Source organism: Pelecanus crispus, chromosome 11 (genome assembly GCF_030463565.1).
Source record: "Pelecanus crispus isolate bPelCri1 chromosome 11, bPelCri1.pri, whole genome shotgun sequence".
Lineage (NCBI taxonomy): Eukaryota > Metazoa > Chordata > Aves > Pelecaniformes > Pelecanidae > Pelecanus > Pelecanus crispus.
The window spans coordinates 31,239,814-31,489,183 of record NC_134653.1 but is presented as its reverse complement, the minus strand read 5'-3'; the positions used below and the strand labels follow the sequence as shown (position 1 = coordinate 31,489,183).

The 249,370-nt window shown below is 43.5% G+C and overlaps 11 protein-coding genes across 26 annotated transcripts; 6 read left to right on the top strand and 5 right to left on the bottom strand.

Annotated features, from left to right (window-relative positions):
- Positions 1–10,404: 10,404 nt before the first annotated feature.
- Positions 10,405–25,303, bottom strand: BRAP (BRCA1 associated protein). The gene is made up of 12 exons (XM_075718352.1): positions 25,222–25,303; positions 24,841–24,999; positions 23,843–24,044; positions 22,827–23,016; positions 21,182–21,295; positions 20,531–20,679; positions 18,224–18,299; positions 17,449–17,587; positions 16,848–16,957; positions 15,102–15,191; positions 13,074–13,177; positions 10,405–11,825 (listed from the first exon to the last, which is right to left on the bottom strand). Exons 1-12 carry the CDS (start codon positions 25,301–25,303, stop codon positions 11,465–11,467), a joined length of 1,776 nt encoding a protein of 591 aa, XP_075574467.1. The 3' UTR covers positions 10,405–11,464.
- A 1,209-nt stretch (positions 25,304–26,512) lies between these two features.
- On the top strand, positions 26,513–41,709 carry ACAD10 (acyl-CoA dehydrogenase family member 10). The gene is made up of 14 exons (XM_075718651.1): positions 26,513–26,701; positions 27,222–27,370; positions 28,207–28,401; positions 30,021–30,179; positions 30,970–31,129; positions 31,573–31,714; positions 32,519–32,587; positions 33,389–33,570; positions 34,143–34,293; positions 36,112–36,257; positions 37,102–37,275; positions 38,180–38,535; positions 40,652–40,720; positions 41,006–41,709. The coding sequence occupies exons 1-14, from the start codon at positions 26,536–26,538 to the stop codon at positions 41,081–41,083; spliced, it is 2,196 nt and encodes a 731-aa protein (XP_075574766.1). The 5' UTR covers positions 26,513–26,535; the 3' UTR covers positions 41,084–41,709.
- Positions 41,710–43,941: 2,232 nt separating this feature from the next.
- ALDH2 (aldehyde dehydrogenase 2 family member) lies at positions 43,942–54,800 on the top strand. The gene is made up of 13 exons (XM_075718428.1): positions 43,942–44,073; positions 45,309–45,413; positions 46,798–46,938; positions 47,222–47,301; positions 47,843–47,954; positions 48,822–48,950; positions 49,446–49,559; positions 49,941–50,043; positions 50,762–50,946; positions 51,306–51,470; positions 51,780–51,937; positions 52,707–52,821; positions 54,221–54,800. Exons 1-13 carry the CDS (start codon positions 43,942–43,944, stop codon positions 54,251–54,253), a joined length of 1,572 nt encoding a protein of 523 aa, XP_075574543.1. The 3' UTR covers positions 54,254–54,800.
- Positions 54,801–55,930: 1,130 nt separating this feature from the next.
- Positions 55,931–82,628, top strand: MAPKAPK5 (MAPK activated protein kinase 5). 12 transcript variants are annotated; one of them, XR_012831465.1, is made up of 15 exons: positions 55,931–56,033; positions 60,724–60,797; positions 62,069–62,144; positions 63,361–63,458; positions 64,942–65,050; positions 67,710–67,799; positions 68,435–68,530; positions 69,783–69,863; positions 73,683–73,870; positions 76,175–76,295; positions 76,977–77,107; positions 77,750–77,871; positions 78,232–78,336; positions 79,104–79,573; positions 80,081–82,628. XR_012831465.1 is itself a non-coding variant. In XM_075718167.1 (15 exons), the coding sequence occupies exons 2-15, from the start codon at positions 56,737–56,739 to the stop codon at positions 79,196–79,198; spliced, it is 1,413 nt and encodes a 470-aa protein (XP_075574282.1). In that variant the 5' UTR covers positions 55,998–56,033; positions 56,529–56,736; the 3' UTR covers positions 79,199–79,782. The 12 variants fall into 12 exon arrangements, 11 of the variants coding, with proteins under 11 accessions (XP_075574280.1, XP_075574279.1, XP_075574286.1 ...); XM_075718167.1 differs by lacking the exon at positions 80,081–82,628 and adding an exon at positions 56,529–56,763 and having other exon boundaries at positions 55,998–56,033; positions 79,104–79,782; XM_075718165.1 differs by lacking the exon at positions 80,081–82,628 and having other exon boundaries at positions 77,750–77,865; positions 79,104–79,782.
- A 1,767-nt stretch (positions 82,629–84,395) lies between these two features.
- Positions 84,396–87,702, top strand: LOC104038841 (disintegrin and metalloproteinase domain-containing protein 21-like). The gene is made up of 2 exons (XM_009493349.2): positions 84,396–86,664; positions 87,608–87,702. Exons 1-2 carry the CDS (start codon positions 84,396–84,398, stop codon positions 87,700–87,702), a joined length of 2,364 nt encoding a protein of 787 aa, XP_009491624.2.
- Positions 87,703–88,393: 691 nt separating this feature from the next.
- On the top strand, positions 88,394–90,988 carry LOC104038838 (disintegrin and metalloproteinase domain-containing protein 20-like). Its single transcript, XM_009493345.2, has one exon. It carries the CDS (start codon positions 88,394–88,396, stop codon positions 90,986–90,988), a length of 2,595 nt encoding a protein of 864 aa, XP_009491620.2.
- A 1,014-nt stretch (positions 90,989–92,002) lies between these two features.
- On the bottom strand, positions 92,003–104,507 carry TMEM116 (transmembrane protein 116). Its single transcript, XM_075719132.1, has 11 exons — positions 104,460–104,507; positions 104,158–104,204; positions 103,962–104,025; positions 100,038–100,169; positions 95,923–96,027; positions 94,316–94,365; positions 93,786–93,869; positions 93,564–93,702; positions 92,929–93,073; positions 92,741–92,814; positions 92,003–92,203 (listed from the first exon to the last, which is right to left on the bottom strand). The coding sequence occupies exons 1-11, from the start codon at positions 104,505–104,507 to the stop codon at positions 92,003–92,005; spliced, it is 1,089 nt and encodes a 362-aa protein (XP_075575247.1).
- Positions 104,508–106,223: 1,716 nt separating this feature from the next.
- On the bottom strand, positions 106,224–110,349 carry ERP29 (endoplasmic reticulum protein 29). Its single transcript, XM_075718874.1, has 3 exons — positions 110,230–110,349; positions 108,188–108,326; positions 106,224–107,020 (listed from the first exon to the last, which is right to left on the bottom strand). Exons 1-3 carry the CDS (start codon positions 110,347–110,349, stop codon positions 106,518–106,520), a joined length of 762 nt encoding a protein of 253 aa, XP_075574989.1. The 3' UTR covers positions 106,224–106,517.
- Positions 110,350–113,000: 2,651 nt separating this feature from the next.
- On the bottom strand, positions 113,001–143,449 carry NAA25 (N-alpha-acetyltransferase 25, NatB auxiliary subunit). 2 transcript variants are annotated; one of them, XM_075718353.1, is made up of 24 exons: positions 143,390–143,449; positions 139,933–140,018; positions 138,848–138,986; positions 137,069–137,187; positions 135,463–135,537; positions 134,498–134,605; positions 133,967–134,045; positions 133,331–133,442; positions 132,225–132,314; positions 131,696–131,865; positions 130,805–130,917; positions 127,793–128,000; positions 127,100–127,186; positions 125,864–126,044; positions 125,110–125,209; positions 120,525–120,676; positions 120,091–120,216; positions 119,536–119,779; positions 119,190–119,313; positions 118,762–118,827; positions 118,185–118,282; positions 117,858–117,968; positions 117,288–117,434; positions 113,001–114,555 (listed from the first exon to the last, which is right to left on the bottom strand). In XM_075718353.1, exons 1-24 carry the CDS (start codon positions 143,445–143,447, stop codon positions 114,433–114,435), a joined length of 2,916 nt encoding a protein of 971 aa, XP_075574468.1. In that variant the 5' UTR covers positions 143,448–143,449; the 3' UTR covers positions 113,001–114,432. The 2 variants fall into 2 exon arrangements, with proteins under 2 accessions (XP_075574468.1, XP_075574469.1); XM_075718354.1 differs by lacking the exons at positions 137,069–137,187; positions 138,848–138,986.
- A 370-nt stretch (positions 143,450–143,819) lies between these two features.
- On the top strand, positions 143,820–153,861 carry TRAFD1 (TRAF-type zinc finger domain containing 1). Of its 3 annotated transcripts, none has more exons than XM_075718521.1 (11): positions 143,820–143,909; positions 145,320–145,455; positions 145,529–145,582; positions 146,775–147,048; positions 148,061–148,330; positions 149,065–149,138; positions 149,332–149,547; positions 151,404–151,527; positions 151,854–152,136; positions 152,925–152,997; positions 153,236–153,321. In XM_075718521.1, exons 1-11 carry the CDS (start codon positions 143,860–143,862, stop codon positions 153,275–153,277), a joined length of 1,596 nt encoding a protein of 531 aa, XP_075574636.1. In that variant the 5' UTR covers positions 143,820–143,859; the 3' UTR covers positions 153,278–153,321. The 3 variants fall into 3 exon arrangements, with proteins under 3 accessions (XP_075574636.1, XP_075574634.1, XP_075574635.1); XM_075718519.1 differs by having other exon boundaries at positions 151,830–152,136; XM_075718520.1 differs by lacking the exon at positions 151,404–151,527 and having other exon boundaries at positions 151,830–152,136; positions 153,236–153,861.
- A 4,056-nt stretch (positions 153,862–157,917) lies between these two features.
- HECTD4 (HECT domain E3 ubiquitin protein ligase 4) lies at positions 157,918–234,389 on the bottom strand. 2 transcript variants are annotated; one of them, XM_075718423.1, is made up of 76 exons: positions 234,219–234,389; positions 221,829–222,346; positions 219,237–219,326; positions 218,735–218,865; positions 216,320–216,428; positions 215,542–215,680; positions 214,428–214,598; positions 212,939–213,131; positions 210,897–211,058; positions 210,686–210,799; positions 209,214–209,354; positions 208,614–208,846; positions 208,062–208,207; positions 205,891–205,961; positions 205,106–205,211; positions 204,348–204,468; positions 203,295–203,423; positions 201,955–202,079; positions 200,726–200,879; positions 200,324–200,424; positions 199,070–199,268; positions 197,493–197,613; positions 196,188–196,321; positions 195,201–195,364; positions 194,604–194,837; positions 194,164–194,356; positions 193,893–193,997; positions 193,721–193,809; positions 192,953–193,128; positions 192,366–192,501; positions 192,075–192,216; positions 191,794–191,960; positions 191,052–191,198; positions 190,552–190,736; positions 189,883–190,036; positions 189,290–189,570; positions 188,790–188,979; positions 187,542–187,623; positions 186,134–186,336; positions 185,802–185,937; positions 184,928–185,110; positions 184,484–184,654; positions 183,910–184,079; positions 183,360–183,475; positions 182,351–182,454; positions 181,905–182,066; positions 181,616–181,764; positions 181,286–181,365; positions 180,995–181,158; positions 180,216–180,453; positions 179,634–179,770; positions 179,340–179,466; positions 178,603–178,740; positions 178,334–178,470; positions 178,006–178,166; positions 177,267–177,448; positions 175,610–175,815; positions 175,169–175,299; positions 174,737–174,942; positions 173,593–173,772; positions 171,975–173,278; positions 170,035–170,242; positions 168,973–169,196; positions 168,728–168,879; positions 168,414–168,520; positions 167,383–167,506; positions 166,399–166,589; positions 165,623–165,769; positions 164,321–164,440; positions 164,025–164,180; positions 161,984–162,087; positions 160,819–161,040; positions 160,197–160,363; positions 159,526–159,721; positions 158,538–158,760; positions 157,918–158,054 (listed from the first exon to the last, which is right to left on the bottom strand). In XM_075718423.1, the coding sequence occupies exons 1-76, from the start codon at positions 234,387–234,389 to the stop codon at positions 157,918–157,920; spliced, it is 13,287 nt and encodes a 4,428-aa protein (XP_075574538.1). The 2 variants fall into 2 exon arrangements, with proteins under 2 accessions (XP_075574538.1, XP_075574539.1); XM_075718424.1 differs by having other exon boundaries at positions 196,188–196,292; positions 197,494–197,613.
- Positions 234,390–249,370: the final 14,981 nt, after the last annotated feature.

Sequence of the window (249,370 nt, the reverse complement as noted above, 5' to 3'; positions counted from 1 at the left end):
AAAGGAGCAGTGCTCTTAGGCAGGCATTATTTATACACCTAGCTTGTAAAGCAACAGCTTTCCCATGCGGTTGAAAGTTGTGGGTGGCAACACACAATGGTAAAAAGATAACAAATATTTAACAGCTTTCTTAAATTAGCATTTTCCCTACACTTTTGACTGTTCGACTGCTTGTTTTGTTTTACCTTACAGGCCCAAATAACCTTGTGGTTAACACAATTAGTTAGATGACAGATACTAGCCGAAATGGGCTCAGCACAAAGAGTTTTTCCATTGAAAACACTTGCCCTAAAAAGAACCAGCAGTTTTAATGAAACTACATTTTTCAATCACCTTTAGTGAACTCGCAAGATGCTTTGCTGTTTCACAGCCACAGAACCCAGAGAAGGATATTGAGGATTTCTGCAATCCAAGAGTTTCTGTAGGAGACGCTAGCACCTGCAGAGCTGAAGACAGCTCGCGCTACCACTGACACAAATTTTAGGACCATTTACTGTGAAAGAAGTCTGTTTCACTGCACATGACGGGATAACTAACATTACCTAAGAGGAGCTAAAAGACCTTTTTTTTATATATATACACACACACACACACACACACACACACAATATGTGCACACACACATATATATGTGTAAAATCCACTGGTGTACAAAACCCTGCATTTAGCCAAACTCTTTAGGGTACTGTTTGTAAGGTCCTCTACATCTTTTGGTTGGTTCTACTGGACCTCAAGCAGATGGCCTCCAAGTGCTACCACGATAGGGAAAATGCAGCAGGAAAGGAAGAGCCAAAATATGCCTTGAAAGTAACTCACGTAAGCTACAGCTGGCAAGGATTACTTGCTCAATACTGTGTTTCATCAGTGCGCTTTGCATTTTAAAAGAAAGTTACCAAGAAAAAGCACAAGGAAGTCTGATAAGAGACTGAGTATAACATATCCAGGTTACTCAATAGTTGGGTTTTTTTAAACGACATTACTTCAATGCTTTTTCAGCTAAGAATGTTTACAGTGCACAGCAATTAGTCACTATTTATGTAGCTAAAGGTTAAGAACTATTAAAGAGCGTACAGTGTTTCGAAGTGGCAGCCATGCTGTGGGGTCCCGCTGGTGAAGATGGAGCCCCTGATATTCAAAGACGTCAAAAGTACAGAAATAAGTTCTGTGAGCAGAGGTGGCTTCTAAGACGCGATATGAACATACTAAACTACATTTTGGAGTAACATTACATGCTTGGAAAGCGCTGTGTGAGCAAGACTTGTGTTCACGTCTGCAGTAATGACTCAAGTGCAGTTGCAGTTTGACTTGTTTTCTCCTTCAATGTATTCTTTGTTTTGTTAAGCTCTGTTTGGCTTTCATTGTGCCCTCCCTTTTTTGTTTGTCAAGCATCTTCGTAAAGAACACATTAAAAGTATATATAGAAGTGACCAAATTAAAATAGCTTCGGCAATAATGACCACCAGAGAACCTGAAGGTTGGTTTCTGAATCCAGTGGCAGCCAGCTTCTTCCATGACTGCCGGCACAGACACTGCTCCTCACCTTTCTGTTGTCCGTTGGGACTACCCAAACTTCCAGCATAATGGGATTATACTGCCATTATGGCACATCGTTCCCTTTCCTTCTACTCCATACGGCTCATCTTTGCCCACCATTCCCAACATTCTGCATTTATTACTTTATGGTTTGGCTCTACCAATTTCTCCCCTTTTTGGCTTTTCCCTACCATTATAGCTACCAGTTTGGCTGCAAATGAGGTTGTGACAGAGAACAGACAACAGTCAGTGGATGCAGTGGTCAAGCTGTAGAAAAAAAATCAGGATTCAAAGTCACCTGCTCCATGGTCAAGAAAGAAAAGCAACTATTTCTGATAGAGAATCACATTGCGTTTTGCCCTTTCTGTCCACGTTCCAGGTTAGAGCTGCTCTTTTTCAAGGCAACTATTTTCATTCAGATTTGTGACTACATGTGCAGGCTGTATTTGCATACAAAGATGAATGAGTCTGATAATATCATTACTTACCAGGAAGTGCTACGTGACGTAACATTTCCTTGATCTAACCTGCTGTTAGGTGTTGCGCTCCCTTCCCTGAGCTACCCAGGGTGATCCTCAACAGCATTCAGCAAGATGAAACACATGTCTGTGGAGGGACAACCGACACGGGCACTTGGCATTTATTTTAAGCAAAATCAGCTGTTAGAGAAGCTCACAGAGCTGAGCATTTCTATGCATGCATTTTCTCTTCCTTGAAGATTTCTGTTATTTAGTCCCATTATCCCTAACCCTCTTCTTGGAGGCTAACATTTTGTGAACAGTGCTATTGGGCACAGGGACCTCCAAACACTTGGAAAGACATTAGGAAAACAACTCGGGTCATCTAACACACAAGAAGCACTTCCCAGAGACAGAGACGATATTAGCTTGTCGGCAAAGCTGCCATCGGTTTTAAGTGATGAACACGCTACTGGCCGAACCAGAAAGAGGTATGTACAACAACGAGCAAAACCAAAGCCCAAGCTCCAGACTGACCAGGCGGGACAACTGCTACCTACTGCTGCCTTCCCTCCCCACCCCAGCCACTGCACAGTGTCTTCTCATTGCCTGCAGCCCCTCGAATTCACAGCTCAATTCCAAGCAGAGGCCAGCTCCCAGCAGATACAGTGTTTGATCCGCACTTGCACTTTTATAGCTATTTCTTCCCAATTTCTCTCAGCCCACCAGCATCCACCTCTAGCTCAGTTCAGACAGGGCACGGATGGCGGATGTGCCTGTAGAGCCATGCATGCCAGCTGCTTCTCCGGCGACCAACAGGAGATACAGGGAAATGCTAATGTCCACATTACTCAGGAGAGAGGTACAGAACTGCCAGAGCTTGTTTTACCTATAACCAACATTTTAATGAACCTTGCTCTCGATTTCCATTTGCCTCGGACGCTAGACAAGGGCATTTCCTTCCTCAGGCAGCAAAGCTCCAGGACCTGTACAGCGATGCTGTAGCTCTGTAGCAATTGTTTTGGGACAGAGCTGCAAACTGGGAGACACCAACTCTGCCCAGCAAGCTGCCAGGCAATCATCAACCAAGCACTTTACGCTTTTAGATTTCCCATTTTTACAAAAGGGAGGGGGGAACCCAGCCTAGCTCCTGCTAAGCAGCAGCAGCACACAAAGCAATCGTTATGCCAAGATTTAGCTCTTAAATCCCTCAAGATCTGGTGCTCACAGAGCATAAACAACCTTTGCCTCACAGCCTCATCGAGCTGTACCTCCACGTTTCCCAAGCACAGCTACGCAGACCCGCCAATACCCATCCTCTCCCCATCCCTTCACTGAGACAGGCATGCCAACAAGAAAGCCAGTTGCCATGGCATTTTTTCCCCCTACAGACAGATGTCCATTAAAAACCAAGTCAGCCTCAGGATTGCTTCACAGAGCAGCTTTCAGTTATTATTACCAGCCCGCAAGGAATTTCCACTGTGCCCCTTCACCTCAGATGTTTCAATGCACTTCAGTATTAATCCCTGGGGATCAGAAGGAAACTACTACAGAACAGGCACAGGTACATTCAAAGGACAAATTTAGGATTATGATCTTGTTTTATGTTTTTGGCAGATGACTACCACGTGACCGCATTTAGAAAGGGTTGAATTTGTTACCTCTGGCACTCTTTCTCTTGTTTGCTAAGAGCCCATGCTAAAATCATCAGGCAAATTGGAAGTGAGATGCAGAGCTTTTCCCCTCCTCTGATACACTACACCTGGGGCTCAGATCTGGCATTTTGGCTTCAGGAGGAACCTGCCTGCCCCAGCCAGGAGCATCATCAGAGCCTCCATCTGTGGAGAAAGGACTCCCATGCCTCCACAGAAGAACCCCAGGCAGCCTCCATGAGCAGGGCCGAGGGCTTCCAGCAAATGCAAGTGTGTCAAGGAGTGATGTCTTCTTCCTTGGTTACAAGGCCACGTTTTTATTTAAGATTGGAAAAACAGCTTAATGGTTTCCATACTCCCCCTCAGCCCATCCTGCCTGCAGTGGGGGCCAAGGGTTCCTCGGAGGTGTCCCAGGGGAAAAGCAGGGGAGGTTCCTGCTACAGTGCTGGCAGCACATCACCAGCATTGCTGCAGGGTTGAGCTTCAGAGGAAATGGTCAGGTATTTTTATTTGGGCGGTAACAGCACTAAATGCTTGAGAACTAGACGCTGGAACTTAACTATACAGTGAAATTAGTTTTCCTTGCTAAAGCACCACAGCGCTAAAACAACTGTTAAAGAAATCCTCTTAGTGATGTCCAGGGAGGGATCTCCCCTCTCACGTCTGGGTCTAAACCTGGCAGGGCTTCTAACGTGTTCTTCATTTAGGCTGCAGCATTTGGGAGACATAGACCTTCTGCGTGGGAGCTGACATTTTGGAGACATTATTGCAACTCAGAGCCCTGCATCCGGGCTGGCTTGCAGCGAGTTTTCCACAGGAGCCTGGGTCTTCAAGGGAGCCAAGCACCACTACTTCAGCTGTAGGAACGACAACTCCTCGTAGCTCTGTCAAACAGCAGGGTCTGAGCACGTACCCAGATGCGGGGTCCCAAGGGAGCGCTCCCTTCCAGGCTCAGAGTCACTTCCCAAGACGAAGCATTTGTATTTCTCCTCTCAGTTACAGCTAGCGCAGCTGCAAATATGATCAAAAATATCTAATCCTCTTAACTGCTTCTGCAGTTTGACTCTGCTTGCCACAGAGGAAAACGCCATGATTTCAGCACGCTGCCTGCATTCCCACGCTGCTGCCTATAAACCTTGGCTTTTACACTATTGTTCATTCCTCCCCGTTGATTTCTTGGAAGGAGGAGTAGGTGTTTGGCTTCTTGTGATGAAGCTGCAGGGGTATGTTAGCAAGGGGTGGAGGCCAGGAGGTCCCAGGGCTGTGCTCAGCTCTTGGTACTCCTTCGCTGAGCGGGCAGGATCCACTTGGGATTTCTTCTTCGCTCCAGTGAAGCCAGAGCACGTTCGAAAAGCTGCCAAGGAGAATTGTTTGGAAAAAGCCCTCTTTGCTCCTCATGCAACCCCTGCAGTTGCAGAGGGAAACTCTTGGCACGGCTGTGCTCGGACGAGACCAGCCGGCTCCCCCTCCATTAGCACGGGGCCGCTGGTTGCAGCAGCATCCCTGTCTCCTGCGGACAACACCAGCTCACCCATCTTGCTGAGCTGCATCTCCCACTCGGCTCCTCCAGCCCTCGCAGAAAGTTTTCCAACTGGGACTCCATACAGACCATGGATTCAAGCCAACAGCACTAGGAATTTCTCCAGCCTACGTTAATTCTGCTTGGACTAGGGTTACCAGTAGCATAGAGGAATTGTTCTAGGAGATCTAGTCACATTTTATAGGCTAAACAGATTTACTGTGGTTTTATTTTAGGTTTACAGAGCTCAGACATGGGGACCATGAAGTTGCCTCAGAACCTCACTCACACCTGTAGTGGGAGTCTCCCCCACCCCAGAGGGAAGGTTCCCACCAAAGAGGGTTGGTTTCATGTGCTTAAAGCCCTCTGTTTTACAGGGCAAGAGCATACATTTCTTCACCTAACAGCATCACACATCAATAAAGACTAATAAATATCACAAAGTCACATATAAATAGAGATGTGAGGGAAGAGGGAGACTGGGAGGCAGAGGCATGTTAACAGGTGTCAAGAAAATCATATTTGCATCCAGGAAACCAAGGTACATCCTACACTGACATTGTCCTCCAAGGCCATTGCCACCACATAGGAACTCTGAGAGTAGGCAAGAAAAACAGCTAAGTTGCAGTCCACCTCCAGGAAAAGCCCTCTTTAAATGCATGAAGGCAGCCTGACTAGTCTAGGGCAGCCAGGTGGGTTTTGTGAATGTTCAGCAACCTCCACCGGCATTAGGTGGAGCACCCATAGCTCCCTGCCCAGCACAGCACCCAAGCACAGACACAGGGGCTTTACAGCTTAACATAAGCACTTCTGAGAGCACAACCACTTCAGCAGCATGCAGAAGAAAAGAGCTGCCACTGAAGTTCCCCCTTCAGATGGCAAGGAACACACGGGGCCCCGCACCAGAGACTCAACACAGCCCCAGGGATCTCAGACCGGGAATAAGACACATGCTTAGCACAGCACAAGCAAGCCAATAGTTCATCCTCACCCTCAAGCCCACAAACCCAGAAAACCTCTACAACCACAAAATCGTTGCGTTGCTAAAGCTGCGCAAAAGACCAAAATCTCAGTCTTGTGGTGAGCTCGGGCACGTCTGCTGAGAGCACGGCTCCCACCAGCGAGCGGCAAAGCTTTCCGCTGCTTCCCAGCCTCAGTGCAGCTCAGGAAACCCTCCACAGAGCCCCCACCTACCCCAGAGCAAGCTCCAGCTCTAGCAAGGCAGCAACCCCTCCAGGTGCAGCAGCTTTATAGGAGCTGTTGGCCCCAGAGAAGGTTCAAGAGGGACCAATTTCCTGGCAGGGAAGTAAACATTGCTCTCTCTAAGGTGTTTGATGTTGTTAACCAGCTTGGGATGGAAGAAGTTTGACTCCAGCTCCCTGTGAGAAGGTGGAAGGAAACCATGTGAGTGTCTTGAGGTTTGTTGTCTAACTCAATTAACCAATTACTTCCAGGTCAAGAAGGGGCAAAGCTATAAATGCAGCTTGCTGCTATAAATAATGTTTGCTCAAGGGTGGTGCAGGAGCAGGAAGCGTTAGGTGTGGGGTTGTAACTTGAGCTTGAAATGAAAGCAAATCTCACAAATTGCTTCCTGCTTCAAGCAAACCTGTCGCTATTTTGCTGTTGCCCCTCGGAGGCTGAAGTGAACCAGCGCACAGAGCTGGCTCTTGCCTTGGGAAATGCGTGCAGGAATTCAGCCTGGAGAATGAATACGCAAATGTCTCTCCCATGCTGCAAAACTCCCCTCCAAACACTGCTGACTGTCCTGGTGTAGGACCTGCTGTGGAAAGCTGGACCAGTGGGGTGTGTCTGCCTTTAACATACAGTTATTAGACCAAAATGCCCATGTATGTAAAAAGAGGGGGGGGAAGCCTAGGAGAAATTGATGTGAATTTCTCAAAGCTCAAACAAGAACAGGCAAGTCAGTTGGTGCAGATCAAGGCAGGAATTTTCCACAGGGCCTTAGGGAATTGGGCTCCAGTGAAAAGGTAAATGGAGTGAAGAGCAAGTGGTGGGACGGCAGCATGCCCCTTTGGAGGGGCCCGGGCTGGCTGTGGCGCAGGCACAGGGACCACAGCATGGCCATGGGGTGCTCCAGCTGCCCGGATGGACGGACAGACATCTGCAGAGCTTTGCCTGTGGGGTGCCTCTGTGTCCGCTCTGCAAGGCACCACGTGAGGTTTTTCTAGGGCACAAACCAGAGAGATGTCACCGCACCCAGGAGCTCAGCTCGGACCTCAGCTCCTAAAAGAGCGGAACCCATGTCATGGAAGGGATTAATTGGTCCTAAGGGACAGGTTCTTCCCAAGAAGCAAATTAGCCCACCGAAAAACGAATGAGTCCATGGAACTATGTGAAACAGAGCGATGTCAGCCAGGCATCTCACCCCAAACTGTGGTACCCGTGGCCAGCCGGGGGCTGCTGCTGGGCTGGCGCTGAAAGGGCTCATGGAAACCCATCGGCAGAGGGACCGGGAGGTGCTGGAGCTCAGGTGGCCGCAGGTCTCACGGGTGCTGCATTCCCCTCCCACCCCAGCAGATCCTGCTCGGACCTTGGGCACCTACCCTGCGGGTGCTGGAGGCGGCGGGTAGGAAGCCCACCTCGCCGTCGAGTCCCACCGAGCAGCACAGCTTTTGCCTCCTGCTAATCTGGACTTCGCCGTTTGCTCATGGGGAACATCCCTGGTGCGAAGCAGTGACAGCTGAGCCCTGGGCCCCAGCTCACCCCGAGCTGCCCTACATGTCCCTTCCAAGCAGTGGGACACAGCCCTTTCTGTCCCTGCCATCCCTCCGGCTGCGGGCGCTGCTTATCCCAGCCGACGAAAAGCCGTGCCAGCTCGTCACCCCGTCGAACCGCCTCTCCCCTCCGCTCGCTCGGGAACAGCTGCCGGAGTGAATCATTTCAGCATCCTCAAAGCGCGGAGGACTCTGCCAAGCTTCATGCGACTTCTGGCTGTCACTCCGCTCCATCTGTGTTTCTCCCTGGCCATTTTAAATCCCGCAGCCTTTCCTGCAGTCCCCGACGACCTCCTCGCACAAGCAGGTGGGTGCTCTCGCCACAGAGGTGCGGAGCTGACATCAGAGGCTCTTGGGCTGCCTTGGGCGTTTTTGCTGTTGCCGTCCTGCCCACGTATGCAGAATCACAAGTCGTTCTGCTGTCCTGTTCCCTCTGCCAGCCTGCGAGTCAGGGACCTTTTGCGGAGAGGGAACGACAGGATCTGGTGAAGTTGACAGAACGTGCTGGTCACCAGCAGCCCTTTGGGGGAGAGCAGGTCCCCTGTTTCTCGCTCCTGCTAGAACATCTCCTCTCTATTACTGCCACGTAGCCCACGTGGCAAGTGCCAAGGCAGGCTTTTTCCTAGAGCTCTCTTTGATACCGCTCCAGGCACCCAACACAGCACCAGCGGAGACAGTAAAACCCCTTTGCTGTTCATCGGGACAGGGGGGATGTTTCTTTCATGATTTGGAGGAGAAAGAAAAAAAAAAATCTATTTTAAGGATTTTAATCATAGCAGGAGCTTGGCCAATCCTAGCTGTCCAGTGCTTGGGGGAAGTTTTATGCTGCTGCAACCTTCTGCTGTGGTGATACTGAGTCATCAGCCACAAAGCTGACCTGTTGTTTGAGTCGCAGATGTCAAAATTTGACCACAGGCAGGAGAGGTCTGAGCGCCACTGCTTTTTCCAGGCACTTGGGTGTCTGGATGATGGGCAAGGAAGAGTCATGGACCAGCCTTCACTGGGACTTTTCCCTTCACCACGAGCCATGTGTGGGCTCAAGCAACATCGTGCTTCTGCCCTGCAACCAGCTAAAGCGTGGTCCCACCGCGGGGGGAGATCTTGCGAGGCAGGGTGCCCTCAGCCGCGCCCAACAGGAGCCTGGGGGAGCCCGGTGAATCTACAGCACTGAATAAACACCCAGATGGACACTGTAGGTTGCTTTGCCACCTGGGATGATTTTAGGAGAAGCTGGAGGGGACTCGAGGACTGGGGGTAATTGGGTTTAATGCAAAAATATTCAACAACCCTTGCTTTTTCTGCATGAGCTGCCCACTTCTCATGAGCCAGAGATAACTACCCTGCCTTATCTGCTCATACCAGCTCAGCTGAACCAAAATTTCCCCCCAACCCAAACATGACAAAGAGCTCATTTGGACAGCTTTGCCTTCAAGTTAAAAAATAGACGACTTGAAAAAAGAGTAAGTCACGTGTTTTGTCGTTCTCCCTGCCATCTCCTCCCTCCACTTCCAGTTGAATACACAAACAAAAATAGTGCACGCTGTTTTAACTTTCAATCACATTTTTTGAAAATGAATTCCAAGATACAGTACAGCATCTTAGTGTTCTACACAAAGCAAGCTTTTGGCAAAAGGTCAGAGCATCTTAGATGGTGTAAAAATATATCTTAAATAAAATAGTTTCTATAGGAGAGCAAGCTGTGCTGTACATCTCTAGGTTCTTAGAATAATTTACAGAAGGCAGAGGCCTGGTTGTAGAATCCACACACTAGAAAAGAGTTAGTGTACATTCATGCTACAAAGTTAGAAAAGGTAGACGTTCCAGACGATTGGGGCAGATCTCCAAACCCAAGCAGCGGATGCAATGAGTGCACAAACAAGCGCCCTGCATTTCAAAGTGAGGAGGTTCAACACTTCCAGCCCATAAAGTCAGGAAGCAGATTATAACGACTTGCCTTTCAAGAGTCATTCTATTTGTTGTAGCTCGTTCCTTTCAATTGGCCAAAAAGAGCAACTTCTATCAATAAAGGACTAGCTATTTTATTTCTTTCTTCCAGTTTGGAGCTGGTAAGTCAGAGCTGCATTTTCAGTGTTACAGACTAAGATCAAGGCTGTTCCTGCAGTTCAAACAACAGAAAAGAATCATACTATGGTCTGAAAAGACAACTGCGGGACTCCCCCAGCCATTTTTAATAAAGGATTAACCTTTAAACGCTCGGGTTGCTGAGCACAACACAGCAACCAGCACAGTCGCTTTGCCAGCCAGGGTAAAACTCTTCCTACCCCAAAACATCAAGCCTGGTATATATTCTAAGTGAAAACCAACAACAACAACAAACCCCAAACAAACCAGATTTGTCCTCAAATTTCCTTTATGGGATCTGCGTACCTTTGGGGCAAAGAACACAAAAGTTTTGCCAGCTGAGATTTTGGCCAGAGCCCACGTTTCAGAGCAGAACAGGCAGCGCTAAGTGATCACAGTAACTGGATACAACAGCTGCATCTAGCGGCGAGGGCGCGGTGGCAGGGCAGCGCGCTCAGCTCCACGGCAGCCCCGCGGGTGGGGGCCGGCAGCTACTGCCGAGGCTGGGTACAGGCATGTAGGAAGAGAGTTTTTAAAATGCTGCATTAGTCATTCTCCTCACCTCGTTTCGAGGACTGCAGCACTGGAGCTTATGCCAGCACACCCCTAGTGCAGCTCGTGGAGGGAACGCGTACGCACCCCGCTCCAGGAGGAGCGGAAGACCGTGGCAGCTGTTAATACGTAACGCGTACCAGTCTTAGCAAAGACGGCTCTATTTAATTAGTAGAAACGCCTGTAAAATAACCATGTTAAACAGTTCCCAGAATATAAAACTTCCATGCTTTCTGCCCCAAAGGCAGCAAGCACTGGCCTTTCAAAGGCCATCTTTAAAATGAAGAAACAGATAGTAGCAAAGTCCCTTAAAGCGTTTAATAGCCTAGATTACAAGCCTTTAGGACTCGTTCAGTTTCTTACACTGCTAAGATGGTTTATTTTCCACACCTCACTCCTTTTTATTTCCAAACTACAGTTCTACTCCGGCACTAGCAGTTCTGCAGTGTCAGGACTGCACATACTAAAAGGAGATGTATATCATCTAAATTTACACTGTTTATTAAATAAAATCATTTCTTAATTGAGAATACTTTTAATCCAGGAGAAGAACTGGAGAAGTTACACACTGGGCCTAGCCTACTCTACAGCATCCCCTTAGGGAATGCGATGTTTAACACATACACACCCACCCACCCCAAAACAGTACACTCTCCAAGAAGAAAGTCAAATGCATGACAGGAGGGGCTTTGAAAAGGTAGGAAGGCAAAATGGTCATTAAGATCTGCCTAAAAATAGCTAAATAGTGCAGTGAAATGTTTTTAAATACCACAGACACCTCCACTGACTGGCAGCCAGTTTTATGAGCAGCTCTGAAGACAATTTCTAGCCGAGCTTTAGTGAACTGGGCGTTCCCAGCCAGAGTCCCGAGAGGTGAGCCTGGCCTAGCAACAGCATGGCCAGTTTCAGCATGAGAGCAGAGCACTCTGGTTTTCATTTGCCCCTCTTGCCACGGCCTCTCCTGGAAGAAGGTTTGCCTGTGCCCCCCGTGGAGGAGCTGGCAGAAGAGGCCACTGCAATGTTGATCTGTCCTTCCTGAATCTCCTGTCGGGTCTCAGCTGGGAGGTGATTGATTTTCTGTTGCGTCTCTAAGTAGAACATGACATCCCGCAACTGCTCCTGGATCTCGGAGATCTGCAGGTCCTTCTGTTCGCAGGTTTCCTTTAACACTCTCTCCTCCTCCTTTAGTTTGTTCTGAAGCAAGGCTTGATTCGCTCGCAAACACTTATTCAGTTCTTGCTCCTCCTTCAGCTCGTTGGAAAGCTTAGCCACTTTGTTATTCAGCTGAGAACACCTTACAAATAGAAGCACAAGTCAGGAAAGCAGTGCACTATACCAAGATCAAACACCACTGCATCCTTTTTATTTCCAATCCCTTAGGACAACTAACCCCCAGCCATCCCCAGCCCCAACAAGACCTCCTGGAACTTGGTTTTCTGGCAAAAGATGGGCAAGGGGAGGCAACACAAGAGGATTCTGAAATGCCCTCAGGAACTTCTACCCAGCTTAAGGCTTTGCTAGCACCTGCTTGTCTGTATGGTGTTACCTGCATATGGAATAGGATGTTGTGAAGCAGAATCCCTTCCTTTGTCCCTCCAACTGCATAACCCAGGAGAATCCTTTCCCTGGCAAGTTAGGCAATTCCATCTTGTACCAAAGGCCAACAGAGGCAACAGACAGGGGGTGTGTGGGAGCATGAGATTGTAACCTCGAACATGCACCTGCAACTTATGGAACAGGCACCGAGAAGGGCACAGAGATTGCATGGGGTCCTCAGAGAGCTAAGGACAATCAGGGACTCCCAGATGCTGGCTCCTGCCACACTCCAAGTACCACCCGCCACACCACTCGGAAGCAAGATGCTCCCACAAGGATATCAGTAGCCTCATGTTTCACAGACAGTGCTTCCCTGCTTCTAACAGCTCAGTGCTTCTGCCCTGAAAGTTTGCTGGCATCATACACAGAGTCCTTTCCACTCATCAAGGTGAGCTGCACGAACCACAGCTCACTAGCCTGGGGTTCCTGCTCCAACCAGGACTGCTGGAGAGGCAGCAGTGCCAGGGGCCTGGTGGGCTAGGAGGAACAGAGCACACAGTCCCACCTAGGGAGCTGGAACACACTGATCTGCACAGTCCCCATGCTTGACATCTTTCATCTAGGCACTTCCTAAGATCTACATTTTTCTCTGTGCTGGGTGAGATGCCTCTGTTGAGCTGCCTTTCTTCTCTTTGGATGTATCCGCCAATTGTGAAACACGCTGGCGTCTCCTTCTGAGCAGGCAGAGGAAGGATTACTGAATGCTAAATATGCAGACCATGTAAAAAGAGCCAAGAGCCCAAAAGCTGTGTTCCACTCAACAGGCACTTTCAATTTGTGAACACCTACAGAAATCAGAGCTTTTTTTAAAATAAACTGTGTTCTCAGTATACCAGTTTAAATAGCTCAAAAATCGCCCAGGAATAACAAGATTTTTTTTCTTTTTGGATGTCAGTGCGCAGAGTTTTAATGGCTGCATGGAACTAAACCTGGCAGCGGTACCCACTTCCTTTCGACAGACTGCTTTTCTTTGAGCAAGTCATTCAGCCTCTGTTCCAGACTGTCACACTTCTCAATGGTCTCTTTAAATTTGGTCTTCATGTTGTTAATCTGTAAAAACAAACACACGGGCATTTCAAAGAGATCAAAGTCCTGTGCACTGTCATTATGACATTCATTTTTCTGGAGTGGTTTCTAGACTTTGACCAATTACTATATCCAGGTAAGCAAAAGCTCTGAGTCAAGAAAAGGCTTAATTTTGATGAAGACCCTCTGCATTTACAGTTCACAGTACCCCAATGAGGAACCACGTTGCCGTGGAAGCTGCTCACACAGAACAGCAACTTGGGCTGCAGATCTGCGCCAGGCACCCCATTCAAACAAAAGCTGCATCAGATTCTTAACTTCCTATTGACTGCAGTTAAGTATTCATTTAGCCATTCTCTCAGATTTTTTTTTTTTTTTTGTATCTGTCAGCAAACTTAAATTTCCATCTTAAGGCTTTACAATGTCAGGCTTTTGCTCATTTTAAATTAAACCTCAAGTAAGTATGGTCAAAGTCTGAAAATTAACATGCTACTTGGCTCAGCACTGACTCAGCAGCTTGCTGTCATAAGGCAGTGACCTACTGACACGGATATCTTACTCATGCAAAATGCAAACAGAAACACACGTACACTGGCTTCCTCTTCCCCTCTACTTCACAACTTGAGACTGCTACTGCTGAAGAAAACCAAGCTCTCATTCTCTAGGCACTACACAGAACACGTCAAAACCTCTAACATAAGACTTACAGGAGATTTATAGACAGAAATACTTGTTTCCTCTATATTAGTGTCAAAAGCATGCTTGAATGTAGTGGAGACAGGAATTTAAAGGAAAAATGCTTTCCTGGAGGAGCAATCTGGATAAATGTCAGTGTCAGCACACGTGGTGCCTTCACTGATGCCAGAGTCAATGCAGAGCAGGTTTTAAGCCTTCCGGCCTTAATCACGGAATGTTTATGCAGCTGATGGTTAATTTGGGGAAGTAGCCTGAGCACTGATAATGGAATACACTCCATAGTGGCACTGATCCAGACAAGGCTTACATGGAGCGAGGGTCATAAATAAAATTGTAAGGATCTTTAAACATGAAACCACATTTGGGGCATATATCATAGTTGTTTCACTTTTGAAGTTGCTTTGTGGATCGTGTTTCCCGGTGACATGCAAGACGATTTTTGCTCTATCTTTTCCTTCTACAGGGCCCTCCATAAGATTTCTGGGACTGTTCTTTAGACCAATGTCAATGACCACTATTTCAACAGTCATAATTTCTACATTTACGATGCTACTTAACTGCAGATACTAAATGGTTTATTAGAAGTCATGCAGAAAGTTCAGTTAAGGACTGAACCCTAAATCCTGATTCACTTTAAACCTAGTCGAAAGGATCTATGTAGAGTGAAAAGCATTAAAATATTCTCACTGGATTTTTGCTCATGACATTTAGAAGCAGTCCTGCCTACAGAATGCCTTATAGGACGAGACTCCGAACTTTTCCCAAAGGGTGATGAGGAGAGATAGGGTATCAAAAAGAAAGGGCAAATCAATATGCATTTGGAGCAGAAAGAGCTACTACTTTCTGCAGCCGAGCAAATTAAAGTCATATTGTCTATGCTACACTAGCCTTCCCTAGAGGTACCCGTCAGCGTGAGACGGATGGCATCGGCAACCAGGGATCCTGCAGCAGCACAGACTTGTTTTCACCACTGCTGCAGTTTCCTGAGCAGCACATTTCAATCAACCTTCAATCTAGGTGGCAATCTACCTACTTCTGCACCACTGAGCAGCAAATTGCTAGATCTGAGCATCGTGATAAGGGATACGTCTTGGAGCCAATTTTCTCAGCTGGTAGTGAAACAGGCTATGCGAGGCCACGTCACGCAATATTCGGGCTGTACGAGAGACCGAACAGCTCCATCTCCCATTTAACTGAACAGTGTCCAGGGGCTTGTTTCAGCAGTTTCACACATGCCCAGAGCAGAGCTCACCTCTTCGGCCGTATCCTTTTCTATTCGGACAATCTTGTTTTCCCAATAGATTCGCTGCGATTCCAGCTGGCTTGTTAGCAAATATGAGTACTATAAACACAGAAGATATACACAGAACAGTCAGCTTTTACATAAGGGTGGCTATGCTGGTTAAGCAGCCCAAAGGGCTCCAATATACAAATCAATTTAATCAGATGAAATTGAGCATACAGGACATTTGGAACTTATATGCAAACTGCAGAGCCAGCAGGTGTGTTTCACCAATTTGATTTCAAAATCAAATCACTTGATTTCCTGAAGTCAAGGAAAGCCTCTACAGCACAACAGCAAGGATCAAGTAAAAGTTCCGCCAAGCCATACCCAGTATCGTGCCAAGAACTTTTTAAAGAGGAGACAGATTTTTTCATGGTAGTAGCAATAAATCTCTACAAGTTTTACACTACACAGGAAAATGAAGCATCACCCATCTCTGTCACGAGTTTCTGAGATCTCAAAGGCTGAGCTGCTGAGTTCCCCATTCACGGCCCAAAACCCAAGGCAGGAGGGTAAGTACACATATCTAGCTTCACTGTAAGAACGCCTCTGGGAAAGCATCCTCAGCTATGTATAACTATTCACAATTATTGTTCGCCAACAAGTACGGCCCATTCCAATATTATTTTGGCATCTGAACAAGGATATATGCCTTACATCCCATCTTCTCCTTCCTGGTTCTGCAAATGAGTTATGAGAAGGTTGGAAAACGTGATCATTTCTTATCATCAGGCTAATAAGCACCAAATCAGGCATTCACTACAGAATTAAACATGTGCAAAAAGCCTTGAACACTCTCAGTAATATCAGAGCGCCAAAATACACTGCCAAATTCATTCTCTCTAGAAACATTTAGATCCGATAAGATAGATAGAGAGGTCTTACATACTTTAAGCACCAACCTCCCAGAAAAAAGGGTTAAAAATAGCTGGGTTTGCACCTAAGCCTTACTCAGAAAATTCATGGAAAAGCAACCAAATATTTATTTGAACAATAAGCTTATGAAGTCTGGTCTCTACAGGCTGTTCCTCCTCATACACCCTTGTGTCTAATGCGGCTGAAATCATGCTGCGGTGTATCTGCTCAGCGGAGCAGTAATTTTGAGTTTCTCTCCTTTACCCTTCTAGTTAGGACAGGAGAAGCTGGCCAACAGGTATAAAATAATCATTCTCTCTTCAAGAGAAGGAAGCAGAACAGGGCTGGTATCAAACAAGCTTTCTTTGATAGCCAAGGCAAGCACACAGCTATGGATTCCCTCATACTTACTCAGTTTACAAGCTAAACTACTCGAATTGACAGTTCCATACATATCCTGGCTCTTAAGCCAAGTCACAGATCCACTCGGAAGGGTCTGGTGAGTGAGTCTGGGCATTTGGACCCATTTCGTTCTCCCATGACCTGAGTGTTTGTAGCAGCATAACCAGCTAATCTTCAGTCTACCCGTGAACACAGGATGAAACTGCAGCCAGCTTACACTTAGCTGCATTGGCTCTGCAGAGCCAAGAAGATTTTTTTTTTTTAAAAAAAAAAAAAAAAAAAAAGAGGAGAGAGAGAAAGCAGTAAAAACATCCTGCTTCTGCCTGAAGATGATTGCCTACATGCAGGGAGCAGGTCTGCTGCATAAGATGATGTAATTTTCCTGTACTCATATCTGGATTTGAAACACTTCCACACAGCAGCACAATGCAGAGTCCAACAAGCCAAAATATTTACCTCTAATTGTAAGGCATCAATTTTCTCTTCCTGACACATATCTCCCTCGCACTCGTACTGAACTATCTTCCCATCAGTTTTACTTGCAACCAGTCGATGGACGTAGTTATCTGAAGAGAGAAAATTCAACCACAGGGAGTTTTAGCTTAAGAACACTCAGGCTGACACCAGTGGAAATACTTTATGCAGCACAATTAACCATGCAGACTGCTGCAACAGCGTATTAGCAAGGCAGAAAGCCAACAACAGATGTATTTGTTATTTAGCAGACTTCGCACAGACACCTTACAGGATATTTATTACAACAGCCCATTCCCATACCTCGGGGCAAATTGATGGAAAGGGAGTAACAAACACATTCCACAGAGACTACAGGACTGCCCCTGTTCATTACAGAATCATGTTCTCCCTCCTCCATCTGCTACAGATCCACAAAAACTGCTATTAGAGGAGATGGATGTTCCCAAAAGACAAAGTATTAGTACAGATGCAAATCCCTTAATCTCCAAGCAAACTCTATCACAGGTACTCTTACTAAGGGGTCCCAAAAGCCATTTCACAAACAAGGTCATCCTACAAGAGGGGAAGACAGAACGCTTACCTCCAGCATAGTCCCAGACTCTGTGGTTGGTCAACTGCATTGCGTAGGTGTGCTGGGTCTCCTCGAAGTGTTTGTAAGCATGTCGGCTCACGTACCGGCCACAGCCTATGTGCCCACATATTAAGCAGATCCAAAGGTTCTGTCAACAGAATGAGAAAGCTCTGTACATACAACATTGTCAAGCAGCGGTATCAGCACTTTGAGAAAGCGTGATCCGACACCGATGGCCTGCCGATACTGTCTACATCCAGTCACTTCCTTAGAAAGCGAACAGCGTTTGCTTTTCCCCCTCCTTCTTTGAAGCCTTGCTCAGCTGGAAGGTGAAAGAGAAGGAGGTACCTGCTCATTCAAGCCAATTACAAACCTGCAGGTGCTGGGTACGTTGATAGATTATCACAAGCATGGATGGAAGAATGGCCTTGACTAACGAACAAGGCACCTCAGCAGGACCACAAAAGCAAGCTCTGAAGAGCACAGACTAGAAGGGACCACCAAGTTCAGCATTAGTTTAGCTGTCTCCTATCATACTCATCACGCACACTCTGATCAGCTTATGTGCTAATACTTCTAAGAATCAGAAACATTTGTCAGAACAGGAAACCTGGGAGGTAAGATCCCTTCCCAGTACTGATTCCAACTCAAAAGGAAAGCAGCTACACCACTGACTGGTAAAATCAGCCAGAAAGCAGCCACAGAATTAACCCCAAAAGCAACTAGAGCAGCTGTGCAGTCAGATCTAGTCTAGATCTCACTCACCATCCACCCACCTACTTACTTCTTGAACTCCACACTCAAAACACTTGTTCTCTTCCACCGGCTCAGGCGTTTGGCAGTATCTGCAGACAGGACACCTAGAGGGCAATAAACATCATGATTAGACACGAGGAGCTCCATCTTAATATTACAGTAATTAAAAAGAGAGCCAGAGAGCTCAAAGTAAATGCCTTATGCAGTGGGACGCTCCTTAATGTGCATGCATCTTTCAGCTCACATTTACCCCACTCAAATTTGCCTCCATTCCACACAAAGCTACTGTTTTTAAAGCCCGTAAGTGACAGAAGAACAAAGAACAGTTCTTCCGAAGCCATTTCACAGTCTCAGCTTGATCTCGTTTTGCTGCAGTCCAGGTGTAGAGAACATCTGCAACCAAAAGCCTCAGTGGGGCTGCCAGCAACCTCAGCCTCTGCCAGTAAGCAAAAAAGCCACGACCGAGCTCAGGAAACACTTCCCTGCCTCAGCCATAAACATTGCAAGAAGCACTTGTATAGATGTGTTACACATCTCTAAACATTGCTTCTCCGGACTGCTGCCAACTGACATCTTCGGTTCTTCATTACCTGCAGGGTGTTATGCAGCAGCTACACACTGTTGTGGAAGGATGCTGTAACTACACGTTGCTGAGGACAGCCAAGTAACAGAAGGAGGTACCTACACTTTGCAAACATACCTTAGTACTTAAAACAACCCTAAGGAGAAGAGGAGATGCTTCAGTTTCACCCCAACCCAATGGATTCAGTCTCAGCCCTTCCAGGAAGGCTATCCCATAACTGTACCCTAAAAGAATCAGTAGCACGCACCCCACTATCATTTCTTTTGAAACTATACCACTGTGCTGCCAGAAAGACAGAAGACCCAAGACCAGAAGGAACCTTCGTCCAGATCCTAAGCACCAGAAGCTCAGCCAGGGAGTGGGGTAACTGAGGCCATGCATCCTGTTGCCAGGACTGTTTATGTATTTTTCATTAGCTGCTGGATAAGCTACAGAAATATTCAAGGGAGGAGACAATTGGATTGCAGTCAGCTTTCTATACAAATTCAGGCACTTACAGCCTCTGTGGCACCTAAGCAAAGTGGACAGGGATTTTCTTTTATCGTTCTTCTAGACTGGGAGCATAAGTTCTGCTTAAACTGTACATTAGATATTTAAGTGCTTTTTGGATCTTGCTCCTACACTGGCTAAGCTCCACTGCTTCAAATTTAAACTGATTTTGATTTGTGAAGCAAAGCAGCCCATAAACTTGAATAGCTACAAATCTGATTAATCTTACCGAGGTTCTGTTACTTTGGCTTACAAATGATATACAGAGGGCTAAAATTTTCCTCACATTCCATCAGAGAATCAGGCAATCAGGGGTACCAGTGACAGAGAAGAAAACACAGTGAAGATCAGCAGCCTTCTGCTGCAGTATATATGACTGCCTGATGTGCAGTAAAACAGCAAACAGTATCCAGAAGAATGCAAAATATGCACAACTGATAGCAGCACCTGGGTGCCAGTCGGGGGCTCTGCAGCCAGGAGCTCAGACACACCGAAATCCCCATCTACAGGGATGTGAAGGATGGTAAGAGCAAGAACAGGAAAGGGTTAGCAGCAGTGAAAGAAGAGCTGCTTTAAGGACAGACGCAGGTCCGCGCCCCAGCCCTGCCCAGTGCCGGGAGGGTCTCCCTGAGCCCCTGACACAGCCTCTCATCGCTTGGCCCATACCCACCTTGAATGCTACAGCCTGTCTAGAGCCTTCCCTTCCCTATTTACTGAGTGATCTTGTCATCATTCCTTCCTTCCCCACCTCCCTTCTGTCTCACTTTCCAGTCCTGTACACCTGCTCTTGCCCAGCTCTTCTTCATCCTCTCCCAGCATCTAAGTGAGATGGGCAAGACTGCTGCACTGCAGGGCTCCCAAAAGGACTCCTGAGCCCCAGCCAGATGTGCAGATCTGTCTACAGCGCAGCCTCAGCTATGCCGAGGAAACAAATGACTGAACAGACACACAAGACTGAGTGAAACAGGGCTGTGTGTGCATCCAGTGCTGTTTACCCCAGTATTTTTATCCGACAACATTTTAAAATAATCAGCATTACTCTACAACTCCCTTCCTGCCTTAGCAGTGAGGCCCATGGGAAACATCGTTCAATTACTTTTGGCAGGGAGATTTCTCTCTGGGAGTCCCTTAATGGGAAAAAAAGAGCATTAGAACTTGCAGTAATTCCTGCCCCCACACTGATGAGCAGAACCAGTCTCGTCAGCACATAACCACCACGCTCAAACAGAGTTTTAGATGTGGAAATAAAGAAGAGCCTCTTACGTGGTGTCCTCCCACCGCTGCAGACACTGGCTATGAAAGCTGTGGTTACACAGCGTGGTAAGGATCCCGTTCACAGACTCATCCATCCTCTCCAGGCACACCGTGCACTTCGGGAGCTCTGTCAGATCCATCACAGGCAGGCTGGCCCCCTTCAAACGAACAAGCAGAGACAAATTGCTCAGCACCTTCCAATCACCATATATTAAGCACCCACATAGGAAAAAGTCAAATTTCTCTCTCATTACTGCTGGCGCTAGGGTACAAAAACACTACAAAGTATTCCTGTGAGCCTACACAGCAGTCAGAAATTTACTGAAAAAGAAAGTGATCCACAACATTCAATAGACCACAGCCAGAATCCTCTTCACAGCATGGGCTCAGTGCAGCTGCTGCATCTGCCACCAGCCCTGTTCTGCTTTCTGGATTCACTAGATTCACTGCCCACAGCAGGTTTAGCTCAGACGTGCTGCAGTGGTGAGGCATGAAGCCCATGAAGTCACCAAACAAACTCTCCCAAGTAGAAACAGCACTGGAGTGCGAAACGGGGTTTAGGCTGCTACAGTTAAGCACTTCTTGCAGCATTCTGCCCAGTCCAAATAATCCTGTTAAAATTCTCTGAAGTGCAGGGAAAACAAAACAAACCAAACTTACATCTTCTGATTTGAAGACTTCAGCCCTTTCCACGTACACCAGCTGGCAAACATCCTCTTCTATAGAGTTGAACTGCCGGCCATTGCATGCCATATAAAAGCTATCTGCATCAGCCTATGCACGGAACAAAAGCAGCCAGTTAAAAAGAGAAAAATTGCAGCTGACACAACCGAGGAAGAGGAGGAGAAATCTGCTGTATTCTCTCTTCTCTCCTCCACCAAGCCCTGTAATACCAGAGGAGATACTTCAGACAGTCAGCTCCTGCCAGCAGGCATTGCATCTTGGCACTGGGCTTAGCGTTACCACTTGAAGACAAGAAGTGAAGTTCACAGCAGTGACAGCTACTCTGATATTTGAGCATTCAGCAGGAATAACGGATTTCCCTTCAGCATCTGTTTTGCCCTTTGTCAGCATTTTCAGTGCATTTGCAAAGCAGATTTGGTCCCTGCAAAAATTTAAGAGGGCCACATTGCAGGACACTGATACTTGGGTTGGGGAAAGGAACAACAATTTAACTGTGGGAAAGGATCCATTTCACCGGTCACAATTCAGGCATGCTCTGAACCATGGCCGAGAGTCACTTGCAAAGAGGCAGAACCAAAACAAAACCTGTCAAATACGTCATCCATTTTCACTCAGCAACCTCCCCAAACCCTTTCTCTCACAAAAGATCACACCAGATTGAGGCAAATTAGGTGAATGCCACATTCCCATATTCCTGGTCACTCCAGCCAGAAGCATAAAGGCCCATGAGATTTGCTTTTGCTGTCTTTAGGGGTCACTGGGGAACAGGGCTTCAGGGAATTTTCTAAGGAACAGGAATTTCAGGGTGAATTGAGTACAAGTTTAAGGATTGCTGCAAGGCTGTTTAGCACTAGATATTCGCCCGTGAAATTTAATACAACGATATACAAAAATGCACCTTTGCCACAACTGCAAATAGCACAAAATGCACACAAATACTGCATCTGCACAGCAGGCATGGGAAATATCTCACACATTATTCACAGCTGGGAGAAACCTTTCCCCCAGTGCCAAAATAAGTCATTTGCAGTTAGGAGAAAAGAAGGTACAAGTGAGAGAGTCCACACAGGAATTAACGGGGGGGAATGCTTAAAGCTACATAGTTCAAGAAGACCTGTGAGCAACAAACTGTATTATCTGGTTATCAATTCATCCCTTAGACTCTCAGTTTTGGGGGAGACTGTCTTTTTCACACTGTACTGCCAGTGGCTGTGAGACCACCCAGCTCCTCAGAAAAGCAGAACAAGTCTTTCCTAAAATGCAAACAAAGCCCCACCGGCCGGGTCCTTTCTGTTCAGTATAGTACAACGCACCACTCCCTTTTCAAATATGCTCTGAGATAGCAGAGAACTGTGTATCCTTACTATTTTTTTAAAATATCCTGCCAACAAGAAATAGGATAGCTAGAACATGTCAGACGCTTGCCTCCAGGTCAAGGTGTGGGACTAAATCCTAGTCAGGAGCCCCAGGAAAGCTCTGGGCAATAAGACAGGACTGTTTCTCCAAGGGTAAAGCACAATCTTGGCTAACAGCTGGCCAGTGACGCCAGACAGCACTCCTAAACAGCAGCTGTATATGACGGTGCTGTCCCTTCTACATCAAAGGGACTTCCAGCTCTTACCTGCGAGCTAAACTTTATCAGCACCATGTACTGGTTTGGAGTGGAATCTCGAATGATTTTCATGTGCTCAATTACTTCGTAGAAGGAAGCCACAAACTTCATCAGGTCGTGACTGGTCATCGTCGCAGGGACTGTGAGGATACACAGCATGGCGCTGCGCCTTACGTCTTCTTTTAAAGAGGTCATCTTGCTGGTAAGGCAACGGTGACACAACTTCATGTCATTTTAGAGAGGACAAAGGCAGAGCTGGATACATCACACTTCCAACAGCCACAGTTACTACAATAGCTTTGTTGTCAATCTTAACCCTCTTTTGCACATTTGTAGATATTAACAAAAAGAAGCAAGGGGTTGTGGTAAGCGTCCAACGCACTCTCGTGAAACTATTACTCTTTAGCGAAGGATTAAACTGGGCAGCTCCAATAAACAATGGTTTTGTCAGGCATAATTTGACATCTGTTTTTCTATAAGAACAGTAGAAGTTGGCAAGCCACAGATGCTCAGAACTATTCCTAGAACAAACGAGCAACGTTTGTTGGTATTTCAAATGCCCATTTTGTGTCTCCTGATAGCTTTCAGGAAGACCCAAAATGGAAGTTCTCACACAATTCTAGGGGAACAGCGTGGAATTGTAATCCCTGAAATACAGGATGAAGCCTCCTACTTCAGACAGCTCCTGCCAGGATCCCAGAGATCACAATTGAATTGTGGGATCCCTTGAGAAGCTGCTTTTCAACATCATTTTTTAGGGACCTGCATTCATCTTATGCTATTACAGCCCCCAGCACAAGCCCTCTCCACCTGGAGCAGCATCACCCGCAGGTGGGGGACCCAGGCCAGCCCCACACTCTACCAGCAACACACAGACCTGCCTGCCCTCTCGGGTGCGAGTCACCCTTCCTGTTTGTCTCACCTCAGGAGCCACAGCCCCAGGGTGACAGACTCACCCTTCCAGGTGGCGGCATTATTCAGGAGCACTGTTCCCACTAAAGCTACAATTAGTCAAGCATTCTTACTTTGTTTTGTACAGATGCATAATGCCGTGAACAATTTCAACTGAGGGATTCCCGCTGAAGAAGGAAATCTGGTCAGGGAGCTGTTTTGAAGGCGAGTCTGGAGCCACCTCACGCTCTTTACTTTGATCGTCATGTTTATTTTTGTCCTCAGCAGATGCAGCCTCTGAAGATTTTCTTCCTTCCATGCCAGCTTTTGTTTCATCTTTTACAAATCAAAAGTTTCCACATTACTAATGGCGCATCAGAAACGTCTGCTGTTCCCTAAGCATAGCCTGCATGTACACAACAGCAACCCAAGAAGACAAATTACAACCCTGGAAAACAGCAGAACGAGACACCTCTCATCTTTGCTGTTCCAGGGGAAACTCCAGAGCTGCCAGACATCCCGTGCGAGCCCCTGGCAGGACCCAGTGCTGTGGATCAAGCTAGGCGAGTTTTGTACCCGGTGAAATCCCAACAGGCACTGGTTATCAACACAAAGCAACCAGGACACGTTGGCTGAGCATGGGCGAGGAGAGCCCTGCAGCAGCGAGCTGCTCCTCCAAAGGTGGCTCAGATATTTGACACAACTTGGGAGTTTCCGTCTTGAAACCTGCCCTCTACCAGGTAATTTAACATCTGTAGAGCTGAACAGTCCCATTCCTACAGGCCAGCAACGCTGGCAAGCAAAACACCAACCAGCCCACAGTGTAACCCAAAATAAATGAACCCTTTACAAAGTGGAAAACGTTTGCCAGCAATAACCAGCTCTCCTATCTGGACCCCAACACGCATTCTTTAACTTCTCTACTTGTTTTCTAAACTGCACCACTGACTCAAGACCCGCAAACCCAGCAGCACCTCCGCCATCCCCACGCTGACAGACAGTTGCCACTGGCAGGGCCAGCGCCTGGGAAGTGCTGTGCTCCCCTTCCACAATAAGGCACCGCCACACCAGGGTGGGGGGGTGACAAGCCACAGACCCGAAAAAAGGCATTTCCTCCCCCCGAGGCCGGTACCTGGCCGCGGCTGGATGGTCTCAATGATCACGTCGGTCATCTCCCTGCGGCCGAGGTGCTGGTGGAGGATGGCCGCCCGCTCCCCAGGGCCCTTCCCCTCCAAGCAGGACGGCACAGCAGCCGGGGCCGCCCCGGTGCTCTCCGCAGCCATCTCCGGAGCTGCGCAGGAATAAGGAGGCGTTGGGACAGGGTGGTGGGAGCGGAGCCCCGGTACCGGGACCCACCGGCAGCACCGGAATGGCGACCCCGACCCCCTCCTCAAGCACCTGTGGGCCGCGGCCAGGGCACAGCTCCCTCCGCCGCCACGGCGGCCAGGGCTGACCCGCACTCGGGCCCAGTTCCCCGGGTGGGAGGGAACCGGACCGGACCGGAGAGACTCACCAGCCGCGCTGTAAGCGAAGCCCGCGGGCAGCGGCGAGTGCTCGGCCAGCTCCAGCCGGATCACCACCAGGGACACGCTCATGGGCCCGGGCACCGCGGGCCGCCACCGCGCTCCGAGGAGGCCAACGGAGATGAAGCACCGCTTCCGCCTCCCGCACCTTTCCTCTCTGACCCCGCCGGGGTCACGCCGGCGACGCGGTGACGTAGCGGCGGCGGCGACGATGACGCGGCGGCAGCGGCAGCTGTGGAGGAGGAGGAGGACGGCGCCGGGGGGCTACAAGCGGCGCCTGGCTGCTTCTCGCGAGACTGCCAGGTGTATTCTCGCGAGATTTAGGGGCTGGGGTCAAATGGCACGGTGAAGCCTGCCCTCTTGCTGGCAAGGCCTGGTCTGGACTAGGCCTAGGGGGGTCGGGGCGCGGAGGGGGGGGGCCCGGAAGGGACTTGTCCCTTCCGGGCCCCCCCCTCCACGCCCCGGCGCCCCAAAGGGTGACTCAAGGGCTGAGAGGAGGGGTGGGACACTGGGGGTGGAAGGGCCGTGTGTGACGGTCCTGCCTGGGCAGGCCTGCACCAAAGCCACAGGCCCCGTTACCATGGCAACGCAGCCAAGCTCGAGGGACCAGGCCCCATCCCCTTAGACTGAAGCACCCCCCCTCCCCCCAAAAAATACACCCCCCCCCCCCGGCTTTCTTCCTTTCCCCTCACACCCACCATGTTGGTATCTTGCAGCTCAGGGCTGTGCCAGGCATTGGTATGGTTCATGCTTAATTAAAAGAACGTAAGACAGCCCAGTCCTGGAATGAGGACTTTGTTTCATGGCTTAGAGCTGTCCGTGAAGGATAATCAAGATAACGCCAGCATCCTATAGCCCCTCTAACATGTCTTTGCAACCCTCTCGGCGTTGTCTGGATCAGCGAAAAGCGACAATAGCAAGAGTGACTCCAGGGACATCTGGATGAATAGACAAGCAACAAGAACGTTGCAAAAATGTAGTCACTTTGCAAAGTTTTGCTGTGATTAGTAATCAGTAGTGTGGATGTTAGTGATTAGTCAAATTACGTTGTACCTGAACATTTGAAGGGTGTAAGGACCAGAATCTGTAAAACCACGTTCATGTGCCCCAATTTGGCTGGGACACTTCATGTGTAGTGGTAGTGTTAGGTTAATGGTTCGACTGGATGATCTTAAAGGTCTTTTCCAACCTAAATGATGCTATGATTCTATGTGCATGAATAAATATTTACCCTTGTAATTCTATACTTTGCATCCTAGCCTCTCTCCTCAGTCAGTATGAGCCAGCTGCAAATTTTCCGCAGCATGTACCTGAGGAGCATTACCCGCGCCCCTTACCTGCTCTGTGCCGGGATCTGGCAGCACCCACAGGGGTTAATTCGGCGGAGGCAATCGGGATGGTGCCATTATAAAGCCGTGATCTTTGACGCAAGCGGAGTGCTCCTTCCGGCCCCTTACAAGACAGCCGCGGGTGCGTATTCTCATTTCTTATTTGCTCCTGTTGTTTCTATGCATGGAGGGAAAAGAAATTTCAGGTGTCCCTGTCAGCTGCCTCTGGTTCTGGTAAGATATTCAAGAACTTGCAATGACGACGATGGTACCCTGTTGTGCCATCAGAAGTGCTAGAACGGACAGCAACTGGCACCTGCGTTGACAGCTCCAGATCAGGGCCTGAACCCATCTGGTACTGAAACTGTCCTCTAATGACTCTGGCTGATACCACCCAACGTGGGTACTGTCCTTCAGGGCACTTTAAGAACTCCGTGTTTTCATCCCAAGGGTACCACACCAAAAACAGAGGTGAGGTGCTTCGGCTGGGGGAATGCCCAAACTTCTTCTCTCCATGTCTGGGTAAATTACCCCAGTCCAGCACATCATTTCTCGTGAGTGCTGGTCAATGTATCAGACCTCAGAGGGATTTCAAGCTAGTTTCCCAGTTCTGAGGATGCCGTATATGCTCTCTCCTGGCTTTCTTACTTTTCTCTGTATAGACTGGGAGGCCCGGAATTGTATTCCAGCCGGCACCATCCAGCAAGCTATACTCTCTGGAGGGGAAAATAGTCCCTCTCTGAAGTACACAAGAGGAGAGCTGACGACTGTGGAGTTTTTGCAGGAATTGGGACAGCAGTGCTTTGAGATTGTAAGCCAACTCCCCCCTCCTCTCTTTTTGCTTCCTGACTGCAGGGAAACAGGATCCTGCAATGTGGTGGTTCAGGGAGGAAAGAGAAGCTTTTAAAAGAAATCCTTTGATGGAAGGGTCTGGATTTACCATCTAGGAAGCATTGCTGTCTGATCAGGGCAGACTTTTCACTGCCATCGTCATTCTGGTACCCAGGCAGATTGATCAGCTGAATTTGCCTTCACTTCCATCAGCCTCTTCCTGCATATTTCATAGCTTTTTTTTACTTCAAGACATCTCTAGGATCAGCTGAGATGAGAAGACAGAGAGTCAGAGATCAGCTAAAAGGCTTTTGCTGCTAGTTCTTACATGGGCACGCTCAATGGATGGAGGCCGTGGCCTCCAGGAAGGGTTCTTAAGATCAATAGAAGCCCCTCCACGACAGCTCCAGGAACACAGTGCAAGAATCCTCTTTTGAATAAAGTCTTTTTCAAACAGCTCAGTCTAAAATGCAGGTTCCTTTCCTGCTTGCTGAATGGTAAAGCAGTATATATCTCTAACCTGCCTTCATTCCGTGGCAGGCACAGTCCTAGTGCATTTCTCTTTCCCCAAATCAGCCCTTTATCTCTGCTGCTGCTTCTGTAGACTTAGTCATGTGAGAACGCATGTTTATTTGGTCTAAGCAATTTAGCTGGGATATTCACTGACTGCCTTCTGCTGCAAAAGGGAGTAGGACAGCAAGAAAAGATGATCAGGCAACCTACCTACCCAACCACTCTTATTTTCCTCCCTGCTTAAAAACCATTTATGGCTAATTATCATTCTTGGGGGGGGTGTGTGTGTCTCTGGTTTCTTAGGCAAATATCTGTGTTCCAGTGGACTCTTTTCTCTTGGACTTGATCAAAAATGAGATGATAAAACAGCTCCCCATAATGGCAGAAGCAGTACAGTGTATCCGTGCAGAAGGTCTTAAGACAGCTCTTCTAAGCAACAGCTTCTGTCTGCTGAATGGAGAGGGCTTTCTGCCCCTAGACCGAGAGCACTTTGATGTGGTAAGCCTGGATGGATTGCAAAATGCATTTCTGTAGCTACGTCTGTAGAAAGCTGCAACTGAAGTTCTTTACATGCAGGGACCAAATGAGCAGCGACCGGCAGCATGTATTAGCAGACATAAATGTAATAGTCTGTGAAAATATTTCCTGGCACAATTTGTTGTAGTGACTGAGCCTTGAAGAGAGTCTGAGTGAGTGGCAGGTACTTGTGCCTTTGAAAATTCATTGCAAAATACCCCCACAACCACAAGTATACATGTAACAGGCATAGCTAGCGATGTTGATAAAGGACTTAGAAGCTGGAATGCTAGACAAGAAATAAATGTTATTACCCAGTGCCCCTGCTTGCTTTATATTTAGCCCTTACTCTTTTAAAGTTTGTTTCATCCCAAAGAATTGCAAAGCATCCCCCATATGAGAAAACTCCCACTACCCCAACATGCCAATCTGTCTGAGCTGATGAGCAGGCAGAGACCCCTCTCCCAGCATGCTTCGCTTTTGCAAAGATGAAGCAGAAGATTCACCATGAACCTCGAGGCTGGTTTGAGTGGCTTCACTTTACCAGGCAGTTATGAGGACTTGCCTCAGCATGACAGAAAATTTGCTCTTTTGTGTGCCCCAGCTCACATCTTCAAATTTCAGGAGTTTATTCATGTCTTAAGTTTGTTTTATAGCCTTGATCGAGACAACAAAATATGCAAAGAAGAGTAGTATTGGTACATGTAAAACCTGGGACTGTTTAAAGTCATCTTGTCAACATTATGTCATTATCAACTCAGCTTTCTGTGCATTATCCTAGTGACACCAGTGCCTATGAAGTTCTCTTAGTGGAGTGATGCTCTGTTGTGATGCTCTGTGCTACCTTTCATCCCAGACTGTTTCAAAGCACTTTAATAACCATGGCCTATCCGGTGTCATCACTCATGTGGTGTGGCTCTTCTGTAACAGCAGGCAACAGCACTGCACAGTAATTAGTGGGAAAAAAAGAATTAATTGAATGTGGATTTCCATTAGGACTGGCTTTTATGTCTATCTAATAGATTCATTTCTATTCCTAGAGTGTCTATCAGTGCAGGGTTGAAATATTGCTTGAATTTTTTATGGTTTTGAGGGCAATATGAGTATTCAGAGACTGACTCAAGATTTTTTTGATCCAAATTTGGGCAGGCGATTATGGTCAATATCTCTGCTGCTGCGAAAATTGCTTTGGCGTAGTTGATAGGTGCAATGGTCAGGACACTGCTTTTCCAGATCATTTGGAAGGTGGTGCAATCCAAGGCTTTCTTGGACAGCATTGAGCAGTTGGTTCAGTACAGTCTGGGGCATCCAGTGAGTCTCCCACATCGTGATATCTCGTTGGATATCTTCCATCCAAGGACTGGCTGATCCTGTTTAGCTTATTTGAGCTGACAGAGCCACAGCCAAGCAATTGGCACCCACGCAGTCACTTGAATCACATCCTATCCAGCTCTGTCAGCCCTCCATTCCCCGTGTCCTTTATTTCACATGTTACTTAGACTGTCAGTCTCTTTCCCACCCTCCCATCCTCCATTTCCAACACTGCACAGATGTTTGTGGTCACAGTAGGCTCATGCATAATCCATTTGTTGTTGCCGTAGATGGTTGAATCCTACCAGGAAGGAATGCGCAAGCCAGATCCTCGTATCTACAAGCTGTGCTTGGAGCGCTTGGGTGTTCAGCCCCAGGAATCCATCTTCCTCGACAGCAGCAGCCAGAACCTAGAAGCAGCAGCCCAGCTTGGCATTAAAACAGTGAAGGTACAAAGCAATGCAGCCAGAGCAGGCTTTGGGTATGGTTTCTAAGTCCAGAAGCTGTGTTTGACTTGAATGGCTCAGGATTTTCAATCACAGTGGCAGACTCGTGTTGCCAAGCCTTTTGTTTCAGCCTGTCCTTATTCCTACAGGATGTGGCAGGGTTAAAAGGGAGGATTACTGGCAAAGTTTGCACTGGCCTGTTTCATTCACAGCTCTAAATCCTACAGCCAGCGTAACCTCGGAGAATTCACTTCTCCTTTATGCACCTCAGTTTCCTATTAGAGAAACAGCCCTAACTGTATGGTTGAGACAACCACATCCATCTGATGTGAGAAAATAAGACATATTTAATACATTTCTAGAAGCCCTGAGGCTTCATGGATCTGTCAGCTGGGGACTGTCTGGTTATCCCCCAGGCTTTGGAGATAGTGAGCACAGAGGTTTTACTTTGGTGAGGGGGAAGGATAAGCATGGGACTGGTGGGAAGAGTGAACTCTGCTCCCCTGGACTGCGCACAGGGAATTCCAGCTCTTAGCCCAGCCCAAGCTCACAGTGCCTATGCCACAGTAAGAGGCACGTCTCTGGGACAGAGACCAAGGAGGGAGGCTCAGCGAGTATTGGTAATGGCACTCTGTGCTGGCAGGGACTGACCAGTGAATTCTGGGGTGTCTCAGTGGATCGGTGCTGTTGGACTCACAGGTAAATGCATCACAAGTGTACAGAGCTCTTTCTTTCCCAGGCAATTTTATCTTCTAACTCTCACACAGTGTTTCTCCCTCCCTCCTGCTTTCAGGTTGATGATCCAGAAGTAGCACTCAAAGAGCTAGAAACCTATCTGGGTTTTCCTTTGCAAGGGTTTGTTCCATACACTCGTTCAGTGAGACCAAGCATGGAAATCCCAAAAGATCGTCTGCAAAAGTACCTTGAAAACGTTCTCAGTGACCAGGCAACAGGTATTGCAGTGCTTTTTGCTCTTCAGCCTGAAAGCTTGCATATCTGGAGCCATTGGCTCTTTCCATCATATGACAGATGGATTGAAAAATAGTATTAATGAAAGGCTCCTAATCTCCAAGCAAATGGTGCAGCCATTCAGGTTTCAGTGATTCGTCACTGCTTCTGAGAAATGGGAAACAACATTTTAGGACTTCCTCATTTGGGAGGTGTTGCGCACAAGTTGCCAAAGAGATGCCAGGAATATTCCTGGCCTGTGAGCCATCTATGAGCGATTACCATGCTCCCAGGGATTTGGGACACAGGAGCAAAGTGTAGGTTCCTGATTGCTGCAAGTGAGACCTCAGACCCAGGCACAGGAAGGGGAAGTAAAACCTGGAGAAGTGGTGAGAAATAATCCCAGCTCATGCTTCTGTCTGCTGACCCTCTGCTCTCCACTCTTCAGGCCCACTAGTATTACGGCAATTTGGCCACGGACAGTCTACCCGGACCTATTACGTCAAGTTTGGAGATCGCTTGCTGGTGCTGAAGAAGGAGCCCTCTGACAGTCTGCATCCCTCAGGCCCTGCTGTCAGAAGGGAATACAGGTGAGAAGGAGCTGTGCTCCTCATGCCAGCTGATCAGAGAAGACTCTGGTAGGAGATCCTAAACAACCCCGTCCTAGGGACAGTGCTCTCTATTCCAGTCTTGGCTTCTCTGTTCCACATCACACTCACAGTTCACACGCCTGCCTCCCACATTGTCCTCCCCTGCATTTTGCACAGCTCCATATCCCAGTCTGTGATCTGTCCGTTTGCTACAGCTGGCGTAAGCAGTCCTGGATTGAAAGATAAGGCTGTGCTACCACTCTGCAGCTGGCGGTAAGCATGCAATTAGGACCCTGTGCCTGTGAAAAGCACCCTCCCCACTCCTGCACTATGATCCTTCCAATCCACAGAGCGCACCACAGCTCTCCCAGCCCATGCAGGGAGAGGCAGGATCTCACTGTTGTGTCTGGCACCTTGGGTGGGAGGGAAGTTGCAGCACAATGCTGCAGCTGAGCAGCGAGCAGCCTAGCTAAGGGCTAGCCCCATGCTGGAGCAGTCATGCTGCAAACCAGTTTGCTGTGCCAGAGGTCTCTGCCTGAGCAGCAGAGCAGCAGGATGCTTTGCGGGGGCTGCTGTGATCTCCCCTTGGTTTTTCAGAGTGTGTTAGTCTCAGGGCTCTGAGCCATGCAAAGATTTTGGTGTGCTTCTTTCCCCTACCCGCAGCCATGTTATTTTAGTGTGTTTAAAACTGAGCACAGAACTCTCTTTAGAAAGACTGTGTGTCCACCTAGCAACAATGCAGTTCTAGTATCGATTCCCTAACGCCTTTCTGTGCTGACACGGCTCTCTGACTCTCCCTGGCAGGGTACTGAAAGCACTCGCTGAGGCTGGTGTTCCTGTTCCCACTGTACTTGCTCTCTGCGAGGACAGAAGGTAATCTTGTCCCTCAGCTTTCACTCTGCTTGACAACTTCAGCCAGATTTGCCCAACGATGAGGAGAGGAGAGAAGGAGCCAGACCTCACAAAGTGCACTGGTGTAATTAGTCCAGTTTCAGGCTAGAAGAGCCTCTGGAAGTTCAAAGGATAGTAACACTTTTATTTGGCTTGGTTTAGGCGTGTCCTATTTTAGCCATTAATCAAAATTCTGTCTTCCTTCGAAAAGGAGCTATAAAACAATGTTGTAGGGCTTCCCGCTGACTCAGTATGCTCAGGTTTCCAATAAGGAGGTGATTTTTCTAACTGCCAGTCCTCAGACTTGCCCCAAGATCTATAGCTGCGATAGCAGCAAGTCTGAGACCAAGACACGCTGTCTAGCCTGCAGTCAGCACAGCTACGCTCAGATCTCTGCTGGCTGCAGTAATAAGTCTCTGCACTGCAGTTAAATGTGTGTCCACCGTTCGTGATGTTTGCATGCAGTGTGACAGCCTGCCTCCAGAGCCCACTGCAGGGGAGGCAAGGAGATGGTTGGTGCTGTAGCCTGGCCCCAAGATCAGCTTCCTGGGGCTGCAGGGAATAGGGCTGATCACGCCGCAGCCATGTGCTGCAGGCTGGCAGCCTGAGTTGGGCTTGAGCCCAGGCCACAGCTGGGCGTGAGTGCCCAAGTGCCGTTGAGGCTGCTCTTCATCTTCCCATGCAGGTGAGGCCTGGGGGCATGTTCAAGGTGCAGGTGAAATTTGAGGGGCGTTAGGTAGCAGGATTAACCTCAGACCCACCGGTTCCGCCTTGCTTTCCCAGCACCCTTGGCACACCTTTCTACCTGATGGAGTACTGTGCTGGCTGTGTCTACAGCGACGTCTCCCTGCCTGGGCTGCAGCCTAGCCAGCGGAGGGCTATTTATGCTGCCATGAGTGAAGTCCTCTCCAAGATCCACAGCGTAGACCTCAGAGCAGCCAAACTGGAGGACCTGAGGGAGCATGGTGAGAGAAGGCTATGTATCCTCTATCACTGTTTTCTTCTTCTGTGTATCAGCATTTCAAGGGATAGGCTCGGGTACAGGACTTGGGCCAAACTTGGGGGCAGTTGGGAAAGCGAAGATGAGCAGCAGGGTGTCTGAATCCCCAGGCATGGGTGGGAGGGTGTGGAGAGCTGCTTTAGATCCTCCAGGTCTGTGTTTCCTGTTAGTAGTTCCCAGAGCTTCCTACCATGAGCAAGAGCTGCACTGTGGGTGCGGGAGTAACTTGTTTGCTGCCATCTCTGACCAAATTTCCTCAGCTCCTCCAGTGTCTGCAGGCTATCTCAGCTTCTCAGAGCTGGTGGAGAAGTTACACTTTTGTCCAGGATCTGGTTATTTCCACCAGAATATCAGTGCCCAGTTAAGAATGTATGAGACCCCTGGAAATCACAATTAAACTCTTGGAGTTTATCTCAGGGTGCTGGACGGAGATCTGCTTGGCTGTTTGACTTTTTCTGCATGCACCTTTTATGCATCTCTTTTGAAGCCTCTTTGTTCCTGTCCCTTTCCCTGAGAGCCTTCATTCCCTTTTTACAGGTGATTACATTCAGTGGCAAGTTAAGACCTGGACAAAGCAGTATCGAGCTATGGAAACTCATGTTATCCCAGCCATGGAGAGACTCATCGAGTGGTTGCCTCTGCATTTTCCTGAATCTCAGAAGACAACAGTCGTGCATGGTGATTTCAGGTACTGCTTGGCTGACAGCACTGGCCTGGAGCACATCCCAGGCAGTAGAGAGGGAGAGAGAGTGTGAAGCGATATGCAAACTCCACAGAGATGCTGAGTGGGGCTGGCACAGCAGCTTCAGAGTAGTCTGAAAGCTGGGCTCTGGGTCATGTTCAGCATCCCCCAGGTAATGAGACCTGGAGGGCCACAAGCCCTTCGCATCTGTCATGAGAAACATATCCCAAGAGCTCTGACTGGTGCTCTCTGGCACACAGAGGTCTCATATTTTCCCCAGTGTTTATCTGCCTACTAGTGTGTGGCAGTCTGAAGCAGTGCCCATTCGAGAGCACGGAAGCTGGGGCAGGAACTGAAAGCCTGGACTCCTAATGTCCGATTCCAATCTTGCTGCCTCAGTTGGTGTTTCAGAGTTTCTTCGCCCAACCATTGCAAGCACTGGTCTTACACTGGGGGATCATCAGCTGTTTTCTGCAATACTCAGAAATCAGTCCTGGAGCATGTTACTAATGATATTTGGTTTTTAAAGAGTTTGGGTGTGTCGTGGTTTAGCCCCAGCCAGCAACTAAGCACCATGCAGCCGCTCGCTCACTCCCCCTGCCCTGGTGGGAGCGGGGAGAGAATTGGAGGAGTAAGAGTGAGAAACACTCCTGGGTTGAGATAAGAACAGTTTAATAATTGAAATAAAGTAAAATAGTAATGATAATAACAACAATATGATAATGATAATAATAATATACAAAGCAAGTGATGCACAATGCAATTGCTCACCACCCGATGACCAATACCCAGACAGTTCCCGAGCAGCGATCGCTGCTCCCCGGCCAACCCCCCCCAGTTTCTATACTGAGCATGATGTCATATGGTATGGAATAGCCCTTTGGTCAGTTTGGATCAACTATTCTGGCTGTGCCCCCTCCCAGTTTCTTGTGCACCTGGCAGAGCATGGGAAGCTGAAAAGTCCTTGACTAGCATAAGCAGTACGTAGCAACAACTAAACCATCAGTGTGTTATCAACATTCTTCTCCTACTAAATCCAAAACACAGCACTATGCCTGCTACTAGGAAGAAAATTAACTCTATCCCAGCCGAAACCAGGACAGGGTGGCTGGTGAGACTCTGCAGGTTTGTACAGCAAAACCTGCCAGTGTTAAAAGTGAAGACATGCAGGAGCATGGTGGCTAGGGACAGAGGTGAGGGATGCTGAGAGCTACTTCTGCGTTGTCAGACCCTGGGTGCCAGGGATGTGAGGCTGCAGCGTAGGCGTGTGCCAATTCTGAGCGAAGGCTCCTTCCCGCAAGGTTTAGTGCATGCGGTTCCTGTGTGAGTGGAAGCTGGTGAGCTCTCTGCACCCTGGCAGGATAGCTGCTCTGTTTCCTTCTCGGTAAGCTGCTGCCCTCTCCTGGGGCTCAAACTGTTGAAGGCTGTACTATGCATAATATACAGCACATGACAATGCAGGGCCTGGAGTTATTGTGTGCCTTTGAAATGATCAGAAGATCCCCCTGGACAGTGACTTGCCTGCTTCACTTTTTGGCTAGCCTGTCCAGTAACATCTGTGAATGATCTGAGGCCCTGAATAACTTGGTTTCATTCTTCAAAGCACAGCTTAGTTCATCATTAACCAGGGAGTTCACTGTTGAGTAATATTCGTCCTCCCTGACCTATGCTTGCAGAAATTAATCTTTCACTTGTGCAGCCTCCCAAAGGACTCAGCAATTTTTGAAGAGCATGAAGAGCACTGGAAATCACCTACTGCTGCTGAGCACTGGGATTTTTTCCCCCTCTTGAGACTTTTCTGATCTCTTTTTCCCTCTGATACAGGATGGACAACCTGGTCTTTCATCCAGACAGGCCAGAAGTCCTTGCTGTCCTTGGCTGGAAGCTTTCAACTCTAGGAGATCCCATCTCTGATTTGGCGAATAACTGTATGGCCTACTTCCTGCCACCTCACTTTAATGCACTGAGAGGTACAGAGAGGCGCAACATCATGTTTGACGCACGGAGAGAGGAACCAGAGTTTAGGAGCAGAGTAGCTCCTGCCCAGAGGGTTCAGCTGACAGTTGGGCTCATTGCAGTTGGAAGGGGCTATGTCTCGTACCATATTCCCTGCTCTGCCCTTTCTCCCCTCCTTGAAGAACGCCGCATCCTTCCAGGGCGGAAACATCTTTCTGCATGTGCAGTAATCACTGTGGCATGGTCGCCCCATCCCCAGTTTGTCTCGTATCTGCCACCCATTTGGCAGGTACTCTGCCATGCACTCCCTATCCTGGTTGGCACTGTCACCCTGTGCATACACATGGACCTTTGTTAGCAGTCACATCAGGGATGGCCCCAGAGAGGAGGACCCTGCTTCACAGCTTGCAAAACTGTGTTTAAAAATTAGCTTGGGTTATTTTCCCTCTCACTTCAGCTGTAAAGCTGGGGAACTCTTTTGGGTGGGAAAGCTGTGAACCGGGCCAGCCCAGAAGTGGTTTGTCCACAAAGTTATACACCTGTTAAAAATAACAGTATAGGGGTAAACAGGGAGGAAAATCACTCCATTGTTTAGGAGGAAGATCCCTCAGTCACTGCTTTCACAATCTCACCCCAACAAAGAAAACTGCCCCGTATGCATTTCACCTACGTGGGTTGGTGCCAAACCCCCATTGTTATGTACGGAACCAGCATGGCAGCAGTGCAGGTGTTGGATGGGTGCAGGTGTCTCCGCTGCTCCGCAGCTGCATGGCTCTGCCACAAGCCTCACGGCATCCCTAGAAAGCTCTGAGCTCCTCACTGTCTGCTGCTTCACTGTTGCCTCTTCATGTCTTCCAGGCTTGAGGAAGTGTGATTTGGGGCACCTGGGAGTCCCCACGGCAGAGGAGTATTCCCGGATGTACTGCAGCCACATGGGAGTGGAGCACCCTGAGAACTGGAATTTCTACGTGGCCTTTGCCTTTTTCCGACTGGCTGCAATGCTGCAGGGACTTTACAAACACTCTCTGGAAGGTGAGGAACCCAACCATGATCTCCAGGCAGAGCACAGACACACGAGCACCAGTGTGGGGAGAGCTCTCACCCTGAACCAGTGGAGGTCAGACCGGCAGCACGTGCTGCAGGGTTCAGGCACTTCTGGCTGTGAATCCCAAGAGCTCTGAAATTCCAGGTGCTACAGCAAAGTGTGGCATGTCTGGCAGCCTTGTGCTTTCAGCATAGAGCTCCTGTGGGAAATAAGGGATCAAAATGAGAGACCTTGTTTCACTCTGGAGATGAGTGACCTGGGAGTAATCATGCAGTGAGTTATTGCTGCAGGTAGACAAGAGGGATGTGAACAGTGTCCTGTAAAGCACAGAGCTCCCTCCCTGCTCCAGCACAGGCTCTGGAGGGTGTGAGGCTGCTAGAACCTCTCAGGCTGGCTGTGCTGTGTATTCAGGTTGTGCCCTGCAAACAGAAAAAAGGGCCAAAGGGGAGCACAGACAGGTCATTCCCCCAGCAGCTGCTTTTTGCTGGATGCAAGGTCTCGTCTGTTCCTGTTTGCTGTTTGTGCTGATTGGAGGTTGCTGTGTGATCAATTTTCTTTCATGGGAGAACTGAGCAGAGGCCAGAGTTCAGAGCTCAGACCCGTGTCCTACAGGTGGAGCTCTCAGACCTTCAATCTAAGCACCACCTTCGAAGAGAGACTCAAAGCAGGGAGGTGGGGTGAACTCTCAGTTGTGTTTATCTGCATACATGAAGTCTGGCCTGGGAGGCTTTATCAGAGAAAAACAAGATGTTATTTTCATATTCCTTAGATAGGAGTCTCCTTGAGTCCTGCTGGGCTGGCCCAGACAAGGGCACATGGTGCTGTTTGGGACGTGACTACATAACATGGGCTCTTTCAGACAAAGATGGCCAGTTCTTCTCTTGTCCCCAGGGAGGCCAGCTCCAGGTGAAAGCAGCCCAGAGGATGCAGAATTTGTGGCTGACCTGGCTTGGGAGTTTGCCATAAAAGAAGGATTCCGTGTGTTTGACAGCCTCCCCACCACAAAACCTCTCGCACGATCTTACAGCACCTGGGCCAGGCGAGGGCCAGTCCTCAGCAGGAGCTATGGTACCTGGCCACATTCTGGGGCAGTTCCTGAGCCCAAAGTCCCCCTGGTCACTGCCGCCACTAGCCTGCTGGGGATGGCCCAGGGTCTTTGCTGCAAGCTGGAAAAGATCATGGGTGTCCAGTGGAGTTTTCTGATTTCCCAGTCCAGATGGACTCCACGTCCGCTTCTAGAACTGAAGGTGAGACATCTTCCTCCTTAAAGTAGCTTTGCTTTGCTGCACCTGCGCCAGGGTGGGGGACTGTGGCATGCCTCTGTGTGTCCTTGCTTTCCTGATCACATCAGACACTTGGCACTTGCAGAGTCCAATGGCTTGGAGAAAGGAGGCCGGGTTCCCGTTGCTGGCTACATTTGAGTAACAGAGTTCATATTCTGGGAAACAGCAATTTCAGAAGCTGGCACTCCCAGGATGAGCAGATTACCGCCAGCCCAGCTGTAATTGCTGGTGCTGCTCCACCAAGGTCCTGCCACCAATGCTGGTGGAGTCTCCAGAGCCTGGCTGGGCTTGGGCTTTTGAACACCTGCCAGTCCAGCGCTTGCTCATTCCCTTCCCCTGGCAGGGCTCTGGAGCCTCGCTGCAGCTTCTGTGTGGGAAAGGCTAAGTTAACTTTCTTTTAAGAGTCCCTCCCAGTGCTTTCTTGTGAGATAGGGCAGGGAGCGGCTTGCACCTCCACAGCTTCATTTCCTCCTTTGTGTTCTCTTATCCTGTTCTCCCTGGCAGGGGCTGTCCCTGCAGACGTCCCTGTCAGCAAACAGTTGTCTGCCCAGTGATAAGCCGAGTGTAATCGGCAGTGCAGGCTCTGGGATGCCACTTGGAGTTTGACCCTACTACCGTCCTGGGCTCTCCTGCACAGAGTGGGTGCTGCTGCAGCCCTGAACCCTCAAAATGGAGGGACATTGGTAATTCCTGGTATGGTGGGGAGGAAGCAGAAACCAGCTACCAAAGTGACTTGCCCATGGTCACGTGGTGGGTCAGTGGCAGAGATGGGAGTATTATCAGGTCTTGAACTGTAGGGTTTTAAATACACATCTCTTCCTTCTGCCAGTGCAAGGCAGGTCGGGTCAATACACAGGTATCAGGACACCTGGGTCCACTGCCTGGGCTCTGCAAACTGTCTGGTTTCTCTGTGCTTCCACTTCCCAGTGCTGCTGGTGGCCACGGTGCGGCTCGGTGTGCTTGTGGCTCTGGGCTGGCTGATGTTGCAAACAGATTTGCTGGGAGTGGTGTCATAAGTAATCATTCACAGAGTGTGTCATGAAAGCAAACATCCCTATCCTTGGGTTGCTACTGAGATTATATTCTTAATGTATTCTAGTGACATTATCAAATTCTAGTGGGTTACTTAACTGCCTTTTCGCTGCCAAAAAAAAAAAAAAAATCCCATCTGTTTTTTAGCCCTTCAGAAGCATTTCCCTGTGCTCTGGCAGAAACCAGCAAACCTCAGCATTTCAGGGTGCTTAGCAGCTGATCCCCTGAGAAGGTAGAAAAGGAGGGGAAACAGCAGCTCTGAGGAAATTGGAAGTGCTAAGATGAGCAGATCTCTTTGCCCTTCTTCCAAACACTCATCTTCAGAGCTGGGAGAGAGTCGCCAAGTCTCTAAATATCAGTACCACCACGCTCTCTCTACTCCATGCCTTGGGTTTGTGGTAGAGACACTGCTTGTTGTCTGGGGGACCAGAGAGCTCCCTCATCCCTGCCATCTCCCTGTTCATCCCACTGTTCTTTCCCTTGGCAGCGTCCCTGCACCATCAACCTTTGCTGTGGAAGCATGTTGTGAAAGCCAGGGGAGGAGTATTGCTGCCCGCAGCAGAAAGATAATGCAGCAGAGCGTTAAACAGCCAAGTAGTCCTGGCCTGGGATTGTCACAGTGCTCATAAGCTGGGCAAAGACCAAGGGAAAGGGCAAGTCTGCCTCATGCCAGCTGGCACTGCAGGGGTGGAGGTTCGTCCCAGCGAGCTTAGTGGCGAAATGCCCTTGGCTGAGGCACTCATGGCTCAACAGGGCAGCGTCTCGGCTGATCCTGCCATGTCCTGCACGGGGAGCCAGCACATTTTGCATACTGGTCCCGAAGGCTGCCTGTCCCCGTGGTTCTCTGGGGAGATCCTCTCCATGGTTGCAGAGCAAAGCTCAGTTTCTCTCTCAGAGCAAGCATAAGTGCGTCTGGCCAAAGCACTGGGCACACAGCTGCACTCCCAGTGTTGTGCCTCCGAGGGAGCCAGGACTGGCTATCGGAGGGGGCCAGCACCAGGGTAGGGGGATGTAGGAGGATATAACGTGTCTCATCCTTTTCCATCAGGCAGAGAGTGCCAGGACCAAAGCAGTGGCTCTGATGATGACTGTACGGGCCATGGATCAGGATAGCCAGGTGAGCAGACACACGCGCCTAATATTTGACCCTTCTCTGGCCCAAATAAAGCAACACAGGGACACCTCCCTTCTGGGGCTTCCTCCACGTGAGGCATTGCAGGCTGGGGCACGTGAGCACGAGGGGTGATTTGTCCTGTCTGTAGTGGGTTCCCAGGTGAGAACTTTTCCCCAGCACTTCATTCCCCAGGGCATTTGGAAGGGGCTGGGGTGTTTGCTGCTGTGCTTCCCTGGACCTGCAGCTCCTTACTTGCCCTGTGTGGGCTTTGCTTTCACTCTCACACAGGTCTCTGGAGCAGAGCATCTCAGCAGTGCAGACCCCAGCCTGGTGCTTCACTCGGACCTGAGCTCCATGTCTGGCTGAAGGTCCCACGTGGTTCACAGGACAGCGCTCTCCAAACCAGAGCTGAGTCACTAGCCGCAGTGCTGGGGAGCCTTGGACGTGAGACTAAAACAGCCACTCTGGCGTGGGAGAGGTCATGCTAACAGCAGCCTGGGAGCTTCTGAATTTCAGTGGTGTTTGCTGTTATCTCGTATCTGGGCTTAGTGCCTTTATTGCTAGGCTCAATAGGTATGGGCCAAATCCATCCCTGGATCATGAGGCTGCAGGCCGTCAATACCAGCCTTGTGGGGGGAGAGTTGGTCAGGAATGACCAGGTGGGGGTGCAAGACTTGTTTTTGGGAATAAAGAGCAGGGTGTCTCTGCTCCTTCAGCACAACACCTCCAGCTACCTGCAGACTCTAGAAGGAGTCCAGTCAGTGCTGGGGGGAACTGAATCACATCCTTGAGGACTCCTGGCTTCAGGGGAGACTCTGGAGCTGAGGCAGTGCCTGGTCCCTGGAACTGGGAGGACTCCATGGTTCCATGACTGCAGTGGATCTCTCTGGGTTTCTTCGGGGATCAGGGAGGATGCAGACTGGAGCAACGGCAGCTTTCAGTGCTTCACAGAGGCCAGCAGGAAGGAGAGAACTGTGGGAACAATCATGGGAATTCACGGGCTCTTCATATGTAGTCTAGTATTAATTCAATATTAAAGTGATGGGGACACATCTTTGAATTCTTCTCCAGCTTCTCCAGTGCGGGCACAGCCTTGCAGCCCACTTTCACAAGGCCACATCCGTCTGCCCAGGGTCGCCACCACATCCCTGCTCTCAGGGGCACAAGGGGTGCTGCAGAGGAGCCCTGGGGCAGCTGTGCTGGCTGCTGAACACCAGGACCATAGGGCTGTAGGGAATCCTCGTAACCTGAGCTTTGGTTTCTCCCAGGCTCCAGAGTGAAATTCCACCTCAACCCCAGGCACTTGGCGCTGCTGTGGAAGGGGGAGGGAGCCTTTATCTGAGCCTGTGGCTGTCCAGCCCAGACAGTTGGGATGATTTCCTAACAGACACCTGGCCTTTGCACCTCCCACCATCTCATCTTTCAGGCAGGCTCAATCCCAGCCAGCTATTGCAGGGCTGAGAGTTTGAGGCTGAGAGCTGGGTCTGCCATAAAGGTGTTTCTTCCATTGCACGCGGTTTTACTGCTGCTGGGTTTGCCTCCTAAGCCCCAGGGAAGGGAAGGGTCCTGCTCAAGAGGAGCAAAAGCATTAACACAGGGCTAATGCTCAGTGTCATCAGTTGTCCACCCCGGTATCAGCAGAAGACACACACAGGACAGCATATGGGAGCTTAGCCCTGAGCAAGGGTTGGTTGGAGCTCAGCTCTGAGATGCACCCTGAGGATATGCAGCCTGACCCAGTCCCTTTCGGAGAGACACAGTGTGCGCAGGCACGTCTCTACGGGTAAAACAGGTCTTTCTGGCATCTCCCAAAAGTGTATTAATGCATGCAGGTCTGCAATAGGAGGGAGAGCCTGTTGGAACAAGCAGCCCTCATGAGTGCCACCTGCTAAAGGGCTGCCCAGGACCCGCTGTCTGGGGCACAAAGGGGAATCGGTCACCCTTCAGGGGATAGGGGTGGCCAAGGACGAGGGAGGCTGAGATCCAGCGCAAGAGGATTTCTTTTCAGCTGATCTAGGAAAAACGCAGCCTAATCTGAGTCCTGCTGGATAACCTTGGGCAGTCGTTTTGCCTTTCTGGGCCTTGTGGTTCCTCCCTGCAAAACAAGGCTGATATTCCTCTCCTGAGTGAAATGCCTGGAAACCTGCAGATGCAGGAACTACCACCATGCTACCACCAAGACTTTCAGCAACCTGGGTCTTCCAGGACAGTGGGTTAACCTATTTTTGAATAGATATATTCTACAATTTTTCTGTCCCCTTTAATAAACCAGAGCCATCCAACCCCAGTTACCCTTCACAGACCTCTCACTAAAGGAGCCAAAGAGATGCTGTCAGATACAGGGTAATTACCACAGGTTTATTTTGGAGGTTAGGAAGTCTTTATAGTTTTGGTCTGTGGCTTCCTGAGCGATGGTGATGATAACTTGAGAACATCTCTGCTCCCTGCATGTGAATCTGCACTTAGGCACGCTTTAGCTGCACAAGGCTCCTCAAGCGAACAAGCAGAAAAGGCCTTTGGGCATTGTTGGGAGCAATTTTACAAAGCCTCTCATTTGCATGCACTGAGTAACGCTCCGGCTGCGAGACTGCTTTGCTAGCTTTGTTCCACTTCCCCTATACACAGTAGTTTCATTTTAGATTCCTGTGTGCATGCTACCGGCGGCACGCCCAGGTAACCAGGGGTCCCCAACCGTTTACACCACCTTCCCCGCAAAACTAACCAGTGCAAGAGAGATGTTTCTGGTTTTCCTCTGCCTTTCTCCTTCTTGTTGCCTGTGCAAAGTTCCCTGGGCACGGACAGGGACAGTGCCGGTGCCGGATGCTGACGAGGCATCCCCCGTGCGCCAAACCAAGCCGCGCCAAACCAAGCCGTGCCAATGTGATTTGAACTGAGCTGGGCTGAACCGAATGGGGCTGAACTGAGCTGTGCCCAGCTGAGCCATGCCGAGTTCATCCGAACGGAACCTAGCTGAGCCGAGCTGAGCCAAACTGCACTGCCCGCACCGAGCTGAACCGAGCCGCGCCAAGCCGGTTCCACTCGGGCCGCGCTGATGCGGGCGGAAGCGAGCGCCGCCGTGCCGGACCGAGCCTGGCTGGGCCCTAGCTCGGCTCCGAGGCGGGCGGAGCGGGGGCGGAGCCGGGCCGCCCCGGAGGAGCGGGGGCCGCGCCCGCTGCCCGGCCCGGCGCAGCCCAGCCCAGCGCAGCGCAGCGCAGCGCAGCGCGATGTTGCGGGCGGCGGTGCGCGCCTCCCGGCTCTGCCGCGGCCCGGCCCGCCTCGGCGCGCCCTTCTCGGCCGCCGCCGCCGCCTCCCCCATCCCGGCGCCCAACCCGCGCCCCGACATCGCCTACAACAAGGTAGGGCCGCGCCGGGGGCCGGAGCCGGCCGCGTCCCCGCGGCGGGTTGGGCTCGTCCCGGCCGCTGCCCGCGGGCAGCCCCGGCTGGCGGCAGCGGGGGCTTCCCCCGGGGCGAGCTGGGCTGGGGCGGGGGGCCCGGGACTCCCCGCCTCGGCCGGGGCTCGGAGGGGTTGTGCGGTCTGCTGGGGTGCGAGCCGGTGCGGCGCTGGGGACACCCCGATTTAACGCTGCGCCGGGCAGGCGCCGGAGCAGCCGGACGTTTGTGCCCAAGGCCTTGCGTTGCAGGAGATCTTCTTGGAAAAAAACCCAAGTCTGGGTGCAGCAGCTGGTGTGAGGCACAAGGCGTGCGTCCTGCTGCTATCGGGCTTTATCCAGTCCTCGCGGCTGTTTCAGCTAACTGCTGCCATCGGTGCAAACAACCTGAGGAGGAAGCTCTGCAAGAGGGCATGCGAAGGGAGGGCAAGGTGCCTGGCTTCATGCTGGTTGTCTGCATAGAGTAGACCCTGTGCTCCTTGCTCAGCCAGCCCTGAGGAAAACACTGTCCGATCATCGGTGCGAGGCGCTGGCAGAGGGCTAGCGTTCCTCTCCCAAGCCACCAAGCCACTCCTTCCCAGCAGCCGTGGCAAGGCCGCTGGCGGTCGGCTGAGTGATCGGCAAGTTCTCGGCAAGCACCGTGATCTTTGCACTGACGCTCTCTTGCCGTGGACCTGAAGAAACAGATTTGGCCTTACTGAGAAAGAAAGAGTTGGTGAAAAGCTGCTGTTGGCGCCTGGTTTGGTTTCAGAACGGTACATGGGGAGCCTAAAATCAGCTAATCAGGGAAATGCTGCCAAAGGCTCTAGTGCTGTGTATGAATTCAACTGTATCGTCCGTGCCTGAAGCATTTTCCCACTGCTCAGTCTCCTGAGGCTCCCGGTGCCCCTGCGCAGCTCCAGCCACGCTTTCCAGATCTTGCAGGGACCTACTGAGACAGGAACCACTTCCAATTCACATGCTGTTTGCTGAGATGTGAATTCTTTTTATTAACTTGAGGCCGTGTCTTTTGTTGTGTACTTTTAAATATCTAAATATCTACTAAAATATCTCCTTCATATTGGTGCAGTTTTGGAGCCCGCACAAGTTGAGTCCCTTTTAATTAAACGCCTGCTAAGATGCCATCAAACAACTAAAGCTCTTACCGATTTCACCTAGGTCTGGCTCTAAGGCTTAACACTGCTTTGCTTTTTTCATTGCAGATTTTCATAAACAATGAATGGCATGATGCAGTCAGTAAGAAAACCTTCCCTTCTATCAATCCAGCAACCGGAGAAGTTATCTGTCAAGTTGCTGAGGGCGATAAGGTAAGCATTCTCTTGATGAGATTGGTTTGTTTCCTGCGTGAGCAAGGTACGCAGGGACTGCAGAAGAAGACATTATAACTCATCTCTCACCTAGGCAGCTCCACCGAGTGCCGTGTTTGCAGTAGGAAGTGTCTGACCTACGCAAACACCGTGTCGAGTGCTGCTTGTGTTCTTCCTTGGCTACTGCTTTCAGCAAAACCCCTCTGGTTTTGCTTCTTATCACTGGCAAGCCGGGACTGGAAAGGGTGGAGAGGCATAGAGGTGGTGTGCAGTGGAGGCTGAGCTGGGAGGCTGGGGAGCAGTGGTGGGTGGAGGTTGCTGGGGTGGGCAGGGATGAAGGCAGACACCTTTGCGGTCCCATGGGTGCTGTGCCGGCAATGTGACCCAGCGTCACGGTAGCAGAGGAGAGAAAAGGTCAGGATTCACCTGAACAGCCCCTTTCTGCTGTACGCATGCAGTGGGAGGCCGTTCCCAGCCCTAGGAAATTAAAAAAAGAAAAAAGGAGAGCGATGATGGGGAAGAGAGTCATGTAATATCATCCCATGCCTTATGCAAGGCCCTCCTAGGAGTCTGTGGCAGAGCTGAGGTGGTGGTTCCCAGCAATTTTGGGTTCTTCCTACAGTCTGGAAATGTGTCTGTATTCCCCAAGGGAGGGGTGAGTGAGGGAAACCCTTTGTTGTTTGCTTGTCCATGGTAGACTGGCTTGTCCTGACGTGACCATTACAGCAAGCCAGAACAGAGAACCAACTAGAAACAAGTTAATGCCCTGACAGGACAGAGTGATGGATTAGAGATACTTGATCAAGGAAGAATCTTCTTTAGACTGTGCTGGTGAAACCAAATCCTGAAAGAGTGTCAAAAGCACGCTTCTAGAGCCTTTTCGATGCCTTGTTCTAGGATGCAAATGCTAACCCAGCAGATGACATTGTGGAAATAACTTGACAATATTTGTACTCCGCATAGCTAAAATAACAGTGTGTAAGCGCAGGCGGAGGTGGTGGCTACGCAGCTGTTGCACCCATCTGTTTCACTGCCACTTCTGCTCCGTCTTCCCCGCAGATGCAGACTGGGCGAGAAAGCTGCGGCCGGTCCGGCAGCGGCGTTTGTGCTGAGGCTGCGCTGCTGCGCAGCACTGCCCAGGTTGATGCTCGTGGGGCAGGCGGCCCAGCAGCCACAGCCCCTGCGCTCCCCTGCCCTGGAACCGATGAGTATCTTGCAGTGAGGCAGCTGTCAAGGCTGCAAGTTTTTGCCCCCCAAAAAGCTGGCGCTAGCTGGCTGGAGGCTGTTTTCTCCTGGAGACCAGGGAGGGCTTCAGATGTATTTTGAGAGAGTGAGTAGGGGCTGGTCACTCCTTTCTCACCCTCTTGCCTGGACGACTCTGCAGGCAGATGTGGACAAGGCCGTTAAAGCAGCCAAGGCAGCTTTCCAGCTGGGCTCGCCTTGGAGGAGGATGGATGCTTCTCATCGGGGGAAGCTGCTGAATCGTCTTGCAGACCTGATCGAGAGGGACCGGGCTTACTTGGCGGTGCGTATCATGCTCTGTGGCTGAGCTCTCTGCTGCGTTTCCTAACTTCGGGGAGAGAGGGGCAGAAATGGGTGGGTTGTGCCCATCAGGTGTGATGGGGACTTTAGCCACAGCTAAAACTGTGAGGGAGAGCTACAAAGGATGGGGAAGTAGTTTTGGTAAGCTGAAAGCAAAAAGGCCAATGTGCAGAACTGATCTGAATTGCAAACTGAGAATCGAATCTAAATCTGTATGCGTGACTTTCCCCACCTCGTTCTTCAGGCAATCTCATGGTCTTTTGTAGGCGCTGGAGACTCTGGATAATGGCAAACCGTACTCCATCTCCTACCTGGTGGATTTGGACATGGTAGTCAAATGTCTCAGGTAGGCATGGAGGCTACAGTGACAGCACAGTAACTCTTCAAGCTCCACGCTTGTGCTCCTGTGGTAGTTGAACCTCTGCTGTGCAGAGACCAGGTGCCTCTGATTCAAGTGTCGTGGGTGTCAGCGCTGATCTGTTGGTTTCATTCGGCCCATAGCAGGGTATCAAACACCCTGTTTTCCTCTATTTTTAATTTTTGTTAAGAATGAAGCTGTAATTCCTGTGACTTCCCAAAGGATTTCTGTTACATATGTGCTTCTCTTGCTATATACGGGACTCATACTAATGGAGGTGATCTGTGTTACAGCACAGGAATGACAGAATGTATGCTATGCAAAGTGCTGGCAAACACAGAGACACAAATATTTGTATTTACTGTCCATTCTTAAAATCACCTGTTTGGGATATACTTCCATTTGTATGTGTTTTATGAAGTGACTGAAGAAAGGAGGAAAGTGAATAGCTGGAGGAAGTCTCTCTCATTTTCTGGTGATGGGAGACTTGTTATTTTACATTCTGTGACCAAAACTTTATTGTTGCTAGGTACTTTGCAGGTTGGTCAGATAAATTCCATGGCAAAACCATCCCATTAGACGGAGACTTCTTCTGTTATACAAGACATGAGCCGGTGGGAGTCTGTGGACAGATAATCCCGGTAAGTAAAATGTATCAGTAGATCCTGCAGCATTTCAAGTATTCAGTGTTGGCATAAAGAGTTGTCTTAAAATGCAAGTTATTATCTATTGCTAAGCACTGCTTCCTCCAGTGGTAAAGAAAATTATGCTTGCACCAGCTGGGAGGGCTGTTACTTTGCCCTGGCAGTACAGAACTACTTGTTGATTTCATGGGCTCTACGTAAGATTTACTTTGTATCATCTGCTGGAAAAAAAAAATTAAACCCCTTTATAGAGTTATCTGGCTCAGAACCACAACGAAGTTTAAGCTACCACCTAACATTAAAACCAAAATTCTAGAGGACTAGCATGCAAAACTCAGCTTTATGTATGTGATCTTATTTCTGCAACTGGTAGCAAGTGTAGCAAGGTGGTTTGTCAACAACAAAGCCATATGTACACAATGATCTGTGGATAGTGTTAACCTCTTTATTGGAGTAGCCAGATGCTGATTGTTGCATACTGTATTTGTATGTTTTTTGTATTTGCATTGAGCAAGAACTGAATGTAAGCACCCCACTGGTCTGCATGCACTGCTCTGTCATTACAAACAGGCTTTCTTTCAAAATGCCTCCACAGAGCGTTTAACTGTTAAACTGACAGTAAAGATGAATTCCAAAAAAGTTAGGGTTTTGCAGTGGTACTTAGAGACCTCACACATCAGTGTACAGTTTTCCTGGACAAGCAGAAGGCAGTGCTTGAAAAGGAGCCAAATATTGAAGAGCAGCTAGGGAAGGATCAAAGACTGCTTCCATAGGTGCTGCAGCTGATTTGAATGAAGCTCCCTGGTTACTTACTGATTAAGTGGAAACTTTCAAGTTCAGACCAGCAAATACCTCATTTTTCAGTGGAACTTCCCGCTGTTGATGCAAGCATGGAAACTTGGGCCTGCCCTGGCTACTGGGAACGTGGTTGTGATGAAAGTGGCGGAGCAAACGCCCCTGAGTGCTCTCTACGTGGCTAATCTGATCAAAGAGGTGAGCAAACAGGCTGGGTTTCCATCCGCTGCCTCGCTATTGCTGCTGGAGTGTGGTGTGATACAGCCAAACTGGTGAGCTGCATGTGACAGGAACAGAGAAGGGCTGTCTGATCCGAAGAAAGGCTGGATTGTCTTGGGTATCTTAGCATTTGATTTAGCAAACCCCCTTTGTCCTTATAAATGCACATGCAGGGGACATAAATCTTGATTAGGGAAGGACTGTTTGAGGTTCAGTTAAATAACAAACTTCAGGGTGATTAAAAAGCTAACGTATATAGCTCCAAACTATGCTTAGGATGCGGGGTGGAGAGAGGAGTTGTCCTGGTTCTTGCAAGCTGAATGTTAAAACTAAAGACCTGGGAAATTAAAGTGAAGTAGAAAAGACTCTGTTCTTTGTGGGATGTCTACTGAAGTGTTACTAGCAGATGAGGGTAGGTGAAATCCTTGATTTGTAAAAGGAATAACGTTGCATTCTCCTGCTGTGAACTGGCAGGCTGGATTCCCACCAGGTGTGGTGAACATCATCCCTGGCTATGGACCCACTGCAGGGGCTGCCATCTCTTCCCACATGGACGTAGATAAAGTGGCCTTCACTGGCTCCACGGAGGTAAGGGGGTACCTTAACCTTTAAGCCCCTGGGATATAGACAGTATCTCATTGCTGTAATACCTTTTCTGTATAAAATACTGGAGGTACCTTGCCTTCTACACTTCTTTTTTAAAAATGCAGCTGATTTCAGGGTGTGACATTTGTTTTTACTTTACATAAGACTCTTTTTAGGTGCCTTCTTTAGAATACTTCCTATTGTTTCCCTTGAGCTGCTTCTTACTAGAGGTGAAACTCTGGGCAGACTTCAGTTGTTCCCTTAAAGCCCTGACAATGAAGGGATTATTATTAAACTGCTGATTGAGATCTAAAACCAGCAGCCCTGCCAGGTGTTGCTGTATGTCGGAGTTAATTCCTAATACCTGTTCTTCTCACGATGCAGGTTGGGCATCTGATCCAGAAGGCTGCAGCAGAGAGTAACCTAAAGAGGGTGACACTGGAGCTTGGAGGAAAGAGTCCAAATATAATCATGTCTGATGCAGACAGTAAGCACCTGCTAGCGTAGTCTTTGATCGGCACCTTTTACATTGGCTTTCTCCAAGCAGAGCTGGAGGGGAAAGGAAACCTCTTCTGAGATGTTTTGAGTCTCCAGCTCTGACACCACCTGGCTGCTCTCACCCAGTGAAGTCTCTGTGCCTCCTGCTGTAGCTGTCATATTTGTGTATCCACACTTCTTCACTCCCACTTCTTTCCCAGTGCCGTGAAGCAGTTCAGTTATCAACAAATGAGAATTGTTTCAGTATCTTCAGTCTTAGTTCCATTTTTGTTTTCATTTCTTTCTCTTAGTGCGTACCACTCTTTTCTACTCTTACGAAGTTCTGGTTCCCTCATCTCTTGCATGTAGACTCATTTTTGGTCTTGATGAGCCAACATACGTGCTTTTATATGGCAGTAAGGAAGGAAATTCTTCTAGATCTAAAATAACTTGTCCTACCTGATAATTTCAAATGAGAACTGTAATCTGCCTCTGATTAGATCTTTTTCTCTAGTATGGGGTGCTTTGATAGACCTTCATACTAATTAAATCTGTATGTAACTTCCAAAGCATGGAACATGCCTGTCAGCTGAAAGGACTTTGTATCACTGATACTCCGGTAGTCTGCACGACAGTCGTTCAAAAGAAGTCACTTAACTGACTCTGGTTGGTTTTGTTTGCTTATTTGTTTTCTCTCCTCTCCTCTCCTCTCCTCTCCCCGATCTTAGTGGACTGGGCTGTGGATCAAGCCCATTTTGCCCTCTTCTTCAACCAAGGGCAGTGCTGCTGTGCTGGATCCCGAACATATGTCCAGGAAGACATATATCATGAGTTTGTGGAGAGGAGTGTTGAGAAGGCCAAGTCCAGGGTGGTTGGAAACCCATTCGACTTTAAAACTGAACAGGGGCCTCAGGTAAGATCAGGAAATATCCTGAAATGTTACCTCATTAAATAGTCCTAATCTTGAGTCATTGTGCATCAGTAGATTAGAATGAAAGGTTTCCTTTGGTCTCTTGATTAATCTCTCTTGATCTGTGCCCATTACCTCCTTGCTCATGCAGGAGGGAGAAGTTAATTAACCATTCTGATTATTCCAAAACCTCGACGACAATGCTGGCATTTAAAAATTACCATTTCCCTTTGAAGCTGGCTTAGCAGTCTGTTGAAATGAGGAGTTGCTAGAGCGCAGTCGCATGCACAGCAGGTTGTGGTTGAAACCCTTCTTACCCCCCGTAAAGGTGAAGCTGATCTGTCTGTCCTCATGGCTCTTAGGTAGATGAAGAGCAGTTTAAGAAGATCCTTGGTTACATTAGTACTGGGAAACGTGAAGGAGCCAAACTGCTGTGTGGTGGCAACCCCGCTGCGGACAGAGGCTATTTCATCCAGCCAACTGTCTTTGGCGATGTGCAGGACAACATGACGATTGCCAGAGAGGAGGTGAGACATCCACACCTTTCTGTCTGTCAGCTTCTCACTTCTTTGTCATTTTGCCCCCTCTGATGCAAAAAACCACAGGTCTACAAGAACTGGACATTTGTGAACTGCGAAACTCAATGCTTCTTAGAAAGCTACTACATTAAACTTCCCTTCAGATTACATCCTGGAACTTTGTAATGTGGGAAGTAATACTTTTGAATTTGATGCCCTGTGTGACTTCTAGCACACATGCAAAACTCCAGCATCAACCACAGCCTCCCCCATGATCAATTTACACAAATTTTCACATGCTCTGTTTGGATTTTGCAGATCTTTGGGCCAGTCATGCAGATTCTGAAATTCAAAACAATCGAGGAAGTCATTGAGAGAGCAAATGACTCCAAGTATGGCCTAGCAGCAGCAGTCTTTACAAAGGATCTCGACAAAGCAAACTATGTGTCACAGGGGCTGCGGGCTGGAACAGTTTGGTGAGCCTTGGTACCTCCTTCTCCCTAAACTGCTAGAAGCTTCCTTGTGTGCTGCCATTTCTCATTAAGCTTGTTCTTTGATAGCCTGTCTCTACTTTGGACCCAATTTTATGTGTACTTCACTGAATGTGATGTCAGACCTTCAATTTTAACGCTAGCTGTTGGTAAAATTCAGGTATATTAAGCTTGCGTGCTCCCACTGTGAATTAATGAATGGGATGGGGGAAAAGAAACCCAGTGCTGCAGCTGGCAATGACAGCAACTGCTGCAGGGCTCTGAGAGCCAGTAGTGATTAGATCACCGAGCACGTCTGTGCGGTCTTGGCTGCTGCAGTGGATGTTCCTCTGTGTTCTGAGGCCGTGCTAAAGACTATGCCAAAGTCAGTACTTCAACACCAGTTTACTGTTCTAGCACAAGAGATTTTGGAGATCCAGTACCTCGCTTTTTGGGTTTTTTTTAATGGTACTGAGTGAACAAGTAGGTGCTTTTGGTATCTGTCCTCTGAAGGAGGTGTGGGTGGCAACCTGGACACGTGGTCCTGTGATAATGAGAGATGTGAATCATGGTGTTCTGTTTCCTGGTTGATGAGGATAGGGTTCCAGTATTGATTAATTCTGTTGGCTGAGAGAACTGACAAATACAGAAATCCTGCCTAGAAATTCAGCTGTCCCTCTGTTGTGAACAGCTGAGATGCCCATTTGCTGCGAAAGGGCTCTTCCATTAAGCAGTTCTGAAACTGCAGGCACTTAATTCTTGGTTTCCATTTCAGGATAAACTGCTATGATGTGTTTGGTGCACAAGCCCCGTTTGGTGGCTACAAAGCTTCTGGGAATGGGCGAGAGCTGGGAGAATATGGTCTGGAGGCATATGTAGAGGTGAAAAATGTGAGTACCCCTGTATCCAAGGTCTTCCCAACCCTCTGCCCTAGTTCCACATTGTATTTGTACCTGTTAGTACAGCTGGCCTGAGAGTTGCAATTTTTCTTTCTAATGCTTGAAACAAATTTGGAGCTGCACTTCTGAAGTAACCACAAACACAACTCCATGTAACTGTGTTTAAACAGAAAGCTAGCCTTGCTTTATACCGCTGAGGAAAACAAGGATCTGTGACCTAATAGATTACCAATTGCCTGTGCCACTTGGCACAGTTTAGCTGTTTCTCACTGTAAAGAATGCAAGTGTATGGACTTCTCCGTGAGTTTATTTTGTGGAGAACTGAAGGAGCATGTGCTGGGGGGGGGCATGCCTGTTGGGTAGAAGCTTCTGCAGGTACGAACTGTCAGATGAACACTGGGCGCTCATCATTCAAGAGGGGGAATCTGAGCAGTGACCACCAGTACTTAATGCCGCTCATCTTGAGTCGTTGCGCCCTTGGGTCCACGTGTGAGACCAGGGTTCCTAGCGTTAGGCAATCCCATTGCCACAGGCTGAGTAATTTCCTGTCAGACAAGGCAGAAGGGCCGTCGTTGTCTGCCTGCAGCTGCAGTGTCTAAAGGGTGACGGAGCTCTTGGGCAGAAGGGGTTAGCCCGTGGCCCCGGAGTCGCAATACAGCAAAGTGCGTAATGACTGAGGGCCTCCAGCTTGTGACTGGCTGGGGGCTGATTTGGTCGAGGAGCTCCAGGTGAGAACAAAGAAGCGTACCTGCTCCCACCTCTCAAAGAGCAGTGGCATCTCTGGAGAGGTGCTGTGACCCAGCCTTCGAGCTTTCCCCTCTCTCTGAGCCTTCCAGATAGGTCTCCAGACCAAGGTGATCCCAGTCACTGCCCGCTGACTGGGATAGACTGTCACAGAGTCATAGAATCACAGAATGCTTTGGGTTGGAAGGGACCTTTTGAGATGATCCAGTCCAACCCCTCCTGCAGTGAGCAGGGACAGCTTTAACCAGATGAGGGTGCTCAGAGCCCCGTCCAACCTGGCCTGGAATGTTTCTAGGGATGGGGCCTCCACCACCTCTCTGGGCAACCTGTGCCAGTGCTTCATCACCCTCATTCTAAAAATTTTCTTCCTTATGTCTAGTCTAAATCTGTTCTTCTTTAGTTTAAATCCATTACTCCTTGTCCTGTCACAACAGGCCTTGCTAAAAAGATTGCCCCCATCCTTCCTATAGGCCCCCTTTAAGTACTGAAAGGCTGCAATAAGGTCTCCCCACAGCCTTCTCTTCACGCTGAACCACCCCTGGTTCTGGTTCTCTTGTACAGGATGCTGCTGCCTCTTGGCCTTCAGGTGAATATAACTGAACTATCTCCAGGAAAATAACTTGTGACTCTATGGTTTTTTTTCTAGGTGACAATCAAGATTCCACAGAAAAACTCCTAAAGGGCAGCAGCCTCCCCATGTGTTTGGAACACCAATACAGCTTCATGAGGTACAAAGCAAGGAAACCTCTTCTTAACACATGCAAAACTTAGGTGGAAAATATGTAACTCTGCGTTAAGAAATGTTTCTTTAGAAGGTGCCTGAAGGAACTTTTGTTAAAAAACTGTTACTTGGCTTTATCTTTTTAAAATACCAAATACAGTCAATTGAGTACTAATGTATTACATGGGTGTACTCTCATTGCATCTGTATCTGATGAATATGCTTTTTTTTTTTCAAGAAATTATTTAAATACTTGTCTAGTCTGCAGTAGGTTTTATAATAATTCCTTGCTGGCTCGCACAGCTGGCTCTATACTCCTTGTCCTACACACACCTAACACATATGTCCCTCTTCTGTGAGCAAAGTGAACTGAGACTCAGCTGTGTAACCGAGCCAGAGCGCGACCTCTCAGCGTGACTCTGTGAGGTAAAAGTTTGCTCTCAGCTGCTCCCACCTGCTCTCATTGTATCCACTCACAATAAGCGTTCTTGTCTTCACAAGTTAACCCTACCTTTGTTGGAGCAGTTGTGTCAGTGAGCTAAGCAGTTCAAGTGCACAGGCAAGTTTGTGCTTTCTTCCACCCATCAATTACCCTCTGCCTCAAGCCATTTTTCAACGTTTTTCTCTGACTTTCTGCACTGCCCCCCTGCCTCACATTGCCTTAACGTTAAAGGACGTCCTAAGTCTGGTAACTGTCCCCAGCAAAGCAAACAGAAGAGCTGACTGTTCCGGAACAACAATGTATCGGGGGGGGGGGGGGGGGGGGGGGCAAGGGTGATCTGGGACTCAGCGAGCGTGTCGGAGCTGCGGTGGGAGACACCTTTATCGTGTGGGCGTTAGCGTAAGACCCGCGCTGGAGGGCAGCTGTGCTGCGAAGGCTAGACGAGCCCCCTCACGAGTAGCGGGCACCGGCGAAGGCTGAGGGCGGCTCCTTCCCGCCCGCTCAGCCGCCCAGAAGCGGCCGTTACCCCTCAGGGCGGCGCGCGGCCGCTCGCGCCCCGAGATCTCGCGAGGCTTCGCGTCGCCCCGCCCCCTGTCACGGCGGGGGCGGGGCCGGGGCGCAGCGCTTCGCCCCGCCCCGCTGAGGGTCCTCGCCCCTCCTCGTTACGTCATTAGGAGGCACCCGGCCACTCGAAGGCCCCGCGGGGGCCTTGCTGGTGACGTCGCGCATTTAGGGGTGGCGGCGGCCGCCTGTAAACCGCGCCACCGCCGTGGCGGAGGCTCCTAAAATTCCCCGGTGGGAGCGGGGAGGAGGCGGGGAGCGCGGGCCGGCCTCCCGCTTGGGGCGCGGCGGGGGCGGGAGCCCTGCGGCGGGGCGCGGCGCCCGGCGGGTGTGCCCGGCTCGGGGTGCCGGCAATGCCTGGCTCCCGCGCGGCGCGGGCGGCGGCGGCGCCTCGGCGGCGGCGTCTCCCGGGCTGAGCGGCGGCTCTGGGCCCGCCCGCGCCCTCCGCGGCGCTCCCCCGCCTCCCCGCCGGGTCCCGGCCCCCCCCGCCCCGGCCCGCCCGGCCGGGGATGAGGCGGTGCGGCGGCGGCACAAAGGCTCCTCCGGGGCTGCCCGTCGCCTAGCGCGGCCCAGCGCCCCCGGGCCGGCCCCGCCGCCGCCCCCGGCCCCCCTCGCCGTCTCCTTCCCTTCTGCCTCGCCGGCCTTCGGCCCCTGGGGGCCTCCCGCCCCCCCCTCAGCCGCCCGTAGCCCCGCGGGAGGATGTCGGAGGATCACGAGATGGACAAGATGATCAAGGTAGGCACCTCCCCGCCACCGGTCCCCGCTTGCCCCCTGCCCTGCGAGGGCCGGTGGGCAGCCCGGGCAGGGCCCCGGGGCCCGCCGGGTCCCGGTCCCTCCTTCTCTTACGGCCGCGGCTCTGCTCCTCGCTGCCCCTCCGCCGGGGCCCGGCTGCCCTCGGGCTCGTCGCCCGCAGCGCTCCGGTGTGGAGCGGCAGGCACTGGGCAGGGAAATAGGAGCTGCAGGCAGACGGCTTCTACGGGGTCCGGCCTTGGGGGATCGGTGTTGAGACGCTGAGACCGCGGGGAGCAGAACCGGGGCTCCTCGGGGCGGCCGGGAGCTGGGGTCTCTGCCTCCCAGCAGTCCCCGGCTGCGGAGGCAATGCTGTCGCCTCAGCCCATCTCCGAGTTCCTGTTCGGATGCTGTCGTGAAAACAAATCTGGCGTGTGGGATGTTTGTGTTTTGAGTGGTGGTAGAGGAGCTGAACAGATTCAGGCTTGATTTTTTTTACAGCGAGAATCAGTGTGTGAGCTTAGCGCTTCCCAGCGAATCCTTCTGTGACCTGGCTGAGCGGATTTCCTGAAGAAGCTGGGGAAACCCTTTTGAGACAAAGTGACAATAAAACAATGTTTTAAAGACTCTGTGGGCACTTTGCCTTGTGCAGAGCGTTTGCTGTTGCAGATTCTGGATACCTTCTTAAATGCTTATTTTAATAAGATGAATGAATTCCTTAAGGATTTACCTTAAGGTAAAAAGACTCCGTATGTTGGCATTTGCCGCCTTTCTTTACCCCTGCTATCTGCCATGGTGGGATTTGTCTTTACAAAGCTCATTGGGGGCAAAAATCAATGCAAGAGAAGGAGCAACACAGTCTTGTGTTGCTGAAATCTGGATTGATTTAACATACGTGGGTCTTACCTTTTGAACTAAAAAAGCCCAAAGCAGAAGGAAGTCTAAGCACTGTGTTCAGACAACCCAGATTGTACTTAAACTACGAGATCAAGTATCGAAATTGTATACTGTCTCTTCCGGCTTCATTGTCAGTCTTGGCACAGTGCAGGTGAAGTAGCTGTCCAGAAGGCTTTCAAAAAGAAGGTTTTTCAAGTAGTTCATGTGAAGGTAAAGATCTACATCAGAGCTCTTGGGGCTTAAAAACAAAACATAAAAGCTGAAGCAGTTGTATAAGCATAGGGACAGTCCTGTATCTGCCTCCTGCCCCTCTCAGTTTGGAGGGGTCCTGACAGAGAACAGATTCTGGGCAAATCTTTTGGATTATAGGCGTTATCTGAGTCTAAAACATATTTTAGTACTTTTATATATTATGCTGATTTCTCTGCTTCTCAAATACTTTGTTATTGTTCAAGTTTGATTGGCTTTTACCTGCATCTGCGGGTTTAAGGTCTGTGATTCAAGATAGTGATCGCTGTTTAAGGCAAACTAGCTAAAGTTGGAAGGCTGCGTCTTGGAGCAGTGGAGATGGAGTTACATTGGTTGTTGGCATTTCACTTGTTGAATATGTAGCGTTTGTCCAAGCAGCAGTCTGTATACTTTTAATTGACCGTAGCGAGTGTGCATTATTCTTAAAATACCTTATTTCAAACCTTTTCCCATTGGTATTCAGTGGAAACTGAGAAGCACCTGAGCTTTCCCCTGAGTAGTCCCGATGCATGCCTAACCCTGTCTGAAAGCAGCTTGCTGGAGATCAAGGTAGGAGAAATCTGAGAGTCCGGCCTTTCCAGGCTGTTAGCATCCCAGACTGCTGACTCTGCATGGGAGGATACTTGAACCGTTGTTTTAGGTACACTGAGCTTGCTGAAAGGGAATTGTGCTGTTGAAGAGAACTCAACTCTTAAAGCTTGTGTGAAACTTTTTTGTAATTGAATACACTTTGAATTAGTTTATTCCCTTTGCCTACTGGAAATTAATGTAAAGAGTGATCAGAAGTTTAAAGTTCCTTTAACAGCAGGAGCAAAAAGGTTTACTGTAAGAAATTGCACCGCTGCAGAGTTTTTTTGAAAGCACTCTCCCCGACACTCTTCTGCCTCCTCTGTTCCCAGCCACAGCAGATTAGTTCCAGCTGACCTGTCAGCCAGTCTACAAGTTCAGTGCTGTGCAGCAGTGCTACTGTAAGGCGTTTTATTCTCCAGATGTGGAGCTAAGTACAGGATACCGTACCCTCTGCTGCCTGCATCCACAGTACATTAATCTAAAGGAAGAGGCAAGGCATTTAGGCTTACCAGTTAAAACAGATTTTGATGTTTTCAGAGGGCAGTTTCATCTCTCTCTGTACATTTTAAATATTTCCTGCTGTTTGAATGTTATGAACTCATGTTGATTTGCAGCTACATAGCCTTGGTATTGGATTTGGAGCTCCTGTTTCTGAACTAGAAGTAAGCGATTCTGTACCTTGATGGCCACCAAAGTTCTCAAATACTGTATTTCATGCTATTAGGAAATGGTGAATAGTGTTTCTTGATCACTAGATTATTCATTTTTACTTCTAAGTTGTAAAGCTGCTTTTGAACGAAGATTGTAATCCAAATAAAAATATGCAGAAAACAAAAATGTTGCCTTTTTTATTTAAAACAATGGCAAATATGCAGAATATGAAAGAGGAAATAAATTGTTATTAAAAATGGACTTATTTGTAGTTGTTGAACTTGTCCTTCAGGAGTTGAGAACTGTCAGATTGTATTCTCACTTCATTTGATTCCTAGATCACAGCCTTTCCAATTCCTAATCGGCTTCTCTGTTCCACTTATTCAGCTGGAATGAAGCAAGTAGTCTCTGTGCCATCGCAGAAGTGGCACAAGGCAGCAGAAACTGTTTAGTCAAGACTGGGCTTGTATGTGGAGACAGTATCTCTTTTTAGACCAACCTGTGCAGTTGAAAGGGTTAGGTAAGTTTTGGGGCAGGCCGGCCCTTCGGTTTTGGAACAGGAGCAGCAGACTTCAAAGCTCTATAACAAATAATGAAGAATTGTTATCACTTAATCACAGTGTTGCTCCAGAGTACTTTGGCATTTGCTTCTCCAGTTCAGTGGTTTGACTTTCTTCAAAACTTAAACACTAAGTGTGATCTTGAAAGCATGTGCTGAGGAGGTACTCCTCAGTTCAGAGAAACCCTTTCTCTGCTCATTAATGCTCTTCTAAAACTGTGTTTTCATTCCATCTATGATGCATGCAATTCTCTGTATCTGAATATCAGGAAAATTAAATTAGCTTTTCCCTAATGCGCTTCTCACAAGTGAAATTTATGTTAGTTGAATTGACAAGAAAGTTTCTTTGTGCTTCTGCTTGAAAACAACAAACCATGTGTGATGCACCTTTCTTTTAAAACCCTTCATAAAATCTGCAGTTAACTTTAACTTTTTCCTTTACACCTTTCACACTGGTCATTTATGATTTATGCAATACCCACTCCAGACTGCATTAAAAGGCAATTTTTCCTTTCATATCTGTCTCTTGCACTCTCTAATCTTAATCAAATCTTGCCTTAAATATCAGCTTTCCTCTCTTGCTTTGTTTTCAATCCATGTGGCTTGAGGTCTGGCTCCAGCCTGGCAATAGTGTTAATCCGTGACTGTTGCAGCAGAGGCCAATGATCCCAGGTTGGGGACTGCCATTTTCAATACCTTAGTTGAGAGCACCAGTGTTCTCAGTTTTCTCGTAGTTTGTAGCACGAGTGATTCCTGAAATGCTGCATGTTTTGAATTGAAGTTAACAGAAGGGGCAAATCTGATCAGAATAAAGTTGCTTTGCAAGAAGTGGACTCTTCCATTTGTTTTCAGTGTATTTGGGAACTATTTTACCTGCTTTCTTAATTCTTCTCTAGTGCTAGCTTTTGTTACCACCTCCTTTTCTTGCGCTTTATCAGAAAGCGTGGCTTTTTGAAAGATGATCGCGCACATAGGTAACAATGTTCGTAAAAGAACAAAGGCAGAATTTTATGGCATGTGTTACTTTGACTTGTGTTGGCACACATTTCCACCGTTCAGTCCTGCTCTGTTGTTAGATCACCATCTGTGTAACAGCGGCATTAGTCAAAATGCTGTGCGCTGAAGCTACGTTCACATCGCACCTTGTGACATGTTTAAGCACGATAGCACCCAAGCTGTGTCATAACAAAACCAAACCCTGTTTATATGGATTTGGACAAAAGGATCATAAACATGAGCCTGGTTCATTATCAGACAAGCTAAAACTAGTCATGCAGTAATTTAATTTACAGTGTAATGATTCCAAAGGTTTGAAAACCCTAAGAAAGCAACAAAATCATTTTCCACTGGACCGTATGACCAAAAAGTACATAATAATGCTGTAACTAGGCCTTTGTATTAAGTTGCGATTGATCATTTATAGGTAGAAAGCTGGATTTAAGAGTCGGGGTGGGGAGAGGGGGGGAAGTGCCCTTGATACGCTTTCTGTATTAAAGGCGCAAGATCCCATTTACTGTTCTCAATAATCCTGTTTTGGAATGCCAGGGTGAGCGTTCTTAGCTGCACAGAAATAATAATATGTCTCAGTTTAAAATTATGTAAGCATTTGTATTTATGTTTAATTTTCCTAGGTGAAGCAAAACTCCAAAGCAGGCTCTTTCCCTGCTCAGGTATCTTGCAAATCAGGTCTGCTGAGCTGGTTTTTTTGGAAGGGATGTAGTAATTTTTTTTTTCACTCTCTTTCCCCTCCCCCTGCCTCTTCTTGAACAGGAAACCTCCATTTTAGAGGAGTACAACATTAACTGGACTCAGAAGCTGGGAGCTGGGATCAGTGGTCCTGTTAGGTAAGACACACCTGCGGATTTGTATGTAATCTCAGCCTGTTTCATTAGCCGTGGAGAAGTGAGTATGTGTTTTAATTGCAATGTGATACATGGAAGACTCTCTTTGTAAACAAACAAATGTCTCTGTACTCCATGTGGGTTGTAGCTGATGTGCGAGCGAGGTATTGTCTTTTATGGGATATGTTTGAAGTAAAAAAATCTCCTTGCCTCTCTGCCTTGTCTCGTCTCACTGCCGTATTCCCGAAGCAAAGCAGGAACAGGAGTCGGTTGTGAAACGGTGGCAGCAGAAGATTCTCAAACACCTTTGTCCTTTTGATGCTAGTGTCAGTGCGGTGCAAAGGTCGCTGCTCCCGTCTATGGTATCATCACTTGGGGCATCAGCACTCTGCGCCTCTTAGCTATTTTTACCAGCTATTTTTTCACATCATCATGTGAGGCCAAAGCAGATAATGCCATGAGCTCTGCATCTCATACCAGACTTGCCCATCATGAATTTCTAACCCTGCAGGAACTGGATGCTTTCTGTAAAGCAAAACATATGTTCCCTTTTCAACAAGAACTCTCCCTTTTGGGAGTGGGAGTTTGCACAAGTGCTGGAAAACAAATGTCTGCACCTCTCCTTTCTGGGAGCTCGACAGGGCGATTGTCTCTTGCTACCGTTTATCTTCCTGTCCAGGCAATTGGTTTCTCCTCATTCATTTTCTGTTGCTGTGTTGCCTCTGATCTTTATTAAAATATCCCTTTGTTTTTTATTCTTTTAGCTGCCTGTTAATATGTGGACCCTTCCCTCTGACGCAGTTCAATTGTTAATGTTAAATGGGGGAAAGAGAGAAAAAACGTGTGCGGCACAGTTGGTGGCCTTGCTAAAACAAGGATTTCCATTCAGATACACTTTATTTATTGCAGACTACACCCTCCATTGGAGATATTCAGGCTGCTTCTGTGTGGTTTGGGTTTTTTCATCAAAAGGCTGAATGTCTAGAGTGCATTCTGCTTGTCTGCAGTTACCCATTGCTCTGAAGCACTTGTTCTGCATTGCTCAAAATACAGCTTTGTGTCAGGTGTTTCTGTATAACGTATTAGATTGTTGTGGAAGGCTGAAAACTGAGGCTTTCAAGCTGGGACGTGGTGACAAATGCCCTGTATATTCCAGATTGCGGGCATTCCTGTTAATTCTCATGTGGAGAGCAAACTCATAACTACAGATCAATTGCTTGAAGTGTCTCTTTAACATTCTTGCTGACTGAATAATTTTATTGCTGTAATACCAGAGTCTGCGTGAAAAAATCCTCTCAAGAACGCTTTGCACTGAAAATTCTTCTTGATCGTCCAAAAGCTAGAAATGAGGTATAGTTCCTGTTTATACTGTCTGCCTTCTGACACACTGCAAAGTCTCACCCTTTTGGTGAATTGTTGCAATGGTTTTTTTTTTTTTAAAAAAAAACAAACCAACCCCTATGTTCTGCAGATCTTGCTATGCAAGGTTCCTTAGGTTTGATCCTCTAGCCTTGCTGTGCTCAGTTCCTATAGGATGAGGTGGTGGGTGAAACAGAGGGTCTTTCTAACTCTTGAGTGTGCTGTAGGCGTTAGCTGTATATGCACAAGTGTAATTTATAGAGCTGCATTTTAACGCTGGTGTTCTCCCTGTGTCCCATGTAATGTAACACGAATAGTTTAGAACTGGTTTTGCTTCCATACATCTCACTCTTGGATGTCACTACTCTAAGAATTGCCAAGAATGCTTCAAGTTGCACTCTAGATGGTATGGGTTTATCTGTGTATGAGGAACTCAGTAAGCTCACTGATACTTTTTGTGACTTACTGTGGCTGGCAAGACCATGCCAAGGTACCAAACTGTCAGTCTGTTGAAAATGATGGGCAGTCGTTCAAGTTTTTATGAAAGTGAAAGAAGTGTTAATTGTCCTCAAGGTTTAGGCAACTTCCATTTCTCGTTACTGAGCAAATTCTCATTTAAAATTCCCAGGGAAAAAGAATCTGTTTACAAAGTGCATCAAGCCTTGACTTGATTTAGCAGTCCAGGTAGCTTTAAACTGGGGAAAATTCCTTAGGTTCCTGTTTCAGAAAGTCGGAACAGGAGATGAGGTTTCCCATGTTGTGAGTGCTAGACCTTGAGGCCATAAAAGGAGCTGGATTATGGAATTTCAAGTTTTATTCATGAATTTTCGGTTTCAGTCATATCTCTATTGCTACTTTAAAGCTAGTTCTAGCTTTAAAGTTATTTTTAAAACCCAAAGAAATCAAAGATTGGGCTTTTTCTGGAACTCTCCTGGGTTTGATTCCATGGTCTGTAACAAATTGGTTGGCAATGTATGATCTTTTTGTCCTACTCAGTCCAAGTAGTGTAATGGCTGTTGGTCACTCATATAAATGCTTGTAGGCACTTCTTATTTTCTGAATAATTTTAAACTGGGTGTGACTGGTGCTGAGCACAGCTGGCAGCGCACGGGTTCATGTGTGCCATAGTCTTGGGGGCAGAGGGAGGAGCAGAACTGGTCAAGTATGTGTCACCGTGTACAGTAACGTTTCTTCCCTTCTCTTCAAGGTACGTCTGCACATGATGTGTGCAACACATCCAAATATTGTTCAAATTATTGAAGTTTATGCTAACAGTGTGCAGTTCCCACATGAATCCAGCCCAAGGTAAGATTACATAGGGTGATTCATTCCCACAGCTTGCTTTCCATGTTTAGGCCAAGGTATAGTGGAGTTTGCTTTTTTTTAATCACAATGTGACCAAAATGAATATTTATAGGGTGTTCCAGATACGATATTTATACTTCAGACTAAGCAATGCTTGCTTTTTTCCCCTGTCAATGCCCAGAACTGTGCATATTTAAATGAATTTGTGTCCTTCACTACTGGTTTTGAATACATCTTCATTTCTCAGGTTTTTCAGTCTGCGATACCTGCATTGTCTGAGAGAGTATATTAGCTTCTAGCTTCTGCCCTGCTTTGATACTGCTTTAGTAGCTTGAATTGAGTTGTAACCTTTGAGCCTCCTTCTGCTTTCAAAGCACTGTTAAAGCAGGATTGAAGCTGCGGCTGTTGTTGCTACCTAGAATCCTAAGTGAGATCCTTTTACATGATGGTGATGCCTGTGAGCTACTGGGAAACTCAGAGTGCCAGTCTTCATTTTAAAAAAAAAAAAAAAAAAAGAATTGTTTCTAAAAATACTAGGTTCTGCCCTGTAAACTCACAATACATTGTCCTGCTTAAAATGAACACAGCAAAACATGAAGCAGACTTATTATTTTTCATACATAATATTGCTTGGGATAAAAATGTTGTCTTCTAATTGGATATTAGTTGAGGAAAAAAAGACATCCGACAAAAGAGCTGGGAGAATTAAAGAGCTGAGACCTGTCTTAGTCTCTGATTTATCCGATTCTGCTGTGTGGTGAGAACAACTAGAAGTTTAGTTTCTTGAGGATCTAGCAGTCCTGATCTCCACATTTCCCATTCATTGTCCTTCATAATTATGTCTATAAAACTGTAAATTAAAATAATGAGGTACAGTAGAGTATCCAAACTCAAAAGCATTAGAGATATTTCCTCAACCTTCTGCTTCTAAGTTCCCATGAACATCTTTAGTGCCTAGGCAGATCAGCATGTCTGCAAGGATGGGTGCAGACAGGTGCATGCTGTGCTCTAAGCCAGCTCCAGCCTGGAAGCTGTTTAGCCTGTTTAATGCAAGACTCTACCTGCTGTATTATTCTTTGAGGGCAGAGTTACACATCGATGTGTCTAAATGGCTTCCAGGTCCAAACTGGCTTGCTGGTGGAAAGCGTGGGTGGAACTTGCATGTATCTGTCTGAATGCACCCATGTAGACATGTCCATGGTGTTTGTTCCAGCTGGATGTGGGAGCCCAACATGAAGAACAAACTGTAGATTCCTGGCTGACAATCAGTGAGTCAGATTGTGCTGGGAGCCAGAAAATCCTGCAGCTTATATGCTTAAAGGCAAAATTACGGGACCAAAATAGCTCTAACAACTGTAGGAGAAGCAAGTATATGTCTCTCTTTTGGCCTGCGTCAGTAGATATGAAGTATGCATTATTAGCGTAGCAATTCTGTTATTTTTTGATTATTTTTAATATAACAAAATGAAATGCTTTTGAACAGGGCTCGGCTCCTAATTGTAATGGAGATGATGGAAGGGGGAGAGCTATTTCACAGAATCAGCCAGCACCGGCACTTTACTGAGAAGCAAGCAAGCCAAGTAACAAAGCAGGCAAGTTAACACCCATGTATAAGCAAATCCATGAATGATAATGGCTGAAGTATTTAACAATTTCTTGGGGTGGGGGGGTGGGAAAAAAGGAAGCTAAAATAATCCTCAGTTCTGATCCAATGATCATTGCCTGCTTTGTTATAACCTGACCATGCCAAAGTTTTAATAGAAGCAAAGAATCTGAAGGTGTGGGCTAGTTCTTCTGGGTTGGGACTCTGGTGTCTTTGCTGTCCTTAGCAATGGTTTTCTTACCCTGGTCTACAGAACACTTCACCAGAGCGCGCTCTTTTCTTGCACAGTCTTCCTGCTGTATACCTCACTGTTGTTCTAAAAGTGTTACCTCCAACAGCCCACAGGCTCTCACCAGACCCCGCGTGGCTCCTGAGCTCCAATTTGAGAATTGCTCTTGGCCATGAGGCAGACTTGGCATTTCTCTCGCCTCTTGGGCGGGGTAGCAGACAATTATGTACATGTGTCCTGGGCCAGTGGTTTGCAAGCTGGGTTCTGTATTTGGTTTTATGAAGTCCTGCCTATCATGGAAGATAACAAGAGGAATGTACCTCTATAGTGCGTGTTTTCTGTGGTGTTTGTTCTGATGTCATTTTTCCCTCTCCATTTCTCTACCCAACTCACTCCTGAATGTTGTGTCTTATAGCCTGCACGATACTTATTCCTAGAGGTTGTGGTGTCCATCAGGCTCTTTGTTGCTTAGCAGTGCATCTGGTGTGACTAGCTTACATCCTGCTAGAGTAGGCAGGATGATGAAGCAGAAGGGCCTCAGTGTTGGTTCCTCTCTGTTCTGGGGTGAACTTGTTCCCTTTCACTTCCAAGCTGTTGGATGACTTGTGGTGCCCGGTCAGAAAGCTTGGATTAATGGGAGGGTTTCAGGAAGGATGGTATGGCTGTATGTTGTGATAGCCTTTCTAGGGAGCCACAGCAAAGGACCAGCAGATTGCCGTAAGGAACCGCAAGGCAGAAGGATCTTGCTGTCAAAATGGCTGAGCTCTTCTGCATGGGAATTGGCACCACGGCATGAAGCTGAGGGGTGGAGTTGCCATTGTTTGCTTCTTGCGGAGGTTATATTGGCATTCCAAGCAAAAGATATATGAACTGTAGGTGAGAGGCTATACTGGAGATACTAATCAGTAAATGTCCTGCTCCCACACCAGTGATCACTGCAGTGAATAAAGGAAAGAAAACATGAGACAAGATATTACAGCATTTGTTGTAAATAGACGTGACTGTTTATGAATATATCCATATCCCAATCACATGCTTCCCCCTAAGCTGGGGAGATAATGTGTGGTACTGAGGCAAAAAAGGGGGCCAAATAATTTCATTTTACTTTTCTGTCTTGTGCTTTGACTTGTTTCTAATGAAATGCTAATCGTGCTGTTAGCTTTCTGGTTTCATCCAACAAAGAAATTAGGTGGAAGTACAGAATTATTCTTGACAGTTTGTTTTCATGTCCTTTGGGCCATTTGACAATGCAAGGCAGTCTCCAGGATTAACATGTTGGGAAAATCTTTTAAAACTATACAAAAAGACAAGACTTTGAATTGAATTCTGACTGTGTGTACACTTGGGTTGTTCATGTCCCAAGTAACTCTTTGCTTTACTGTTTATACAAATTAAGTTTGAAAGTAATGTTAAAGTCATACTTTTTCATCTAGTGGTTCTTCATCATTGTCTTGAACTACAGGTCTTAGTTCCTTGTACCCCGTAATAGTTAAAAACTTGTTGCAAAGCTATCTCATTTTCTCTGGGAATGTGTTTGTATTTGTTTCTGAGCTAAGTTAACACTGAAGTTCTCTTGTCACAGTAATTTGCAGTCTTCTAAGGACTCAGCGCTTCACCCAGGGTACTGTGTTTGGGTAGGATCCTGCAGAAGCCAATAGGAGTACTTTCAAATAAGGGTCATGTGGCTTTGCCTTACTTTTGTTTCAGTAATGCTGTTTTGAGTATTTATGCTTTGGTTTTATTTAAATGAATTGCACTTTCAGATGTACAGTCTGTAGAACTTTCACGACTGGGTTACAGGTTTCTAAACCACAGCAGTGTAAGAAGCTGTCTTTGAAAGAATAAAGTAATGCATTTCTGTGTAATATCCCATGAAATGAGTAAATTGCAGGCAATACTGCCACGAATTAAATAACAAAAATGTCTGAGTGTTGACTCTTAAGTCAGTAACAAATGCATTAAAATATTCACTGAAATACTGAAGCAAGAACTCACTGTTGACTGTTAAACAGAATGTAATTGCTGGAGAGTGTGCAAGCAAGTGTAGTGACCTTGTAGGCCTAGCACAGCATATAAAAGGACACTGTCATGATCTTTTTCACTTCTGGGGGGCTAATAATGCCCTGAGTTAATCAAACCAAGATGGTTGGGAAGCCCGGTTCAACTTCGCTTTTATTTTCTGTTTGCTCTGAGTGAAATGCAAACTGAATAGCTTGGTGGATTTACTTTCCCAATCATTGCTTTACTGCACTACTGTGCAGTATGGCCAGGCTTGTCTTAACTCAGAATTGTACCCAAGCGGAGTGAAAAAGTTTGGGGTCTAAGCTATGTTGGCAATGTCCTTTTTAAAGCTAAAATAACTGTCCAGGCTAAAGGAGTTGTTCTGTAATTGTAGTTGATTTATTGTGCCCTTTTTCAGATAGCTTTGGCTTTGCAGCATTGCCACTCACTAAACATTGCACATAGAGACCTCAAGCCTGAGAATCTCCTCTTCAAGGATAACTCTCTGGTAAGATGAAGACTTGGTATTCTTTGTTTACTGCTGAATTCTGTAAAATGGCTCAATCGTGACTTTCAGAATAGTTGTAAAATGATATTAATGCAATGTTTTGGTGACAAAAATTAATTACCTTTTTTGGCTTTGCACTTTTTCCATACTCTGATCTGGTTGGAGTACAGGCTGTCCGTGCTGCTGCTGTTAAATATAGGTCAGGTTCTTCACCTCAACATAGAATCCTGCTTTGCTGAGGAGAAGATCCGCTCGCTCTGCCACATTTCCTCCCAAGGTGTCATCAGGATGTTCTAACATGCGTTACAGGTGCTTTGATGTTTCCAAGCACTTGCCTGTTTCTTTCTTCTCCTGCTCATAACCACTCTGCATATGCAGTGACCCCCTACAATGTGCTTGGTGCTCTCCAAAATCTGAGAGGGGGGGCTGCTTTTGACCCAGAGCACCCAGGAAAACAAAAATTATTGTTTTAAAGATCAGTTTATGACCTTTTAGCTGCTTTGTGGAATGGTAAGGGTATAAATACAAAAGAGGAGTATGTGTGGCAAAGGTAAGATGGGTACAAGGTGAGAAATATGTATTAGAAAAGCTGATACAATGAGATTTTGTAATGAAGCCTCTTCTCCTTGTTTTAGGATGCACCTGTTAAATTGTGTGACTTTGGATTTGCCAAAGTAGACCAAGGTGACTTGATGACACCACAGTTCACTCCATATTACGTAGCACCTCAGGTAACAAATGATTACAGTTCTAGGCTAAAGGGGAATCATGGTCTTTATTGCCTGTGCCTCCATAACCACGTCATTTTAAAAGCCTTTGCTGTCCTGTTAAGGGCTCCTGGGCACAGGAATCTTGAGTAATTGTATAGTAGCCACCTTTCAAGATGGAGTGCCACAGTGATCTATTATTACAGCAGGAGATAGTGAGGCAAATTTCCCAGACTGTGTTCTTAGCACTGACTTATTGCCGATGCCTCCTGACTCTCCCAGGCCCGACTCCCACTGGTGAGAGTACTCCAGGATTTTGACAATTGGCCTTTAATGGCACTAAAGCAGTTAGTTTGGAAAAGTCCCTGCTTTGCAATCCTTCTTCCGGCTCAGGCTCATTCCAGATTACATTAAAAAGGACTATGCCGAAACAAAAAGGTTCTGTAAAGGCAATTGCTCAAAAGGAGGGCAGTGCCAGAGGGTTACCCGTTCACCTTGGCTTGGCCCCCTTGTCAGTATGCATTAAGACATGATCTGTAGTTACAGACAGGCTGGTTTTTGTAGTGCTGCTTTCCCCACTCTCTTTTGTGCTTTGTGTTGGAGTCCTGAAGAAAATTAAAAGAAAACTGCAGATAGATATTTAATTGCAGTATTGGGCATGTCGGCAGCCTTCAATGACTAGGAAGAGCAATTGCAGAGATCAGACCATGCGGCCACAGTCGAGTGCCCTGAAAATGCCTCCCCAGCTGGAGCCTGCTGGTGAAGGGCATGTGCACTACGGGCAAGGGTTGTAAAACAAGTGAACTACCAAACCCGTAGAAAGCTTTTCCTGAGTGTATTTAAACTGAGATTTTTGTAGAAACCCAGAAACACAGATTTGATCAGTGAGGGACAAATTTGATGTGATTTGTTCATGGGAAAGGCGAAAAGGGACATCTCTGGAGCTAGGATTACCCTCCAAACACACTTCAGGTTCTAGTTCTAAAGCACGGAGGTGTTAGAGGTTTTGAACAAGAGGTGTGAGCAATTGCTTTAATTAAGGCAAAACCGGAGTTTTCATCCAAAGCAGTAAAATATTTTAGCTGAAATTTTCCCCATGTAGAAAGCTTCAGTCTTTCTTAGGAAGAATAGTTTGAGTTTGGCAGAGTCTTCAGTAGCTGGAATAAGTCCACCAAATGGAAAAGCATCAGGCATCTTTGGCATAGGCATTGCTGTTTGTGGTGCCTGTAGATGAGATGTATTTTGCATTATTTTTTTTTTCCTCTCATGGGAACAGGTATTGGAGGCACAAAGACGGCATCAGAAAGAAAAATCTGGTATTATCCCCACCTCTCCAACACCTTACACTTATAACAAGGTAAGCTATGAAACAGTCCACAAGTCAATATCTTTAAAGCACAGTGTCTTCCCCACCCCACCGATGTTATCTGCTGTAGAAGTAGTCTATAGACACAGTTTATCACCTAAGGCAATAAACTTCAATGCCCTGAAATTACGCACTTATGGCCAGGAGCAATAAAGTTGTTCTCATCTCTGTGACAGGAATACATCTAACTAGCCAAATATCTCACACTGAGTAAAAAGCAGAATCTACAGGAAACAGTAGGGAAAAGTCATGTTGCTTGCTGTTTTGTGTACATGTGTATTTTCAACTGTAAGGAAGTGGTATCTTTGGCACTGTATTTCTCAAAAATGTGGTTCCTTTGTTTTTTCTAAAAGGACTGACCAGGTATACAGTGGTATTTCTCCCCTTAAATGTATTAGGTTCAGAGCAGGTTTCATTCAGCTGAACTGGCAAATTAGAAGATAATGATCTGTGCAGGTGGCCGTCTTTCTCAGTTTAGAAGTGACATGCTGAAAGACGCTGAAGGCTCTGCGTTCTTTCTGATAGAGTGAATAATGAAATGCACACTTGGTCCAAGCCTAATTAACGATCTTCTAATTAAAGGAAAAATATACAAACACTGTTAAAGGAGCAACAGGATTTTGGAGAGAGTAGAATGATTCTGCTGAAGTGTGACCACGTGGGAAGTTCTTTCACCTCCACAAGAGGCTGGTTCAAAGGAAGCCTCTTTTCTGCTGTCAGAAAGAGTTTCTGGATGTGCAAAGCACTATTTAGGCTATCTTGTTCAGGCAGCTGTGGTGGTACCTTGTCTGTATTGGGGATCTTCTGCAAAATGACCAATGGTGTATTGCGTTATCCGTAACAGTAGCCACAGGCAATAACAACTGCTGCTAGAGTCTTGTAAAAAGTGTCAACAGAAAGTGTCCTGAAAGGTTATACTCCTTTGTGGTCATTCCAAAGCGTTTTCTCCATGTTATCATCACTGTCTCTTGCTGGCTTAGCAGTGTTTTGAACTACTGAGTGTTTTTCTTTCAGAGTGTCAATTTTGATTAAAGTTAGTCGGGTTCTGATTACAGTGCTAAGTATCTACACTGATTCCAGTTTTAAGGATGGTTGTTTAACCCACCACATGCTAGAGGGGGTAGTTTGGTATATAGTGTTATGTTTTAGTAGCCTTCTATAGAGAGCTAAAGCAAAGACGGACAGGGGCAGAGATAACTTACACTGAATTAGTCCACGTGGGTTTCCTAATCCTGAATCTGCCTTCTTCAGGGTTACGATTATCTGTTCTCCATCCTGGAGAAACAGCTTGATGATTGAAGACAGACACTTCTTATAAAAAGTGTTCTCAGGTGACAATAGTCTTTTCAATACAGATTTTCTTCTGCCCTCTCTTGTGTGAACCCCAGTCACAGGGAAAGTTGTTTTTTATAAATTCTGAAAGTCTCACAAGGCTCGAGAACTCCACTTCTGTGGGCTGAAGCAGATTTACTCTCCAGTAACAGCCCTCTCCAAGGGCGCTCTCGTTGTAAAAGGGTAGATGCAGTTCCAGAGACACCTAGAAGTGGTTGCTCACTGTTCCTGTTGGTAACAGTTTAATGGCTGTTTTGTTCTTTTAACGAACCAAAGAGCCCTGGCCATGGCACCTGAAGCAAAATATGGGACATATTCTTGTAAAGAATGGAAGAACCTTGAAAACAGATACCAACTGGATTAACTCACATACTGACAAGGTTCAGCTGCCGTGATCTTCTGGGATTTACAACGTGATACAGTGATTTTGTTTTCGTGTTTCATTTAAAGAATTGATCAGTCACTCTGAACTGCTTTCAGCCATGGTGGCAGTAACTGGAAAGGCCGCTGAAAGAAGCGGCCTCATCCTTACCTTGCCAAGTGTGATTCACTGCAAAAGCAGCATCTGGCATATGCCTAGTTCCCTAAAATAGACTGTGATAAACTCCCAGGTACACTGTCCTTCCACAGCAATTCAGAGCCTGAGTGGAAATGCCTGTGATCCACCCTTGTGATCAGCAGCTCTATCCCACAGATTTAAATTGGAGGAAGAACCACATCTTTGATTCCCTGCGTATTTTTATTAAGCTGTGTGTGTATCGGATCAAATGTAAGTGTGTATGTCATGACTGGAGGGGGTTGACTCTTGAGAAATAGCATCTGAGACCCATATCCACGAAGAATGTAGACACCTGTTTCCTACTTAGGTGCCTGAAGTCCCATTGATTTCATTAAAAATTATCTCTGGTCAATGGAAAAATGATGAGAATTTAGGTACCTAAATAGAAATTTAGACTTCTAGAGCCATCTGAGATTGGCTTAAACAACTTGCTGAAAAGCATCCGTATGTGGGTAACTCCTTGAAGTTTCTTTCGTTATCAGCATCCATATGTTTTGTGGAAGTCAAAAGCCAAGGGTAGGATTTAATGGTCAGTATGAGCTGATCTAGGTGTATTCCCTCCAGAGGGAAACAGTCTCACCTTTGAGGGCCCCTTTCTGGGTTGGTGTTGATCCAGTCAAAAAACAGTTATTGGAGTCAGGGATTCTGTGTTTGCTGAGTCCATCTGTGCAGCTTCATGAACGCTGGTGCTGTGGCAGAGTAGGCAGTGGAATATACAGCCTGGGGCAGACAGGGTGGTGCTGAGGTTGCTTCAGTTGGCAGCTGTGCAGACTTCTGTCTGTGTAAACAGATCGCAGAACTTCCACAGTTCCCCAAATCTGCCCTTGTGTGTCCTTCCACAGTCACCTGAACGTGGCTGGAGTTCAGGCTTTTGCTTCTGCTTGGCTGTGTGTTCCTGTCCATCCTTGTGCTGGCATAAACCTTTGGGAGTCCCCTGAAGGACTGATAGGGCTGGAAACTAAGCCAGTAAAAATAAATGATTAGCTGCACAAGTGCTAGTGTTGGCAGAAAAGAAATACTAGGAATGGATGGCTAGGGTCAGAGCAGGTCCTACCAGCCCCAGCCTGCACCATGCCATAACCAAGTGATAACAGAGCTGTATCCTTAAGGATATGGTCCAACAGAAGCTTGAATTGAAGTCTAGGCTGGAATGGTACTCTTCCCTTCTTCCCGAGTAGTGTCTATGTTGTCTGAATGCACAGAGATCCAGATGGGGAGTAAATCTGGCTTTCACCTTCTTTACTGAGCTGGTTTTTTTGGCTGGATCCACCTCCTGGATGAACTACTTCTGCATCACATCAGCAGGAACACTGGTGCAAGGGCAGGGGAGGGAGCTCCAGGCTGAGGTGGGAGGACAGAAGAGAGCGCAGCGTCAGCAGCTGTGAGATACGGCTCCTGGCTTTCTGAAGCTTCTTCATCTCTGTGCCTTTCAGGACGTGTGTTTTTTCATTACAGACCTCTCTGACTAAGTATCTCTTCTAGCTCATTTGTTTGATGGTGTTGATGGTGTTTCTTTTTTTAGTTTCACATTCTAAAAAATTACTGTATTCTGTTCTATGTTCTGATATTGAGAGACTAGGATTCAAGTATCTTAAGAGATGTAATAAATGCGCAGCTTGCTCACGCCTCTGACGCACTGGCTGTTTCCATACAATTTACCATTGCATAGCACAGAGTTACAGGAGCGCTTTCTGTAAACAAGCTACTTTTTGGTACTGGAAGTAGTTTAGCTTGGCAGCATGGAGTTATCTTGTGCTTACATATTTGCCATATTTATCCATGAAGGTCCTCAGATGGACCTTTAGGAGGAGGCTGAGCTGTGTTTCTGTTTTCTTAGCGAATCACATAGAATTTTTAACATAGCTGCACCACTGCTTGCTGCAAATCGCGCCCCAAAGTGATCATTTCCTTGCTTTCAGAGCTGTGACTTGTGGTCCCTGGGTGTCATTATTTACGTGATGCTGTGTGGATACCCTCCGTTTTACTCCAAACACCATAGTCGGACAATTCCAAAGGACATGCGGAAAAAGATCATGACAGGAAGTTTTGAATTTCCAGAGGAAGAGTGGAGCCAGATCTCAGAAATGGCGAAAGACATTGTGCGAAAGTGAGTCAGTTGAGGAAAATGTTGTATTGCTCTTTGCTTATATTAAGAAATTGGAAAATCACTTCAAAGTGCACTATCACAAAGGGCTCATTTTTCCAAAGGTGGGGGGAATTGTCTGTAGCACATACAGCTGAAACATTTTGTATCATATTCAGCACAAATGAAGTCTAGTAAATATTTTTCTTTCCCTCTCTTCTTTCCTCCCCAACTGTTGTGTTCAATTTTTGATGTCTTCAGTCTCTGAAGTTGCTAGAGTATGTTGTGCATTTAGTCCCTAAGGGGAGCGGGTACACTACCTTGCTTCAGAACAATATAGACAACCAGCTGCCACATCTGCAAGTGCTCTGTAGGCACATATCTTCTATGGTAATGTCTAAACGCCTGTTAAAATCAGGTGGCATTTAGGTGGCATGGCAGGAACTGGTAGATCTGTCCCTTAAAACCCTGTGCACGTAATACACAGTCTAAAAGGAGTCAAGAGAGAGGCATGAAAAGGGAGGTTAAGATCTGTCACAAGGTGTTAGACCATGAGATAAGGTTTTGCATCGATATTTTATTCTAAATCCTAATGGAAACTGTTTTTCATGCAATGCACATCTCCATTGCAAATCTTTCAAAGACTCTGGTCCTGTGGTCCTGTTTGAAAGCAGGAATGTGGCACTGATCAGGTCTTGACCTCACTTATTTTTTAGAACGTGAGAGACACTTACTGCCTTTGCTTGTATCACCAGAGGAACTGGAAGGATAAAAGCAATGCAAATAGAAAAAAATCAGTCCGTTAAATAATTTTAAATTGTCACTGTCTCCTCTGACGTACTGTAAAATCTCCAAGGGCTTAACATTATTTGGAAAGGTTGCTGGGACCTGTTTATAGCAGTGCAGGAGAGCCCACAACCTTTCACCACATAAACTGCAGATCATGTTGCAGTGAAACTTCCACTTATACCAAGGTCAAGTCTTTATTCTCACTCAGAAGCTCCACAGTCAATAGGTTTCATTATCTTTTAAAATGGCCATGAAACTCAGCTCACAGAATGTTGTTACTTGGATTCAGTTCACTTAATTCTCTCACCAGTGTTATCGGGACTCCCTTTCCTGCTTGTCTTTTCCAGCCAATGAGTCTGAATCTGTGTTTATGGTGCAGGAATACATTTAGGCTGGATAAATTTACATTTCGTTTATGTGGACTGCTATTCCTATGGAGTCTTGCTTCTGGAAGTCACATTTTGCATTCAAGCAGCTGCTTCCTTTCAAGCATGTCAAGCTGATTTCTGACCTCAAGCTTTATGAGCTGGAGTGCTTGATAATAGGTTAGGACTTTGAAAACCTACGGAAAAGGAATGCATGTGTCTTGGGTCTTGTATTAAAACTGAACTTACGACCTGTTTGGCAGCATGGCCTTGCAAGTGAAATTTATGAGCTAGTCTGTGGTCCTGCTGACATTTTGTAAAAGTTATTTCCACTTTCTTGGTACATTAAACAATTCTGTTTTGCAGCCAGGAAGCTGATTTACAGTGTTGTCTAAGAAAGTGTGACAAACTCATCAAGTCATTCTGTTTCTAATTTAGACTCTTGGGATAACTTGTCAGCACTCTGTGTGAAATTTTACTTTTTTTATTAAACGGTTATGATTATCATGAGAACATGAGTTTCTCTGCAAAATCTCTTTCCAGGGTTTCATTCTAGTAAAACTTAATTCCGTGGAGTTTTCGGATATCTTAGAATAAAGTTCCTTCTTATTTTGAGGTGCTGTAGCCTGCCAAAGTGTCCATTACTTGAGGCTTTTGCAGGGGGAGAAAAGCTAAGGTTGCATGGTGAAAGCAGTTAATTCAGCAAACAGGTTTCCAACTTTGAAGCTTTGCTTTACTTCACCATGCCCAGAGTCCTTGGTATGAGTATACAGTGTTGTGTGGATGAGCTCTAGATGTGCATTTCCAGAGACTGTCAGTCTGGATTGTTTCCAGTTCATCTGGAAGATAATTTCCCATCTGTGAGGATGTGAATATACAGTTCAGCGGTACACAAGTATTACTAAAATGGCCTCCAGCGCCTTTCTTTTACACTGAGTTGCTGAATATAACTGAATGAGCTGTGATAGCGTTGAAATATCGCTGCAGCAAGGGTCAGTGAAGCTGGTAGAAAGTCAGACTGCTTGTGAGTCAGCTTAGTGTTTTAGTTGTTAGGAGGAGTTTCTTTTTTGGCCTCTCTAATGCTTAGAGATTGCTAAGTGCTCTGATCCTAGACAGAGCAGCACATTGTGAATCAACAAAGACCTCATTATGGACTGATTGATTCCTCTCCCAGGCTGCTCAAGGTCAAACCTGAGGAACGGCTGACCATTGAAGGTGTGCTGGACCATCCCTGGCTCAACTCCACTGAGGCACTTGATAACATCCTACCCTCTGCCCAGCTGATGATGGACAAGGTCTAAACAACATTTTATTTTCTCAAGAACGTTGCATAGAGGAGCTGGGTAGCTCTTGGGTGGTTTGAGTGTTTTCTTTCACATGGTATTATGCAGACAAAGAACTCCCCTCCTGCCTTAATGAGAGCCTGAGATCTTTGTAAGAAAATGGAAATGGTTCCATTTGACATCTGGGATAGGAGAAGATGTTCCAAAATTAGGGGTAAAGAGCAGCCAGGTGCTAACAAGGAGAGAACAGAGTATGGCAGTACATGTGCTTGAGGACTCTTCTGTAGGCCTTTTCTCTCTTTTTTTTTTTTTTTTCCCCCCCATCTTTTATACCTGACTACAGCTATGACCTCATTAATTAGCAGCAAATGCCCTTCTTGCTTCCTTGAAACTGCTCAAAGAGGAGTTCAGTCAGCACTCTTAAGCTTGTGAACATGAGAAGCAGAGATGATCCTTTGTCCTGTTCAGCCTCTGTGAGGTTGAGATGTATTGTCCCACAGTCAATAACTGTAGTTCTAATCATGTCTTGCATAACGCAAACCTGATTTTTGTTATGCATCTCTGAAATAAATAGCATTTGGGTGTGCTTTTTTTTTTTTTTTTTTTTTGTCCAGGGCTAACATTGTCCATATTTTGTTCTTTAATTCACAAAGAATCTAATTAAAACATCAAGTGCAACTCCCTTCATTCCAGGCAATGGTTGCAGGGATACAACAGGCTCATGCAGAACAGCTTGCGAACATGAGAATCCAAGACCTCAAAGTCAGTCTCAAACCCCTTCACTCCGTCAACAACCCAATCCTGCGCAAAAGGAAATTACTGGGGTAACTCTCTAAAGCTGTTTTTGAAAGATCAAAATGTAGGCAGCTGTGATGCCAGGAGAATTACTTTAAACATGTTACAGGTTCATTCAGTTGTAACTACGCTCCTGAATTTCTGATTTGGTTGACACACTCTTCATGCTGAAATAGGTAGTTGGAGTCAAGTAATACTTGCACAATATGGTGTGTCTTCCAAGATATGCCAGTGAGGGCAGGAAGGAGATTGGATAGCGTTATTATGTTACACAGGTAGCAGAACAGATCTATTATGAGAAGATGGGTCACATGTTGAGTAAGGTATGGCAAACTGGGAGAAGGAATTCCAATATTTTTTTCTGATCCTGACATTTATTTACTGAAAAAGTGAGGTAATCTCTCTCTCTTTGTTCAAGTTACCCATCTGAAAACTAGGATAATGGATTTTAGGATTACCCTTACTTGAATTAATTTAAAGGAATATTTATTTTTCTTCATATTTAAAGTGGCCTCATAATGCAGGACATTGTTACAATTAATGCTAAATCTAGCTCCCAGTCCCAGCTTTCCAGAGAGTGAAAGAGAGCATTATACTCGTGCAGTTATGCGACGAATAACGGACTCGAGTTGCATTCAAATTGTAATTGTTTCCTCCTTGTTCTTTTGCAGCACTAAGCCAAAGGATGGTGTTTATATCCATGACCCTGAGAACGGAAGTAACGATTCCAATGTGGCTCTGGAAAAGCTCAGAGATGTGATTGCTCAGTGCATTCTACCACAGGCTGGTAAAGGTTGCCACTTTTAAGAAAGTTACATTCCTAAACATGCAAGACTGACTTTACTGTGCCTCAAGATCAGTCTGTGTCAGCAGTGAGGAAGGATAAACAAAACTCCTGTTGTCCTAGTCAGTCTCAAGAGGAAAGCATTGTCTGGACTGTAATTTTGGTGCATGCCTGCTATTAGTGTCAACAGGACATGCAGAGCTGTTAAAATAACTTTCAAACAGGAGTGGCTCTCGGGTCTGCTTTCAGATGGGTTTCCTAGTTTGCGTGAGGCGAGGAGAAATAACTGCACAGACTGTTCACTAAAGCTCTGAAGTTGCTGCGAGGCAGAAGGTCAAACCTCCTGTTTATCTTTTTTCTCCTAAATAGGAGAGAATGAAGATGAGAAGCTGAATGAAGTGATGCAGGAGGCGTGGAAGTATAATCGAGAGTGTAAGTTGCTGCGAGACACTCTTCAGAGCTTCAGCTGGAATGGTGAGGAACTCTTCCACAGAGAACGGTGCTAATGCCAGGCAAAATATGAGAAGCGGTGACCTTCTTATATGGAAATAAAAAGAAATTTCTTGAATTTGTGTCAGGCTGATTTAGGTATTGACACTGTTTTAGCCCATCTGCCAGCATGGATGTTCTAGAAATGAGGTTGAAAGTTCTGCTTTAAAATTTCTATTTGAGGTTCAGGGTAGAGCTTTCAAAGGCATGAAGTCATGTAGAAACGTAACAGCACAGATGGATCATCACTTTAGAAGCCGCTTTAGCTGTTTTGAGCTGGTTTCCTTCCAGCTGTTTATTACCTGCTTTCTGCTGGAGGCTGCTGCCCTCATGTATATCAGCTCATCATCTCTTCTGCTCAGTTTGTATAGGAAACAGAATTAAACTAGGCCAGCTGCCTTGGGAGTGTTCAGATGGCTCCTGGACAAAACAGGGTGGCAGAGGTGTCAGCCCCCAGGAGCAGATGCTGATGAATATAAGGGGACCGGGGCGTCAGCCAGGTTCACGAGAGCTTGGCCGTGCCTCTTCCCTCATTCTGTTTTTTGTTTGGTTGGGTTTAATTTAGGTTTTTAAGTGCTCAATTTTTTTTCAGTGGAACTAGAGATCATAACTCATTTTGGTTCCCTTGCAAATGCTGTCCTATGTTTCTATGTGAAGCACTGTTTTGTGTTCAAGTCAGTGTATGATTCCAGCAGTGATTGCTTTCCTCCTTGTGCCCAGCACCAGCTGACTACCTATTCTTCTCTTTTCAGGCAGAGGATTCACAGATAAAGTGGATCGACTAAAACTGGCAGAAATAGTAAAACAAGTTATCGAAGAGCAGACAAACTCCCATGACTCTCAATAGCTGGAGCTTCTTAATCTTATTTTTTTTACCATTTAAGATTTATTCTTTAACTGTAAAAAGTATTTTTATGTAAATTAATAAATCATAATTATTTCATTAAATTTCCATACTGCTTGAAAATGCTGTATAGTTGTAGATACAAAAAAATCATTGGTACTGTAATATTTTTTTAAAACTCAGTTCCTTGAGGTATATATGATCACTTATGTACTGTTAATCATGAGTCCCTCGGACAGGGGCAAATTATATTGTTAAAGACCATTCTTTTTCTTAATAACCAGTTGCAGAAGCTGCCTTCCATCTGCTATACATACAGCCAGCTGCAATGACTATGTATGTGAATGAGACAGCCACAGTTTCTCAACACCCTGCTCAGTAAGTACTTGAAGCAAGTGCTGTGAAACCCAAACTTCATAGCTATCCTTTGCACCTAAATTCTGAGTCTTTATGTGAGGCAACTAAATAGCCTTCTGTTTCGCTAGATGACCTGAGAGCCGCGCTTGGCCTTGCCAAGGGCACCTGAGTCCATATGCTTGCTGTATTTTTCAGTTCTGATCAGTAGCCCTCTTTTTTTTTTTTTTTTTTTTTTTCTCTTCCCCATCTTCCTCAGACCTTCTTTAAGGCTTAATCCTCTTTCTTTCTTCTTCCCCATCTTCCTCAGACCTTTTTTAAGGCTGAGTTGGCCATTCAGCATAAGACTCCTCTTTTTATCATATTGTTCAACAGCAGAACAGAAGAATGTTCTAGTTACTTATGTACAAGTTATTTTTATTTTCATGGTGGGATCTTCTACAGACAACAACAAGTGTAGGGTTCATTTGCTTTGGCCCCAGATCAGCAGTTTGTGTGTTCCACCCATGTACTCCATTCTTTCCTTTCTAGAAGATCCAACACTTGATTTCAGACTTGTCCTCTTGTTTGAAAGAGATCATCCTGGCAAGGGTCATAGTGCTGCTGTGTGAATCCACCGGTGAGCCTTCTCTTGTGTCACCTTCTGGAGTCCAAGCTCCCCATCTCTTTGCCTTCGAGCTCCTCTGGGGAGCAACAGATGCAGGGCTGCTCCTTGACACACGTCCTTATGCTGCCTGGACCGTGAGGCTGCCCAGGGCAGCAGATTCTTACACTAGTCTGGAACATTGGCTCCAAAAGCTGCTTTTTTTAATCTTAATTAAACAAACAAATGAAAAGAATCTGTACATATTTCTAGTTTTCTACCTTCTGACGCTTTTCTTTCTTTTGAGACTGGTCGAAGGCTTTTTATAGAGATATTTTGGTACTAAACCTGTGCAGACGTTGAATGAGTTTGGTCTGCAGACTGAAGTGCCAATTCAGGGCTACTAGTAATGACTCTTGAACATTATTGTTATATTTCATAGCTCGTTAATTTTGGGTTTACACTTACAAACCTGAGCCATGAATCTCCCAATTTACCGTTATGGCAGTCCAGCCTTGTTCTTTTTTGTCTTTTTTTCTATACCAGACTTCCTTGCAACCTTTAGCTTGGATGGCAAACCAGTGTCTGACTCTTTCTATAAAATTTTGTAAATGGTGACTTACTTTTTTACATGAAGGAGATACTTCATTTCCCATTCTTTGTCAGCACCTTGTTCAGCTTTCTTTTAATCCTGTTGATAGTTTTCCAATGCCTGATTTATTGCAGAATAAGAACCACAGTCCCTACTTAACCATCACTTTCTCTGATGGAAATGGGGAGTTTTTGTGTAAGCCAGAATTGTACCTCTGACACTACATGGAATATTTGTGCACTGACATCTATCGATGACAACTGTAGAGAATTAGCAAGAGACGAGAGTATTTGTCATTTCTTGGTAGCATCAGCAAGTTTGCAGGCCCTATTTGCCTTTCTGTCCTTGCCCTAAATTCTAGGTCATGTCAACATCCACACAATCTCTAAATGTAATAGATTATTTCCTTTTTAACTTGAAATACATGTTTTTTTCTGAGAAATCGCACTGTATTGGAACTTTTGTGTGTGGCAAATAGAGAAATAAACAAGGAAACCACATTTATTTGAATGGGAGTGCAAAAAATTCCCCACAAAAGCACTTCCGCTGTCCAAGGAGTCAAATACTTGGGCAGTTTTCTTGGGAGCCAGAACTTGTTAGCAGAAAAATGGATCAGATTGTAGCTACTCTCACGGTCAATGCGCAGTGCAGTCAGCAGAGACCGCTGCCACGCCGCAGCCTGATACGATCCAAGCACCTTGCGCGCAACTTGGGCGTGTAACACGCTGGGACCTATTTTTAATCTGGCAGGTTGCTCTAGTGTTAAAGGTGATAGTAGCAAGGCGTATGCTGTTGTGTAACACTGTAGGAAATGGCTTCAGCCTGTTTCTGCAGCACCGGTGTGCGTTTGGTATAGCGGGGAGCACCTTGGGGTGCGAGGGCGACTGCTGCTCACCGACATCGGAGGCTGCTCAGAAATAAGCAGGGAAGATGGGATCTGACTGTGCGTTAGAGGGTCCCTCCTCTCTTTGTGGTCCCTTAACTTGCACAACAGAATAATTTCAAGCTGTTACTGATAGTGAGGTGGGTACATCTGTGACGGACCGTGAAATGTTTTGGTACCTGGAGGGAAGTTAAATTTCTAAGGGCTTTTGTGAATAAGGAACTGCTTTTTATGGATTTACTGTAGATTTTATTTTCTGGGATAAATAAGAATGGCCTGATCTAAAACAGAGGTAGGGAGGGACAGATTAAGAAATGCAATTTGAAGATTCAAGGTCAAATGGTTTTATTTCTATGAGAAAGTTGATTATTTTACTCTTTAAAAAGTTATGGTTTAGATTTCAAAACTGAATACACTTTAATGGATTAATTTATATATTTTAAAATAGTATTTTACTTTCTCCTTCCTGTGTTTTTTATTTTTCAGTTGACATAAATGCAAGATACCTTGTCTTGATTATGTAAGGTTTTACTTGGTAATAAATCTACTGATCCTTTATAGCAGACTGTGAATATTGTAAATACCTTGAGGTGGAAGGGTTGTGTGGGATCAAAGAAGACATTCTTTATACAAACACTAAAAGGATATGAGAAAGCTCTGTAGGCTTTTTGGGTTTTTTTAGAATTTTATTTAAGAGAAAAATCTCTGAAATCGTTTGACCTTTCCAAAATTTTATGTATATCTGACTTCTCCTGTGACTTGATTATTTTAAGCTATATATATATTCAAAACTTAGAAGAACTTGACTAGGCAAAAGAGTTTTCGATTGGAAATAGCAACATGTCGAAGTTTTGCTGTCATTACTTCAGGTTTTTCTTTTGAAAATCTGAGTCTGTCCTCATATGCCATGTTTAACTTCTGTGTATTAAAATGTTTTCATTTCTCCTTTTCAGTGTTATCTGTAACATGTTAGTTTATTTTGGATCAGTATTATATTGTAAATATTACGCATTGGTGTATATAAATGATTTTACTAAACTTAAAAGTTACTGGCTGCTTTTGTTTGGTTTCCAAGTCCCCGTAGGACAGAAGGGAGGAAGGAGAGCTGTGGCCTGGAGGGCACAGCACCGCGCTTCTCCTGCCACCCCCAGACCTCTCCCGCCACGCTCAGTCCTCCGTCCCGCCTGCCTTACAAATGTGAATGAGCGCTTTGCTTTGTATTTTGCAGGAGTGCCGTGAGGCTTTGAGATGAAAGAATGTCTGACAGGATGGGCCGGATAAAGCCCTAGAAAATCGCGTGCTCCACCTGGCCACATAACCTGAAATTGTTTCTTTAAAACACTGCTTTCCGTTAGATGGCAGCAGCACATGCCCAGTGCTACAGGTTAACCCCCCAAGGCCTATAGGATTTTTCTTGTAGCAATTTTCTATGACTTTGGGCAGTCGGGGAAGGGAGCGATGAGTTGTTCTGCGTTCAGTGACGTTTCCCCCTGTCAGCTCTAACAGCTCCTCCGTTCTGCCAAGCGTGTTCTTCGGGGCAGGGACTAGGAACCAGTTTCTTTAGGATGACGATCCTTGCCGGGCGCTGTGCTTTGCTGAAGGTGGCTGAAGCAGGAGCACTGCGGAGACTTGTGGCCGGACTGGCAGCTAGGGAGATACCGGTTCGTGAGAAACAGGTTGGCTTTTGTTCAGGCTGGCAGTGTGCTTTGCCAAGGAGCACTGGAGTGCTTCTCCTCGCCTCTTAGGCAGTCAGCCCTTTTGAACACGGACTAGTGCCGTCAAGTATGGCCCTTGTACACTTCCTGGCTCTGGGAATGTTTTTATTATCCTCAAGCACGGTTTGACTGGCTTGTTGACAGCAACCTGATAGACCCTTTGTCACATGAGCGTTTTGGAACAAAAGTGGCACAAAAAGAGGTGGTGGGACAGCTGTTGAGTGCCTGTGTGCACCAGACCACCTTCTCTGTAAGAGTTAACAGCCATCTGCTTGGTACCTTTGGGGAGCTGATGGTGCACTGGATAGTGAGTGCCTGTCAGAGCATCCATAGCATTGGGAAGGGGAGTGAGAGAACAATTTCCAAGCATCCTGGGAGTATTTAAGGCAGCCAAACCAGCTGCAAGCGCTCTATAGGAGTGGCACAAGAAAAGGCTCTCCCCTACTCATAGAAGGATGTGTTGCCCAAAGAATGCCTCTCCCTTCCTAGCAAGAAAACTCCCCTCAAATAGTTAAAACAGTCAGTGATGTGCTCAGCTGAGTGAGGAGCCCTGAAAGGATATCTGTCACAGACACTGAAGGCTCTCACTGCTTCAGCTGAAGGTCCCATTAGCAACCAAATCATTGTTTTGCTGGTAATCTTCTATTGCTTTCCACTTATCAATGCTTAATCCCCTTTTAAACAAATTGCTGTAGGAGCACCGGCTGAGTCACGCTCTCAGCAAACAGGGTCAGCCCAAGTAGGGTGCAGCAGGCTCTTAGCGATGAGATAGGGCGTATTTAATGCGATGCTGCTCCCGCCTGTGCTGGTGTCGGGGGGGGCTGCACTGGTGCCCAGGTCCCATTCTCCCTGTGGAATGTTGAATGTTTGCATTCAAAGCGGGGCTGGAGAAACGGTCGCCCCTTGGGCCCTTCTGTTCCAGCCCCAAGAGCAGCTCTCCCCTGGCATCCCACCCTGAGGGATGGTGTCCTGGTGCTGAGAAGGGATCTTTGCTCCTGAGCGAAAGGCAGCTTTTCCGATGTCTCATCATCCACGTTTTCCTCTCTTTCCTCAAGCCTGGGAGGCAGTGACCAATGGCTCCAAGCTGGACACAGCCGAGGTGTGCCTCGATGGGCAGAGGGGTTCTCCTCCTCCTTGGACTGGGCCTCTCCTCCCTCTTCTGGGGGCTCCTGCTGCCCTGTGCAGACTGTAGTCCCCAGCCCTCTTGGGGCTACACAGCCTACGAGATAGTTATCCCAAGGAAACTTGGCGCCAAGGCAGAGAAAGCCAGCCAGGATGAAGTGTCCTATATCATTAGCATTCAGGGGGTAAATTACACGATTCACCTCAGGCAGAAAGACTTTGTAATAAAAAACTTCCCCGTATTCACTCGTGACTCCAGAGGGGAAATCGTGGTCAAACAGCCCCATGTGCCAGCAGACTGCTATTACCACGGCTACGTGGAAGGCATCCTGGACTCCATGGTGACTCTGAATACCTGCTCTGGGCTCAGAGGACTGCTGCAGATTGGAAACTCAAGCTACAGCATCGAGCCCCTGGCAGCTTCCTCCATGGCTGAGCATCTTCTGTTGCAGAGGGAGGAGGTGGTTCCTGAAACAGTGATGTACAAAATGCCTAACAGAAGCGGACAATTTCCAGGTCCCGGTACAGCCACAGGACAGTTCCAGCCCCGGGGGCACACACGATATTTGGAGCTCCTTGTCGTGGTGGACAAGGAAGGGTTTGACACCTTTGGCGGAAGTATAACTAATGTGACACTGGAAGTTATTGAAATAATCAATCTGGTGGACGGGCTGTTTTATTCTTTCCGCCTTCGTGTTTTGATAACTGCACTAGAGGTTTGGGTGGAGAAGAACCCTATCAGTGTTACCAAAAACATAACCAAGGTCCTTCATAATTTTAGTCTTTGGTGGAAGCAGCAAAGCCTTATGTACGCCGTGCATGACGTGGGGTGTCTATTTGCCTCGATGGACTTTGATCGCGGTACGAGAGCATTGCACATGGGTGGCAAATCCAACTTTGCCAGTGCATGTGATAGAAAACGTGCCTCTGCTGTTGTATCATTTGCAAAACGGCCTTACATGGACACTGCTGTCCATGTTGCTCGTGTGTTAGGATATGCCCTTGGCATGGAACATGATGACAGATACTGCAGGTGTGGAAACACCTCTAAATGCATCATGAGCGCACATGGGACAGTGAACTATCAGTTCAGCAACTGCAGCAAAAAGCACTATTTTGATTTTATAGCATCAGGGCAAGGATTCTGCCTTAATAATGCCCCAGAACTGGTAACGGCATTCGTGCTGCAGCGCTGCGGGAATGGTGTCCTGGAGGTTGGGGAGGAGTGCGACTGTGGCTCAGAAGCACGGTGTAAATTGGACCTTTGTTGTGACAATACCTGTCAAAAAAAAAAAGGAGCCATTTGCACTTCTGGAGGCTGCTGTAAGAATTGCAGACCTCTTCCAGAAGGAGAAGTGTGCAGGGAGAGCACCGGTCCATGTGACCTGCCTGAATATTGCAATGGGACATCTGAGCATTGCCCAGCAGATGTGGGGAAGCAAGATGGGACTGTGTGTGCTGAGGATGGGTACTGTTATTCAGGCAAATGCCAATCTCACACCTTACAGTGTATGAGCATCTTTGGCAAGGAAGCAAAGCCTGCTCCACTACCATGTTTCCAGGAGGTGAACATGAAAGGGGATCGGTTTGGCAATTGCTGGGGAGATGGGGCAGATGTCAACTTTCAGAAATGTAAGCTAGAAAATGTCCTGTGTGGGAGGGTGCAGTGTACGAACGTTAGACGTCTACCTCAGCTGGAAGATCACACAACCATCATTCAGACCCCACTGGGCGATACCTGGTGTTGGGGCACAGACTACCACTTGGGTGTGGACATTCTGGATGCTGGAGTCATTAAGGATGGCACGCAGTGTGGTGAGAAGATGATCTGCATTAATCGGACGTGTGTCCCTGAGGAGAAGTACTTGACATCCCACTGTTCTGCCAAGAGAACATGCAGAGGAAAAGGCATCTGCAACACTAGAGGAAACTGCCACTGTGACAACGGTTGGGCACCTCCCTACTGCCAGTTTATTGGCTTTGGAGGAAGCGTTGACAGTGGGCCTCCACCGGTCACTAAAAAGGGGCTTTTTAGGTTCATCATCGCTATTACTGTAATAACTGTTGCTGTTCTGGTGCTCGCAGCACTTGTCATTGTGCACGTGAGAAAGCTCAGAGTAACATTAAACAGACTCGTTGGATGCTTTTGGGCTAGAGAACAGGCTCCTGAGGAGGATGCGAAGGACCAGGCAGAAGAATATGGCTCAAAACCAGCTGAGAGTCAAAACTCCCCTGTGTAGGACTTCACGTAGCAGCAGTGGAAAGCTGGACTCGGTCAGTCACTACCTTCAGACTCCAGCTGTGGTGGACTCATTTAAAATTGATCTAGATGCAAGTGTAGAATTAGAGGACCTACTTTTCATTCCGTAGAATAGCAAAATGGAATCGTTTTGCTTGACCTCGCTCTGTAGGGGAAAAAAAAGTCATTGACAAAAATGACAGGGGCACTCAGGTTAATTTAAAATCTGCCTGCTGGTTCACACTGATGGACACAGACTGAGCAAGGAGGAGCCCGGGGTGGCTGAAGCAGAGCCTTTTGCAAGGCAAGAGCAACAGTTGTCTCTCAGCACAGAGCAAAGGGGATGGCAGCAACGAGTCCCCCTCTCCACTAAACATGCAGTCCCCACAGGACACCTGCTCTTCTCTCTGAGCAAAGAAACTTTTGGGTCACAGACCCTCCACTACGGCTCAGAGGAAGGGGTTCAAACTGTCCACGCCACCCTATAGCCACCTCCTCTGGACCCAGGGTCCCAGGCAGAGTGCCACCTTCGAGCCCATCCTGGGCATACCTGAGCACCTCCTCTGCAGCACTGCAGCCCAGGAACAAACACGAGCTGCTGAAAACATCAGGCGGTGTTAAGTGGGAGACGGGAGGAGGGAAGAAAGGGCTCTGAGGCTTGATTACAGGAGAAAAAGACGTGGAATGTATCTGAAAGGAAATAAGGAAAGAAGAGGGGGAAAAAGAAAAAATCATTACTGCTCACATCAGTGGCGTCTGTGAAAAGTGCAAAGCTGGCAGGATCATTTGGACAGGAGCTTGCAGGAAGGCTTTGAGGAGGTAAAGAAGTTGTCAGCAGCATCCGATCCCTGCCAGGCTGAGCTGACAAAAAAGCCAGGCTGCTGTGCAGGTGTCAGTGCAAGCTGGGAGCAGTGGCTGCAGGAGCAGCACTGAAGCAGAACAGGGATGGTGGGGAAGAAAAGAGAAAAAAAAAAAAAAAAAAAAAAAATCACTATAGCACTTCCCAAAGAAGCAGATGAATGCTGGGGAGCCAGAGTGCTTTGCGCTAGAAAAGGGAATTTACCCCCTGGAATGGGCTATTGCTCACCTCCAGGTAGACCTGGTTAATGATAAATTCAGAGCTGCAGATGTTGCTGCCTGCCAGCGCTCACGTGTAGGTATGAAATGTGTTTTTCTCCTTATAACAAGCCATGCCTGACACCCAGCAGGCACAGGCCAGGTGTGGGGGCAACCAGTGACCAATGAATGCCCTGTGGGCAGTGCTGACAGCAGGAGTCTCCAAAGAAAATATTAGAACCTCAGTAGTACTTTATAAATAATTAACTATACATATATTTGGGGGGCACTTTTTTTTTTTTTATACACTGATAGAGCTGTGTGATTAAGAAAAATGTCTGGACCCCACTGGTTTAGAGACTGGCAAAGGAGGTAAGATGGTGGCCAAGGGCCATCGACATTTGTAAAATTCATTTGCTGTGAGGAGTGTTACTGTGGTTAATTCTCGACTTGACAATCCACAGGCAATCTTTGGGCAGGGATTCCCCCCTTGGGGAGGATGAGGAGGCTCCCCAAATCTCACTGAGCGGCAGGGGAGTGGCCCTGAAGATCAAGTGCAGCTCCCTGGCTGTGATGGCCACCCCATGGTGCCCCAGTGAGGGAAGCCCAGCGGGGATGGGTGCTCTTCATCCCTGTCACCTCACAGGAGCACCCATGGCGCCTGTGCCACCACCTTGCTCCATCCCGGCCTTGTGTTGCAGCCGGCTGGCAGCGTGGTGGTTGGGAGAGGCCGCAGTGCTTCCAGAACCTTCTCAAGGGGCACTGAGGGGAACAGCCACCCCTCAGGGCAGCAGGATGGCACGCACCTTCATCAGGTCCTTTGCCAGCCCTGAGGGGGTAACTCTGGCACGGCCACCGCCTGAGCGCCTCAAGGGAGAGCGGGTCAAGATGTCTGTGCGAGGGTTGGCAGGACCCTCCCTGAGGCACCTTACTGCCATTTTGAAGGCATTGGCGATGAGGTGGCTCCAGGCACATCATGGCGGCCGGGGAAAAGCAGCGCTCCTCAGGCTGGGGATCTGGGCAGTGTTGGTGGCATCTCTCCTCCCTGGGGCAGGCAGCCATCGGCCACCGCTGGGCTATGCTGTCCATGAGATAGTCCGGCCGAGGAAACTGGCCCCCAGGGCAGGAAAAGCCACGGGGGGAGAAGTGTCCTACATCCTCAGGGTGGAGGGGGAGGACCGTGTCATCCACCTCACACAGAAGAGAGGAGTTCTGGTGAAAAACCTGCCGGTCATCACGTACAGCCCCAGGGGGACAAGGGTGGTGGAGCAGCCCCACGTCCCCGAGGAATGCTTCTACCTTGGCTACGTGGACGGCAGCCCCGGCTCCCTCGCCACGCTGAGCACCTGCTCGGGTCTGAGGGGGCAGCTGGAAATTGGGAACCTGAGCTATGGCATCGAACCTGTGCTGGGGTCCCTCACATTCCAGCACCTTCTCTATCGGCGAGAGAAGATCCAGAACAAACCCTTGATGTGCGGATTGACTGATGAGGTGATCGGAAACCAACCAGATGGGGTGGGAGCTAAAACAGCCTTAGGAAAGCATGAGTTGTCTCAGAGACTGAAGCACACCATGTACGTTGAGATATTTGTCGTGGTGGATCACTACCTGTTTTCCTTCCAAGGGAGCAATGAGACCTCTGTGATGCTGCTGGTTACAGATACGATCAATTTATCTGAAACATACTACTACCCTCTGAAAATTCGCATCTGCCTGATCGGGCTGGAGATCTGGACACGCAGCAACTTCATCAAGTACAGCCCCGATATAGAAGTAGTTCTTAAAAATTTTAACGACTGGGGAAATAGGGATCTTTCTCAGAGGATGAAATATGACATCGCACATTTATTTACTTACATGGACTTTGGACTAATCGTTGGGCTGGCGTACGTAGGTAGCATCTGCCACCCTGGTTATCGGTCAGGTGTTGTCTCACATATACGGAGAGATTTCATCACCTTTTCAATTATTTTTACTCATGAGCTGGGTCACAACCTGGGGATGGAGCACGACAAAAAGGAGTGTGTGTGTGGAGAAGCCACCAAGTGCTACATGACAGGAGACTCGCTCGACGGCGCCAAGGCTTTCAGCAACTGCAGCCGGCAGAGCTATTTAGACCTGATCAGCAGAGGCGATGGCGACTGCTTGCGCAACATCCCAGAGCCCCACAGACTCTTCTATTTTAAGCATTGTGGCAACAAGGTGATCGATGAGGGAGAGCAGTGTGACTGTGGGGGGCTGCAGGACTGCCGAGGCAATCCCTGCTGTCACCAAAACTGCAGGCTGAAGCCAGGGGCCGTCTGCTCCATTGGGCCATGCTGTCAGAAATGCCACTTCCGTGCTGCAGGACACAAGTGCAGGTCGGAGGCGGACGAGTGCGACTTGCCCGAATATTGCAATGGGACTTCGGAGTGGTGCCCAGAGGATTTGCACGTGCACGACGGGATGCCGTGCAGCGACGACAGCTACTGCTACCGCGGGAAATGCGCGACCTATGACAACCTGTGCCAAAAAATCTTTGGGAAGGAAGCTCGGGGCGCTCCAGAAAGTTGCTTCAAAAAGCAGAACGTAAAAGGGGATCGATTTGGCAACTGTGGCGGTGATGGGACCAAAGTTGCTTTTGTGGGATGTAAACCCCAAAATGCTCTGTGTGGAAGGCTGCAGTGTGCCAATGTGAAGAGGATACCTGTTCTGGAGGGCTCTGAAACCATCATTCAGATGCCAGGGCCCGAGGATTGGTGCTGGGGCACAGCCTACCATGCCAGCATCGATACACCTGACATCGGAGGAGGGCTTGATGGCACCAGATGTGGGCCAAAAAAGATCTGCATTAACAAGACATGCACAGATGCCACGGTCAGGACGAAGTGCAATGGGAAGGTTTTGTGTGGAGGGAAAGGGGTTTGCAACAACCTCGGACACTGCCACTGTGAAGCCGGCTGGGCTCCTCCGGACTGCCAGTTCCACGGCCTGGGAGGGAGTGTGGACAGCGGCCCTCCACCGCCTCTCCTGATAACCATGGCAGAGGTTGTTCAAAATAAAGCATTCAGGATGGTAATTGGGATCACAGTTCCCATTGCCCTCGTTCTGATTGCTCTCCTCATGGCTGTAACCAAATACAGAAAGACAATAGCTGCGTTTTTCAGTACAAGTTTAGCCACAGAGAGAAGTGAGACTCCTCCAGATGAGGAGCAGAGTATGGAAGAAGAAGAAGAAGAAGAAGAAGAAGAAGAAGAAGAGTATGTTTAAAAAAAAACATGAGAGCAGTGGGAAACCCACCACCTGAGGTTTGGAAAGGACTGCAGGCCCTGTAGGTATGCCCCTGAAGCTGGACTGCTAGTCCCAGGAGATTTTGCACAAAATGATTTACACAACGTAACTGTGTAAACTGTATGAAAGTTAATTACACAAAACTTGAGTATTTCCTCTTCTTGTATTACCTACTATGTAAATAATTTTTGGTTGGACCCAAAAAGTGAAGCTGTTAGGAAATAAAGAGTGTAAAAGTTAGAGAGTTGTTTTCAATGCAGCTAAAGATCTGTTTTATTTTCTATAGAACGGTGGCACCTTAGTAAATAATTCACTTGAGCATCTAGAAGAGTATAGACAGGTTCATGCAAAGTCCTGCTCACCTGGTTCAGGAGAGATGCTCCACCAGGTCAAAGCAGCTTATTTTTCTGAATATTGTAGCTGAGCAGGAGTTGGCATGAAGAACAGAAGGGAAATGTGCAAAAAGTCGAGGCACAGAAGTGAGTGCTGATTTTTTTAAGCTACTTTGTAATTTTTCTTTCCTCGTAGTTAGCTGTTAGTATGGTAGATGTTCTTATTTTTATAGTGAAATAAAAGTCAGAGATTGAAAAATATTCACCTTTGCTTTACTGTTAATTTGTAATGGCAAATACTTAGAGAAGTAAAACATCCTTTGACCAACTACCCTCAAAGGAGCTGTACCAGATCTCTGAGCTGTTACATAATTTGCTGCATTTCTAGAGATATTTCCTTAAGGAGAAAGTCTCTACTAAAGATTTACCATGTTTAAAGAATCCATTTACAGTCCATACAAACCTGTAAAATAAATAACTATCTTCACTGAAAGCATCTGTCTCCCACAGCTCTGCTCAGGCTCCTGCAGGACTACAGCTAACACTGCTGCTGGCAAGACAGTTCACAGCAGACAGCCCGATACCAGGTCTGGCTGACATTGCTAAAACACGACGAGGTCTCGGTAGGACACTGCCTGTTCTCCTCTGACACAGGGATTCATCAGAGCAGGGTGGACGTGGACCCCTCCGCGTCCGGGGTGCTGGCAGGGAGCGTGCTGGCGTAGAACTTCTTCTGGGAGCGCAAGAGAGGAGTCTGAGTGTCAACGTCCCGGCAGGCGTTGCGTTTGAGGGAGAGGAAGATGTGCTGTGTCCAGCCGTACACGATGCAGTTCAGAAGCCCCTGGGAAGCTGCTGTCAGAGCCTGGGAGAGACCACAGGGGAGATCAGGGCTCTGGTGTCAGCCAGCACTGCGCAGCACTCCACGGCTCCCTACCAGGCTGTCAAACCTGGCATGTTATGCCAACCCTCCCACTTCCAGCATGATTTCATCTATCCACATCCCCATGTGATATAGGAATCTCACAGTTATTTTAATAATCTTTGCTAAACGCTGCCTCAGGCACATCAAGCAGCTGGACAACTGTTGTACAGGAATTGCATTTGGAGACTTTCATAGAAGGGGAATAAACTAATTGATTTCTGGGGATCCCTTCTAGTCCTATTTGCAACAATTTCCATGGTGCTGTGATTTTGGTTACTGAGACCTTTTCAAGCCTGTGAAAAACATAAAACAACTAACAAAGATCTTTGCCAACCAAAAGCATAAATCAATCAGACTTATGACCTTTGTGGCTACAGACATGCTTTGTCTAGTAGAGACTAGAAACAGGCCAACACTCATTTTTCCTGTTCAGGCAGAGAAGGCAAAACACAGGAGGTTTCAGAGGAAGACATTTACCTGTAGAATTAGAAGAGCCATGTAGATTTTGCTGTTTGTTGACAGTGTCAGCTTCAGTATTCCAAGGAGGACAGCTGTGAAAAGGGATGGACAAGAGGGTATTGCTTTAACCCCACCTCTTTGGAGTTTCACTGCCAGGCGCTATGTCTTATAAGAACGTTGTGAAAATAACTCATCTCTCTGCTAACCTGGGGCCCAGCAGCAGAAGAATGCGATGGGGTAAAAAACCACTCGTTGTTCTACCATCTTAATCATGGCCCACTGCTGATCCCCCAGGAATCCTGTGGAGTTTACAAACCTTTTGTACAAACCTCGGGCTTGACTGAGTATAACCTAAAAAAGAACAAGCATACATCATTGTTTGTACTTTGTGCACATGCTCTGATCTGGCTTGTTCATCTAGGACAGAGTATCCCATTTCAATCTATCAAACTTTTTCACGCAACAGTGTGCTCCCTCAGGGAGAGCAGTTGCTTTGTATGTGACCTTTTCTGAACTGAAGACTCTGAATTGATTCGGGCTCTTGTGACCCATGCAGCAGCTGATCTCTGCTGCCATACCCTGAGCCTTCTCTACCTGCTAAATCCTTTTTGGGATGGGTTGACAGAACACAGGACTCCAGATGGATTTATATGGCAGCACAATGATATTTTCTCTCCCCTACCACCCCCGCCAAAAGGGAAGCAGCACCACACAGTTCTTCCCCTGACACTGCCTGGCCGCTGGTACCATCCAAGCAAAGACGTAAAGATGAAAAGGGGAAAATCTTCTCACACTGATCATCTGGGTGCAACAGCTCGGGTGCAAGGACTATGTTTCTTACCAGAATGGCTATGAAGCTGATCAGAAAGGAAATGAGGAAGACCCCAATGCCATAGAAATGCATCGCACGGCAAACAGAGCCACTCAGGGTTTGCGGCTCATTGGTGGGCATGGCAATTTCCATGTGCATCAAGAGACATCTGTGGGGAGAAAGGGAACAGCCTGAGCTCCTGCCGTGACTCATAAGCAGTAGGGCTGTTTCAGAGAGATGCATGAAGCCTACCCATGCTTCTGGCTGAAGTTCTGGTGGCAATTACTGCTGTTGCCCAGGCAAAACACAGGCACCATGAGAAGGAAAGGAATCAGACTAAGAGGAGAAAGGACAATGGCACAGTTATTAGCTACTGCACTGCACTGCTCCCATCCCCAACCAAACACTACTTGGGTTTTCTCCTGTCACTATAGAGGACTTAAAAATTGTTTTTATTGACACTGCTCTGGAAGAGTATTTTACCAGCTTTAATAACTTCTGCACTTTCATTCACGCAGGCAATACATTGGTAAGGGGAGCACTTTCTGAAAAGCTACACATAGTTAATATAGTTATAACTAACTTGGTTGGAGAAAAGCCCTTACATCCAGAGCCTCTTGCTCTGAGTTTGTTAGGTCACTCTGCTGTTCCTGATGAGCTACCTGGCAAACACAGGTTTTAGTAAAACTTGCTTCAGAGTAAGTAGGAAGCAGAGATCAGCACACTACAGTTTACCAAACCCGCATAATACCATAATTCTGCCAGAGAGAAGGAAATCTTACCTGCACAAGATCGTTGCTATTCGGCCAATGCAACTCGCATACTCTACAACCTGCAAAGTCCAAAGAGCTTAATTAAATGACCATTTCCATACAGCCACTGGTTCACAGGCACCAGCTCCAAGGGAGCACTTCAGCAGCTGAGGGTTCTTCAAATGCTGATTAATCCCCAGATCGAGCACAAATGTTTGTTTCCACTTTGCACTGAGTCAACACAGCAGAGTTCAGTCTGTGCTGATTTGCAACAGAAACAACCGATGCTTCCACCTGCTAATTGGCTTGCTCTCCTTCAAGACTAGAGGATTTGAGAAGGGAACTTGGAACTCGATGAGGAGCAGACACTTGATGAGCTCTGTGGTGTAACTTACTCGTTCTTTGTACTGTTCATTCACTTAACCTGGCCCTGTTCCTCAGAAACTTTATGTTCTGATGAAGAAATGTAGGCAATTTGGAGTGTCCTGGTCTCTGCTCACCAGGAAATGCACTTTGGCAGTTGGCATCTACACACCAGCTATGACAATACAATGTGGGCACGGCTGTAGTGGTGGGGAACTTATGGCAGGTGCTGTGTTTTGAATGGGGGTCCAGCAAGAAGGAAACCAGTCCTACAACTGGATCCATACCCTATGGACAAAAGCAATTGAAATATAGACTGATCTGCCCAGCCTGCTGCTCCCAGACCAACAGATGGAATATCTGGGATAGGAAGTTTGCTGCACACAGCAAATGTCTGGGGAAGAAAAAGGCTATATATGAAAATGGGGCTGGTGTGTTCAGTGGGAAGAGCTGCATAAGGAATCTGTCATCTTGCAGTAATACATCAGGAGCAACACACTGGTTACAGCGATGATGGTGCCCCACTGTTTAGCCAGGTGTGAGGAATGAAACAACTGCAAGGAGAGATTTTGGTCATGCGGTACATGAAGTGTTTGTTTAGCCTGCAATGCAGAGAGTGTTTTTCTGAGTACTATGTCCTTGTTCCTTGGTTCCCAGAGATTACACCGGTTCCCCAAAGGGCTTTTGTAAAGGCCAGTGATGATGAAGTGAGGACTGGCCATTGTTCACAGAGCCAACTGGTCCTTTTATCTCTAGCTCACTTCCGTCACACCTCCTATCTCAAACTCTTACAATACTTACTGACGCTCTCAAACGCTGTAGGACACCTGGGAAGGACAGAAATTGTCAGTTCACAGTTGCAGGCTGTCCAGGCACACCCTGCTTTCCTGTCCCCTCTGCCGTGCACTGGCAGAAGGCAGTGACAGCAACAAACCAGTTACTCAGCTGGTGCAAACTGCTGTTCTTCTAACTGCAGAAGAACTTCACCAATACCCAGTCCTGAGCTTTCTCTGCTCTGAGATGTACACTGCCATTGGCCTTTGCCTGCTTTGGTCTTGCAAGCCTAATCTTTCACTGAGATCCTACAGCAGACCTAGCTGTAACTCTGCTGACCTCAGTGGGCAAGACATGTCAATTCATACAGCCGTGGGGCAGAAGGGCCTTCAAAGTCCTTGTGATGAGAGATACTGTCATGTATGCACCTCCTAAACCCCACCACAACCCCACAGTTAGGCCTTGGTACCCAACAGTTGTTGCATGTCAGTCTTACTCACCTGGGGGGGCATCCTGTGACGGTTCTGATTGTATTTCATCTTTAGGTCCATGTACAGATGCCAGGTGTAGTTGACAGTGTATAGAAAAGAGGCCACGTAGAATATCTGAGAAATACAAACAGACAGTATTTCAGTCCTATAATAATAATTTCTGTAGCACTTTTAGTTCATCGCTGACGAACCCAAAGCCCACGGACCAGAGGCAGGGTGCTAAACAGCATAGTGGACTGCCAAAGGTGAGGGTCCCTGCACAGCCCCTGTGCTCACATCTACTGGGTTGCAGTGGGACACCAACTGGGAAGAGCCAGGTAGAGGAGGGGTTCCCACCTTAGACCGCACAAAGGCAGTTTCACTTTGGGCCCAAACCAGGGACAGGAGAACTAATGACAGCAGACTGTCTTAAAAATACAAATCTTTGTGACTTGGCTCATTTTTTGAGGCCCAAATCCTGGCAACAAAGTGTTCAAAAGCACTTTGACCCTCTCTATGCTGCATCCATTGGGAAACACAACACAGATACGGCACTTAGATTTGCTTCGCACATAATGAGCTCACTACACAGTGAATTCACGGAAACAGAAAACAATAGTATATTTAAAGAGGAAAGTGGGGGCAGAGAATATCTGCACTAAGCCTGAGTTAACATCCTGAGAGCCCTTTTCTCTCCATAGGAAAAAGGAGGAAAGAAAGGATACAGAACACTCTTTCCCACAGAGAGTTTCACAGCCCTTGATTCCAGCTTGAAAAGAGATCAAATATCTAAAATTTCCTGTAAAAATCCCCAAATCTTCCTTGCATTTGTTTCTGAATCCATGGTTGCTCCAGGCAGTCAAGCATAAACAGTGCTGCCTAATCATACTATACATATGCATGTGCTGTGCTTGTTACAGGAAAACACATGCTTCAGTGGCAAAGGCAAAGAGGAAGGGCTGGATAAATGAATTTTTCTGTGGATTTGCTATCCTTGGCCAAAGAGGCAAGGAGCACAGGTTTGCTGCCCTGGTATCATCTAAGTCCAGGAAAGCAGTCACTAAATAAGCTTGGTCTCCTTCACTGAGGTTGCAAATGATCTTGGCTGACTCAAGAGGTTGAGTCCAAGGGGCTGCTACAGTGCAGCAGGAACATTACAGTGACTTTCCAGCTCATTAGACAAGGTTTAATGAGGGTTTGTTGCCCTTCTTCAATTACTTCCAGGGAAGGTCATCAAAACACTCCACAAAGATCGTTCTCTTGCACTTCAAAATGCCTTAGAGAGGCTCACAAAATGTCAGCACTGCCTTCTTTTTTGGAAGAGGAAACCAAAAGCCACTTGTGAAGTAGCCAGCAGAAAGTGAAGGGAATTCTGTTCTCCTGAGCCCCAGCTTTGGGGCTGTGGACAGCCCTGCAGCGCTCACCATGAGGAGATAAAGCAGGGGCTGGGAGACATGAGAGTCCCTCATTATAACACTTCTGTGGTTCCCCATTGTGCTCACCAGCATGAGCAAAGCCTTGCCAGGACATTATTAGGCCACTGGAACTGAACTGGAAGAATGTGGGGGAATTGTGCAATTATAACCACAATCTCTATTCTGGAGTTTATTATTGTAACGCAAAGACAAGGAAGGGAGGAAGAGAGAACAAAGTCAAGGGACAGCAGAAGGGAGCAGTATTTACATTTAGTATCAACTAAGAGTCTGAGGCTGAAACAGGGAAAGTCCAAGAAACAAAGCAATCTTCTCCTTTACGACATGGTATGGACGTTAGGGGAGTTCTATCCGCTGCAACCTCAGCCCTTGGTGGTAAAGTGATAGTAAACAGGCTGAATAAGGCAAAATATTGTCCCACTCCTAAGGCAATCCCTTGAGACAACCACATCACGTGGACTGTGGTGTGAGTCTCTCCAAGGGCTGCCATCTGCAAACACCACTGCTGAGCAGTCCTGAGCCTGTCCTCGCTCTTGTCCTTCAGTGCGTTTTACATCTTCTAGGTGTTTGTGTGCAAAGAAGCCCTGTGTATTTATGAGACACTCAGGAATGCAACCCCTGTGAGACTTCTCCGCTCAGCACAGGCAGAATGGGGCCAGGAAACATTTACTCATGTCATTCAGTTTCAGATCACTTATGCTCTGCAGAAGCTGCTGGTTAAACCTGTTACTGGCTCCTACTTACGCACAAGGTGTTCCCACCACGCAAGGGCATTGCTGGGGTGTTTAGTAAGGAGGTGTCCTGCACCGTGTCACGTGCACCGTGCGGGCACAGTTGCTATGGCAAGTGCTCCGTTTGTTTTAATTTCTTCCAGAGCAAACAGCAGTGACAGCTCTTACCAGACGCAAGCTGGCTCTGCCGCCCTGGCAGTCCTCCTGCCGGGGGTGGTCTGCTAGTGGCATGCAGGAGAGAAGCCCGGTCAGCCTGTGGCTGAGGTTGGGATGTGGCAGGCACCCTGCACACCCGACCACAGCACCCTGACTGTCCCCCGTGGGGCTGAGGCAAAGGCAAGTCCTGTAAGGACTTGCCCAAGGCCAGCTCTGCCTACCCACGCTGCCTTTCCCAGTGTGAAAGTAAAGCTCCCACCTTGCTCCCATCCCTTGCTGGTGTCCCTGAGAAGCACGGCCACAGGCTGGAAAAGCAAGGGCAGAAAAGAGTCAGAAATCCATGGAAGCATAGCATGCTCTCAGTGTCTCTGCTGAGAAATGATGGTGTATTGTCTATATCCAACCTACTTCTCCTCTGGCAGTGCAGCCTGTCTTCTCCAGGCCATAAAAAGATCACACCAGCATTAAGAACTGTCCCCCAGGCAAAGCTGCAAGGGAAACAGCTGAGAAACACCCTCAGTCCCGCATACTCCTTCCACCTTCTGGCTGTGAAAAGCCTCTCCAAAGCTCTTCTCATTTTCCCTTGTACCATCATCTAAAAAACATCTTTGATATTGTTCTGCATCATTCCCAAGTGGCCAAGTTACCCACACCCCACTGTTTTCTCTCTCGATGTGAATGTATTTCGATGCTTCCACAGAGGCACAGGGGAGCTAGAGAAACCAGAGATAAGCCAGGAGTGGAACAGCTGCTCTCGCCATCATGAGTATTACGGTTTTACTCACAAGAACAGATGTTGAAATATCCCTGGGCTGCAGGCACCCATCCCCACACACGCAATGGCATGAACACTTCCATACCGCATGCACAGCTACTTCCCTGCCCTCTCCGAGGTACGTGGAGAGCCTCTCCAGCTTCAGATGCTGCTGCTCAGCGAGGACGTTTCAGTTCCCATCTGTGGGTACCACCACTCTCCCAGGGAGCTGCCCGAGCCCATGCAACACACATCAAGGCTCCCGACAGCCACTTGCTCTTCCCAGCCATGTTTTTGTGGGTCCTTTAAAAGGAAACTGTTAAGCCCAGAGACCACCGCTTGTGAACTATGGCTCTGGCCCAAGCTTGACCATACCCTGCAGAGTTTTTCAAGAGCAGTGATTTGCAAAGCCTAATGCTGAAATGGGAACTTGGTGAGACAAAAGCAAACTGTTAGGAAACTGGTATTTCACTCACTCCACTCCAATTAGTCTCCAACACACGGAATCAGCTGGAAAGCAGCCGAGTCACTGGGGCACGGGACTGAGCTTGTGCTGGTGGAGCAGCCCCTGAGCATCCTTAGGATTGTTTGAGAGAGGATAGGGCCAGGACAGCAAGAGCAGGGCTGTTTATATGAGTAATGTTGTAAGTCTGAGCTCAAGCAAATTGCAGAATGTGTCTGCTCCTGCCCAGGATGGAGGAAGCATGAGGAGAATAGAAAAGCTGCCGTGTGAGAGGCACAGAGATCATTGTCGGCATGGGTCCAACAGGAAATAGATTGACCCATCTACTCACTGTACACAAGCAACCCAAAAGTGGCAACCACAAAATCCCATGCTCGCTCTGCCTTCTTCATTGCCTCTCACAAACCAGATATACCTAAACCCAAGCATCGTTACCTCCATTTCACACCCAAGGCGAAGAGATCTGATAAGTCAAGTTCACATGGGGAGCCTCTGCCAAAGCCTGTCTAGAAACAGTCCTGCCCCAGCCATGCTCTGATCACCAGTGAGGCTAATTATGGCAAAAGGTGCACAGTAACAGCATGAATGGTGATGCCAAGGCTACTCACTTGTCCTGTTGCTTGCAGGTTATAGCAGATGAGATCCTGCTTGGAGATTGGTGTGCTGTAGAGAAGTGCCCCAGTGAGCCAGCACATGCCCAGAAATAAGTCGGAGAGGCTCAAGTAGAAAAGTGGACGAACCTGGGAAAAGTTAAATTGTTCAGCAGGTCTGGGCAATGGTCGCAACACTCCCGTGACCACCTACAGCAGCAGCTTTACTCCATTGTCTAGATACGCTCTTCTGGTAGGGCAGCTCTCCTTGCACACAAACTCCATGCTGATTCTTGCTCTGAGGAGCTGTTTCAATGCAGATACCCCACTCTAACACCCTTTCTGCCACTAGCAACGTCCCAGGATCCAAGAGCAGCATCAGCTCTTACAGAAAATATCTCAAAGGTCCAGAATGTTACAATTTTGCAGAATGGGACAGGTTGGCAGGGAGAAACAATCAAACTTTTGGTAAACACAAACCCTTCTTCAGGTCTGAAATAATTTGAAACAGACATTTTTCCTATGTGTCTCATGTCATTTGAGTTGGTGACTAAGGCTGAATCTATTTTACGTGCCAGATTAATTTTCACTATGAGAGCCACTAGTCTCTCTGCTGTGCGCTGCATCTTGCTGGAACAGTCCCACGTCTCCTCTAATGGCAGTTTCCAGCCCATTTCCAGTTTGCATGCACTGGCCAAAAGGACTGTAAACACTGCAGGAAAACATTTGTGCAAAATTCTGGCCAACGTTTTCACTGTTAGTGGGAGAGCAGACACTCTGGAAAAGCAGCCTAATTATCTAAATTCTTAATTGTAGTCTTTGGTACCTAATTTTCAGCATCCTGGAGAGAAAATGATGGCATTTTTTTTTTTCCCTACAGGAAATTATAATGCTAAAACCAGCATGGAAACATTCCAGGAGGCCTTGATTTTAAGATTTTTTTCATGGAACCGAGCTTTTGGTGAGATTTGCCTCAATACCGTCCTTTAAGTAAATGTTTGCCACCCATCTGCATTGTGTGATACTTGCCTTATTCCCATGAGCAATGAGAAAGAGCTTACTAAGACTGATAAGCGGTAATGTAGATCTGACAACCAGATCTGTCCTTAGGGCATAGTTTGAGGGAGATCTGCCTGGTGTCTTCCTGGGCGCCCCACTGCCATTGCAGCAGCACGGCAGGTCCTCTGCCTTCTGCAGGATTTGTCTCCTTCAACATCCTTGTCCCTCCAGTTCCGTATTTGTACCATTCAACCCAGCAACACGGTAAATCAAACTGCTGTTGCTAGCTAAATATCTGGAGCTAGTTTGTACGTCCCTTTTTTAACCAGGTTTTTCCTTGCTGGTGCAGAATTGAAGCCCTGGCAGGTGGTCATAGGCATGACAGGTTGGGGACATTGTCCAGTTTGTGAGCACGAGAGGTTAAAACCAAGCAGCTCCAAAATACGCAAAGAAGCAACTTCTGCAATCGAACAGGTGACCCCCTTCTCTAGCAACAAGTGTCCTTGGAGTGAGGCACCACTGTTTGGTTGAGGAGCTATTTTGGCACAGACCTAAATAAAGAAGTAGGTGACATAGTGGTAAGTGAAAGGCAGCATGGCTCTTCCTTGCAAAAGGGAAAAGAAAAAAAAACAACTGGTATTTATAAAATAGAGGAAGGGAACATAAAAATGTAACGATTCAGATGAGCTGCCAGGCTGGAGCATACGTGTTGATTTAGCTCTGTCTGGCCACTGCCCAGGGGCATCTGCCTGCACAGAACCTGTTGACATGACAGAGGAAATTCGTTGTGCATTGCTTGCCATCATCTCTTCTGAATGATTTAACTCAGGCTGAAGAGTTTTATTGACCCCGCAGAGACAGAAAACAAGCTTCAAGAATGCAATATTTGATTTCCTAGGCTGGGGGCAGGAGGGGAAGTGTTTATAACATTGTTCTCCTCCCAGCCTTCAGAGCTGTTTATTTTTAAACATTTTACTCTGGAGCCTCATGACTCGGGGAATAAGCTGTTTGTGGCAAGCTTTGATATGGATCTCTTCCACCCCCTTTGTTTACAAATTTCCACTTAAGACCAGAAACATGAGGACAAGGCGATGGGGAAGTTACTGAAGATTTTGCCACTTTTGAAACACCAGCAACAGATCTCTCCTGGCAGCAGAACAAGAGCCTGGAAGCCCGATGCAGACAAGTCACTCCGGCCGGTATCCATCCCTGCTATCCGGATTTGCAGAATTAATCTGAGCAGAAACATCTGGAATCCCTCAAGCAGGAAGGGTCCATCTGTGACCTGGAGCCATGTATGGCTCACAAGCAGCTAGAGTGCAGCTCCCAAGCCACAGCCACATCATATGACTAACAGCGCAAGGGCTCCTGAGTAATGCAGACTTCTAGCCGTGGAAATAAAGGGGCTGAGGCTGCTGAGTCACACCAGGACACCTGCCAAACCCAGCTCCAGCTCCATATCATACCAGAGTGGAGGACACCGGGAAAAGAACCATGTCTGGAGCTCTCCAGGTGCAGGAGATGTGGTAGAGGGAGCCTTTGATATGTACCTTGTGCAGCACAAGCTCAGGCAGGTTTTCCATCCCAGCACTAAGGTGAAGTCCCAGCCTTCATTCCTCCCCGGGAATGCATGGAGATCGCAGCTCATTCTCGATGTGCTGGGCAGAGCATTGCCAGGAGGCTGGCTACCTGGGAGCAAGACTGCCCTGCATGTTGTAAGGGGTGCAAATTTGCCCTGCAAAACTGGACTCATGTTCTCCTCCCCACTCTGCTTCATCCAATGATGTGTCTGTTGTTAGCTTGTTGTTAGCTTCCTCCTCTGGGGATAACTCACTGCATTCCATGGAAGTCCTGTTCTCTGCGCTGCAGATCAAACCCACGATTTACAAAGAATATTGAAGGCGAGGGAAGCGCAAATACAGCTTTGTTACAACATAGCTGCCAGCTCTACTGTCCTACTGCTCTTAGCAGTAACCTGTTATCTGCGTGGTCCACAGACCGGGCTGCCAGACATCTGCAAATCCTAGACGACAAACCCCGGCTTCACACAGATCAGCTCTGTGCACTGCTTCTGGTTAAGTCCTGGACAGACAGAGGGACTGTGTGTGGCCAGCAAAAACCTGGCAGGCTTGGGATGGAGGTCTACGGTTATTGCGCATGTGCCAGCCAACTGCTCAGCACGTCTGATATATCCCAGACACAGAGGGTTCCCTGCACACATGACCTCGGGACGTGCCAGGCACTGCATTTATGTCAGATCTGTGGTGCACGTGCGGACAGTCCCATCCCAAGGGAAGTTTGCACCTGAGTCCCACTGCTTCAGCATTAGAAATGTTTGTGGCTCCTCTGTGCGGCCAGGGTCAATCTTCCAAAGCCCCAATGCGGAGCCCAGCAAAATAAACTGCTTTTCAGCCTGCTCTCTTTCTGTCTGAACTTTGCAGCATCTTTGAGTTGTATCAGTTTTAGCAGCGCACCTGCCTGGAAAAACTACTCAGAAATACCCGAAGATGGACACCTGTAATACATTTCCTACAGGGGCATCTCCAATTTGCACTTCAGCAGCTTTGTTCACAGCCTCTCAGCTCTTCAGGAGTTTTGTCCCACAGAGGAGGACACACTAACAAGTCCCTGTTCCCAAGCTGTGTTGGAATGACTGGAGGACTTTCCCGGAGCGGCAGAAAGCGCGGGGCTAAAGAACCTGCTTCTACCTGCATGGGTGCTGTTTGAGGTTAGTCCCTTCAACTCATATCACAGAAAAAAGGCGAAACTCTTGGCAAGCCCTTTCCCTCCCAGCTGTTAAACAAGATTTAACCACATAAGCCTGACACCTGCAGTTGCTCCTAGCAGAGTGCCTGACCCACGCGGGTCTTTGCTACGTGCACGACCCATCTGCAAGGTACCAACACCTCGACTGAGGGAGGGAAAAGGAGGCGCAGACCTTACCTCGGGGGACCGCACTGCATTTTGAAAGATGGCATAGGCAATAATGGAGCTGGAACCTATAACACTGAGAAAACAAAGCACAGGTTGGAACAGAACATCTGCCTCGCTGGGATAAGCGATTTCTCTTTTTCCAGGGAAAATCGTCGTTGCAATAGTAACTCCATCCCGGCGACGCGGGTTTAGCAGCGCGTTGTACCTGAGCATGGCCATGGTGAACTGTATCCACTGGAGAGCCGAGTAGACCTGGGGAGAAGGACGGGTGCGAGCTCAGCGCGACACGGCCCCACGCACGGCGGGGAGCACCCCACAGACACGCCAGCGGGCAGGCACAGACCGGGGAGCCGCGGCCCGGGGCGGGGGGGTGCCGGGGGCCGGTCCCAGCCCGCAGCCCCCGGAGAGGAGCTGGGGAAGGGCTGGGGCGAAGGCGCCGGGCAGGGTCCCGGGAGAGGGGAGAGCCGCTTCCCCCCGGGGGTCCCGCTGCCGGCGGGGTTTGCTCACCTCCTGCCAGCCCGCGTCCAGCCGCGCCGCCTCCGCCGGGAGGGCCATGGGTACCCGCCGCCACCACCGCACCGCTCCCGGGGCTGCGGGCACCGCCCGCGCTCCGCCCCGGGGCCAACCCCGCGTTCCCGCACGGCCCGCCCCGGGACCGGCCCCCACCGTCGTGGACCGGCTACGAGCAGAGTCCGGTGGTAGAGAGGGGCTGAGGGGGGGACCGGAGTCTCCGGGGCGGGAACCGCTTTAAGGCGCGAAGGCCGCGGCGGCGGCACCGCTGAGGGGGCGCGCGGGGCTGCGGCCCCGCGCGCCCCCTCAGCGGTGCCGCCGCCGCGGCCTTCGCGCCTCAGAGGCTCCCTGGGCCGGGAAGAGGCAGCGGATCTCTCCTCAGGAGTCAAGCGGGGAAGCGTCTTCGCGCTAAGCCTCGTTAGACATTGTCCCCCCCGCGACGCCCACCCTGTTTTGGGGTCCTTCCTCGTCCCCTCCTAACGGGGTGAAGGCGCCGGGCCTGAGGGACACCCTCCCACCGCTGTGTAACCCCCTCATCTCTGGGGCATTCCTTTCGCTTCTAGGTGGCATCATCCAGCCCATCAGGCTTTGCCTTCCCCTCTAACCGCAGAAATGGGCAGCAGTTTCTCTAGAAAGCAGTTTAAGCAGCAGCTATTCATTGGAACCATATTTTTTTTTAATTATAGCATTATTAATACATTTTATCTTGCAGCGATATCTGCTCCTTGTACCCACCCCAGGATTCAAAAGGCAGCAGAGCTCCCACAGAAATCAGTTTTGCTTAGCTGAAAGCGTAGTCTTAAGGTAAACACACAGGTGTTCCTGTTTCCAACTCTCTATAACCCTCATCCGGAGTACAGCATCTTCCAGTGGCCATCTGAATTCCACACAGCGTGAACAGCACATGCAGTATCAAGTTTTGAGGACTGACCTGATCCCCTTGGCCAGGTATCTCCATTAAAATAACAGACAGGGCTTCTAAGGGCACAAATACTTCTGCTTCCTGTTACACGACCTCATTTTCAAATACTTAAAACTACCAAACGCTGACGAAGCTTTAGTTTCACAGTGTCAATCGCTTCTGAAGACGAGGCTGGAGAAAATATTTTGTTCACAGTAACTACAGCTTGACTTTCAGTTGTCCTTATTGGTCTCACCCCCCCTTATTTTGAACCTGGGAAATGAAGCCCGGACGGGAAGGACCGGCAAAATGCGCGGGCATTGCATGTGCTCTTCAGCCATAAGAAAACTCACCCAAATTTACCTCCGAAAAAAAACGTTTTTGCACAAACTGGCAAGACTAAGTGTAATAGCACCTCAAGGAGACTCTGCCCTTGCTCAGAGCTCAAATGACTCGCTCTGTCAGGGTACCACAAAGGATTTCGGGAGAATGTTTGCTGAAACGGCTGCTCCCAACAAAAGATGAGGGGCAAGTTCCAATACGTGGAGGACCTGTCTTGACTACGCCTGCCAGCGTTTGGCTGATACCCAAGCCAAATAGAGACAGGAGCCACTGAAGAAGAAGGCAGAAAAAGGAAACTCCGGGTCTCTTAGTCAATAACAGGTAAGAACAAGACTCAGAGAAGGAGCCCTGTTGGGAAAACAAAAGGTAGGAGAAGGGGTAGATTGAAGAGCATAAAACCTAAGGACACTAAGAACAGGGAAAGGTGGGGGTGCAAGGGGCACCTGATCTGTACCTTTTACAACGTGTAAGATGGAATGTGAGACTGAATTTTGTTACTTGTTTGCCAGGGAACAGATGCAAAAAACACCAGGAATGTGCTTCAGGCCAATCTAGTGCTTTTTTTTTTTTGGTCTACTTTAACACTGTTATTGAATAGTATTATGCAATACTGGTGTCTTGCTTTAAGGTGATTTTTCCAACATTTAGAATACTGTGTTTTTAAGGAATGTCTTCCTCTTGATCTTCTAAACTGAGAATACCAGAAGGAAATCTGCTGCTCTCTTGAAGTCAGCGGGAAGTTTGCTTGCATAAGGAGAACTGATTAGGACTCTTGATAGTGTTTCACAGCTTGTACAAAGTTCTCCGACACATTAGAGCTCATCTTTTTCATTATTCTTCTTCAGGAAAGAAGCAAGGATATTGAGGCTTTTCTGGAGCTCCTCCTTTTTTCCATCACTCATTTTGTTCTTCTCGATCAGTTTTGTGATTCGGACGACTTCGTTAGCAGCAAACTCTTCTCCCTGCTCCAGTATCTTGCTCATAATTTTCAAGTACTGCTCAGCTGACTTCTTCTCGGTTTCTTTTGTTTTTTCTAAACTCTCTTGCCCCTTTTTCAGGAGGGACTGGCGTTCTGATTTCTCAGTGGTGCTCACAAACTTGCTGGCCAGCATGTCGTACTCTTTCAGGCAGCCCGGCATCCCCAGATAGATGCCGTTACTCTTCAGCCAGCGCTGAATAGCCCTGGCCTTGATTTGGCCGCTGTAAGGTAAAGGATTGTCAAAGTCACCATCCTGGAACAAGTGAAAAATAGGGAACTTTTCCTTATCCAGCTTGTACTTTTCTCCCAGCTCAGTGTTCAGTTTATCACCATAATCTGTCAAGAGAAAATGAAATACAGAAAAGCACAGCACATTAATCAAAAGGAAAAATTAAATTAGGATTCTCTCCTACACAAACTGATAAATATTTGTCTCTAGAGTTTCAACACTTCCTAATAACCTCTGTGCCAGGAAATGTCATACACTGAAACAAAAGCACCCCAGAAAATCACTCCTGCAAGGCAAACCATCATTAGGTTTTCCAAAGAAAAATACAAGATTCTAATGGCACTTCGCTGTGACTGTGATAGCATAATAGATTGGCAGGACCTCTACGTACAAATCCTGTCCTCCTTATGGGAAATTAATAGCTATTTTTTTCCCTTGTTCTGCTCTATCCATTGATTTTACAGTTAAATGGATTTTTTTCCTGATCTATGTGCAGAATGTACACTTACACATTTTAGTTCTGACAGCATGCCAAGCTACAAGATGTCTTCTCATCTTACATAAATTGCATTTATTCTTGAGGACAGAAAACATAACTTAAAGAAATTTCAACTATGCTACTTAGCTAAACCCATGCGTGTTTACAGATGTCAGCGTGGGTGAAACTTCCCAGTTAGACAATTCCTGTAAGCTTAAATTCTTAATTCTGCCTACAAAGCAGGAGTGAGTAAGGTGACAGTGATCCGTTCTTCACTGCTTTTCTCTTAAAGCCGGTTAGAAGAACATCAAGTTACACCAGCCATAGCACAATGACCACTTTCTGTACTTTACCAGCCATAAACGGAGGGTTAGCTACAATGAATTAATCATACCACATTTGCTTTGTTTGACCAGGCTTGTGGCTAAAGCATGATTCTTGTAAGGCCCGTTCCTGAGAAATGGATGAAAAGGTTTCTCTCAGCAAAGAAAGAAAAAAAACCCAAACAGACAAAAAGTGCTAGAAATGAGGAGGGTGGCATCCCGTTTAGCAGTGTGGGCTGACTTGCTTCATTAACCAGCCAAAAGGAGATAAGCAGTGCTCCTACGCTCACCGTGGGAGGCACAGCGGCAGAGCTCAGCAACCAGCCGGAGCAGGTGCTTTGGTCTGGCAGGGCCAGCCCATCGCATTTCTCACTATCAGAATTACTTCAGAGCCTGTTTTCGTCAGAAATTGCAGTGAATTTTATCTCCTCCACACCAACCCATACTGTACTAATCTGTCTGGAGTTCCTCACCTGATATTCCCACTTCAGCCACCAGAAGATCTTCACTGGAGCCTGAGCTCTCTGCCAGCTTTTTAAACTCATCTTGTTTCTCACCATATGGATACTGCGTATCAAATTTCACAAGAACAAACTTATGCTTTGGAATTACCTAAAAGAAGAAGAAAAAAAAAAAAAGACAAAACTTTAGCATTTCAGGTTTGAGTGATCTGTAAGTCACCTAAGTTTGCTTTAGCTTGTTCTTCTTTTCCTGTGCAATGAGTAGAGGCAGAGGGAGAATGGAAATTTTATAATTACGGCCTTTCAAAAATGACTCACTGCAGTGTGGAGGAAAGACAGAGCTTTGGTTGTACGTGTTCCTACACCAGATGATAAAGATGGTATGTGGTAGGTTGGGGGATCTGATAATCCCTTTAATTATACCTGATTTGCTTACTGTAAATCTGATTAGCATCTTGGAAGGAAGTTGGCTAAACAATTTCCAGTGGAAAATTAAGAGGATAGAGGCCAAATCTAATGTCATTCTGAAGTGTCCCAGCACGAGAACCGCAGCTCTTAGCTGAGAAGGGAGGCATGGGGAGGGAGCAGAGATGCTGGAGGTGCTGTACTGGTTCAGTAAACAGAGAATTCATGTTTTAGTCGATTCCTCTTCGCTGGTGCTGTTGCTTTTGAATTCTGCTCTGCTCGGCTGATGCCCTTTCCAATGAGCTTGGAAGTGGAATCATCTGTCACCTGTTTTGGGATTTTTTTTTTTTTTTCCCCCACCAGGAGAAGACCTTGCAAAATCTTTTTTTCTAGCAAATGGGGTCAGATTGCAACATGGGTCCCCACCTACAAAGTGCACTGCAAGCACTGTTCAGGCACTGACATAACAGCTGGTTGCAACAGTTAACGAGCCTTCAGTCCTGGGCCTGCTGATCACTGTATTTACTGTCCTTGTAAGAAGCGAGCGTGGCAGGTGTTACAGCTTTGATATCTCTGCTGGTCTTTTAAAGTCCCTCTTTCAGCATTCTGCCAATTACTTCAAATTCCTCTCCTCGCAGGAGACGGGTTGCGGAGTGCCGCAGCGTTAAAACACCACAAATGGTTTGTCACAGCAGAAAAGTCAAGCGGGGGGGCTGGCACGTGGCAAGCAGTATTTGCTCATGCCCGAGCAGTTTGTTCAGGGCAGATACTTTTCAAACAGCTCAGCTGACGGTTGTCTCTTCAGCTCGTACTGCTACACCACATGCTTTAATCCCGCCATATGACGATTCCCTTTCGCTAGGCGTCTCGCCATCTGCCTCAAGCCGGGCCCGCGACACCTGTCACGGCACCAGTTGCTACTGAAATGAAAATCCTGCCACGCTCTAGGAAGATACCTTCATTTCAAAGCGATTTAGCGAAGAAAAAAACCGTGCAAGACCTCAGTCTGGCAGAAGCCTGTTGCGTTCTGTTTCATGAACAAAAAAGAAGCGAAAGCGGCCCAAGCGGAGAGCGCTCCCCTGCACGGTCCTGCCCTGGCTCACCGGCACGGGCAGAGCCGACAGCGGCTCTCCTGCTCCCTGACCGGAGGCCGGGGGCGCGGGGAGCCGGCCCGCTGCAGAGCCGAGGAGCCGCGGCGGCAGCCGGACCGAGCCCCGCCGGTGCCGCCGGCCGAGCCGAGCCGGGCCGGGCCGGGCCGGGCCGAACCGAGCCGGGCCCCCGGCCGCAGCGCTGCCCTGGCGGCCCCCGGCGGCACGGCTCCACTTGGACCGCGCCGATTGGCTGCCCGCCGCGGCTGCCGCTCTCCTATTGGTTGCGGCGCGGCGGGCCCGCCGCCTCGGCCATTCCGCCAGCCCCGAGCGCTCCCCGGCGCCGGCGGCGGCGGCGGGGGGGGGGGGAGGCGGCGGCCCCGCGCCCGCAGCCCGCTCCGCACCCGGCCCCCCACACCGGCTCCCCGGCCCGCCGAGGCCGTCCGCCTGTTGCTACGGCAGCCGCGACGGTGCACATGGCCGCCGCGCTCCCGGAGCGGCCGCCCGCCCCCACCCCCAGCGCTCTGCCAGAGCCGCCAGCGCCCGCCGGGCCGGCCGTACCTTGTAGAAGGTGATGGCGTCGAGGGGCACGGAGCCCTTGGTGTGCAGCGCGCTGCCGCCGGGCAGCGCCAGGCCGAGCAGGCAGAGGAGCAGGGAGCCGGCGGCGGCCGCCGCAGCCATGGCGGAGCGCGGAGGGAGCGGGGCTGCCGGGGCCACGTGACCGCGCCGAGCGCCGGCCGCCGCCGGGGCCTCGCCCCGCCCCGCCCCGCCAGCCCCGGGGCCAACCGGGGAACCGGGGCAGCGCTCCGGGGGCCGGGCCCGGGCCGCGGCGGGGGGGCGGGATGCTCGGACCACGAGCGCCGATCGGACGCCGTCCCGCTTCCCCGCCGCGGCTGGAACGGGCCGGGCGCACGGGCGGCCCCTTCCCTCGGGGAGCGGGGGGTAGCGCACGGTGGTGCTGCTGGCAGAGAAATAAATACCGGCGGGCAGGTTCCAGCAGCAAATTCGCAGGCGATGAAGGCAGGCAAAAGAGCAGAATGCAGGATCTGGCCTTGCAGGACAGCCCGCGGCGCTGCGGCCACGCAGAGAGTAGCAGGGGGAGCAGCTGGCGGGCTGTGTTCATATACGGCAGCCGGGCGGGGTGGCCACGGCCACAGCGTTGCCACAGCCCTCTCAAGCGCATTTGAGAGATATCTCATGCATTGACAGCCCTTACTTTCCTTATCACTGAAAGCCAGGACGAGGTGCAAGCAAGCAATGCAGAAAGCCTGAACAGCAGATTGACAGATGATCGTGTCAAAGAGCAGACACACATCCAAGCACCACCAGCAGCCATCAGTCTGACCCCGGTCCGCAGGTGGAAAGCAATGAGCGTTTCCCCCCTCTTTTTCCAGCCTCCCTCTTTGCATGTAACTTGATTTTCTGCTTGCCCTGCACCGGGCTAATCTGGCTTCACTAAAGGGGTGACAAAGCTGGACGGTGTAGGCAAGCACTTCGGTCACTTCCAGACCATCTGGACAGAAAAATGAAAGAGGCAGCAATACTGATTTGTAACGAAACTGACTTTATATAAATTATAAACCCATCCAGTTTAAAGCAGATCATTTGCAAGTTGTGTCACTTAAGTCCGTAGAAGGCTGAGGCATACGTATCTTCTACAGTCATAAATTAACAATGAATAATCAAGGAAGAGAAAGTTCAGATAAGGCTGCAGATAAAACAAAAAAAAAACTCCTCTAAGATTACTAGCAGTTAAAATAAAGTCATGATTATCAATGATGGCAAAATATAAATGCAATTTTTGAACAGTTAAAAAGTACAAAAATGATGGGCAACACAAACAGGCATTGTACATTTTGTCCTGTATGTAGACAAAGCAGGGTAACACTTCTGACCTTTATCTACATCAGACACTGATTTTAAGCAAAAGAGAAGAGTTGAGGACATCTGTAAAAGGATCGTGGCTTATGATCCCAGTAGTATAAAAGCAGTATTTTTTCAGTCTGTAAACAGTAGTCTTGGTAGCTTCTTCTATGTATGTTTTTCAATTCATCATTAAAAAAAAAAATCCAAACCAACCAACCAAACGTATCCCAAGAGTGGGAAAGGGGGAACAGCAGCAATGGGTTATAGCTTGAATTTCTCATCAGGTCCCCATGGGACATATTCTGGAGGGGAAATGGTCTTTCATAAGAAATATATATTTAACTGTACACAATTTATAGGGGGAGACAAATTGTCCCTCTCCCTCAACCAAGCCCCCAGTCAGTACATAGTCATTTTTTTTACACCGTCTCCTCCTATAAACTACAGCTTGTGAAGAGATGGCACTCAGTTTTGTAAAACACAGGTGTAATCCAAAAATTGTGTTTGTTTGACAAGCCTATCGTTCACCAGTGCCTGGAACTGGAAACGGGACAGCAGCTAACGCTGAGAAGCCCCACTATCCCCCCTGCGCTGGCACGAGGATGGTTGGAGGGACCAGCCAGCGCTGGACCTGCGCCATGCCAAATGCTGCGATGGGAAGCGAGAGCGAGCCACAGTTCCATCTCTTCTCAGACTTGGCTTCAGATGACACACGTCCCCCCACCCCCCTCAGCAGTTTCAATTCTGCTTTTAAAAGGGAGCTGATGCAGAAAACCTTTTTTTAAAGCAAGTTCTGCTTTCAGGCACATGGGAGGATTTAAAAAACTTGGTTAGATTAACCTTATGCATCACTTAGATTTTCACCATTCCTTATTGATAGGAGTGGTTGAGTTCAACCTGTTGTAGCAGCAGTGGAAGGAAACTCCAGCACAAGTCAGTCCCCGCACCGTCCCCTCTGGATGAGAGCGCTGCATCAACTTTGCATTCAGTGCTGGTGTTTGCGCAAAGCCCTCTCCAGTTAGCGCTGCCACGGGGGAGGGATGGGACAGGAACATCAGCCCTGAAATTTGCCTCCTTGAATGAAAAGGGGCAGCGCAGATTTCTGGCTCGGTGCTTCTCTATGAATCATGATGTCAGCAATGGGACTGTTGCCCTACACATTTCAAAGCATCAATTTCAGTCATCAGTCTTGCTTTAATTTAAGGAGCACACCCTTCTTTCCAAAAGGTATTTCTATACAACGCAAGAGTTCAGTTGTTTTTTTTTTCTTCCCCCTCCCCCCTCCCAAAAGTATTACTATAAAACGACTTAAAACATTTTGGTATTCCTCCAGCCCAGAGAACTTACCAGACATTGCAATTAAACCATCAGGACACCCATTACAATTTAGACAACCTGCAGACATTCTTCTTTCCCTTTCAGGATGGGGCAAAGCAAAACTAAATCCAGCAAGAGCAGCTATGTGATTTTTTTTTTTTTTTTTAATACAGGGGATTTATTTTAAAAAAATACTCTCATCAACATTCTAGCATTACTAACAAAACATACTCAGAAGAGATGACAAAGGTAGGGTTGTCAGCTCTTCAAACTTTAAATATAGACTTCAGATACTAGCTGCTTTAAATCAGAAGATGAGGAATCTGTAAAGTCTGACCTGTCCCTTGTATTGCAGGTATATGTAACTTTTTTTCCTACCAATTTTAGGCTGCATTAATCCTTAAAAATAACAAAAACCCAAACCCAAAACCAAAAAACCCCATCAGAAATGCAGATTCAGTGGGAGCAGATGATGCGATTGCACTTTCTAACAGAATGCCTAATGAGCTAGGACTCGAATAATCAAAGATCAACTGCAAAAAGCAAGCATACAGTTACAAAAAGTATTCTCAGCCTCATACCACAGCGGAAGCAAAAGTTACCTCTGCCAACTTAAAACCAAAGCCAACAGGATTTGATTTCTATTAAAATATTTAAGTCTTAAAGTTTCAGTTATCTAAATACACTTTCTGAAAATCATGATGATTGCTGTTTTACATTAAACTGACATGAAATCAGACCGCAGTGTCAGACTTCCCTGCGGCTATTATATACAAGGTCTCCGGTTTTGTCTTTTTTTGCTGAAACACTGATTCCCATCTCTCTCTCTAAAGCTCAATGGCCAAGCTTGCTCCTCATCAGGTTTGCAATTTTTCTGAACATGAAAACCACCTGTGCGTACACAGGCACCACCTCTTGCCTCCAGCATTTCTCTCCTTAGAGGAACCTGCCTCTCCACTGGGCACGGCTTACTCCCACCCTGCGAGGGAGGGCTGGGCTCCGCTGGAAGGCTGGATGCAGAGGGTGTTCCTCCAGCGCAGCCTCACCTCTCCCTGCTGGACCACCACACTGAATTAATTCAGTGGGACCAGGTGGCTTGCGGACAAAACAGGCAGCTCCAAAACGGGCTCGTTTCATTGGAGGCGGCTGAATGCCGGGCATCTACAATTTCTGCATTCCTAAGGCAAGGACCATACAAAAATTATAAACACTGCATGGTGATGAAAATACAACTCCTTTGAGATATATGCTTTACACTGGATTTCTATTGCTGCTTCTAAAGACCATCTCCAGTTGTTTCTAGAGATCAAAAGGGAAGAAAGTTAATTTTCTCCTGCTGCAATATGCTTATGAACATGTATAAAAAGTGGTCAAACCCTGATAAGGGTCCCTGCTTCTCATTTATGTACAATAATTTAAATCAGCTCAATACATCTGTAATACCTAAAAAAATTGTTTTATGATTTTAAGTCCTTCATGCATTATGAGGAAGTTCTGGATTAAAGTGATGGTATATTGGATGTTGCTTCTGTCTGGGACTCTGGTGTCACTCCCCTGTGGAGTCTGTCAAGGATGCATTTCTCAAATCTTTAGTTTTTTAATGGTATCGAGTCTCTTTTTCAGCAGCTCTCCAATTTCCTGAACTGAGTGATGGTAACTGCTCTGGACCTTCCCTTGCACAGTCTTTGTAAACTTCTTTTCTTCCTGCAAAATGCAAAAGAGAAATCATTCACTCCACAGCAAGTGCTTAAATCCTCCTGTTAAACTTCCCCACCATCTCAAACAGTGGTAAGAATTTCATGAGGACCACAGTGTAAGTTTACAAAGGGAATGTCACCAGCACAGAATAAGCGGCACCTGCTCAGCAGCAATAATTCCTGCAGATACTGGTATTGCCCAGGCAGGGCTGGTAACACATTAACATTTCTTCAAAACTTCTGGAAACATCCTTGTGCAAAATATTTGTGGCTGAAATTGAGAGTGGGTGTAGCACTTTATTTTATTCAGCATTTATTAAAGTAGAGAATTTCTTATACAGAGAAGTGAAGTCAAACAGCAAATGAACACCGACCAGCTAAGAGACTCTTACACCAAATTCCAAAGCATAGTGAGCTGCAGTGCCTGGGACAGGTTCAGATGTCACTAATTCAGCCACACTGGTACCCAGCTTTCCCAAAGAGATTAGATTCCCTTTAATGTAGTTTTCTAAAACACCCAAGCTAAGAGACTTTTAGGAGAACCATCATCATGCAACATTGTCGGCATTGCTCCTGCAGGTAGAGGGAGGTTAGCGCTGACCTATCATGAACGATGCTGTACTTCTGCATGCAGAAAGAGCAAATCCTGGCGCCTAAAGCAGCAGCCATAACCACTGTTCTGTCAAGAGGTGACTTGCTATCAGGACACCTTTTGCAGACACTCGTACAGATAACAACAGAAAAACCTGCGAGGGGCAGCCCGAATAAACCAGTCCGATGTGGGAAAATCTAACGTCAGTGGTCAGGTTCAGCTGACACATTGCCAGTATCACTCCACTCACACCAGAATTTTCACTAATACCTGAACACGAGGACTTTTTCTAAAGCACCTTTTAGCTCTACACACAGAGCTGCAAACACAGCTCCAGATCCGAGTAGAGCTATACAGACTGCGTTTATCAGGGTTTACTGCGACAATGTCAAACAACAAACAGAATAGCAAACATCGTGAACAAACACAGGAAAAGCTGCAGACTCCCACAGATGCTTCTGCTCAAATCCATGTGAATCTAACAGTTGGGTTTTGCAGATCTGCCTTCTGTAGTAATTTGATGCCTTGCAAAGGAAAGATGGAGGGATTTGCTGACTCAGAGAGGAACCAGAAAAATTACAAAGATCAACAATTATCTGAAAATGTCTTATCCCTTTAAAGTGAAGATTCTTTGATGATACTAAGAAAATGTATTTTTTTGGTTTTATTCAAATTTGCATTAAATACAGCCTAAGGGATTTCCTTACTTTCTATCAGTTTTTGCGGGTTTTTTTTATATATATATATTTTTGAGATACTTCTACATCAGCCTCATACAGCAAGAAGGGAAATTTTAAGTAACATGCTATGAAATAAACAGGACAATCTAATTGAACAAATACAAGCTGGCTAACAGCAGCTTAGGTAGACAGAAGTGCAAGTCTGAAATACATGGGTGCAGTTTTTAAATCCTCCCCAGTTCAAAAGCCTTCAGATCTCCCACCTAGACAAAAATGAATGCCAATGCCCTGTAGGCCAAATTTCCCTTTTTAGACAAATATATCTGAGACCTGTTTTTGTCTTAAGTGCTGATTTCTAACTGAATTTATGGAGGTCCTGGGTAATACAACTTCTGCCTGTGCTTTCTCAAATCAGTCTCTCCCACCCCTTGAACTAATAGTGGTGAGGATACGACTCCCCTCTCAAACCTTTCTCCTGGATTCAGCAATCCTTCTTTGATGAGCACAATTCACCACTCCCCAGCTCCTCTCCCCTGTATATCAGAAGATGGTGCCTATTCCACCACTCTGCTACGTTGCACCTTTTATCTCTACCTGCGTTTCAAGAGCACCGTAAAGGAAATTCCAATTCTGTGCTTTCAGTCACCTCTAGGCTTTTTAGCTGGACTCTGACACAATTTTCAGGATCTCAACCACTGTTTTAAACAAATAAATTCATAGTAAGTACTGAACTGTTAGAAGATCCCTTACGACAGTAACATTAACTTCTCTATCAAAGTTTAACTTTTATTTGATTGCCATGGCTTAAAAAGCCAAGCTTCCTCATTAGGCCCATGCTTCACATCTAAATTTGGCGTGAGGTTTGGCATGTGTAGTGCCTGTTACTCATGCCTTTGGTTTTCCCTATATAGCTGCAGGGGGGGGAGTTGCCACTTGATTTTCTTTAAAGATCAAGTAATTGTTTCCAGGGAAGTCACTAATCAGCAGTAGGTGAATCTCAAATGTTTCCCAGAGTATTTTGCATCCATTATGGCATGCTAAAATACACAGAATAAGTCATATCGCAGACAACAAAAGAATATTAAAAACGTAAGTATTTCTTCACTAACTCACCACACAAAATGAAAGTATTTTCAAATTCCTGAGTTTAGATCTCATTTTTTGAGATTATTTAGTGTAGTGAGCTAGAGCTGATCAGATGAAGCGAAGTATTGTCATTATGAAAACCACCCCTAACTCACCACTCTTAAGATTTCTAGCAGTCTGGTCCCTAACTTCTAGTTAACAGCAATTAAGTCAATCATAACAGGTGGTTTTTTTTGTTTGTTTTCCTTTTTCTTCCTTCCAGTAAAACATTTTTGGGAAAAGAAGCTTTCAACAAAGTTGCCCCATAGGCATGCACATACAGGTTGTTATCAGTCACACACAAATGCGTAAGAGCACACAAATAATGATGCAAGTTCTTACCTGTAAAAGCAGAGTGTCCTTGAGGGACAGCTCTTCAAGTTTTAGTGCAGTCAGAATTATTTCAAGCCCTTTGATGTGATCTATTACATTGGAAGTTAACGTCTGTAGTTCAGTAACATAATCCAGAAAATGTGTAAATACAGGTGGCTATAAAACCAAAACACATTTATGAAGACATATTAATGCCTATTCAAATCTATTTTATATAACTCACTTCATAACATCTATCATTCTATTCCCTCCCCAATGCTAAGCTATAACCTACCTACCCAGATAAATACTATGACTTAACTAGTTTACTGTAGTGCATTCAAGGCAGAAAGGCCTGTGATAACTCTAAACTGTGTTTCCTATTAAAAAGCTGTCATGTGATGTCAGAGATGTGGCATGTCACCATTTGACTTCAAATAGAAAAGGAGTTTTAAAAATTAGTACTGAGTAATCTAACCTACTATGTCAGCCTCTACAAGGCAAAGTTTATGAAAAACAGTTTATTAACATGTCATCTATCCTGATTTTTCTTTCTGTTGGATTGGGGCTGGGGGAAGAAAAGAAAGGAATATTGTCTACCATAGCTACACTGCTTTCTTTTTTTTTCTTCTTCTTTTTTTGCAGGTTGGATTTAAAAGGTCGGAGGACACTGTCACAGTAACTTGATACCCACAGGGCAATGGAGATCGTCTGGAAAAAAAAAGTACAAGTATGTTACAAGTTGTATTTACATGAGCCTTCTAAAGTAATTTTAGTGTTCCTACTGATAAGACTCATAGAATATGCAACAAAAACCCCTCTGCTTTCATGAGTGACTGAGATCAAAGAGCTTTCACTGTGTTTTAGTCCCAACATTTCTATCCTAGAGTACTCCAAAATGTCTAGTTTGCAAAGAAAAAAAAATACCTCAACAAAGAAGACTAGGTTTTCTAACAGGTTTGGATGAGTTTTCAAGGTGCCATCTCTAACTTCAATCAAATCACCTTTACATTTACTGAACAAGTCTGAAAAGAAAAAAGAAAAGCCTTATTCAGGACATGTAGAGCAACTTAAATGTGTATTTCTGTATGGTATGTATCTCAGTGTAGTGTGCAAAGCTGTCAGAGGACTGACCCCATAGCTAATGATAAATTTGGCCAAAGCCTCTCGAGAACGTCCAGCTCTGAAGTTTCCTCTGAATTGTATTTCATTACAAACAGCATCTCCACTCCATTTATTAGCACACCTGGACCAAGTACCAAGGAGACAACCGTTGCTAAGACTAGGCTGCAAGGTAGCAGAATGACAGGACATAACAACATTCTGTGGCATGCAACAGCTCCATGATCAGACAAGCCAAGGGGAATCTCAGCCTTGTTTGCAAGTATCTTTCAAAGGGGTCTGCAGAGGCACTAACACACTGCCCCATAATTGCAGCACACTCAGCAGCACATCCTCAGAACACCATGAAGCTACCAGTGTTTTTTCTTGAGTTACCATTTACCTGTTAGTCGTTCTACTAAAGACTTGAAACTATTCCCTATCCTCTCCTGGATTTCTGCTGAATCTTCTGAAAGAAAAAAAAAAAAGTACTTATAAACTACAAGTTTGTGTATTTTCTGCTTCCAGAAAACTAAGAGGCATTAAAATGTAATTTAGTGTTAGCAGTCAAAAGCAAATACAACTGCTTTCAAAGAGGACCCAGTATTACATCAACATATACCGTACAAAAATGAAGACTCGCATAGAACATTAAATTAAGGTGTTGTCTCCCAGATAACTTAGCGTCATTCAAAAAATTAACACACAAGTAACAGTTTGGGTCCTCATCAGCCAACACCTAGTAGTTTTCAAACTAAACGGAGACCCATCTCACTCCCTCCCACCATGTGCCATGACAACCTGGTTAAACCCCTGCCCCTCAGCACTTACCTAAGCCATTGGTATCTAGTTCATAAATATCACTAACAAGATAAAACAAGCTAGTCTGGCATTGACAGCTGCCATTACTGAAGAAGCCAGCCATTCGGGTAGGAGGAGGGCCAAGGACAGGATACTAGGCAAGAAGCAAAGAAAAAGATAAAGGTGTTGCAGCTTTTCCTTATCCAGAACACAGTGTTTGTCTCTGGCACATCTCTCAGTCAGATTCATACACTACAAACTCAGGGTCAGTTAAGTGCATTCTGCAGCCTGCTGGACGTTACAAGATGCATTCAGTTTCTCTGCTTGCATTCACGTTCATTTAATATTTGGGGATAGCTTTTTCCTTAATGGGTACCTGAATTTTTTGTTCTAGAAACTTCTTCCCTGAATCCACTGCCGCTTCCAGCTGCTGAAGCAGGGATCGAATTGTATCAATCTTGGATGAGACGCCGTTCTCTGCAGTCTTTTCAGAGTTCTTTGGTTGAATAGTGTGACTAAGAGTTGGGAGTCCGCTTACTAGCCTTAAAGTTAAAGACCGGATTCGCAACCACATGGTTTCTTCCTCCAGTGAGAGTTTCCTATGTTCTTCAGAAATGTCCCTAGAGAAAGGCACCAAATGTTTTCAGGCAAATGCTTCAATTTTTTAAAGTAGCAAGCTTCACTCAGGCACAAAAGCCTACCCAAAGTTATCGAATACTGTATGAAGAGGAAGGAGTGGTCAGAAATTCAGAAAACTGTATTAATATGTAAAAAGGCAGCACTGCTAGAAGTGATGAATGATGCTTGTTAAGTTTGCAGTTAGCCAGCCTAGAGAACATTTAAGTACGGCAGTTGCCCTGAAACGACTATCTTCGCCATGTGTGCTGCAAGGAAAAGGCGTGACTCTACAGTTGAGGATATTTCTACTCACCTGTCTTTTGGATCCCAGTTAAACAAGACTGTCAGGTCTCTGTTGTCACGCAAATCTTTCCACGGAATGTCATCCTCCTCTGGGCTCAGACTCATGGACTTTATACTTTCTTCTAAACTGGTTGATCTGTACGGAAGAATAAGCAACATTAAATCAAACACTTGATCGCTGGAAACAGAAAACACAGCTCACTAACAAACCACATTCTTTCCACCGTTCAACTCTTCTGATGTCAGAAATGTTACACGTACATGGTACCGGCAAGGGTGCTGAAGGGGAGAGCAAAGTAGAAGCAGAGAGAAGCAGCTCACAGGTTTTTGCCAAAGAGCTGCAAGTGCAACTCACTAAGGTCTCACTTGCCCAGCATTCTGCCTATGCACAAATCTCCAATTTTTTCACGTGCAAGATGCTGCACTTAGCGCTGCTATACTTACATATTTGCTTCAAGTAAGAGGTCTAACAACATCCGTTCTGTGCGAACTTGCGCAAAGTGAAGGGAAGAGTTCAGCCTATTTCTAAATGCAATGAATTCTGGGATCTTCTCAAATGCACCGTACTTGTAGGCTTGAATGATATATTCTGAGGTCTGGAAGAGAACACACACCATCTCTGTATCAGTTACTTCCACAAATTCAGAACAACCAGAGTTTAACAAGGTCACTGCCAAGAAATTGCATTTCTGTGGTTTTCATTAACCCAGAGGTACAGAATCTGGCAGATACTCAGGCCCTGGGAGAAGCTTGCGCTTTTGCTTGTCCAAGTCACCCCAGCAGTTCTGCTACTTCAATTTGAGAATGCCCAGAAGGTCCACCAGGCAGTGTGATTTAATAACCAAACCACCACTAAGAAACATCACATTGCTGTCACCACTGAGACTGAAAAATACTTAAAGGAGGGGAGAGATGATTTTGGAAGGCTTTTTTTTTTTTTTTTTTTTGAGATGCATTATTCAAGTAATTGTTTCTTTGTGAGAAGTACTTTCAGGCAAAATAAATATATCCCAGATTTTCTGGAACTGACTTGGATATGCATCACATATTACCGCAACAGATTAAAAAAATTACTCACACATTTTTTAATTTCTCTTTATTAGATTTTTGAATACAGCATCACAAGATAATATCACGCAGCGTATACACATTACAATACAATCTAAACACCAAAGGAAACTGTCAGGGTCCGTGGGATAGTTTGCTTCCCCTCTGATGAAATGCAGCAATACAAGGCACGCAACTAATATTTCACATCAGTCCGAGTAATCTCCAGAAGGAGATTTATATGACAAAGGAGCCCCAAACAAGCACTGTATTTTAATGAAAATTTCTAATGGTAGAGACAGAGTGAACAATTTATGCTCCCAGTCAAGACAGATGGCTGTATTTTTTTAGATCAGAATTACTCCACAAGTGAGAAATTCTGGAAAATTAAATATTTTCTTCTGAACAAGATTATGAAACGCACTGAAGATGAGAGGCACCAAAAAGGCCCCTGGTTAACTGAACTTTATATGGTACTAACAGACTCAACCTGTCTGGAAGGCTCTGAGAGACTAGAAGCTAGTACGAACAGATGAAAGCCACCTTTTTTTCCCCTTTAAAATAAGAAATGTCCTCTAGGTAGCTCTGTCTTTTTTTCCTAAGAAATTTGGTTATTTGCACTGTATGAAAAAAAAATATGCCAAATATTCAACAACATACCCTCTGATAAACAGCCTTGCAGAGTTCATTGTCAGGCTGCGGGATTGCGCTATGGGCGCTAATTCAACTGCATCGACGTGGTTTTTAAATCCCCATAGGATACGTTGGTGTTCTGTTTGCCTGCAGTATCTGGAGAAATTAAAGACGGACGGACACAAGAAAATTAGAGAGATTACTTGTGATTCTGCATATTTAAAGGAGGACTATCTTGATAAGGATCAAGTTGCCTTTTTAGTTTTGGCCAAATATAGCAATACTGCCTTCTATTCTCCTCCCTGTCCTTGGCATCCTCTCCCAGAGCAGAAACATTACGTCAGGACCGCACAGCATCCTAGATGGCTGTTACTCATGGGACCCACTTTTAAACAGGATTCACTTCAGGCTGTTAAGTTCAGCAAGTCAGAAGGAAAACATATTTATCCAAAGCAATCAATCTGAATCAGTAGCTATATTTTTATGCCAGACCATTTATATCCCACAATTCCTGTTCTAGGCAGAGTCCCACGCACAGAGTGCCACAGGACACGTTTTCTGTGCTGTAGCAGACATTCCAGCTATCTTAAACATCAACCTAGAGAGGAGCAGGCAGTATCTGAAATCTTGTAAAAAGGTAACTTTTAAAGGATAGTCCGCCTTTAACATTGCAGTTAAACTCTGTTATGGGACTCGAATGGGAAGCTGATATCAGGACCCTGAGCATGAATGGGCAACCCCAGCAGAACCACAGCAGCAGATTCTGGTAGCAGATTCTGACCTTGTGATACCTGGGACATGTCCTATGATAAGGAATCCCTTTTTTCGTCTCCACTCTTGTCATGCCATCATCCTAGGTGAACAGTACCCTGAATTGAGCCTTCACCTCCTGCAATTTGCACCTTACAGTTGGTTTAAAGGACACTTGCTACTTGCAAATTAGTACAGCTTTTGATGCATTTCCCAGCTAAAAGGATCTTAAGGTGATAACCATTGGAAGTCTCCAGAACACACAAGAGATTTGGCTAGCTGAGATCAACAATGGCTCATGGTCCTTTGGCCTCCATACTGTCTCCAAGATGAGACATGATGTGAGTGGATTCCAGAGTCACATCCTTATCTTGTAGCATGAAGAATTATATAGTGCTGATTGCATCACTTTCACCCCTCTTGCAATTTCAACATTTTAAGGTGTGGTAGTGAGGCAGGTTGCACATTCACGCACCGCTTTTTCAGGATTTCTGGAATACAGGTTGAGTAGCATTTTCCTGGAAACAGCACTTGGAATGTGCAGTCTTTGCATACAGATGTTGAGGTACTGAAGACAGTCGGCTCTTCTCTGCTGCAAGCACCTTTATCATTCATGCCAAAGAGAATAACCTTCTTCCAAGGTAACCACTCCTGAAGTTACTTCAGATTGTTTTCCAGGGAAAGATGATTTCTTGATGCTTTACAATGCAGCGTTCCCAAGCAGACAAATGACATCCAACAGGTTTTTTGGTTCACTTTTTTCACCTGGCACCCAGCAGTAATGTTTTTTATTCAGACAGTTGGTTCCAGGTATGCTTCTCATTAACATCCACCGAGTGACTTTTAAATAAGACTGAACAAGATACTCCTCATCAAAAAAAGAAAAAGAGAGAGAGAGGGGAAAAAAAAGCCACCACTACCAACAACAGACATGTAGGAGAAAGCTGTCTGGATCCAGAACTTCACTCCAGCACAAAACATTGCACCCAGGAACCCAAAGACTCTTAACAAGTAGAATCTGTGCTTAAACAATGAGCAAATGAGGGAAGCAGATGAGGGCAAACTCCCATCGTACAATCCACATGCTCCTCTGTGCATCCCGCTCTCTACAGCGAAATTTCTGTGTCAGAGAAGTGTCAGTAACTCAGCATCTACCTTCCAGGCACAGCTAAATTACAACTGGTATCTTGTACACAGGAATAACTTGGGCTGCCAACAGAACAAGGGTACTCTTCTGAGGGATTTCTGTGTGAGCACCTTTACTATTCAGTACAGACAAGCCTTGTGTTTTTATCTGTTTCTGGGATGGTGGGAAAGCAAGTTGTATGACTGCAGAGCCTTTGGAGCCAACTTCGCCAGTGGCTGACTGGAAGAGTTGCAACTGGATTGTACCTTTGTTTCTTACAAAGTGAAGTAAAAATAATTTTCTTCACCTACCTCTCAACAGGGATCAAACTGTGAAATATAAATATACAGGATATATTCCCATTCCTCAGAATGGGACTGCCTTGCAGGTTTTAGGGAGATGGACTGACATGCATGTACTTCCCTACCACAATTCTGGACTATTTCTGTTCCTATTTGCCCAATATATTTCCACCCAGACTTCAAGAATGTGTTGTTCCACTGTTCTACCTAGCCCATTTTTCATGGATTCCATGGGAATTCTGAAACAGAACTGGTATTTTCCCTATGAATGTATCAGAACATACATCAGAGTGTACTTTCCAAGTAAGATTATTGACAGGTATGCTTACTAATCAGCAAGCTACAAGCACGCTAGATGCCTAGGGCATGGCGTGCATTTTAGGAAGCACCTGATCTCTTTGGAGAATTCAGCTACTCTGCCCTCAGTCTCCTCTATTGCAGTCCCAAGATTCCCATTCAAGACAACTTCTCATTCACACCACTTTTTAGGGTGAAACGAATAAAGCAGGTAGTTCCCATTAGCACAAGACCAGGTTTTGCAATTTGATCCTATTGCTTCAAAATAATGCAGTTAGTCATGGGCTCTGCTTTGCCTTCCGTGAAGCTGAGACTTCAGGACTCAGTTTTTCCCCTCCAAAATCCTCCCACCTTGTTCCCTGCACTTTTCCTACCTCTTAAAGTGATGTGCATTCCCCACCATCCCTGTGTGCCTAGGACAGCCATCACTAAAACACACTGCTTCAGTGATTGTCATATAAAGGATTCATGAGTATGCCATCACCATCTTGACCCACCATCTCCAGCTGCTGTATGACTTTCCAAAATGGTAGAAGTTATATGACATCAGGACTTACTTGCCACATGACACGCCACTTAAATTCTTGCATAAAATTACAATCCATTCACTTAAAAGTAATCATACCTGTTTTTGAGGAGTATTAAAACTGGCTTTTATAAATATATGGGGTTTTGCTTTCTAACAGTAAGTCACAAATTCTTGTAACGAGAAACACAGGTTGAGGCAACCTTTACTATAAACAAAGTTGCACCTATTATTCCTCTTTGTTATCAACCACCACATTTCTGTGAGCCTTTACATAGGGCTAGACTTCTGTAGGCCATCTTGACATAACTGCTCTGTTACATGACACAGAGGTTTCTTTCAACTTACATCTTTCTGGTTGGAGTGGAAAAACCTGAGTGCAAAATTGCAGGATTGGGATGCAGCAGCATAATGGCCCAGTGACTCTGCATAGCGCGTCAGAAGATAGCTGCAACACAACACAGCACAAGTCAAATATCAGCACACAATGCTGGGGAAACCTGACTTTCAAACACAGCTCTGAACAGCAAACTGCAGGACAGTCCAGCTTTACTGAAAAGTCTGGAGATTTAACAGATGGCAATCACAACATTCACATTAAAATTTAAGCTTTTAACAGTAATGGAAGGAATTCTTAATTTTTTAAAAAACAGTATTGTGGGGGCTCGGGAGTTCCTCCATCCACCTTGCTAAGCGTGCAAGAGCTTTACTTAATTAGATACCCACAAACACACTAACCAAGGCACGGTCATTTGGTATGTTTGTTTCAACTAGTGCTCCTAAGCTTTGCTGAGCAACGACACAAGCCAGAACACCAAGCCATGACTGGCATCAAGATATACATTTCACAAATTTCTTTCAGATTCCCTTTAGTTAATACCCCCAAAATCCAAAACTGATCAAAATCACACAGGAAAGATACTCCATGACAAGGGGAGTATACTTCAGTAGACATGTCTCATGTAATTCTAAAACACTTTTACACAAAAACGTATGAAAATCTGATAATCTGCTAACTTTCAGTAGCAAAGGAAACTGAAGACCTCAGGACTGGTTACTGGAGGGTCACCATCACCAATTATTCTCAGTATATACTACCCACCCGATGGTGTCGTGCTGTATGTGTTTTGCATCAAGGCTGGAATAGAGCTCTGCAACAGGTTCAAATGCACCAAGCCTGCAGTAGATTCGAATGAGCAGCAATTTAAACTGAGCATTAGAAGGACTATGAGATAACCCTTCTTCTAGGAGAGTTAGGCACTGCCACACAGCCGTCTCTTCACCTGGTGACAAAGACAAAACACACACAGGCGTGATCAGAGAGAGGCACTGTACACTGACAGCACAGTTCACTTGGGCATTGAAGCTTCCTTCCTCAAGTTACACACCTCTTAAAATGGTCCCATGCATTTAAACATGCAGATGGCATTCATCAGCCACATTGCTGCCCTTAAAACATAACACCCACCCCCACATTATAGCTGCTCTCTGAGGGAAAGGTGGAGGAATAATTCCTCACAGGGAATATCTAGCTCACATCTATATAGAGCAAAGCACTCACACATGGGCAGACTGCAGAAGTGACCTTCCCTGATGAGTCATGGACCATTCAGGATTTCTAGCTTATACGTACAGAGAACTCCCAAGCATTATGCAAGAGAGCAGCCCAGAACCAGGAATTCAAGAGCCCACTCTCCACCGGTGACCTGTCAGGAACCTGACGACGGATTTACTCAGGTTGAAGACTAAATCTCCCTTGGGAAAGACAAAGGCGTAACTGACAGCTACACTGAAGGGCAGGAATAGAAACAGCCACCACTGGAGACTGCCTCTGTGGGATTAGGAGGCTAACAGGCAGAGCAGATGTGGAGTACAGGAATACTCAAGACAGGGCAACAGGTCCCAGCAGACGGTCGAGAAGCAGGGGATCCAAAAGACAAAGTATATCAGGGAGGGAAAGAAATACTCTCAAAACACCTCTGATATCAGAAGGGAATTGTCAGCAGAACTCATGCAAAGGGACAGAAAACATTACCTACATGGGAAACTTGGAACAAGCTTCTGAAAACAGCCAGAATTGAGCTGCAAGAGTCCTCAGCAAAACTGCCAGGACTTACAGAATTAATCAGAAAAATTAAACCGCTTTAGAGGTCAGTGAGGTTCATATCAAACACCAACTGAATAGAGGGACTCCTGAAATACCTCATATTGAGAAAAAAAACCCAGAAAGCTATGGGCCTAACAAGCCATGCCATGTATACACTAGCCACAGGGACACAGTCTCCCTATCACATCCATCCAGGGTGGTGTTCAGCAAGACACAATTTTAGGAACATACCTTCGAGCCAGAGATCGAGCAGCAGGTGAACTGCAAGCAGGCAGTAATAATCTGAAAACTGCAATTCAGTTTTCAAACAAGATTTCCCTAAAAAGAAAAAAAGAGTTACCCTTGAATTACTAACAGTGCTGTCAGCTGCTTCTCCCATTGTCAGCATTATCAAATGACACAGCTATCTGGCAGATGATAACCACGGCTTAATTTATGAAATCCAGAGTTGTGTTAAAAACTGAAACAACTGTATACATGCTGCATTTGTTCATAACATGAGTGGACTTTGGGCTACTGCATATGTTGACATCTGCTGGAAGAAGAAAAGACTCTCCTACAACTGCAAGATTTACAAATTAATATTCTTGGCTGTGTATTTGTCCCATGCACACTAGTGATAAAGCCTGGCTTTGCTTAAAGGCATAGACAATTTTGCAAAGATACAATGTACCATCTGAACTACCCAGGAATGTCTCATTTATCTTTAAGATACACAACTGAAAATAAAAAAAAAATTTAAAAGGAAACAGATATTTGGGTACACCCAAGGATATAATCATAAAGGAGAAAGCAAAGTATTATCTAGCAACATGACGAGTGTCATCAGCATTTGTGCTGTTCCGCCCCCCTGAAAAAGCTCTGAACTTTTACTCATAAAAAGCTGCAAGTGAACTGAAACATTAGTTTCAAGATTTTTCTCACCAAACTCCAATCCATGGCGGTATCTTAACATCAACTCCCGGACCACAGTCAGCTTTTCATTCTTATCCATGGCATGATAGATACCGAGCAATCTTGTGAGCTGCACCACACACAAGTGTTGTTGCAGGGCTTTGATATCGGCTGGCAGTGCGATTTCGTTCTCCGCTGTTGCTGACAGAGGGATTACTTCCAGCAATTGACTGATGAACTGAAAGAGAAACACTGTTGTTAAATTCTGCAGGGCATCTGGGACTGCATGAATGGATAGCATCATTTCCTCCCTCAAATCAAGGAAAAAAAAAAAAAAACCCAAGGTGGAAGTGTCAGTATCAACACTGATGTCACACTGAAATCAGTGGTTAAAGAACTGGCTTCAATTCTTTTTTTTTTTGGAAGGTGATGAGCACACAGTTCTGGTTGCACTCAATAGCTTTTAGTAAGTTTCATCAAACAGATGGAAGGAAGAAAAAAAAAAAATCACAGGCAACTTTCCAATACATTGACACACAAGGGAGTTCAAGCACCTGTTAACACTCACAGTAATAACATATGCAATTAAAATAATTAGTTACTGAAAGGCTTCACAGCACACTTCCAGGAAATAGTGATTTTGTACTAGCTATTACATTTTCTCTCAACTCTGAAGTAATGCACTGTACTCAGGGAGGTCATCATCTTTGATTAATGACTTATTTTTTTAATTAAGTTGTAAGAAAAGCAGCCTCTCATTGTTTGCAAATGTAATAGGAGACAGCAGACTTCTCACAACATGCAGCCAGGGCTGGACAGTGGTTTTTTGTTGCCCTAAAATCCAACAGTGTTTACAAACTTAAAACTGAGTTAGAGCCAATGAATTCAGCTTTGCTACATTTGGCCTTGAAACACAAGAACTGCATCAAATACATGCCCAATGAAAAAAGTGTGACACCTAGATAGGAGGAACACATAGCACCGTGCACACGAATTCCATTTTTCCCACAGACTTTGATGAAGACTGTGTCGACAAATCTTTTCAATTTGAGATTTTGCCAAGCTGGGCACGGTCAACCAAGTCACTAGGCTGCATACTTCCAATTTACGCCTCTAGGAAGTCAAGACTGATGTCACAACAATTCTTTCTGGAAAATCTTGTGTCTAGTGGCCCAGCAAGATCGCCACATTCTCAGCTACTGAACTGTAACACTATTCAGAACTCTTAAGAAAAAAAAGACCCCCGCAGCTGTGTGTAGTCTTAAGTGTGACCCTGCTACTTTACCTACGATACAACAGCCTTCAGCATCTTTTGCTGTGAAACAAGAATAAACCTAAGACAACCTATAAATATTTTAAGTAACTTAAACTTTCAGATTTCAAAAATGCATCAGCACTTTAGCACCATTATCCCTCCTCAGCTACATGTCTCCTTGACTGAGTTAAACTGCTGCAGATGCATGCTTCAGAGACGACAGCCACAAGACAGCCATACACTGGAAGACCTTCTAGTATGTCAGCAAGACACAATGATGCATGTGCTAAATCAGCAGCAGTTTTAAGGCCAATCAGAAAATTTTAGAGAATTTATTCTAAAATTATTCTGGTTTCTAGATATTCTTTATTTATTTATTTTAGTAAGTTTCATCAAACAGATTAAACTTAAAGATACTTAAGAGTATTCTTAACTCTAAAATTATTGTATGGTTTTACAAGCACTCTGACAAAACTGTAACGTAAAGTATTATTTTAAAATACCATCCCCCTCCACTCCAGGTTTAGAATTTTTTTCCTGGAAAGTTAGGATTAAAACTGTTCAGTGCTCAAGGACTACAGGGTTACCTTGCAAAGGTATCACCATTTCCAGAACTATGAGTTAAATATCCTACTGACCACATCCCTTGCACACCTTTTAACACAAAACATCAGCACAACCCATACATGCCAGGGCCACCATTCTCCTCATTAGTGAGGCTGTGTGAAGAGCTTGCATTAGAAGTCAAAAAATATTTTAATAAACTAAGAAACCACCACCACTATCTACACTTTGTTTACAAACACTTTATCAACAGCCTCTGGCTGATCCAGGATTCTCTGTCTAGCCCTCCCCAGCTCTGATAATTTTACACAATGGCTTAGAAAAACAATGGGGTGAGTGACAGGATTCCCAGCTGCTGAAGTCATTCAACAAGCTGCTCATGACTCTGCACAAATAGTCTTTTCGGTTAAAGAGAGCTTGTTTCAGAGAGGGATTCTGGAAAAGTTTCCATAGGTGTCTTGGTCACCCCTCGACCAGTATCAATGTGTCCATCCTTTAGCACTGCAGCAGAGCCAAGCGAAACACCTCTGTGACACCCTGCCTGCACTGGACAAGGAAGCAGATTTTTCCCATTAAACATATAACATTAACGAGAAAAACAAGGGATGAGTGGGAAGGGAAAGAGGAGGATGTCTTTGTAAAACAAGAAGTTAACAATACACAGCAATGACAACTGCAAATGAATGAACAGGGTGGTCTTTCTCTTTACTGTTTTCACATTACTCCATTTTGTAAGCCATGATCTATGAACAAAAGTGATGAGAGATTACTCATTTAAGAAATGAGCTAATTGGGTAGCTTGTCAATTGAACTACAATTCCTAGGGAGCTTTTCATTATAAGATACGAGCTCGTATCTTGTAATTTTCATCAGCATTATGAGCTTTTCATTTTCGATACAAGAATTCAACCGAGACCATCTCAAAGCACCCTGACACCCTGAAATCATAACAAAAAACCAAATAAATACTACATCTGGGTCTGAAACTCTGCAGGATCAAACTTAGCTTTTAGTCTCCAGTAAAAATCCTCTGAATGAAATTGCTCAGTGTATTCAGACATTCATTATATTTTCTGCAGTGCAAAGTTTTCTGAATTTCAAGCAGAAGGTGAAAATTTGGTACTTCCAGTCTTTTCATATGATCCACAGGTATTTTAAGATAAAGGGACCAGAGTGCAAACAAGCGCTGCAGTTCCTGCCACCACTTCTTTATCTTTCCTTACCTTTGTGTACTGGCTGGATGGGAGGAGATCCACAAATACTTTGAGATCAGTAAAACAGCAGGGTTTGTCCCCAAATTTTTTGAAGTATTGGAACATTAGTTCTTCTGGATCACCTAGGAAAAAAGCCAGTTCATCTTTTTAATATGCTCCATTAAAAAGTGAATCTGTAAAATCACTATGAGAAATCTTCGTTAATGCTTCCCCCCCTCCCTTTGAGATTACATAGCGATTTAGAAAATGGATAGCTGCACAACTGCAGATTTTAACAGAGGCTCAATGTCTTTGGTAACCAAGGACACATTAAAAAAAAACCCCAAGAGCTTCATTCAAGCTACTTTGGCAGATAAGAGCTCAGCTAACAGGCATGCATACACAGCCTCCGCTTATCTAACAGAAACTTATTTTTGGATGGAAATATAAAAGGAACTAGTAAGTAGCACAGGTGTTGCTCTAATCACATTCTCTCCTTCAATGATTCCCTAAATGCGATTTTTAAACTCAAGTTTTTAAAAAGCAAAACCTGGTACTACTGCCAAAAACCTTAAATGAAAAAACACCCAGAGATTACAGCATAACAGCAGGACTTTCTAAAAAAGCAGTGCATCAGGAATGCACTTTTCATTACAGCGTCAGTGACTGTATGATCCTAAATCCCGTAAGTCCTTTTGAAAGTCTCTGTGCTTGCTTTTACAAACCCTGGAGCAGTGTGGAACTACCTGCCTTTCTTCAAGGCTCATCTTCTCATGCTTTCAAAATGCTTTACATACAGACAACAGCACGTACATTTTTCATAACAGACACTGTATTTAACTCAGTGATTTAGCAAAGAGCTTGTTCAAAGTTTGTGTTCTCTCTAAAAGATTAATTCATCATCCAGTTAGTGGCTCTTACCTAGTTTGTATTCATCATTACAACCTCTGTATCGCAAACGTCTAATCAGCTCCAGTTTAGCTAAATAAGGTCCCCGAAGCGGCCGAGAGCTCTTAGATTCTTCTGTTATCCTCTCTTCTATAAATTTCACAGCTTGCTCTATAGAATAGTGTACCTCTCCTTCCAAAGAGCTGTGCAATTAAAGAGACAAAAGGTTCTTTGATTTTTCCCATTGCTAGGGCATTGATAACACGTGCTCAGCATACTCCCAGGATACTCTTAAGGAAATCTGGCATGACGGATTCTCTAACTCAATCAGCATGAAAAATATGAACTGGAAGAGTTCTATAGTGTACAAAGCACTATTTATACAGCTGTTTCCAATAAACTATTGCCAGCCTCCAAAACAAAGTAGAGAGAGCACATCATTTGGGGTCTGATGTCAAGAAGTCTCCCAAAGATGCAGACAGCGCTGTATTGAATACATGAATGCAAACAATTTGCTGTAGCACAAAGGAAAAACAAATCCACGGCAAAACTGTTAACTTACTGCTCGTCTTCTGGCGGAGGTGTCCAGGATTCATCAATGAGTTGAAACACTGAATCAAAGTAAGTTATATAAAACTGCCAATCATCTGAGCTGAAACAAAAATCGGGCATACAAGAAAGTTTAGGGGATTGCCAAAACAGTAACCCACTTCTTATAACCACATTCCTTGCAAAAGCTGAATTTAAGGAATAGCACATACTCACATCACAGAAAGAACAACTGTAATAAGAACCATTTCTCTTTGAAAAGGTCTCACATCTTAAGAATGCTATCATCCTGAACTTCTTAAAACGTATTAAAGGAAACAATTTCAATAAAGAATCGAGGCAAGCTACAAATTCTCCTCTTAACGTTTATATTCCAATCAGAGCTCCCAAATATCCCCACAAAATGCTAAGGCAGAAGCTTCTCCTGCCCATGTTCAGAGCAATTTAAGAGTACAGAACAGGAGGTGCCAAATACAAAGAGGTAAAGCTGAAAATGTCCTTATATTGGTTCTACATGTTGTCAGTGTTGTGTTCAAGTGTCCTGTAAGCTGATGCTTATTTTCTCCATTTTTTCCCACGGCAAATATATTTAACAAATATTAAATACCAAGAACAACCTCTCTAGAGACAAAACATTTTGCTGTCCCTGTGGACAGTGGATGCAGACAGAACCTTCTAATTTTCAAGCCTCTGTATTTAACTTATACAGATTAGGGCACAGCTAAATACAAAACGCAAACAACAAATCTCTCTTGACAGTTCCAAGAGACAGATTTGATCATACTAGCATGCTCTCTCCTGATGCATCTGTTCAAAGCATTACATGCATTTCCCAGTATGAAGTGTGACCAAGTGAGAGAAATGAAGTCCAGAAAATTAAATATAAATGCAGTTCTCTCCCACCATGAAAGTTATGACTGGACAACCAGCACAGTCTTTAGAAATAAGGAGGTGAACAAAATTTTATCACATTAACGTGTCACTAAAGTCAGCCTTTGAGATCCTCTGATGTTGTTCTATTTTAACCACCATTTACAAAAGTCACTAAACAAGGTAATTTGCAACCAGCCCAGAATTTTTCTTCAGTTTTTTAGTAGGACCGCAGAAATATCATCTCACTTTTTCAGCAGCAGCTTTCTTGACAGCGCATTGCACTCTGGCCACCTACGCAGCTTCTTGTACATTGCCATACACTTGTTCTCGCGGCTTTGGAGCTCGCTTGTCAGCTTCTCTAAATTAAAAACAGAAGAGCAAGATTATTTAATCAATGCATTTCCTTCTCTACGTTCTGCACAAAGCTTCTTATTATAGCCAAGGATGCAAACCAGCAAGTGTAAGAGAGGCCCTTGAAGGATAGAAAAGATAGATTTGCTATGGAAACCTTCATATCCCAATTCCTTAAAACTGCAAGTGCATTTTAATCACCAGAAAGAGTCCACAAAAATGTAGGATATTAGGAACTTTTTTTTTTTTAAAAGATGGCAGCTACGACAAACTAACATGCTATCAATTTACTACTGATAACCATACTGCTGCAGAGTTCATCACTGAGTAACACTTAAATACCATAAACAGGTGGGTAAAACCAGCTTGCACAAAAGCATCTCCAGAGTTTGTACCAATGTTTGAAACTGGTGCTATGAGTCAGGCTTCTTACAGCCTTTTTTTTTTTTTTCTGTAACCAGTGGACAAGTCTGAAGCAAAAGAGACCTGCTGTTCCACCATACAACTGTGATTATTGACAGAGTAAGTTACCTCCTAGTTTTCCTCTCACGACATCTAAGGCTTCCTTATACTTCTCCAAGCGTTCCAGAATCATGTAGTACAGTTCGACCTTAAAAGAAAGACTAGGCTGCAATCAAATTTGCTAGTAAAACAATATACAGGTGTGCCAAGAAATAAAGTGCCTTGTGTTACTATCATTAGAAATAGGAGATAGCCAGGCCTGTAAAGCTATCTTTAGCATCCCAGAGGGTGGAACATTCAGGAATTTAGGTCTTTTTTCCATTCTCAGTCCTGAAGTTTCTCTTGGGGCCTCCCAGGGAGCAAAACCAAGTACTTCATCAGTCAAATCAAATGCCAAAAAATTTTCTTGGCCACATGATTCCAAATCCCTCTCAACCCTCTGCTCTTGGGTTTTCCGTCTGTCCTGCTACATTCACATTTAATTCCAGAACACTACTGATTATTATCTTGGAAAACTGTTAAAATAATCAACTTCCTTTAGCAGTGCATTCCTTGTCTCAATAGTGTTCAAATCAAGCTGAAAGTATCTGCAAGCCTTACTTCAGCCTCAGCTTCAATCTTATCCTCTTTCACCATTTTTTCCACCATTCTCTCAGCTAGTGGCAAAAACATCGTCTTTGAGAGGTTTTCATCCTGTGCTGAAATAGACTGAGGAAGAGAAGAATTATTGTAACAGCTCATCAACTTTTTGGGTTGTCCCACCCACTGCTTTTTCCACATTAGAAGAGGTAAAAAAAACAACCCAGGTGCTTCAATCCCCCCAAAACCACACATTCAGAGCTGCCATCTGTCACGTGCAGAGAGCAACTGCTCTGTTAAAAGGCAGCAATAAACCTAGTCATATACTGAAAAGCTCACTCTTGATTACATTGTCCAGAGACACAAGCATCTCGGCACACAATATCCATGGCAAATAACATGTAGCAAGAACTTGTTTCTGTTTTCCATGGCAGAGTATTTTAGAGAACATGATGAATGCCTCCATGCTTATTTTTTGCTTGGCCAACACTCTTGCCAGGTTGGCTGATTAGTGCCTGAATCTGCTATCTCAACTAACAGAAGCACAGCTGATCTGCTGTCTACTTCTGCAGATTTTCTGCAGTCTTAAGGACATGCTAAGTCCAGAGCTCTCATTTATCCTCCTAGAGCCTTTATAACCTAGTTACAGAGAGGAACAGTTCTGCCTAAGGAGCTGCAGATATTTGAGGATTTATTCATTAGCTCTCTAACCAAACCAAAGTAAACAGACAGTAGGTACTAGTCCAGATAAGAGAATAATTCAAGTTGTATAAACATGGCAAGGCAGACCAAGTTGCATTACAAAAAACATTACAGCATTCATGTTGAATTGCATCAATAACGCTGCTTAAGGAGTACTCAGTCCTTCTCCCAGCATCATAGAGAAACAGTTCAGAGAGACATTTTACTTATCCTCACTTGGAACATTTCTATGTTTGCACTATACCTGCAGTGAAAGTCAAACTCATTTGCAACACTGTACACACCTGCATAATCAGGCTCATCACAGACCAAAAATAGTAAGGATTTTTGGGTACAATCTTATAAAGTGCCATTCCAGCCTGAAAAATAGAAGACACAGTTCCATCATTCCTGAAACATATCTGTTTATAGCTCTCATGACAGATAGCGCAAGCTAAGCAGCAATGATGGCAGCAGACAACACAGAATTAGCAACTAGATGGGAGGATTTTTATCAACCCATGAGCCATTCCATCCTAACACACATGCTGAAGAAGAAAATAGAGGGTGAAAACATTTCAAAGATCAAGTACTTTGTGTAGGTCTGACAAGGAACAGCAACGAGCATGTGCAGGTATGACTGCCTAAACAGATGACAGCTTTAATTAGAAGTGGCAACTACATCAGGAAGCAGAAGACTTACTCTTTAGGAGTGAGGGGGATACTTCCAGTGCTGGTTTTCACAAGTATGCTCAGTCAGTGCTAAAGGCACACCAAACCACATGCCTCCCTCATGTAAGCAACTGCCCTTCAACACTCATTTCACAGGCCAGTTTGGAACATCCTACTCTCTGACAATGTCTGGATAACTCAACTAGATACACGTTTGTATGACATTTTAAACATACAAAAGGTCAGATAAATGTTAAGCATCATTATCTGTGCAAGACTGGCAATTTTTCCACTCATGGCTGTAGACAGGAGTACAATTAACATACAGTCACGTCTCTGAAGTTTAGATTGTCCTATGAGGCTTGTAATTTCATGTACATTAATAACTTAGTCCCTATCTACAGCCTGAACTCAAACAGCATACAAGTTGGACTACAATGGAGAACACTTCTGCTCAGTATATTCTTTAGTTATTTAAACCAAACTTGTACAAAAATTCAAGTCACCTTAACACAGTTGGGAACGAGAGGGGGTTTAGGACTCATTTACTTGGCACTCTGTGCTTTTTTATATAGAAGAGTGAGCATGCATGCTTTGAAAAGAATCTTCCATTTATAGGCATTCTCCAGGCACCTAATTTGGAAGGGATGAAAACAAAACTAACCAGCACGACACTGTTCTGCCAACTGACAAGTCAGACATACTTTAAGGAAGTGCTTTTTAGTTTTTCTTCACTGGATTACAACCAATACAAGCCTAGTTATATGTTAAGATTCCACAGGTAAGAGCATGGGCTAGATTACTCTTCCCAAAGATAACAGCAAACTAACGAGTAAGTCAAGTCTGAAAACATGGATCAGATGATCTTGCTAGATATTCTTGTATCTATTCCAGAACTCCTTTATAATACACTGCCTCATATGTAACCCCCATGTTGTTCAAGACAGATTGGTAAAAACCTCCCAAAATAACCAACATATTCTACCAGACCAGATACGCACACAAAAGGCACAGTTGTCCTATTCCATGTAAGGAAAAGAAAGCATTTGTCTTCAGATAACCCACCCCCTAAAAAATGGTCTTTTAAGCCCTTCTGTAAAAACTAACATAGAGTATAACTTCTGCATTAACCCAGCTTAGCTTTCTGGAAGATTACTTATAATATGAAAAAGACATTAGCAGTAAGATATACAGAAAAAGACACCTTAAAATGACCAGAACACAAATTGTAGATTGTACCTGTTGCATCTTCTTGTATTCTCCAACCCTGGCATAGGCCATGAAGAGATGAGAGTGATACTCCTCACTGCTGGGAACCTTCTTTACAGCTGCCTCATAAAGTTTAGTTACCAGTTCCGCTAAACCAAAATCAGATGCTTAAGTTAAGACAAATTTGGGAATAATTTTAAAGCACTGCTACCTAAAGACAGATAGCATCAGTGATACTCTGAACAGTAATCTAATTACACTCATCAACCACAGAAATGGTGCTCTCTCCCCCAAGACTACAAACATTAGGCAAAGGAGGACAGCGCTTAAAAAAACACCCCAACCAACTCAACCTCAAAATAGAGTTAACAGCAACAACGAACCGCTCAGAAGCACTTAAGTCTTTTTTTCTAAGAGTTTATCTATATTGGGGCATTGAACTGAATGAAGATCTCTACTCCTGGCAGAATGACTGCTCCACATGAATTAGCTATCAAAACACAGAACATTTTCTGAGCCTAATGTCAGATTAGTTACTCTTATCACAGGTTTACTTATGTTAGTCATATCCTGTTATTTCCAACTGCCTGTTTTAGTACTCTTAACAAGTAAAATACTTACCACTATGCTTTTTAATAATAGGTCTATCATGACTAAATACTTATGATGTTATAATACACAAAACTTTCTTACATTTTCATCCTTCCACATACAATCCTATCTCAGTGTAGTATTAGAAAACTAAATGTCATTTGTCTTTCATATAGTTTACATATCCTTGACACACATACATAAAACATCTAATTACAATTTTCTTGCGGGACCAAAAGTGGAAGTGCCTAACACCCACTGTTTCCTTTCTGAGTTATAAACCTAAAAGTTAGAAACCTGAGCTTAATGCTTATGGCAAGTTGTTTAGAATCACAGAAAGGCTTTTGACATTTTCAGGTGTCTGTTTACGTTGCTGTCACACAAACACAAAAATTCTGTATTGTTCAAGAAATGATGCTTTAACTCCACATATACATGCACACGCATATAGAAAGAAAGAAACTAGGAGAGCATAAGCAATTGCTATACTGCAGACTGATACCAAATACCCTCTTCTGCAGAAGTTGTTTTGCCCCATTGTCATTGCTCCAGCAATTCAACAGTAAACACTGCTACCACCACCAAGAACCACAAGAAGCTGCCAGAAACAACTGTTTAGAGCTGTAGATAAGCAGTATATAAGTTCTGACTTCTTTCAGAAAAGCACATGCAATTTTACTCCATCACTCAAACATTCACGATTTAGTATTTTTAAAATACCATATTGCTACAAGGAACCGTACCGAAAAAGCTGATGTGGTCAAACTGAGAGGCCAGGATTTCCCTTCTGTTTGTCACACAGCTTCTTGAGGCCTGAACCCCTCGAATACCATCTCACAGCATTAAGCACACTCCAAACCACAGACCACGTGATTTGCCATCTCCACCACATACAGTGACAACAAATTCCAGTAGCTTTCATTAAAAAAAAGTGAACTTATAGGCTGATCGTGATGGATGATTATTAGCACGCCATTCGTCTAGAACTGTGTACACAATAACGTTAATGAGAGAAGTCTAAACAAGGTTCTTTGCTTTATGGTGATTGCTAGAGCCTTAGAGGCATTTGTAACAGGCATCACTTAAATTCTCTTTTACTAACATGCCTATACACAAATCCTGGACTTTGCATGTTTGCCATGAAACTGTGGGTCACCTATACTTCTGGAAGAACGTAAATAATTATGATTTTTAAGAGAGGCAAAGGAAAAAGCTTACGTCTATGCATTTCCCGGTAAAGAATAGTTAGTGCTTGCAAGGAATTATCATCTGTGGGTTCAAGTGCTGCTACTTCTTGTGCCAGAGCATACGCTTCATCTTGCTTGCCAGTTCTCTGCAAGCCAATTGCCTTTAGAACCTATTGACACAACACAGAGGCAGCTGTTAGAAACACAGTTGGCAGTTACCAGTGAAAATCCTCTCATTCCTGGTGAGGAGAGGCTTTGCCCAACCACCTCATTACTCCTACAGAACTTCAGGATTTAGTAAGCTTCTAATCTGTATGGCTGTAGAGGAAAACTTCCAAATGCAAGCTGCATCAAATAGTGTGGCTTTGCATTTCTTAACAAACATGCAGGCCACTCCAAGGCATCAGCTGCCACTCAGTTTTCAGGTAGCTGCAGACTGAAAACTGACCAGTCCTGCCAATTTGCATTTGTTTTTTCTTTCAATAACTGGCCAGAGAGAAGTGACATAAATGAGATTCAGGTCAATGACACTCGCTTCAGCTTGGGACGCTATCAAAATGTAGAAGTGGTATGAACTGTAGAGGAAAACCCACAGGGAAAAGAGAAAAGCGGAAAGACAGTCATATGTTCAGAAAACTGAGGAACAGAACTCCTTTCCCTTCAACAGGGGCACAGCAAGGAGGGCAGCGAACAAGAAGCAGAAGAGCAAATGCCTCCAAAATCACCTTGTTATGTTTTACTAAGGACTACACCTCCCAAGGAAACGTTCTGGTCCAAACTACTACAGATAGGTATCCCAACCTAAGGTCTCAATGAGGCATTTTTAAGGCACAGCCCATGTGCCAAGGTTGCTTGCGGTGGCTCTGACAGGGAGCTAGACAATTAGCTTGGGTGTAACCAATTGCATGCTAGTCATTAGTCACCAAGAGGATCTGTACAAGTTTTCAGGCAAACACAATATTGTGTGAATTAGAGCAGCCCGAGATGTTCCAGAAGGTTCAGAAAACACCATGGTCTCTGGAAGATCACAAACGCTGCTCAAAGGGCACAGCGAAACACTCCAAGTCCCAGAGCTATGCTCACCAAACGAGGTCAGTGCACCGCAATCACACTTACCTTTGCACAGTGAAGATCCTTGTGTTTTTTGAGCAGTTTATCCGCTTGCTGGATTGCCATTTTATTATTGCCATTATCAAGATAATCTGCATAAAAACAACATATATAGCATTATACCAGAACACAAGACCATTCTGGAAAGCTATCTCTAATTTTACTGTGGAATATATGCTGTTAGGCCAGTAGTGCAAACCGCATTTTCCTTATACAATTACTACTAAGCCAAACATTCAGGAAACATGTCATTTTGTAGATGAAGTATTCATCTCACTGTACTAGTTTTAGTCATTCAAACAAACAAGCTTTTGTAATTACTCCACATAGATCATTATAGCAACAAAAGAGGCATATAATAGAGCGGGTTCTGCAGCAACAGCTCTTTGCTAGCAATGGAGCTTCAGCTCTTTGCTTCAGTAAAAGTAGAAATTAATTTGGTGTGCCTTTGGGAGACTTTCAATGACTTTTAACAGGCAGCAGGTTGGAAACTAAGCACTCGCAATCTATCAAAGCATTAAGTGAGAAGACCTACTTGTCCACACGATCCATGCTTCAGGCAGAGCAAATCTGTCCCCCAACAGAGTATCACTATGCTTTCACCAGACTGGTTTTAAAGACAAAAAAGTGAAGCTCCCAGGGGGAGTGTCACTATTTCCTAGGGGGATATCCCACTATCTAGTAAAACTTCAGCTGTAGAAAATCCCTGTCTCAAGACCATTTTCTCCTTTTTTCAGCTTGGTATTATAATTTTCAGCTTCACCTACAGTGCATCATCATGTTATTAGACAATTACAAACCAGCAATTTTAGATTAGAACATGACCCTTATATGCTTCCCCTCCCTCAAAAATTAATACTTACTAACCAAAACCTAGCCGAGAGGCTTAGCTGCACCTGACATGCCAAGAGGGAAGGGACTGCTCACACTGTTCTGGCCTCTCCCCTACCGAACTGCGAACAGAGCTAATGCCAGTTAATTGAAATTACGTTACACATCTTTTTCTCGTCAAGACTGTAGTCCTTCAAAATGAGAGAGAACTCTTTTACTGAGAGGCAACCTTTAGTAATTCCTTGGTATATGGTACAAAGTGTGCATCTATACTAATGAGATTTATATTCGGCAGCTTTAACACTTGTTTCCGTGGCCAAGTGCGTGCTGCAGATTTAAAGTAGAGCTAATTGGACTCCTGAGACCATGCAGACAAAACCTCAAATGAGGCAGCCTGCCCACACTAACCAAACCAAAATGTTGTTGCATAAAATATAGTTTGAAACTGTAATACATTGTCTTTACATGGGTTAGATGGCCATTGTAACTTATGAAAAATCTGTGCATCACCTTTAACATTAAAACTTAAGCACAGGCTTCTCAGTGAAGAAGTTTCTGCGGAACAGAACATCCCGGTGATCTCTTCATACACCAGCAGAGACTTCTTGATTTAAGGATCCATGTTGCATGGTTCACTTACACACAAATCGCCTGCCATGCCGCACTGCCTGTCTGGGATTGTTTAACAACTGTGCCGATAAGATCTCCGCTTTAGGTCTCCTAAAGTAAATCAAATAAGCCACAAACCTCTCTAAACTGCAGCAGAATAAAAAGATTGTATTTTGCTAACAACAAGTAAGTTTGTTGGAAGCCAAAGTTGCTGGCAACTTCCGAAGGGAATTCAAGCTAAAGTAAGATAAACAAGCCTACATTAGTTGCAAGTCTGTAGGTGGAGATGTTCAATGGCTGCAAATGCAACACATGAACCTTCAGGTGAAGGAAGAACAAATCAAGATGAAAGATAAAACATAGCTGTCAAGGAACCCTGAGTAACCAAGGCACACCATGCAAACTGAAAAGCCCTGTTGTAAGCCAGGAACCAGACCTTCGCCCTCATGCTGCATGTCTCCAGTTTATGACTTTTGTGAGGTTGTGTATTTACCTCTTTAAGGATATACACTTTATTTTGGGTTCTGCAGCACCACAGCCTGAATTCGAATCTTATACTGCAGATTATCCTTTCTAGAACCAGCAGAAAGCTATTTTAAAGCTCTCTCCCTAATGACTCTCTGAAATGAATACAGTGAAATACATCTCAACATCATCTGCTTTAATATCGGTTGAATTTACCAAGCTTTTTCTTTTAAGAACATTTAAGATGTTACACAGGTTATAACACAAATAATGCACGTTAATAAAAATGGCAATCACAGCACGTACAGAAAACTAAGGAAAAAAGCTTAAAATTGTTACATAAAGACGAACTGCACAGCTGCGCTCATAATTATTCAATGAACTTTAAGACAGCTGTATGTTTACACTTTCAATCAAACAAAACTATCTCCCTCCATTTCACTGGAACACATCACAGATGCAAGTCTATACCGCACCGTCCTCACTGCCCAAGCAGCGAAGGGCATTCCCAAAGCACCTTCATCCGCAAATGAGGGCGGCTCTCCGCGTGTTTGTAGGGAGAGATTTTTTTTCTGGTGTTGAAAAAGTTGAGAACGTTTTCCAAAATCTCTATCCAATCTCCAGTTTTAGGGAGGAAATGATACTGTAGCCTAGGGAAGTGTTTTTCTTTTCTCTTTCTCCGTATTTACATGGGCAGAGGCAAGCTCGTCTACAATCTCTTAAGCAATCCCGACTGCATGTAATACCCTTGGAAATATTTGGGGACAGCTTAATACAAGAGGTTTCTTAACAAGACCGTCTCCTTCCAACTACTTCACGCGTCTCCCACTTAATTTTCCTAACACCGTAATTAGTCCGCGCCACAACACCTCAACACACAACTTCAAGGTTTCCGTGACCGCTCTCGTTCCTTTTACGAATTAATCAATTCCTAACTTCTCTGCAGCAGAAAGCAAACGCCGAGCAAAGTTACCCTGACTGAGGGAGAGAGGCACAGAACCACCCCCCCCCCCCCCGGCTGCGAGCGGGCTGCGCTCGCCCCTCCACGCCTCCCCCCGGGCGCGGGTGGGGGGCTCCGAGCGCCGCCGCCGCCCGGGTCTCCCCCCCGGCCCGCCCAAACTCCCGCTTCCAGCCGCGGCCGGGAGCCGGGGCCGGGCTTCGCCGGCCTCCGCGGCAGCTCCGCGCCCACACACACACACACACAGACCCGGGGGCTCAGCGGGGCCACGGCGCCCGGCGGAGGCGGGACGCGGCGGCGGGAGGCCGAGAGCCTCCCCCCGGGCCGGGGCCGCGCTCCCCCCCGCCCCCGGAGCGGGCTGCCCCGGCGCCTGCCCGCGACCGGAGCGCGGGGCTGCCCCGCCGCCGGGGCCAGGGCGGGAGAGGCGGGCGGGAGGAGGGCTCCGCCGGAGGAGCCGGCCAGCGCTCGCCGGGCCGGGCCGCCCGGCCGGCCCCCTCCGCGCCGTCCCCAGGCACCGCCGGGCGGGCCGGGGCAACCCCGCGAGGCCGCGGCGGGCGGGCGGGCCGGGGCAGCGGGGGCGGAGGGCCGCGGGGTCCGTACCGTAGATGGGCCGCAGGCGCCGGTCGTTGGGGTCCTGCACATGGCCCCGCGCCGCCATGATGAGAGCGCAGAACGGCAGTGCGCAGCCGCCGGCCGGGCCGGCCCGGGGGCGGGGGTGAAGGGGCCGGTAGGAAGCGCGGGGCGGGGCCGGGCCCGCTGTTGGGTTCCCCGGGAGCCGGGGGAGCGGGGCTGGCCGTTCCCCTTCTCGGCGCTGGGTCGAGTTCCCCCCGCGTCCCTCCCTGCGCTGCCGAGGGCGCCGGTGCCCGCTCCCCGCCTCCCGCTGCCCCGAGGCGCGGCGCCCCCGGCCTCCCCCCCCCCCCCCCCCGCGGCTGAGGGAGGCAGCGCCCGCCCGCCGTGCCCCGGGCCCCCGCCCCGAGGGAGCGGGGCTGCCTTTGCCCCCCGCGGAGGCGCGGCTGCCCTGAGGGGCTGAGGGAAAGCGGGTGCCTCTCTTTCAGCCCCCGGACCGAAAAATGGCCATAGCGGCAGTCACCGAGGCGGAAACCCGGCTGTGTGGCAACTGGTAAGATACGAAACCGAATGCTCGGCAGGGCGGGCTCTGTGCTGGGGCCTGGCCTTGGGGCAGGCGAGCTCAGAGATGAAATAAGCGCCCTGTGTTCCCTGAGAATGCTGCGAGATACCGGAAGGTGCAAATTAATAATGAACGTACTATCTTTTTAGAAACGTTTGGGTTTGGCTTTTGGTTTTACCTTGTCAAACGTTAATGTCTTACGAAGTAATTTTCCCAACTTTGCTCAAGTTTCTGAGTCAACTAGGTAGAAACCAAAGTATTCAAATAGCAATAAAGACTTGATTTTCAGTGAGGTACACATGAAGTACATGATTCCAAGTTTTTCTGTAGCGGCTCTGTGGCTCAGAAGCAGAGAAGTAAAAATACAATCGATAGGCACGTATTGTGGCGGCTGTTTCTCTTTGATAACAGTTCTTCAGAAGCTCTAGTGTCGGTAATACGTTTACTGATAATGATGTAACCTCAGAAGTTACATCTTGAATACGAGCGAGGAAATTAACTTCTTTTTTTTGTCAAGGATTCATCGGAATCCAAACAGTTTCTTGCAACATCAGTCTGGTTTGTTTGCAAGCAGTGAGTACGTGCAGTTCAGACGCTGCTGTTGGACTTTGTTGTTTTGCCAGGCTGTTGGCTGCTTGGGATCTGGCAGGGGAGAAAACAGAACAGCTGTAGCGTTTTCCTTTGTGACATGGAAGGCACTAAGCAATAGGTTCTAAAGTTATTTTGGTGTTTTGAAGGCTGATTTCGTGTGATTTCGTGTGTGCAGTGGGGGAATGATAACATCCATGTAGAAATGGGGCTGCCTGCTTGAGGCAGGAATAAGGGCTAAGCAACCAGTGCCTCAGTTCTTTTTGCACCTTTTGTGTGTGTAAGCCTTGCATCCTCCTCGAGAAAGGAAAATGAGTATCGTAGAAATGAGGTGAGTTGGGGAATTTTGGCTGCAGAGTAATACTGTTACTGCTATCATTCCCTAAACAGATCTGGCCTAACAGGATCCGTTATTTATTTTTTCCAAGCCGAGCACTGTTTGACCTCTCATAGCCAAGTTATTTCCAGGAAAAAACTTTTATCTTCTCAGATGAGTTCATTAACTTGAACATGGTGATAACTTGTTTATGCTGCAAAATTTGTCTTTCACATAAGGAAATAAATCCACCTTGATTTTATCTTAATGCACTGTGAAAACTGTGACCTTACATGCTATATACATTAATATCCCCACTGTAAAGGAACATGGAGGCCTGGTTGGGCTTGCCTTTCTCTTGGTTACTCAGATCTCTAACCCGTGAATTCATAGAAAGCTTTCTTAGGAATATTTTTTTTTTTTAATGAAAAACTGCTTGAAATTGTTTTCTGAATTCTTCTGTTTTCTGAAAAGTAACCTCTGTGTCTTTCTCATAGCAAAAAGGATATTCCTGTTGCTAATTTCATCATGCATGAAATCCACTGTAGCAAAAATATTGAAGTATGCCGCTACTGCAGTGAATTAATCCCAAAGTCTGAAATGAAGAACCATATTGAGTCTGAGCATGTGCAGGTGAGAAACAAATTTCTCCTCTAAAATTGCTGACTTCTGTGGCAATTAATCTAATGAGGTCTGTTTATTGTAGGTTACCTGCAAGTGTAGGATGAAGATAGAAAAATGTCTCTTGCAGGATCATGAGGTTGGTGGACTTTATGTTATTAGACACTTGGAAGATACTCTGCGCTATTCCTAAGCACTGATTCTAGTGCCTTTCTGTCAGCCAAGACCTGGATTCCAGCCTGTGATTGATGCATCCTTTTTATTGAACCATGCGTTCTAAATTCACACCCTCTGACAGAGTGTGGCTGGAAACTGCCTTAAAGTGGTGGAGCCTGCTCAGGCCTTCTTATAAAAGGGGTATCTGTGATAATCGTTTTTTTTGTCCTTATTAGTGATGAAGATGAAAAAAGGTACGCTATTTCAAAAGTACAGAATATGATTAACTTGGTTTTTTTCATTCCTTTAACATTACGTGTTTCTGACTCTGCTGCAGTCATTGCGTGAGTTTTAAAAACTCATTGCGTCCGAACAGACTTTTAAAATAGCTTGTAAAATTAAAATGGGTCACAGTGGGATTTTCTGAGTTTCTGAATCCAGTTGGCTGCTGTCACAGGCAATCTTATTATAAATGTCAGTACCTTCCCTTCCTATGGGCTCATTTAAAGACAGCTCTGGAAGTGCCACACAGGTCTGCTTATCAGTGAGGAAAAATGGATTTTCATTAAAGATATGTCCAGTTCAAAACCCTGGAAGTAGTTTATTGTGCACGTTTGTGTGTAGTGCTTTTAGTTTTGTTTATAAAGCAAATGATGATGCATTATTGCAGCATCTGCAATTACAACATGTATTTCATCTATGTTTAACCCCTTTTGAAGGGCAACTTACCTGTCACACAGCGTAGGGTAAAGAACATATGCAAGCAATTCTTGTTGAGTAGTAAATGTGCTGTAAATCTGTTCCCTAATATAACACATGCTAACATATTTTAGCAGTACTGAATGAAAAGTGATTAGTACTGGATGTCAAGACCATATGTAAAAGCTAACTTCAAAAAGCACCATGTGAATCTGCTGTCCAAGTGTTACAGACTTAAAAAAAATGTTCTGAGTATTTGGAGTGCTTCAGCTGGCACATTTATGACTACACAGCTTATACGACATGCTGTTCTTATATTTCTCATGTAGTATCTTATTTCAGGCTATTCCTTAGTGTAACTTTGGATCTGCCCAAAGAAACAATAGATGGCTCAACTATTAAGCTAACTGAGAACCTCCCTCCACCTTTGCCTCAGTCTTCCATATGTGAAGAATAATCCCTCTTTCTTTTTCCAGGAGTCAGAGTGCCCTCTGCGTCCTGCCTCCTGCCAGTACTGTGACATACAGCTCGCTTTCAACAAGCTCCAGGACCATGAAATTTACTGCGGAGCTAGGACTGAGAGATGTGGTGGGTGCGGTCATAACATCATGGTGAAAGATCTAAAAGAGCATCCTCAAGTCTGTGGGCAAGAGGTGAAACAAGTAAGACGAAGCAGAACAGTGCCTCGCTTTGAGGATGAGGATGCAGATTTGCACACCCTTCGAGACATTAGAAACCGACTAAGATCAGGTAACTATGCCGGGCCTTTGTGGAGAATGCCCAGGGTGCTAGAAAAGCAGATTTATAGCAGCTCTGTAGGAGACAAAACACTTAAGGACATTAGCAGAAGAAATGTAGCAGCAGAAAGAAATCAAAAGTGAGGTAAGGTGTAGGGAAGAGTAATAATTGGTTTCTAATTTGACATTTGGCAGCTGATCCAAGTATAAGGTTTTGTAATTGCTTTCTGTGAAAATACTGAATAATAAAAGCTCCAGAGGCAATGTGAGTGGGACTGTTTTACCACAGAATAGAACTGAAAGGCATAAGCCAACTAAATAGAGGACTGCTGAGGTACCCGGTGTGAAAGCCCAAGCCACTGCCTGTTCTTTTGTCTCAAAGTATCTAGCTTAAAAATGAAATTGGAGTTGTTTGCTTACTGCAGATTCTGTCCGTTTTTGTTTAGCAGCTGCATTCCTCTTTACTCCAGTTTAGTAGAAGCGTAGGTAAGATCTGGATGTGGGTTCACATATGCAGTAACATACCATAGGTTTCCTGCCAGAAAAGATTCCATGGTTTTCTTCTGTACATGCACAATTCCCACTGTTGTCAAATGTAGTATCGTCAAAACAAATTTGTTTTCCCATCGATACGCTGAAGAAACAAAGTGGAAATGTTTCAGCCTTGTAAAAGGGCCGAGACTACAGTATATTAATTGGACCTTGTTCACAGCGTAGGTCACAGAAGGTCTCAGTGACTTCGTAAAGCTCCCAAGAAGCTTAAGTTCAAGCTTTTGGAGTAAGAGGAATTACTTTCTTCTTTTTCTCCTTTTTTTGCTTGTTTCAAACAAAAATAGGGTGAGTGTTTTCCTTCTTCCTCCTGAATTTGATACAGGTGTCCTTCTAGGTTTTGAAACGCTGACCTCCACGAGTGTCCGCATGTGCACATGTGAAACCCTCGTGGCTGAGCTAGTCTAGTGCACAGAAGTGAACTGCTTGTGTCAGGCTTAATGTTCTCTCAAATTTATGATATTTATCTTTTGAAGAGGATGAACTGGAGCAGCTGGAGAGAAATGAAAACACTCATTCTTCACTTTATGAAGAGTGGAACGATGATTTAGACTATGTGTTGGCTCTTAGCCTGCAAAATGAGAATAATCCTCACAGTAACACTGCAGCTGAAATTCCCAGTGACTTCTGGGAAAAATACTACACCAAAGAGTCTGTGCCATTGGCCAGTCTTAATGAAACAGACAAGTCAAATATCTTCTCCCGTGACTCTTTAGTGTCTTTCAGCACGTCAGACCATCTAAAAAGTAAGTATAAATGCTGTTGTGCTGGGTTTTTTTTCCTTCAAGTTTGAGAGAATGGAGAAGGAGAGAGAGGATTCTTGGACTGGGAATGTCAAACATTATTTAGGTATTTTAAAATATCAAAATGAATCTCTTTGAGACTCCCTCTAAATCATTTTTAGATAATTAATACACAGGAGATTAGACTGTCCATGAGTACCATTCTTCCTTCCTTTCTTAAAATTTATCTTCTGCTTCCTTGAAACTTAGCTATATTAGTGTTTAAGATCTTTTCTTTCAAAGAGGTATTACAAAAGCAAGACAGCAAGGGAAGAAGAAATAAAAGCTGTAGCTCTTGACCTTGGTATGTGGTGAGAGCTTTGTAACAACTGAGTGGGTGACAACTTTCTTGTTGAAGTAAACATGAAAGGGAGGATCTGGGGGAGACCTGAAGTGCCAGCTTATTTTAAAAAGAGAAACGGTACTAAATGATTTATTGAGGGCAGTAATAGGCTTTTTTACCAGACCGTTCAATATGTCTTTGACCCCAAAACATTGTTCTCACTCTGGGTGATGTGAATTTGCTTATGTGAAATTCAGCAAGTGGGACTAGAGTTAGCTATTTCCTTAGCATTTGCTCTGGTTGCCGTCCTGTGGCGCAAAACAGGAGTCTGTTGCTTAGGAATTTTGAAGGTAAGTCGATCCAACAGCATCAGACGTCTCTATGGTAGAGGATATAACCATTACATACTTTGCAGGTGACGAGATCATCATGCTACCATGTGAATTTTGTGAGGAGCTCTACCCTGCCGAAGATCTGATTCTTCATCAGGTTTAGTACCTTCTTGTACTGTATCTAGGGGGTTGCAGTGAAGACTTTTCTGCTACCATGACTGAACAAGGGTGCAGTCTTCACTCAGTGATACTGTGAAAACTCTAGCAATTTTGGTTTTGCAAAGCATGGTTTGGAAAGTCCATCTATGCTCAACAGGAGAGCTAATTTTTCCATGTTGCTTGCTTAACAGACAGGCTGTAACCCAGCAAGTGCCTTTGCCTCGTTCAGTAAAAGAAGTTCTTCTCCACATCCACAAGAACATGATGGTCTGCGTGCTACTGGGTCCAAAAGCTGTAGGTCTCTGTCTTCGTCCCAGCCCCAAGCTGTCCAGGCAGAAAGAGACATTATGATTCCGTGTGAATTTTGTGGCATCGAGCTAGAAGAGGAGACACTCTTTCATCATCAGGTACTAAACAGAACTTGATCTGTTGTATCACATCCAGTTGTTCCAGAACTATGCCACGTCCTGCGGCCTCTTGTTGTGGCACGTTTCAGGAATCCAAGTAACTGCACCCTGTGTCAGATCTTCCTCAACAAAGCCTCTTGGGTCCCATCTGAAATGTTGTGGTATGCTGAAGCTCTTACTGAAAAATAACAATTAGTTTTGAAAGCCCTTATAACAAAAGCTAAACAAAAGGCCCTGAAATTGCACAATATAAATATTTGACTTTTATGTTGAAACCAGGATGTATGAATCACAGCTAAAGTGGGAGAGGAGCACAAGTGCGTGACCTGTGTAGGTAAGAGGGGAAGTAGACAACACAGGCTACAAATCTTGGAGATGGAGGAATGTCTCAGAGGGTAGATGTAAAGAGAGAGAGAAGGGGTAAGAGCGTGAATATACCTGAAGCTCAGCCTAAGAGAGATGCGGTGGGTTTATGGAACGATGGGTGCTGCAGTGCTTACGAGGGTATTCCGATTCTTCTATACACTGCTGTCTGATCCTGCTAATATGGCAAGAACGCCAGGATTCGGTACTGCTGAAGCTGTTACTGCTTTTCAGGAATGCTGGACAGATACCAACTAGACTGCTTGGTGCTTTAATGCTTCTGTACACCTAAAGAGCAGACTTGGAGAGTGGTGTGCATGTGGAAGAGACAGTCCTCTGGAATTTGCTGCTGTTAGAGACAAGTTACGAAAATGCTGAACTTGCTCATTTTCAGTTTCACAGCTGAAGGAATTGGGAAGTTAACGGTTCCCTACAGTCCTAACTAACAAACTTAGCGAAACTGTGTTTTGTTTGTTTGTTTTTCTAGGCCGTTCCTCTCTTTGGTGATAGTAAATGCAGCATTAATAGAAATGAGATATGATAAAATTTCATAGCTTATCTGTGCTAAGTAGTAGTGCTTGACACTAAGGAGAGGTCCCATCCACTTCCTATTACAGCTGGCTGTTGGAAGACTTTGGTGTTTTTTCCCTCACCCTACCTAACTCTTTTGGAAATGCAGAGTGCAAAGACTGCTTTATCTACAAGCTTGTAATGTTTTTGGTGACATTTGTGTATGATAATCAGGACTTGTTAAGAATTAGTGATGGGAGCTGAGTTGCCGCACTATAGTTTGTTTGCAAACCACGAAAAGGACACCCTGTATTTAAAGTTTTGTGTTCCACATAGTATTCCTGGTAACAAAGGTAACAAATGTTTTTCTTTCTAGTTCATATTTTTGTGTCCTGTGGGTTTCTGTCGTCTTGTTTTGTTGTTCCTTGATGTAATTAACGTGCAGAAAAACGTGACTTTATAACAAGGATAGCCAACACAGGCACTTCTGTGGGCAGCATGACTTGGAAATCACTTTTACCTTGATTTTTGTCCTTGGATTTGTTTTTTATGATGGCACTGATACCAGGTTGATACCAGGAACTTGATCAGAATTATACTGACAGTACTTCAGGGCTGCTTTCGCCATGCTTGGGACTGACTTTGCAGGGTCATTTTTTAGGTGCGAGAGGCAGAAGGCTGAATGAGAGAGCGTCTGGTTGTTGCCTGGCTGGCAGCGAAGCTCCAAATACAGGGTGGTTCTGTTCAGCAGGACTGGCTCACGCTGCCAGTTCCGTTTTTGCTTAGGTCCTGTGCTAGCTAGTGATTATTCCTGAGCTCTGTGTAAGAGAAAACGTGGGTGTTGGCAAGCAGTATCTGCCTCTTCCTAAAAACAATTCCCTACTAACCTTAATCCTTCTGAGGGGTGATGCTCTGCAGTGTTTTTACAGGAATAAGTCTGACTGAGCTGTCATTTCAACAGTCAAATGTATATTTTGCTTTAGCACCATTGTGATCTGCGCCCAGCCAGCCCAGCAGCTGGCTTTCCACCTCGGCAGTTGTCTCCTCAAGCCAACAGAGAGAGAAGAGAATCACCAGAGCTGGCTCGGAGACGAATCAGGCATCAAGGTGTGGGCAAAATGCAGACTTACGCATGCTCTTTTCCTTTACGTTTGCAGGAACACTGTGCGTGTTCCAGGCTGAACAGGTGTTACACTGTTCTGTCTCCAAAATTTAAAAATGTTCGATCCCTTACCGTTGGTCTAGTTTTACACAAGAAAGATTAAATCACTGAAACTCAGTATCCTCAAAGATCTTGGTTCCCTATGCTGCTGGAATGGAAATTAGGTCTAGTTTTGTTACCTGAATAGTCTCTAGTGTCTCATGCTGCATTACGATTCCTATGAAGTGCTGTATTCTTGTCCGCTCAGGAGATGTTTCTCCCCGGTGCACAGAAGGCTTTGGGCAGCAGAGGCTCAGCTGTCCTGCACGAGGGACCAAGTCACTGGGTAATACAGCAAACGGCAGGAATGCGCCATTGTCCTCTTCGGCGAGAGCTAGCGATGCTCCCGACTCGAGAGGGAAGCCCAGGAAGGCGGCTGGCAGCGAGGGAAGGCCGAAGAACAGAGGTGCGAGAGAACCTGCAGGTGGGACAATGCCACATGCGAGACCTACTCAGAACTTCCATTCAGAAGCCCTCACATCCAGCTCCTCGAGAATTTCTCCAACCCAACCAAGGTAACGCCTTTCTCTTTGTTTCAAGCAGCCACGCCGGGCCTGCCCTAAAGCGTAAGGGATCGGTGGCACCGTATGAGCAAGTTTTGCTCTGCCGAAAGTGGGGGCACAGCCCTAGGCCTGGCGCATTCTCATCTTCAGATGGCAGCGACCCAACAGCAGCAGTAGGGACAAATCCATTCCCGTCCCCTGCCTCGTTTCCTTATGGTGCAAATCTGGATTCCCTGGTATTTGCCTGTGGCTGAAAGGGTTTCACTTGGCTTAATTTGGCTGGTACTTACCTGAGTTTCAAACGGCAAACTTAGGCTTTTATATCAAAGTAGAATGGACAAAATGGTCACTGGGAGACAACATCGGATAATGCCTTGTTATCTATCCATTGCAGCGCTCTCATCTTAGCTTTTCTCTTTGCTCCTTCAAAACTCAAATGTACATAAACCTAAAATGAAATCGAAAAATTTTAGTGTGATGCCTTTATGGCTCATCACCTACTTCCTTTGCTGCTTAATTCAGCTTGCGCTACCGCTAGCCTGGATCACCTGTTGTGTTTGTTTTTTCTTTTCCCCCCTCCACAGTGCAGGGTGTATTACTGAAATGCCTGAAGGCAGTTGACTGGATATGATTCTTCCGTTATGAAAATAACTGGGTCAGGTTCAGGAGAAGAATGAAGGGCTTTTTCCTAGCCCTTCCAGAGTCTCCCTGGTGTGAAGGACCTGTGTTTATTCAGCAGTAAGAGCACTGAAAGAGGTAGGCTTGCTTCATCTGAAAGCGTCCCTGTTGTTCTTCTACAGCACCAGCAACGGAGGAGGAAGGAGCCTCGGGACGTCGGACGGGCCAGTCGGCTTCAGGCGCAGGAATGCAAAGGTGAGGCAGCCAGCGCCAAGGCGGAGTGTGGTGCTGCGCTCTGCGATCGGCTGTGTGCCAGACGCCTCCGTTTTGGAGAGGACAGTGCCTGGCTGGTGCTGCTCGATGGTTTTGCCAGGACGATGAGCTTATTTTACAGTGCTTCCTGCTTCAGTGAGATTTTTATCGATTGCTTGTTATCAAGTACTGTTCGAAAACAGCACCTATACTTTTTTTTCCCCCCCCTCTTTCCCTTTAGGCAAAAGCCCAGAGCCCAGCATCTGGTCATCCAGAGAAGTGATCCACCACTTACGAAAAACATGTTTAGCACTCTGCACACTATTACTACGCACTCTACTACTTATCTGACCGCAAGTAAATTCCTATATTGCCGTGTCATTGAAGACTTTCTATGAATTTAAATTTTTTATAGGTAGTGATAATTTTTTTATATATATGTGTGTGTATTTTTAATTTGTGAGAGTATACTACAGGTTTTTACTTCTGTGACCTATACTAGCAACATCCCAAGAGCGCAAATACACTTCTGCCTTGGGAACCACCTGGGTTCTGTGTCCGTACTGGCTCTTCGTGACACCCAGTGAAAGAGAATTTTTGGCATACCGATCTTCACGCATGTGCCCTGCTGCTCCTGTGCTAGTTAGTTATTCTGAAGACAGCAACAGTAGGTGAAAAACAAAAGCCAGCTGTCGGGCAGGACGATGCCGGGAAGAGGTGGGCCTAGGAGCTGACCTGAGTCCCTTGGCAGACGGGCTCCTTGGCTGGCGTGCCGGAGAACAGCCGGCACCGCGAGGGCAGTTGGCTGGGGCAGGATCGCGTCGCGTGGTTTGGCTCAAGACTTTCCTCTGCAGCAGCCAGAGCTGAGGGGAGCAGTAACGGGGCCTCGCTGGAGGCCGCGCAGCTGAGCCCGTTCCTAAAGCTTCACGGTGCGCCTCGTGCGCCGGGCCTGCGGCTCAGCCAGGCGAAGCCCTGCGTGCCTCGGGGGGATGGCGGGGCTGCGCCTCGAGCGGCACGGTGTGCCACGGCACGGGTTGGTACCGGATGTGCCCAGGACATGGGGAGGGGGATTACGATCATCGGGGAGAAGCTCTGAGCCCATGGCTATGTTGTAAAGCGCTTTTTAATGCTGTATTAGTCCATGCTTTTTAAATTCCTTGTAATAAAATCTATCTAATGATGTCCCAAGCCATTGTGCAGTAAACCCCTATTACATGAGGTGACGCGGGATCACAGATGTTCTTTGAGGGCAAGTTTATCACCCCAAAGTCAGAATCACAGGCAGTGGGCTTTGTTAATTTGTGTTCCATGTTACTACCTATTAATTTGCTTTACGAGAGCCATTTCATCCCTTGTGCTTTGGCATGGCATTAGGGAATTGGCTTAGATAATGACTGCGGGGCATCAGTGTAATTAAGTGGGGGCAGAGATGGCAGCAGCAGGGCTCGTTAGCCCCTCACCCTCCTAGGGCCAGGCTGGTGCTGGAGGCCTCATCTCCGCTGCCAGCACCATCCCACAGGCTGCAGCGTGGAAGACTAATGATGGCCAACGTGCTCTTGGTTTTAAAATAAAGACATTTTACGGACGCTTCCACCAAATGTTAAGCGTTTATTTATACAAGAAAAGCAGAATAAAGGTATTTAAAAACAGGTGGCAACCAACCTTGAGATGGCATTTCTGGGGAAGACTGCTATGGCAAGATAAGGGAATCTAAGCTGGCTCTTCTGGTTTGCGAAGCTTTACAGGATGCCTTGTTCAGAAATTGTAAGTATGAAAAATAACTAATTACCGAGCTGACAGTGTGGCTTAGCCTGCATTATTCCTCAGGGATGACAAATACTGCACTTTCTCCCATAAGAGAAATATTAGCAATCATTGTGCTTGCTTTCCCTTTTGTACAAAATATTTACATTTCTGTTCCAAGTAAATACAAATTACAGTGTATTAACCCATAAAAAGTGGGATTTAAAAGCAGATGACCTGCAACTTCATTCTAGCAGTTCTAATCCTCTGCATCAACGCAGCTTCAGCAGTGGAGGACTTCTTTAATTATTTCCAGCCCCAAATAAGGACACAATACATCTCAAGGGATGTTAAGAATCTCCTTTATGCAAGTGTACACTGTATGGCCAAGAGCACTTAACAGGTTAATGCCGTGTACGGTACCAGGATGGACACACACCAAGCTAGAACTAATACCCAGCTCCAGAGGGTTTTTTTCCATTGTTTAGTATAATTTTACATTCTGAATGAATATATATTAAAAAAAGTCACAAACCAATCTTTGCTTTGACAAACAGGCCTATTACAGACAATGTCAAGTTCATTTAAAGCACAAGGAAGTAACAATGATTAGAAAAGCTTTAATTAAAAGGCCATTTGAGCTACAGTTGAACCACTGCAGCACTTCCTTCCTAGTAATGTAAAAAAAACAAACAAACAAAAAAAAAACCCCACCACAACTCATGCCGGGCTCATACCATTCTTCAGAAAAAAACCAAAATCAATGAAGGTTATTTATTGGTGTGACATTTCTCCTGTATAAGAAGCTTCATTTACACAGCAAGGTGTAAACAGCAGTGACTAAAAGTTTGTTATTCGTAATCATAAATAATTAATTGTAATAAATATGTATCAAGTAACTTTACAGCACACTTTTCAGGGCCAAGACGCAGATATGTTCCACTCAAATGTGCTCTCTGGAAGGAGACAACAGACATTAGCAGCAGTTTCTTACTGAGAGCTGTAACCACAGCCTTGGAAAACGCTGGCATACCGAGTTCCTGAACCCTGCGAGTGAGGTATTTGACTGCACTGCACGTCCACCCAACGCATTAAGGGCTTGAAATGGGCAACTGAAACCCCAATACAAACCCACGATCCAATCGCTAGAAAGAAACCCCAAATGTATCGTTGTCAGCAACAACGGTTCTGCCATGAAATTCAACTGACCTTCTTCACGTTTCCTCGCGGCACCTGTTTGGGAACGCGCGTGCCGGATGGGAACAAACCGGCTCCAAGCCGTTCCTTCTGCTTAGTTTTCCCCTTGGTCTGTGTAAACTCCACGTGTGTTTGCGCTTACTCCGCATGATTTCTCAGCTACATATATGCTTCTACCAGGAAATGGACAAGGTTCAAGAGTAAATATTCTTCCTACGTGTATCTGTTCCTTTGAAAGGGCAATATGCAATAGAAGGGTAACACAGCTTTCCTAACCACAGGATTTGGAGACTCCGTATGCCAACAACTATCTCTACAACTGTTGCACGCACGTTTTTCCATTCGCTCACAGAAGAACAAGAATATACACACTTGTTTAGGCTTTTCTCTCTTACTCACATCTTCCAAATACCACACACTCATAATTCCCAATATTCACAATAATATACAATAAATACATCTTTTTCAATTCCCATTACAGCTGACAAGCCAAATTAGTGTATGCCGTCTGCTAAAGAGACATATAATACCGACCCTACAGTACAGTTACACGCCGTCGTAGACCTTTCGTGTGGTTGATGCGCGCCAAGTACGTCGGAAGGAAAATAACAAACTCATCGCTCAGTACTGGCACGCGCAGGTAGCACCGAGCCGAGCAGCACAGCAGCGACCTCAGCGTGTTCTCTTCGGTTCTTTAGCACGCAGGTAACTCCCCCTCGTGCCGGCCTCTAAGCGATTAACAAAGCAACGCCGCACTTGTAAATGCACCCAGTGCAGGGCAACCGCTTTGATACGAGTAAAGGAAGATGCACGTGTTGATGTGTTGTTTGGAAACCACCCCAGAATGTATTTCACAAGATACAAAAGTTAAACTTGGAGAATTGTTCTCTCTCCATAGCCTGCTATTATCTTTCCATAGAAAATAGAAGCTTTATCTTCAAATGTGTAACTTTGTGCCTTCCCCCCACCTCATTCTCCTTGTGGGTGTCACATTTCTAGGATAACTTGCTCTTAGATCAAAGATCATTTTTGAGTACAAAAATGATGAGTTCCAGGTGTTTAACCACACAGTGATTATTCTGAAAGCTTGTTCGGAAATGGGATAAAGTCACAGATTGAAAGCTCGAACTGTGGTATCTCACACCACACAGAGAGAAGCCATTTTGTTTCTGCTAATATTTTAATTACAATAAATTATTTTGTTACTAAGCAGAGCAGACATTCAAGAACATCTAGGGCAAGAACCCAACTGAATTACGGCCCCTTCACAGTTCTTTCAATTATAAATCTTCCTAATCAAAAGCATCCAGCTGAAGCCCCAAATTAACTGTGCCAGCTACCCATGTGCTTGCTTATAGTTTAAAAAGTTACAAGAAGATGGCGGAAACGTAAACATGCAGTTTGGCAGCGTATTTTCTGCTCTAAAACTCAAGCAAGTGCTAGAAATTCTGCACGACCTCTGCCTGCGACAGAAGAGGTACCGTGCTCTGTTCCTGCAAGTCTCCAGCAGCTACTCCCTCCCCATACCTGATTCTTGCCATTTTTGTACTCAAAAATATTTTGGGGGAGAGTGATCTACGAGCCTTCACCGAGCCTTCACCTCCAAGTGCTCCTAAACTCAGCACGCCCTCACTTTTGTTGTGTCTGCATGGGTAATATCATTCTAAATTACAAAATTAGAAATGTACATGTTTAAAGGTTTTTCAAAATTAAATTATACACAAACTGGTCTTTACTAAACTATCCTACAAATATTCCACAAACAAGGCAGCAAAATAACCAGTCCACCACAAAGTCTACAAATACAAAATGTAAGTCTTCCAGTAATTATTGTAACGGGAACAAAAGGTCAGAAAATAAATCAACCTCCAGCTCGTCACACAGTGTTACAGGAGGTATTTTTATGTGAATCGAAGGGTTTCCAACGTTAGCAGAGCCGTGAAACAACCCGAACAGTCACCTCTAGGCATGCCCTTCTCCCACTCAGCCGCTGAGCGGATCCTCCCGGTAGTGTATGGCGTACCGGAGCTTTTCCAGCATTATGTCCAGCGAGGAGTACTGAGGAAGTTTGATCATGAACATGCACGTTTCGACACGGATGTACCGGGAGTCTGGAGAACCTGCAGAAGCAGCACCAGAAGGGGTCTGAACACACCCTCCACACTCCACCTTATTCTCCGTAATTGTTCTCATCCTTCCCCCACACCCCTTACTAAGAAGCATCAAAACAATAAAATTCCTGCCTGTAACATGCCTCTTGAGCCTTAAATACTGCTGTGCTTCTCAGTCGGTCCTCAGGCTGGTATTTTTCTGACAGTCCAATCATTTTAGAAGCATGAGACAAATACTATGCAAAACCTCTTACTGTCTCTAGAGGGCAGTGTTTTAAGTACTTAAAGTTTATTTTAAATTTTATTTTTCACACGGTTTAAAACCAAGTTCGTTCTCTTCTTATTTACAGCCATAACTACCCACCTCTCTTCTGCCAGTCTTCATGCATTAAGTACACTTTTAAATTAAAAAGAAAAGGGGAACAGAAAGCTAGAACCACAACGCAAGCAGAACTGAGTTTCTTTGCTTTAGGAGACAGAGGGCAAACATACCTGCAGCTCCGTCGGGGGGGGCTATTTTCATGGGGTACGGCGGGACGTGGGCAGTATCGGGGCCTCCGTCTTTGCAAGGACAGGTGAAGGGGATTCGTTCCTGGTTACAGGCAAACTTTATGAACTTGCAGAGCTCCTCCTGAGTGAACATCTCTAACGCGCTCCAGAAAAACTCGATGTGCTGATCGGTTTCCATCAAGCCCACCTGGTACATGGTGTGTGCCTAAGAGAAAAGAAAGCAAGACGTCCACTGCTGCTTTCACCTCCCTTTGTAAGTCTTCCCCACTTACGCTTTAAGAGGATAGAAGGGGACAGTAACTACACCTCTCTCCCCAAGTTCTCCTGCCTTTTCAAAATCATTAGGAAATCCAGCCATGGTAGAGACCACCAGGTTCTCGCAACAGGCTTGTCTCAGTGTGTCTCCCCTGCAGTGCAGGTAGTGTACGTTACTTTTTTGTTTAATATGCAGGGCTGGGGCAGTTCAGCATTGCTGCTGTTCAAGGAAAACACAAAACAACGCTAACACCCATGGTTGAGAATATTCTACAACTTCTGTCACAAGAGAACACTTCTTTTTATGGCATAATTCTTATGAAAGAAAGTATTTAGGACCAGAAGTTGCCTGTTACAGAAGTTATTTGCAATTCAAAATAGGGGCAATGCCTCTTTCTGCCCTTAGCCCAAGTGGCAAATATTAAATAAAGCTCAATAAAATGGAGATAGATTTAAAATTTGATGTTAAAAAGTAAATTCATTATTCCTCTCTGGAACAAGCCCCACTCCTATTTATTTCCTGAATCCTGTGAAATCTTAAAAAACTTCCCTGGGGGCAAAGGGGGGTGTCCAAGTACAGGCCAGTGTTCCACGAGGACTGTCCTGGCTATACCACGAGCAGAAGATTCCCCCCTAACACCTTTCATGTGGGAGGGTCCTCTCGTCCACCTGTCAGAGAGGTAAATTTTGCCAAAGCAGCTGCAGTTCTTCACACCTTGAGAAACTCCAGGTTAATGTACGGAAGCCCACATGTCCTCAGCTCCATCTCTAGAGGGGTCAGCGTAGTCAGAAGCTGCAGGGGAATGATAGACCCCAGCCCAGCACGCACTGCGGTCATGCACTCCGGAGTCTGCAGCTCCCGCATCCTCAAGCTCCGGATTGCTGTGGCATACACATCCTTGTTCTCCCACCTGCAAGGGCAGAGATTTAGGACAAAAAAGGAGCGCGTATAAGAGCCCTCTTGCCCTACCCCAGACAGTTACATACAGAAGGGTTTTACGGGGAGATTCTGCTTTTGAATAATCGAGAGTCAACATTAAGCTACTTGGATTCTGGTGCTTCCCAATTTAATTCCGCTTTCCTCAGCTTCCTCCTCTTCTCTCACACTTGCCCATTTCTCACAAGCCTCCTAACTGTGGGTGTTTACTGAAGCCAGCAAACAGCTCGTAAGCACCGCTCCTCAGCTGTCTATTTCTTATGGAACAAAAGGCAGTAAATAGTGATTCCAAGTTCCTGCCAACAAATGTAAAGCTTTCCCAGATCATTCCAGCCTTCAGCTTGCTACAAAAGCATCTCTGGAGAGCCTGGCGCTTGGAAAATTATTCCAGAGATGCTTCTTTCCCATGTAACCCAGTGCAACATCCTGCCAAGGCGGCTGTTACTCACCCCACTGGAATGTGCCTGCCTCTGGGACAAAGCTCCACTTCTTCCCCCGTCATGGTCAGGTAGGTGAATTTGCAGCACGGCTTGTTAGGACAGTCAGGGCTCTCTGTTGCCAGATGCTGAGAAGCAATTTCTGCACACAGAGCTTCCAGTTCTGTCTCATCGTTGATCTGTCATGAAACACAAGAATAGTATCTGATGGCCAGCATATCATACTGTGTTATTCTTGTGACTCATTTAAGGTATCACCACAATGCACAAAGTGCACTCATTCTATCATCTGGAGACATCATGGACAGTGAAAGCCAGTAATTGCTTTGGTGGGTTATCTTCTGGTTTAGCACTGCCAAGTTCCAGTAAACGTTTCAGAAACCCTAATTCCACTGTGCCTGGCAGCAGAGGAGACTGAGCAGCTCTTCCAAGCCATCAGGATGCAAAATCCTGCACCCATAAGATGAGTCAAAACACTTCACAACCCTGCTCACGTAAAAAACCATCTGCTAGACAATGAAGCCAGCCATTGCCATTTAGGGCAGGCAGTAAAGTTAGCTGCTACTAGAACAACATGCTTATGGGGGGAACCCTAAAAAAAAAAGGGAATGTGGGGGGTGAAAGAGTTACTTACGTTTTCAAATTTTTTGACGTAGTTGTAGGTGAGGATGTCAGCTTCCTGGAGATCAACGTCAGGATCCAGTGGCTCTCCTACCAGGGTCTTCCAGAAGGAGGGCAGGAGGTCAAGTGGCAGAGGAACATCTGCTCGAATTGCAATACCCAAGAGCTGCCCAAAGAAATGGAATAACTGCTCCTCCGCGTAGGTTATAGGGCTAGGCGTCAAAATGTACTTCCCCTTTAGGAAAAAAAAAAAAACAGAATAGAGCACACAAGCCAGTATTTAACAATTGATGCATACCCTGCAGGTCCACAAGTTAACAGGCTTGTGAAAATACTGACTTGAACACAATGAATACTGCTTAGTTGGTTACAAAAGGATTTACTCCAGAGCGGTGGCATGGAGTCGGTATTACACAATGATACTATATCACATTACCTTATAATTTAATGATCAAGCCCCACTTTTACAAGCTCTGTTAATCAGCGTTCACAAGACTTTTCTGTATGTCTGTTATCAGTTCGATATCTAAGCCATTCGGTTGTGGGAGGTTTCTGAAATACAGTCTGGATATGCAAAGCCAGGTTTGCTACGTAGCTGGTCTTGCAGGCAATGAGCCGTTTTCCTACCTTGTGAATACTCCTAGGAAGGAGCTATACCTCAACTACTGTAACTTCTTTGGGCCATAAGCTTTATCTTGTTTCTACAATACATCTACTGCACAAAACAGGAGGACACTAAATATGCATTAAATAGCACGGATGGAGCATCTTACTCTACTACCAATGCGACTGACTTTCCTGGTGACATTCCTGGAGCAATACCAGCAGAATAAGACTTCACTAGTTTGGGATGGACAATCTCTAAATCAGACAACTGAACCACATTCACTCTAAGTGAACTTCGACCAGGAGTCTTAATTCTGCTACATTTTGCAGTTTTGACTACCTGGTTACTTCTTCAAGTACCTGCAATGCCCTTTGAAGTGCAACAGGGGATTCATCAACAGCCATTTGCAGTTTTATGAGGCATGTGAGACCTATCTGGTTAGATACGCTAACAGGGGTCATCGATCTGAAGCTTCTCTCTCTATTGCTAGCCGAATGTGTTCTACTCCTGTTCAAACACATGCATTCAGAAAGAGAAAAGCAACTTCATTTCTTGCATTGAGGTATCACACCTTATTCTTATTGACTGCAGAGCTTGGGCACAGCAGGAGAAGGGAGAGCGAGGAGCTCTGTAACTCTTTACAAACTTGCCAAAGGAAGTGACGGAAAGATCCACCTGAAAAAGAAACGTGGAAAGAAAAATAATGAAATGCCCTCTGAGGCTTGTTACCACTACCTTTTAATCCAGAATTTGCCGTTCTCCTCAAAATCACGTTTCATGCCTTAGATTACACCTCTCTGACCGCACAGACACGGGCTTAAACAAGGGCGAGGTAGATGCTGGCTGTGTCAGCCTACTATTCACATGCAAGTCCACATTTAAATAGTTTAATTACATGCAAAAAGTATTCATTGAATTGCTTCCTGCTGAATTCTTAAGTGCTTTGTCTTCCAGCACTCTATGTGTAAGACTAGCACAAACATGTGTTACACCGGTTGGCCTGCAAATGGAATTTGTTACTTGATTAGAAGATGAATGGTGCTGTCTTCATACAACCGAGCATTTCCACAGCTAAAAGCAGTGAGGCAATGCATCAGAAATCATTACAGATGCTGAGTTGTGGACGTAACATTTCTCTCTTTATAGATACTGTCACTAACCACCACAGACCTTAAAAAGAAAAGAATTCCCCTTGAGAGAAGGCATCAAGGAACCCTTTGTTCAGCTAATAGATGCACACTGACAAGAATTTTCCTTACACAATTTGATAGATGACACTAGTTGGTAATATGGGAAGTATTTGGGGCTTTTCTTCTCTAACTCCAAATACCCCCATGAATCTCCAAAAAGGACCTATTACAATTGGTACACAGACACTGCATTAATTTAGATAGCAGTGATCAATTTTCTTCTTTGACACACAGCTGGTATTTGCCTTGATACCCTATCAATTATTCAACAGATCTGCAAAGCAAGATTTAAACAAGAGCCGAGAAAATCAAGTCTCTTTCTGGAGTACATGCAACCCACGTAGCATCCAAGGGAGCCAGCACCCCCAAAAGAAGTCAATATCCAAATGAGGCTGGACAGCATCCACACAGACCTCACAAATTAAAATACAGTGTCAAGAGAAGAGAAGGCATAATAAGCTTGTTTAATAAAGTAAGATTATTGCTTAACACTTTCTGTTGAAAAGCAGTAGTCCTATGTCATGAGGAGTCTGTCTCTGTACTGGTTAGATGAAGTCAGGGCAGTTAACTGTCTGTTCCTTTGAGGTTCATTCTTTTAAGCCGTCACATGAAAATTATTAAAATGATTACAAAAAAATACTGTATGTCTCCCCACAAAAATGAACAAGATGCAATTTTAATACTATTTACTGCAAAAATTAAGGACAGTTTTTAAAGCAACAAAGCCCTTACCAAACTTGCCATCTCTTCAGCTTGGCTGGGACAAGCTGAAGTTCATACTTCTGATGTCAAGTTGAAAACAATTCTCAAAACCACCTCACTTGGGCATGACCATTTTTAATTGCTAACGCTTGCATATTCCTTGACAGCTATGTTTGATAACGTATCCTATACTAGTATTTAACGGTATCTTTATCTATTGGCTATACAATCTCACATTGCTTTAACAATAAAAACCACAGTAGCATTACCCAGGTCATTACTAACAAGAAAGTAGTTAAATAAAATAAAATAAAAAAAAAAAAAACCCAAAACAAAACCCACAAAACTTCATTATCAGCACAGTCTGGGTTTACCAGGCCGAGCATCAAAGCAACCTGAAGAGATATTCTTACTAAAAAATATCCCCATGCTTCAAACAACTTATCACTTTATTTACTTTCTCTAGTTAGCAAAATTGCACACCCAGGCACTCATACTTCCTGCTGTATTAACTAAAATATGAAAAGTAACCATCTGGCTTGCTTAATTCTTGGAAGCTTCATTCTTTTCCATCTGCAGGACTACAAACACCACAAAAGTAAGGCTGTTCCTTAAAGTTCACGAGCCATACTGTGCTGAAAACTTGGATTCCACCTGGAATAAGTTCTCACAATTGTACCTGATGTCACCCATGCTGGTAACTCCGTAATCCCGACTTACTTGTTCCATGAACCTCCTCCCCTGTGAACCGAATGTTGAAAGCATACGTAGGGTCTCCACCACTGGCAAGTTTAACACAGAGCTGTGAGGATGGCACACAGGCTAGCTGTCTTGCTGCCTGACAGAAATAGGAATTTTCTGAAGAACGGATCTCCCCTGTTTAAAAACAAAAGAAAAAAAAAATCCCCATACTCAGAGTATTTCGCATTAATAAGCATCTGAGCTTAGTTAAAAACAGATCTGACTTGTTGCAATGGATTAAAATGAATTTTGAAAAGGATAAGTGTTTCCCATACCTCCAACTATTTCCAAGGGATCCAGGGTGATTTCTGGGGCTGCGTGATCAGCAGTTCTTTGGACAGTGGCATTCAGCACTCTGTTCATTACAGTTACCTTTGTGTCATAAAAGATTAAGCCTAAATAAAGAAACACATATTTCAGTATAGTTAATCTACCCTTTACAGTCTTATTTTCTGAAATTCTCTAATGGACAACAGTAGAGTAATAATTCCATCTGTACTGGGTAGGTAAGATATGTCTAATCCACCTCTTCAATTTTTTTTTTTTCCTTTAAAAAAAAGTATTTGTTACTAATGTTTACTGGAAGAAGCGCATTGGGTTAGAACACTGATGAACACAACTCTAATGTGATATAAATAGATCCTAGCAACTCCACCAGAATCTCTGTAAATCAGAAACGCTTTGCCAAATAGCTTTTCAGAAATCTGAGATGTTTTGACAGTAATGCTAGAGGCAAGAAAACATGATAAAAAATAGGGCTGTCACATTGCACCATAAATACGGGCTCTATAAAGACAAATCTCTGAACATTCCTCACTTCCCCATACTGGGTTCGCAAGTTTTTGTTTTTGTTTTTGTTTTTTTTCCTAGCTGGACCAGTATAAAAGCCTACTTACACATTGATGCCTTTGGTGAATTCTGTATCATCTTCTTCAGAAGAAAACAAGTTTGGGAAATGTAATGACCTAAATCTTGGTTTTGTTTGTTGTCTAATGAAGGCTTGTAAAAGCTACTTAAAATACTGACGCACGGTAAGCATTTTCTTGATCTCTCTAATTTTACAACTTCAATGACAAGGGTGTCAACATGTCCTGGCACTTTCACCTGATCTGCTGCTTGTTGACTAACAAAGAATTTTAATTTACAGGTACCCCCAAGAAGATAAAGGCACATTTGAAGGCCACCCACAGGCAGAAAAGATGGGCCAACTCCCTCCATGGTCAAGAAAGGTGCACAGTGCCTATTAACTACTTGCAAAAATAATCCCCCTCGCCTTTAAAAAACAAACCAGGAAAAAGAAAAAACTCCCACACTGAGAAGTGTCCTTGTGTTAATGCCGGTTTTTGGCTGTCACCTCAGACAGACTGTGTGCCAGCTTATCGGGCTGAGAATGAAGCCAGTAAGCGTTTGTTAGCACACTGAAACCACTCACTATCTCGCTTTCCCTCTCCCTCCCGTGTTCTCCTTTCTGTCACATGTATACACGCATTAAAATCTTCTGCAAAATATACTAAGAAATTCAGTGTGGTGCATAACACACCCTTTCAAGCAACAACCACATTCCCTGAGAAACTGACCTTTGGCCTCTTGCAGTAACGCAGCAATACTATTAGCGTACATCTCAGTCTGCCGAAGCTCCACCAACGGCAAGAAGAATGTCTCCAACGTTGTATTGAGAGACTGGAGCAGTGCAAACCGTAGGCGTAGACTTTCAATGGGAACATCTGAGGTGGGAAACATCCGGTCAGAGAGATAAAGAGATTCCCTACCTACTGCAAAGTCCACCTTCCCAGCAGATTCAGTCCAGGAGCTACACAGGCTTCCTTCTAAAGCAGCCCCTCCTGATCCCTGCACCTCAACAAGAGGGCTGAAGATGCAAGAACAGCCATGATCCGTGACGTTCCTGGGTCTTGCATCTCTGGGTGTCTGAGTCCAGTATCTTTCATCATCACTGAATGTGCATTATCTGGAGACCCTCTTAAAGGAACTTAGTGCTTAGAACAGGATTTAGGTGACTGAAGTCTGCCTAGGCCTAGAATTGAAATCCAACCCTCCTTCCCCAAAAGCTAAACTCACCAGATACCTTCCTGCTCCAGCTGGATCTAGGAGGTATGCTCGGAGAGCAGAGAACAGTTGCAGTGCATTTCTAACAGCGCTGCCAAAGGCACCGCGGTGCCCAAGCACACCCAAGGAGAGAGAAGACCCAAGCTCAGTGTTCCCCTCGGCCCACAGAGGCTCCAGGCTGCAACCTCCAAAGGAACGTCCCAACTACCTGGGGGACAGCCAGGTCGTTCAGAAGCACTACCCAGCTCTTCCACTGAAGAAAGCCTCTATGCAAACAATCTATACGTACTCAAAAGACAGGAAATTCTGGGATCTGCTGCATCAGCTGGATCCAAATAAACTTCATGAGGATGGAGTCGTGCTGGTGTAATTGCAAGGTGACGACAAAGCCTGTTAATGTACTGGACAAGGGCTACATCCATTTCCAGTGTCCATTTCCGGGACGCTTTTTGAGCGTGTCTGGCATCAATGCAGGCACACCTGAAATGCAAAAAACGTAAGACTTGTTGAAACTAAGTGCAATACTGCATACTAAGAGCATGTTGAGCGCAATGCCAGGTAGCTTGTTCTACTTCTGTCCCCTTTTCTTAAGCAGAGGTGTATCATTACAAAAATTCCAGTTTGAGAATAGGAACTCATTTATCACCTACCTTGCCTCACTGTTATTAAATAATAAGGAAAAAAAAAGGAACTGCCTATTAAGCTTACTTATTGCACTATCTTCTTTACGCTCTGAAGCGGATATAGGCGAAGGAGATGTGACAATCAGCTTGTGGCTTGACGCAGGGAGATAAGGAGGATTCATTTAAGGGACTTTCTTCCTGTACAATATTAACAAGGAAGTAACTGTTCCCTCTTCTACATTACTACTGACCCAGTAACAGCACTGCCACTTTAAACAACTACCCAGTGCACAGAATAGAAATCTGTTGTGGAAGGAAACCAGAGACAGCCAGATGGATTTACTATTCTCATCAGGCCAATTTATTATACAGTTTGGAAGCTATAGAGAACAGTATGGCGTATGACTTTGTTAGCTATGGTGTGTACAAGAAAGTCAGCAACCTGCATTCTGACAGCATAGTGACTCTTTTAAAGCGTGCTTTAAGAAAACCAACAATTTTCTCTACAGGCCTTGCAGCCATGGATAGAAGTTTGTGTGTTACTAACACACTGGTAAAAGCTACTTGGAGTAGGAACACTTGAGATCAAGTTTTTTTAAGTGAGTACAACTCATCAGTATCACCTTTACAAAAAGATTTGCAAAATTTACCTTTCAAAATGCAGATCATATCCACAGGACAGAATAGCTCGCCACACACTACGGATATCCTGTTTAGACCGGTCAACCACAAATCTGTGAAATCCATCCAGCGTCAAATACTTTTCCTCAGGAACTGACAGCAAAGATACAACCATCAAATAGTTAATGACTTACTATAAAGTCTACACACCACACAGGAAAACAGTCAGTGTATGAGGTGGCTACCTGCCAGCTTTCTCCTGGTTCTACACATCCCACCATGGCTTGTTTCTTGAGGTAGTTTTAAACATCATGCTATTCAGGTCCAATGTGGCCTTCAGTAAACAGCACTCATTCTTTCCTCTCAAGGACACAAATCCCCCAGCTGCCCTCTGGAATAGCTCCACCAATGTATCTAACCAGGTATCAAGGATCCATACTTGGATGAATGCTGAAATGCTGAAATTCCCCTCTTCTGAACTAAGCTGGCATTTCCTACAGTGAAGAGCAGAGTCCAAGCTCACATCTATTCACTCTTCCACCTGACTAGAGAAAGAAATATCAAGCAAGACCCTGGAACTAACCCCTGTCATGGCATGCCTGTGCCGTCTCCTCCATGGATAGACTAGTTGTGAGGCATGTGAAGCTTCTCTTTTGTCCAATTTCCCTCTTGTAACTTAATAATTTTCCTATGTAAGTTGAGAAACACGATTTAAAAGCACCTAGTTCAACCCCATGACATCCTAATCCCCCACTGTACAAAAAAAGCCTTGAAACTATACCTCTTGGGAAGTCAGTTCTCTACCCAATGTATTCACATTCACGCACACTGTTGCGTGAATTGCATGAGCATGGTTTGCTCTCACTGACATTGATGAGTCCAGATTTACAGATATAAAAATAAAAGCAGCATTTTAAATCACAATTTAAAAACATTAAGTTAGCCTCATTAAAAACAAAGACAAACCAAATCTATCATGACATCATACAAGCATGCCAATAAAAAAGTGTATTTCTTTTCTACCATGTAATACTATAGAAAAATTCTATACAGCTATTACCTTCCTGTTTCTTTGTGGGAGATTTTTCAGGGTCCTTCTCTTCAGGTTTGCTCTTCTCAGGAGACTTTGGCTTTACGGTAGGTTTCTTCTCACTTAAGGCTGTTCGGCTAAGGGACAAAGTGAATGTTAGGAGGAAAGTTTTCTTTCCTCTGTTCAAGGAACCAAAATGTTCCTTGAGGGTCTTTTATAATCTCAAAGTCACATTTCCCTCTTCCAATCCATACATGGAAATACAGAGGGAGGGGGAATAAAAATCTGGATTCCTAAAGAGAAATCAAGTATTTTGCAACTGTCAAAAGGCTGAAGACACCAACCTGACACTATTGAGCATAGACTTTTCCTTTGTAGGTGGTTTAGTAACTGGGCGCTTGGTGCTCACAACTTTCACTGGATGCTGTTCTTTGCCTGCCTTGTTGTACTTGCTCTTGTCAAATTTCGGCTTGGGCACACCATATTTCCTTAAAATCTTCCAAACATAGAAAGGGAATAATTACAAGTTACACAAGTTAAACTTTCAAGTTACACAAAAAGATGCTAAAAATAGTTTTCAAAGCACTACCTGAGTAAGCTGGTCCTCTAGCACCTTCTTTGGAGGGCGGACATTTGTGAAGAACACATGAAGAAGGTTTCCAGGAGTCTGAGAATTTATCTGTTCTTTACTAAGATAGATATCAGCAACCTTAATGGGTTTCGCTGGAGTTAGGCTCAGCATTTGCTCAGAATGGATGCAGCTTTTAAATATTTCTGTGAGGACTTCCCGAGCACCAGGGACCAGTTTCTCACCTAATTTAAAAAAAAAAAAGTACAAAATACCACGACAATTGTTTAGAATTTGAAATGTGAAAAAACATTTTGCATTCAGCTAAAATACTGTATCACATGCCACTTGCTCCAAGAGAGAAAATCACTCAGGAAAATTCTACTAGCAGACCTGACCTTTCTGCACTCTAATACCCCCATTTATGATAGAGAATTGAATGCCTTCTCCTGTTTTGGCCACATACTGTAATTATTATTTGAGTGACTGTAGTGGTAATGAAAAAGTAGATTATTTATGATGCCAGTAGAAAAATTATGTTGTGTAGGTACACACTGACACCTATCAATTGAACTAGTAGTCAACTGAACTTCCTCCAAGTATTACCCTCCCCTGTTCCTTGATTCAGGCCCATTCCAGGTATATTAGGGTCTGTATAGTTTTCACACTGTTAGAGGATATAAATTACTAGCTGTTCTACTTGAACAGTTTCTACTCTAAAATTATGCTGGGTCTAACAGTGGTTACAGTATTTTCTCAAAAAAGTTACTAAACAGCTCAGTAGTTTTTCCGTTTGGTGGGCAGTTTTTTGTGGGTTGGTGGGTTTCTGTGTTTTTTTGTTTTTTTTAACCGTTTGATTAGCTGTGAGGCCAACTGAGCAATGTTCAGATTGCAAATAGCTGCCTGCCAACTGATGAGAGGGAGGAAGCTTACTTTGAAGTTACTCCCTGGCCTCCCCCTCCTTGTCACCCATCGATTAGTGAGTCATACTGAATTTACACCAGCAACGAGAATCTGACCCCTGTATGTCCCAAAAGAATGCACAATACGAGTGAGGTATTTGCCAATATGAAAATCACATACCTTTTATTGACTTATCATTGAAATAATCTTCTAGTGCTGGGCTCCCTTGTGTGTCAAATAAACTCTGATTTACAGTAGAAACTGTTAAAATCTCTTCAGTTGACATTTCCATCAGTTCATCTTCACCATCCAGACTTGACAAACCAATGAGATCACTACTATTAAATAGACTGGCTCGTATTTTCTCTATTTTAGCTCTTGACCTTATCTGTACAAATAATGAAATTAGTTAACAGGAATTCTGAAAAAACAAATTAACTTTCTTTTATATCAATTTGGGTCTTAAGCTTTCTCCCCTCCCCATGTAGATAAACACTATTGCATCTCTTCCAACATTATTCCACATCAATAATTTGACACCAGAATTCAGCTTCAGCCTAAAAAAGATCCTTTCTAAGAACATCTGGCCACTGAAAGCACCATGCTGTGAGTTAATCAGGCACAGCTCTGAAGCACCTATTCCATTTCTTAGTCTGGAGACAGCCCTTAGAAATGCCAGATAAGAAGCTGAAAGTGTCAGATAGGTAACCTGTCATTATTTGCAACTCTGCTGTCCTTGCTTCAATTCTCCGATTAGAAAGAAATATCTAAATTAGCACAGGCCTTGAAGACTCAGCTACGCAAACTGGGAATAGAAACAATAACTTCCTTTGATTCCGAGAATAACCACCATGCATCATTATCAGAGCAGCTACAGACTTGGAGTAGGTTTCAATGTGAATATGCCAACAGCTTTCTGTACACACTTAATGGTTTATTTCAACTCTGGTGTCTTCATGTCAATTAATAGTTTAAGAATAGCAACTGAAGATTTTTTTATCTGAATAAGCTGATTTTCTTCTAAAAGGGAAACTGATACAGTCCCCAACTATGGAAAAATGTCTCTCTAAATTCACAAGCTAGCAGAAATGGCTGTGCTTTTGCAAGCTTCTGATAAATCTGCAGCACGCAGTTAGTGTAACAACAGACAGAAAGGGTTCTTGTGCATAGCTGAAAACCTGGAGTGATCTGGCATCAGTGACAATTGCCTACAATGCTTTTAAAAATTTATTAGGAACCAGACATCAACAAAATTTATCATCTCTTCCAAAATAACTTGGTAGAGGAATCTGTAGACGGTTAAAATATGTGAAAATGTAGTCATTAAACATTAAATAATTGCCTTGTGGGTCAAAGGGCCACCTATCTCTAAATTAATCTCCAGCAGTGGCCAGTAGCAAATCTTTGAATAAAGTTAGATGAAAGAAGAAATGAACAGATCTTTTCCTTTACATATTCTGTCAGCCTCCAGAAATGAGTGGTTTAAAGATTTCCTCAGTTGAAGCTGCATTGACTGCTGTGCTTAATAGCTACCAATTTGCACATCCTCCATGAACTTAATCCCTTATGAATTCATTTATACTCTTGGCTTCCACAACACCTTGTGGCAATGAGCTCTACAACTTGGAACATGCAAGAGTACTTCTGTCTGTTTTAAAACTGCTACTTGATAACTCCACTACTAGGTCCACTCTGTCCTTTGAGAGACAGTGAACACTTGTAAGACCGTGAATGATACAGAGAAAGTCAATGGAGAATAAAGTTCTGTGTTCCTCAGCCATCCTGTCCAAGCTGAGAACCCCTAGTCTCCTTAGCCTCACATGCACGTTGACATACGTTTATTTTGCACCTATGACCTACGCTGAGCCACCTTGCTAACAGTACCTTTCACTCTCCATCATTCAAGTTGTGGCCTCAGTCAAGCAGAAGAATCTTTACAGAAGAAAACATGCTTTTTCCTTAATAGTCAAATCATGGTGTTACACACAAACCACAAGAAGTACAGTAATTCTCAAAGCCAGAGGTTAAAAAAAAAAAAAAAAAAATTACTAGAATCAGATGTCTGTCTGTCAGAAAAAAAATTACCCAAAAGGCACCCTCTCCTGCTTGAAGGCTATTACCTCCACTACAGCAAAACCTTTGATTGGCCGTGACAGAAGTGGCTGGTTGTCCAGAGATGTGACTGTGTACATTGATCCAACATCAGACACAGATGCTGTTTCTACATTGTCAAGAGGTTCCCCGAGGCTGCCAAGGCTGCCAAGGCTTCCAGTACTGCAGTGTGAAAGATCCAAACTCTCCTGGCTGGAAACAACATGCGGTTCTAGCAATCCTGGTGGGATGGCCAGTTCCAGTCCAGCTTGAAACTGGTCAACTGAGATATCACTAACGGTCCGAGATATACCCTGAGAGCTGCAGAGGGAAGCCTGGCTTGTAGACGCTGAAGCGCTAACGCTCATGGCAGGTGTGACACTGCTAGAGCTGCTGATATCCAAACTGTCTGCACTACTTGAAACAGTTGGTTTTTCCAGTTCAGTTCTGCATTCTCCTCCCTCTGCTTTGTCCTTGATTTTTTTTGGATCCTCTTCCTGCAAAGGGATGTAGATCTCATCTTTGAAGACTCCACCATGTGCATTACATGCCTTTCTGATTGCACTTCTCACAGTACTCTCCTCCAAGTGAGTTGGTATTCCAGAAATGACAAGCAAGCGGCTATGAGCTGTGGGGCCTACTAGTGCTTGACATGCATCTGCTACAGCATCATTTGTCACACCCAATCCTTGTGGATCCTTTTTAGTTAGGTGTCTGAGAATTATAAGCAGAGTCAGTGCCCTATGAAACCATAACATGTCCTCGGGCTTGCTTCCTCCTATACTGAGGATTGCAGCATCTGTTTCAGCTGCTCTGGATGAAGACCGTTTGCCTGAAGATGATGTCTTTTCCCGCTTCATTTTGACTTTTTTCCTCTTTGACAGCAAGCTTGGACTCTGTGGTGTCTGTCCTGGAGAAGATGAAGATGAGGAGGAAGAGTCACTAAGATTTGGTGCACTTGTTGAGGACATCACATTAGCTGTTACACTCATATTGATAGGTAAGGTTACTTCTGCCACAGCAAGGCAGACTTCCATCAGAGCATGAAAGTATGTTGAAAATCTTCCTTGGTCAGCCACTCCAACACCAGAACCACCACACGCATTTCCAGACACCCAGTTTTGTGTTTCTTCATCATACAACTTGTGAAGTTCTGACTGCAGGGCCATCAGCATAGCTAGACAGGGATTTAGCTGAAGGGCAATAGAAGATGACAATCCTGCCGGATTTTTTTTCTGCTCCAGGTTGTGAATTTTGCGAAGCAACTCAGCCAAGAGATGAAATATTAATTCCTTCACACATGCTGCCATGTCAGTTGTCCAGAGGAAGTTCCCTGTGTGTGTAAGGCAAGACACGGGAGTCAGCAGTATTTCACTGTTAGCAGCTTTATAACATGAGTTGCAACAGTAACATTAAAAAAAGCACAAGAAAAGGTTGTTTCAATGGCTGTAGGTCAGCAGTTAAGACAGACAGGAAGGCTATTCCAAGAACTGCACATGAACAGAAAATTTCTGGAGTTTGAAGAAAATTTCAATACAATGGAAGAGCTCAGAAATACTTTGTGACTGTAATTTTTCTTTTTCTTTCCTAAACTCTCCATCTGAGCCAGCACATTATTGGTGCTCATTACTAATACTGCATTCTCACCTAAAAATTCCACTACTTGTAAGAGAACTGAAGCAGGAATAGTATCCAGTTCGTCTTCTGATCTTCCATCCCCATCTTCCAATTTCCAAGTTAATAGCTGTTCTGTGAATGCCATTGCCAGGGGGAATTCAAGGGGAAGAGAATGCAAGACCAACACAGCTCCAGGAGGAGGAGATACTCCTAATCAAAAAGGTCAAAGAAAATACTTATCATGACTCTATGCATTTATAAAGTAAAAGCAGTAACATAACTTTTAGGATTTTTTTTTGAGGCTAAATTTATGTTATCTGAGAATTTTCTCTATTAAGTACCTCGTAATAAACAAATAGGAATGTTTATCTATAATGACAAGTTGATATAATCCATAATTATAAATTTACAGATAAGATTTTGTTTACATGACATATGAAATAGAACTATTTTTAGCCTGTACATATCTAAATACATCCAGGACTTTCACAAACCCATTTATTTGTAGTATGATGTGTCTGATCAGTACTGAGAAAAACAGAGATGCTGTAGTTCAGAAAAAGAACTTAAAGACCTCCAATGGAAAGTTTTAAGAGCTTAGTGCACTCAATCACCTTCACTGCTCTAAATAAATCACACTGTCTCTCAGGCTGGAAGAGTAAAAAGAATATTAATGATTGCTCTTGCTTGAGAAGCTGGGATGACCTAGGTATTACTATACTGCATATATATTATTCTGCATACTAAAGGGCCCTACAATTACCTACAAAAGAAAAGAAAAATTATTCTTCATCTGAAACACAGCATCTCAAATAGCAATAGCACCAACTGGAACACTCCAGAAATATTCAAAAACACCACTTTGTGAAGTCCTGGAACACAGAAAATCAGAAAAAAAAAGCAGATCCTGACAGATTTAACAGAACTAACAAAATCAGAGTCAGATGGCTTCCAACGTTTATGAAACCCTGCTTTCTTGGTTAAGAATGATTGCACATTTCTGCTAGGATACATTTCTTAATACCTTGTACAAAAATACTGTCATAACCAATGGTAGGACTGGTGACAATATAGGAAGGGCTTAGAGGGGCAATGATGATGCTTGTCTCACTTCTGAGAATACAGTTTAAAAGGTGGGGGTTTTTTTTTGGTTGGTTGGTTGTGGTTTTTTTACCTAGTTTGATGTGGACCTTGTCCGTAGGGGTGATCACTGAAGGGTACTGATTGGTTGTTGGGGGAGGTGTTAGGCCTGTGTTTGTTGGAGAGGCATCTCGAGGATAGCATACTGCTTCAATTAGGTTTAACTGACCATTCCTTTTGACTTTATGCCCGAGCCCGTAGACAAGCACTCGAGCCCAAGGAGCTTTATACAGAGATGAACTAAGAAAAGAGCAAGAACAGTTCGGTTAGACTGTAACTAGCTACTAAAAATCCAAACCCAGTCACAGGAAGATGAAATGCTCTGCAGTATTTATCCCACCACCCAGAAAATCAGTCTCTGAGGAAAGTCTAAAAGAAAAAAAATGAGCAACTGCATACTCAGTGCTCACATAGGCTCAGCGGCACACCTTTAATCTTTGCGACTCTTGGTCCCTCAGTTACTTACTCTTTGCGGAATCCAGACTGACTTTCCTTACAGGACACAATTACAAATGCAGCCCCAGGAAAATTAACATCCATATTGACTTTGGATTCTGAAATTGGGAATTCTTCGGCAGGAAACTGTTCTGGTGCCGTCTGTAACATAACATTTCATAATGAAAGCCCCTGCGCAGCAGCAGTAGCAAACCACCTCCCTCTTCTTTTTACAAATAAAATACAGCATTGTAAATAATGACATAGTGTGAGGCCACTTCATTTTAATATGATCCAGAGTATCGCTATTGCGTTTTCAGCATGCCCACTATGATCAGAATAGGAATACAATCCATCCAGAGAAACACTTCAGTGTGAGGGACAGTATTATGGAAGTTAGAATCACATATAAAGCAAGGGCTCCTTAGAAAGGAAAACAACACTGCTCATAAAACATTACTAAATATTTTACCTGCAAAAAGGAGCAGATCTGTTTAGTGAGGTCTAACAGACTCTCCTCTCCTTGATGCAGTGTCCGAGTAATGGCAACAGTAAGCCACTCTCTGATGGCTTGCGAATTGCCCTGGTAGAAGAGGTCTGTGGCAGCACAGTTCTGGGAATGGATGCAGTGTTGCAGGGACTGGGCCAAAAGAATAGAACTTGAACTGATTGTTCCATCTGTAATAACAAGTAAGATATGACCAATTTGGAGATCACTTCAACATGTTTATGTAGCCCGTGAAACAGACAGTGGAAAGAAGAGTTTTAAAACACTTGGAAGATTACAAGCTTTCACTCCTGAGCAATACAAGCCTCTATTTTCACTCCTGAGCAAGTGCAAAACTCCTCCCAAAGGTCAGCAGTAGAAAGGATCCACCCAAGACTAGACTTGCACCCCTGACATAGTTGGTTGCAGATGGGATGGCCCTTTAAATGCCAGCTGTGTTCTTCACCTGCCTTAAGCCAACCCTTAGGGAGGTCTGCCAGACATACACTGAACTGCAGGTTCACAGCTGCCTCATTTTGTCCCATGTATGAAGGCAGGCATACTTCAATTTAGTGCGTAAGTACAATGAGGACAAGTGACCAGAAGTGCTCTCTTCCCCACTCATTCTAGACGAGGTGAGAGCAGCTCTATCTGTTCTCAAGCCTTCCCCATATATGAACAGGATAGCTTTTGGGCAGCCCCAAGCAGGTCGCAAGCCCTGACATCTCATGACATGTCATTCTGGAACTAATAGGAGAAGAAAAACAGAGTGCAGTGCACAAAGGAGCGGGCAATTCACCAAAATGCCAGTTTGGAAACTGTATGTATTAGCAGGACTTGAATTAGACATATTTTAAAGAGGAACAACTAAATAAAAGCTTGTAAAATTATTCTCAAAGCCATGCAAAGTAGTGCTGTACTCTGCAAGAGGATCTTTTACAATGCAGCATCTGTTAGAAGTAGCCAAGTTTCAAAGTAATTGGAGGGGGAACAGGACTCTTTCCAACAGTAACTAATTACTTTCAATTATTAATAGCCTATATTTAGCACTTCCTACTTCCTCCTTACACTCCAGCCACGTTACACACATTTCTCTGCATGCAGAACAGCTTTGTCACGATAATTGTCTTTGTTAACACTCACTTGAATTAGCCAAAGATTCTTTTCCATGATTCAGCACATACATTCTCTAACCAGATCTGTGATTCCAGTAGGAAAAGGACAAACCACTTTGTGAAATGAAGAAGAGTTGAATTTTGAAAACTGTGAAACCCAACTGGCATTTGGTTTTACTACCCTGGATCCAAACTATAAAACATTCCAAATTCCTTACAAGTATCCCATATGGATACTCCCCCCACCCCCCAATAAACAGAAGACCACCGATGACAAATGGACAGAAGCACACTGAATGGAATCTTAGGAGGGACTCTGAACTTTCTTGAATACTTAATTAGATCATTAACAAGAATTTCAGTTTAGTACCATATCACTAAGGTCAGGAGTCCATTGAGACATTTTTTCAAATACCATCATTATTAACTAATTAATCAATAAGTGCCAGATTCATTAGACTTTTTTTTTTTTTGTCCACAGAAAACTGCTGTACCAGAACAGAGCTGTGATAAAAATTAGCGTTTACCAGGAAGAGGTGGTGCAAGAAGTTGGTTGGATAGCAACTGCAGGTGCTCCAGAGTGATATCACGGATAGCAGGAATATGAAACAGCCGAGTAAACATATGTGGAGATTTGGGGGCAAAAATATTGAGGAGAGCCATGCGGCAGTATAGCTTGGCCAGAGAAGCTTCACTTCGCAAAAGCTCTCTAGAAAACACAAACATCAAAACATAAAATTGCCTCAAACTTAAAATAAGCCTCATTCAGCCATCTGCCCTGAATCCAAACATATATACCTAATTATTTAAAAGGTTCAAGGAGACCCAAATCTTTCTTATTCACTTAAGATAGCACTCAGCCCATCTAATTCTGGTACCAAACTAAGGCACCTGAATTGGAAGCCAACTCTCCACAAAGTCAGTCAAGAGTTCTTGAGTTTTTAGATAGCAACTGAGTGATGGTTACAAGAAACCTAAACTTCAAGGAAGGTACCTGTTAGACCAGCATGTATAAAAACATTTTCACATGATTAAGTAAAATCCTTCCAACAAGACAATTATAACCAATTTCTTTTATTACAAAAAAAATCAAACCCCCACTACCCATTAAAACAGGAAACTCTGTCAGCTTTAATCCGACAACTACAAGATTCAGAAGTTTACTACTGCTCAAAATAAGGTTGCAGTCGATAATTGTACTATAGGAAATGCTATAGACCAAGTCAGATAATACAAACACCTTCTAACTACATTTTTTTTTTTTACCTGTGAATTTGGATATTGGTATTATCCAGGGTAACCAATCCATTTGTTGCAGTCCTCCTATAACCAGCAGGTGGCCTTTCTAACATGTCAATAGGATACCAGTATCTTACCAGAACTCCTTCACTTCTGAGATACGTCTCTACTTGTACCAATTCATTTACCTGGAACACCAAAACCAACACTGTCAATAAACACAGTAATGATAATATGTTTTTTCCTTCAAAAAGAGCACCAAATCAGCATTCTAAGCAATTTAGTACACTTCATATTCGCTCACAGATGTGTGATGCTGACACATTAAAAGCCCTCCCAATGTATCTTTACTCACTGAATCAACATCCAGAACAACACCATGAAGACCGAATGTCTTCAGCATCCCACGAATAGCAAACTTGGGTAAAGCTGTTCCAACAGCACTACTGGTAACATTGTTACTGTCAGGAGAGCGGGTCACCACTGTGAGACCTGGTCAGAAAAGGACAACACAATTTTTAAGGTACAGCATTTTCCTCAGATTGACAATTTATGCAGTAGATTCCAAGTACCAGAGCCCCTTAGCTTTCATTTTCCCCTCAAGATACTTTTTGCTGACCTTACCTTTTCGTACTTTATCAATTGTAAATTTGTTTGCTTCATCTTTGATATCCTCAATAGTAGGAAGGTAGAGGTCTCTTGGGATTCCACCATTTTCCTCGTAGAGGAATTCTACAGTTTGTCGTGCTATATCAACCATTCCTGGTAGACAGAAGGGAGTGCTAGTTATTTTCCCCAGCCACTTGAAATAAAAGTTCTTATTCTCATTGACATCATAAGCCGATGAGCTAATTACTTAAATATTCTTTCAGTCAGGCTGACAGATAGGGAGCAGAGCTTTCCTGAGACACACTTGTATACTTCTTATTAGGGCTCAGAATTCTTACTTTGCTCTTAGGGTGATTCTCCCCACAAACAGAACAGTGTTCATTTACAAATCTCCACTTAAAGTGTTCCTCAAAAGTGTTGCCTTGATATAGTCATAGACAGAAAACACATGTAGATAATTTCTTCCCAAACTGTTATTCCAAAGTGTTTCTGTATCCACAACAGCACAACAAATTCTGCCACTATTTCTAAAGCCATTTTCCCTATTTAAATAGTCCAACTTAAGCGTTAAAGAAAACTCATGACCCCAAACCAAATTATAAGCACTTGATGAAAACAGTAAGCAAATTTTTTTCTTTAATTTAAATTTTCCAGCCCTGAATACAGTAAAACATAAAAGAAACACAGGTGTTATCTTCACACTTATTGCACATTATATAAAACAATGTGCAGGGAAATAAACATAGCCATACCTAACTGTAAAGCTCCTTTAATCTGATCCAACCCAGACTTCCTCTCAGCCTCATTACGGAATCTTCTTCTAATTGTAGGGAAAACTTTAGTTTCCCAGGCTTTAACCAACAGGGCATAGTGATCCTCCTACAAAAGTTATTTAGAACACCAAGAAGAAAGAAAAGTTAACAACAGCTGTATTTTCCTTAAAGGAAGCAGGGAAAACCCTTGTGTAGCAAAACTTAAAAATCTGAATTACAAGATCTGTATTTAGACCACAAGTTATAGCAGGCAGAGCTTGCCACGCTCCTCACCCGGGGAATATCATCGTCATCATCATCATCACTTTCATCATCTGCAATAGGAGGGGGATGAGGATCAGGGCCCGATGTGATAAAGTTCTCATAGCTTAGTTCCATTTTATAGTGGCAAGATGTGTCACTGTCATATTCTGCAAAACACATATGGAAATAATGAGATCATAATGCACTAGAAAGCATGCAAAAATATTCTATGAAGTTTGAGATACATTGCATTCCATGGTCTCCAATCAGTCTGTGGAAATGTAATGCATTTTGCCATAGTGTAATCAATTGGCTGATTCAATTGACTATAACACCTTACTGTATTCAAAGCCCTAATAAGATAATTTCTCATTACAGTTGCATTGAGAATAATTTGTGTATCCATATAAAGGAAGACCAAAGTAAGATTTTTTTTTTTTTTTAATTGCCTTGTCTAAAAATCAAGTAAGCACGTATTTGACAATAATGTTGTACTGCTTTACCTAAATCGGCAGTACCTAAGGACCGTAGCCAGGATGTACTTAACTCCTATTTAATTGATTGTAATTTCTCCTGAAAGAGGTTTTTAAAAAATATTAATCATCACTTTACGTTGTTGAGCCGTAGCAACAGCAGCAATTCTACAAGGAGGTCCATGGGTCCCAGGATCAGAAGCTATGCTGGTGCCAGCATCGTTATCACTATCAGAAGCCATGGCAAAAGGCAACGCTTCAAAGTTGGCACTTATTTCTTCAGCTAGGTCAATACACAGATCAGCAGCATTCCTGTGAGCCTGTCCTTCAGCATAGGCAAATTGACGAGATCCAAAGTTAGCACGGACTTTCGTGTTCTGAAAGAAGATGCATATAAAAGCATTAAGATGACTTGTGGACTGTTTTGATCCTTCTCTTTGATCATTTAAAAAACTCAGCCAAAGGAATAAGCTGATCACATCTCCATGCCATATGGTTTTCCCAGCATTGCTAGCTATAAAACTGGATGCAGCAGGGAAAGTATGAAGCTTCTAAATAGAAACTTTGAACTTGCCTTTTTTCTAGCTTCAAGATACAGCATACCTAACTAGTATACTTTGAAGCAAGGTCACTGCTGGGAAGGAATACTAATAGGAGGGCTACTAGGACAGAATAATGCCATCTCATCAAGCCAGCTGTACATTAGTGTCCTAATGGGCAGAAAAAGTTCAAAATAATGACAAAACATATATGCACCTGGGAAGGGTAATGGAATACCTCAGCTGAACTCAATAAAGGTAAAAACTTCCACTGTACTTTTTCATAGATAGGTAAGCAGGCTCAATACTTTCAATATAATGTTTTTAATATTTCTGAAAGAATATGTATCAAGCTGTTGCTGTTCTGTTAAAAACTTGCCTTTTTCTGAATGTGGACAACTGGCCACATTCCACCGGAGACATCTTCTAGATATGGCCCAAGTCGCTGCCCACAATACGTAAAATAAACTCTGCCTTTGGCTGGCTGCCCTGGAGGGGGTGGTGTTCCTTCTGTTCTTTCCCATCCAATTCCTGCTACATCACCTGTAGAAAAATGATAATCATCAAAAGAAGAACATGGATTTAATCTGTTTTCTCATCCGCTGTTTCCCTTACATTTAGAGGATTTTCTGATTTACCAGATAAGCAAGTTAGCTGTACTCTTACATACCGGGAGAAAGAGTCACATCCAATCTAACACTCTTCCACTGCAGCAAGCTGGAGCCATTGTAATGCACTGCTCGCCCATTGCTGAGAAGTAACACAAGAAGAAAATTAAAGAGAGCACTGAAACAAGTAAGGATTACAACTTGCTACCAGCTGACGTCTAAGTAAGGCAACTCAACTCTCATTTTCATAAGGAGATATTCTAGTTCATCATTTTAACATTTCAATTAAAATGCACGTGTTGCCTACTACAATGTGCTCACAATACACCTCCCTAAGCAGCTTACAAAGGTACTGAGCAAGACCATGATTTCTGATGTACATCTCAACGTACTTGTGAAAAAGACAGGTGCCCACTGGGTTTGTCCAAGCACCATCCCGTTTTTCAGCTTCTGTAGCAAATCCAAATGAAACTATTGGTCCAGTGTCATCATCTGTATCTCCATAGGAAACTATTTCAATCTCCCAGTAGAATGATGGTGCCTAGAAATAAAAATAATGATAATTTAAAATTATTATTTAAAATTATTTACAAAATATAGGTAAAATAGAAAATTTTCTTTCTTTTTATGCACTACTGAATATTAAATGACACAAACTATCGTACAGTTATGGGTTCTTACCTGTACTGGAACTGGTGAAGTGGCATAGATAAATGTGCCCCGAGGTAGTCCTCCACCTGCACTAGGATCAGCCAAAAAGGTCACAGCTGTGAGATGCGATGAAAACATGCATGCTCGTACAGGGGGAAACACTCTTGATGGGCTCCAAGTGATTTCTTTGGGCTACAAACAGGAACAAAGCATTTTATTCTACCAATTACAGCTGAAGTCATCTACTGAAATCCAATGACACATTCTTTCATGAAGTGCACATTTACTACAACACATGCAACTACCACAACTGCAATCACAACAAATCACATCCCATTACAGAAAGGTACATCAAATGAAATGTTTAAATAAGAATCCAACCAGTTTGGCTCCAGCACCACAGGCAGACCCCTCTGCACTCAGTGGCTGGCTTAATTTGCAAGGGGCAGAAGACTCAGCACTGTTTCTGTGCTCACCTGTCTTCTGTCTGCTTGGAGTGGAGGAGGGGGAGGTCGAGCACAGTCCCGATACAACATTCGTAACCTTTCACACTGCATTTCTACAACAAGGAGCCTCTCCCCTGTAACAACAAACCAAAGCAAGTCATGAGGTTCCAAGCAAATCTAGTTACCCGAGTCCAACAATGCAATCTTAATATCGATAAATAGAAACAAATATGACATTTGCATCTTAAGAGATCTGATCAAATAGTCTCACTTACCCAATCAACAAAATTAAGAACAAAATCAAATGTATACAAGCAATTGTTTTCCTTATGTTTAATTTACATTTGGTTAGCAAGGACACTGTTATGTTAAGACATAAAGTTCATTTTAGGGAGTAAGTTTATGACCCAGCAAAAGCAGGAAGTCAAAAGAATTTATGCCTACTATCAAAAAAATCAGTATGCTCCCTTATACACTGGAGATCGTACTGAAATCCACTCGGTTCCTACCCTAACATCCTTTGCTTCAGCCACTTTTCCTCCAATGAAAAGCTCTGACATGCTCTTAAAACGTGCCCCTGAACTAAGGCTTGTGCTGGGCCCACTGCTTAAATAAGAGGGAAGGAAATCAAGAGCTCAGTGATAAGAAGTTTTTTACAATGCTTTCTTAATACAGGAAAAAAGGTCATAAAAAGAAAACATATAAATTATAATGTCAAGGAATACAGAGTAGGTTACACTGGATGCAAGAAAAGAGGAGAGGGTTCAGAAGCATAGTAGTGGAGAGCTAGTCCCAGGACTTGCATCTTCTGTGATGCATAGGATAATCACGTTCTGGCCTAAACTTTATGCCGAATGTTTAAAATTATTTAGTCTGATTATCAGCTACTCTTACGTTAACAGCTCTGCAGACATGCCATACTGTGCTAGCTATCAAACATTAAGCGGCTGGAGGACAAAATACTGAAATGATTTTAAAAGATGTTACATTTCTGAACTGAATACGACAATGAAGCTGCAAGAGCGTGTTGAATACCTACCAGGGCTGCACTCCTGCGCCACCAAATTAAGAACTTCTACCGCAGCTGGACATTGTTGAATGAATTCTTCACAGAATGAGCTGTCTTCTAACAGCTGAGCCATCACCAGGCATGCTCTTAATGGAAAAAATAATACATTTAAAGCATTACAGAAGCGTACGCTGAATTCAAAGCTGTCTTTACATGTATTGAAATCCAGACTATTTCAAAAGACAGCACACCAACTGATCTATTTCTTTGTCTGGTTGCTTAGCTATCCATTGGAACTTCCACAATGACAGCTTTCCCCTGGTTCGTAACATTTACTTATGTGAAGCATTCGCTCAATGCATTGTCAGTGTTACAGGGGGCACTTTATTTTTGGTGCTCATTTTAACAACATCCAGACACTAAATGTACTTAAGGAAGCAAACAAGAATTTTTGCATTGTCCCCTGCTGCCGTATGTCAATACCCGCAGAGGAAGAAAACAAGAACCCATGCAATTTTCTTGAACGTTTCTGTATGGTATCAAAACAGACTGGGGTGCTGCACAAAACCCAATGACTCACCTGGTTCTTATTTCAGCAAGAAGCCGGACCACTGCCATTACTGGAGTTGAGCCATCTCCTGTTGCAGGAAGTGAGGTGTGAATAGATAGACTTCCCTCCTGAGGAAGCAACATGGACTGGACTGCCTGTACTACCTTCTCAGTAATGGACAGTTTATGAAGAGGCAATGCCTGATGGTGGGGGGGCACGGTAAAAAGTTAAATTCAAGTAGTTAGTTTCTAAGAAATGAGGGCGTTTTATTACCTGGAGTTAATTTTCATTTTGTACTATCACAAAACCAGCACCAAACACCAGTCAAAAAAGAAAAAACAGAAACAAACCCCAAGAAAACCAACAGAGTATGCAATGGAACATCTTTAAGCACTGAAAGATGAATATCCATGTTACTTGAATGAGAACTTAAATATAGATATTGTTAAGATATGTTTAAAATAATGAGGCAAACTTTACAAATAATATTTAATCAACGATGAAACAGACTTTTTACATGCCGTAGATTAATTGCCAGTATTCTATGACAAAAATAAAAATAATTTATATTATACTTAATATCGGATTCTTAAAACTACCGTACCTCAGATCTTGGCACACAGAGCCTAGATAATGGAATAGTTAATGTGTCTGATGCTTGTGAGGTCTTTCTACTGTCTATACTGGTAGGTGGAAATTTGACCGTTGCTATACCTTCTTGTTCATTAATAGATGCCACAACTCCAACGCTTCCTGCTATTCCTTTACCTAAAACCTACAACCAAAGAAGGCCTGCATAAGATTTAAGGCTTTAGAAACAAGAAACACTGAGTGTTTAACACCACACACCAACTCAGCACACAATTCAAGCTGGGTACTTTAGGAAACAGGAATAACACACAATAGCAGTCTCTGCAAGTGTTATTGCAACTGCTTCACAATCACAGGCAATCTGCACACTGCTTCACAAGTATGCCAGTGCAGGCAAAACATCGTCAAAAGCACCAATTCTCATTTAAGATACAAAGGGTGGACAGCGCTCAATTACCTGAACTTCAGAACCTATTTTAATCGTTTCCTTAAAGCCACCCAGAGCACAAAGGGCAGCTACTGCCTGCCGAGCAATTCTTTGAAGTTTAGCAAGTTTCCTTCCACTGCTGCTCCCATTCTCCAAAATACTCTCTGCATATTTCCCGAGTTGTGGAATGTACATCAGAGCCCGAGACAGAACCTGAAGACAGAAGCAAAAATACCAGAGAATGACTTCAAAGCACAATTCAAACAAAAAACAACGCCCCAAGCCTCCAGCCCACACACAGTCTCAGAAGAATTATTTTTGTTCTTGAAGAAAATTATGTAACTCAGAATATTCTAAGTTCTCTGAAGTGTGAACACCATCAAAGCTGACTCCATTCCACAATAACTTTCAGAATCAGAGTTATGTATATAATCTTAGCAAAAGTCTTCACTCAAGGATTTAGCCTAAGCAACCAATTAGGTGCTACAGGATTCAGAGGCACATAAAAGCAATGTGCTATACTTTCCAGCCAACACTTTACACCCTCAGAGGTCATGGCAAAAAGGACTGGATAGCAAAGGTAGAATAACTACCCATCAAAGGCAAGATAACTCCCTAAACAGACAGCATTATTAATTACTGAAAAGAATGACAGGTGAATTACAGAATGACAACATATTCTGTAATGCTGGATAATTTTTGATTATTTATTCCACCCTAAGACATCAGATGGATACCATCTACTAGAAAGGGCTACTTCTATGCAGTTACACATCCCAGTTTGAAGCGTTAGAAGTAGTAAATCAGAAAGGAGTAGCTTCGGAAATTCCTAATAATTAAGTTCTCTGAACTACTTGATACATGCTTGGTGTAGAAATTGATACTTGATCTTCTGTTTGCTTACTTTTTCAGCAGTTGTTGTCCATATCTGAGCTGCATTTGATTCTGGTGCCATCAACAAGCTATGTAACAAAGCGATCACCTCTGCTGCCATGCTGTTTGCAACATGACCACTAATGAATGGCCTCACAGGATCCGTCCTATACAGAAGAAGAAAGGAATTTGCCAATTAATTTCAAAACAAGAGAAGGAAAAGAAGCTTCAGTTGTCGACAACAACACACAGCGCAAAAAAGAGAATTTTATGAATACCCAGATTATTTTCTGGAGCACTACAAATACTGGTATACAGAAAAGCAGAATCTAGACTCTCAACTATAGAATCAAAGCGACCTACCTGGCGAGCTCAGAATTCCTCTCTCTGCAAATAGATGTTTGTGCGGTCTTCTTTTTGTCCCCAGTGGACAACCCACTAGTAGCTTCTGGATTGACGGTTTCTATGGGTGGCCCAACACTAACTATTAGACCAGACTGTGCCCACTTAGTTGCCTTTCGAAGAGCTGCAGCAGCTTCTTCTGTAATAACTTCACAGCAGCCACTCTGAAATAAGACAAATACTAATGTTAGCTCTATTTGGCCACACTATGTGATGCATTTAACTCTCCTCCCTCTGCATATGTAAAAGTACCGAGAACATATCAAAAACATCCTCCTGTGTATGTATTAGTCACAGTCATAAGACAAATCCTTTCTGTTGCTTTTTCTCATCTACAAAGAGATGACAGATCAATGTGGATTCATTGCCTTTAATATTCCATTCTTAGCTTAACAGTATAGATTCTCTCCTCTGATCAAAAAGCCACACATGCGTATTTCTGGTGCAAATACTCAAGAACATGTCTGAAAATATACATCAAAATTCAATTTAAATATGTGGTTTAGAATTCATACTATCAATGTGCATTAAACACTTCAGGAAAGAGAATATTAAAGGGGCTTAAACATGACTTACAACAGTTGGAGGAAGCATTAGCTGAAATTCTTTTTCATCATTTACCCCTGTATTTACATCAATAACTATATAATGCTGTTGTGGTTTAAGCCGGCAGGCAGCTAAACACCACCCAGCCGTTCGCTCACTTCCCCTGCCCCAATGGAATGGGGGAGAGAATCGGGGTGGCGGGGGAAAGTAAAATTCGTGGGTTGAGATAAAGACAGTTTAATAGGACAGAAAAGGAAGGGAAAATAATAATAATAATGATAAAAGAGTATACCAAATAAGTGATGCACAATGCAATTGCTCACCACCCACTGACCGATGCCCAGTCAGTTCCCGAGTAGCAGTCCGCCCCCCAGCCAACTCCCCCCAGTTTCTATACTGAGCATGATGCCATATGGTATGGGGTAGCCCTTTGGCCAGTTTGGGTCAGCTGTCCTGGCAGTGCCCCTTCCCAGCTTCTCACTGGCAGGGCATGAGAAGCTGAAAAGTCCTTGACTAGTACAAACACTACTTAGCAACAACTAAAACATTAGTGCGTTACCAACATTATTCTCATACTAAATCCAAAACACAGCACTATACCAGCTACTGGGGGGGGGTGGGCTGGTGGTGGTGCAGAATTTAATTCTATCCCAGCTGAAACTAGGACAAATGCTAATATTACATAAAAAGTTATCTTTCTGAACAGTTCTGTAAATTAAACAACATTTAACAAAGGGGATTTAACATCAGTAAAAAACAAGAATTCTGACTGGCCACCAATTTTTACAATGTTGAATAACTCTTCAGTTATTCCTTTTCTTACTTTTGTCATGTCTCGATCCATTTTCACCACTTTCTCCATATTGGCTCCAGTTCCTAGTCGGAATGGACGACCTTCTGAGCTACTATTAAAGCAAAAACAAAACACATCAGCTTTGTTTTCATTGGTGGAAAATACATCTGAACTATACAGTCCAATTTAATATATTATGTGTGGTTTTAAATTATTTGAAAGCAACCCTCGCATACTGAATTGCTCAACAGTAATAGAAATACTTGATAGTTAAGGACATACCCAATTGCACTGTAATTTACAAAAGGAATTTAATACTCTTGAATGTAGTTATTTGCATAGCAATTTAAGCCTTTCCGCCTCAAAAAGAAGCGCCATGAAATTGGCTTTTACTGAACACAAATGCCTGAGGACTCCAAGTTAACCTTTCACCTAAGAACACCCAACAGCTGTATCTTTTAGTATCATTTTTAGGGCACAGGTTCAAAATCAACTTGGAGTGGGGGAAGATGAGAAATAGTACAAAATGCAAGAGGTGATAATGTTGGCTGCTTGACATTCAGAGACCTCAAAATCCAGGTGGGTACTAAGAATACTAAAGAAGCTGTAATAGTAAATTATTATCCAGCATATGCATTATTAAAAGCAATGCTTTTAAAGCCATTTTGCTTTGACAGTTCTATTTGTTAGTCCTACATAGATAGTCTGTAATACTATAACAAGATACATTCAATTTTTCTGATGGAGCATCATGTAAGTAGATAATTTTTCATGTGGTTGTTTTCAGTTTTCAGACAGATTAAGAGGCTTTTATGTTCCTTTGCTAGTGGCTTACGTGGCTTGTAAGCAAGGCAGAACCAAAACGTCACACTTCACATCCCCCTCCTCCTTTTATACATCTGTATACTCTGCTCCGTTTCAGCTCTGCTGCTCTCATCATTGCTAAATAGTCTTCTACAAAACAGACAAGTCCAGGAAGCACTGGGATTTAGATTCTTTCTGCTGCTGCCTCACCACAAATTCAGTATAGTGGTATGCATTTTTATCCAGGTAACAGTACACTAAGCATCAGCCCTATAAACCATTTTTGTATTATCTTATAATTTTGCCAGTAAATACAACAAATTGGGAAGACATTTTGCTTTCTCATTTACTATTATGTCTAGGATGCATTAGGATGCATTTTTCCACAGCTGTAGCACTAAAAAAAAAAAAAAAAAGAGAGAAATGGAATTAGCAAAATTGGTTGCTAATTCCAATCCACTGAGTTAAGATTACCTTAGTAATGGCTGAAGGACTTCATGGGATGACTGGTCTTCCCGTTTATGAATAAAAATAGAAAGTTTACCATCCACTGCCTCGCTTTCTTCTCCAGGATCTTTATCGCCTTTTATGGAATTTTTAGGGCTGGCTTTTGCCAAAGTAGTATCTGGCTCAGAGGCAGTTGGAGAAAGAACCGTCTGGCATCCTTGAAGTAGAAAGGAAAAAACCAAAACAAAGAAAAACACACAACCATGAGCTCCATCAACAAACTTTCTTGCCCTTGAAACTAATGCTAACATACCTGAGACATGTCTAAAACATCACTGTGACGCACAACTTAGCCTGAGAACAGTTAAATTAAGAAACAGATCAGAAGTCACAGAAATATCCTATCTTTCAACACTGACATATACCTTTTCCTACTTGAGCTTTCTGTCAATACAAAAGCTCCTTGCACAAACATGACTTGCTTGGCAATTTCTCAAGTTAGCATGACACCAAGATGATGCTGGTACCTGGTACTACATAATCTGCCAGCTTTGCCAACAGCAGAGAGGCAATCTTGGAGGCTGGGTCACTGGGATCATCCTGTTCACTGTTCAGAGAGGGTACAGAGTAACTCCAGGGAGGCAATTCCACATTTCCACAGTCCTCAACGCTCATGAGAGGCAGTGCAGCACGACACAACTGGAGGATTATAAGGACCAACTTTGGCGAAGGACGCTGATCCAAGAGAAGAGACAGAAGCTTGGACACACAGGCTGGCTGGCTCAGGATTGCTTTACCTATGTGACTCCTGAAAGGGGGAAAAAAAAAATTGATTGTTTAACAATGCTCTTGTAAAGAATAAATTCATTTATTTTCAGGATGTAATTTAAAAAATATTTCAGCGTCTCACAAAGCCTTATCTGCAACAATTCCTACATAACCTGACAGCACTGATTAAACACTAAGATTGAGTAAATGTCAGTTTACAACCAAGTTTTAGAACGGTTTTGAAAGTTATCTTACTTTCTGTACTGTAAAAAAAATCCCCAAAACAACCCAAAAGAACCCTCACCTGCTTTCATACATAGAAAAAAATATTCCAGAGACAATGGCCTAGTACCTTGACAGGTCATTAAGAAGACTGAGAACATCTTGCAGCGCATCATTTCCTGCAGCCTGATTACCACAACACTCTGTAGCTCGTGCGAGGTGGTTGGTAAGGAGGCTGGAGACCTGACGAGCCAGACCAGAGTGAACAGCCTCTGTTGAACCACCTTTAAAAGTAATGCAAGAATGCATAATTGTAATTAACAAAAATGCATGTACACATCTACAAATTCCTTACCCATAAACTAAAAACAGTAAAAAATATATAGCAAAATGTTTATATAAATATAAAAAGTCTCTAAAAATAAAACCTGATACAACATCTGTGTTCCATTAGCCAACAGCCACGTGTCTATAAGTTCATGTATGTTATGGGTGAATCCTAACACAGCAGGAAGGCATAAGTGATCACTCAGAGTCTCCTGGTTCTATGGTTATGCCTAGGCAGAACCAAGTGGCAGACTTGAAATTACCTGCAACAAACAATCCCATGAGGAGGAAAAGCTAGAATTAAAAAAAAAAACTAAAACACTTGAGTGTTCTATCCATTTGTGTGTTCTAAAGAACCTAAACAGTACTAAAGTCACGGTGAGCAAATGCCCTACTTTAAATACATTTACAACTTCTCAGGTACTTGTGCAGTTCTAAAGTGGACAGCAGAAATAGCTGGCAGTGTTCCTACCTTCTTCTTTCTCCCATTCGACACACCGATTGGCTAGCACCTGGAAGGCAGCCCAAGCCATGGTGGCCACCTTCTGCTTCTTAGTCTGTTTTTCATTCGAACTGGATTCTGTCTGGCTGCTTAAACTGCAAAGCCGGTCCATGAGTTGTACCAGGCCACTACGTACCAAACACTTCTCTTCACTCCTGTATGAGAAGAGAAATTCAGATTTTACTTAAGTAACTTTTCAGTCGCTAACAACAGACACAATGAAAATCCAGAACTTGCTGTTAACTCAGCAATTAGTTACTTCGCTTTGCAGAAAGATGGTTCTGCCTCTCCCTTGTCCTCCCCAGATGAAATTCTTTACTCTGAGAAAATTTAACAGGATGTTCTCAGATGCCCCCCATTATGAAGAAAGGGAATATATTTATACTATATAATGCTTCTCCTTAAGGCAAAACCTAATAAGCACAGCTGTGTATACCCTCCTTCCCTTTCTGAAAGAAATACTTTCATACCTTGTGTAAGGTATAGTGCATAAGAGGCCAATGCTATTTGCACAAGCAATGGGGTAGCGAGCACATAGCGAGACCACAGACGTCATAGTCTCTCCAAAAGCTTCCTGGACTTGTTCCACCATCCCGCCACACGTGAGCTCTTCAATTCTGTTGGTAGTTAAGATATTTGAAACGGTAGGCTTTCTAGGTTAAATAAAATGAACAAACTTCCAAATGTAGCTTTAAAAAAAAAAAAAATAATCAGCACATATCAGGAATTACTCAAGGAAGATTTTGAAGCAAAACTGCAAGTCACTGAATGTTTTAGGATGAAATGTATGTAAACAAGATAGTATGGTAGTTTTACCTCAGACATGATTGAAATTTGACTACAAACAAAATACTTACAAAATATTTATCAAATTTAGATGACAGTACTAGTATCAGCTAAATTTACCACTAATACCTAATTAACATGAGTTTAGAAATAAGTCAGGAGAGTAAGATACCCTATATGCATATCTGTCCCACATGTCATCCCAGTATGAAAGGAAATTTCATCTACTGCCAAATAAAAGCATTTCTTAGAAGTTTGTGCCTTTTTACCCCACAAGGGCCAATAAAAGTGGTTGTTGCAAGCTTTGTTCTGCAAGCTTGAGCCCTCACAGCTAGTGACTTCTCATGGGTTTTCTTTGTGCAAAGCAATTTACTCTGTTCTACAGAGACCAGAAACATTTAGTTATTTTCAGAGAAATAAGCAAACCTTGGTCCTCCCTGAAGTACCATGGTCACTGGGCCTACAAGATGTGTCACACCACCAACCCGAACAGCTGCCGTCAGCAACTCTCTCATATGCACTAGGGCTTGCTTCCTTGTATTCCCACGACGCCACCTTGTCTGAGCAGCTAGCAGAAAACTGCTGCTGGACACCTACAAGATTTTGTTTGTTTGTTTTCATTAATGAGACACAAGCAAGACCCCTCCCTTCCTTGTGGAAGTTGGAATTTGAAAATATAATTATTTAGCACATTTAAAGTGACATACCGCTTGGTCAGGATTCGTTCCAATGAAAGCAAACAGTTGCCCCAGTAAGACACTGTACGTGGGTTTATCTCTGCTATCCTCAATAGTCAGTGACTGGAGAAGAGTGAAAGAGCTACTTCTATGGCTGGTAACATGGCGTCGCCTAAGAGAATATATGATAATTACACCTGGCAGCAGTAAATTGATCCAATGAAAAGAAAAAAAAGTTTTATGCTTGCAAAGTTTACGGCGATTTTAACAACACAGGCCATGTTAGCGTAAAGCAGCTTAGTGGAATAAACCCTTGTATACCTTTGACTTGATCTAGCAAACTCGATATCTTCGTTACCAATCATTTCTAAGTCAGATGGTGCTGACATGCTGCGAAGGAAGACAGGCTGGCGGACTGCATGAGATATCACTTTTGTTTCAGATGCCGATTTACAGGCTGCAATATTACACAATATGAAAGAATGTCACTCCTGGTGTAGGATGTTATTTAGAAACTGTTTTTAAAATCACTGTGGACAATCCAGTGAAAGCTATAACACAGGATGGGGAAAACACAGTCTAAGCAAGAACTTGCAACTCAGTTCTGAGGACTTTCCTGTTTTCAGGTATTGTTTCAAGTTAGTTTTGTTTTGAATAGGTTAAGCATTTTTTCCCCCAATAATTCAGGACACTAAAGTTTAAAATTCCATGTATTATTACACAGACCTTAATTTATCATTACGTAAATCAGAAAACAAAGACTCAATTTCATATACTGTAAAAGAATTTATTTAATTTGAAAAAGTAAAAAAAAAAGTTAATTTAAGAGGGAAAATAAGAGAAAAGGAATAAATTTTATCTTCAGGGAAAAAAAAAAGAACATACAATGTTGGTAATGAGATATATACCTGGAGTCTCTGCAGGGGTACCAGATATACTTCTTGTGATACCAGACTGTGCTGCAATAGTGACATGTAGTAATAGCTCTGCTCTGTTCATCAAGCTCTTAACTAATGTTTTCGTTTTTGCTAGGGGATGCGAAGTCTTCTGTATCAGTGAATTCACCTCTTGAAAAAACTTCTCCCTAAGATTATGAAAGAAAAATAAAAGCAGTGAACACTCAATTATGCTTTAATGCCTTCTGAAATAGCGTTACTGTGAGAAAGGTTATTTTAAAGAAAACATATGGCATCAAACTATTCTATGCCAATAAAGTAGAAAGCAGAAAAAATAAATAACCAAATGGTTTGTTAGTAAGTACTAGGAGCTATAGGTAGTAATATTAATATATTTAGCACAAATTTTTCTAAGAATTTAATCAGCTATTGCTAGACAGAAAAGAAAATTAAGTTTTAAAGTATCTGCATCCCTGGTTAGAAGTTCATCTGAATTTTGCTGCTCCCAAAGATTGTTTTCTTTCTATAGGTCTATCAGCCTATAATGGAATTAGACATAAAATGTTTTTGAAACATTTAGTGCCAGCTTCTGTTTCACATCATTAAGTGTCACAGGGTACAATGAAATTCAAGTGCCTACTTCAATAAGTGTTTATGTATGTATGCAACTTTAACCCTGCATACCTATTTTTGGAACTCGCTGAAATTCCACAGCTGCATAAAGCTGCCTATCTTTTAAGTACCTTGCCTAAATGGTACATTCCACAGCCAGCTACTAACCTTAATGCCAGGACCACATTCTCAAGATCGCTTCCATCAAAAGAAACTTCTTTCATTGAACACAGAAGTTCTAGTTCTTTCATCTTGCTCTAAACAAAGTGAAGGAAAAGGATGAACAGGTATTGAGAGAGCAGCATGAAGCATGAGCACACACAGCAGCCACAATGCTTACCTCATTGAAGTGGTAATCGTAAAAGAATGGGACATTGTTCTCCAGCTTCCCATGCATGGCGTCATCTACCTCATTCTGCCATTTCTGCTCCAGCTCAGCCACACTCTAATAAAGAGACAAATAACAACACTTATTGTAGTTGTTCATCTTAAGGAGTAAGAGAGATCTTAAAAGAAGAAATCCGAGTACATTTCTATGTTTCTAAAATGCTGTTAATACACCTTTATTCTCAAAAAAAGCCTTCTGGTTTTTTGTGTAATTTTATTTTTACCTGCAATTGTCTCTCCATGGCATTTAGCTTCTTAAAGGTCTCTCCCATAATTTTACAAAGTAAATCATATTCTTCAGCATGTTCTTCCTGATACTGGAAATTTATCAGGGACTGGAGTGCATCAACCAAATTCAAATGTTTAATCACACATGAAACTACCATTTCCTCCATTACTTCTGGCTGAATCACTTCCCTAGGGTTATAGGTAAAGCCAAACTGATTAAGCAAGAATAACGGACAAACTTTGACAATTCATATTTACAGTTCACTAGATGCTGCATTCACAAACAAGTATTTACAGAATATTAAATGCATACCATCATACATGACAGACATGCTGCATCCTTACCATTGCTTTTTTAGCTCTCTTTCTTTGGCACCAAATATTTCAAAAAATAAAAGTCAAGTTAGAAAAATACAGCAAAACAATGACTACTTACTTTATACTAGGTCTAAACTGAGGCCGAGCACGTCCAGAAATTTCCCTGAGCTTTATCATGATTCCTGGAGGCAGCCTAATTCTAGGCAGATCAAAATAGTGTCCAACGGGAGGCACTAGAACATCAGAAGGATATGTAAATTCTCTATCTTCATCTATAGTAAGAGGCAATGGAGAAGGACTTGGTGTAAGGGCTGGAGATATTACACCATTAGCTTCCACCTGCCACTGGCACCTGGAAAAATAAATAGAAACAGATGAAAAGGTTCTGGTGTGTGCGTCCCCCCAGCTCTCTCCCCTCATTCAGAAAGACACATTAGTCAACAACACATTACAAAGACAGACTACATATTAACATATTAGGCGTGGTTTGTACCAAGCATAGCCCAAATCCTCCGCTACTTACTCTAAAGAAAACCTCTGTTCTAGAAAAAACATTCCCTTAGTTTTAGGCAACACAGAACTGCTGAACAAGCTCTGCAGGAAAAGTTATCAAAACATCACCTTAAAACAGGAGACTTGAGCACAACTACAAAAGTCACCTTTCCTCAGAATAAAACCCACATGGGAACTCGGATCAAATTTTTTTTTTTTTTACCTTTGTAATAATTTAGATCTTAAGAGCTCTTGACATGTTTCTTCATCTTTGGTAATTTCTGGTCCATTGTATAATATTCGCAGCATAGAACAAGCTAATACAGAAAGGCCAAGTGCCAGGTCAACCAAGAATGGCAAGCCTCCTGACACATCCTCTGAAGACTCCTGTAGGAGGAACAGTGATAGGTTGCACTAATCAACCAACCATAAAGTCCTTCCCCAATACATTTCAAGATAGGAGATTTTATATATAATCTTACATATGAATGATATAGATATAAAAGATAGGTATCTATCAATCATATGTCTCTTACACAGAGGTATACTGAAAAAATGCTTAACAATTAAAAGCAATATATAAGAACAACTCAAGATAAGATACAAAGGATTTAAACATTATTTTCCTGAACCAAGAAAGAGAAGAAAAGGTAAAGTTATTTTTGGTTCAGTCATTCTTTGGCCTGCAGATCTGTCATCTCACAGGCCCAGTCCTAGCTTCCTGGTAGTAGGATTCAAGTTTCCTTTAGTATGATCCCAGCATCCCTCCCCTCTCTTCTTTATAGGCTGGAATAATTACTGCCCCATTAAATCTCCGATTTCCAGGTTGTTACAAGATACCTGTCTCTCCAAAGAAATCCTGCTCTACAAGCAGCAAGAGATATTAAAGTGACTTCATCCAAGTCCAGTGCCAATGACAAGAGAGAGATAAAACATATTTGGGAATAACTATCTTCATAAACCCTAAGCATGCTACAGACCATGCCACAGGGTATCTCTAGCTAAGGAAGTCAAATATGTAAAACTTAGGTCCTTTACACTGTAACAAGATGATTTGTCTTATTGCCAAAATAAGCAAGCTATTACTGTTTTAAATTTCAAATGTTAACGTCAAACCTTGAAGTACATTTCTATTTGATCTGAAGTGTGTAACAGACAGAAGATAAATTGAAGCTGAACCTATCCCATTGAATCTGTCATGTTTGAGTACCTGTGCTCGAACAGTGCAAGCAAAGCCCCACATAGCTTTGTCTGGAGTGTTGTGCTCACGACCACTCCGCATTTCAAAGGAGAAGGTGACTGTATCTCCTTCCACCTTAAAATTTTGATGGGGAGGAAGGGAGGGAAAAAAGAAAAAAAAAGAAAAAGAGAAGACACATTTAAGAACTGAGGCAAACAAACAGGCTTTTCATAAAAGTGGCTTATTTTATGGATTAATGTTTTTAATGACAGTTATCTAAATATTATTTTTATCTCCAATTATATACTCTGATTTAAGATTCTTCCCTTTTTGTAAGGATATTTTTTAGTGGACAATTTTATTTTAATTTTGCTGCTGGCTAACTACAGTAAAACAAAAGAAAGAATCAAAAGATCAAAAGTAGAGTTTATCAGTCTGTGTTACTTGGCCTTGATTTTCATCAAAAAGCTTTCATTAGTTGTCTGCAAGAAACCATGCAATAATCAACAGCTCTCCTCCTGAAGGAAGACAGACAAGCTCTTCAAGGAGAAGAATGTCAACACATTAATAGAAGAGTTTGCTAAAAGACCAGTATAAAAATCTATGTCTGAAAAATAAATGAAATTCCATTAATTGTGAACAATGGAGTGCTTGTCTGAAATTGCTTTCCAGTTTATTACTACTTTTTTTTTTCTTTTTGGAATTATTTTTTGTTATGTATATTAGCCCAGTTTTAGTGTGGGACAATGTAGCAGCACAAACACATAAGGGAAAAAAACCCATACTGCATACAGTCTGAGGGAACATACTGCAAAATTCTTGAAACACTGAAGTTTCAAGAAGTTGGAGGGATTTTTCTGTCAGCTTTGCTACCAAAAGTGTCCAATGTAATTTTAAAACCCAACACAAATGGTTGGAAAGTTGCTATGTTTGCTACTTGTTATATATGTGGGTTACTGTTAAAAAAATGCAGTCATGCCCACGGACCTTAAGAAAATATGCACACCCTCAGCATGTGCAAGAGCTTCTCCTACAAAGATACACTTATGAGAACAGTAGTGCCATTAGAAACTCCAGGACTGAAACAGACCAGTAACGAATTCCAGTAAGACATAGCAAAACAAGATAAGCTCAAAGAGAAGCATCACACATAACATACAGTTGAGTTTATAGTTATTCCCCAAGGACATAACAGCCCACTTAAGAAGTGATCTCATCATGGATAACCGTACACTTAAAAGCTTAGACTTCATTGCTACAAGGGTTAAAATGGACTCGACATGGTTTCCAAAGGGGATTTTTCTATGTGAAATATTGTTGGATTATAATACTGTACCTTTACTAAGTCTTTCGGCCAACCAGTTCCTAAGACACTACGGCTGCCATATCCCAGTGTATTGCCTCCATACTCAGCAACCTTCCTACTGTTTGTGTTAGGACCAGCATAGATCACCAACTTCAAAACATAAAATACACTGTTAGACTGTAAGAGAAAAACAAGAAAATCTAATAATAATAATAATACTTAGCACTTGCACCGCGCTTTATATTTTCAAAGCGCTTTATCAACATTAACAAATCCTCACAACAGCCCTGTGAGGTGAGTAGGCAAGTATTATTATCCCCATTTTACAGATGGGGAAACTGAGGCGGAGAGGAAATTGAGTGACCTCCCCCCACGGTCACACAGCAAGTCAGCAGCAGAACTGGGAGCTGTTAGGAGAAATCCTAACTTCCAGTCCTCATGCTGAGCTAACTAGAACATACCGCCTCTCCACTAATAAATGGATTGATCCTGCTCCCATCAAAGTTAATATTTTGTCAGTGACTTCAGTGTGAACATGACGAGGCTTAAAGTTTTCTGAAGGAGTTTAACCAGTAATGGGTGACATTAATATTCAAGACACTTATGAATAACTAATGGGAGTGAGTATCACAGGACTCGCTCTATGTTGAAGAATATATGGCAACAATTAGTAAGCAGCACAAGTAGCTCTCTGATTATACAAAGTAAATAAGTGCTATTAGTTGTGTTCTTGAAATTGAAAATACTTATTTATATTAATCCATGTAAACAAGCCATTTATCATCGGGGGGGAAAAAGTAACCTTTCCAGTTCTGCCCAGTTTAAACAAATTGTGCTGATCTTCAAAGTAGGCAGCTACGTTAAAATTTGAGAAATAAGGAAAACTGAACAACAGCAAAAATGAGAAGGAAGTCAATCTGAGCCACCACAAAATGAACATAAAAAAAAAAAATTGAAGAGTTGGTATGAATATCTGAGGCATGGGGGAAGAACCAAAACAACCCCTCCCTGCCCCCAAACTCCACACCTCTGGAGCCTACTACATTTCTCCTATTTCAGAACTATCACTACTTCTGACATCTTTTGAGGAAACTTCCTAATTACAGAGCCTAACTCTTAACAAAAGGTCCTCATAACTGATAGGTTTTAAACATTGAAACAATCACTGGATATTATGTCCTGAAACAATACACAAGAAGAATTAAGCATATGCTCTTTTTGGATTGTTTCTTCAAGCATAATAGAAGTTAAACATGAACCATTTCTCTTCACCTTCCTGCCTTTTCATGTCAACAATTCTTTGTACATTTTCTATCATTTAGCTAAGTCTAGTCTTAAAATGAAACTCAAGAATTCTTTTGAAAAGTTATTCACACTTGTGCCACATGAGAAATAACCTCTCTGCATCCCTGTACCTTACATCCTTGAAGTAAGTAGACTGTGACATTATAGTGTACACTAATAAGCTCCTATCAAAAACCTCCTGCATTATCCTGATAACTGTAAATCAGGTGCCATGAAAGACAAGGGGTAGAAGAGATGAAAATGGAAGTGCTGCTCACAGAAACATACAAAAGAAAGAATTTCTGAATTGGCCCTTGCTTACCTTATCGTAATCATATTGTGAAGAACATCTGTTGTCAAATCTAAGATATAAACAGCGGGCTCCTGGAATATGTACAGTTTCTTTAAATTTATAGTTATCCCTGACGGGATGAACTGTTTCCACAGTCTTCCCAGCAGCCCAGGGAGCCGGGATCTTCAAACCCGTAAGAAAACCTGGTTCTTCTTTCTCTTCCAGCATTCTGAAATTAGAGTGAAAAATTAGTCCTAAAATTCAACACACAGATTTCTATTATATATTCAGATATCAAACTATAAAGTACTTAAAATCACCTCTCAGTACTGATACATAGTGACACAAAGTATTGACTCCTTTAGGCATAACTTTAATGAGGGAACATGGAGAACTTAAATAGTGCGAACTCAGTACATTAGAAATAAGTATGCCAATCTCTAACCTGTAAAATCTGAACTTTTCCCTATGCTTTCCAATTTCCAAATTATGGCAAACAAGCTAAGTAGCACCATAAAAAAACCCGTAAACGGCACTATATATAGATTCTAACACACGATTGGTAGCATAAAAAACCCCTTACTTCCTGGGACAGCACCCAAAACTGATTATACTGTCATAATTTCACTGAAGTTTATAATTTGGAGGAGGATTGAAAATAAATTCTTCTGAGTTTTCACACAGTATACTATACATTATCACAAGCTGTTTAATACTACAAATTCTGCAACACTGCAAATAGCTATGATAAGCACTTTTTAATTTAATTTAGCTGCGTGTTACTGTTTCTAAGCAGAAGCTGTATAACTTCGAGCTGAGACACAGGATTTAAATGCAGGACATAAAATCATTATACTTCTTTATGAAAATGAAACCATTTAATGTCTTTCCAATGGCTTTAATACTGTATCTCATGCTGCCAGAGCAATTTACATTTTCTCATGATGGTCCATCTTAGCCTAATTTATTGTAAGAGGAACATTTAGAATTAATCCCTAATGCTTGAGGTGAGGGGAAAAACAAAACAAACCATACCCTGTGCAAACAACCTGAAGATACTAACACTTTAATTTTATATGCAAAAAAATTTTAGAACTAATTGCCTTTTATAAAGGCTTATATATCTTTAAGACAGCCTTACAAACCATTACAGTTTTGCCTTTAAAAAAAAAAAGAGAGAGAGAGAGATTGCTGTTTTAAGATTTATCCCACAGTAATGGTCAAATGAACGTTACAGCCAAGATATTTTATCCCATGAAAATACCCAAATGTGAAGAAAATCACCTCTCGTCAGGTAACAGCTTCCCCTTCTGTTCTGATGCACCACTGGGGGAGCTGTTCAGTTCTGAGAAAACTGGAGACTGAGTTTTAAGCAGCAGTGCAGTCTGTGGCACAAACTATAGTGTTAGAAACATGCTAACAGCAAATCATTTTAAGATCTCATTATTGAAATATATTAACAGTTACACGGTATGTTGTTACTGACAATAAATCATTATTTAGTAGCTGTTGTACCAAGTAAAATTTAATATTCAGCATTATCAGCTTTTGTAGCTGTTGAGCAATTCTCAGAGTATGATCTGTGGTTCACTTACTGCAGAAAGCTGACCAAAATCTACAGCATTTTAGAACATGCATGCCGCATCTTTTTTCCTTTGTAGACAACTGCTGACACAAAGACCATACCTGACTTGTGTAAAGAACCAGCTGCACCAGCTGAGGCATCAAGGCATCAGCCATAGTTAGAGTTTGCAAATTTGGATGCATCAGAGATGTCAGTAGGACGGGAAGCAGATGACCAAGCATAGTAGCCTTCGTAATTTGTTCCAGGCCTTTTAATCTATAAGGAGAGTCAAGGTTTACATAGTAACAACTATTTTCATACAGTATCACTACTATTTTTAGTCATATGTTTAATCTTGTAACTGACTGCGTAAGTAGGCAATTCAAAATTCAGCACAGAACATTTGCAGTATATTTAAAAAAAACAACCAAAATTTAGTATCTTGAAAACATTACAAATTCTCCAAATTTCATCCTAGTCTTTGCTGTCAATTCTTACTAAACAATGATAGACCAGAAGACAGTAAATCGAGAGTTTAATAATTACTTAGAAAATTATATGGTCCCATGGGCATGGGATGAAAGTCCACATCAAACACAAATGCATTTGTTCAGTATGTATATCAGGCTGCTAGCACACACAGCTCGAAGTACTTTAAAAGAATCCATATTTACAAAAATACATTTGAGCATGAAACCCATCTGAAAACATCTCAAAGGAGTTGTGTACTGTCAATAAACAAAACTAATCTTGCAGGCACAGGAAAGCATAGAAACTGAAATCTGAAACACAACTGGAAGAGGGAGGTGTTTGTTTAACTAGAGAAAAGGTTCACAGCTTTTGTTTACATCCCACTCCCAACGTGTATTTTTCAGTGGAGGGAAGACAGGGAAGGGCAAGGTGACACTATCCGACAAAACATGCAGGATATCATAACAACATCCAAGACTTGTCACGGAAAAAATATCTAGTCCAGCTAGTAGAGGTGTAATAGTCAGGAATTTAAGAATTAAAAAATTGCCCTAGCTTATAGGAATATTCCCAGCTGACTAACTACAGTTTGTTTCCAGTTACTCTGCTCATAAATACCATTGTAACTGACTAAAACCTTACCAATTTGAAGAGTTTCTACCGATTATCAGTCTAGTAGTACTGACATGCAGAGTCATTCTAAATTCTTCAAAAGGTAAGTGCTAAGCAAATGCTATAGTAAGAAACAGTTCCTATACATTCAAAGCTCAAGTATGAAGTTGTTACATAAAGAAGAAATAATGCTAACTGTGCTTGTACAATAAGCCACAAAAAGCAACAGTTTCCTGTTCTCAAGGTAACATGCTCATACTCATCTTACCTTTGCTCTCTATCAGAAATGTCACTGTTTATTAGTGCTGTAGTGACTTGTTGCAGCATTTCTAAGACTTCATCACATCCTGTCAGAATTTGTGTAGCAAGAGACAAAATGCTGGTCTTTAGCTCCTAGGTACAAAGAGAGTTATAGGATACTTAAATTCTTAGAGAATACAAAAAAAGGACAACAGAACAAAACGATGGATTTCCAAATTAAAATAATGATAATGTGACCTGGCAGGCCTGCAGCAGTAGATTCATCCAAGACTTAAATTTGATTAATGCTAAGCCCCAAAGTGCTGGGAGAAACTAGGTGCATATGTTACAGGATGCACATCCAGTTTCTAGAGGGAAGGAATCCCCAAGTCCAGCACAGGAGAGAGCTGTTAGCCAGCCAAGGTACAGCATTGGTGACAGAATGTCCTAGCAGGTATGAGGATCACTGTAGAGAGAGAAACTGAACAATGAAAACATGGGTGAATAGTGAGACAAGAAAAGTACTACGATACTTAGCATTTACTCAATGAGGCTGAACAAATAACTTTCAACTGCAGCAGATTGCAAGCACACAAACTCTCAAAGAGTAGCAGACAAAACCAGCTTAACAAACAATACCAGAAGTTCAGAAGTCAATACAATTATAGAAGAATTGCTGCTATTACAAAAACTACTATGACTGCATGCTAGGACAAACCTGGCTTCTGTGAGTGCATTCAAGATATTCCAGCAGTAATATGAAATGACACCATTTTAATAAACCTTATACCAACAAAACAACCACTGTCTGCAAACCTTGTCCTCTAAACAGTTTCCTTGCCACAAACATTATTCATGCTATTTCAGACAACAGATGTAGGTGGTTCTACGTAAGCTTTATAAGTTAAAACTGCAAAAAAGCAAAAGCCAGGTAAGGCAAATGAGAAAACCCTTTTCTATTTAAGTCTGAAAAATATTTTTTCAAAGACCCCCTAAAGTGATTTGGAGAAGAGAAACCAGGGGAAAGTAATGTGTCCAGAAAGGATTCCTGGTAGATGAATTTTCTTACTAGCACGTATCAATTAAAATACATTTTAAACTTCATTATATGTATATTTAGGAAGGGAAGTGTCTGCTCTCGCTGACAATACAGAACCTAAGCTGGTTCTTGGGTTGAACTCAACTCAACACAGAACAGTTGCAGACTTTAGCTGGAGAACAGGAGAAAAACATGTCTACAGTAATTTAACTATATCAAGAGGAAAAGAAACAACAAAACAGTGTAAAGTAGAACGCATTGCAGAAACAAGAGGTGTCACAGGAACACTGACTGTAGAGAGCCATACTAGAATAAAACTTGGTGTTTACCTGTACCTTCAATGTCTCTCCCTGCAAGGAGCTGTCACTGTCATCATTTTCATCAGGTTTAATCAAAATAGTGTTACTGAGGAGGTGGTTCTGTACAGCCATCAGATACCGCAAACACGAAGACGCAGCCTTTAACATAAATAAGTACACTTTACATTATCCAAACCCTTTAATCAACCTTGATTCAGGCAATCCTTGTACTTTTAAATATCAAAGAGGAAAAAAGTTGAGGGACAGGACAAGCAAAAGCAAAAAATAATTTCCCTTAAACAGAAATTTTTTTTGCTGATTTAAGGCAAGCTTGTTTAATACATATTTAAAAGAAGAAACTAGTTGCAAAACACTGAATTTTGCAAAAGTAACTTGCAAAACATATAAAGAAGCAGTACCATTTTATTCAAGGATGTCACATTATAGTAACATTCCAGTACCATAACATTAATTAATTCTTAAAAGATAATTCCACCATAGAGCTAAATTTAATTCACATTCCTGAAGGTGATGGTTCCATGCTACTACTCCTTTCCCATCCTCCTGCAGGCCATGACTTCCTGTCCCCTCCCCAGTGTCCGCACGAGAGCTCAGTTGCCTTTGCCATCAGCCAGATCAGGGAGCTGATCCTGCTGAGAACATCTATGCATACTTTTAGCATTAAGTAAGGTCAACTTTCACTCATTTTTGTCTGTAAATGATAATCCTTTCTGCTTGTATGAATCATTATACACAACTGTAGAAAGAGTTTGTTCTTTAAGTTGTTGTAATGCTTTGAAGATGGAGATACACAAACTTCCTTTAAATTGAAACAGCTACCAGAGCAATTGGGAAATATATTCATATATAAACCTGTTTTAGCATTCCTGTATGATTTACTTTGCTATAAGAAATTGTTTCTTCTTTCCTGCACAGCATAAACAAAAGACATTCTTTTCCTGTATTTGTTAAGACACACAGCTATAAAAGTTCCACCTCTATATACTCAGTAAAGATGGTGGATTTAAGGCGGAAAGGGAAGCCAAAGGCAAATTTACTTTTATCAAAACACATTTTACTTACAGGCACAGTTGAAAGAAGCCTTTGAAAATCATCTTTAGATACAGTTTGGCACTTGGTGATTAAGACACAAGATTCTCGGACAACAATCTTGAGAATGTAGTGCAACAGCTCATCATTTAGTCTTCAAAAAATGCAGGAAAGATGCAAGATGTTAATAGTCTAATTATTGTATATTTTGTATCGCTCATCTCAAAAGTCTCTGCAAGCTGTATCATAAATTATGTGAAACCAAACCAAGTATCTGTTCAACTTCAGAGATTCAGATACAAAGAAAACCAAGCCCAAAATGTTTAACAACAAATCAATGCAACAGACTACCAGAGATTTCCTGCACTGCACTGATATAAATCTATTACTTGTAATGACTCCTAAAAAAAAGACTTGTCCCAACTTGAATGGGTACTTGAGATTGACAGTTCTACTGCTGAAAAATCACCTAAAAGTGATATGGAGAGCAACGTCATAATATCGTACTTATGAATTATCATCCACATTTAGCATAAACATGGTAAGTAGCAGTGACTCCAAACCTCAGTTTGCATACAGAGGTCCCCAAAGTTTCCCCTAAACAGTCAAACCTCTCTCTCCCTTGTCCTAATGAAATCCTACCCACCATGGACACAAAGATAGTATTTCAGGTCATGCTGCTATGAAGATAACAAGCAATTTCAGCAGAATATTATGCAAGTTTACCTAAAGCAAATAACAGAAACATACATTATAAGTGGGGGGAGGAGGAGCATATTGTTGCAGTTTACCTATAATGATCATCATCTTCACTTCCAAATCTGTTGTTCTGAAGCTGTTCAGCCAGATTAGTCAGGATAACATCACGAAGTTGAGAGAGACCACTATTTCTCTCTCCTAAAATGGAATGCAAAAACTTTTGCAAAACAGCATTTTACAGAATTAATTTATTTTTTATTTCCTCAGATATCTTGTTTAATATATGCTATTTTTCAGAAATTACTATATTTACAGTGTAACCCAATTCCCTGTTGATATTACAGACTGTTAAAACTTACTCTGCACATAGCACTGTTAATACCAAAGACTGATGCGTGAACATGTTCCTATGAAGTAAAAAGTTACTGTGCATCAGCTGCTTATAAGTCCAGACTCCCATTTCATGGTGAATACAAGTAGATTATTACTCTTTCACTAAGGACTAAAATTACCTCTGGTTACTGTGTAATTGCCATGGGTAACACTAACTGCTAAGCAGGTGTTCTAAAATACAACCTGGACAAGAAACATTATTAACGCTGACAAGAGAGAACTTTAATCCTTTTCCATTTCAAACAGCTGCCTGATCGAAACAAATTTTCCTTTTCTACACCTAAAACATGCTTGACCATGCAGCCATTTGGAAGGCAGCTTCAGAATATGAAGGATTCCATAATTTCCTTAAATAGGATGGGTTTAAAGCAGACTAGTGCTCAATATTCTGAACTGTTCATCCTCTAGAGGTTGAGAAGTATTTACACTTTTTGTTTTCAATTAGAAAAAACCACACTCTCACATATCAATAAGACATTCTTACCTTCAGTTAAGACCAATTTCAATAAATTATTGATTTCTGCTTCTCCAGGATACAGGATATTTAAACCAGAGCTAAAGAAAAAAAAAAACCCCAAACATGTATTACTTAACATATTTAAAAGTGAACAAAATAATTTCAACTGACATGTGAAAAATGGCATCATAGAATCTCAACTTCATATCTGATGTAGCATTTAGAATGACTATATAATAGCTTCTTCCAACTTAGAAAGGCATCCTCCATATTTTAACATTTGTATTAGTCATAAAATATGCAGCTGCTTTCTCCAGAAATCTCTTGTAATCAACTATATTTTATTGTTTCGGTCCCAGAGCTTCTTCAAGAGCTATTTGCTTCCCTCTGAGAAACTCCACATTAATCACTTGTATATAAGACAGCACAATCATTTTTTCAAGAAACAGACATATGTCAGAAAAAAATGGATGAGGGCTTAGAGAATGACTCAAAACTCTGGTAATGGGGTAACAGCTATGGCTTATCTGTGATAAGAACAATGGAAAATGCAAGAGAGTAATCAAGAAGCACTACTGTTACAGTTCTATCTTTATTAAAGACTGGCTCCTTATAAAAATCTTAGTTTAATCTAAGCAGAAGATTCTAGAACTAGCATTTCAGAAACAACACAGCTATGCATAAATACTCCTTGTGGAAGTATTTTTCCCCTTTGTGACGAACTTTGTCCTTTCTACATGAATTACCACATCAAGATAGAAGATCACAATAACTTAAAAGGAGCACTTCGTGACAGTCTGAAGTGTTGAAACTATTATGCAGACTTTTTCTTCTTTTCTTTTACCCTTTTCTTTTTAAATAACACTCTCATAGAAAAGAAAACTGGTATATTTTTCAGCTTCACACTGAGAGCAGAGATTATTGCAGTTTCCCTCCCTCTGGCTCATGCTGACCAACTTGCTATACAAACATCAGGAGAAGTTATACATTGCAGGCTAAGTTTGAGGTTTCCATTGGCATCAGAATCCCACAATGAGAAAACCGGAGGAAGGAGATATTACCTAATCCCCACCTGTGACTTTTTTACAAGATATTGGAGGATACAGAGTTAAACAAAGGGAAAATTCAGCAGCTGTCCACGCAGTTGACAAGATACCCTTTTCCCTGTCAAAAAGCAAGACCCTGAAAATGCTAGATAATCATACTAAAGACAGGCTATTCTTCTTCACTCACTCACAGAGTTGCATAAAGACACTGAAATTTGGAATGTCGTGATTCACACAAAAAAAAGCAGGTTGATCTGCAGAAGATTTTGTTCTCAACCTTTGGAGCACTTCCCACTTGAAAGCAGATTATATTTGTACTTAGGATGTTTGAGACAGCATTCCTTGTCCTTGAGATTTACATTATCTCGTTTTCGTGATACACAATCACACTTTTTGCTCGCTTCCCTGTACTTAGTCATTCTGCTATTTTGACAAGCCAGAGAAAGGAAATTACACAGCATCAGGTTCAAGAGACTCAGTAGCTAATATGATGTGGAGCTAAAGCAACCATCCTGTTTATGTGTTTGATGACCTGGTGTACCAGCCCAGAGGCATAATGCCCACCCTTCTACCAAAATAGATTCCTGTTTTCTAAACATAATTCTGACTTTCTCAAGACAGTCTTACTACCCTGCCTGTGTTTTTCCCTGGGCCTTCAATCTTACAGCATTCCTCAAGTATTTTTCATTCTGCTTCCCCTTACATTCCTTTTATTTAGGAGAATTTCAGTATTGTCACTTGAAACACTGGTGTAACAGCTGACATTAGCTTTGCCTATTCCAGAACACCAATAAACTATATAAGCTAAATATAGGAGTCATTCTAGCCATCACTGAAATGCAGAGAACTTTGCTTGAATTTAGCAGCTATATTATTACAAACATTAAAAAACCCCTAAAGAAAGCCAATAAAAAGCAACAAATGGCAAGTAATTACTATCCGTTATTTCACCGTCATTATGACAAACACATTGTATTTCCCTTCTTCCACAGATATAAATCATAATAATTTTATCATACTATGTCAACCTAAATTTTATCACACTAATTTAAAATTAAACTGTTGAATACTATTTGAATATTCATCTCTTACAACATTTTTCAAATAATCTAAAATCTAAGTTAAGTTTAATTTGACAAAACAAGTATTTACCTAATAGCTAGACAAACCTCCTTCTGAATTTCAGAGCAAATCTGATCCCTTGGTGCCATCAGTAACTGCCAAAGTAACAGGCCAGACCTTCTAACAATATCTCTGTTTCTTTCGGTTTGGGGGCTGAAGAAAAATTTAAAAACCACCTAAGAAAAATTAAACACAGCAATATTAAAAACTTAAACATTGTTCACATTAACTCTTCTTCTGCAGTCAGTTTCTCAAACTATTCGTCTAGGTCACTAGAAATCTCAAGAGTCAGAAACTGACTTTGGATCAAAAAAAGGAAACAAAAAAAAAAGAGAGAAATAAGGAAGTAACCTCTATAGATTTTATTTTAATCTGTAAAGGAGACAATTACACTTACATTTAAATTAGGACTCTTAAATGGGTGCATATGATACAGCAAAGCCACTGCTAAGTCAATCTCCATTACACTGAATGCAATGGAGGAAAAAAACCCTAATAAAACCAAGTGGTTGACTGTATTCTAAAACAACTTTTTTTTTTTTTTAGTCTTTATTATGAAGTACATTTAAGATGCCCTTGTACCTGAAAGACAACAAGGATGCAGCGTATTATACAAGTATCTCCATTCACCATAGCTTTTTCCATAATGTCACAAATACTGCTGAGATGATGTGCTTCAATTGGATGTTGCTTGCCCAAAAAATTTGTTATGGGAAGATTGTTGCTGGCTGCAAGCAGGTTGAGTTGGTGGATACACATGGCACCAACATGGTGCAGTAACTGGTTAATAACCTCATTTGTGGTTGTTGCATCCCCTAGAAGAAGAAAAGCAGTTCAAATGCTGTCTACAAACACAGACTATAGCATTAGCATTTGCTTCTAAAATGCAATATATCAGCATCATCTCTAACTTCAGGACACCCGCCCACATGATAAACAAAAAAATTACCCACATCACTTTTTTAATGTGCTAAAGGTAGCAAGAATCTGGAAACTTCTAAACATGTCTAGCTTTTTGCTTCTTCCTTTCTTAAAGCAAAGATAAACCATGACCAATATTAATAAACAACTTTTCAAGAATTAGCTCAGTTTTCAGAAGGTAGTTTCTGTATATTTATTCTATGATAATAATACATTTCACTTCCACTTTGTATAAAATGCTGACTTGTATGTTTACCTCACCTTTGGGCTCTGTAATGACATGACTCACGCCCAGTCTCTGACAGACACAATGGAATGCCTGATTCCCGGGATTGCACCACTGATCAATATAATCATTAGAGCATGTCCATATCATGTTATTCATAGTATCATAACAGGCACCTAAGAAAAGGAAAATATTTTGCACAGCAAATTTTGGAATGTTTTTTTAGAAAGCCAGACTAAAGTATTTTTATAGCAGATACAAATCCAAATTATTTGCTTTATAAGTTCTGTCATGTGACAGCAATTTAATAACAATGTATTGGGATGAAAAACATTAAAAGGAGATTTCTTAACAAAGGAATGAAGTGAATATACATCCCTTTTGATGTTTCAAGTAAATGTACAACAGCATCTGTTTCAGGTAAATACTCCACAGTGCTCCTTATTTATAAGGATAAGTAAATAACATATATTATTCCTGCACAAACTTATCACACACTGCTACAGTGCATAAACTAAAAATAGTTGAGCCTGGCATCAGATACTAGTAACTTCTAGAAAAAGTATAAGGGAAAAAAGTTTCAAATCTATTTTACTACAGCTATTGACAATTAAGCACCTTAGAACTTGTTTTAAAGGCCTTGTGGTTAATACATAATAGCTTTAATAAAGCTGACAGTTTGCACAGTGCAACTGTTAAAAAAAATTTTAAGCTTAGAGACTCATCTCCTAAAAGGCTTAAAGCCTACAAACACAAGTAGATCCAAAACAGTAAAAGGAAAGGGACAAGTGGATTATAGACACGACTGTTCTATGACAGAGGCATTTACCATATTTTCAAAAATAACATATTTGTCTACATGTTTCACATGATTGAGGTAAATCTCCAGCAACAGTAGCTAACAGGTTAACATACAATTATATGTATCCATGCATCCCAGCATCTAGAATATTATTTAAAACTACTTATCTCAAACATTTTTAAGAAATAAGTTCTTTCTTAGGTAACATAAAAACACTGCTTATTAAAATGCCAGCAATGATATGCAGTATTTAAGTAGCACGGGCACTGTTTGAAAGATTATTTTATTATACTAAGCAGTTTTTAAAAAAAAAGAGTCACAAAGAAAACACTCATGAGATTTCAGTCATAAAACAATAGGGAAATCAGAAATATATACACATCTTTCCAGCTAAGATGCATTTATGTATTTTCAAGTATACAGATAAGATACAAAACTTTGTAGCACCTTATAGCATAAGCAGGGTATAAATATTAGACTACTTTCAAGATTCTTTTCTGCTACAGAAAACACTTTTCTTGAGCTTGTGTGCAGCTGAAACTGCAAAAGCAAGATACTGGAAATTCCTTCAGGGAATTCCAAACTTTCAAAAATGTTAAATTTAAAAAATTTCACCACAGACATGAAACCCCACCAACTGCAGAGTTGCTTACTGCAAATTAAAATCCAGATAGATTATTCCCAGAAGAAAGATCTACTTCTTACCAAGTCCTGGAACTAGAGCACCACGTCCAAGTGAACTTCCTGCAGCATCAATGAGATCTGCTCGGCTTGTGAACTGCCCATCCGAAATATTGAACACCAAGCTTGAAGCAAGAACTACATAGAAAAAAAAGTCTCCAATAAATTTCTGAGCGCTGTATTGAATTTCAGAAAGCCAAGGATTTAAAATCTGCCACAAATGTAGCCGACTTACTTTTTAAAGATGACAAAGCGCTTGTTCCTCCAAAGAGTGAGCGTGTCGCAGAACTGCCTGATCCACCTGGCGGTGGGACCAGCATCACCAAGTACGTTCCACATGTGTATATCGGAGTCTTCCTTAACATTTTCAGTGGCAGCCCACAGCTAGTGTTTGCAGCTGAAGTATTAAACAGAAAAATATGACACAAATATGCATTTCTTCATAACATTAAAAAAAAAAAAATCACAGTAACAGGCAGCAAACAAGGCAGATTTCTATTTAGGGCTTCATATAAATCAGTATGGGAATTCATTTAAACTACATTTTGCAGCATTTAGAAGTTGCTTTAAGAAGTCATACATAGAATATATAAGAATATTTAAGAATAATTAAGAATATTTATATTTAATATATAAGGCCTTATGAGGAGCGGCTGAGGGAACTGGGGTTGTTTAGCCTGGAGAAGAGGAGGCTGAGGGGAGACCTTATCGCTCTCTACAACTACCTGAAAGGAGGGTGTAGTGAGGTGGGTGTTGGTCTCTTCTCCCAAGTAGTTAGCGATAGGACGAGAGGAAATGGGCTCAAGCTGCGCCAGGGGAGGTTTAGGTTGGAAATTAGGAAAAATTTCTTTACGGAAAGGGTAGTCAAGCATTGGAACAGGCTGCCCAGAGAGGTGGTGGAGTCCCCATCCCTGGAAGTGTTCAAAAAACGGGTAGACGTGGCACTTCGGGACATGGTTTAGTCTAGTCTACCCTTGACTGGCTTAGAGTAGACTTGGTAGTGTAGGTTAATGGTTGGACTGGATGATCTTAAAGGTCTCTTCCAACCTAAACGATTCTATGATTCTACGATTCTAATATATAAGTCATATATAGAATATATATACAGGGGTGGCCTCATAATCCCACACATTCAGCATCAATCCCAGAAGGATACAAACAGTTTCACAGGTTATTTAACTAAAGAGAACAATTAAAAAAGAGATGGCAATCTCTAATTTCCAAACCAGGAAAATTTGGAGCCTAAAATTTAAATATAAACAAAACTGTTTTAAGAATTGTGTGGTGATAAACATATTGAAAGCAGTATCTTAGAGCCAAATAATCTTTTGACATAGAAAAATCATTGAGATTCACTACGCATTTACTATTTTAAGTTCTCCTGCTCCATATGAAACATATACAGTCAGAATGATTTAGCTCCTGCCACTGCTGATCAACACTTTTCTGAGCACTGACTAAAGAATTAGCCAAGAATAACCACTTATTCTTCTTCTTCTGTAGCACTTTAGTTGTTAACTGACAAAACACAGCCTTTAAAATAGCTCTTCAAGCTAACTCTTTGCCAATTTCCCTGTAAGCATATCTATTTCCTGTATAATTTATTTTTATGGAACTACCTTTAATTGTTTAAAATTTAAGAAAAAGCCTCATTTACGTACGAAGGAGAAAGAGAAGTAATTCAGGATAAACTGAATAAAATCTTATCTTAAAACCAATCTTACAAAGCTCTGGATCATCCTGAAAGCCATCAATGCTGTTCATTCAGGATTCCCTAATTAAGTTGGGTAGTTTCAGCAAGCCCATAAAAGAATATCCAAACATTTTGCAAATTACCTCAAAAAAGCAAAATTACCTCCAATTTATAATATTTGACTTGCTTGTAAAACAACAGTTTCATTTTCTAAACTGCAGTCTTGTTTTGTACAACAATTAGAAGCCCAGTTAAACTGCCAGCAGAGAAATACAATTATCAGTTTGATCAAATGTGGCATAAACTAGTCCTATAATTGAATACATTGCTATATGTATTCTTCCTGGTTTTCATTCTTAAACTTTTCTCACAATCAATGCCTAATTTAGCAAAGGAACTTGTAATTCAAACATTAAGCAAATATTGCATATATTTTTCAAACAGTTATTTTGGAAAAGAAAAAATGCACTTTTTTTTTTTTTTTTCAGATGTCCTAGGAGGTCAGTAATTACTAGAACTGATACTATATGTGTTAAGAAACAAACAATGAAAAATTACTGAGAGTCAGTAAAACCTCTTCTGACCTGCTTGGTCCTCTTTCAATGTATTGGAGATTGTAGAGCCAGTGAGAGCAGCCAATGTTGCCGATGGGGAGGCTCTATACCTAGACAGCCTACTCAGAAGCATCTCATTTATACTCTTTGCAGATTCACCCTCTTTTCTCATTAATATAATTCGTTCCTGTAGAGGATTTGCTATACATACACCATTTTCTACCTATTAAAATGGAGGGGGAAAAAAATACTTTTAGATATTGAAATCAGTAGGAGACAGATTACCTTAATTGAACAGTAAAACTGAACAACACAATATATCAGGTAGGGATACAAACTTAAACTCTGCTGTCAGAATTTCTTGAAAAAAAAAAGCATTATAAAGGCTTGACAAACGAGTATTTGTTTTGTTTGCGACTTTGTGGTACAATGGAATATCTTCTATTTGGTCTTTCATGAAAGACAGAACTGTTTGTCATAATCTTAAGTTTATTTATGGAACTCTACTCAAAAATATTTGACCCTTTTGTATTTTCTTAGTGATGTTTCACTGGCAAGTTTTGTAAAAAGAGGTCTTTAAATCATTTGCCAGCCAAAAAGTGTAAGCAATGATTTTCTTAGACCATAATCTTCAGGGGATGTTATATTAAAGAATGCATCTCAATGAACGTAAGATCTGATTTACAGCATTTTTCATAAGTTGTACTACTATAGCCTACCAATTCAAGCTCCATCATCCCACTAAGTACAGCTGTTGTACAGCAAGTGCTGAGCAGATATAGACATTGCACCCAAAGTACTCCATCAAAGCTAAATCCTCATGCAATTTCAATTATCAATACTAGAGGTCTATGAATTGCTGTAAGGTCTGCTATATAAATGAATAAATTTTTAGACTGAGATGCTTTGTTTTCAAATTAAAATATGCATACACACATATACAAATGCATGCACATATATGTGTATATATACACACAAAAACATACACATATGTAAGCCATTGAGAGAAAAGGGAGTTCAAACTACTGATACATTTCTCCAGACTTAATATTTTGAAATGCATTTGGTTTTACACTAAACCCAATAATTGTCATACAACATAAAAACCATATTAGGTTATAAAATGCAGTGTAGACAAAACAATTGTATTTGTAACTTGTGGGGCCTGATTGGCTTTTAACACAACAAAGCAGATCCACAGTAAACAATGCTTTAAATCCTAACACACTGAATTACTGTCCCAGCAAAAAACTTAATTGCTAATTAAAATAAAATATGTTTTATGTTACAAGACAATTCATACTGCTAGAATACGATAGTCTTATATCCTCTGATGATAGAATTGAACAATACACCTTCTGTTCAGTTAAAAGTTATTTCATAAACCCATTCCAACAGCTATTCAGATTACACGTATCAATATTCAAACCTAATATGTTGATGTGAAAATGCTGATACTTAGTTAAGCAGTAGTCATGCTATCAACTCCAGAATCACAGAAAACACATAATTTGCTTACTATAAGTTCAAAAATATCCATAAAGACAGAGTGTCCTTTTGGTGTTTTTTCATTGAGGCTTGCAGGAGACCAAATCCAGTAGAAATATGTGCCATCTGAAGAAAGATGCACGGTAGTCATAGTACTGCCAACTGGGAAGTGATTTACTGGCATTGGAATTATTTGACATACCTACGAGAGAGAGAGCATCTTAACAGTTCTTATTTTGAAGTGTGTTCTTTTAAGTATTAACAGTGTACTTATAAATAAATAAAGATCAAGTGCAGTTAGTCCAGAAGAGGCTTATTATTGGACATAACAGTACTATTACAGTTATTTGTTATGAAGTTATTCTATAAATGTTTGTCAAATGGATCTACTGCATACGAAACAGCTTATATATCTAAACATTTAACATATCTAAAAGTAAAAGGATCATCTCCTCTCTAATGATTGAGAGCATACCCATAGTACTATAAGGAAAATATACATGCTAAAGAGTTATCTACTTCTGCAACTTCTCTGAAACATTACTTGAAACTTTGGAAGAAAAGGGGAATCCAAACATTCTCAGTTTCAGGAAACACACTGGACATAAATGTGCATATCCATCCTTAAAACCATGGCAGGAAAACACCCCAAAGTAAACAAACTATCCACTTTTACAAAGGATGACAGTTGTTTATCTACAAAACACAATTAGATCAGAAACAATACCTGAATTTTGTTACAGGAGAAGAATATTGAGCTGTTCGGGAAGATTATGTTTTCAGTTTAAGTCAAAGTCCATTTTGCTATTGTTTGATTGTTTTATAATGTGACCATACTATATGCTAGCTCTTACAATACCATCATAATATAGTACAGTGTAAGTCTGTATATGCGTACACATATGTGTATACACACACATGCGCATATATATACACACACACTAACACATGGAAACAGTAATATCTATAACATAACTTCAAAGTTCTATTGTGCAATGCGAGTTTATAAAAATGCAGTTTCACAAAGTAAAAAGAAGCAGCTTCAAGGACAAAACTAATTAAAGCTAGGAATGATTGTGATTAATTAAGAACGTTTTCTTACTCTACTATAACTCTGCAATGAACATCCTAGCTGTTCCTTTTACCTGAAGGGTATGCTGATCCACAACCTGGAAAAGGGAGTGAGGCTTATTATCAAAAGAGACGGGCCGATGAAGAAGTTTGCTGTTGCCAAAAGCAACCCACCCAGTCTCCAGCTCCTCATTACGGCAGTACACAAAACCTCTGGCAAAAAAGCAGTATATTAAAACTCTTTAAACCTCTGTGCTATTTTTTGTTTTTCTAAGAACAACTCACAACCACATTCTTGAACTTTGACTGAACTTAACTTCAAATCAGCAATTTCTGTTGTAAGACTTAAAGCATAAGAAGCCTCATGGCTTCCAAGCAATACAGAAGCAAGAAGGTACAGCGAGTCACATCTGCATTAATCATTTATATAATGAATGGCATAATTAGAAAAAAAACCCTTACAAATTCAGCAATTCTACAACTATAAATAAAAAGGTCACAAAACTAGTCTATAGTATATGCCTCCGCAAAGAATAAACCAACTTACTATACATTAAGGGGGAGGGGGGCGAAATCTAAAATACTAGCTATTCTGCTAGTATACCTCTTTGCAGGAGGCTGGACTACATGGCCTCCAGAGGTCCCTTTCAACCTAAATTATTCTACAGTTCTGGACAAAACACACTCAAGAAGAATTTCAGATGAGAAAACCAAAACATTAAAACAGCATTTAATGAAAATGCGTAATATGCTCTAGTCTTGTTACACTTAACATCTGAGAGTGGCTTACCAAAACAATAATTTTTTTTTTAAACAGATCTGCAGAATAGCCAATATTCAACTGTCACTTACCGCAAAGTACCATGTAATCCAGATCCTAATTTGCTTATTCCTCTGCCCACTGAATTAGTTGTATAAAGATAGAGCCCATCTGCTGCAAGACAGCGCCCTAAGTCTGCATCTGAATCAGGAAGAAAGAATAGAGCAGAGACCTCCTCTGTAACATACAACACTGGAAATTCTCCATGGTCATTACACTTCTGTGGTAGCTACCACAGCAACTGAAAACCAACAGATGCTCATGACAGGTCATTACCGACGGGCCAGAACCATTTTTTTTTTTAATACTGAATTTACTATTCGGTGTTCTAAGAGCTACTGTAACATAGTCAAAGTCCATTCTTTTCACAGTAGTTTCTTTCAAGCCTTATGGAGGTGCCCAGATTGCCTAACTCAAACGAATACTAGGGCTATTTAATTCTCCTGCTGTTGCCAAATAAACTTAACAAGAGTTAGGTGCTAGTCACTCAGCTTCTCTTTTGAGACAATAAATTACACTAGCACTGTTTTCTCATGATTCAAATATACACCATCCATTTCTGAATAATTTCTTTTTCCTGTGTTGTGTTCTCATTTCAGTTTTAAAGACCTGTCTTTGGGTGTTATAGCCCAAGCTTCTGTAAAAAAAAAAAACAGTAAGTTTGAACTGGCTTTTTCTGCACACTATTCAAAACTATAAATACAGTAGGAACTAGACTAGCACACCCAACCGTGCTTAGGAACACGGGACTATTCAACTGAACTCATTTCAAGTGGAAAATTCCTTTACTTAAATATAAAACAACTTGAGTATTTGCTGTTAAATGCCTTCAGAATGACACAAAGGAGCAAAAGACCATTCTCTTCTGCTTTTCCAACAGGTAATGCTGTTCAGAACTCAGAACTGGCAGCAAGATAAAATACAAGCAAGGCTTATGACTATGTGAGCCTTTCTGCTCAGGACCGCTGGTATAACATACTGTTTGTGGGGAAGGAATAATCTAATATTGAGCCTTGATCTGATTTCTGGTACAACTCTGTGCTTCTCTTAAAGCTAGCAAGCAGACCCTTCCATCTCTAAACACCGTTAAATTAAGACAAAATTTCAAACATAGCTTTTTTTATTCACAAAGTAGTAGTTATTAACAATCAACATGGGACACACAAGGCAAAACCTTGTAACAGGGTTATCAAGAAACTAGTCCAGTCAACCTATTTAAGTTCACAGAATCTGAACAGTCAGCTGGGGCGGGGTGGGGGTGGGGGGGGTACGGGGGAAGACACACATGACACACACCAATCAAAAAACCCAACCAAACAACATAACACCAAAAAACCTCTAGGCACTCTCATAGCAAGAAAGCCTCTTCAAAATACATGTCTCCATTAAATTTTCAGATAGCCTAAAATGACAACTCAGATTTGTAAATTCCTATGGCTTGCATTAAACTTAATGAGATGTCATCAAAGCTTGAACTAATATTTCGAAAGCAATGTGAACTCTCCCATTTAGAACAAAAATAGTAAGCAAACAAAGCAGTAAAAACTGAGAATTAATTCAGGGAAAGAAATACAAGAGACAGCATTAAAAAAACCATACAAAACAGACTGGACAGAAACAAGAGTAGAACAGGAAAAGGGAAAAAAGCAATGAACTTGTACTTCTAAGAAAATCATGCTCTGCCAATGATAGCTACTGAATACAGTGCTACTGTGCAGGACAAAAAAATTATGCTTACTGAAAAACTAACGAGTGGATAATATCCAAACTCAGTTTGACCCCTCTGCAAAATTCCCACTGAAGTCAGGGAGGGTCACTGTATCTACTGCTTTTGATGGTTTCCTACAACCTGATTACCAGACAATTTAAAACAGCATCTGGTTTTCAGCAACCAAAAAGCAACACTCTTTTGAACCCCGTTATCTTGTATTTAAAAAAATTATATACCATACTATTATTAACACACCAGAGTTAAGACTTAGCCTCTTAATTTTAATATAAAACAGGATTTTTTTTCTATTGGGTCCCCAAATCAACTTTAAAAAAAGCAGACAAATCATTTACATACCTAGTTAGATTAACTTAATGAGAATAGGTATGACAAGCCAAACAATGTGAACAATTTAGTACTCCATGTTTCCAAAACTTCAGTTTTGAATGTATGGACTAAGACAACGAAGTGCCCAGACAGTTGCTGCCCTCCCCCTCTCATTATATATCAGGCTTCGAGACACTCCTGGGATGCCCAGGTCTCTCTCCAGATGGTCCTTCTGAACCCTTCAGCTTTCAGTTATTTGATATGTACTGTACTTGCTTTTACATTACTTCCAACAGAAAAGGAGAAATCTTTTCCAACTCTAAAGTTTTACAGTAATTTTTAAACAATTATCACCACCAAAAGCATCTTGTCCTACCCTGCTAATATTGACAGTCATGAAATAATTTACCTTTATTTTCACTGCTGGAACTACTGTTGGCATCAGGTGCAGGTAACATGTCTTCAAAGCCCCAAGACACTATATGCTTTCCTCCGAGCAAACAAGAGGGTGATCCAGGTCCTCCCTCCAAAAGCAACAACCTTTAAGCAGAAAATAAAGTAAGATGCATAGAGAAGAGTGATAGCAAAAACTGGCTAATCCAAAAGTTAAGATGAAGATATATTTTAAGTAATTACGCTGTCAGTGTTCGTAAACCACTTAAAGGAATCATCAATATTTAATTGGGAGGAAAAAAAAACCAAACACTTAACACCCAACAAACAATTAGCGGATCCTTTTAGATTTTACTTTCTAATGTCTTCCTTCTGTAATTGACTAAATTTCTATCTTTCCTAGACCTTTCAATAACTCTAGAGCCTTTTAATCAATTTAAAAACATTTATCTGTAAATGCACTTCCACATTTTCAGAGCTGATGTAAAAGTGCCACAACTAGAAAAGTCACTACAAACCTGTATAATACATCAGCCACGGGCAAGGATCCTAGATCAGTCTGTTTCTGTAATAGATGCACTGTATGAACAAAGGTTTTCAGCGACCCTCTAAAAGGACAAGAAAGACATGAATTAAAGATGTCTACTGAAACAAGATGGAATGCACACAGACAACAGCATCTATGTAGAATATAATATCCAGTACCATAAAGAGAGAATATCCAAGACATATCATCAAACTTCTTTTCTAATTTGCATTTCTTTTCTTCATGAATGAAATGAAAAGAGGAAGAGAGGGTAACATAAAGGAAGAATGCTGGCGAACTGCCAGTCTAAATCACACTATCTTTTTGGAAGAGGATGAAGCACCATGCTCGTGGGGACATCAGCAACCATGGGCTGTGTCATAAACAACATGTATAGTAAAGGCAATCTAGGCACATGATAAAATACCTCAATCTTGCATCTATTACCGACAGCTACTTTCAATATTTCTTGTAGCTGGTTAATCATGTTTAGATCTTCAAATACAATCTGCGGGTCTTCCTGGGGCTGAGCCAAAGTATTAGTAAGAGCTGCTGCAGACATAGCTAGAAATGGCTTTCTTGACTAAAATAGAAAAGACCAGACTAATTAATTTATTATCAGGATTCCAATTACTTTTACTTCCAAACACAAATTTGGAAGCTTTTTCCCTTCTCATGTATATAAGGACTAGATACTTCTGAAAACAAAATTAAACTGAAATAGAAGTTGTTTCTAATCTTGCCTAAAAGAGTGTTGCTTTAAAATTTGATTGTGGTATTTACAAACATATGGAATTTGTTACTCTAATCATAATTCTTGTTCATTCATAAGTTGAATACTTTTTTTTTGGAGAACCTATGAAATCTGTACGTTAATATAGTGGAAAACGCCTGGTTTTTTGTAGAAATAAAGACATACAGAGCTCTTGTAAAATATATTTTACACTTCCTGTTTTAAAGGTCAGGATATTACGAAGAAGTCATTTTCTGAAAGACATGGTGGCTTTATTCCCAGGCATAATAGCCTAGCTAAGTATGAGAATCTTGACTGCGCCTTAGGCGTGATGGCAGTCAGTTATGAATTGATTTCTTCAGAAGCATGACTGATCAATTGACGAGATCCTTTCCATGCACTCTGCTGAATATAGCCTTTTGCTTTCTGTCACACATGGTCAGTCTTAGCTCCTTAACTTTCCTCCTCCACACCCCAAACCCCATTTTCCCCACCGTCATTTTCAGCTGTATGCTTCCACAACCTCAGCTTGGAGCAAATTGACACCGAATACTTCAAAGCACCTAAATACTGCTTTAAATAATTAATTTACCCTGTTGTTTTATTCTTAGTAATATGAAGTACCCAAGATTGCAACTAGGAATCTCAGTAATAGTCTCATTTTGAAGGCTTTTTTTTCCATAACGGTACCCAACACGACTTACATATTTAAAGGAAAAATGCAAAGCTTTCATAGGTGAACAAGGCATGTCAGGATATTACAACTCTGTAAGCAATACAAGAGAGATTTGAAAAGAAAATATAAGATCAACCTTCATTTCAAAAGCTGTATTTGAAATGTAGCTCTTTTACAAATTCAGCTGCAAAAAAAAAAAATTCCCATACTTCCTGAAAATTGACATCTGGAAAAAAAATAAATGAGATCGTGTTTATCAAATCCAATTTATCTGAGCTATGTTCAAGTACATTGCCTTTTAGATAAGGTGGTTGTCAGCGCAGAAGAGTTTGCCACATACAGTAGATTTCTCATTGACTTCATTAGAACAAGTACACTAGAAATTAAGTGGTTTTCATTTGAATAAACCTTTTTCTAAAACACATCATGACATCTCCTGAGAACTTCAACATCTTAAATCAGAGTTAAACTTGACAGACAAGGCTGCAATCTGAGAAACACTGAAGCCAAGATTTACAAAAGGCTACTAGTGACTTTAGACCCACATTCATCTGACTTTGCAGAAGCTAAGTTTTGTAAACTCCCCCCTCTTGCCACAAGCCCCATCCCCTAAAAAGAGTAAGTTTTTATTAAAAGCCATTATGGTCACTCCGTCCTCAATCACCTGATGCTTTGCTAAACCCATGCAGGGCACAGGATAGTTCAACCTACACTGGTTGAACTCTTCACTGGCAACAAAATGAAAAAATGCCTCCAGATGTTTCACAGGCAACACTGAAATCTGAAACAAATTGCCCTGCAACTTGGCAGTAATGCCTCCGACAGCCAAATGAAGGTGCCTAAGCTACAGGATTAAAGGGGCAGTACAAAGGGAAAAGTGAGACAACTTTCCTCCGTGATAAAAACATTTGGAACCATTCCTAGAACAGATCACTGCAGTAGAAGCAGCAATATGCACAAGAGGCATTTCTAACCTAGATCCTTCTGTTTTTACATATGCTAAACACACACACACACACAAAAATGCTTAGCTTATCAGTTTCACCCTTTCCAAACCAATATTTAAATATTAGAAAGAAAAAGACTAGTGTAAACCAAAAATTAGTATCAACAGCGTGGTCACATCATTTTTGATTTTTACCTTTAAATATAAACACTTACTACAGTTTCCTTACCTTGCACAAGCCAAGGCAACTAGGGCAGCAGCAGCATTTTCTTTTTGCTTGTATGGAATCTGTTGGCCTGAAGCAGAAGTGTCTTCCAGCCAGGAGCACAGCAAAGACTCTATCCCATTAAGACAGTCAGCTGGTTCCTTAGTCAAACTCAAAGGCTGGCAGTCTCGAAGGCAATTCAATAGCACCTCAGCAGTTATGTTACAGAGAGAAGGGTCTGTTCTACTTTGAGACTGAATGAGGGGAAAGACCAATAGAAGCCCCATTCGTGAAGTAAATGGTGCCTGTTCAGGCTGCTGTAACAAGCCCTGACGCTTGAGCAAGGCCAGCGCTTCTTCATCCCCCGAGCTTTCCCGGTCATGCTGCTCCTCCAAGGCTAGCTGGCGCTGGGCATTCCAGAGTCCACGCAACGCATTTAGTCGGTACTCCAGCAGTCGAGCATAAGCATTGCTCTGGTTTCCACACACAGATCGCAAGCGCTCAGCCAGCTCCGTCGGATTCTTGGTCTCAAATGTCAATATCTAAAAGGAAGGAAAAAGCTGGTATTTATAGAGGCTTTCTTTTTCTTGGGGGGGAGGTAACATATGCTTGTAGTATGATTTCTAGATCAGCTGTCCTCTACAACAGATTGTGGGATTTTTTTTTTTTAAATTTTTTTTTTTTTAAATTTCTGGGCATGAATAAAGTTACATTGGAGGCCAAAGAGCATGCAAGTGGTACGGAGTCTGTTACTGTTGAGCCAGCATTGTCACTGAAGACTGGGCTTGGGGGTTGCTGACAGATTTTTAAACTTTCAATTGTGATGCTAAAACAACAATAATACAGATTGTAAATGAAAAAACATATGAAATAATATCTTTGAAAATAAAGACTCGCCTCCCTTGGAGCATTTTTTTTTGTAATCGAAGCAATTTTGCTAAGAACTTCAAAAGGACTGAGGAGGTGGGGGGTCCCAGGGGCTGAGTTTAAAGCCCTTTTATGGAAACTAATAGGTCAACAATATTTTGTAGTAAGAATATATATGTTCTAGTTTTAGAGCTTTTTCAAACAAACAAACCAGTTCTCTAAAATGAACCAAGAGTTTTGTTATATGCTCTCACTCCCCTGTTTTTTTTCTCCTCCTCAATTTTATCATATTGCACATAGCTACACCTTTCTCAAAATATTTCCAGTTGCTGCCATAGTTTAAAAACCTAAAAGTCTCATCATCATCATTTCAGACAGAAGAAAGAGGCCTTTTTGGCACTTTTTTACTTTTACTAAGTAAAATTGGAGACAAAGCTGGAACAACAGAAAAAAACAAGTAAACCATGACAGAAACAAACATATTTACGGATTAGTACCCAGCCTGGTACTTGAAAGAACTCAGAATTCTAAGTAATTTACAGACAACTTTTCTCCCTACAGCATACAACAACAGTTGAGATCAGCAAAGTCACTTAAGCTACGGCACCCTGAAGGAAAGCAATGAGCCAAACATTTTCTGATACTTTGGATCCAGTGTCCAAAGGGCTTCTGCCTGCATGCTACACTGTGTCATCTCATCCACCCCCAAACACTCTCTTTGGCCCATCTTTATGCTGTAAAGCTGTCCTTCCCTCATTTAATTAAAAAAAAAACAAAGGGTGGGGGGGTAATGTGAGAGATTAAGAGATGCAATGGGTAATTTCATACAGGGCTGTTTGTTGGGTTTTGTTTTTCATTTTTAATTGTAGGCAGTAGTCATAGAGAATATGAAATAGATGTTTTATGTCTAATTGTAGAATTTTGAACAGCTTGATAAAACGCTTCAGGACAAATCACATCTGCCATTTCTACAAACACCCTTACTAAAGTCAATGAAACAGCTTTTCAGTAGAACACTTATCATTAGAGTCATGAAAAGTTCCCTTTAAAGTAACTCACATAATAATTACACTTGAATAGATGTTACTATTGAGCTTCTTAAAACTAATGAACCTCTTTTAATTAATTTCTTCAAAGAGATTAAGAATATTAATTCCTAAACCACATATTATACATTTAAAATAACTACTTCATGTTAATTTGTGTGTTCTATTGTCTCAAAAATAAGTTTAATTGTTTCCCGTTATAGATGCAATCACTTTCTAAAACAGTTTTGCTTTTGACTTTCTTGAACTAAGCTAAATACGTGATGGATCCTCAACTAGGCGATAACAAGCTGCAGAAATGGAGGAAAAAGAGAATGAATGTTTTCATCTTGAAAGTTAAAAGCTGAAGAAAACAGGTCTATGGTCTTTGACTATGCTAATAACAAAGACACCACAAAAGACAAGGTGTGCTATGCTTAGTTGGCTCTCCCTTTTAGGGTATACTTCCAGGGAGGTGGGGGGGAGCTACCTATAGCCTTCTCCCCTTCCCATAAGCATAGTGGAGCCCTGCAATCCATGCCAGGCAACGTTTCAAAAAGTTGCGCCCACCTAAATTATAAGTATACCACTATGTTAATTCACAAACTTTGTACAGCCTCATGTGGATTTTGAATCAAATCTGTACCCCGTACATAATAACAAGCAGAAGGTTTAAATAGTCAAATATTCAAACACCTAAGAATTGCTTTATTTCAGCCAAACTGCAAACTCAACCAAAGGCTGAGTTCCAGTTGCAACTGATGAACGTTTTTTCAGTTTCCTTCAAGTTACCAATGTTATGTTTGGTGGGTTCTCATCAAGAAAACTGCAACCAATTGTTGCAGAAAGGTCCACGTTTTGAATATAATTTAACCTTACAAATTTTGTCACTCATTAGGGTCCAACTGAAGGTAGACTTATGAAAACTAGTCGCACTGTGTTACACACTCTTGTTCCTCAGGTCCCACAGTTTAGCAGGAAAATGGATTTTTTTTGCCTTTGATACTGCTCTACATCTCTGAGTCTGTCTTGTAGAAATCAAGACAAGAAGCGAGTGTCAAATATTTGCAGAAATGCTGATGAAAAGCCTTTCCCTACTGAAGTTTTATTTTCTCACTGATCTCACAGTTTGTAATTTGCTTTATAAGCATAGTATGGTCTGTCTGGAACTGTTAAGAGTGTTTTGCTTTGGTCTTTCGTAAAGGAAATATGCATTAATTTGCATTAACAATATATGAAGTATACTAGATTCAACAGATTTAGAAGACAGTTCCAAAATGGAACTTACAGATTTTTGAAAATAAAGCCATTTACATAATGTAGTTTTCTTACAGCTTACAGAACCAGTGAAAAAAATTAACCATTCAACATCATCTGAAGGTCTAAGTAGGCATTTGCACTTCCAGAAAACAGCAGGATATTAGGAGAAAGGTGTACGGTCATCTACCATACAGGAGTCTTCAGAAAATTGTTACAGTCTGTTTTCCTCAAAAGACATTTTACTGACTAGAGCTAAGTACTGAGAGCTACCTCCAAAAAGGAGCTTCAAGACCAAGTTTTCACAGTGACTAGCTGTGACAACCAACTTGGGAGCTTTCAGGTTTCAGACATGCTCCTAAGATATTGCCGCACACCAGGGAACCGTTCTGGTTCTTGCTGGTTAGCAAAACACACCTCTTTCTAACCCAGCGCTAATAACAGAGCTTCACTTGGTCTGTGCTATATATACTGTTCCCCTTTGGATAGTCTAAAGGCTTCACAAAGGAATCACAGCCCTTGCCAAGGTTTCCTCAGCATAGTGACTACAGTTTTCTCATATCTTCAGGCAAAGCTTGTTATCTTGAAACTATGTAAAGTCAAAGCAAGTTAAAATAAAATGTGAGAAAAAAATGCACCACATTTATTCACAAATTCCGGAATAGATGATAAAACTACCAGTGTTTATAAAAGATACAGGTGGAGAAAGAAAATAGAAAATCTATGCTAAAATGACTTGTACTGACATTGAATCAGAAAGGTCTTCTCCATCATTTACCCAGCTGATTTACTGCAGACCTCCCTGGCACGTGCTGTCAGAGGCTGCCATTCTGAACACCTTTTGCCCAAGGCTGCACCCACTGAAGAGGGTTTCTTCAGGCTACAAAAGCTTGTGTACTCTGCCAAATCTCCCTTTTTAAATCCCCCAGCAAAATTTAATCCTTTTCCCCCAAATTAGTTTATTCACTTCTTATGCAGCAGATCTGACCATCCTCTTTGTTAAAATAAGCACAGATTCATTTCCCTGCAGATGCACATGCCTGTTACTCAAGCTGTCCTCTCCAGTACTTCACTGAACAAACAACTACTCATTCAGCAAGAGGTAAAATTCCCTTTCCCCTGCCTCCTTGATGCCTTAGTATTTACTCTTGAGTTTGAGCTCTGATTTAAGATTGATTTCCAGCATCCTTTTGTTAGTGGTATTTGGGCACCTTGCCTACACAATGCTTGGGGAGATCTCAGAAGCAAATGGCCAAAAGCCACATCACAAGCAGTCACCTGAACCAGTAAATAATCAACCACTTCACAGCACCAATAATTTTTGGCTAACAAGGCTTAAACCAAATCTAGGAGGATGAAAAGGATGTAACAACCACATTGCTTTGCCATAAAACAAGTTACCCAAGAATCTACTTAAATCTCAAAAGACAATCTCTAACAGAAATAGCAGCTTAACAGTAACACCATCAAGCTAAAAACACAAACATACATATGCTTAAAGGAAGAATACTAAACAAAATCTGCACATACAGATTATATTCAGAATTAGCAAAAGATAACTAGCCAAGCTACAAAAATAATGCAGATTAATATACGATGAAAACAAGGACATGAAAAAGTTAAGATGCTCAGCAGCAGTTAAAAATAACATAGTAATTTTATAAACACAAACATAAAGAGAATTGAGAGAAAATTTAAAGTCTAACTTACATACATTGGTAGTGTTAAAATAGTCCATTTTCTGCTTTTAGATAAGACATATTAACATTTTCCTTAGGAACAACCAATAATGTTAACAAAAAAATCTTTATAATCGAAATATAAAATTTTAAAGAATAACTTCTAATAACCAAAAAAAAATACACAGTGTGAGTGCAAAAAGTGTAATTCTAATGTAACCAAGTAATTCTAGCATAAATTCTAATGTAACCAAGACACTATAACCAGGGGAAGAAATAAAAAAACATCGCTTTTTAAGATCTTTTTCTATACCTGATTTTATAAGTAGGGTAAACATCACTGAGACTTTTTGCAAATGAGAAACGTACTCTTCAGTCACTTTGAAATTACAGTTCATACACTGTGACTGTGATTATTGCCTATTTTCCAACTTTGTCTACCTCTAGTTAGCAAAGACTACATTTGAAAAGTTTTGATTTTTAAAGTCTCACACTTAACAGCCTGAAGTTACATATAAATAAAAAATGTTAGTAAAAAGCCTGTCACTATTTTAATTTTACAGTATCTTGTCCTTAAATATTATTTCTTTAATATTTTAAATCAATTTTAATAAATATTTTAATTAGACAATGCTTGATCCAGAGTTCAATCACTCTAATTGGCCACTGACATCTTCAACACTGAGAGGCACAAAAGGTATCTAATTTTAGATCATCAGCTATGGGGAGGATGTCATCTTTCCTGCTGTATCCAATTTTTGTCCTGTTTCATCCTACTACGTGACCTTAACCAGATACTTCTTCCCATTAAACAATATTTTTGCCAATACTGCTCCAGAAAGTAGTCAGGCGTTCGCTATTATTAGGGTAAAATGTTTCTCTACTGATAGTAAATACAAGGCGTACTACAATTAAGACACACTAATCTACATGAAGAGTTTTAGCCTGAGGTTTTATGACCACATTAAGTAAATTTAAAAGTGAGCCGCCACTGAAATTCCTGCCCCCTCATCCTCTCCCTGGTGCTGGCAGTAATGCCTGGGGGTGGTTTTTTTGTTTGTTGTTTTATTGGGGGGTTTTTTAAGCTAGATTTTTGGTTTAGACCAGTTCCCTGGTGTGGAATAGCAGGCCGAATGAAAAGAAGCAGAATGGAAAAGAAAGAAGAAAATGCATGGCCAGTGACAGATGTGAACAAGGACTTTTTGCAATAGCTCTCCCAGTATACTAGCTTAAATGACAGTCTCGGGCTGAATATGCTGGTTTCATTGATCAGTTTTAATTCTACTACACAGAGAATTGATGAACTATGAAACTGTTCACAAGGTATATTTTTTCCTAAAGTTATGTATTGCAAGTGAAAGCCTTTAAATCTCCAAAATAGCATTTAATTCTTTCTGTACATAATTAAATTGGCTGAACTTCACACATAAAGATAACAACTTCTTGAAGATGGTGGTACAGTCCCCAATATCAATTAGATTCGTAATAGCCCCCTGAGTATTAAACAAGTATTACTCCCATCTCACAGGAGGAACAAACCATACAGAAAAACAGAAACAAGCTCAAAATCATAAGGTTATCTTTAACAGCAGCATGAAAAAAAATTTAACTATGTTACTTTCATCACCACGTTACAGGTCTAAGGTCATTCCTCTTGTACCACAGAGTTAAAATATAGGGAGTACCACTTTTTTATTTAGTTCTTTTGTCTCTAGAAATACAAATAAAATCATGTAAAAAAGACTGAATCACAAGATTTATAGATTATTCTATAAGAGAAATACCAGAATTGACAGTTTTAAAGGTACCCTGAAAATTGAAATACACATCAAAATTTAAACTGCTCCCATAAACAACATTGTACATACACTCCTAGTCTTCCACTTTCTGTTGCTCTGCTAGGTAATAGCATTTCTGCTTACAGCAATTTCTGAAGACACACAGTAGGAAGCTGTCTTAGTGCAAACACTACCTTGATTTCTTTTAAAAACATTTTTCTAAGCCCTCTATAAGGCTTTTGGTTTGATACGCCTGTGTGTGTGTAAAATACATAAATATGTGCAAACATTTTCATCCTGATGGTTTAGATACTGAAATTTTGTAGGTTCTCAGCAGCTGCTGCATACTTTACATTATGCTTTTAGTGTTGCAGTTGAAAACTACAAGTTTCAAGATTGTTCTGACTTTTTCTGCTCCAAGAAATTTTAACCGTATCACCTTGTTTAAAGCCTCTACTGATTCATAATCCTGTATATAGCAGCAGAGCTTTTTAACAACTCAGCTAAAAGCATGAACTATTTTCCCTTGTGAAAGCATTAGAAACCTAATTACTTGCTCAGAAATAAGCAGAGAAACGTGTCTCTTTTACTGCATACGCAATACCGTACCAAACAATTTTTTTGTGACTGTGCAGATTTACCAAATAACCTTGATATCCGAGATGAATTACAGCGTACAGGCAAGCTGCAAATACACACAAAAAAAACGCTATAAAAGAAAGTCTTGTTTCTTTATTTGTTCATTTGTTTATTAACATATTTCTTTGGCTCTTATTTAAGTAGTAGATGAAAATGCCTGCGAAAGGTAAAGAAAAATCTTTGTCATTTAAACATCTGAGAGTGCAGATCACTGAACTAATCAGCTCCAATTGGTAATAAGAACTATATTTGGGAAACATATTTGTAACATCATCCTTTAGAAGAAGTTTTTTCAGTATTTCTGTACTAGAATAACTAAAACGTGACTTTAAAAATAAAAAGCCAGGAGGCATGCTAGTCCATATTATAGAAGTTTAATAAATTCAAACAGGTCATTTTATGACAACTGATCATAACAACAGCAACTCTGCCAGACATTAAATGACATAATCTTAGTGGTTTACACAATTATCTAATGAAAGTGAGCTTAAAAGGAAAGCGATCAAGATTTCAGAGTCCTCTCAAAAGGCAAGTGAGAGACTTACGGTGATGCCTGAAAGCATGCCATCAGCTCCTGTGCAAAAGTAACAGCCAAGGCTCACGTTTGTAAGGTTTTCTTCCTACGAAAAATTAACTTCAAGAACTAGCTTCATCTGGTGTTACTCCCAAAGAGGAATACTGGAGTATTTGAAGTGGAAGGGGGTGCAAAAGGCAGGACTAGGAAAGTTACAAGCCTGACATACATGCCTGGATCAGCAGTTCCCAAGCTAGAGGTCGTAACCCCAAGAGGGGTCATCCACTTAGTAAAAAGTCAATTGTTTATGGTGGCATTAGGGATTTTTATCTTGACAGAGGTGAAGCTTGTAGATGGAAGTAAGGTCACAACCAGAAGGATTCAGAAGCATTGACCTAGATAATTACAGAGAACTACTCTCTCCTTCAGCAATCAGGGAAAAGTGACAAAATGTTTCTTCTAGTCTGTGAGGAAATGGGTGAAAGCTTCAAGTGTAGCAGATACCTTCAAGTCTAAATCAGTTCGACAGAAAACACAAGTTAGTCACAGGATTGGCACATGCTGTTAAAATAGCACTGGACTTCAGTTGTTCAACTTCTCTCCACAGGGCTAGACCAGACCATACTGGGGGGAAGAGGAAAGGACACAACTTTTTTTTTTTTTAAACCTATCTGCAGTGCAGACCAACAGCTGCCCAGAGGCATCTCATACTCTGTCCTACAATAACAGAGCTTGACAAGAGTCAAAACATCAGATGAGGACAGATATATACATGATCCAGGCAGCTACTGAGGTAGGACCTACACTTCCAGCTTTATGTTAAAAATATATTAAAGAAAAAAAAAAAATCAGGTATTTAGAACTTTTCCAGGCTATGCAGCAGAGCAGCAAGAACAGATATCCAAATCACTATTATCTCTGTTAGGCTGAACATAGAGTGCTTACAAGTTAAGTGGACTGACACATAAGGCTGTTCTACTTTATACTGGGACTATATACTGAAGATTTGTCTTTCTTCCCACTTATTTCCTTGCAGAAAAAAATAACTGAGCCTATCACTGGTTAGCTGAAAAATTGCTGATACTGCAAATCTAAACTAATGAAAATACCAGCCACAAATGTGAAGATCAGAAAGAAGGCCCCCTCAAATGGAAGGATTACAATGGTAGCGTATGTCAACCAAACTAAACTGCCCAGATACAAGTGAATGTTTTTTTGCCATCCGATGGCTATGTCGTAGTCTATGTGAGCAACCGCTGTTCAGTAGTGTCCTTCTTATTAAGTTACCAAGGGTTAACACATCGATTTATATTGCTGGCACTCTCGTAAGTCTCAGCATGTTGACTCTGGTGTACCAGCAGATTAAAACTACATGGTTTAAAGGACCTCTACCTTCAGACATACCTCTTGCCCCGCTCCCAGGGGTTATTGTCTCTGTGAAAGATGTTTGAGTGGGAGGATTCTGGAAGTGCTGCAGTTTCCATTGTGGCACATTAAAGAACAGCTCATCTTCCATTAAGCTGTCCCTCCTGTGCAGGCATTGACATCCAGGGCAGAGACCGGACAAAATGTCATGGCAACATCTTCAGTTCTCGGTCATGTAAGGTTGTCTCCAAGAAGCAGAAGACTTTGCACTTTCAAAGTCATTTGTCCGTATGAAAGGCTTTAAAATAAGGGTGCAAAGGCTTGCATAATTGCTAACTAATCTAGGTCTCTCTTGACTAGAAGATTTTCTTGGGAAACCCACACCAGGAGCAGCTTTTATATGCACATCATTACAAAATTCTATCAAATAAAAAAAAAAGTGCCCCCTTTCTTTTTGGTAATACATATTATTTGCAAATATGCTGACAGTCTACGAAGTTGGCATACATCATTTACATCACATAAAAAATAAGAACAAAACAAAAACCTCTACACTCTAAAGATACTCCTAGAACAAGCTACCTTCACATGAAAGGGAATGTTAACATTTTCATAACTTACCATTAAGGAGGGGGGGAAAAAAAAAAAATTACACACACACATATAAAAATATATAAAGAATAAGTTGTATGGGAGTCAAAATAACAAAATAATAAATTTTCATAAGCCTTTCTTGGCATAAATACCAGTACAGTAACATTTTTTTTCTCTGATTTTCTTTTTATAAATAGACAAAACCTCTGAACAGAAGGACAAAGGAAACACATCCAAATACATTGACATTATTCACCAATAAGATCTTTAAAGGGATATTTTAACAAAACAGACCAGAATGATACTTCCCCCCCCAAATATCCATTTAAGTATACTACATTTTTTAATTAAACATGTCATATCAGAAATTCAGACAGGGTTCTGACCACCATTGATGAAGCACAAGTAGTATATTAAAGAAGTTTACTAATCAAAGCAGCAGCTGCAGCATCTCCTACCCTTGTCCAATAACATATCCCAAGAGATTTCTATTTGGACCATTTTCAAAAATATTTATTACATTGCAAGTAGGAGTAGAAACAGTGCAAATGAGCTATTCAGTGTATTAGTCAATGGCATGGCCACACTTCAGTAAGATTCATACACCTGTTTCCACAAAATGGCTCCTCAAAGCCATTCCAGTTCACCGAGGTAGCCCTTTATTTAAAAAAAAAAATTTAAAAAAGGCAGAGAAAAGTTATGAGCTAAATAATCTATGTTTACACCACTTGAAATTTAACTTTTTTTTTAACCCTCCCCCACAATACTAAAAACTATAAACCATTTTACAAACAAGATCTGAAAAATAAGTCACTTGTGGCCATCACATCTTTCAGTGGAAGAAAATAAAATGCTTTAGTATTCTGTGACTTAAGACTATAGATCAAAATAAGTACCATAGCAAAAAGTCTTATTTATTTATTTATTTTAAAGTTTCACACGGCAAACATGCACAGCAGAAAAAAAAAAAAAAATCTCTGTTCTGAAACAGGAAAAATTATGTGAATCAGTGGCACTGGATTGCTGAAACCCTCATTATAAAAGTGTCATAAAGGCCAAGACACAGTAACACTAATTCCATCCTGATCTCCCCCAAACAATTATAGTTTCATAGACATTCCTAGAACTAACAAAAAATTCTCCAGAGCTAAAGTGTTTGTCAAGTGAAGCTGTGCGCCAAGTTTCATGCTGGAACATACTTCTGGTCTAGCTTGCAAGATCTTAAAAATAAGGTTTGGTTTGGATTTTGGTTTGTTTTTTAAAGGATATCCTCCTTTATTACTATATACACGAATAATGCTGTGGGAGCATGCATTTTTCTAACATAGTTATTAGACTCAATGCTGCTTCTAGAACTATGTAATGGAATCAAAGTATTTTCTTGAATACAAGCTGCACTGAATGCCAGAGTGGACTCTCATCACAAGGGAGAATCATTCCACGCTTATACACATAGAGATAAGTCATCCACCTTAAAAGTCTCTCTCTTCCTGTTCATGTGATATTTGCCAACATCCATTTCAAGGGAGCAGCTAATGCTCCCGTCCCAATCCCCAGCGCCACATCACACAGAAAAGAAAATGCACGTTCAGCAAAAAATATCTTTCCTTAGATAAGGCTGCGGGAAGTTTTCATGAACACCATAAAGACTTCACATCACAAGGCGAACAATGATGTTGTCAGAACTGCAAGCCTGGCTCATGGGTTCTTCTTAGCAACACCCCCGTTAGCAGCCAAAGCCTCACTAAAGGGTTTTGCGGCCTAAATGCTTGTGACCTAACATAGCACACAGATAAAGCTCCTGCTGAACCATCCCCTCTCAGCTCACACCACTCAGCTCCTCTGACAAAGACCCTGTGTCATTGCAAACCACATTGCTGGAGAAGAGGGCGGGGTGAAAGAAGAGAAGGGAGGCACACAGGGAAAAAAAAAAAAAATGCAGTCTACAAAATAGATGCAACCTACAATCCGTGACATTCAGTCCTTCACCGTCTCCTCCCAAGATAAAACAGCTGTACCATCTGCCTGCAGCCAAAAGCACCAGCAGTTCTGAGAAGGTAAAAAGCTGGAACGAAAATCTCGGCTGCCCTCCTGGCTCTTTAATAATGATCACTGTCAACAGCCTAAATACAACACCCGGGCACCCCAGTACCCTAAGCATCTTATTGTAAGGCTGGGTAATTACAAACCATCTAAAAGTAACAGTAAAAAGATAGAAAACCATAAATAAAAATAAATGAGCCAAAGGCCACCTTGAAATACACAAGTGTGGCTCAGATTTCCTAACCCTACCGGTTCAAAACAAGGAGGTAGCACCAATACTTCACCCTCCATCTTCAGTAGCACCTCACCGTCCTCCTGCCCAGCTCCACTTTCATCATTATTTGAAATAAATTAGATTTACTTAAAACAAGTAGACTGCCTCAGTACCACTTGGCTCCATACCCCAAATCTTTCACCCTGCATCCGCATCCACCATTCTCCACGCCGGCTCCCCCATCCTCCCCTAGTCATTCTCCCTGCGCCCCCCCCCCCCCCCCCCATAACACCATCCTCCTCCTCCTCCGCCTTCTCCCCTCCTCAGGCCCCCACTGCCACTGACCCCCTCCCCCGAGAGCATCCTCCTCCTCCTCCCCACCCCCGAGCCCCTACCCCCGTCCCTCCCCTCAGCTCGGGGGGCCGCGGGCCCGGCTCACCTCCAGCTCGGTGTCGCCGGGCTCGGCCACCCCAATGATCTCGCTGGGCAGCTCGGCCAGGTCGGTGACCCGGATCAGCCCGTCGTGCAGGAAGATGGTCTCCTCCTTCACCGACAGCCACTGGGCCGAGTCGGTGGCCGCCGCCGCCGAGGCGCCCGCCGGGGACCCCATGGCGCGGACGGCGGGGGGGCTCCGCAGGGCTGAGGCGAGGCGGGTCCCGCTACACCCCCATGGCGGGGGCAGGGCGGGGGCAGGCGGATCCCCAGCGGCCTGGGCGCCGGACAGCCGGAGCGCGGTGGGCAGCAGCGAGGAGCGGCGCGTTGCCACCGCGGCGCCGGCGGACCGGGGACCTCCGGGAGCCGCCGTGCCCGCCCGCAGCCACCACGTCCCGCTCCCTCCTCACACACACAGGTGACAGCGCGACGCCATGTTGGGGGCTGAGGCGGGCCCGGCATGCACCGCGCGAGGAACAATACACCCTCCCCCCCCCAGCCCCGCGGGGCCCCGCCCCCCGCCGCGCCCCTCCCCCGCTGGGCCCGCCCCCCCCCGGCGCCCCTGAGGGCCGCCCCGCGGGCTCGGGGGCCGCCCCCCGCCCCACCGCCCCCCGCCTGGCCCCGCCGCACCGCCCCTCGCCCCGCCGCACCGCCTCTCGCCCCGCACCGGGGCCGCTCCCCTCGGCGCCTCACCTCCGCTCGCCCCGCACCGGAGCCGCTCCCCTCGGCGCCTCACCTCCACCCCGCCGGAGCCGCTCCCCTCAGTGCCGCACCTCCGCTCGGCCCCGGGGCTGCTCCCCTCGGCGCCTCACCCCCCCTCAGCGCCTCACCTCCGCTCGCCCCCGGGGCTGCTCCCCTCAGCGCTTCACCCCCCCCTCAGCGCCTCACCTCCGCTCGCCCCCGGGGCCGCTCCCCTCAGCGCCTCGCCCCCTCGGGCAATGGCCGCTCCCCTCAGCGCCTCATCTCCCTTCCCCCAAAGGCCCCTTTCCTCAGCCCCTCGCCCGTGAGCTGCTCCCTCAGCGCCTTACCCCGAGGGTGAGGCCGTTCCCCTCAGTTTCCCTCTTCAGCCTCACCTTAGCTAGTCAGGGTCCCTCCGAAACTCCCCTTTTCCCTTAAGGACTGATCCCTCCTTGTGCCTCACGTTCCCCACAGGGTAGTTTCTCCCTTCCTGGCACCTCTGGTCACCCCTTTTTTGTCTGCCCCGTTCTCCTTCCAGAATGGCCTCCCTCGTTCCCTTTCCCCTCCCTTGTCTGCCCCTCCGTCACCTCCTCGAAGGAATTCTGTCACCTCTCAGGGAGCCTTTTCCCGAAGGACTTGTGAGCAAGCAGGTATGTCCCTTCAAATCCGTACCTCCAGATTTAGCTATGTAATGAGGTTTGCCAGAGGGTGCGAAGCAAAAGGTTTGCAGCACCACGGTATGTGTGGGGAAAAAAGGAGATCTAAAGAAAAATGGACCCTTCTCTCTCTCAGTCTCTCTCTTTCGGGCACCATCGTGTGACCTTCCCCATTTTCCATCAGTCTAATTTCACACAGTTGCCTCAGACCTCCACCCGAGCCTGTTCAGAGAGGTACAAAGTGTCACAGGCTGTACATGACTATTCAGCAAAGTATGTGCTTGTGAGACAAATCATGTTAATGAGAAAGAAATGATGATAAATGTTAAATATTTTTAGTGTATAATTACTGTGGGGATTCCCATTACAAGTGGCTGCTTTTCATGAAACGGTGACTGTGCACAACTGAACAGAGATGGAGCGTTATAGATTTATTTACCTGTTCGATCAGATTAAATTATTTAATATATTAGTGCATTATAACAAATGTGCTCTGGTATTGGAGGAAAAGTGCATTCAAACCTGTAGTAAAATGAGATCTACCGCCAATGCTTTATGTCCTATTAAATCTGGTTGGGAAGAAGCGTTTTCTCCATGTAATGGGCCACCACTCAAATTATGACCCACACAAAATGTCTTCGTATCACTGATTCAGCAGCATGAGCATTCACACAATTGCGTAGTTTGTCTTTGAGGCCAGTTCAGACAACTTAGGGTTCAGGTAAGTTCATACGAGTAGTTGGTTACAGATCTGTGCAATAGCTCTCGGTACGCTATATTTAGTAGCATATCACTGCCATTCATGTATTGGAGAGCAGAAGAGTCACCAGGCTTCGTTTTATTATGGAAAATAGATATTCTTTTCCTCTGCACTAGAGAGTCTCATCTTTCAACAGGGAGGTTATGGGAGAGTTGGACGTATGTCCACGTGGGTATGGAATAGTCCTTTGGTCAGTTTGGGTCAGCTGTCCTGCCTATGCTCCCTCCCAGCTTCTTGTGCACCTGGCAGAACATGGGAAGCTAAAAAGTCCTTGACTCGTATAAACACTACTTAGCAACAACTAAAACATCAGTGTATTATCAACATTATTCTCATACTAAATTCAAAACACAGCACTATACCAGCTACTAGGAAGAAAATTAACTCTATCCCAGCTGAAACCAGGACATTATCAAAGGTTTTTGTGAGGGAGAGACCATTCATGGTCATCTGTTATTTTTGGTCAAGACATGACACAGAGAACAGCGGCTGCAGATGGACATATCCACAGATACGAAATCCACCGTGATCCTCCTGCAGGAGCCCTGCTAGGGCTCAGAAGAGAGCGAATGCTGAGATTTGAAGATTTTACGGCAGGTGGGACGTGGCAGCTGAGTTCTGGCAGTTGAGATAAGCTGTGCTCACAAGGTCTCCTTGGAGGAATGGGAAAGCTGCTGAGGTTAGATTAGTCACAATATTTCATTGCAAGATAGTGACTGGTGTTACTGTTTTGTTACCAGAGTAGTTATTCTACATTGTTTTCATTCATTCACATGAGACAGGAATAGAGGAAGAGAAACGCAAAGTGTGTATACATTTTAGTGGGAGTAACACTGAACAAAATTCTGTCTTTAGATTTTGTAATTCTGTCATGGTACTAGTTGAATATCTTCCACAAAATCAATACAAACAGCAGAGCTGGGAGTAAAATGGAATGTTCACTTCACAAGCAACACTCATGCCAGGAACGCTTGTCAATAGAAAAAGCTTTCTAGAGGTGGCCGAGTTTTGGATGTATCCGCTGTCCTCCAGAGGACTGTGTCATAGGCTGGGTAACCCCCAGGCTGAAAATTCTTTGTCTCCAGCTCTCACGTGCTCTTTCCAGGGCCTTCTGGACTGCTTTATCCCAGAGGAATACAGTTGTCACAGTAGCTCCCAGATGGAGAATCAGAGTTTGATATAGCTGTCGATCCAATCCACTAATTGCTTTGAAATACAAACCACGGCCTTGTATTTGAATAAGGAGCTGACTCAGAGCTAGAAGAGAGGTGTGTGTAACTGTGGATGCATTCATACCAGGCCAAGCACGGAAAGAGGTGCATGGCTAAATTAAATACTGGCCAGAGGCTGTGCTTTGTCATTTGACTGGGGGTTGGTGGACAATTTCTCACAGTGAGGATCCTGAAAGATGTGTTTTTGTGTGGTAAGTAACCTGAGCTGCCCCGAGTGAAAAGCAGGCCACTTAACTGTGAATTGGAGATTGTGCAGAGGTTTTAGAAATCCCTTTTAGCGGTATTTGTGTGAAGACATCCCAAGCTGAACAGAGGGGATGTTTACCAGTTTATAGTTAGTTATTTCCTTATTCGGAGTTCTTCTGAATTGTATTGATTTGCCAATTCAAAGTTAAGAATCAGTTATTGAATTGATCTAACGCCATAAAACTGAGAAACGTGTTCTGTCCTGCCTCAGCACAGGTAAATAAAATAAACAGTAGTAAATGTAAGTTTTACTAAATTATTTTAGATGCCCGATATTCAGGAATTAACAGTATATCGTGCAATCTATAAGCTTACATAGCATGGAATGCTGACATAGCTTTCTGCAAGAAATTTTCAATATTAAGGCCCTGATCTTGTAATGAATTCAGCAAATATAGTGCAGTTTGTCTGGCGTCTGCTGCAGAAGATGTTGTATAATATAATGAAAAAAAAATATTATTTTTGTTCTGCATGTCACCAGAAAATGTCAGCCACTGCAACTTCAATGTAGCATTCAGAGGTGTACTGCAGTAACTACAAAGAAGTCTTGTACTACATTATGGGAGGTGGTATGACTTAAAAACCAGACTAGAATCACATTGTGACATGAATCATCAAGCTGAAGAAAGAAACCCCTTAACTTGTAGATAGGCTTGTGCAGAAAACCAGTCTTTTGCTTTAATTATTTTTGAGCAGATGGGTCAGCTGCCTCCAGCTGGGTGCCTGCTGCTGCGGCCGTGGTCGTGCCTGCCTCTGGTGGCCGGATTCTGGGAGGAGCTTCCTGACGTGCAGGTCCCCGGGCCTGCAGCTGAACGGGCCCCTGAGCTTCTCCATGCATCACGGTTCCTGAGAGTTAGCAGAAGATGCTCATGGTCTGTGGGCAAAAATTAAGTCCTGTGAGCTGAGAATGGAAATTCACTATTCATGCTTTGAATTGACCATTTGCCTGTTACGTAATGGAATTTAAAGGAACATTGTCTCGCCCTCCAGTTTAATTTTATATTAACAGCCACAACATATGGTGGAAATTCTTTTCATTCTAAGGCTTTGCTGTACATCTTTCTGTTAATTTAGAAATGGCAGTTTCAGTTTTAATGACCATTGTGGCACTAACAAATGTGTGAAACAGAAGAAATAGTTGCTATTTTTATGTGGTCTGCAATAACCAGATTTCCATACTCTGAATCCTGGCTCCTCTGCCTAGTACATGTTATTTAGAGAGCCCAAATGCCATCATTAATAAGGCCACTGTGCAAGGAATACTGGTATTTCTTGGCACACTAACTGTGTTTAAAAAATACAGTTTCTTCATTTTTCTCCAAGTAAAACTTAGAAAGGACTGAAATGGAAAAAAAAATCAGCATTTTACAGAGGAGAAAGAAGAAACTAGACAGTGAAATAAAATAATTTCAAACTTCAGAAATGTATTTTAATCGCAAAGGAAAAATATTCACATTTTTCTCATTTTGATATATTAGCAATAATCCCTGAAGAAGGTTCTGACTGATAGCAAGGGAGGCTTGAGGAAGGAAGAACAAATAAAAAGATTTTTATTAAAATTAATAAGGACAATTTTATTATAGGAAACATGAGTATGAATCACCCACTTGCAAACATAGCCCTAGTTAAATTGGACATGAAACAAATGTAAATTATGGAATCATAATAAAAAAGCTGGAATGTTTTCTTAGAGGCAACCTAATCCGGTGCTGTGACCCAAGCTGTAACTACACTACTTGTGACACATACTTATCCCGTCTAGAGTGATGGAGACTCCACCTGCAATCTCTTCCATTGTTGAATTGCCATTACAGTTAGGGAGTTTCCTAATGCTTAATTGAACTTGTATTACTGTAATTTAAGCCTTTTCATTTGTCAGCTTTTGTAGGCACAGAGAACAGTTTATTTCCTTCCTCTGTAAGTCTTGTTCATGTGTGAAGGCTGTGACCACAACTCCTCTCCATCATCTCTGCACTAAATAATCCCCGTCCTTTCAAACTTTCTGTAGCCCATATACTCTAGAAGTCTGATCATGCTTCTGCTCTCTGGGATTTCCTCCAACTTGCCCACATCCCTCTTGAGCTGCTGGTACTTTAGATGAGGCCTTACCAGTATGAAACAGTTTGGACAGACTCCTGTGTCTTCTGTGTAATACTCCTGCTAAGCGTTTCGGTATCATCTTTGCTTTCTCTGCAGCTGTATGATACTGTTGACTCATACTGGGCTTGTAAATGAAATAACAACTTACGCTTAAATTCTGTTTGTGGTATTTCGCATGCAGAAACAAAGAAAACTGGCAGTTAGCATTACTCTTGGTAATCTCATGTCTCGTTTTCTTATTCAAGAATTTAACACAAGTAGCCTTTTACAGAGGGAAGTATTTAAATGCTGCCCATCAGTGAGGAAGAGTGGTTGGGAGCTGAGCAGATCCCTTAATGGTTGTCCTGAATTTCTGATTCTCTAATGTCTCAGAAGACTCATTATTAATATCCAAAAATAGGTAGGCTTTAAATACAGCTATTCGGTACTGTTTTAAAATTCAACCTCCCTGAAAACTGGTGCAGTCAAACAAGGAAAAAAAAAAGAAAAAAGTCTGCTACAATATTCTGCTCAATATTGTAAAATTGTATAAATGTAACAAGGTGGATTTATATAATTTGTACAAATTATTACAAGGTCCACTTTATAAAGTGTTTCTCAGGGTTTGTAATGTTAAATTGACAAAATCCCTAATAGCTTGCCTGAGATCTGAGGATTTTAAAATTAGTTCTCAAGAATGAGTTACAAAAATGGTAGGTTTTTGGATCAATGTACACTGCAAGATTGGCAATGTTTTTTTCCTCTTGTAAAAGTGAGGAGAACTGCTTGGCAATGCTATTGTAATGCTGAAAGTGGTCAGCATAGAGATGGGGCTGATACCTGGACACAAATACAAAATACATCGTTCATCAGAACTATCTCTAGCTTCATATATACTGTGTATTTTACATCGAGTTTTATTTAAAACTCGATGTAAAGTTGTTGATGTAAAAGTTTTCTTTTCTTGAAAGAAAAAGTGACATAAGCTGATTTTCTATTAGACTCTCGAAGAATAGTTTGAGTTTCTACATCTGTATTTCAAGAATTTTCTGTAATTTTCCAAGTAAATTGGTTGAAATGTTAATCCTGCAAATCTCGGTGTTTGCGAGCTATTCGTTGGTAACAAGAAAGAATTCCAGTTGCTGACACAAAACATACAGACTTTTTTGTTTTTTCTTCTAGGAGCATTACCTTGTTACTCAAAGATGTCCTTTGTTCCAAATGTCCAATTTTTTTCTGTTTTGTGTTAAAAGACCTCAGCTTTAATTTTAGTAAAATCAGTATAAGGCCCACTTGGAGTCACAGCCCTATATCATAATTTCAAATCTCCGATACTTAAAAAATGAGACCAGTTAAACATGTTAAAGCCCCCTCATTTTTAAATTCTTTTCCTCCTTTACATTAAATAGTGTGAACACTTCACGCTTGTATTTTAAGGGGCATTGCAGTGTACAGTCAATCTCAGTACATCATACAGAAAATTAGATACATTAACCTCTGGATCACGCTGCTGTCCCAACGCAGGGGCCCTGCGCACGAGCAGGCAAACAGGATGTTAACTCCTACAGGAGATGGGTGCGGTGATCTGCCAGGGTTTGTGTCTGATTCATTAGACTCCCTGAAATGTTCATTCAGCGCTGATTGAAGCATGTTGTCAAACCTGCCATCAGACTTCCCGGGGGAGGATAAGGATGTTCACATCACCAAAGCCTGATGGAAACGTGAAGCATGGGGATAGTAGCTGCAGCTGCATCGCAAGGCGGGGAAGCATCATACCTTGTACTTGCAGGTGCTAAGGAGGGGAAGAGCTCCCTGTGGCCGGGCCACCAACACTCTGCCGTGGGAAATCTGCCCCTGGTTAACTAGCCAGTTGGTTAACTAGCTGCCAAACTAACCCACAGTGTGGGTGGGGAGGCTAAGCTCATGTTACTTTATATTGAACAAGAGCTGTAATGAACAAGATCTGTATTTTACAAAACTTATATCCCTAGGAGAAATGAGTTCTCTCTCCCCATCAGGATGGCCCTACACAGACATTGTTTTGAAGTTGACTGAGAACTGGGCAGAGTTTTACAGAATAGTTATCAAAAATGTTTAATCCCAATCAGAATAAAAAGCTGAAATTTTGACATTTGCAATGTGACATTTCTGGGGGAAAAGTACATTTCAGGACAACTAACTTATTTCAGTTTTATTTTCATTTCAATTTTACTTTTTATTATGTGAGAATTAATTTAATCCATATGTTATGTTGGTTTAATTTATTTTATATAATTTCTTCATAATTTTGATGCTGAATAAAATTAATACTGAAATGAAAACTCAAAATATCTGTTTTAACATTATACTTTATTTTGTCCAAAATGAAGTTTAGTTAAATATGACTTACTCACAGGATGACTTGATTTCAATTACTGGTACATTTTCTTAAAATCTCCCAAATCATCAGAACTGGTTTAGGGATGATCTGCATAGTGTTGCAGAAAAATATTGTTGTGACATCTACAGGAGCTTTTATTTTATTTATAATTTATTTATCCTTATTTATATCATTACTGGCAACAGAGGAGATTTTAAAATTACGGTACATATATTCTAGTGCCTTTTTACATGCCAGTCATCCCATCAAAATCATAAATAAAAATTCCTGGGAGAAGCTTCTCAGCACACCATTTTTCTTTCACTCTCACCTTGGGATGGATGGTCTGCGTTGGCACAAAGCCATGAATATGGGGAGGAATGTATCAACTGGTGAAGGTATCTACCCAATTTGAATTTCCCTAATTCTGACAGACACTAAGACACTAGACAGTTCTGTCACACCCCCTCCCCACACCTTTTTTTTTTTCTTTTAACTGTAATGGTGTCAACAATGCCTCGCTGAACTGAACTGGTAATTGGAAGTAAATGAAAAGTCAGAAGAAAGGATAGGTACTCAAGTGTGCTCATATCCTTTGTATGCTAGTGGAAAGATATATTTTCCATGAACTGTAGAGGTCAGGTCAAGAAACATAGGAATTAACTACTACAGGTATTCTGTAACTTATATTTCTTACAGAAATATCCCATCATATCAGTCTGTCTTGTGTCTAAATATTTGCATCACGCTTCAGCATTTCTAACCAGATTTCAAACTATTCCAATTCAGGAGCTACTCCTTGCAAACAAGGATGCTTTTCCTTTGTGACAAAGCAGAACTAATCAAAAAATTGAAAGGAGTGTATCTTGGCTTTTTAATTTCTTGTTGATAACAGTCTTGATTTGTTACAGAAAACATTTTAGGAGTAAAATAAATTATAAGTTTTTATGGCTTTTTAGAGTACCAGAAAGTCAAACTATCTAGGAAAACTTATAAATATTAGGCTAGTTTAATTTCATTCATATAGCTCGGTCTAAATCCATCATATGGTAAGGTTAGGAGTATTTTGACATTGAAAGTTTAAAATACATGTAATAAATACAGCAAAATGACATGTATGAACAGGTAAGTGGGTGGAAAGCAGGGATTACTATACTCACAAGAATTTGTCTCTACTACTTATTTTTTCTTGTTATCTATAATTCTGTAGCAGCTGTAAGCTTCATTCAAAACCAAAATCTTCCTGTGATTTTTTACAGACACGGAACGGAAATGCTCCAAAGCTAAAGATGAAGCACCACCTGGATAGCTGCATTTGGAATTGATCACCGTGTTTCAAGAAGCCCATGGATGGGCTGGGGTAAGTCTTGATGAGAGCAATCAGGCATCTTGAAAACACAGCCTATGAGGATAGCTTGAAAAGCTTTGGTATGTTCAGTCTCAAGAAGAGAAGGCAGAGAGGAGACATGGTAACGAATGTGTGAAAGGCTGAAGCAGGGAGAGAAGTAAGCTGCTGTTGACAGGACAAAAAGTCATGGGATTAAACTACAGCTGGGGAGATACAGGGCAGACATCAGGAAACATTTCCCATTGGTATGGCGTGTTCAGCAGGAGACTGGATTGCCTTCTGAGGTTGTGGAATCTCTGTTAACGGCGGGCTTTGGCAATGCACTGGCAAGTATCTGTTGGGTCTGATGGGGACTTAGCTGATCTCATGGTGTAGGATTAGATGGTTTTCATAGTCCATTTGCTATTTTCTATATTCTGTTCAAAGTAATTTCCATACCCATGGCAGGGAGAAAGCAGAAAGACCTGTAGGAAGGAAAAAGACAAAAAAAAAAAAAAAAAAAAAGCAGCTGTCATGTAATAGCTTGTCCACAGAGAGAAGTAGCGATGGAGGGAATGATGGAGTAATTACTCAGAGATGGCAAGAAGCAGAATTTTGCCAGCTTGCTTCCGTCAGCCATGTTTTGTAGGTGTCATCCAGAATGAAAGGCCTGAGGCGGCTGTTTACTACAAAAGGTGAGAGCTGGGTCTTTATATAAGGTTTAGAAAAAGGTATGCCAGTCCCGACAAAAAAATCTATTCAGTCACCCATGCTGAGTTAGCAATATTGGGAATAAACCCCACAACTCATTACATGTTATTCATCCAAAACTGACTTGCCTTTCATAAGCACATCTCTAAGTAAGGATAACTTGTGAAGGTGTTATAGAAGAGGTAACAGTGACTAGAGTCTGAAACAACAGGACACCAAAGAAAAGAGTCAAGGCAGGATTTTAAATGAGAATTTTAAATGAGATGGCCTTTGAACTTTTATTATCTTTGTCTTTTACTTGAAATTCACAAATCAGTTTCAAGATCCTATGAAGTCTTAATTAGCTGTTTTTCACAGGCATGGCAGCACTAACTACCCTTTTTCCTAAGAAAAGGAAGCCAGGTCAGTGAATCCCTGGCCTGAGAAAATGCTGTAGTCTGTACTGATTTTCTCTTCAACGGTGACAGGCATTCAAAACAAACTTAAAACTGAAAGCCACTAATTGAGAACTGAAACCATGCAGCGTGAATTGGAATGCCTTTTCCTCTGGGGAGAACAATTTTGCTCTCTGTGTGGTGTTTTTGCAGCTATAAGTGCCCACATCTCCAAAGGTGCTCTTCCCATAGTGCCTACCTCCCCTTCCTTTCTTTCTTGAAGCATTTCTCCTGTTCTTTCCAGTATCTCTTTCCTATAATTTCCAGCCAATAATCTACTTTTAAAGGAAGAGTAAGAACTATTATACAATAAAGTCACAGCAAGTGAACAACTTGATGGGATATAAATATGAGGGAGACAAACAAAAAAGGATATAGAAGTCTACAGTGGTTTTGTTAGTGAAGGGATGTTGCTGATTTCTGTGAGAGGTGCAGTCTTCTTATGCTCACTATGACTCACCTGTTTTTCCCTCTGTTCCTTACAGCCAGATGGCGTAAGCCAGTGAAGGCCAAATAATTCATCATTCCACAGACTTGTGATGGACTGGCCCCTAGATGAAACCAGGATGGTTGAAAATCTTTTCATGCTGCTATAGGTAAGACAGTTTCTTCATTTGTGATACTGTAGAGTTGACTTTATGAACGCTGCAGTGGAATGTCAAGTGCTAATAAAATCCTGGTCTTTACTTGTCAAAATCAGTCTTTTTTGGAATTGTTTTATAAACTCTTGACTTTATGCTTAACAACATAGCAGTGTTTCTTTAAAAAGAACAACATCACAAAGAGGCCTGCAGATAAACCATGAAGAACAGTTAATTGCCCTTCAACTAAAATAACTCCATGAGCAATCAATCAATGGAAGAACTGAGAGCAGCGCTGTCAGTCATCCAAAGCCAACTGACTGTTTGGAGGACCATACCAGCATCACTGCCTTCATTAGATTGTTGGTTCACAAATAAGACAGCATCAGCCCAGCCCTTTCCATGCAATACAGTGACCATATTATGTGTATTGTGCTCATTCCTCCATTCTTCCAGATTGTTGTCATATGGCTGTTGACTGTGCATGACAAACACATAAAAAAGTGATTTCTTAGGCTTGATTATCCAGTCTCCCCAGGCTTGGTGAGGTGGCCAACTGAATGACATGAAAAGTTGCAGCTTGGGGTGACAGGATGGAAAGAATGATAGAAATTCTAATGAGTATTCTTATGAATCCCCAGGAGACAGCTCCACTGACTGGCTCATGCTGGGACACCCTTCTCAGGTACTTGTCAAATCAGCTGTTACTTCAAGTAAGCCCAAGCCACATAGTTTGTGATGTTATTTGTATTATTTTCTTTTTTTTTATTCAAGCTGTTGGCCAGTTTGGAGATTAATGGGTTGCCTGTATTAGAAGACAGTTACACGATGATGCTAGACATTGCCTTGATGAAGTCCTGTTTATTTACAAAGCATGAAAAAGTCTACTTTCCTAGAGTGCTGGGTTAAGTAAACCACAGATTTTTGTGCACGGTGGTTTGCCCAAAGCCAGTGTTTGGGGGGGGAAGCGCTCTCAAAGTTTTCTCTTGCATCAGCAGTCTCGCAATGCAGTTTTCCTTTTCCTCCCTCTGTGTCCCTAGTATGTGCATGTGTTTAGTTTTTTTTCTCTCACACAAACACAAAGCTCCAGATTTCAAATGCCCTTTTTGCACTTTCTATGTCAGTCCAAAAGGAAGCCATGCGGATAATGTGCCATGTACAGAAGCTTTGCCGTGTGCCTGTCATTTGAGTTAATAGTTGCTGTTGTTTCAGTTCTCTGATTCTAGAGGGGCATTTGTTTATTTTTTGTGCTTGTTTTAACGAACAGTTATGGTTACCCACCAATTTCTATGAAATCCCATGAAACAGATCTTCATTTCAGCTTAGCAGGACATTCACACCAGTAATTTGAATACTGATTTTAGCTAAACATCTCCAGTGAAACATTTTGAGGGTGCATCATTCTTTTTAGGGCCTTCATATTTCCTTGTTCTGAAAAATAACCTTCCTGCCTCGTATATCAAGGACATAAGCTTGCTGCCTGGTTTTGTACGTTTTATCTTTGTATTTTATTCCTTGTGTGAAAATGGGCATTTTGAACAATAGGATACCATGTATAGCACATGGTGATATCTGAAAGCCTTAATTTTAAAAACAATTACATCCTAAGTGCATCTGTCAAGTGAGTGAAAAACCTCTATATCAAGTAGGACTGACAAAATAGATGAAGATGTAATTGCTTCTATTTCTTCATGAGGTTTAAAGCCTTTCCAAGTGCTACTTGGTGTGGCTCTCTGCATCCTGCTGACTTGCTCCAATGGACTGAATAAATCATTTTACCTTTGTGTACAGTTTCTCGGTGTTATAATGGCAGTTTTTACCTCTGCTGGTATCACGAGGCCAATATGCTCAGTGTACGTAAAGTATGAGAAGTTGTTTATTATGATCATTAAAAAAATTCTGCAGGCAAAGTGCTAGGAACTGCTAATTGGGCAAAATGCAGAAACACAAAATGTCACCGGAGACTAAACCTTGTAGCTGTACTGTGCTGTACAAATATAATGGACTAAGTTCTGCAAAAAATGACATTACAGCTGATAAATAGGAATATGAAAACATTTATTCCTCATGCCACCCGTGCCAGTCTTCAACACCACACAGTGTTTTTAGTTTTTTGTACTAAATGTTGATACAATCTCAGTAGGGGAAGATTAGAATAATGGATCAGGTCCCCTCCTCAGTGTCATCCAAGCATAGACTTTTTATTCTTTTATGTACTTTAGAGCATTGTCATAAATTGTATGTCTGCAGAAATTGAAAACACTTCTTGAGACCCGATATGAGAAAGTATTACTGCTATTCTGCAGGAATGCGAACACTGACCTTACTGAAATTAGGTTACTTGCGCAGGATCACACAGAAAATCAATGGAGCTGAGAAAAATCAATTGAATTTCTTTAATCTCAAGTAATATTTTGACTCCCATGCTTCCTCTCTCCTTCTCATTATTACTACAAATAAATATTTATGTCTGGTATAGTGTGAACCATGGTTAGGTCATAGAAGTTGCTGGCTGTATGTACAATCTATCATGTAAAGTCATTTCCACTGAGAAAGATAAACATTGAAATAATGGGGGAAAAAAACAGGATAAAATGAGCCAAAAAAGGCAGTCAGCTGACCAAATTGTTTTTTGACTCTTCATCTGGGAGAGGGTCAAAATTGGGCTGATCTAAAAAAACCCCCCAAAACAAACTATAAACATGTAAGAAATTTCATGGTTGCTTATTGGCAAGCATGTTAAATTCCACATATAACTGTCACAGACCAACCCTCTTGCATGACTCAGTGCAAATGTTGACTTCAGCCAGTGGGACTGGCTCACTTTGTTCAATTAGTGGCTTCCTGAACAATGAGGAAAAAAAATAGCAAGAACTATTATGAATAAGGTCCTTATAAAAATATGGATTTAATTGCTCTAATTGCTTAAACAATGAGGTGTCAAGTGCTTAGGGCAGACTGTAATGCAGGGGAACTGGAGAAATCAAATTAACAGGTAAATAGTTCCCCTTTTCCTGCATCCTCACACCCCACACAAGCCACTGGGAACTTCAGATGCTGTCTCCAAAACAGAATAGGAGTGGGAGCTCTTAATACTGTATCCACGATTATGTCATTTATGTGACCTGCTACCTTAGGACAATAATGATGGAAGAAAGTGTAGTGGAGGTTACATGACTCTCCGATGTAGTTCTAGATCTCTTAGACTAAGCTGTCCATGTGTCCATCTTGTAACAGAGTAATATCTGATAAAATTGTAGGAGCCACTGATATTTGTAGATTGGTATGCTGGTTAATCCCCTAAACAGCACAGGAGAATGGTGTGATCTCTTATCCTAATGGGACTTTAAGAGAGCTCAGTAAGACAGCCTTCACAGTGAGCCAGGGACAGGGCAGAACTCTGCTGTCCAGTTTCAAACTGAGCAGAGTAATTGCTCACCTGGAGTTAGAAAACTGCAAAAAACAGTTTTGGTCTTAAAACCCAGTTGATTTTAATAAGGAGAGACCAGGAAGCCCTCTGCACTGAAAGACAAGAAACAAAATGTACTGAAGGAAGAATATACAGAGAATCTGGAACAAATTCTGTTAGTAAAATCCATTTGGATGGGGTTTCTAATGCTTGAATCATTTATTCCGATGGGAATCAGCATTTGGAGAAGAGTGGAAGGAGTTATCTTGCATTTACTAGAGGGAGGCTGCCTAGGCCAGCTCTTCTCTGTGAATGGTTTCTCAGCTGATCTTGCCTACATTTTCTATGAGGCTAAAGCAGAGCTGCTTCCAGGTGGTGAAGACAAACAAACTGTCCCCAAATTCTATTTAGTCTTTACTGAGCTTGTGGGGAGATCCAGAATTACTTTTTGCAGAAGTGGGGCTGTACCAGTGGCAAGAGTGAACTACAGGGAGAGGAAGGGCAGGGATCAGGTGGAAATATTCTGAGGGAAAAAGGTTCAGCTGCCCCTGCGTGACAAGGCACATCCTATAGGTATCCTATAGTATAGATGAACTGAGTAGCTGATCACTGGACATCTGGGCATTTGGTGTATTTTCCTCAACACCCAGCCAAAATGGTATGCGTGGTAGTCCTGTAAAGGCACCT

Bases quoted from the DNA above. Each gene is read 5' to 3' on its own strand.
- BRAP (XM_075718352.1), bottom strand. From the start codon at position 25,303: ATGAGCGTGTCCCTGGTGGTGATCCGGCTGGAGCTGGCCGAGCACTCG. The intron at 24,045-24,840 runs GTACCGGCCTCG...GATTTGTAAAAG, and splicing joins GACCATCCAGCCGCGGCCAG to ATGAAACAAAAGCTGGCATG. The intron at 15,192-16,847 runs GTAAATATTTTG...CTGTGTTTATAG, and splicing joins TTGATGCCTTACAATTAGAG to TACTCATATTTGCTAACAAG.
- ACAD10 (XM_075718651.1), top strand. From the start codon at position 26,536: ATGTACCTGAGGAGCATTACCCGCGCCCCTTACCTGCTCTGTGCCGGG. The intron at 28,402-30,020 runs GTAAGCCTGGAT...TTGTTGCCGTAG, and splicing joins ACCGAGAGCACTTTGATGTG to ATGGTTGAATCCTACCAGGA. The intron at 34,294-36,111 runs GTACTGCTTGGC...CCTCTGATACAG, and splicing joins GTCGTGCATGGTGATTTCAG to GATGGACAACCTGGTCTTTC.
- ALDH2 (XM_075718428.1), top strand. From the start codon at position 43,942: ATGTTGCGGGCGGCGGTGCGCGCCTCCCGGCTCTGCCGCGGCCCGGCC. The intron at 46,939-47,221 runs GTGCGTATCATG...GGTCTTTTGTAG, and splicing joins GGGACCGGGCTTACTTGGCG to GCGCTGGAGACTCTGGATAA. The intron at 47,955-48,821 runs GTAAGTAAAATG...CTCATTTTTCAG, and splicing joins TCTGTGGACAGATAATCCCG to TGGAACTTCCCGCTGTTGAT.
- MAPKAPK5 (XM_075718164.1), top strand. From the start codon at position 55,998: ATGTCGGAGGATCACGAGATGGACAAGATGATCAAG. The intron at 67,800-68,434 runs GTAAGATGAAGA...TCCTTGTTTTAG, and splicing joins TCTTCAAGGATAACTCTCTG to GATGCACCTGTTAAATTGTG. The intron at 77,108-77,749 runs GTAACTCTCTAA...GTTCTTTTGCAG, and splicing joins CGCAAAAGGAAATTACTGGG to CACTAAGCCAAAGGATGGTG.
- LOC104038841 (XM_009493349.2), top strand. From the start codon at position 84,396: ATGGCTCCAAGCTGGACACAGCCGAGGTGTGCCTCGATGGGCAGAGGG. The intron at 86,665-87,607 runs GTCAAAACTCCC...TGGCTGCAGGAG, and splicing joins TGGCTCAAAACCAGCTGAGA to CAGCACTGAAGCAGAACAGG.
- LOC104038838 (XM_009493345.2), top strand. From the start codon at position 88,394: ATGGCGCCTGTGCCACCACCTTGCTCCATCCCGGCCTTGTGTTGCAGC.
- TMEM116 (XM_075719132.1), bottom strand. From the start codon at position 104,507: ATGGCCCTCCCGGCGGAGGCGGCGCGGCTGGACGCGGGCTGGCAGGAG. The intron at 96,028-100,037 runs GTGAGTAGCCTT...TGTATTTCTCAG, and splicing joins ACCTGCAAGCAACAGGACAA to ATATTCTACGTGGCCTCTTT. The intron at 94,366-95,922 runs GTGAGTAAGACT...TGGACTTTGCAG, and splicing joins GTCACAGGATGCCCCCCCAG to GTTGTAGAGTATGCGAGTTG.
- ERP29 (XM_075718874.1), bottom strand. From the start codon at position 110,349: ATGGCTGCGGCGGCCGCCGCCGGCTCCCTGCTCCTCTGCCTGCTCGGC. The intron at 108,327-110,229 runs GTACGGCCGGCC...TTCTTCTTTTAG, and splicing joins ACGCCATCACCTTCTACAAG to GTAATTCCAAAGCATAAGTT. The intron at 107,021-108,187 runs GTGAGGAACTCC...TTCTCTTGACAG, and splicing joins GGCTGAAGTGGGAATATCAG to ATTATGGTGATAAACTGAAC.
- NAA25 (XM_075718353.1), bottom strand. From the start codon at position 143,447: ATGGCGGCGCGGGGCCATGTGCAGGACCCCAACGACCGGCGCCTGCGG. The intron at 128,001-130,804 runs GTAAGGAAAGAT...TTTCTCTTTCAG, and splicing joins CATCCAGCCAGTACACAAAG to TTCATCAGTCAATTGCTGGA. The intron at 119,314-119,535 runs GTACCCATTAAG...CTTCTTGCCTAG, and splicing joins TTCTAGAACAAAAAATTCAG to TATCCTGTCCTTGGCCCTCC.
- TRAFD1 (XM_075718519.1), top strand. From the start codon at position 143,860: ATGGCCATAGCGGCAGTCACCGAGGCGGAAACCCGGCTGTGTGGCAAC. The intron at 145,456-145,528 runs GTGAGAAACAAA...TGTTTATTGTAG, and splicing joins TTGAGTCTGAGCATGTGCAG to GTTACCTGCAAGTGTAGGAT. The intron at 151,528-151,829 runs GTGTGGGCAAAA...TTGTCCGCTCAG, and splicing joins GAGACGAATCAGGCATCAAG to GAGATGTTTCTCCCCGGTGC.
- HECTD4 (XM_075718423.1), bottom strand. From the start codon at position 234,389: ATGGGGTCCCCGGCGGGCGCCTCGGCGGCGGCGGCCACCGACTCGGCC. The intron at 190,737-191,051 runs GTATGAAAGTAT...CTTCTCATACAG, and splicing joins TGCACTATACCTTACACAAG to GAGTGAAGAGAAGTGTTTGG. The intron at 175,300-175,609 runs GTAAAATATTTA...GTTATGTTACAG, and splicing joins AGATCTGCTCCTTTTTGCAG to ACGGCACCAGAACAGTTTCC.